Consider the following 285880-nt stretch of genomic DNA (forward strand, 5'->3'; position numbering starts at 1 on the left):
CAGCGGCTGCAGCAAACCTTGTCTTGAGGGCGGTCATGGGTGCCCCAAGAGCGGACACAGCCCTGCAAAGCCAGAGCCTCCCGCAGCCAGCCTGGGATCCCCAGGCAGCGTGAGATCGGGACTGACTCAATCACCAGCTAGCAATTATTACACCATTAAAATAAAAATCAGTGATTGCTTCCTCATTGAAAAGTTACAACCTACTTTCTCTAATTAGCACTCTAAAGCTAGGCTTATTTCCTGTTGAAACGTGCGTGCTTGTGGTTCAGGATTGCAATGTCTCTTAAAAGTCCTTCTTGGTGCCTCCCCCCTAGACTGTGGTGCACACAAATATGGGCTGGCAGAGAAATGGATGGAAGCATTTGTGGTTTGGTTGGGTTCCTGTGCTAATTAAGGGCCACATCCAGCACCTAGGAGCTGGTGAAAACTGCACCCAGCTGCAAGGAGACTGATTTCTGCAGGGAAGAGGCAGTGGTGCTTCCAAAATGACCCCGGGAATTTTCCCTGCAAGAGGTAGGGACAGCCCCGGTGGGGAGGAAAAGCTGGGAGTGCAGAGGAGTGGGAAAGGTCCTTTCTACGTGCTAAGTTCTGTTATTTTTTTAATTTCTGACTTGGCATCAAAGGAGAAAACAAACATTTAAGAAGGTGCTTGAAATTCTGGTTTTGGTCTCTTCTATGAGTGCATCATTGGAAGCGCATTGAAATAAGAGGAGAGAGACTGAAATAAAGCCGCGGTGGCTATTATCTTTATGGGCCTTGTGACTTAGCCCTAACTCCTCATTACAACTATGCTCTGAGCTGCTAACTGCTCTCTAAGCCAAACCAAAGATGCCAAATATAAAGACAAATTGCTGCAAGCTCTAATTGCCCCGGCTGGGCGGGCGCAGGTGCTGTGCACGGCCGAGCTCCCGCACGCCCCCGCTGCTCCCCGGGGCCACACGTCCCCGCCGCTCCCCTTCCACCTCCCTCAGCATCTTGGCTTGTTCGTGCTATTTTGCCAAGGGGAAAACCCTGATAAGGCAGACCCAGAGCTAACAGCTCCCCGTCACCGCTGTGCCGGAGGAAAGGGGTCCTGGGCGCCGCAGGGCTTCAGCTCGAGGAGCAGCGGGCAGGAGCCGAGCCATGCAGCTGATGGGGAATAAAGTTGAAGGAGCTGTAGCCAGCTGCATGATGAGCTGCCTCGGTTGGGAGGAAGATCAAGGTCTCAGGAGTGGGAGGAAGGCCAAAGTCATTTGGGGAGCTTGGGAGGGAAAGTCTATCCCCTGGGCTGGGGTGGAGCTGGGAAGGAAAGTTTATCCAAAGGGCTTGCAAAGCTCTGGGTCTGGCGGGAGACCTCGGTGGACCCGAACTCTCTCCAGCCCTAATCCAAAGTGCGTGTTCCTGCGCATCCTGAGTGCTCAGAGCGGCCGCTCCAGCAGCCAGAGGAAGCGGGGCCGACCCGGTGTTGCAGGGAGAACAACTCGACATTGTACTGCCTTATCGCCCCCGAGCCCAGTCCTGCCCTTAGGAACCGGTTAAACTTTAGACCCCTGTTTGTGCAGATCTTCCCATACGTCTCATGTGCTCTCCAAGGCGATCGCCGCAGGGGTTGAGAGGTGCCTGAGCTCCCCGTTAACCACTGTCAGCAGCCCATCTCCCAGCCAGTGTGACGGGTCCAGGAGCCAGTGGGGACAGGGGGTGATGCTGGGGTGCAGGGAGCAGACTCAGGAGCAGGGGGGTGGCGAGGTGATGCTCCCACTGGGACAGCTGCAGCAGCCGTCCAGAGGGCTGCTGATGGGGCTGGTGGGGTGCACTGGGGGGTACTGGTACCTCTGAGCGATGGGCAGGGCTTGGGGTGGCAGCTCATGCACAAGACCCTGAGGCACCTTTGGACGTGCCACCCACATGGCAGCAGCACCCTGGGCTGCGTGGGTTGCACCCGGTGCTCGGCCTTGGAAGCCAAAGCCCCTGGGCAAAGCAAGGGGTGCATGCCCAAAGCAGGGTGCTGAGCCGACTCAGGGTGCTGAGCCGACTCAGGGTGTGTCTGTGCAGATGCCACAGGCATGGAGCAGGGTGTCGCTGGGCATCCAGCCAGGAAACCAGGCAAGTTGTACAAAAGGAATTTGTCCCACCTTGCTTCCATCTTGTCTTCTTCAATCACTGCTCTTACTCAGTTTCTTCTTACCTCCCTCACCAGCATTTCCCAGCCTGGATCCCGACCCCTCCCTCCTGGCTTGGATGGCCCCGACTGAACCCACCTACCCCAAAAGCTGCTGGGACATGGGGACACGGGAGCAGCCCCAGGAGCCACGGCTGCAGAGCAGCAGGAGGAGGCGATGCTCAGCACTTACCCCTTTGGGCAGGAAAAGGTCAGAGGCAGCAGAGGTTGGCTACGCACAATTACTTCTAGTAAGATCTGAACTTACAAAATCTTATGCGAGTCAAAAAATATTTTTTCAGTAGGACTTGGGTGTCTGGCTAGAGTAGGCCTAAGGACTTGTTTTTTTAAGGAAACATGGTTTTTTGCATCAAAAATGAACCATTTTATAGTGCTGTGTCACTTCAACAGAATTCCTATTTGGTTTTCTTTTTAATGGTCCAAATATGGTGTTTTGCAATTTAAAATGTCTTTTATATTCCGATTCAAATTCTGATCTGGGCTTCTGCCCCAAGCTTTAGGTTAATTTACAGTAATTTTGAGATTGCCATTTGAAATAACACTCCTGGTTTTTGCAGCCTCCCTCTCCGGGGGCAGCGCCCTGCGGCCACTTGCAGGGTTTGGGGATTTTGGCCAAGCCAGGTGGGGAGCAGCCCCCCTGAAATCCTAAATCTCCCCCTGGAGAAGGGACCTGCCCCCTCTCCCCCGCTCCCAGCCCGCCTCTGCGCTCCCGACCCCCCTCTCCGGCCGCCGCGGGTGTACGAGCATCCCTGCGGGAGGCGGGGGGCTGGCAGAGCAGCCGCGGGCGGCCGGGTGGGCTCAGCCCCGCCGCCGCCGCCGCTCGCATCGCCCCGGGCTGCGCCGCGTCCCGCCGCTGCCCGCGGCCCCCCCGCCCGCTGCGGCCCCGGCACCTACCGCGCTCCTCCCGGCTGCGGCTCTGCCGTGTCGAGCGAGGGGAGAGAGGGGATTAAAAACAACAACGAAAAAAGATGATGATGATGATGAAAAGCTGCCTCTCGGCGGCGGCAGGAGGGGGCCGGGGGCGAAGGGGGCGGCGATGCTCGGTCGCATCCACCCCTCCGGTACCGCCGCGAAGCCAGCGCGGCCGGGGCCCGGAGCTGCGGGCGGGCGGGCGGCTGCCGGCTGCTTCTGGGCAGCTGCCGCGCTGCCGCGACCACTGGGTCAACCCAGCGGGCGGGGGCTGGTGTTGAGCCTCCCATTGCCAAGGCGACAGCGGACTGCGGCGCAGCAGGATCAGAGAAACAAACACGACGAAAAGGAGAGTTTCTTTCCCTCGCTTTTCTCATTCCCACCCCTGTGGTCCACGCCGTTTTGTGCAAGCGATAAACGCCCCGGCCCCCCTCAGCTCCCGGGTGCAGCTGGGCAGCGGGGACGGGGGTCTCTGCCCTCCCCTTGGGCAGCCCGAGAGAAGGGGCTCTGGCAGGCGCTGTCCCAGGGCTCCGCGGGCACACCTGCGTTAACACTGGCACCGCGCTTCGGGCTGGCGAGAGCTTGGCCTTAAAAGCCGAAACGCTCTCGAGAGCGCTGTCAGCCTGATAAAATGCAGCTCCGTCTCCCCAAGGATGGGGCCGCCTTGCCGGAGCTTGGGCCCGGTGCCGATGCTGGCTCTGCGGCAGGGCTCTGTGCTGGGGCTCCGGCCTCGCCGGGGAGCCACCGGTGGGCTTGTGGGGAGGCGGTGGTGGGCTAGCGGGGAGGTGGTGGTGGGCTTGTGGGGTGCAGGCTGTGCCGCGAGTGGAGGCTGTGGGTTGCTGCGTGTTAGCTGGCTGCAGCGTTAAAGAAGCAAGAGCGATGACTTCACAGCTTGGCCTGCCTCCACATGTGCTTTGATGTGGTATTTAAGCTGTGTTATTGAAGGCTCACTTAGATAGCTGTGTTATCTTAGATTTAAGCTGTGTTATCTAAGGCTCACTTTTAGTCCGGGCTCACATGGAGCCTGTGTATTTGGACAGCCAGTCCAAACTGAAAATATACTGAGCCCAGATGTTTTGATAAAAACGTACTCCAGTTGACCACAGTTAACAGCAGCTAATGGGGATGGTTCCTAACACATCCAACGTAGCACAGGTGGACTCCAGGCTTTCCTAGCATCTCAATGTTCTTTTTTTTTGAGTTTGAACAAGCCCACATGACATTTCTTCCTGCCATTTCGGCCACATATTGAAAATAGAAAGAAAAAATAAGAAAGATATAGCCAAACCTTTCTGCATCTCAAAAAAAGACTTGGCCTGGCTTTGGCTCAGGCTTTCCTGGATGAAAGGCATTGGGGTTGTTAGGATATGAGGAATATTAAGGAATGCTGCTCCATTTTCTCACCCAGGGGAATGTCCTTGTTTTGGAGCTGTGGGGAGACTGCACCCACTCCCCACGCCCCCAGCCCTCCCCGCCGCTTGCCTGGCTCTCCTTACATCCTTGTTGTGGACGGCATTTGGCAGCTCTGATGCCGTGCGGGGCACGGGGTGCCGCTGACAGCATCCTGCCAAATTTAGTGTTGTGTCCTTTCTGCCCGTCCTGAAGGCAGCCATCCCCGGGATGGAGCCAACAGCCAGCAGAGCCACACACAGCGCAGAGCAAACACTCGCTTCAGCGGCAGGCTCCTGGTCACTAGAAAGACGAGCAGAAAGTCCCGCGCTGAGAAGTGCCTTGGCCGAAGCCCAGATGCCGGCAGAGCTGCAGTGGCCCCCGGGCCCTGCTGCCGTGCTGCGCTGCACCGAAAGCCGGCAGGGATGGGGGCCACTGCCGTCACAGCCAGCTCTGCCTGCTCCTGCCCTCCTCAGCCCAGCCCCGTCTGGGCAGCCCCAGGTGCAGCAGATGCCTTTTCCCAGGCTCTCGGGATGCCTTTCGATGGCTGGCTCCTGCTCCTGCCTGAGGTGAGGAACCTCCTCACCTTGCTGCCTCCAACATCTGTGGGCATTCTCGGCTACGAGTCCCATAAATAATATGTACATCTTGGAGTTGTTTGGAAGCACAGTGAATAATTAACCATAGAGCCGCCTTCTGCCCTGAGGAAGCAGTAGGTACCTCTCTCTGCCGGGCACCCAGCCGTACGCAGGCAGTGCCTGCGCAGGCAGCTGAGCCCCATCACACGGTGCCCCAGCGGCTCCCCTTCCCCCCAAACCACGATCGTGCAGCAGAGACAATTTATGCAAAACTTTCTGCAAGTCTGGTTGAAAATGAGATCCACGAGATCCCCTAGGTCCCAGGCTTTGGTTTCATCCCTCTCCGTGGAGCTGTACCGCTGAAATGGCTCAACAAGTGCCGCTCAACCCAGTACAGGCTGGGAACAGCACTCAAGTGGAAAGTCCCCACTCCTGCCTCCCTGCCAGCTCCCTGCCTCCGAGCCCAGAGAGAGGAAAAGGAAACCCCAGTTGTTCCCCCAGCGACACACACCCAGACGAGTCTGCAAACTTGGCCAGGAGCTCAGGAACCAGGAACGCACATTGCAGACTATTTGGGAAGGGGTTGCAAAGCCCCCGCGAGGCTGCGGCTCTGCCAGGACACCATGCCCGGCGGGGGACACCGGGGATGCTGGAGGAAGCACTCACCTGCCAGGTCGGGGTGCACGGGGCTGGGCGGTGGTGGCAGCAGCGTGGGCAGCAGCAGCGTGGGGGCAGCCAGGAGGCAGCGCCTGAGGTCACCCTGCCCTTCGTCCCGCTCCTCTGGGGCAGGCAGCTGCCAGAGCGATGCACACCCACACCCGCACGCCCTCGCACCACTCACGGGCGGCTCCAGAGCAAGGCAGCGTCCCTCAGATGGGCGCGGGCATCGGAGCTGCGCCGGACCCCGGGCAAAAGCTGGCATCGGCCGGCGGGCACTGCGGTGGCAGGGACCGAAGTGGCACTGTGGCTGGCAATGTGGACCGCTGCTCTGCACCCACATAGGACAAGGAAGTATGGATAATCCTTCGCCTTGCTATTTTTTTCCTCTCATGTGATCTTGTTTTTGGACTGCTATTTCGGGGCTGGACTCCAGCCCAGGTGAAAGACAAGGATTTAATCCAGCCTGCCTCCCCCATCACCCGGAGGGCCTCCCAGGACCTCTGCCTGCCTGCCTGGAGGATGGGGTTAAACCCTGCTGCCGGCTCCAGTTTGGTGTGTGCTTCCCAGCCCTTTCCCTTTCTTGCTGCAAAGCCATTTCTGTCCACGGACTGTTTCTGTGCAGTTGGAGGATGATGGCAAACAGGCTGCAGTGTGCACACCGTGCCCGGCTGCCCCTCTGCCCTGTCCCATGGGCACCCTCTGCCCTGTGTCCCCCAGGGCTCTTGCTGGAACTCGGCACAGCTGCAGAGTCAAAATCTCCCCAGCACTGTTTGCCGTCTTTCTGCCCATTTCCCCCCAGAAACAGCCTGTCAGGAAGCTGATGGGAGATAAATAAATTTAAAAAATGCTCACAGTTTGCAGCAGCCTTGACAGAAACTGATGCGAGGACTGACCCCACAAACTGCTCATCATCCTCCCTGCGCTGGCTGCGAGGTTCCCACCAGTGCTTGGAGGAGATGGGCATGCATGGACACAGGGGAGGTGGGGGGCTGCTGGGGGTCCCCCCGCATGATGTGTGGGAGGCAGCGTGCACACATCCTGCCCATCCCTGCCCTGGGCCCTCCTCAGGGGACAGGTCCTTGGGGACAGCCTGGTGCCTCCGGCCCCACATGCTCAGCACTGGCAGGGCTGACTATTTTTATCCCATTTATGTCTTTCAGCCCTCCGTATTAAGGTTGAAGGGTGCCAGGGGAGCGCTGGGGAAGGACAGCCTGGTTCTGCAGGCTCAGTGGGTGGCAGGAGATACCCCTGCGTGGGGAGGAGTGGGGCAGAAAATGAATGTCTGGGATGTGACACTGTGTCTCACCTGTCCCTGTGTGGATGAGACTCATGCAGACACATCCGTGCCCTTTCATGGTGGGTGGCGGGAGAAGTGGATGCTGTCACGGCATATTTGGTTGCCTAAATTGGGTCTTTGCATGAATAAAAGTCGTTAAACGTTCCTGTACTGAAGGCCAGAGGCACTGGTGCAACGGGGCTAATCCTGCTGGGGACTTTCCGTATTGTACAGCCAGCCCAGGGCAAGGACAGGGGAGAAGGGGCTTTTTGCAGCTGGGAGAGGGTATATGCACAGGCACACCTTTGCCCAGGCAAGTTGGAGTCTCAGAGAAACCTGAATTTCTCTCGCCCTAGGAAGTCTCCCCAGTTCAGCTACGGAAGAAGCCAGTTTCGGCAGCCGGCACTGAGCTGCACAGCACCGTGGGCAGGTGGCACATGGCAGCAGAGGGCAGGTGAAGAACGGGACCCAAGATGTGAAATTTTAATCTGAGGTAGGTATGATTTGGTTTACAGAGAAATGGGTTATTCCAGATGCATGCTAGATAAGTGAAAAATTCATGTCCAAGAATTAGAAACTGCTCCCTTTTTGAGTCTATTTCACAATCTTTAGGTAACACATAAAATTGTTTTCTTTTTCTTGCTTCCCATGAACCAGTTTTACATGAAATAAGGAATTGCTCTCTGACACCTATGAAATGCTCTGTTCTTTTTTGGGGGGGGGATAGGAACTCCTACACTACGGACACCACCAGGGTGAAAGCTTTTCTTTTGCACGAGCTGCGAATTGGAGTATTTATGATAACGCTACAGGCCCAAAGGTTCCTATGAAGCCACTTGTCCCCTTTGGAACAGTTGCTGTGTGGGGGCTCAAGGGGTAAAGTTACTTTGTAAAGGTAATAGAGGTTTTAGCAAAGGAAAGGATGAGTAAGACGCCTGAGCAGAGAAAATCCTGCAGGAGAGGGAGGCGCAGGAGGCACCGGCGCCGCCAGGGGGCGCTGCGGGGCCGCGGCGGGCGCGCGGGGCACAGCTGGGCACAGCTGGCTGGGGGGGGCGCGGCCGGGCACAGCTGGAAAGGCGGGGGGCGGGCACCGCTGGAGGATGCGGCGCAGCTGGGACATAGGCGGGAGTGGGGGGGTCTGGCACAGAAGGGGGGGCACCGCTGGGGGCACAGCTGGGGCCGGGGCACAGCTGGAGCTGGGGCACAGCTGGCAGCTGCAGGGCGGCTGAGGCCCATGCAGGTGATGGTGCTCACGGCTGCAGCATCCACAGCTGGAGCACATCTGGGTGGCAGCAGAGCTAGTAGCTATGGCCCAGCCAGCAGCACGCAGGGCTGGCACTGGGCACATCTGGCGGCGCACCCACCTCTGGGGGCCCAGGGCCCAGGTTACCTCCGCTGGCTCCCGAAGGCCGCTGCAGCTGCTCCGGGCCTGGCTTTACTTCCTCCGTGACCCGCAGGTGGTGTCAGGCCTCTGCTCTTTCAGGTTGCGGCTGAGGTAATGAGGAAGGAATTGAAGATAGACAGGAAGACTGTTTCTCATTAAGATCATCTCATTCACCCTGATTTCTCTCAAACCCAGTCACTCTCCCAACCAGACACGCAGTAGAGTAATTTTGTTTGTCTTTTCTGTGGTCTTGCACATTGCTCTCAGTCCTGGCTCATTTGCGAGGATCCCTTTGGTCTTTTCCAGCCACCGTTTCCCAGGAGGGAGCACCCCCTCCTGAAGAATGACTCCTATCCTTTGTTTCCTAACGGATGACCTTATATATTGAAACGAATGTTGTTTACTTGCGCTCAGCACTAGTTCAGAGTCAAGAGCTGATTCCCAAAGGACTCTCCTGGATACACTAACCAAATGAGGAATCTTCTCCCGTAATTACATTTCTGGGACAGCAGACATCTTCCGATTCATTTAATATGTGCCATGTTGCATTTGTTACAAATCTGATATGCAACAGAAGCCCTTATTACCTTAAAAGTACTGCTGTTATCAAGTACTGACTTAATTACAGTTTTATCTAAAAATTGATCAAGTTAGCTTGACAGAATCCATTTTTCCTACTCCCCTGCTGCCCAGTGTTGTTTCCTCCCTTCAGTTCCTGCTCCATCAAGCCCAGCACCAAGCTGCTGCTGCAGCCTTTTCCCGAGAGCAGCGCCGGGCTGGCAGGCCAGCGCTGCCAAGAGCCCACCGGCACACTCGCTTTTCACTCGTCCCAGTCTTCCAAAACTTACCGAACATGAACACAAAGAGCCCAGGAGGCCCCTCTGGGCTCAGGTTACCCGGCTCTGGCTGCTTTTAACCTTTCTGGCTTTGGGAGCTGCTGACACCCAGGTAATTCCTATGGGCAGGGAAGCGGTGTGCATCGCCCGCTGCTTCTTACTTCTGCATCTTGCCATAGCTGCTTTTGTTTACAAAACCCGCCCAAGGTAAGGCCCATAGCTGATATCTGCTCATTATCATCACTTTCCTCTTTCCTCTAATTGTTGTGTGGTTTCCATAGCTTTCATAGCTGCCCCCACTTCCCTGGAAGCCAAGGCAAGGCACTTTTCTTCCTGCTTGGGAAACTGCTTTATTATCCCAAGTGGTGTCTGTCACTGGCAGCGGTGGCACTGAAAGAAAGGTGGAAAAGTCCCACCTACGTATGACCCCATCAGAGCGTGTTTCACTAGAGCTGTCCTGGCTGGTTCCCATGCCGTGCCTCTGCTGGGCGTGCTGGTGGGGTTACTGTGTGAGTGCCACGGCTCCCGGGCTGGAGAAAAACCCTGCGCCTGGGAAGAGCCGCCTTCTCTGGACGCGTCCCATGCAATTTCCCCCCACCTGCCATCATCTCCCACCTGATAAGAGGGGGCTGCTGCAGGCTCATCCTGCTTTGAGCAGGGCTCACGACGCAGCAGCCGCTTCCAGAGCTGCACGAGGACCTTCCTAGAGGAGCACCGTGGGGCTGTGCTCTGTTGTCTTCACCCAGTAGGCACCAAACACCCTCGGCACCCAGCCCAGCCCCGCAGGCTGCACCAGACATCAGCCCAGCACCCAGAAGAACTGGGCAGCAAAAGCCTTCAAATACGTTTTTCTGTGTCTGGAAAGCATGTGATGCTGATCACCAGTCCTACCACATTTATATTTTACTGACTGGTTTTAATTTTTTTTTCCCACATGTTTGGCAACGGAAACAGATTTCTCTTTCCTCATTTTGGCGTAAGCAGGCTGCAGCCCGCGGTCCTGGGGTGCTGGGAGGGCTGTGGGTGCTGGGCGCAGGTGGGGGGGGCTGGACCTGCAGGACCACGCCGGACCCCAGGAGGACACACAGATGTACGGACTTGAAGGAGCCCAGCTCACCATATGTGTGTCACTGGTTGATCTTTCTTTTTTTGCTTTGCTGCCTAAGAAGGTTTTTCCTCTCTCGCTGGGTGTGCGGGAGGGGAGGGAGGGCAGCCCGGGGACCCTGGCGCAGCGGCTCATTCTGGGACATCAGCTCTGCTTATCGCAGCATTGGATTTTCTGATCTGAACCCCAGGAAGAAAACAAAACTGGGGCTTCTCTGTCTGGGGGCTGCTCCAGGAGATACCTCACTGCCCAAAATCTCCAAGAATTCCTGATTTTGTCTTTGTCAGCTCAGCCACTTGTGCAAATAGTGTCAGCCAGAGCTGGCCACACAAAGCAAGGTCGGTTATAAGCCATTCTCCTGGAACAGAGGCACTTGGAGTCGGCACAAAGAAATCTCTGTCTCTCCCCTTCGCTGGCATCCTGGCAATTAACCCAGAAAATCGCAGCTTGCCCTTGTCTTGGGCGCTGGGTGCCCCTGGCCGGGCGCGGGGCTGTGTGGTGCACGGGGGGTGGCTGTCCCGGACGGGGGGGGTCTGGCTGTGCCGTGGCCCCTGGCTGCACGGAGAAATGGAGCAGCCAGTGTCCGACTGGGAAGAATGACATGAATGAAGAACTCACCCAATTCCGGATGAAGTGGGGAAAATCATGTGGGTTTTTACACTGAATTATTTTTAAGAAATGTATGTCCAGAAAACAGCAAAATTAGTCACTTTGGATCAAACATGGGCAACCTGACATAAACATAGATAATATTTTTTGGTGTATTTGATTTTTTCCCCAGAAATATTTCAGGCAAAACCTCCGTGCAGTGACCTAACGCCCAGCAGTGACGGGTCCTACATGGCCAGGCAGGCATAGCTGCATGGCTCCCAGGGCAGGGCTTGCTCCAGACCGTCCTGGCTTGGGCACCATGCTCTGACTTGAACACCGGCTGCACCAAATGGGCTCTGCAAAGCCTCCTCTCCTGGCGTCTAATCATGAATGTTGTTGCCAGCACGCCCCGGCCCGAGGTGCTAAGCTAGGGGCGTCCTGGCGGGCAGAGGGGACGCGTGTGCAGCCGGGGAACTGGTCCCATCCCCGCAGAACAACGTGTCAGATGCTGGAACCACTGCAGCGGAGGCGGGGGAGCCCCAGACAGCGCTCGGCTGGCGGAAGCCCAGCCCTGCCCTGCCAGGCTCCTGCTGTAAGTAACACCCTGTCCAGAGCTAAACACGGCCGCCATGGGAAGTGTTTGGTGAGCCAGATAATCTGCAGGCAAAGGCTGTGACAGTCCGCTCGAGTATGCCATGGTACTATTATTCTAAAATACAATAATTGCGTGCCCAGACTGGGCCGATATACTTGCATGGGGAAGTACTCTTGAATAATTAAGAAGTATTCTGTATTCGATTTGCCACTGTACTTCCTACAGATCAAATTAGTGAAAGCTGAATTCAATTTCAAAGTCATTTTTTAAATCTTTGGGTTTGTTCCTTTGATTTTTTTTTTTTTTTTGTTTCATTTTTTACTATGTAAAGTCACAGGAAAACCTCACTGTGGCTAATAAAGGCATAATGAGCAAGAAAATTAATGATACAAAACCAAAGGCAATGGTAAAGAATGTAAGTCATGCTTAAACAGTATTGTAGAAAATACAGTTCATTCAAGTCCAACCCACTAGGAAACAAATATTTAATTGTACAGTAAATAACATATTTTTATTTTAAGAGAGGCTCATTTCAAGCCATATCTCACAAGCCAAGTGAACATAAACAGGCATGCAACCCGGCTCGCACAGACCCTGGCGCTCTCCTGCGTCCTGCCATGGGAAGGGGAAAGGAAAGAAACCCAAACCAGAGAGGAATGAAATCCGGGCTTAGCCTGTGGGCCAGACCCATTGATTAGGAATTGTCCCTGGTTTCAGCAGGGCAGCTTTGTAGGGAAAGGAACCGCTGCTCTCCCAGGAACCTGAGTGAGGAGGCACAGGGAAGCAGGATTGGAAAGGAGAGTGCTGTGGAGGGACGGGCATCCCGGTGCTGACCCTGGGAAGCTGACCCGCAGCCAGGCTGTGAGTCTCTGCTGCGGGCGCAGGCAGAGCAGGCAGCGATGCCTGCGGGACCTCCTGGGGCTGCCGCGGTACCCTGCGTGCCCTTGCAGCAGGTAACAGATGAGGAGCTCTCCAGTCACTTCATGTTTTTAATAGCAAATGAAATTGCTCCCAATCATCAGTATCTTATCTGCATGCTTCAAGGGCATGTCCTCTGCAAACACTGCCGTGAAAGTAAACACGGTGCAGCGACGGGGTTTTCTGTGGCAAGGTGAACACAAGGAGGTGGATCTGCTTACTGCACCCCTGCCCCGATGGCTGCGTTTGCTGAGATGTACTGTGCAGCGTGAGGATGCTTCACGCCATAACCTTGAACGGATGAAATATATGCCTGGAAAAATAATTGAGATGATGAGGATAATTTTGTTCTCCTGCTCCCGCAGCTGCATGCCTCATGCGCAGCTTCAGTCCTCTTGTTCCCAGAAGCACAGTGAGGCCACCATACCCATCTGTAGGGACAGGCAGGTTTTCTGGCTGGGCATATGTTTACATGCTGACACGGTAGAAGTGGGTTAAGCGAGGTGCCAGGATCTGCCCGTGCCTCCGCTGCGAGCATTGCTGAAACAGCACTGTCAGTCCTTACCCATCTCCTTGGAGAGCTGTGGGGTACAGAGAAATGTAACACCACAGAGTGGTGGGTATTGGTACTTTACTGATCTTTACATTTCCCAACAAACAGTTTAACACAATCTGGTGTTTGCTGTTGCTATGTCCCACCCCATGCTGCTCTCGAGGGCTGCTCTCTCACAGTGTCCTCTCAGTGTGCAGGCAAAACGTGTTCACCGGGAGGTGGTTTGCATCCCCCTGGGTGTGGGACAGCACCCAACTCACTCCCGGTGCCCCGGTGCAATCCCATGGACAGCCTCTGCATGACACCGAGAAGGAAAGCCAAGCTTTGGTCTCTGATCATCTTGGCTCGGAAGAAGCCGCCTCCCTGGAGTGGGACAAAACATCCTTGAATTCAAAGCCACGGTCCCTCTCTGGCTGCGGGGTGAGCTGCCAGAGGCAGGGACAGGGGCTGGCACACCTCTCTGCAGGGCAGCTCCTCGTCTTCCTTCTTAAGTTCATTAACCTAACAAAATGCAAATCTGTTTCCTGGTTCTTCTTCTCTTTTCTTGTAAGTCAGCCTGGCTGCAGCATCTCTGTTCCTCTCCCTTCCAGTTCCCCTTGGTCGGCTGGCTCTGGTCCCCCGGAGAGCCCGAGGTCCCCCATCACACTCAGCCCCTTGGGCACCCCCGTGGCTGACCAGGAGAAGAGGCACCCTCCTGCTCGGCTGCCCTTTCCCATCTTCTGCTGAGAGAAGGAAAAGGAAATGTCAGCCCCTGAGACTGCAGAGAAGGGTCCAAACGATGTGCAGAGCTAACAACACGCAAAGGCGGCGTGGGCACAGGGTACGGTGATGCTGAGGGGTCTGCAGCCTTCGGCAGAGTCGGGCAGAAGGAGCTGCAGCAGCCAGCTCCTGCCTCTGAATCCCAGCCCCAAGAGCAAACCCCTTTGTCTGGGTTTCCAGGCAAAGTTGGGATAGTTAGTGGGGATTTCCACAGGATTTTGGAGATACCATTAACTACTTTTGAAGATATTTTTATCCAGGAAAGGCAGTGGCCTTGCTCTAATTATGAAAATTAAAATTTTTTCCACTGAAGCCAACAGTGGGGAGTTGATGTAAATCTGGCACTGGGGCAAAAGGAGCGTGTGTAAGGGATGGTCACCAAGTGCCGGGGGAGAGAAAAATCTCCATTCCGTTTCCAGGAGCAGAGACAGAAAAAGAGGGAACACCAAGGGCTGGGACCACTGAGCAGAACCGGGAGGAAATTAATATTTACATAGGGAGAGCCAGTGCTTACATCCATCTTATGGGTCGTACCAGGGCTAATGCACAGCAGACATCTCTGGAAACCCTCCAAAAAGGAAACTGGAGTTTGGTTTGGGAACTTCTGGTTCTAATTCCTGGAAACACAGCTTCAGCTCAATTTCACAGTGGTTTGTGACTTTTTTCCAGTGGTTATACAAATTTTGGGAAAACATTCCTCTCCTTGGAATTGTCTTATGATAATATAACCCCACTTAAGTGGTTGGAGGTTTCGTATGGCTTCAAACCACCCCAGAAGGCGCCTGCAAGAAGTAGTCCCCATCTGCCTCGCGCGCCCTGGCAGCTGGCAGTTAGGCAGAGGGATCGTTAGGGACTGTTTATCCACTGCACGTCTCAGTTTTATTACAGCCTGCCACTGTACTTTGACACGCAAAGAAAGTGGGCCCACAACGTCTGTTGGACTGGGATTTGAGCTAGCTGCGGTGTGCTCTTTCACAGATGGATTCCTCCTCTGGTCCGTGCAAGCCGTGCAAAGCTGGGAGCAGCACGGGGCAGATGCCAAAGTGGGAGAAAAAACTGAGCTGCAGGACAGGTGAAGGCTCTTCTGCCCCTTGGGCTGCAGCTGGCCAAGGGAAGGGCTCGGTTTAGATGGGCCATAAGGAAGAGATTTTTTACGATGTGGGTGGTGAGACGCTGGAACAGGTTGCCCAGAGTAGTTGTGGATGCCCTATCATTGGAAGCGTTCAAGGTCAGGTTAGATGTGGCATTGCGCAACCTGATCTAGTTGGAAGATGTCCCAGCCCATGGTAGATGGTTGGACTAGGTGATCTTCAAAGGTCCCTTCTGTGATTCTATGACTCTGGGCTTCCAGGTGCTCTCCGTGAAGGGCTCACCTTCCCCAGGGTGCCGCTGGGAGAGCCACCTGGGAGAGGGAGCAGCTGCAGGGTGTCAGTGCTGATGGGATACAGGGTGGAGCAGGGTTTAAATGCCACTGCTCCAGCTGGCTGCAGCCTTTGGGGAAGCTTTGCAGTGCCCCTGGCTGGGGTGGCTGTGCTGGGCACCCAGCCTGGGTGCAGTGGTATGTGCTGGGGTCTTTGCTGTTGCAGCACTGGGACTTGTCTCCCCCTCCTGTGCGTTCAAAGGCAGGTAGAGGTGTGTACTGGAATGGGGCAAATAGGTGTTTAATGCTGGTGGTGGCCAAAAGCCTTCCTGCCTTGGGTTTGGTCTCAATGTAGGGGATGTGCTTCTGCTATGAGAGCTCATCTGGGTGAATCTTGTTGGTACCCTGGCAAAGGCTTGCTGCTGTTGTGTGCGGAAAGGCTCTGATGGCTGGCTCTGTGGTGCTGTGTGGTGCAGAGCAATGCCCTTTTGTGGGGCTGAGCCCTTGCAATGCAAAAGGGATCTGTGGGTATTTGCTGGTCTTGAAAATCACACCCTGTTTGTCCTAGGCTGCTCTCCTGCCCTTCTCTGAAACTGAGAGGCCAAATCTTCATAGCATTAAAAGTTTGGGTTTAAAAGAGTCACTTTAAATTCAACAGTCTTAATTCTGAGCTGCCTCTCTCAGCTATTGGTTCACAGCCTGCCTTGCAAAGCTTGGGACGTGTGTTATATTTCTGATGCTCTGGCTCCCATGGTCAGCAGGGTGCTATCGCAGGCTGGTGTCCTGTGAGCTGGCTGTGGCTCTGCCACACCTCGGTGTCACCAGCGCTCCGTGGGGGCCCTGGCACCCCTCCCATGTCCAGCTTTAAGAAGCTAGGCTCCTGCAAGGAGAACCTGCCAAGGAACACAGGATGGTGGGTCTCCTCCAAACCAGGAGGGCTTTGAAAGCTTTGCACAAACATCAGAAGCTGGGAATTGCTTTAGGGGTTTCATGCAATGCTCGTTTCCTTGCCCAGCTACGCAGCCTGTGGTTCATCTGGCACAACCGAGATCTCAAGGCTGCAGCTCCAGCTGAATCCGATGCCTGGGCTGTGCGAGACTACGATTTTCTCCCTTAACCTGACTGATTCTAAGGGTGTCACTTACAAAGGAGAGCTAAGGAATGTACAAATTCCTTGGCATGAATCTGCGTGATGGTTTTCAAAGGGGATATGTGTTGCATGTGTGATGGAAAGCAACCGACTTCCAGCCTTTGGGAAGCGCTAGGCATAAAAAGGTCAGTTATGTCTCTGGGCGTTGACTGCTGCCATCCCATCTCCAAGGTGCACATCAGTAAGGCTGGCTGGGAGAGGGTGACCTGCTCCTACGTCCCCAGCTCATCGGGATCCTGCGGTCCTCTGCCTGTTGCTCCTTCTCCCCACCACAACTCCCTGCATAATGACCCATGGAAGTGTTTTTCCACGGAGCATTACAAGACCAAAGCTCCTGTGTACAACATGGATAGAAGCTAATAGTTTGTGTTTGCAGAGGAAATGAGTGGCAGCTGCTTGGCTGGGCCTTCGATGAGATTTTGTATTCCCCCCCCCCCCCCCAAAAAAAAAAAAGAGAGCAAGAATAGACAGACTGTTTGGCCTTTCCTGACAATGAAACTTTGTCATATCTATAATTAACCCTGTTATTTAAATACTTCTTCCATGCATATCTTTGAAGATTTCATAGCCGTTGGTTCACTTAATACTTTTCCATTTCAGCTTCCTGTGCTACAGCGATTCCCAGGGGCATGACTAATTTCGCTTTTCCATTTAATTGAGAACTGGCTTCTGACTTTGCCTTTGTGCTTAGCTGTAGCTTGGGCAGCGTGGTTGATGACTTGTCCCTGCCCAAAATGCACCTGTCAGTCCTTTTATTTTCCTCTAGGAATAGCTTCCCAGGGAATTTAGAGAACATTTATGACCAACACTTTTCTTTCTTTCAGGAACCTTTTCATCACAGTGATGCAGTCCCATAGGAATTTCAATGTGGCTGTCAGTTTAATCCTTAACTTCAGCCCTTAGCTGCAGGGCTAGCAGTGCTGGAGCCTTGCATACTGTCCTGTGGTGCCAGCTGGCGTGCTCTCCAGCAGCCCTGATGGGCCTGGGGTGGAGGTGCTACGGGTGCACGGCGGAGCTGGGTCACCATGGCTCCACAGCAGGGCTTTCGGCAGACACTTGCAAATACAGCTTGCTTTGAGGGGTTATGGCTGTGTCGGCTGGAGCCTGGGGAAGCCCGCTGCTCTGAGCCCTTCTTATTCTCAGAGGATGTTATCTGAACTTGCTTAGATGCAAGAAAAGTTGTAGGAGAGACCTGGGATGCTCTCAGCCCTCTGAGATCTGTGGGGTTGAATAGGGGACCAGTACAATTGCACTAGCTCTCATGGTGGATTTTCCACGTAATGTGCTACGTGTCTCCTCTCCTCTGAAGGGGTTCACCCAAAAAATCCCATGCTTGAAACTTTTCTCACTTCTGTACCACTTTTGTGTCAGTAAGAACTTCCCTGCAGGGCCTGTAGCAACATTTCCTTTGCTACTTCTCTATCAGCTGCAGAGAGTGGATTTTCTCCCCCCCCCCCCCCCCCCCCCCCCCCCCCCCAAGTAACAACCACTTTGCTCCACAGAATCCCTGCACAGGTGAGGCCTGGATAGGAAAGGAGCTGGTGAAGCTCTTGGGCAGCAGGGATGAAAAACCAGGGATGAAGGGCATAGTGAAAGCTGGAAGCCCAGCCTTTTCTCAGGGTGAGATGTAATCTGGACTGTGAGCAAGGAAATTATCTTCAGTGGAATTAACCCTGTCTTTACTGGGAAGGTAATTATATATACAAATGCACACAGTAAGCAGTGAAGTTCCTTTATGTGTGTTTTCTCCATCATGTTAAATGTGCTAAATGCCTCTAGACATCCTAGTTCCATGACCCAGTAATTTCTTACCCTTGTCTTTGTGCTTGAATGATCGTCACATCTCCAGAAGTTATGACCACGCGGTCGCTGTCTTCATGATTTGTAACAGACTAAATCATGCCGCAGATAACAGATAATAATGCAGTGCTTTGTTCTATCTCTACATGTATGCACAGTGCTGTTAACATTTACAGTGTGAATGGTGCTCTAAAATGAGATAGAGAAGCGGTCATTGTGGTTTGAATCAAACAGGGATTTGTGCTGCTGGGTAACTAAGCCTCTGCAATTTCCCGATTAAGGCATTACTCCTTAAAATAATGTTTCTATTTGGTAAGTTATTTTATGTCCAGTTCCTGGGCAGAGCAGTGCAACCACAGATCCAAGCATGATGATTCTAAAAGCTGCTCGTCCATGGTACTTCAGCATAAGGATCTCATGGTGTTTTTGATTGTCAGTCATCAATACCATCACCACCACCAAATTAAGGGAAGACAAAGGAGACATTGAGTGTAGAAGCCTGGCTCCAGCACCATGAGGATGATCATCCTGGAAATAAAAGTCAAAGTACAACATTAGGCTAGGAAAAGCCAAAGGGATTCATGAGTATCCCTGTGCTCTGGGGAGAGTCCTGGTTTGGGTTCCTGACAGTGGGATGGTTTTGGGGTCACAAACTTGAACAGGATAAGGGAGGTGTTGGAGCAGCAGTCAGGGCAGGCGTTGGAGCAGAGTATAAACCTTAACGATGTAGTAAAAATGTAAGTAAGCTGCCACTGAAATTGGGGAAGGGGCAGGCAAACAGCACTCTGGAGAATCGTGCCAAAAATCAACAGAGTTGGGAAAAGTGCCACCCCCTGCAGCAAACCTTATTCCTTTTTTCCAGTGTGAAAGGACTGGCCCAGTTAGCAAAACTGAGGGGTCAGGTAAAGGGTCAAGTATCTATATGGCTTCTTGGTCTTAGCTGAAGAGTACTGAAAAAGGCTTTCTTTTACTTTTAACAAGGAATCAAGGCAAACAAACCTCCTAAATTGGCTAAAAGCCCAAGCACCAGAAACCTCTCAAGCCTGAGGAGTGTTCCTGTGCTTGCTCTGCACATGTCACTGCTGTACTTGGAAGCTGGGTTTTGGTCTATCTGCTCTGACACCTGCCAGGGAGATGAAAGGAAATGGTGCATCTTCTTCTGGAGACAGCTCCCCTCAGATGCGATGCCTGTGGGCTTTGTTCCTGTGATTCCTGCTCTCTTCTCAGTGCTCCCAGATGTCTCCGAGAGCCACGTGCCAGGAGAGAGGCTTGGCAAAGACTGCGCTGTAAGTAGCTGGCATATCCCGGGCACGTATGAATGGGTGTGACTGCTGCAGAGCAAAAGCAGGAGGAGAGGCCAATTAGCCCAAGATAGATGACAGGCTTGTAGCAGCTATAGTTACAGTAATATGCCCTCTGCGGGGGAGAATAACTGATTGCCCAAGGCACAAACAACAGATACAGGGACTTGGAAGGAAATAGATGTGGAGATCATTTCTGCTACAAGTAGGACGCCACAGACTGACTAATAGCATCTCACATTGATATTTCCATTTGAAATGAAACCAGATTCCAAAACCAATTACCAAACCTGTGGTGTCCGTGAAACCCCGGAAAACTTGGTAGCACAACTGGCTAATGATGAGCATTGTGAAAAATTTTATTGGAGGTTAACAAGCGTAAGCTGGGAGCCGAAGAGGTTTTGTAGATTGGGAGCAGGGACCCCAGTCCTGCTTGCTTTTTACTGTATGGAGATCTGACCCGCATGCAGAGGCTCTTTTATGTCACTGCTGTTCAGTGTAGAGACCTGTCTTCTGGGTTGTCTCACCCACCTCAGCAAACCTGCCTGAAGGCCAGAAGGAGGGACTGCAAGGAGAAAAGAAGTTAGCTGAAGAAGGGAAAAGGACTGAGGAGGTGGAAATTCATGTGTGATTGCTAGACGTGCAACTCGGGAAGGAAAGGTACTGTTCTGCTGTAAGATAGATATATATAAAATCATGTTAGCTATATGTAAAACTCATGAATGCTCAGTGGAGGGAGCACTCTATCATGTTGAAGGTGTCTTTAAGGCTATTTGCTGCAGCCACATGGAAAAGGTCTATCAAATGAGAACAGACCCAGTGCGTATTTCCAGGCTGATACGGCTGCACTGGAGAAGGGGAAGCTCTTGGTATCTACTCTGGAGCTGTATTCACAACTAACAAAAGATCCAAGCTCAAGGATCTGATCTCTCAGAAGGTTGTCAGTACAATAGGTCAATACGTGCCCTTTGGTTTGCGACAAGGAATTCATGCAGATTCATTGCGATGGTCTAATGTATCATCTGGAACACTTTTTTTTTTTTTTGCCATATACAATGCTTCATCTGTGCCTAGCTCAAAAAAAAAAAAAAATCCTTGAGAGCAAGAAAGATGTAAGTGTGATATATAGTCACATAATAAATAGACCTTGAATGCTGCTGCTCGAGGGCAATTCCAAGAAACCTCTCTTGTAGCTCCTGGTTTCTGACAGTCAAGATGCCCATTGTAGTCTCCTGGGGTTTAAAGAAATGCATTAGTGTGTCCAAGTCTCTGGTGTTTTGAGACCTGATTTAACGGGTGGTTTTCCATTCCATTTCCCTCCATAACACTGGTTCTTACTTTCACAAGCAGTGGAAGTGCTGCCGGGACTGGGGGGCCAGTTGTTGGAAGGGAGCCTCCAAAATCCCCCATGCAAGACACTTGCAGAACAACTGGGTTTAACGTCCCCTGGCAGGCACTGCAGTCCCTGTGTACAGATGCCCGTGCTCAGCGTTGCACCGCAGCACCGGCCTTGCTGCCTCCCCGCAGGCATCTGTCGCTCCGAGGCTGCGGAGATGGGGCAGCGAGAAGACACAAGCTGACATGGTGGCTCAGTGCTGCTGCGGGGGGATGGGGCTCGTTCCCCATCTCCTGCTCCTGCTGTCACTCTGGCTCCTGCTTTACCTGACTGGTCTCACTTAACTAGGAGAAAGCTTTCCCAGAGGAGAAGTTCCTGCCATATTAGCAATGATTGTTTCACAGAACAGCAGTAACCGCTGCAGCCAGCGCAAGGATGGGGACAGGAAGATGGAGGTGGGGAGACACTGTGCTCGGCCAGATTAGGGAGCTGATCCAGCTGAAAACTAGCTCTAAAAAAAAAAAATTGTTAATTTTCAAATAAACCTGCTTAATCCAGCTGACTGTGTGACCCATGCAGAGGTAATGCTGGTGCAAGGGAGGGCTGGGAAGAGCAGCTGGGGCTGATCTGATGCTATTGCAGTCTCCCTCTTCCTCCTGCTTGGCTGTGGCTGGTGTGGCCCGCACCCCTGCACCAGCATGGCTGGTTATTTGATCCCAGAGTGAGCTAAACTAGGTAGAAATGGTTCTTTTTTTTTTTTTCATGCTGGATTAGTTTTCTGCTGACCTTGCTCCCTGAGTGAGTTAGCTGTGGGATGCGGGTTGGTGACTGAGCAAGGGAGAATGTGTTAATGTGTGGTCAAGGACAGGCTTGCCGGTGGGAGTGTGGGACTGTGGTGGCCGCAGCTTTCATCTGCTGGAAGTATGTGTAAGCACAGCCTTGGAGAGGCACGGAGGAGTGCGGGCTGGAGACCGAGCTCGGCACCCACAGGGATCAGTGGGCAGGTTTCTGTTGATTTAAATGGTAGTATTACTGGACCCCTACACAGTGTCCAATTGACTTAGCTCACTTGGAGGTGAGACAACCAAGTTGCTTAAAAAAAATAAATCAAAGCAGGCAGGCAAATACACAGGGATTGCAGAGGGATGCAAGCTATTAGCTACAGGCAGGAGGATGTGGAAGTCTGGGATTTTTGTTTGTTTGCTTATTTTTCCTTTTGGTGGTATTCTTTTACAGTTTGGATGCACAATCCTAGCAAAACTGGGCTGGAAGATGTCCATGGCTGTTCCTCCCCAGTGCCTGCTGCCCTGCTCTGCTCCCACACTTGGAGCTCGACCATGAGCGTATCCTGATGAATGCAGCATAAGCCGGAAAAAGGGGAGACGAATCCATGATCTGGTGCATTAATTGCTGCCTGCCCGAGGCCTTGGTTCCAGACCTGTGGCATGTGCAGTATTTCATGTGTGACAGAGCTTTGTAATGCCTTGATTCTGTCCTCATCAGAAAATGACAGTATGAGCATCATTACTTTCTGTGGTTCTGGAAAGGTGGTGAAAGAAATTCAGTTTCCAGCCCCAAATATGCTGATTCTCTAAGGCAGTGTCCTATAAATCTAGTTACAGGTTCTTCTGTATTAGCTGCAAGTGCTGGAACACTCTTAATAGGAACAATGTCTATGTAGAAGGATGAAACCAAAATATGCGCTCCCGTGGCTTTCTACAGTGTAGAATTAAGGAGTGTAATCCAAATAATAACATCTAGTGCTTTTATAGGGCTGTATGCATATGGTGTAAATGACAGCTCATTAAACTTTATATCCTGCCAACAAGATAAGCATGTAATTAGTATTACATCCTTTTTTATAATTAGGAGACCTCATGCAAAAAAATGTGGCTCGCAAACCATATTTGAAGGCAGTGACTCACCCAGAATTAGGCTGTGGTGTGAAGATTGAGAAAATCGTGCTTTAGACCTGCCAGTGAATAAAAAAAGCAGAGACAAAAGGTTGAGCTGGTATCGGGTTGCTGCGCCTGGACTCATCTGCTGGAAAACATAGGTGGATTAACTTTTGAACATCAGGCTTGGGCTGGATCCCATTCTGTCACCCCTACATGAAGCCCAAGCTTTGTGCAAGACCATCCATCTTCCCCAGTTTGTAAAAAAGCATAAAGCTGGCACTGGCTCTGCATCGCGTTTCATGGCTGACTTGACAGGAATGCCGCCCCGTCGCCACGCTTGATCTGGAACGTGCTCACTGTGCTGTGCAGGGGCTCGTGTTTGCTGAGCAGCAGCCGCCCCGCGCCCTCCTCACCAGCCTGAATGGCTGAGCTGGGGAGAAAGGGGGAATTCCAGTCATCTGGGGATTATCCACAAATGTGTCTGTTTGTCACAGTCTGGGGTGAAAGGCTATTGCTGGCTCGTATGTGTGTGTCTCTTCCCCGGGGGGGAGGCTGTGGGGTGGCTCGCCCTGGACTTGGTGCCATCGTTTATGGCAAGAATGGATTTTCTCAGATCTGTGGGGCTGGCACTGACAATCTCTCCTATTTTATTGCCAGTTTGCTGCCATCCACCTTATGGCAGCCAGAGCCAAAACCATGAGGAGGAGCAATTGTTTTGTGGGCTGCAGTTTGCTCCTGGAAGCTCCCAGCCGAGGGAAGGAGGTGACAAGGCAGCTGCTGTGCTCGGGCCAAATTCCTGGCATGTTCCTGAAGGAAATGGGCTGCAGGGAGAAGCGGCCGGGTTTGTGTACGGCTGTGCAGCGCTGTCCTGCCGATCCCCATCTCCCTTGCTGGGCTGGAGGCAATACGCTTGTAGGGATGTGCTGGAGATGGGGACCTGCAGTCCCTCCGTGGTGCCAGACTCCTGCCTGATGCTGGTGCCCCTTCATAGCCAGCCGTTTCAAGAGATTAAGGGTTTATTTTCTCAACTCGCACTACTAAACTCCGGGGGATAATCTCTGACACAGATGTTTAATGGGAAGAAAACCGTGCAAAGCAGCAACCCAGAGAGGCCCAACCAGCTGGGCACGGACCGGGTGGTGGATGCGGCCTTCCTGCAGGCTGGGATGCGGTTTCCACGCAGCCCTGCAGCCCCGGGCCGCGAAGGTCCAGGGGGAGCAGGGTGAGACGCGGGGCACGGCCGGGCGAGGCCCTCGAGTAAACCCTCCGGTCTTCTCGGTGCCGCTGTTGGCTGCGGCCGCGGCCTGTGCGAGCGGGGACGCAGCAGGGCCCGGCCCGGGGCTCACCACGACGGCAGGTAGGCGGCCCCAGGTGCGGGTGCCTGGGCCGGACGCTCCCGCAGGCCGCGCCGGGCCCGGGCCGGGCGCGCTCCCCCTGAGGCACCGCCGGGCCCGCCCGCCCCGCCCCCGCGGGCGCCGCAGCTGATTGGCTCAGCGGGCGGCGTGGGCGTGGCCGCGGTGCCGGAGGAGGGGCGGAGCGTGGCGCGCCGGTGCCGCCCATTGGCTGGAGGCGCGCGCGGGGGGCGGGGCGCGGCGCGGGGGCGTGTGCCGGCGGCGGCGGCGGCGGCGGCGGCGCGGGCGGGCGGGCAGCGCGCGGGCCCTGCCCGGGCGGCGGCCCCAGAGCGGCGGCAGCTCCGCCCCCGCCCGCCGCGCCTCAGGGCTCCGCTCCGCCCGGCACCGCTGCGCTCCGCTCCGCTCCCCACGGCCCGGCACGGCCGCTCCCGGGGCGCGCCCGCGGCGGCGCCAGCTCCCCGGCGAGGCGGGCGCGCGCTTCGGCTTGAAAAAACATTGTAATTTTTTTTTTTAATTTTTTTTTTTTTTTTTTTTTTTTTTTTTTTGTGGTGGTCGGTGCGCGGGTGCGGGCAGCATGGGGCTGCCGGCGCTGGAGTTCAGCGAGTGTTGCCTGGACAGCCCCCAGTTCCGGGAGCGGCTCCGCTCCCACGAGGCCGAGCTGGAGAAGACCAACAAGTTCATCAAGGAGCTCATCAAGGACGGGAAGTCGCTCGTCGCCGCCCTCAAGAGTAAGTGAGGGGCCCGGGGCGGCCCAGCCGGGCCCCCGCGCCCTCCGGCCGGCCCCCCGGCACCGGCCCAGCGCAGCCTGCCCGGCCCGCCGGGGTCCGCCGGGCCGCCGTCCCGCCTGGCCCATCCTGGTCAGTGGCCTCCTGGTCCTGGTCCATCACGGACCACCTGCTCGCTCCCGTGGGCCCCCGGCCCTCTGTGCTCTGCCCGGTCCGTCAGGGCGTGCCTGGTCCTGGTCCACCCGCACACGCGTGGTCCGTCAGGATGAGCCTGGCCGTGGTCCCTCTGGACGTGCCTGGTCCATGGCCCTCAGGGGTTGGGTCCTTTGGGGGTGCTTTGCCGGGGTGACGGGTAGGTGCTGTGCCCCCCCGGTTGTCCTCTGTCCCCTCTCTGTTCAAAACCCCCGGTTTGTGGTGGGGGCTGTGCAGGAGGGGGACGCTGCGACGCCGGCTGCAGCCCCGGGACCGGGGAGACCCTCGCCTGCGGCCGGCAGCGTCCCGGTCCCCCTCGCACCCAGGCTGGGCTGGCTCCTGTCCCCGCGGCCGGGGACACCTCCGCATGGCTGCCCACTGCCACGGGTGGGTGGGTGAGCCCTCTGCGTGCCGGGCTGCTCCCCGAAGTAGCGTCTCCAGTGGTGTTCGCCCCGTGAGGCCATTTGGAGTTTTCTCATTTTATGTTTCTTTGGCCCAAATCACGGATCGCTTCCCCAGCTGGTGGGCTTCCCGTACCAAGCACGCCGGCAGCATGAGTTTTCATCTTGCCGAGCTCACCCTGCCCTGCTCCGGTTCTGTGCTGTGGGGCGGTGGGACAGGAGGGGGGCACGTCCACGGACACCCGTGCCATGGAGCCGCCCGTGGCATTGCCTGTGATGCACCAGCCTGGCCTCGGGGATGCGGTGGGGTGATTTTGGGAGCTGAGGTGCGGCGGTGTCATCCTCTGGGCGCGCAGGCAGGTGATGCTTCGACTGAGCCCACCATCCCGTCCTGTCCCGGGAGGGCTGAGCTGCAGCCATGGGGCTGATTCCTGCTCCCTGCCCTTCAGATCTCACACTGAGCAGTTCCCTTGTGCAGCAGCCGGTAACGTCTGGATTGCAGGGACCCCCATTGTACCAATTCTTGACATTTTGGGTTAAAAAAACCCCAAACCCAACAGCTATCATTGCATTTATGGTTCTGCAGGTCTGAGCTGTTTTCTGCTGCGGTGTGTTTGCCTGTCGAGCTGAAGGCAGCCTGTGCCTGGCCCTGCCTGGAGCATTCATTTTATTACAGAACAAATCCTACAGCGTCATTCTTCACTGAAAATAAATTTTGGGAATTAACTGGTGGGTCCCAAGGGTGTTCGCCTCTGGGTTTAGTCAGCGTGCACTTTGAGTGGGTTGCTCTGCAGGTGCTGGCTAAGGGGGCTGGCTGTGCCCTCGCCCCGGTCACGCTGCACGGCAGGTATTTTTGGGTGTGCTGAACCACTGTGTGCTTGTGGCTGCTGGTGGACGACTCTCCCGCCAGCCATGGCTGTGGCCATGCTGCACGGCCCCTGCACCCTGGGCTGTCCAAGCTGGGGCAGGAAGAATGCTCACCGGCCTCTGGAGATAAGGATGTTTTTATGGCTGAATTGTTTTGTAGTCTCTATTGAATGCATTCCTGGATTAGACCTTAATTCCTGTGCAGGGCCAGGGGTGTGTTCCACTGATGCCCAGGCTGCCGTCAGTAGGGGCATGAATAATGACGATTTTGCTGGAGTGTTAATTAATGCCCAAGCACCGGCGCTGCCTGGCCTCGCGGCCGCATCCCATACATGTGCGGCTGCAGGCACAGTGGCACGCTCCCCGCAGAGGTGGTCTACAGGGCACTTTGGGGGAAGGTTTGGGGGTGCGTGGGGCAGGGTGCTGCCCAAGGGGCTGGGGATGGGTGTCCCCTCCCTGGCTGTGATGCTCGGCTGCTCTGTGCATCCTCCTGCGTGTGGCTCCTTCTCCTGCTGTAAGAGCGACTTCACCAGCTGTGCGGCTGCTGGCGAGCCGTGATGCCTCTGGCTTCTCCAGCAGAGACCTGGCGCAGGACAGGATCTGGCCCAGCTATTTCCACATGTGTTACCCTCCGTGTGCGATGGGTCTGAGGTCTGGCTGTGTTGCGTGGGCCAGTACAGACCCTCTGGGTGTCCATCTGAGCATGGATGGAGATGCTCCAGGGGTGCAGAGCTGCTGTGCTGCCTCTTGCCGGGCGTTTCGCTACCACAGGTGTTTGGGACGGCACAGCCATGAGCTGCAGCCAGCGCAGGTGGTACCTGGTTGCCGTTCCTGGCAATGACCAGGCGCTCGCTTCTCTTACCCAGCTTTTATTTTTCTCTGGTGTCTCCAAGCGGTTTGTCTCCCTGTGGCTGGGCAGGGCGGCCTTATCTCACCGCCGGCATTGCCTCGATGCGTGCTCCTTGGCCGTCGTGGAGGGCACGCGGATACGGGGCTGGGCAGGTCCAGGGAGCAGCAAACCCCTGGCTTGGGGCATGCTGCCTCTGGAGCGAGGGGCTCGGAGGGCGTCTTGACTCTTGGCTCAGTGAGGTGGCCTACAACCAAAGTTACTTGAAGTCTTGGCAATATCCTCTCTCATTTTCCTTCCTCTTGCGTTTTCTGCTGAATGTTTCACATCCTCTTTGTTTTAAGACAGGCATGAGGGGAACGTAACTCTTTGTGTATCAGCGAGGGGCGGGTTGGACGGGGCCGTGGTGGGGAGGAAGATGATGCAGGAGGGAGGAGGACCCCTCCGCAGCTCTCGGCAGAAACGTTCTCCTGTTCCCCGCTGCCCTGCTTGGCCCTTTGCAGCCCCTGCACTGCCAACGCTGGTGGGGCAGCAGCGGTGAGCAGGGACGGTGAGGCTGGTGTAAAGGCACGTAAGAAAGTCTCTGTCTGGATTTGATGGAGGAGTTGTTCTGCAGCTACCCTGCTTTTGCCCTCTGTGAAGGTATGGAGAGAAGTGGTACTGATTCACAGTGCTTTCTCCTTCAGTTAAAAAATCACCCCACCCCAGTGAGTGTCTGTGCCTATTTCTATTGTCTCTCTTTGCTGCTTGGCTGGTACTAGGAGTGACCTGGTTTTCAGCAAAATGTGTCCCTCTTTCTCCCTTATACACCATACATAAATTATTCAGAAAGTTTTGCAAATGTGAAGACCTCAAGTGAGACATAAGTAATGAGCTTGAAGCTTGGATGCTGTGAAACTTGTTCTGCAGCGAAGGAGCTGTGGTGACCATCAGTACCAGGGTTACGGAAGCTTTTTGCCCCTTTGTGTGTCCCCTGTGCCTGCGAAACAGGGCAGGCAGGGAGCTGCGTCCCAGCCGGCAGCTGGTCGTGGTATGGTGGCTGCCCGTGGTGCCGGCATCGCCTCCAGCCCCTCTGCTTTGGTTGAGCGGGTTATCAAGTCCAGTCGCCCAGATGGTGATGCAAAGATGCTTTGCAGCTTTCTTCGGAAAACGAGCAGCGCATGTAACGATGGAGGATGTGTGGGTGCAGGTGGCTGGCAGCCATCGCCTCCCCCTGTGCCGCTGCGGGGGGGCTGAGTGGGGGCACCCTCCTCCTCCTTCTCCTCCTGCTCCCCACTGACCCCAGGTCTCCCCGTGCTGACAGGCGCTGTGTCCTTGTGGTGATGGGGCTGTGGAGGGCCGTGGGCCGTTGTCTCCTTTGGGCGCTGGGGCTGCAATCTGGTGCCCTGCCACGTTTCTGCTGTTGTTTTGTTTTGCTTCTTTCTCCAACTCCCAAGCACTAATTTGAAGCCACTGAACTCGTCCACGCCCCGGCCACTGCTGCGCTCGCACATCGCAGGCTGCAATTTGTGTGGCAGGGCCGGGCAGGGGCCGGCGAGGGCTCTGCAAATCCCCTCCCTGCGATGGGTGCGAGGGCCAGACCCTGGCCAGGCTGTGCCATGCCCCAACAGGGCTGTATCGTGCCCAGGGCTCCCGTGGGAAGGGTGGAGGTGCCCGTGCTCCTGAAGGGCACAGTTGGGCTGGTTTGGGGTTTTGGGTTGTTTTTCCCTTTGCTGTTTTTCGGCTGGATCACTGCAGAGCTGCAGCTGGGTGGTGAGGAGGAGCAGGACCAAAGGGGGATGCGGGTAAGGGGCGATGCTGGGGTGGACCTGAGCTCTGTGGTGCTGGGGAGCTCCTCGGGCCCTGATGGCTTCCTGGGGCAGATGCTGCGGCGCTGGCCTGCAGGTCTCGCGCTGGCTCTGCCCTCCACCAGCGTGCCCTGTGCCGGCTGCGGTGAGTGGCTGGGGCTTGCCCCCTGCTTCCACCTGCGCAGCCTGGTGCGTGCACTCAGATTTTAACGAGCTGCCTGGTGGGATGAACTGTGTTTGCCCGCGTAGCGCTGGGGTCGCGGAGGTGGCCTGTGCTGCCACCATGGGTGATGCCAGGAGGGCTTTTGCTGTGGCTGTGGGTTTTTTTCTGGGACACATCCTGCTCCGTGGCTGTTGTGCAGCTTAAAAAGCAAAGTGGGGTGGTTGTGCGGTTCGTGGTGGTGCTGTCGGTGTGCTGGGTTCTGCCCACAGACCATGCGCTCTGGGATGCACTTGTACACGGATTTGGTTTCACATCTCAGCAGCCTCTTGCTGAAACAGAGCCTTTATGAAATGTCTGTGCCCGTGGCTGTGGTGTGGCAGTACCGTACCCAGAGCTGGCGCCAACTCCGTGGCTTGCCTGGAAACGAAAGTGAAACATTTTCACGGTGTTCAACCTGAGCAGTTAATTCCCTTTTGATACAAACGAGGCTTAGTCTGGGAATAAGGAAATGTTCCAGACTCTGGCCGATACCTTCAGGTGCCTTCTGTCCCAGCCGACTTTGCTACCATTGCTGCCTTTCCCTGCCTGCTCTGCACGCCCTCCCAGTTCGGCAAGCTCGGTCCCCTGAGAGAGGTACCCCGACCAGAGCAAGACCCTGGCTTGGGTGGGTAGAGCTGCCCAGCTTGATGGGTGGATAGGTAACACGGTGCTGTGCACTTGAAATGTCCTTGTTCGCCTCTCCAGGGTGAAAGCCCTTGGGTGTGTTGGAGGAAGAGCCATGTCTTGGGCTGCTTCATAGCCCAGTGCTGTCTGGGGTGATGGGTCCTTGAGCCCCAGTGCCACAGGTGTGGGCCAGCGCTGGGGAGCCTGGGGAGGAGAAACCTGAAGTCCTTCTTGAATTATTTTTATCCTTTTGCCCTTCTGGTCCCTGAAGAAAGCAGTAACAGCCCAAACCTTCCCATCGCCTGTGCGCAGAGGAGAGAAGGGATTGACATACAGAGGTTTAGGTCTGGCCTTTCCAGAATGGCCCTTATTTTTGCAGGTGCAAACATTAATGGTCAGAGGCGGTCTCCTGGCTAGGAAACAGCTGTATGCTTGCAGACTTGGGTTTGGAGGAAAAGGAACGGTATACTTTCCGGAGGATGCAAAATAAAAGCAAAACCCCCATTGGGTTGCTGTGGCCGCTTGCGTTCGGTTCTGCTCTGGTTGTGCCATCAGAAATGGTGTTTGGCTGCCACTATCAAGCGCTCGGTGCTGGCCGCCTACGAGCAGCGATGGGGTGCGAGGGCTGCCAAGGTGAGTCATGCCGCGCTCGCTGCACAGCCCGTTTCGTGTCTTCCGAATGCTGGGGAAATTGCTGCCTCGCGGCAAGGAGGATTTCCTGGGGCTCGGTGGCAGCACCGCATCCGTGCGGGCAGAAACCCTGACCCTTTCCTGGGTGGTGGGAGCTGCCGTTGCCCGAGGAGCTCGCCCCATGCTCGGAGGGGCGGGGGGGTCTCTGCCAGTGCCGAGGCCAGCAGTGGCACGGCACGGCCAAGCCCCCTGTGCAGCTGCTGTGGGCTCTCTGCCTTGGCTGGGCGAGCAAACCGCAGGGCCAGTCTGGGGGGAAAGCACATGGTTTTGGGGTTTGGTTGCTAAGATGAGTTGCTTCTGATTTTTTCCTGCTTTGTTCACCCAACAAAGATGTCATGTGGCTCCTCTGTGAGGGTGTATTTCCTGCCCATTGCTTTCGCAGGGTGGTAGGAAACGTTTGGTGTGGGGAACACTTTGTGCTACGGGAGAAGTACGTGGTTACAGCTCAACCAGACAGTCGTGCCCCTGCGCCAGCACGGCCAAAGGCAAAAAGGACTTTTTCCTCTTTTGCATGACCTGTGTGGCTTGTGCAGTCACATATTTAATAGCTTGTCTGGTATTTTATTCAAACGAGGAGTAATACAAATGATAACACTCTGCTTTATTTTCAGCACAACTTGAAAGCTCCTCCTCTTCCTCTCTGGTGGAAATTAGCAACAGGAATGTGTTCCTGCTCAGGAGATGCTCTTTGTTTCTGATGGTGGGTCTCCACCACGAGTCGTGGAGGGATCGTTGTGCAGCCAGTGTTGGCTCCGGAGGACTGCATGCTTACCCTGTGTGGCTCAGCCTGATTGTAAGAAGGAAAACCTGGGATGCGACAGCCTTTTGCCCGCTGGGGTGTTGCAGTGGTTTACCCATGTGCACTGCCCACGGTTGCGATCTGTGCAGGAGGTTTGTGATGACATTGCCAGGCATCGTTCGTCCATCTCCCTGGGGGTCCCGTGGGGCTGCCTCAGGGTCCCCCTGCATGCAGCTGTGACCCCCAGTGCTGGCGTTTTGGGGGACTGATGTTGAGATCCAAGCTCCTAAGCGGGGTGGGCTCCTTGAGTCCCGTGCCAGCTGCGGAGCTGGTGCCGTGAGCTGCTGCACTGGGCTGCAGCCAGATCCGGCCTCTCGGCAGCGCCGGCGAGGGAAGCTGGTGAGCACAAGAGCTTGGGCGTGCAAGAGACTCTGCGTTTGTGATTAAGTCTTTTAAAATATACTGGCAGAAGGCTCGTTAGCAGGGCTTGGAGATCTTTTTAATTGGGAGTGTGCCACAGAGCACCTCTGGGCGCATGTCCTGATACACTGGTGTGGTGACAGTGTCCGGAGAAGCTGCTGCCCCTCTGCGTGCCACTGCCCAGCCGTGGCACCAGCACTGACCAGGTGTCCAGTGTTGGGTTAAACTCAGCCCTTTTGGCTTGGCAGGGGATGGATTGGGGAATAAACAGCAGCTTTGTGAGGCAGGGGCTGCGACTGACTGTGCTGCCGAAGCTGGCGTAGACTTGTGGCCAGGGAGAAAAATCTGAGGAGGAGGTGGACAGACCTGGAGAGAGGGATGTGGAGGCTGTTCTGGAGGGGACCTTTCCTGGGCAATGGGTGGGATGTCCCAGTGTTCCTCCAGTGCCAGAAGCCGGGTACCTGCTGAGTCCTGCTTATTCTTCCTGGAGCAGATTTGCCTGGTTTGGGTCAAGAGGACATTTTTCCAAAGCTGCAGATGTGCCAGCACAGCTGCATCTCACGTCCGTGTGTGTTTCTGCAATCCCGCCCGCACCATGCAGTGTGCATGGCGTTACCTGTGTGCTCTGGGACACAGGCTGGGGGTGGTGGGCTGTTTTGATTTCCTTTTTTTTTTTTCTTTGGGGGTGGCAACTCACAATGACGTTTAAAATGCGTGCGAGGAAATGCCGTTCCCATGGTTGCTGCGGGGAGGGTGGGAGGCAGTGGTGCCGGGGCTCTGCTGCGTGTCCCCATGCTTTCTGCGGGTTGGCACATGTGGTGCTTCCCTGGCTGATCCCAGCTGGGCAGGAGCCTGCAGCCGGGACAGGGCAAGCAGGGTTGGCCCTCGTGGTGCTGCCAGCCCCCTCCCTGGCTGGCAGAGGGGGACCGCCGACCCCTCTGCACTCACCCCCTCCCTGCAGGCACCCTGAAATAATCGTGTGCTTCTCCCTGAAACCCAGGGAGCAATGCCACGGCCTGAGCAGTGGCTGCGGCCATGCACAAAATGGGTCAGGGTTGCTCTGAGGGTTTGCATCCCTCCACCCGAGCAAAGGGGCATCAGAAACCCCTGCCCTGTGCGAGGAGCAGCAACAGCAGCACGGCAAAGCAAACCCTGCCCGCGCTGTGGTGGTTTTAGTTTGGGGTGTTTTGGGCAGCCCTTCCGCACCATCCAGCAGTGGGGCAGCTGGAGGATGGGCTTCGCTGGGTATCTGTCACTGTGCTTGGGTTTTTTTGATCCGTCAGTTTGAAGCAGACCTGAAGGAGCCGGTTCGGATGCAGCATGATGAGTAGCTGTAGCGTGACCGTGGTGGGCAGGGAGGGGAGGCAAAGTGAGGGGGAGCTCGTACCAAAACCCGCACAGCTTGTTCGCTTCTCGGCTGCTCAGTGTGAATCATCCCTCCCTCCTCCCCCGGGCACGCGAGCGGCTGTCACCACGGCCGGCGGAGCCGAGGCTGTTTTCCCTGTTTTCCTGGCGTGCTCCCATCCGCCGCCCCGCGAAGGCGCTTCCACCTGCTCCTCTTCATCGCTCCGTGCAAGCGCCTGGTGTCCCTGGACCTGCGGGCTGCACGCTCCTGATGAGGCATGCTCGTGAGGGCATCATCCCGGCTCTTAAGAGCAAGGATGTTCTTAAGTGTGGCTTGGAGGAACTGGGAATTGTGCTTCTCTGCCTCTGCTCCCGCCTGCTGATGGGAGCCTGGGGGTCACAGTGTGTCTGGGATGCTGGATGCGTGCTGGGGAGGGACAGCGGCTGCAGGATGCTCTGCGGAGTGGGGACTGCAGTGCAGACAGGGAAGGGGATGTCTCTGTGGTGATGCCAAGCCGGCTTCTAGCTGGAGTTGTGGGAAGTACACCAGCCTCCGGACCATCTGGCTCCCGCACGTGGAGTGGCGGGCGCAACCGTGCGGGGGCCGGGGCTGCCTGTGCCAGCGCGGTGGTGGAGGGGCCAGCGAAGGGCCCAGGTGCTGCTTCCTCACCCTTCCTTGCGGTTTAGACCCACAGCTGGGGTGCGGTGCTCCCCGTGGCACCCCATCACCGGGGGCAGCCAGCAGGTACCGCGGGCGGGCGGGGGCATCGCTGCGGCGCAGTGCCTGCTTGGGTGGCCACCGGCACGCGTGCTTTCTGCCCCGTGCCAGCCTAGCTAGGCGACTCTTTTTTATTCCCAAAAGACAAAAATGCTCCCCTTGTTCTGGGCTGTAGCCTAAGAGAATCTATTTTAAAAAGATATGGACTGTTTATCTACAGCCAGGCTGTAAATAGCTCATAAAATAAGAAAATAAGAACTTTCTTTTTCCACAGGGTTTGCCCAGCTCCCCGGCAGGTAGCCGTGCTGTGCCATGCTGCCCGTCCTGCAGCGGGGCTGGCGGAGCAGCAGGCCCGGTACCCGCAGTGCTGCCTTCGCAAGGTTCACGGCACGTGCAGCGATGGGCTCGAGGACATTTTTGCAACCTGCGTTTAGTTGCTGTTACCCCAGTGCGCTCGAGGTGCTGCATGTGGTGTGCATGCATGTGCATGTGGGCACAGCCACGTGCCTTTTCTTTTTAGCGGCTTCTAATCCTGCATCAGTATCTCCATGAGGGAAGTGTAAAGGGTTCTCTGCACAGGCCGAGTGACCTGTAAAATAAGCTGGCGTGCGCCTTTTTTAATAATACTGTCCGGTAGAGCGTCCCTTTGCTGTTTTTTTTTTTCTTTTTCTAGCTGAAACAGCGTCTGTCCAGAACCATGCCCTCACTGAGTGCTGGTTGCTTAGCAATGTTTTACAAAAAAAACCCCATTGCAGAGCAGAGCGGTTGGGTGGCTCTGCGGTTTGGGGGGAAGGCCCTGCCCTTGCTCCGTCCCCGGAGGAGCGGTGGGAGCCCCTGGACACCTGGGGCTCCGCTCCTTCCAGCCGGGGAGGCGGGCGCTGCCGTGGGGAGCGGGGCTCTGCTCTGGGGCAAGAACCTCCTGGGAGCATTTGAGCGAGGGTGGTCTGCAGGGAGCTGGGAAGCGTTTCCCGGTATTGCATTCCCAGCCGTTTTTCAGTGTCGGTGGCCTCGCAGGCTGGGAGAAAGCCCAGGTTAAAGGCAGCGATGCACTCTGGGCCATGCATCCCATTTCTCAGCCTGCGTGCCTCCCCAGGCTCTGCTGGAGTTTTTAATTTTTTCCCTGCTGAAGCAGGAAAAATTGACTCACTTGCCGGTGATATTCCTGCGAGCACGGTGGGATTTTTCCTGTTCTTACAGCTGAGGTGGAGCAGTGCTGGAGACAAAAGGATTTCCGCAGCCTCCTTGGGAGGAGAAGGAAGCAGGCTGCTGCAAAACTGCTTGTCGAGGGTCTGGGAGCTGACCCCACTTTCCTGCCCTGGCTGTGGGCACGCTGGCCGCTGGCGATAGCCACCACTGGGATGCAGCCCTGGGACGCGGCCCCTCGCACAGGAGTGGGCTGCCAAGCCAAGGCGGGGGACAGACAAGTTGCCCCGTTCTGTGGGCAGCATGTGCTGGCTGGGATGTGCCGGAGAGGACTCCTGTCCTGCCCGTGCTGCCCGTGGGCATGGGGCACAGGTCCCCTCCCCACCCAGGGTGCGAGGGTCCATAGACCCATCGTTCCCCATGGGACCTCGATGCTTTGGCGCCTGCCCCTTGAGAAATCAAGCCGGCTGCCTGCCGGGCCAGCTATTAACTAATTAGATTTAATAAAAAGCTAATCCAAATGTGTGGCTGGTGCCTGAGGCAATCTGCTCCCACCCAGTGTGCGGTGTCTGGCCGGGGGCTCTGCCAACGTGCCCCCCTCCGGCCCGGCGAGACCCCCGCCCGGCCTTCTGCTCCATTAATGGGCACTGCCTCGGCCAGGAGCAAATTTCTTCTGGATTAGCGTCCTCTAAATCGATTAGCTGTCTCGGGCAGGGCATTTTATTCTAATGAAATGTGATTCCAGGCTCCAGTCGATGAATTATTGTGGCAACGAGGGTAAAGTAATCTGCCACCTTTCTGTGGGTCGTTCCAGGGTTTGGAGAGGAGAGAAACGGAAAAGGCTCGGAGGAGAAATTATAATTAGCAGGGAAGCACGTTACACTATCACGGGCTCACCCACACTTCCACAGCGAGGGAGTTGGGGGGAAAATGGGGAGCTGTGAGTAAAACGTGGCATTTCCATCGTGCCGTCAGAGCCAATTTACTCGTAGGTGTAACGCTGGATGTATTTGCACGGCCCACCTGGTGCCAGCCGGGGAGCAGAGAAATGGCAGTGGGGCAGCTTGCAGATGGGGGGAAACGCAATAGTCAAAATCCTTGTTGCCTGAAAGAAATTGGAAATATCTTTCAGGGTTTCAGGCTTACAGCTAAGCAAGCACGGAGCAGCAGGAGAGCCGCTCTCCGCAGGTGTGCCATCGCTCTCCTTGTGGCAGTGCCATTCCCAAATGCCTCGTCCTGGCCCTGGCCCTGACTGTGATGGGGATTTTCACTACTGCTTCCTCACAACATTTTTTGCTTGTGCAGTCGGCTGCCTTTGGAAATGCCAGCCGGGGCAGTAATTTTCCATTTCATTACCACATCCCTGAAGTTTTCCAGGCGCTTAAGCTGTCGCCCATGTTTGCTGTTTTGGCGCATCCCTCCTCTGTGTTTAAGTGTTGAATATTTACATTTGATTTTATTCGGAGACCTTGTCTGCTCCCACCTGAGCTCCCTCCCCTTGCTCTGATGCCTGTCTGCCTGCCGGCAAACTTTCTGCCCGCTCAGCCATTGCTTGCTGCCGCGGCTGCAGGTTGGGATGGGCTGGGGGATGCTGCCATAAAACAACACCAGGATGTGAACAAAAATAAACACAGGGAAAAGTGCCAGACATGGTAGTTGGGTGGGGAAGTGGAGAAATCTTGTTTTGTTTTGTTTTACTGCTAAGTGCACGAAATGCTCTCCGTGTTCAGGGCCAGCGCAGGAGAGTGGGGGTGGCACCCCGAGGATGCTGACCTTCCTCGCACACGTGGACCATGCTTATGCCCCAGTGCAAGCTGCTGCCCCTTCCCCGGGTGTGAACGGGCCGTGCTGGGCATGCAGCACGTGCCCCACCAGGAGCCATGGGCAGCGATGCTCTGGGGGGCTGTGGGAGGACTGGGATGTTGCTACGTTCATGCAAAGCACCGGGAAGCCCCCCTGGGCGGTGGGCACGGGGTGGCTCCGTGCAGTGCTGGAGGGTGGGAAGGTGGCCGCGGGGATCTGACATGCTGGTTCCCAACACAGTGACAGTCAGCCTGGAAGTCGCCTGCCGGGGTGTTGGTACCCGGCTTGGTGCCCCTTATCTTCAAAGGCTGTTCCGGGGGTTTCCTGACGGTTCCCAGCCGCTGCCGGGAGGGCTCTGCTTTCTGGCAGCTTGCCTGCGTTTCTCTGAGCCTCAGTGCTCCTTGCTGGGAGCAAGGACCTGCTTTAGGCTGTGCCTTTCTGCAGCTGCAGACATCTGTCTTCTCAGCATCTCCAGAACCAGGAAGCCTTTCTGGGGCTCCTTGGCATCATTCATGGGTTTTATGTTCTCCTTCCTTGTCTTGACTGCAGGTAGAGACATCTCGTGGTGCTCTACCAGCCCAGCATGTGCAGGTTGCACTCGCAGTCTGCTCCTGGATTTCTAAAGTAATTTTATTTTCTGTCACTTTCCTTTGCCCCCACTTGACATCATCTGTCCTCTCTCTGCCTGTGTCTCTGAACTGAGAGCTGCTGCAGCTTGCTATGTGCCTCTTCCTCTCCACAAATAACCCGGTTAATGCAGAACGGGGGCAGGGCTGAACCATGCTGGGCACTAAACTGAGTGCTGTGCTTTGGAGCAGTTACTTCTGAAAAATCCCGTTTGGGCAAGTAGAGAAAATAGTCCAGAGTTTCCATGCAGGGCAGGACAGATGGGAGCCTCCCCGCATCTTCCTTTCCTGGAGAGATGGAGAGGTTGTTGAGCCCATTGCTGTTTGATGGTTCACGTGCCCGGTACTGAAGTGGGGGTCACTTTGGATGCGACCCTCGGCAGCGGTGAGGACTGCTTTGTTAACCGCTTCGTTAACCCATCCCTGCTGCCTTGGCCAGTTACTCTCCCGCCAGCAGCACGGGGAGGGGGAAACGGGCAGAGCTGTTTGAGTTCACTGGGTTTCTGAAGTGGCTCAGCCACCGTGAGATAAAGATCTGAGTCATGAAAGTTGCTGCTTGGGTTTTGTTGCAATAGGAAGCTATGGGCAAGTGCTAAGAAAAGCTGAACAGGAAGCAAGGAGAGTGGTGGTGAGACACCGCTGCAAAGCATCTGCGGCAAAGCAGGCTCTGCACCGGGGTAAAATGTGCAGAAATGGAGAAAGATCAGGGCTGGATCCAAGTCAGAGGAGCGGGGGCAGAAGGGCAAGGGCTCTGATTAACCATCGGCTTCCTCAAACCAGGAGGCGGCTGCTGGAAATAGAAGAGCAGCCGGAGCAGCGTGAGTCAAAGGAAGCAGCTTCTCGCCTCCTGCGCCGTCGGAGCCCCGAGCCCCGCTGCAGGACGTCACGCCGGGCTGAGCAGTGCCAGCAGGCTTGCGGGGCTGCCAGCAGCCCGACTTCCAGCCGCCACCACGGGCTTTTTTTGAGTGGGTTACCAGAACACGCGTTGCATGTTTGGACCATTTCTAGCACAGGTGATGGGAGGAGCAGGCAGGAGCCTGTGATGCCTCACTCATCTGCGACCAGATGTTTCTGAGAGTTCAGCTCTTATCTCCCTGAAGCTGTTTTTACTGATCTTAAAGTTTTCTGTAAAGTTGCATCTCGCTGCCGGGGCTCCGGTGAGCCAGTGCCCAGGGCTGCAGCTGGTGAGCAGGGGCCGAGGTCAGGCTCCTGCCTTCTCTGTGAGGGCTCACTGTGGGAAAAGGGGCTGCCTTCCCCTGCTCCTCCAAAGTGAGCAACGGCCCCAGCCCACGGGACAGGTAGGGGCTTCTTTCTTGCTTTCTCTTTTTCTTTGAAAGCTGCTCCTTCCTCCTTTGGCATGACCTGCCCAGCGATACACAGGCAAAGTCAGCAAACCCTCCTTTTTCCCCCAGCTGGGCTGGTCCCCTTGGCCTTCGAATGGGGCTGCTGTGGGCAGACACCTGCAAACGGGGCTGCTGTGGGCGAGGGTCGCCTTGTGTTCCTGGGACATGAAACCTCCTCCATCTTCCTGGAAATCCAACCATCTCTCCAGGAGACCCGATGGTCCCTCCTGCTTCATTTCCCTTGGATGTTCAGAACCTTTCATCAGGCATCTTGGGAAGCTTTGCAGAAATGTCCTGGCCTGGCAAGGCTCCCAAGATAACTCCAAACATTATTGATTTGGGGGTGGCAAGATGACGTGGCCAGGGTGCTGGGCTGGTGGGCAGCGGGGGGATAATTTTAGCTGTGCAACCAGGCTGTCCTTCCAAAGGCTGACTGTGTTTTTCACGAAGCACAGAACTTTTATCTCTTAAAATACCATGGAAATAATTCATGTCTTCAGTGTGTTACTCAAATCTGATCTGCTATTTGAGCCCAGTCAATAGTCCCATTCATCCTACAATAGGTTCTCTGTCCCTCTGGCAAACATTTTGCCGTACGAAGCCACGTTGAGTGTGTGAAGCGAGGCATACGGTGATGCCTTGGCTGGGCAGCAGTGCGATGTGCTCCTGTGGTCGCAGTAAAAGGCTGAGCAGGAGCTGTGGCACCTCCTGGTTCTTCAGTCTTGGGGCCATCTTGGACAGATCATTCAGTTTTTCTTGCGCTTTAGCATGTCCAAGCAGTTTTGGGTTTTTCACTGGAAGCATAGTTTGTAGGGTATACATATTTGTAAACTTTCCATGGTAAAATGAAATTTTGGGATTTGGGGAGGTGGGATTTGGCCTCCTCACGTGTGCTGTTGAGACAAGGCTCAGTACTGCATTTTGGCTGGAGGCCATGCGTGCGGTAGAGGCACCGAAATAGGGTCTGGGGGTGCTGCGGGGCCCCGGCAGCGATGCCTTCCTCGCCTTGGGGGGTCCCGTGTGGGATGAGCACAGGGACTGCACCCATTGCACTGGTCCTTGGGGTCATCTCCCGCTTGGTGTAGCACCCTCAAACCTCCATCTCCGTCACGTGCCGAGCCAGGGCAGCCTTTCCGCAGGGTTTTGCACACAAACGTGACAGCAGAAGCTGCTGCCGGAGGTGGGGTAGTCTCTGCTCATCTGGTTTTATATATTTACTTGAATGATGAATCAGAGGGGGAACCTGCCAGCAGCTGCAGTGCTGTCCTAAATCGCTGATTAACTCCAACTGCCCAGCAGAGAAGTTATTTAATAAACAAATCATAATTATGTATGAAAGCAGCTTGGGGATTGTGCTGGGTCCAGAGGACCGCAGTCTGTCACAGGAGCGGGGCTTTTGCTGACCTCCAATGGGAAGCGCAAAGAGAGAGGATTTAAACCTCTTGGAACAAATTAAGCATTTAATGACGCTGCCCCGATGCTCCATGCCGACCCCAGCAGTGCATGGGCTGGGCCCCTCTAGGGGGGCTAAGTTTTGATGCTGGTGGCTGCAAACGCTGCTTTTCAGGCACAAAGCGCTTGTTGCTGGATTCCCCTGCCACAGGGCCGTGGTTCGGTCAGAGCATCCCAACCTCAGCAGTGCAGCAGAGCGCTTGCGTACCTCTGCGGGCCAGATCCAGTCATTCATTCCCGGCTCTAGCCTTTCCCAAACACCATCCATGGACAGCCTTAAGTGCCGCAGGGCGTTGCATGAGCCCATGGCGGCTTTGCTCTGGCATTGTGCCCGAAGCCCCGGCTTGCTGGGTAGTTGCTGGTGGCGGCTGCTTGCTGTGGAGTCAGACACCATATTGCTGCTTTCTAAGCACCCTTGGCGGGCCGTAATCCGGCTCTTTTGGCTGCTGATTAGAGTGGCTGTTCACTGGATTACCTATCCTGGCTGGCCTGTGCCCACCATGGGGTTGCTCGGTGCAGTCCCCCATCGCCCGGGGAGGTGTGGGGCTGCGGAGGTGCTGCCGGGGCGGCTGAGTGGGCTGTGGGGGCTTCTCTGGGCTCCTGCGTCTGAGCTGTTTTGCAGGACAGATCCCCCAGTTGGATCCTGCCCTGGCTTCGGTGGAGGAGGCTCCTGGCAGGCCATTGAGATGGTGGTGGACGTGAACCATCCCCTGCTGCAGCTGCACACTGTGAGACCCCGCAGAGCCCCTGCTGTGGCCCCATGGGGAGTGCGGGGTGAGGAGCTGCCCTTTGCTGCTCTGTGTCCTGCTGCAGTTCCCCCCATCCCCTCCCCGGGGCTGGCAGCAGCATGGCTTGCATGCTGGGCTCACGGCTTGCACACAGCAGCTTGCACAACACGGCGGGTTTGCCTCGGGGTCAGCCCGTGGCACCCGTGCATCGTGCTGGTTCCCTTCCTGGCTGGCTGCTGCGGGCGCTGGTGGAGGCAGCGCTGCCCAAAGCTGCGGCTGCGCATGGGGCGACCCGCCGTGCTGGGAACGCAGGAGCTGCGGGGTGGTGGCACCTGCGTGGCGAGATCCCCAGCAAACAGCGAGACTGTGCTGCTCTCTTTGGTTGACCTGTTGCTCCGGGATTTGCACTGGTTATGCTGAAGTGTTTCTGTCCGGGGGCTGTCACTGGCCAGCGCTACCTGGGGCTCTGTGCACGTGTGTGTTATCCCGGTAGCCTGGGTAGATGATGTCTGATGACGGTCAGACCTTGCACTTCTGTGGTGTGGGCTGTGTGCAGATCCCAAAGCATTTTGCAGACCCTGAGGCTTTACCTCCCTTGTCCCTGGGAGGCAGGACCCGTCGTTTTCTCCTGTCGTGCCAAAAGGGGAGCTGCCGTGTCGAGGACCGAAGAGGCTTGCCCAAATGTCAGCACCCAGTGAGAGCGCCAGGAGCAAGGCCAGGCCTCGTGTTGGCACGCCGCGCGGTGCAGCCGCAAAGCCGTCAGTCCCTTCTGCGCACCCACGGGCACACACGCCTTAAGGAGAGCTGGAAGCATTTTCTTAAAAAATAGCCAGAAATTGGGCCGTGAGGTAGATGCAGGTTTTTTGGAGAAGCTTTAAGGAACTTGTCAAACCCACGAGGGGAGAGCTGGTGGCTTCTGTCCTTGTGGTTGTCAGTGGGAGTGTGGTCACCTCCCCAGTGAGGGGGCTGGGAACCCGCTTGGGGCGGTGGGGCTGCCGCTGCTGCTGGGAGGGGACAGGCAGTGCCACCACTGGCAGCCAGGCAGAGGTGCCTGCAGGGAGGGGACAGGCTCCTGCCCTCCCAGGGACCCTCCTGTCCCTCTCCGGGGGCTTGCGGGGCTTGCGGGGGATGCGCAGCCTGAGCCTGCCATTCCCTGCTGCGGGGGAAGGAAGGGGCAGGAGTCTCGGTTCCTGTTGTCCAATTGAGCATTAAATGTAGGCTATTAAGCAATTTTCTTTGCAGGAAGTGTAGAAATACCGCTCTGTGTGAGCACAACCTCTGTCAGACACCGAAAGCCCTGGAAGTTGCAGAGTGCAACTGGCCTCATCAGCATCCTTTGCTTTCCCCCTTTGCAGCAGCATTAACCCTTCACTGCTGGACTGGTCAGCAGGTTTGTCTTTAACTTGAACCTCCCACAGTGTCCTGCTGCTCCTGCCTCTGTCCCGGGTGCCCCAATAGCACAGCTGGGCCAGAGCTATTTTTGCTTTTTCCAGCTTAAACAGCAAGCTGGCTGCAAAGTCAGCTTTGGGGCGAGCCCCCACTTTCTGAGCCAACAGTATAACTTTTTCCCTGGTCGACGGTGCTCCCCGGCAGGCAGCGGGACTGGGCACCAGGCGGGCAGGAGGGGACATCTGTCTTCTTGATGTCTCATTTTGATGTATTATAGTTCCCCTCTGTGTCCTGTGGTCACATTTCCCAGCTGTCCATCCCAGCTAGGAAAAGCATGCAAGTGGAGGAGTTGCAATCCTCCTCAGCACCTTATAAATTTTTATTTAAGGGAGAAGCTCCCTGCTGTACGTCTGCCCAGGCACTTTACCTCTGTGGTCCCTTTGGGAAAGCCTGGAAATGTTTTAAATGCTGAACACAAAGAGGGAGGGTGATAAGGGTGTTGCACATAGGTGAGATGTTCAGCTGAGGAATAAAGCTGGGGAAAGAGCTGGGAGCCAGTGACAGGGAGAGAGTGGCTCGTGGCTGGGCTGTGGTGCAAGTGACTTCCCCGAAGTGACCAAAACTCCGCATGCTGAGTCACCTGAACTGTGGATGCGTTGGATCTGATGCCTGTGCACCGGGGAACAGGGCTGCCCCGTCTCACAGCGGCATGCCCCCGGGGAGACCTGAGTGGGGAGCTGCCCCTCTGCGGACCTGGCTGGGATGGGATTGTCCTGTTGCGCGCGGGGTGCTGTGCATGTGGAGGAAGGTTGTGAAATCACGACGTCTTCATTCTATAAACGGCCTTTTTCAATAGTTCCAAATTCCTTTGGAAGGGGCTTTTTATGTAAAAAACAACCACTTCAGTCTCATTGCAGTAATAGCAGCCACTTCCCCGAAAGAATATGTAACTCTCGGTAGCTGAGGAGGAGGAGGGATGCTGGGGTGATCCGGGAGGACAGACAGCGGGAGGGTGAGGTGCTCCCTTGTGGCAGAGCTGCTGCGGGCTGGAGTGACATTGGCTTCAGCCGGGTTTGGAGGGAGCCCTGGTGCCTGGAGGTGTGAGGCTGGGACAGGACCTCAGCCAGCAATTACCCGGTTCCCTGGCTAGTGGAGGGAGGAGGAGAGATGTGGGGTACCAGGCAAGAAGCGGGCTGGGCACGAGGGAGGAGGGATGGGCAAAGCAGTCAACTGGGGCTGCTTTCAGGCGCAGGCAGCTGCCCTCTGCCTTATTGGGAGCCATCCCCGCTCTGCGCTGTTCCTGCAGTGGACGGCGAGGATGCGGTGGATGGTGAGGATGCTGAGCGTGTCTCCACTGTGTGAGGGACGGGTGCTGCGGTATTCGGTGGCACGCTGCATGCCCCTGCTCTGACTCTGCAAGCGGCTGCTTCTGTGGTGCGTGCTGGGGCAGGACCCTGGGTGCTGGCAGGGCAGGGCTCGGTGGGATGCTCCGTCCCCTGCCATGGGGGCAGAGTGGACGCTTTTCAGAGGTATGGCCAAAACTGGCTCCTGAACATTTCCTAGGGGACTGTTCACAAAAAAGGCAAAGCTATGGCTCAGGAATTGTTGTGTGGGAACTTCTCAAGGTGCAGCAGGCAGGGAGCAGCCGGAGGCAGATCCCCTGCCTGCGCCCTTCGTGCCGCTCAGCTTTGCCGTACTGATGGACGAGCGATGCTGGGTGCTGTGGGGATGAGCAATGCGGGTCGGCGGGAGCTGGCCACCTCCTTCCATCTGTGATCACTGCTCTCTGACCTGCTGCTGAGAAAGACAGGATCAGACCTCAGAGTTCAGCTCAAACTCCCTCCTTGCCGGGACAGGCCCCTGCCGGTAACTGCCCTCTGCAAGGTCACGTCTCATCCATGTCACTTGTCCCTGCCCTCTGCAGTTTTCTCCCCCGTTGCACCCGGTTCAGGTCATAAACCCTCTGCCAGGAAGGGAAAGTGCTTGGGAAGGGCAGTGCTGCTGGGCTGCTCCCCTAAATGGTTGAGTGGGTAGCCCTGTATCGCAGTAACGAGCAGATACATCACTTTTAAAAGGGCATTTTATTTTGATTATTGGTTGCTGTAGCTACGCAACTGGACCTCCGCCATGTGGTGCGTGTGCTTGTTTTCTGTCAAGTGGAGTTCCCCGAAAGGGATCATCCCATCCCTGCTAGCGTGGGGGTGCGAATGGGGAGCCGTGGGAGGTGACGATGAGGAAGAGGAGGACTGCGATAGCAACCCCCTGCGGGATGGTCAGCCTGGAGAGGGGAAAGGAATGAGTCATGGACAGGGGGACGGTGGGGCAGGATGGTCCTTTGTTGGAGCAGAGGGGAGGGCGGGCAGGCATGGCAGGGCTTCAGACGGAAGGCGTTGCCTCGCAGGTGGGACAGAGATCTGCTTTGCTGCTGCTTGGCCAGTGTTTTCTCTGAGGGGTTTTGTCTCGGATCCTGGGTGCAGGTGGGCATGTGGCTCCACGGTGGCAGCCCCGGGGCTGAGGCTGCACCCTGGACTTTCCCAAAGTGGCTGCAGCCTGGGGCAGTGGCCAGGGGCGGCAGGGGCCACTGCTTGCCTTCCCACCCTCCCAGTGTTTCAGCAGCTTGCGCAGGGCTGTTTTCACCTCCTGGGATGCCTCTGCCAGACATCATGCTTTCCTTGCTGCCTCTGGAGATCTTCAGTGCTCTGTGCTGCAGCCACGAGGCGTGATGGGCAGAGGAAGGACTCATCAGCAGCAGGGCTGCAGGCTGCGCGCCCACGTCTGGGCACCGCTGGGCTGGCTGCCACTGCACCGTCCCTGCAGGTGTGTTGCAACCTCGCTGCTTCTGCCAGCACCTGTGTGTCCCTGGATCCATCCTGGCCAGCCTGGCTCCTGTTCTTGCAGGACCACCATCCAGTGGTGCCTGGACCCCGAGCTGGTCGCATTGCTCAGGCAGAAGGGTTTTTCTGGCTTTGTGGTGGTTTTTGCTGATGTTGCGGTTGACTGATGAAGCCAGCCGGCGAACTTGGAAGCAAAACTTTCACAGCCCTTGGCGCAGCCTGGCTGTGACTCATGCGCGGGATCCGGGTGGTTTTACTCGTGTACGAGAGGAAGCAAAAGTTTCTGTCGAGCCTTTGTAGGATTTTGCGTTTGCTCATCCGTAGCCCTGGGGAAGAAGAAGCCTCAGGAGCTGAGCTCGCCCATGGAGGGGCCGCCCTGCTTTCCCTGTGCGCCCCTGCCTGCAGCACAGCTGGGAGCTTTGGCTGCTTCCACTGGAGGGGTTTTTCCCCAAAATGTAGCTGAGAGGCTCAAACTTTTAGGAAAACGGGATGCTAGGAGTGCAGGTGGGTGTAACGGTGGGCACAAGGAGGACGATGAGGACCTTCTGTGCCAGCTCCTTGCTTGCCCCCAGAGGTGTGGTGCAGGCACAGGTGCCCCTCTCTCCTTTTCTGGCTGAGCCTGCCACTAATTTTAGCATCTGCTTTGCCCCTGCGACTTGGCTGTGTCGTTCAGCGAGCAGCTGCCGATGATCCTCCTTTATCGCTGTCGCACCAGGAATTATCTCCTTCTCCCCCTGCTTCTCCCTCGCCTATTTATAAGCGCTGTGGGCCATTGCTGCCGGGTGCTGCCAGCTCCGAAGGCTTCTTGGCTTCGCCTTGGCTCGTGCCTGGTGGCTGCAGAGCCCCAGCCTCCTCCTCGCTTGCAGCGGGGAGGGCTGGCCCTGGCAAGGGGTGCTGCTCGAATGCAGCTGACCCTGCCTGGGGCCACGGGAGCTTGGCTCCCTCTGGGGGGTTCACCTCCACGCTGGGGCAGCATCCCTCAGGGTCCTGCCCAGCTGGCGGTGGGCATGAAGGATGTCATGGCAGGTCTGGTTTGGCTGGGGATGTGCCGTGCATAATGTGCGCAGGGTACCGGTGAGGCCACAGTGTGCAGCAGGGAGAGCGTGGCTGGTGGCTGATGGTCAGCATGGAGCTGGAGGAGAGGAAATGACTTCTTAAGTCATTAACGTCATCTTCGTTATAATTCCAGAGGAGGCAGGAGGCTGCCTGGCTCCAGGGACAGGGTTAAAGTCCCCGAGCCCTCCGGCTGCCCCAGCGAGGGAAGGGGGGCTGCTCCACCACAGCCGGCAACAGTATGTGGAGGAGAGTGGGGTGAGCTGCACCGGTTGTGTGAAGTCAGCCGGGACTGAGCTGTGGGCAGGATTAGCCCCAGGGCTCTAAGCGTAGACACTCGGAGCAGCTTTGATGCTTGGAGAAAGCTTTAAATTCTCTTATCCCACAGGGAAAGCAAAGTGCTTGAATTCCTTTGCGGTTATCTTTTGGCTGTTGGTGTCCAAGAGGAGGAAAGGGCCTTTGTGTACACACGCATGTTTTCCACCTGTGCTTGGAAGGAAGAAAAACGCTGAATTTTTGGATTTTGAGTGAAGAAATGCACAGGGGAATTAGCATTATGTCTTCGTAATGCCGTCTGCATGCCTGCAGTCTCTCGCATTGCTCAAGTACAAGTTCCCCTCCAAGCCGGTGGCCTTGCAGTGCCTGGGAGGGTGTGTGTCTGCGTGTGCAGGGTTACGGGGCCGGTTGGAAAAGCCAATCCTGGATCCGCTCAGGTCACTGCAAGTAAGAACTTTACAGGATTCAGATCTCGGAGAGAATCTGCAGCTTGGAAAGCAATAAACCTCTGCACTATCTCCCGTACATGGTGCCTTTGTTCAGCAGGACTGGGAGCCTGTGCAGAGGTGCCGTCTCTTGGCGGGCAGCATGGGAGCTGCCCTGGCAGTGCTGCCCTGCATTGCCATTTGCCACTGCCCCGTGGCGCTGGGCTTGAGCTCCTGCATGGTTCTCCTGGTATTTTGCGGTTTCATCTCCTGTAGTGTATTTTGGTGGGTGCTGGCTGGGACCCCACAGAGCCCCATCCCTGGGGTGGGTGCAGGAGAAGGGCAGCATTCTTGGGGGTTCCCTGGCACCAGGGGTCCCCGTCGGATGGGTCTGTCCATGGAGGCTGGCTGGCTGGGATTACATGTCTGCCTGCATGGTGCTGTTGGTGGGCTTTTTCCTTTTCTAACATCTGTGTTTTCCCCTCTCCCACTCCCTCGGCAGACCTGTCGGCGGCCAAGCGCAAGTTTGCAGACTCCCTCAACGAGTTTAAATTCCGCTGCATTGGTGACGCTGAAACGGATGATGAGATCTGCATAGGTGAGTCCTGGGCGCTGGTGCCGTGGGTAGCCCTGAAGCCATGTTCCAGACCCCTGAGCTGAGCAGGGCATGGAGAAGAAACACACACGAGGATGCCAAGGGGCCTGGGAATTTGGCTGGTGCTTTCCTGCTCTCTGGAAATGGCATATTTCTCCTGGGTCAACATCAGCAAAGCCTTCCGAAGGAAATCAGTTGCTGTTTCTTGGCCTAAATCTAGCCCTGCCACATAGGAAAGGAAGAAGATTGCCCGTATCTGAAACCATCTAGATTATCTGGCCCTTTGCCATTGGAGAGCAGGGATCTAAAGATGTGGCCATGGCGAAATACACTGCAAGGGGCTGTGAACTGAAGGAGAGGAGCAGCAGCCTCGCTGCTGCCTGCAGGAGCGAAGGACCTGGCAGGTGCCCACTGTGCCGACAGCAGCCAGCAGCGCGGAGCCTGGCAGGGCTCCCCCAGCCGAAGCCCGGCTCCACCATGGAGCTTCTCGTGGCGCAGGGCAGCAGCTTCAGCCCTTCACTCCATGTTATCCCACTTCTGCCCCAGCTGAACTTTTAGAGCTTATTGTGCACATCATCTGGAGCCAGGAGAGCAAATGAGCTTTAGCCATGATTTAACTTTGCTTGTTTATTTGTGCCCAGTCTCTCAGCAAAAATAGGTTTCTCATCCAAGTCCCCTTGCTGTGATGCACATGCTGGTGAGCTGCCACTTGTGCACTGAGCACAGCTGAGGCTAGCGCTGAGCCGTAGAGCTGATCAGCAACCAGCTCTTGGGTAGGGCAGGCTTGAGATGAAGATGTGGTGTTTCTCTCTGGAGGTGGGAACATGGTGCTGGGGATGCTCTGCTACCAGTTACTTTTGTAGGCAACTGGATGCCTTTCTGAGGAGAGAGCAAAGATGATAAATACCTCCAAGCCCTCCAAAATACAAACAAACAAAAAACCCCTGTTCAGTCTCTCTCTTAATTGAAAAATAAACCAAAATGTTGTTAAACGCTGACCGTTCGGGTGTTTCCCTTCCAGCCAAGTCTCTGCAGGAGTTCGCCACAGTGCTGCGGAACCTGGAGGACGAGCGGATGCGCATGGTACGGCCCCGTCCGCCGGGAGCTGGGTGGGTGGTGGCACCACTGCTGCTGCTGGTGGCTCTGCGCACGGTGGGTGGTGTGGCACCTGGGGCACCACAGCGTGCAGTGGCTGCAAGCCCCGCTGCCCCTTCCTTTGCCCAGGGCAGAGCTGCAGGGGGGAGCAGAGGGAGGGGAGGGTGAACTTGGTGGGGGGGCACACTTGAAGAGCATCAGTAATGGTGTCTTGTTGGAAGATGGCTGGTGCTGGTGCTGGTAGGGCTCGCTGGGGTGAGGAGCAGGTTTGGTACAAGCCCCTCAGCCTCCGCTGGGTCCTCAGCCAGCGCAGAGCTGGAGAGGGTGAAGCATGCAGGTTTCCGTGGGCTGCAGGAGGGTTGCTGTGGGAAAGGCTGTGGAGTGGCTCTGGTGTCTGGGGCTGAGCTGGGCAAAAGGGCGGTGCCAGCCTGGCTGGGGCTGGGGCAGGAGCATGGAGGAGGTGGGTGAATTGTGCCCATCTTTGGCCGTAGATCGAGAACGCCAGTGAGGTGCTGATCACGCCGCTGGAGAAGTTTCGCAAGGAGCAGATCGGGGCCGCTAAGGTAGGCTGCTGCTGCACCGAGCTGCTGTCACCTCCGGGTGCCCCTGCTCGGGCTCAGGAGCAGAGCCCAGAGCCGCACGGCGATGGCCGTGGCCGGGACCTGGTGCGCTGCAGGGATGGGCCCTGCTGGGCATGGGCGTGGGAGGAAATGGCTGCGCGCTGCTGTGGGATGGAGACGGGGATGATCCGGCTCCTGGGAAAGTGCCTCAATGTTCCCAGTTCACCCGTAACCAAGTAATGTGCCGAGGTGAGCCAAGGGCCAAAAATCACATGCCAGCTGAAGTAAACTTTATTTTTTCTTCCTCCAAACCAGAATTAGTATTTTCTTAGAGGGGTTCCCAGTCACCTGAGCCCCCCAGTCTGCACTCCCCACCCCCGGTGTGTCGCGGGGCAGCTGCACAGGAATTTGGACAGCTTCTGGCAGGACGGACGAGCCTGGGGAAGCACCGGTGTGGCTGAGGGCGGCTCTGAGACAGCCTGGCCCCCCCTTTCTTTCCTGCCTTTGTTCTGAAATTAAAACCGCTGTCTGCGGCTCTCCTGTTGTTATAACAACCTGCTGCTGCCTGCAAGAAGCACATGCCAGCCCGGCGGGGCTGTGTTTGCATGGCAGCAGTGTGCCCAGCTCCCTGCTGGGAGCTGCGGCGGCACCGCGGTGCAACCCAGCTTGGCCAGGTTGTCCTGGTTTGTGCAGCTAAAAAAAAAAAAAAAAAAGACAAAAAGGGGTGCTTCAGAAAGGAGCTGCTTATTAGCAGGTGTCAGTGGTGGATTTCCTACTGGCATGTTAGGGTGGCAAGGCTGGGATGAGAGGTGCAAAAGAAAAGTTAAGGTTGATATCCTCCTTTAACGCTCCTGCCACAAACCGCCAAATTACTGTTGTTGTCCTGAGTGACACATCGTTGTTGCAAGGGGTGGCGGGATGGGATGTGAAATTGTGACGATGTGCTGGTTAGCTGGTTAGCAAGCACTTTCCTCACTGTGTTGTCTTTGGGCCACCCCTTCCTCACTGTGTTGTCTTTGGGCCAGCCCTGGACCGGGACGTTTTGCCGAGCCTTGGGCTCTGGAAATAGAGGAGGGGCTCCCCCAAGTCTTGGATTTTGGCAGTGCAAGCCGCTTTCCTGTAGCTGCCCGATGGTCAGATAAAAGCAGCTTCGCCTACTTCCAACTGATACCCCTTGGCCTTGGTCCCGTCCCGTGCTGTGGAGAAGGGGGTTAGCTCCCGCCCAGGACTTGCAGTCCTGCACGATGCTATAGGGATGCCATGGATCCTCACAGCCACGCCGGTGCCATTGTGTTCAGCATCACACTCTCTATTCTGTTTTGTAGGATGCCAAAAAGAAATACGACAAGGAGACAGAGAAGTATTGTGGTGTCCTAGAAAAGCACTTAAACTTGTCTTCTAAGAAGAAAGAATCACAGCTTCAGGAGGTGAGAGCAACCTCTGGTTTTCCATGTCTACCAGTAACTGTGGTGAGCTTTTTGAATGCTTTACACAGCTTATAGCATTGGTTTTCCTGGCCGTAAAATCAGAGAGGTCCCAAAATGGACAGCAATCAAAAAGGAGAGAGAGTTTATAATTAAAGAGTGCAACAGAAGGGAACTGGTTCTGCTGCAGGCTTCCCTTGTGCCAGCACAGATCGTGGATGTCTAGTTCCCTTCTCTGAAAGTGGCTGCACTGGCTTTGAGCTTCATGGGAGGAGTGATCAGGCTTAGTGCTTTTAAACTGCTTTAAGAGCCTATTACTGACTCAGGACGTAGTTAGCTGCTGTGCCAAATGCTCTTACTGGATGAGTACACTGAGTTTTCAGTCACTTCTTCCAAGTTTGGAATTCCCTGCCCTGGCCCAGAGCTGGGATGGTCCCTGCAGGATGCACGTCCTTGCTTTTGGGCATCACGCTGGTGTGTCGCTGAGCCGCTTCTGGGGGAATTGGTGGGCACAGGTGGTGGCTCCTGCACTGGGACAGCTCAGGTGGTGTTAAGGTGCCCAGCAGAGTTGGGGACTCGAGAGCAGATACATCTGTGGCACAAATAATCACCTTCCGCCAAATCAGGGTTGAAGAGGGGTAAGAATCAGGGTTGACATGCCTGCAAGCCAGCTTTGTCCCTGCATAGGTGTTCTGGGTTTGTAAATAACTTACCATGTGGAAGCATCCATACATTGCAGAAGATGGAGAGTCCCATTCTCATGGCTTTTAAATTATCCTTTAAACCTCTGTTTTAGTTCATGTTTGAGATACTGTTGTGAGACACAGGAGCGGAAGGATTTCTTTCTGGAGAGGGAAGGAGGCACTTGTGGCTGTCAGGTTGCAGCAGTGACTTTTAGAGGTGTAATCCCGTGCCCTGGCCAGAGTACGGCCCTGCGGGGCTGCCCGGGAGCCCAGAGCAGCAGGGCAGTGGGATGCTATGCGGGATGCAGGCCGTGGCTGTGTGCGGGATGCTGTGCGGGATGTGACTGCTGGTAAACGTTGAGCAGCGCTGGCTGCTGGTGCCATCTGCTGGCATTTTCCACCCCGAACTTTGACTTCGGCTTTTGCTGTGAAGGCAGGCGGAGGCTGGAGCCAGCTGGAGCCAGCTCCCCTTGGGGCACTGGGAAGCTGGTTTTGGTGGCTCAAGCCCCACCGAGGAGGGGGTGCCTTTGAAAGAGCAGCCCAGCGTGTAGGCTGTGAAATGTGGATGTGGCATCCAGCGGCACGTGGGAGCACTTGCCCTGTCCGGCACCTCCCCTGGGGCTGCCCACCACGGTCCCTGCCTGCCAAGGAGCTTTCCAGGCAGGGGGCTGCAGCCATGGCAGATGTGCGTGGGAAAGGTGCTGATGGGACGGTAGTGTTTTAGGAAAGTTAACACCACCCATTCATGAGCAGTCTGAGGCTTCACTAGACGCTGTGATGTCCTAAGAGAAGAGCGCTTGTGTCCAGGAGATTTGGTGTTTTATATTTCCTAACCTCCTCTTGCTGTCTACATCTGGAGGGTGATAGTGGCCACATGTGCAACTGCTGCGGCGGGGCGAGGAGAGGAGGAAACCATGGGAATTCTCTGCTGCTTTGGCTGTTGACCAATTAAATAACACACGGAGTCTAATCTGCTGTTTAACTCCTGGCAAAGTTATTTGATTGCATCATATTTTCTGCTTTTCAGAACTTAGTTTGCTAAATACCTCAGCCTGTGCAGCATGGGCATGCAGCACAAATGCTGGTGGCAGGTCATGGGGAAAATGGGCCATTTCACAGCTGTGTCATGCACAAAATCAGGAGTAAGCTGCTGTTAAATGCAAGCGGGTATTTGCCAGCTGGGTTTTGCAGAGCGTGGGAGTGGCCGTATGTCCAGCCCTGGCGGGATGCACGGTACGGTGTATCCTCCTCCCTGGAGGTCCGGCTCTGCCCCGGGCACAGCGAGGGTCACGCCAGCGAGGGCATCCCGTCATCCTCAGCTGGGACAGAGGAGTTTGCCTCCTGTTGAGCAGTGACTCGATGGTGGTTTGTGCTGTGGGTAAGGCTCTTCGCCCAGCTGAGTTTACTGGTGCTGAGGTCAGAGGGATGGTGGGTCACCCAGACCAACCTCCCCGTGAACACTGCTGGCATTGGTGACCCCCAGGTTGCTCTATGAGAAGTGTCACTTGCAAAGGTAGCAGCAACGTATGGTGGGGACGGCAGCCTGGGGGTACCCGTGTCCCTCACCTCACTTTCCATGCAGCAGCTCTGCTCCACATGCATGGCAAGGTTATTTTTACGCGCTGAGATTGGGGCATAGCCCTATTTTTGCTCACTTGGGCTTTACCTGCAAAGCAGAGGGGATTTGCTGTCTGCTGATCCACCGACGTGACACGCTCGCTGGAGAGAGCGGTGGGGCACATGTACTGCCTGGTTCGACCCTGGGATGCTCAGGGCAGTCTCCCGTTGTGGTGCTTTCCAGAAAGCAGAGAATTGCCTTTTATTGTCAAGTATGCAGCGACTTCTCATTTTTCGCGCTTCTAATGCGTGCTTTTCTACACAGCTGTCAGGGAGGTGAGAATATGAGTCATCAAAAACATTTTTTTCAGCTGAAGAAAGAGCCTGTTCATGTGAATCAGGTTTATATTTATTCACTGTGCCATCTGTCCAGCCCTGGACTGGGGTCTGAAGCTGAATTTGTTCTGCACAGACACGTTCCCATTAGACCCAGATGTCCTCTAGTCACAAGGCCAAGTGCTCCCGGTCAGTAGTGACTTTGTATTTCCTCTTTAATCTCCCCGGTGCTTGCAGGCAGACAGCCAGGTGGACCTGGTTCGGCAGCATTTCTACGAAGTCTCCCTGGAGTATGTCTTCAAGGTGCAAGAGGTTCAGGAGAGGAAGATGTTTGAGTTTGTGGAACCTGTAAGTGGGCTCTCAGGCTGCCTCAGCCTGCAGAAAATGGGGGAGCAGGGGCTTGGGAGGAGCGGGGCTGCGGCGTGGGGCATCCCTACATTGGGATGGCTGGGGGCTCCAGCCTCACCCTGCCACCCCTCCCTCAAAGGGAGATTTGGGGGGAGAAAGCACCTGTGTGAGCTCTGGGGCACGGAGCCTTTAGCTCAGCAGCCACGTGTGCACCAGAAACATTTCATTTTTGATTCTGCGGACATCTCTGTCGTGGTGGGCTGGACGGTGGGGCCTGCCAGTAATTAAAAGAAAAATAGGCTTGATGGAGGAAAAAAAAATAGAACTGTAATGTTCACAAGGGAAAAAGAGTGCAGGAGTGACAGAAATAGAAAAAAAAATTTTTCTAAGATCTACCTTTGCTCAGGTGCTAAGTCCTTTAAAGCTCCTCTGGGAAGTGCCAAACCTCCCTGGCTCTTTGCAAAGGTAATTCCTGCTGAGAGGAGAGTAACTCAGGGTCGGGAGAGGCACAACGCAGGGAATGGCAGCGTGCAGCCTGGTTTTCGTCCCGGCTCCTTCCTGCACCTCCCGGCTCTGCCCTCAGTGACCCCAGGGCTTCGGCGATGCAGGGAAGGGGGACAGAGGGGGGCAAGGTGTTCTGGGGTGGGGGCCTGGCTTGGCTTTGGGGGAGGAAAGTGCAGATTCGGCTTCGGAGTCTGTTCAGAGGAGGTTTTGAAAGTGAAACGAGGAACAGGGCATCTTTCTAGGGACTGTCAGCAAGCCCCTCCGCCCCCGGAGCGTTGCAGGGACACTTCCCCTCGGCAGTGGTTGCTCGGAAAAGTGGCTGTGGGTCTCTACTGACTGTCTTGATTCGTTTTACCCCAACGCAGCTGCTGGCCTTTCTGCAGGGGCTTTTCACCTTCTACCACCACGGCTACGAGCTTGCAAAGGACTTCAGCGATTTCAAGACAGAGCTGACAATCAGCATCCAGAACGTAAGTGTGCCACGTGCCTGTGCCACTGTGCCATGTGCCCATCGCCGTGACTGTCCTGCAGAGCAAGCCAACGCTTTTTGGTATATTTTAATACAGGTTTTATTCTCCTTTTTTTGTGTGCCATCAAGCAAAGGCTTTGACTGTGTCATTGAAAGCAAATTCTTTTTTGTAAATAACACTACATCGTATACATGGCCTACATGGCAGTTCATTCCCTACGGCATAGCAAACGCAGAGGCCCAGCTTCCCCAGGAGTCAGCCAGCGGGCAGACATCGTTGCGCGCCCTGTGATTTTAGTGAGTGTTTCAAACCATTTTGCAAGTGTTTTGAAGTGCGGTTCGTTCTGGGAAGTGCAGCACTTTTTGCTGTCCCGGTCTCAGGGCTGGGGAGCAGAGCCCTTCTGCTGGCTGCGGCCGTGGCCAGTGTGCGGTTGGTGCCTGCACGTCGGACGTGTGTGCAGGGCTTTGGCATGTTGGCATTGCAGCTTTGCTTTCCTCTCTTGTTATAAAATTACTCTTTTTCTCCCAAGGATGCAGACTGGTTTCTTTCTTTTGAAACAACTTTTTCACAAAACTCTTAATACAAACAACTTGCCAATTGTCGTAATATTTTTCTTTTAGTGTAAATCCAGGCCCAGGAAGAAAACCTGTCCTGTGGCTGGCAGTGGGCTCCCCTGCTTCCATTTACCACATGGGCTGTAGTGACCCAGCTCTGGGGTCCACCCCCGCGTGGTGCCTCCTCGCTGCAGAGGTGGCCACGTTGGTTCCATGCATTGGAGAAGGCACTCCTGTTTTAATTTGCAGACAAGAGATCGTTTTGAAGGAACAAGGTCAGAGGTTGAATCTTTGATGAAGAAGATGAAGGAGAATCCTCACGAGCACAAAAACATCAGCCCTTACACGATGGAGGGTTATCTCTACGTGCAAGAGAAACGTAGGTGTTGGGGCGACGGAGCTGCCTGTCAGGGCAATGTGGCAAGTGGGCACCCAGGGAAGGTGGTTTATCAGGGTGTGGGGCACAAAGGCTAATTCAGCAGGCCACAAAATCCATGAAAGTGAGGGATTGGCCCAGTGGGTGGGATATTAAGGTGGGAATGTGGGAGCCAGGTTCTCCCTGGGAGGGAGAATCACTGCCAGTGCCTGATAAAAGTCTTTCCGCTGAACAGAAGGGGGATAATAATGCTTAATCCACTTGCAAAGTCCAACAAGAACTGTAGGTACAGAAATCTGTCATGTTAAATGATTGTTAAACACAATAAGTTATTAATGTGAGGGCACTGAAACTGTATGAGTTCTGGGAATAAAAACTGCATTTGCTTTGTAGGTCACTTTGGAACTTCCTGGGTGAAGCATTACTGCACGTACCAGAGGGAATCGAAGCGGATCACGATGGTGCCATTTGACCAGAAATCTGGAGGAAAAGGGGTGAGTGCTGATAGTCAGCAGGACTGCGTCCCGGAGGTCTCTGCCAGGGAGCACTGCGGAACTGCCAGCTGCACGCTCTCCCAGTGCTCAAACTGAACCAGTTTTAGCAAGGTGACACAAATGCAAGTGAAGTGGGTCAGATTCATTCCAGGCTGAGCAGGTGCCACATAGGGAATTAACTCTGCATCTTGTTTAAAAAAAAAAAAAAAAAAAAAAAAAAAAAAGAAAAAGAAAAGAAAACTCCAGAAGCCCACAGGTCTTCGGAAACTGTCATCAGCTGTGCTGAGAGCAGAGCCAGTTTCCCAAGCGGACAGAGTCCCTTGGACATTGCTCTGTTTCATGCTTCAGCTCCATATTCCCTGCCAATGTCTGCACATAGCTATTTGTAAGGACAGGTTTGCAGCAGCTGCCTCTGGGCTGAGACTGGGCCTTTTGCCTCTTGCTTTTAGGTCTGTCCTTTATTTACTTATTTCTGTTTGTGAAAGGAGAGACCTTTAAAAGCTGAAGCGTGGGCAGTTGCATCTTCAGTTCCTCTCTCGCTGTTCCTGGCGAGGCCGGGCACATGGTGGGGCTCATGCATCTGCACTGTGCCCTTCGAGGCTGTGGCCGTTTCCATGGGTGGAGGTGGTGGTCGGGGCTGGGAAGCGGAGTGGGGTTGTGCCACGTGCACCCACCACGCTCCAGCTCCATGGGCGCCTGCTCCCAGTCCCTAGGTCCTGCTCCAAGGCCCAAAGAAGAGAACCTGTTCATTATTTTGCTCCTTCCCCAATGCCTATGACTTGGCCAATGAAGTTGTTTTGTTTTAGACAGAGCCACAGGAGAGCCTGGAGCTCCTCTTGGCCCCGAGGGGGTGTGGAGGAGCAGGGGGAGCAGTGGGTGTGGGGGGCCAGCACACGCCATGTGCCCCACTGCTCCCGGGGCAGCGTAAGCCCAGCTGTAGCCGGGACTGGCTTTGTTCCTTTATACAGCAGGAACAATAGACCTCCCCGGAGTGTTCTTGGCTGGGGCGGTTTGCAAACATTATCCCCTTGCAGGGGAGCAGCTCAGGCAGCTGGACAGGCTGCCGCACGGCTCCCTGCTGGCAAAGGGAGCCGGCAGTGGGGAGAGCAGCTTTTAAAATTAATTTCCTCTTGCCTTGGAGCATCTTCATTATAACTCAGCATTAAAATATCCCAGCCCTGTAATCATCAGCGGGTGCGCTGTGTTTTATGTGGTCTCTTCCCTGCACCCGGGGCGCAGGCGCTGCCAACACAACTCTGTTGCCCTTCTTGTGCTGGGCAGGAGCCCTGCTCCAGCGTGCCATGCCAGCCACCGTGCTGGTGGGGCTGCCTTCCCGGGGTCTCATGGCTTGCACGATCCTGGCATGAAACACTGCCTATGCTGGGGCAGCTCTATCCAGGCTGTAGAGTGTATCCGTGATGACTGGCATGGGTATCGGAGCGTGGAGCAGCCCAGGGGCTTGTGGCTGCACAGCTGGGCATTTTGGGGTCTGGCTCGCGCAGGCACCAAGCGACGGGCGATGTTGGTGCTGCAGGAGGAGACCCACAGCTTGCAGGTATAAAGGACACTGCGCGTGGTATCATCCCCTCGTGAACGTGCCTCGGGCTATGGCTGGAGCCGGATATTAGTGGGTTTGAAGTGGGGGCATTCCCTGAATACCAGACGGGGAGTTCGGCAGCTTGGCGGCAGCCTTGTGCCAGCAGCAGGCCAGGCTGGGGAGGGCTGGGTGCAGGTAGCCTCTGCTGAACCCCCAGGAGAAGCCCTGCAGGGAGCTCTCTCAGGTCTGTCTTCCTGGGTCTGTTCTGAGTCCCTAAATATGTTTCCTGGAAAAATGGTGATGTCAGGGAACAGGGTGGTCAGCCAAGGTGTCATCAAGAACAGCACAGAGAGCACAGAAAAGTGGCCGTCTCCAGAAACTCGTTCAGAATTCATTTTCTATTGAGTCATCAGTGGTTTTTAAAAATTGCAGAAGAAATGTATGTGCTGACAGGGACTGAGCAGGGGTTTCCTCCAGCAGAGGACAGCAGTGCACGTGGATCCTGCCGGATCGCTGCTTGGCGTGTGGAAATCTAGTACAACTTGGATGCAGATGCCTGGATGGGAGAATGGTTTTGTCGTTGCTTTGTTATATAATAAACATTTTAAGACATGTTTGCTCCCGTTAAGAGTTCTCGCGTGCAGAATGCTGCCAAAAATGCAGCCTGGCGTGAAAATTGACAGCCAGGTCTATGATGCATTGTTCAGCAATGGAAAACAAAGCTGACTTTGCCCAAAAGTTATGGTCCAACGCTCCCTGCCTGCCTGAAGTGTGGGTCGCGTGATGCTTAATGCACAAATTTAATCATGTGCATTCAGAAAGGAAGGCTTCTTGTGAAAGATTTTGGACTAAACATGGTTGCAAGGGTGAAAAGACAAGTCCTTATGTCAGATATATAAATATGTATTTCTAGCAGGCTGATACTGCCAAATCCCCCCAGGTTTGAACATGTTCATTGAAAGCGCAGTGGGTGCTGGGGACAGGCACATGGTTGGTTGATTGTTCTCAGCCTTATCTGTGATTTTGTCACTTCTCAGGGAGAAGACGAAGCTGTTATCCTCAAATCTTGCACACGGCGGAAAACCGACTCAATTGAGAAGAGGTTTTGCTTTGATGTGGAGGCTGTCGATCGGTGAGTGCGAAGGGGTATCGCAGCCTCGGCGTACCTGCAGCCTGGGTCGCCGAAAGGATGCACAATCCGGGGGTTACGCTAGCCGTGCGTAGGGAAAGGTTGCACTCATCTGTACTTGGCTTTCCTGGGTAGTTCTTGTGCAGTTTCCATGTTTCTCTTCTCTTTTAGTCGTACCCTCCGTGAGTGGAAAGCATTAGTCCATGGAAATGCGCTCTCCCTGGTGCTTCTAGTCAGGTGCTCTCAGGATATTGAGTTAGTGCTTCAGTTTACAAGGTGCTGAGTTTACTCAAGTCTCTCAGACTTTAATGGTGTTGTAGCACTTCTGCAGTCTCAGCCACGTAAGGTAAACGGCTGCAAGTATGGAAAAGATGCTCTGTGGGTGTTTTGGCAGGGATATGATGCCTCTTTCCAGTATTGGGTATATGTTGGAATAACTTCAGCTTTTTTGCTGGGGAGTGGCTGTTGCTGGTCCCCTATGGATGGCTGATAGTGGAAGTCCAGCTTGCACCTCTGGCACTTTACATTCACTTCTTCTTCCTGAAGGAGTAAAATGCTTTCTGATGTGATTTATCACATAGCAGCTGAACCAGATGTATGTGTGGATTCAGTCTATAGCGCCTAGGAATGAGAGCCTGTTATCATATCTAATTAGCATCATGCATGGCTTACATATATAAACAGGAAAACCAGGCTGGGGTTGCTGTTCCAAGTGGTATTAGTCACTGCCTCGTATCTTCCTCGCTGCAGGAAGTTTACATGGTTTACAAAAGCTTGCTCCAAAGTCACTGAATGTCTGTGCCCTCCCAGTTGTGTGCCTTTTCGTGTTCCAGCTGTCCTCCCCTCCGCTGGTCACTGCGGGAATGCCCAGGAGGTCTCGGGAAAACCCGAGTTCATCAAAACCCGAGGTGTTGAATAATGCTGGAATACCCCGTGGTACCTTTCCCTGCCCAGCCCGTGCTTCCGCAGCGTTTTGGTGCCAGCCCCTCTCGCTGCCAGCCCAGGGCAGGGAGGGGTTGGGGTGATGGAGCTCTGCCTGCGTTGGCTCAGGGATGAGATAACCCTGGGGCTGCCTCCCGCTCTCCCTAGCTGTGCTTTCCTCCAGAAAGCTGCAGTATTTCTGCTGACATGGGGATTTTTTTCCCAATGCCCTGAGGATATTTTTTTTAAATGTGAAAATCAAAATAAAACTGGAAGGAGGAGAAGCCAGCCACCACAATAGTTTTCTTCTGCAGTGTGTTCAGAGGCAGCTGAGCCTTCCCTTGATGTCTGGAGCCTGCTAGGCATGGGATCAAGAGCTACTCCAGAAATATGCCTGCTAAATGTAAATAATGGCAGGGGAGCGGCAAAGGCGGGGAAACCTGAGAAATTGCTCATTTCATGTGCACGTTCCTGCTGCAAGAGATTGCCTCTGCCTGAGAGGACAGTGAGAGCAGAAAACATGGAACAAAAGGCTGGTTTTCCCCCCAATATACAGGCAACGCTGCATTTTGTTGGTATCAGAATTTGTCATTAGTTGTCTAAAATAATGGTTATTTCCAAAATAGTTATACTAAAAGGAAGAAGAGGCAACAGGTTTTGCCATGGCCAAAAGAGAGAGTGATGCGCCCACCCTGTCTCCCGCTCCCCGGGATAGTCATGCTGAGCATTGGGAGATCGGGGCACCATCAGGGCTTCAGGTGCCGCTGTCGATGGCCAGGGTTCACCGGAGATCACCTTCACCTCACCTAGCACTTGTGATTTGGCCTGTTTTACAAAGCGGTGTGTATCAAGGAATGGTTTTCTTGCCAGCCTGGGATTATTGGGGATTGGCAGTGTGTGGGTGCCACCCTGCAGCCATCCTGCCGGAGCCTGGCCCGGCTTTGCCGCGTGGCCCTGGGAACGTGGGTGACCTGGAGCTGCTTGTGCAGAGGTGCCCGGTTGCAGCCGGAGGTGCTGGGGCTCACCTGGGCACCGTGGGGAGGGAGGCCCGTGCCCACTGCTCAGGAGGTCAGCCAGGCTCAGGCAGCAGGAAGATAACGCCTTCGGAGGCATTGCTTTCCATTTCGTGCTCAAGGAGATCAGCTCTGGCTTAAGGACCCAAACACAGGCAAAAACTTCAGCCCACGCTCTCCACCCAAGTCTGCTGACCGCAAATGATAGGATATCTTTGACCAAAGGCTAGCTGGAGCAGTGTCTCTGTCTGTTTTTGCAGAATGGAGAAGGCTGATTTGTGTAGTGGGGGCTTTTTGTCTTTGGCTGAGGTTGGTGGTTTTTTTTTCTTCTTTTGGCCTTTTTTTTTTTTTTTTTTAATTGTCTCTACTAATAGGGAAGTTAGAAACTTGATGTCTTGTTCTTCAGCCCCATGCAGGAAGTCTGGATATGATTAAGGCAAACATCCCCAAGATGCTTCTCTGTCTCACATATGTATTGTGTTTTGACTTACAGCAGTTTTCCCCTTTCTTTTGTGTATGCAACTTCTAAATGAAAATGAGACTTGTAAGCGATGTCCAGCAAGAGTCAAGTATCTTGTAACTGATAGGTGCATAAAGTCACCTTTCATTAAGCCAGCCCTGGAGAACACTGTGATACTGAGAAAACCACGTGCATTTGTGGTGTTCAGAGGTAAGGGCGAATAATGCCACTGGAGTGGGCTTCTCCTGAAGTTTGAAACTGCCTTTCAAAAGGTTAGCTTGGAAACAGGTGGCTGAAGAGAGCAGGAAGATTTTTCTGTACACATCACTCGCTTCCTATGGACAATTAAATTGGATTGTCCCTTCTGAAGAATGTGGGGAGCAAGAATGTGCTGGGCTGCATGTGTGCCTGCCGCGGCAAGGACAAGGGGCATTGCTGCACTGCTGTGGGTTTTGGGAGATTTCAGTTTGTGCACCCCCTCCGTATCTCTCCAGATACACATCGCGTTGGTGTTTGGTCGGCTTTTCTGGGCTATCTGCTGCGGGCCCCTCCGGAGCAGCGTCACGCACTAGGGATCCACGGGTTCCAGGCTGAAACCTGTGACTGTGCAACGCTCAAAGCCCGTTGGTGTCTCCAGCGGGGCTGGATTGGTGACGCTTCGCTGCCTCCCAGCATTTGTGTCAAAAACGTCTTGTACTTCTGCAACAGATTACACTTAAATAACCTTGCAAAGGCACCTGCAAGCCGGCATCCCCGTCGGGCTCTTCAGCGGGTGCAGGTGGTCCGTGCTCCGCTATGGTGTTGCTCTGTGGCTTTCAGTGAGTTACTTGTGTGCCTCAGTGCCATGGGCACAATGTGAAGTCTGCTTCCTTCCCAGGCTCTCCTAAAGTGTATTCAGTCATTTTTTAAGTTCTCTGTGCACAAACTGGCTTAGTTACCAGTTTGTTTTATTATGGGCTGACAAGTTGTGTCTGTCTTACTAACTGGGGTAGGAGGATGAAGCAGCGCTGGCGGGGCTCGGCGCTGGGGTTATCCCTCTGTTTCGTGCCTGAGCTGGCAGTATAAAACCTGTAGTAATTACGGTTTGCTTATGTATCAAATCCCTTGCTAACACGCACACACACATAGAAGTAGATACGAGGAAATTTCACTTTCTACCCAAGAATTTTTATCTGTCATCATAAAATTTGCGTGACTTTTAAAGCTCTGTCCATACTAACTTGCACACTGTTGTAGGATGCGGTGTAATCCCAGTGTTGTGGTGCTGACACAGACGCAGGAGCGAGGGGACCATGCTCAAGCTCCTGGTTTGCCGTACAGCCTAGAGGTGGCAGCCTCGGCTGGTTCTTCCCCAGTTATGTTCATCGGCACAGAAATGAACCCGTTGCTGTCAGCGTTGCATTTTGGGAAACTGGTATACATGCAATGTGGGGTGCAGGCTTGGAGCTTTTTAAATAACAGCCAGAGAAGCTGTTGCTTGGTGTGTGTGGGGGAAATTAGTTTTCTGTCCTGTAAAGATGATTCAGCACTATTGAGCTGAAAATCTCGAGCTGGATCTGTTATTACAACATTGCTTCCTTTCCCTGTGGTCTGATAAGGAGATGCCGAAGTTCCCAGTGCTGAAGACTGAAAAGCTGTGGTACAGGTGTTTGTGAGAGGTCTAAGAAATCCCTGACACTGCATTTGTAAATAGTTCTGATTTTCAGTGTGAGAAGTTAGAAGTATTTTATTGCTTTGTTACAGCAAAATTAGCCCCAGAATGGTGTTCTAGTGTCTGGCTGAAATACATTCCCAGTGTGATGGATACGGCGTTGATGCCCTTTTTTCCTAACTGAACTTATTTGTAGTCTCTGTGCTTTAAATCAGTTCTGTAAACAAGGTAAACAGGGATGACAGCTAACGTCTTACAAAATGAGTCTTAGGAGGAGGAGTATCTCATTTGGCTGATGACAAAGGCTTTGTAATTTAGGATAATGTAGATCATTGCTCTGGGCCAGAAGCAAAGTGCTTCTAATACCAGTTGGCTTTTATGGGAACAGGAGATATTCAAAATTTGGGGGTTTTGGTCTCTTAGTTGTTCATAAAGGCAATAAACTCTGCACGTAATGCCATTCCCCTGGGCTACTGCCTGTGTGCCCCCAAAGCGGCTGGCACTGCGCTCCGTCGGGCTGCGTAACGGTTGGCATCGGGGTGGGTGAGCTGCGATGCACCTGCCCAAGCATTTCCCCGACCAGATGGCTGCCAGTAGGTAGGTTGTTGGCTTTGCTCTGGGTACGCACTTTACGGATCCGCATATTTCTTTGAGTGCCATCCTGACCGTGGCGGGGCACGCTCCCCGCTTCGCAGCGCCGGGGCTGGTTGTGCCGGGGCTGGGTGGCCGTCGGCCCCGGCACCTCTGCTGGTGTTCCCTACGGCCGGCCGGCAGCTCTTGCCGGTGCTTTGGACAGCACGTGCAATACAACTTGTTCTTGTTCCTCTGCGGGTGTCGCCTTTCCAGTGACCTTTTAAACAAAGCGATTCGTGGGGTTTTCACAAGCGAGCTGGCAGCAAGCAGACGAAGCTCGTTCCCCCCTCGGTGGCCACGGAGACCCATGCCGGCCCCTGCCGCAGGGTGTGCTGGCGGCGGTTGTACTGACGGTGCTTTAAGCTTTACACAGGCAAGTGAGGCTTTCTGAATTCAGCACTGAAGTCCCCCCTTATTTATACCTTTTCTCATCTTCATTTTGGGGCCACATCTGACTGCTGGTGCCTGGACCAGCGCCCCACGACCGTGGGGTCCCGTCTGGGGCACCAGCAGTGCATGGGTACGCTGCTCTGCTCAGGCTGGGACTGCAAACTTCTCCGTGCACTCAACTCCACTTAGCTCTCGAGACCCTGATATTAATCTGCTCTTATGTTTTTTCATTCAGCAGTTTAGATTGTCTCAGTATGATAAGCTGCTATAGGAGTTGAAAATTCTTATCTGTTTCTGCTGCTTTCATTATTTGTTTGTCTTTCTGGAAGAAGGAGAAGCTATTGGACTTTCTCATTTTCTCTGCGTGCTTAGTCATAGCTCCTTAAACCCAGGCTGTTTTTCACAAAAGCTGAGATATTGAGAAAATTCAAATTTCCTGTGTGGTCTCGTATGGAAAAATCTCTTTACTTTTTCGATTGTAGCATATTGAAAATATACTTTCTTGTGAAGTGTTTACCGTGTTCTACTCTGGTCTCACACATCCACATCCACTCAGCTTAGAAATGGATTCCTGCTGCTCACAAAATGTCCCTTTCCCCCCCTTGCATCCCAGAAGGTGGCAAAGGGTTTTGGTGCCTGGAGGTTGAAATGTATGATGCAGCATCTAGTAATGAATCAGCGGTCCTTTATCTTGTTTGCCACAACAGTTCACGTTTGTGTTTCAGACATCAGATCCAGGAGGGCGTCCTGCTGTCCCGATGCGACAGTCTCGGGGCTGGCTCGGGTGGGCAGACCCACCAGGGTAAAGGAGGCTCCTCCAGCATGTGTCTGTGTGTGCCACATCAGGCTTAGGGAGGGGATATGAGCTACCCAACAGCAAAATCTAGCTAAGCACCAGTATTCAGGATAGTTTGTATGTTAGGTGAGGGAACATAGATAGATATGTTTTGTTTCTCTTTTGGGAAAGGAAGTCAGAGAAGGGCCTTCCCTGTCTCAGGCTTTACACTGCATAATTGAGATATCTGTAATCTAACGAGCACACTTTTGGAAACGGTTGATCTTCAAGGCGACCCTGTGAAAATGAGGCTGGCTGCAGACAGCGAGTCGAACACGGTTGCATGTTGATAGCATTAGTAGGATGCTGTTTCAGTGCCAGCCATCCTACCTGACTATTAAGCATGTGGTACCCCGTGGGCATCGTCCAAATAAATAATGAATCAGGCGTAATGTGTGGGGTGCATTTTAAATGCATCACAGCCAGGAAGATGGTTCTGCTCAGGAAAGTGCTGGACTGGATGCCTTGGCAAATGAACACTGTGGGAGGAAATGCAGAGCTATTTGCAATGTAAATAGGTTTTTAATTCAGTTTCACAGCCCCTCCCCTCATGCTGTTAAGTAAGTTTGACTTTGAAGTGAAGCCCAAAGAGTTGTTATCTGCTCAAAGGCAGAACAAACATTTTCATGTTATCACCTTTTTGCCCTGTGCATGAGGGAACCTGGCACGCCAGATACCAGTACCGTCTCCCTAGGACCTTGTCGCTTCGCTGGGAGTCCAGTGTCGAGTTTAACACAAATGAACGATTTAAATTTCTTTGTTTTAGTGTCTTGGCTAAAGAGACAGAAATCTCAATATTTCCTTTTCCCATGTCTCCCTAGTTGAGCTAGAGCCCTTCCAGGGCTTTCTGCCTGGGATACCTGTGCCTTCAGCAGCAGCTTGCCTTAAACTCAGACTTAAGCCCTGGCTGAAAGACGGTGCAGCTGAGACCTGTGGTCACCCAAGGAAAAGCCTGCTCCTGCCGTGGGGGCAGGATTTGCTGTCAGCCTGTAGCTAGTGCCACGGCAGCTCCTCAGCTACCAGGGACTGCTCTTGAATCGCTTTGTCTCTGCACAACAAGGAGCTTTGTTCAGTGTTTTGAAAATATTTGGTGTTGGATGTTGAACGTTTTCTTTCTCAAATGGGGCGATGGTTAAGTGGTTTCCTCTTCCCTTTGAAATGAGTAAACTTCTAAACCACTAAGCTGGTGAGTATTGACTGACTCACCAATGGGATTAGCGGAGATCAAACACATTATGTCTGGTTTACTTGGACCTGGGCTTCTTGCAAGCCTGAACGCATGGTTTCCGCTGGTGAAGCAGTGCTAAGCTGCCATCTGTGTGCCGAAAGCCAGCTGTTGGGTTGGTTGGATGGGGAGCGGAGTGAAGGAGAAGAGTTAATCCTTTGTACCTTGTCCGTACGTACCACAGAAGCGACAGAAGACAGGCCAAACCCACCACTATGAGAGCCTCTGTTAATGTTTTCCTTTCTAAGAGAGGATCAGCTCTTATCAAGGACCAAACGACTTTTGCAGAGTGTTCTTGCAGCTCACGTTTTCCTGCTGAATCACTTTTGGGAAGTGCAAGTTAGAAATTACCCCTCTTCCCAGGCCTTATCGGTTTTTGAGGATTTAGTACTGAAAGGAGCCTACGTGCTGTGCTGAACACGGTCCGTAGGTAGTTGGCAGCTCCCGAGGTTAAATTGCTCTTCCCCGTCTTGTGCCACGGCAGCCCCGTGCCCCGTGAGCAGTGGTCCTGGCTCTCCACTGCCTTTCTGGAGCTGCCGTACTTTGCCGTGGATGGGAAGAGCAGCATCAGAGGTTCTCCGCTGTCGTACTTTCGATGGATGAAACCCCACAAGCATTGCTGCAGAGACAGCACCGATAACCACCCAGAGCACGCTGAGTCTCGCAGCGCTCTGGTCATGCTTGCATCTCCCCTGTTGCCAGGGCTTCTGCCTGCTCTCCTCCTGCAGAAATAGCTGCTGTGCTCTGCTAATGCGTCTGAAAATAGCCTGGGAGGAAGCAGAATGACTAGAACAAACAAACGGAATATATCTCTCACCTAGATCGGGGCCTCTGCCTGGTCCCCTGGGTGCTGTGCGGGCAGCCCAGCCCTCCTGCAGGGTTTCTGGGAGTGGGGCAGGATGCGACCACCCCTTCGGAGGCTGGAGACCCAAAGGGGTGAGGCTGAGGAGGCATAGGGCTAGTTAAGCTTTTTGTGTCTGGATCTGCTGGCTGCAAGATGAGCTGGGATGTTCAGGATGGAAAGCCTGACAGCTTGCAGCCAAGTGAGATGCAGGAAATCCTCAGCCCACGACGCGACCCTTGGGAGTACGGCGTTAGCTTTCACCCTCTGCGGCACGTTCCCCTCTTGTGCAAACACACAGCCACACCTGAAGTTGTGCAAATACTCTCCACCACGTTAAATCCATCATGACCTTGGTGGTTATGCTTATCAGAACTAGATAATTAAGTTTTAACTCCTTGTATGGAAAGGGCAGTCCAGGAGTGGACTTAGCGTCCACTTAGGAGTGGTGGAGGTGGCATTGGCCCTAGGACGAGGGCTGGACTGGTGTTGTCCCCTGGCTCCCTGTGCTTTGTTTGCAGGCACTTGGGCCTGTTCTTTCCCCTTCTCATTAAAATAAATAAGCAAACGCAGAGTTATTTTTTAGAGGCTGGACTTACAGTGCAGCTCATGGGCTGTTCTGTGTTTAATGGGGGCGGGTGGCAGGGCCGGACAGGACCAGCCGGCGCAGGAGCGAGCACCCGGTGGCACCCTGGGACTCCTCGCAGCGCTGCCCCCGGCAAGGCTGCTGGCAGGGGCATGCAGACCAGGATTGCATCGCTGCTATTACTGCATGTAACATCAGTGTATGGACGTGGTCAGGGAAATGGCGCAGCCACGCTGGCACGAATGTGTCGGGGATGAAATTCTTCACACAGCAGAAGGTCCCTCCCTGTGAGCTGGTGCTTGGGGTGGTGGTGGGACGGGCTGGGATGCGTGGGCCTCCTGCTTGCTTGGTTGCCTTCCTTGCCTTCTCCTGCCATTGCATGGACGTGCTTATCCTAAGTGCAGGTGAGCTGTCTGGCTGAAAGCCAGAGGAAGAATTTGGCATCCAACTCTCTTCACTAAAAACGCTGAAAATGTGTGTTGATTGTTGGAGATATGCTCAGCTCATTTGCTGGTCCTGGTTAGGACCTGCAGGGACATCCCTGGGGAGGTCAGGCTGGGCTCAGCCCTGTGCTGCTGGGGCTTGGCTAGGAACAAGGTTGTCCTCTCTCTCTCATAGGAAATTTATCTTTGTCATCTTTGTTTTCCATCCTGCAGTTTATTTACGATGTTCCCTTTATCTCTGCAGGCCTGGAGTGATCACCATGCAGGCGCTTTCAGAAGAGGACCGCAGGCTGTGGATGGAGGCAATGGATGGCCGGGAACCGGTGAGCAGAAATATTAGTGAAAAAGTGTTGGGGAAAATTATGGAGAGCTTTTCGTAGCCTGGGGCAGATTGTTTGCTGCGAAGCAGGCTGTCACGCAGTGCCTGCCAGCCGGTGCGAGAGCTGTATCCGTGGGGCAGCTCGTGCCTTCTGCCAAGAGAATAGTTTAATCCCTTGGTTAAATATTTGAGGTAATACTGTATCTCCTGTGCTTGGATTGCTTGAAGGTGCGGTGGAAAGGAGGAGGGTAGGCTTGGCCAGCACAAACACGCTGCTGTGCTGTGCTAAAAGGAAAACATGGCAAAAAGAGCAGTGGAAGAAAATACGCTGTAGATTTCCAGGGCTTTTTGAGTCCTGCAACTCATCTGGCAGCCGTTTCTGGGTCTTGTAGAGAATTGCAGATTTCGTGTGAGCAGAGGAGTGTAGCCCCTGTTCCCTGTACTCAGCGATAGCCTCCTCGCTGCTCTGTTTGCTCCTGCCGTGCCAAAGCTGCACAGGCTTCCTCACCTCTGGAAGGGATTACGGAGTTTTTCAGAAAACTCATAGTTGTTGGTTTTTTATTTTTTAATGCGTATGCGAACTTTACTGCCAAGCTCGAAGAGCTTTGGCTGGTTCTGACTGGATTCCCTCGGAGGAGTGCTGGTGCGGGCACTGTGCATCAGCGGTGCGGTCCTGCGCGGTTTCGGCGTGGCGGCCGTCCAGCAACGAACGGCAAACACAGCCCCGTCGAGCAGCCTTTGTACGCAGAGCGAGACTAGACTGTGGGCCTCTGTGCCTCGGCGTGGCCAAAAGCGTAGCAGGATACGAAGAGAAACTTTGCGGATAGTGAGAGCAGCCAGGGCTGTTACGGGACAGCCCGTACATTTTTGGAGTAGGTGTCTGTGCTTCTGGGCTTGAGTCAGGCTCTGGCAGTCAGAGGAGAGTCCATGCAGGGAGCAGGGCGTCCCGTCCCAGCACAGCCCCACTGCCACAGACTGGTACTGATTTGAGCAGATTCCTTCCAAATCCATGAAAAGGCCGTTGTTTGTCAGAAAAAACGTTCATTAAAGCCAGGTGAGACATGGATACATGTGGGCTGTTCAGTGAATGCTGGAAAGCACATGTTGGGCTTAGTCAGGCAACTTGCTTTTGAAACGTGCGGTGGTTTGGAGGTCTGGAAGGCTGTGTGTGTGCGAGGGTGCTGCTGTGTATTTCAGGTAAAGCATTTTGTTGTGGATTACAGCCAGGTCTCAGCCTGGAATCATAGATCCATTGGGTAATTCAGGTAGGATGGGACCTCGGGAGGTTTCTAGTCCAACCTTCTGCTCACAGCAGATTACTCGGGGCGTTATCCAGTTGGATGCTGAAAACATCCGAGGAAGGCGACTGCTCAGCCTCTCTGGGCTCCAGTTCTGCTGCTTCACCGTCCTCCTGGAAGAGTTTCTCCTGATACCCAGTCTAAACCTCTCGTGTTTCAATTTATGCCTCTTGTCTCTTGTCCTCCCACCATGCACCACTGTGAGGAGCCTGACTCTGTTTTTCTGATGCCTTCCTTGTAGGAAGGGTGCCATCAGGTCCCCACAAAGCTTTTCCTTCTCCAAGCTGAATAAACCCCGCTCCCTAATAGGGCATGTGCTGCGTAGCTTGGACCTACCTCTGATGGTCATCACAGCTCTCTGCTGCATTGGTTTCCTCCCTGCAGCAAAATTGTGCTTCTGGGACAGAAATGCTCAGTTACACCTGCAGGCATACCGTTTGCAAGAACAGGCGTTGTGGGACATGCAGGCACAGAGGCAAAAAAGGACTGAACGTGTGTTGTGTGCGTAGGACAGCCTCCGCTCCCTTCTTCTATCATGTGTTGAAAAGGGATCCTTGTTTGGGAGAGCCAGCCTGCTCCTCCACCTTGGCTCCTGACCTGGGTGGCCCTGCCCTGGGGCAGCTTCAGTGGGAAGACACTCGGGTGTAAGACATACCAGCCTCTCCAGCTCCAGCGTGCAAGCTGGCTTGTTCCCTCCTAAATTAACCCCTACCTTGATTCTGGTGGCACCTGGAGACAGGATAATATTTTCAGTTTCTTCAGAAACAAAACTCTTGCTCCTAGTCCAAAGCAAGCCTTGTCCTCCTTCAGCTTGCTCACCTGCTTCCCACTGCCTCACCTCCACTGAGAACTGTTGCAAGGATGCGAAACCCAGTCACCTGCAACAGGAGCTGTGTGAATACGGTCGTCCAGTTGCATTTCGACCTGCTGATATTACCAGGATTTGGCACAACAGCAGAGCCGGTCTGTTAGGATTGGGTTGCAGAAGTGCAGCCAGAGATTTCGCGTGCTTGTGAAGTGCTATATATGCGAAAGGTGCTATGAAGTAACCAATGCAGGACTGCCTGGATTATCCTGTTTCAGAATCTGGTTATGTGAACTCCTTCAAAAACACCCAGGTCTTCGTGCTGCCGCCTGCGTGTTTCTATTCTTCCCTATCGTGCCCATCAACTTCGGGCAGCTTGCTCATCCAGCACGTCAAGGATTGTTGCTGCGCATTAATGCAATACCTCACGGCACTTGAATGCTAATGGCGCTTAAACCTGGCCTTCCAGGTGTGGTGAGGGAGCCATGGGAATGAAACTTCTATGGAAATGGATCCAAGAGGCATTTTCCTGACGAAGGTGGTGTGTGTTGACGGACAAGGTAGCTCCTTGTCCTCATTTATCCTCCTCGATCCATCAAAAGTGGAGTTGTTGGTCTGTTCTGTTTGGGTTCTTATCTTGCAACACCAGGGTGTGGGATGTTACCTACTCCACAGAGATTTCCTTGAGCAAGAGGCAAGGATTTAACCTTAGGACTCCTAGAAATATCCATTCTATGCTTTGACTAGATTTTTGTAAGCAAAAAACCCCTACTGGAAAGGATGTCTGGTTTTCCTTTGATTTGAATATTCAGTGTGGGAAAGATTGGCACAGGGGGGACAGTAATTCCATGTGCAAATTCAGGCTGCGGAGAGATTAAAGTGGACTGGAGTTTGTTTCTTAATTATAACTAAAAAACTAAAACCAAATGTTGTATTACATTTTAGTAAGATCTAAACATAGAATGTGCACTGCATTAGCCAAGACATTTGTCACAACTTGAAAAGATTTATTATATATCTTACAGTCAAAGCAGTCTCCAGATAGCTATCATCAGTCTGTTAACTCTTACCACTTGTTATTAATTTGGCTAAAAACCCTGTGTTGACTTTGGGTTTTCTTTTACATTACAGAGGCTGGAAATAGGAGAAAATACTAACTCCATAACAGAGCGGTTGCATTCCTTTTTTTTAGGGTATTCAGGATAAATTTTCTTTGGTTTTTCTCCTCTGGTGATGCAGTTTGCAAATGTATATGGTGGAGGCCAGAGTGATTCTGAAACTTTGCTGGAGCCTAAGTCAAGAATAAAAGCTGTGTTGGCTCATAGCGGCAGCTGTGGTAGGCTGCAGGATTAAGAGAGGTGCAAATTAGGCTGTTTGCTTTGTGGCAAAGAACTGAACAAGATAAGCATTTTAGTAAGGATGTGGCTTTGCTTGCCAAGTCTGCAGTGGGCATGCCAGCCAAAAGAGAGATGTTGGTGTCAGCGGTTCCTGCTATTACCTTCCGAGCAGGTTGGTAATCTTAGAAATCATTCTCACATCAGTGAGGGCAGAAGTGGGGTACTGGATTTGAAGTGTTTGGGATGTGAAAACGTTTGTCCAGGAAAGTGAGCCTCGCAATGCAAGGGTACATAGAGGGTTAAGGATATGAAACATGTTCGGTCTTATCCCTGTTGAGCTGTATTAATCCATTGACGATAACCTTGAGTGATGATGGAGAATTTAGTGTTAAATGGCAAATGCAACAGGCTGTGATCCTGTCAGAGGAAATAAGACATGGATGGGATCTGAGCAGTGCTGTTCTGGCACTCACATCATGCTGCCCTTTGCTCAATTTGTTTTGTTTTTCTTTTTTGTTCTTTAAAGTAATACAAGTCTATAAAAATACAGCCAGCATTTCATATCAGAGTTGATTTTGTTAGTCGGTCTCATGCCCTTGCAGGGGAAGGAGGGAGGACTCTGAAATGGAGACGCATCAGCAGTGCTTTCTCCTTTCCTTCTCTGCTCCCCTTACCCTCTCTTCAGTTCTTTAACATAGTTCGCAAGTTCGCAAAGGCAAGAACAAAGTACCAAGGCCCTTGCATGCTTCGGGAGTCTCGAGGCTGGTCGCTGAATGGAAAGGCAGCACTGCAGAGGCTGCTGGGTTTTGTCTGGGACCTCCCAGGGGTCGGACCTGTTGTACTGGAAGGGCCCTGTTCCTCTTGGCACTCACGTGACTTAGTCCTTGGGTGATGAAGCTCCATCCTCCAGAAAGCAAATAAGGTTTCTGCTCCCATTCTGGAAGGCTATTTCAGTACGTCACCGCTCTGATGTCTAGAAACCTTCCCAGGGTTTCCCACCCGCCCAGGTTTAGTCGTGTCCAGTTTCTTGTCTGCTCCTCCATGTGAGGACACTGGGCTGCACGGCCATTGAGCCGCGTGAAGCTGAGGGCCGTGGGGGACAGTCGAGTGGTAGCTGCGGTGTCTGGGTTTTGTGCCGGGTGCCGAGACGCCATGTTCACATTCCCAACCAGGGGCTGGGCCTGGCTGGAAATGTGATGCCGTTTGTCAGTGCTGGGAACTCGCAAAGTTCAAAAGTAGTTACAGCTGAATTAATGGACGCCCAGAGGGCAAGATCCATAAAGTCTCTTAAATGATTTTTGAGATATTATGGAGACACTTAAACTCTCTTAGGCCTTCTCTACGTGCCAAAGGTCTGCAGGCAACAGCAACCCTTCGCTGAAAGCATTCTTCTGCCTAGATGTGCCACTGCTTTGCTTGGGCAAGGAGCACCCTGCGCCCACTCCTGACTGCCACTTCAGCAGCATGCTGCATCTGTCTTGTCCTTAATTTCTCTTCCTCCACCTGAGCCCAAACTAAACTCTTTCTTAGCCTTCAGTCAAGACCTGGCTCCCACCTGTAGCTATGGGTCATGGCTTGGAGTTTACAGTGAGTTTGTTGTTTATTACCCTAATGAAATGAGGTGCCAGGTGAGATGAGCATGTCTGAGTGCCTGTGGACCTGCACAAGCACCTGGAGCCTTTCCTTGGCGGCGGAGGGTCTGCTACTGCCTGATTTTGCAGGGTGCTGAGGGCTCTTGCTTGCAGCCAGCAGCAGCTCGGGGTGATCGGACATATCATGGTGGACGTGAAGGACTCAATTCCCTTTCTGCAGCTGCCTCCAGGCTCCCGGCCATGACTCAGCTCAGCAGAGCCCAGCTCCTCCTCGGCTTTGTGGCTGAGGGCCACCCTGACCCTCGCTGGGGCTGTGGCGGCCGCCCTGGCACTGGGTGACCGGGCAATATTGCATCTTGGGTGTTTGGTATCACCTCTGCGCTGCCTTGGGAGTGGAGGTCGGGCTCGTCGTGCTCGTCCCCCAGCGCTGTGGGCATGCGGGCAGCACAAAATGGAGCAGGGCGGCATGGGGGGAGGCGGTACGGCCGCTCTCCACTAGATGGCAAGCTGAGACCAGCCCACTCATTGCACTTGTGCCCCAGTGGGGCTCAGGCAGCGCCCCCGTGCCCCCAGGGGTTCTGCGGGCTGTCTGGGGCTGCCCTCACCCAGCCGCCCCGGGGGGCTGTGGGTTTGGGGGAGCAATGTGCCCCCCAGAGCCGGGCTGCCCGCGCCTGCCGCCCAGCTCCAGTGCTCTTTGTGCTGCACGGGGTGGGGAAAGCGCACGCTTCCCAGTTTTGTTCCCCAAATCCAGCACAGCCCAAAATTAGAGCTGCTTCCCTCCTCTGTTCCTCTGTCTGCCTTCTCCTGCTGCCCCAAAACGAGCAACTGATAATGTTGGGGACAGGCAGTGTTTAATCGCGGTAAACTGAGGGGAGGTGAGCACAGCCCTGCAGGTCTGTCGGCTTCTCCCTCCCCAGCCATGGGGGTCCATGCCTGAGGCTGGGCATTTCCATGGTGACCACTGCCACCATCTCGTGTCACTCCGGTTTGGGCCTGAGGTGTCCTGGGGGCCCTTCCCAGGGTCCCTGCGGTGGGTGCCAGGGTGCCCTGCTGCGGTGGGGCCTGTGCCCTCCTCAGAGCCGGCCCATGGTGGTGGTTGATTTGGTTTGGTGAAAGGAACAGAAGTGGAATAGCCAGCAGCTGGCAGCATGGCTGCTGGTCAGCAGCTCTCCACCCCACTGCCAGCCTGGTGACGGCTGGACGGGAGCCTTCCCCGTGGTGTTTCCCCCCCAGGGTCTCCAGCGGTTCATCCGCATGGGCTGCGTGGTGCCGGGTGCGGCGGCCCTTCAGCAGCTGCGGCCGTGCACCGACAGTGGTGGGATGATGCCCACCAGTGCAGCGTGCCGCGAAACACCTCTGAAGCTTCCACCGCCGTGGTCCTGGTCCTGGCCCCTCGGCCGCGCTTCCCATCTGACAGCTGTTTGGCGGTGCTGGAGCTCCTTCGGCATTGCTGCTCTGGAAATGGAGTGTTGTGTTTTTGTAGCAAACCCCAGCATAACAACAAAGCCCAGCCTTGCATTCCTGTCCAACACGCAGCACCCTCGCCTCCTGCCTCCTCCTCGGATATTGCTTCTGGGAATTCTTTCTGAAATTGTTTTTCATTTTCCTTGTCTAATTATACAAAATGGTGAGAGATTAATTTCCCAGTGGAAATGATGTCTTTTGAACTCAATCCAGTGCTTTCAACCTCGGCATTCCTGTCATTTTGGCTCATTCAAAAAATAAATTAACTTGAAGGACTTCAGTCCCAACACCCGCGCCGCCACGGGGGACGGTTGGGCACCAACCGCACGCCTTCCCAACCTTCTAGTATTGCGCCAGGACTCACTGGAAGCTGCAGATCTGCTTTATTGTTTTAATTCATTTCATCTCCGACTCCTTGGAGGTCACTTTCTTCTTCTGTATTGGTTTTGGTACTGCACTCATTACCTCTGTAGCTAAGTGCTTCCAGCAGAGCTTGAAAAACCCTCTTTGATGGAGACAGGGACCAGCGATTTGTGCTTAGGATGCCGTGTTTACAGCCGCTGCCACAGCAGCGTCAGGCGGGACTCGGGGACCAACCACTCCGGTTGCTGCTAATGTCAGCAGCGCTTTGCTCTGAGAGCGCTAGCTGTAAATTGGTAGTCACTGAGAGAAGTGAATTATTAGAGATGGTAGAAAAATCTTCACCCGGAACATCTTTGGCTACAGATGGTGGTCTTTGGCTGTTTCTCTTTGCATGGGAGAGCCTGCGGGCGAGATGTCGGAGTGATCATCGCGTTTGCTCTTCTGGTGCTCTCAGGGGTTTGGTCTGTGTCTGTCTCTGCAGCTTGTTTCCTCGCAGCATTTTCTGTGCTGATCTTTTTACCCCCTCGATGCCACAGGCGTGTGTTTCTGTGAGCCTTTCAGAGGATGATGGTTATTTGCGTATGTTTTATCTTGTCGTTTTTTCATGGCCTTCGTCCTGCCTGGGTTTGTTTGCCTATGGCAAATTCTTTCTTTCTGTTCTGTTTTCCATGACCTGACTCATTCCAGTTGCTGCTTCTCTATCTCCCTTTCTCTCTGTCTTTGCTGAACAGAACATTTTTCCCCCAGTCTGTCCCCTCTCAATCTCTAAGTTTCTATTGTTCGTTTTTTCCCTTTGCCTCTAATCGGCTCCCTGACCTAGTGAACTTTCCCTGAACCGAAGCTGTTCTCGCACCGCCTGAGAGCATCTGAACTGCCTCCGAGAGCAGCACCTCCATCTCGACGGCGGTACATCACGTGCAGCTGCAGTGATGGTGAGCCCTACTGCTGGCTTGGCAGCAAAACCTGGCCCAGTGGAGCTCCTGCTTGGCTTTTTTGCATCCCACAGTTCAAGATTTTTGCCCAACAAAGTTCTTTGTCCTTTTTGGGGACAAGGTGGTAGAAGAGGATCCCCAAAGAATCAGTCTGAGCTTTCAGACCGAATGATAATTTGTCACGTTCCATGTTGATTTTTGTATCACACGCTCTTACCTCTGTTCCCTTCTTGTCCCTCTTCTGTTTTGTAACCTATTCTAAGCCTATAATAGTAGTAACTTTACATTGAGTTTATAAGCTTTCATTTTGTTTCTAAAGCGCTTAAGCCAGTGAGGTCCTAAGCCTTGACTTCAGGCTTTTATTTACGGTTCCAGCAAATGCTGCTTCAGTGGTTGATAGCTTACCTAGCCAGAATCACTGCTGCTTCAGGCTGACGGTGTTTTGTCCTTTGCTTAAGAAGCTGTTCGGGTCATAAAGGGAAAAATACTGAGAGAACTGTTCTAGATCATTGTATAAAGAGAAAAGAGCCCTCTGGACTGCTTTTACACACCTAAAAGTGCTATCCCACCCACTTTCGGAAAGTTTGTGACCTCTTCTCTTTCTTCTAGCTCTATCGTTGGGGACGTCCAGGAGCAGAACAGTGGCTCCTGTTTCTGGTTTTCATCTCTTGTGCATGAATGCCTCGTCTTTTCTTTAATGCGTTCTTTGCTGTAAGCCAGCTTTGCCGCGGCACTCTGTTGTGGTCTTTGCTGCACAAATTGGCTACGAAAGTTGGGCTTTACTTGGAGACCAGGATGGTTGGTCCCATGGCATGACTTGAGTTCCGCTCTCCCTTTGGGAGAAGATGTTGGTTCTGCTGGGGAAGCGTTGGCAGCTGCCCGTCTCCTCTCATATTATCTTGCTGCTGATACCCACCGAGGCAAACTCGCAGAGGAGTGAGGGCTGGGGATTTGAGTGTGGGTCCGGTCACAGATCCGCAGGACATCGCACAACACACATCTTTTGTGTGGGACACCCACTGACTCTGCTGCAGCACGTGTTTTTCTTTTGCTTTGGTTCAGGCCAGGAGGTGAGCGTGGTGGTGAGAGGTGATTTGAGTTTGCAGAGTCCCTGGGGAAAGATGGTTAATCGAACTTGAATTGCAGCGTGCTGGCAACGAGCGCAGTGTGTGTGCGAACAGGATGGATCAGCTGACGTGTGGTAACTTGTCTGTAAGTCTGGACCCGGACAGGCGAAACAGCTTAAGAAAAGGTTGCGAGCGGTTGCATTGAGTGATTTCGTTACACTGCTTTGGTGTGAACCTGGCTGTCCACCCTCTGGCTGCATCTGTCCGGCTGTGCTGGCAGCCTCTGTGGGGAGGCACAAAGCACTCGACTGGAATGAAGGACCAAAGACAGTTTGTTCGCTTTCCTTTTCTCTCCTTATATCACTTCTACTTAGAACTATTTGAGCAGACAATTCAAGAAACACGTAGAAATTCAGGGAATAGTTCCATGTTAGTAGAACAAACTTCCCTGCCAATTTGAATAGACTATTAGAGTATTTTTTCTACTCTAAATTAAAAATTAAAGTGGTTCATTGTACAGTCAGTTGCAAAACTAGCCTTTTTCTTTGTTTCCTCCTTTATTGGTCCTTGCATTTCATTTTGAGTGGTGATTTACTGTCCTGCTACAGTCCCACCATGGTCCCTGACCCAGGCTTTTTCCTTCTCCTAGCTGCAGCATCAGAAGAAAGTCTGCCCTTCGAAACTCCAGACATTTTAATAATCTTATTTATGTACTTCTGGTCTCTCTCCTGTGCCACCCTCGGTTTGCCGTTCCTGGCAGACCCCCTGCAGCGCCGTGCCCGTGCGGAGCCGGGGAGCTGGGCTGGGCTCTGGCAGGAGCAGGCAGGCTGCGGGCTCAGCACTGCCGAGAAAGGCAGCTTCTGCGCCGGGCTCAGGCTGCAGCAGCGGGCAGGGTGGATGTGCCTCACGCCGTGTCTTGACCAGCGTTTGTTGGATGCCATGTGGTAGAAATGCTCCTCGCGAGTGCTGTGCATGCTCATGGTGCTGTGTACATGCTGGGGGTGAGTAGTTTCCCAAGGAGGTTATTAGCATTGTGGAATTTCAGGTCATGTCTGGAAAGGGGTAAATGTCCTGCTGCAGTTTTGGAGAGGGGCACTGAGACCACTTAAGTCTCCATCGTGCCGGCTCCCAGCACCAGGGACGTGAAGGGGCACTGCGAGCCCTGCGCTGCATCCCAGGAATGCTCCAGGAAGCCACCTCTGTGGCCGCCCGCGGCTTGCGGAGGGCAGGGTTGGCAAGGGTGGGATCGTGGTCCTCTTGCTCCTGACTTTCCCAGAGCCTGGGGGTCCCTGTGATGGTCTGCGCTGCTGGCACACCTGGCCCGACGGCCGACCCGGTGTCCCCCATGAGTGGCTGTGCAAACCAAGGATTAAAAGTGGTCTCGCCTCAAAGATGTTACAGTCTTGGCATTAAACCACCAGCCATTGTTCGGAACAACTGGGCAGCGTAAAACCTCTTTTCACAGAGGAGGAGCGCGAGGCATGTCTGTGTTACAGTTATTTTAAAAATAAAGATGACACTGTCATTTAAAATTAGGTTGGTTTTGATGTGTTCAGACTCCTTGTTCGTCAGTAGATGTTGAAAGGAGGAAGGGCGTGTATGCTTGTGGGAGAGAGGGAGAGCGAGAAGCTGGCTGGACTCCAGTGCAGATAGCTGGCGGAGGAGGATGTGCAAGTTGTTGCTCAAGCATCCTAGAAAACTTACGGGAAGCTGTTAAACTAGTAGTTTTCACTTTTAATCAGTCACTTGAGTGATCTGAACATATCTGCTCTGCTGGACTTGCTTACAAATGCTGCTCTGTGAAACTTAAAGCTCTTTAGTTATTCCAAAAATGTATTTTTCTAAACCAGTTGACCTTTAGTTCCATTATTCTAGAGACTGCTGTATATCTAACATGCTTTCTTCCCCGCTGCTTCCGCCTACCCCCTTATTTCCCCCCCCTCAACTGTCTGCTGCTCGATTTCCTTTTGCTGTTTAGGCATGGTAGGTTGATGGGTTGACCCAGGTAATTTTTTCCTTAAGTTGACCCAGGTAATTTTTTCCTTGGGTGACAAACACGGCGGGTTATATAACTGCGCTGAGCTAAGCAGTCCAGATGGCTGGCGGGCAGCCCGGTCAGCCTCGGCTTTGGAGGCTCTAGGGAATGCCTGCACTTGTAATAAAACGTGGGCTTGTTTTTAATTAGAACCATCATTTAGTTCAGCTTGGAGAGACAGAAGAGCAAGACCCATGTAGAGGATTCAAGCCCCCAGATGCTTCACTTTTGACAGATAGGTTTTTTTCTTTTAATCAGGCTCAGGCATCGGTGTAAGTTCTGAGCTGAAATTTATGTTGGAAGGAAGGAGGGGGAGAGAGAAAGAGGGAAGCGAGGTTGGGGGGTGGCTCCGACTGCAATGCATTAGTTCAGCGCTGAACAGTAGGTTGGGAGGGAGGGAAGGAAGGAAGGAAGGAGCTGCCAGGGACCCCGGGCCACCCTCTTCCAAATGAACAGCCCTCGTTTGAATGACATAAACCAGCATTTCACAGCAGGTTTCTGCTGCCCTGCCAAATCTTTCACTTGGGAAGCAAGGCATATTTTTTCCTCCCCCCGCCCCCTGCAGGGAGGTTTGCAGGGATGTGGGCTGGGAAATATCTTACTCCTATCTATATCATTCTGGCTCAGAGAGCAAGGAAGGTTATTTCTAGCCACAACACAGTGTAGTCTAGCTCTGAAAATCCTGCTTGTAGTATGAAAACCTGGCTCTCGGACAAAAATAGAACAGGGTTGATAAGGCAGAGCCAGAAACAAGGGCTGATTTCATCAAGGTTGCCAGGTGTCCTGCTTTTAACAAGGAAATATGCTTTTCTGTACATGAGCCTTCCTGCTCTGTGCTTTGCTGGCATCCTGCTTCTGGACTGTGTCCCAGCATAGCAGCTCTGCAATGGTGTGCCAAGCTTGCTTGGGCGTCAGGTGCAGAGGATCCTGCCTGGCGTGGTACGGACCTGTGCCCATCTCGCTCTTTTCTTTTTCTCTTTCTTCCTTCTTTCCTTCCTTCCTCTTTCCCCCTTCCCTGTTGCTGCAGGGGGCAGGGTATACGGTGCCCTCCCTCCCCAGGCATGCCCACCCCATCTCAAGATGGGAGCCGCAGGTGCGCGGAGGCTCTGGCCCCGCTCTGGGCATGCCTGTGCTCACTGCGGGAGATGGCTCTCTGCGGCGACGGGGCTGAGTAGCACGGTAGGAACCTGCAGCCAAGCGAATAGTCCTTGCCTTTCAGGGGTGTCGTGGCATTGCACCTAACCACGTACAGCTCTGGGCATCAGTAGGCAGGTTTTGGGTATAACAGCAGGGTTGGATAGGTGCTCTTTGTCTTCGAGGGCCAGAGCTGGCTCAGGGTGTGCTTCCATACACGGTTTGATCCACGTCTGGGCAGCTATGGGGAGCGGGGAGCCTACCCGCCTCTCCGTCCTTGACTGTTCATTCTCTGTTTCTCTGGTGCTGGACCAAATGTTTGTGCGCCCACGCTGTGAACCTGGTCTGGCTGCAGACTGTCAAGTAGCAACACTACTAATAACTGGCTTGCTGGGTTAATTTTCAGGTGGATCAGCCTCCCTGTGCAGCTGGGTAGGTGCTACCGCTGTCTTTACTAGCGGCAGTGGGAGAGTGTGGCTGTGAGCGTGCGGAGGGTGCGATGGTTCCCTTCAGCTGCAGGATGGCGTTAGATAAACCGAAGCCAGCTGTGAAACCACAGTGTCACGCTGCTGCCCACGGAGCTGAGCAGGGGCACTACTACCTCCCGTGGACACGCAGGCACGAGGACGCGGGGCATTCGGCGTGCTTTGCGGCTCTGGTACCTGCCGGTGTACCTGCCTGCTTGTATGAGGGCAAGTGAAACAGCATGTCAGGAGCATCACTGTGACAGCGAGAGCAGCAAAACGATGCACAAAGTGTTCCTGGCAAGGGAAACACTTGCCTGGGTAGTGCCATTTTGTCAGAGCAACTTCTAGGGCCCCCCGGGGCAAGCTGCCATCCATATACAGGGCATCGCCTTCTCCCCTCTTTCCTCCTGTGGTGTGGGAAAGCAAAGCAGAGGAGCCAGCTTCTCCGACATCACTCCCAAGGGAAAGGTGCTCATGGTCTGTGTGACCGAGCGAGCGGAGGCGGGGAGGACTGCAGGCTGTCTGTCTTCATGAGGGTCAGTTTTGGCAATAACATGGAAAAGACAGAAACGCAGTAATAGCCACATGAAAAGAAAAGTGAGCACTTGGCCTGGCCAGAAGAAATGGGTAATCCACAGACTGGCCTTTCTCAGAAGTCCCTGAGAGTGCTTGCGTCCAACAGCAGTTTGAGAAAGTGAGGAGGTAGCTTCTTATAGTCTTCGCAGTCAGAGAAAATGTTCCACCCATATATGCTAAAATTAGGCTTGAAAATGCTATTTTTTCACTTTCTTTTTCTCTTGAATTGCTGTGGAAATAACGGAGTATTTGGCGGTAAAAACAGTAGAAACAAAATAATGCCTTATCTTTTAAACTGAATGTGCTCAATAATTCACTGAAGTTTTGCTCTCTTGAAATCTCTTTGAGTTACCCAAGATCTCCATGCAAACCTGTTTGTTGCCATTTACAGTGCCTTCACTACAGTTGATGAGAGGGGATTTTGGAGTGCTGCCAAAGCCGCAGCAAGTGAATGCAAGAGTTAGTCTTCTCTGGCCTTCTCTGAAGAGCACCTAAGCCCTGTGCAACATCATCCTGAAGGGATTTTTATCCAGGCATTGCAGGATAATTTTCATGAACTTTTTCCTCAATGGTTACTGCTTCTCAGGCTTCCAACTGCTTGTGTAGGATTGGAAGCAAATTCTCCAGGACTGATCTTGATGCATTTCAGTTTCTGTTGTGCTCTGAAGGGGGTGAGGACTTTAGGATCTGGACTGCAGGGAAGCGATCAGGTGCATTGTTGGTGTCCAAGTGAGAAAGACATTAAGGGAAAAGACTTGTTCCAAGTGGATCTTCTGTTGTCCCTCTCATGTACGGCAATTGAACAGGTAGGAAAAGGGATGTGTAAGAGTCCTGGCATGTGGTTCCTGCTGCTGGGCTGAGCAAGCCCTCATGGAGCAGCTGCTTTGCAGCTTCAGGGTGCTGCAGACGCCACCCCGCCTAGCACCATCTGAGTCAATCCGAGTGGCTGGACTCCAGTCTGCATGCTGTTTGTCACCCCATTTTCCATTTTCCTGTATTAAAAGGTTGCAAAGCACCCATGTAAAATGTCCACGCTCCTCCTGGCTGTCTTCACAACCTGTCCTTGGGTGGCTGGCAAGCCAGTTGGACTACCAATTCTGAGGGAATACAATGATTTCTATTTATACTCTTTTGGCTTGTGCATCTTCTGAGCTGAAAGTTGAAAAACTCGTTCATGGTTGTTTTGAGGATTTCTGAATATGAATCACAAGGAAATTGCATAACACTGCAGCATTTCCTCCTATTGCTCAGGGTTTTACAAACACTGTGCTCCTCCAGGGAGACCAAGGAAATCTGGCAGGACTGGCCCGTTTTGACTGTAGTTTTAGTCTAAATGGAAAGTCTGGGTTGAAGGGTAGGTCCCAGCACTAGTAAAAGGAGCGTAAGGTGGAATCTTCCATGCCAAGGCGTGGACTAGGTGATTGAAATAGTGGGTTGCTTTTCAAATGGAGATCCCTCTGTCTGTGACTGCAAAACGGGAGTGCTGGCCCTGTTGTTGGTTAAGGCTTTCTATAAATCACGGCCACCTCCCACCTCTGAGAAGCTAGGCAATTCCTTCCTCTAGATTTCGGCAGAATTTTGTTCTGATATTGGAACCTGACAGATTTTGGGAACTGTGCTGAACACCATGCAGCCTTCAAGGGATACAGCTTAGGCTGGGCCATTTTGAATTTTAAATTAAAAACTGCTTTGTATATGAAATATAGTATATTCATATAAAGGATGTGTGCACACATGCAAATGCCATATGAAAGCACAGTTTATTTATTGTGGAGGTTAATAAACATCATGACCAGCCAGTGTGAACCCTGAAATGAGGAAATAAACATAAAATTACTCAGCATCATCTTTTCTTAGTTCCTTATCCAAACCCCCAGCTACTTCCTTTCCCTTTGCTTTTCCTACAGTCCAGTTTCATCCCAAACAACCCACAGACCTCTTCGCTCTTTGCATGCTTACGTGTGCAGTGCATCTAGGATCAGGTTGGAGAACTGATGGATTGGATTCTTCTTGGTTTACCTGTGTGCAAGCAGAAGATGGCATCAGGCCATGACTGGTGGCTGTAGAAGTATTTTAGGCTACAGATGGTGGCTATTCGAGGATTTTTGATTATGAAAATCCACAGCTTACGTTTTTATTACCTGCAGCTCCAGTATAGGTATTTATATGTAGTAATGACAGATTTGAAGTTTGAGGGGGGACTGGAGTGGGTAAAGCAGTCTGCGTTACTTCTTCTGTTTGGTCCACGTGATGTTGGAGACATGAATTGAGGAGAAAGCCATCAGCTGTGGCTGCGGGTAGGGTGTAAAGCGAGTTACCCTTCGGCTCGTCCCACCGGCAGGGCAGCTTGGCGTTGGTTCCTGGGCTGTCTGTTCTAGCACACCCTTGAACATCACAGGCCTCTTAGTGGTCTATATAAAACTCTTTCCTCTGCAAAACATTGTATATTTGGTGAAATATTTCACCAGGAAGAATTAACTACTTCTTTGAGAAATTGTCTTAAATACTGAGTCAATAATTGAGCATAGCGCAAGTGTTCTGGGGGAGGGATTTTAACTTTGCAGGAAAATTTCAAAATAATCATAAATTGCAATTTCTGTTATACTCTTATAAAATTTATGCTTCTGGATTACTTACAGATGAACCTCAGTATTTTTCAGTAATAGGTTGTAAAGGCCTTGATTAAGCCTCCAAATAGGAGTGATTCTGCAGTAATTAAGCAGCAGTAGCTTCCACTAAAAAACATGTGATCTGGTTTTGTTCGGGATGTTTGATCATCTACAGTAAGAATTTAGAAAACTAAATTGAAGGCATCAAGGTCTGCAAATTTTGTGTTAGGTTAATATATATTTTTTTTTCTATTAACATCACTTCTGAAACTTCCTAGTAAAGATATTTTGGCTCTGAAGATACAATCAAATGGGAATAATTAGTGAGAGCGTGATGTTAAAAAGATTGCGGTGCTGCAGGGTAGGGATTTGTCTCCAAGTTAGTCACTAGCCCCAATTTGGTGAGTTTTGTAACTGAGCCTGTTCCCACAGGCGGTATGTGGGACACGAGCCCTTCACCTCTCAGCAAGCGCTTTCTTCTCTCAAACTTGCTAACCTTTGTCAGTGACTAATACTGAAAAGTGAAAGAAGCTTTTTACTTCATGAGATTTCTGGGGTTAGGTCTGTTTTCTCCAGAGTGTGTTAACAACAGGAAAATGGTGTGTGTGCATATACAAATACACCTATTTTATGGTATTTTATCATCTGGCTCTATCCTGGGCGATGTGCGTGTCTGCAGAACTGCCTGTCCTCCGCAAACCTCTCATGGGCTGTCTGCTAAATGTTGTTAGCCTGCGAGGTGTAGCCGCGCTGTCCCTTCACACTTGGGCTGGCACAAGCGTCAGAGCCCCATGTCTCGGCGCCGCATCTTGTGCCAAACCGGCACCCGGCGCTCACCCACACGGCCGTGGCGAGGCAGCCTGCAGCGAACCTTTGCACGGGAATTGTGCACAGACGTGCAAGAGAGAGGATTTTGGGAGGGGGAAAAAGATATACCTGCCTCTCTCTTCAAATCCAGCACTTGGCAGTTGTTTGGAAGAGGTCTTTAAACGCTGTGTGCCCCCAGCCTGGCGCCCATCTCTTCCAACACTTTTCCCGGGACAGACATGGCCACAGCCGCAGGTCTCGGCGCTGTGCATCCGCCCCGGGCACGCCAGTCCCCCGCGTCCTGAGCCTCTGTGCAGCCTGTGTCCCCGATGACGCCGTCTGTGTGCTGCAAGCAGCGAGCCTGGGGTAGGGCAGAGAGCATTGCTGTGGAGATCTCGCAACTGTTTCATGACTGTTTTGTCCTTTGCCTACAAATCCTATGGGGAAATATTTTTAGTCCTTTACACAACCAAGTAAGGTGATTCCCCCTCTGCACACTCACTGTCCCTTTGGTCCTCTGCCCTGGGAGCAGACGTGCTGCCATGCAGCTGGTGTGGGCGGGCAGACCTGAACCTGGGGGAGATGCTTGCAGCCAAAGGCTTTGCGTGGTTGGCAGGCAGCAGTGGGATGGTTGCCTCTGCTGGATTCAAACCTGGTGAAGGAGAAACAGCCGTGGTCACCATGCTGGCTGCATTTGCAGACCGGTGCTTCTGCCCAAGGACCGTGGGCAGCGGTGGGCTTGAGCTGCCGGGAGGACCTGGGACAACAGGGGTGCCTTCACAGCTTCTGCTGGAAGAGCAGCTCTGTACAGAGAGCTCCAAAGATCTTTGTTGTCTGAACACAGATCCAGAGATGGAGCAACCTGGTAGCTATGGGGGTTACTGGGGGTTCCCCCAGCTGTACTGAGTTTTTCTATGTGTTGAGCTCTTCTGTGCTGGACTGGGTTGCAGAGCTTGTTCACCAGAGTTGGGCAGCTCAGAGAGCACGCTGTGCATGGGGAGCGCCAGGCAGCGTAGGGCCTCTATTGCCTCCATCCCTTGCCAGAAGTGATTGGATTCATCATTTTCTGTGGTTGTGTAAAGATGAATTGACAGTGTAACAGTGTGGTGGAGTTACAAGGAGGATGGTGCAGGAGAAACATGCTCCTGTCTGAGCAATCTGTAACTTTATTTTTGTCAGTCATCAATGGAGACTTGGGTATAATGAATAGTAAGAACCTCTTTAAAATTCAGCACTCTTTCTCAGGGAAGAAGGTTGGTCCATCAACTGTGAAGCATGTGAAGCTTAATCTTAAAATGCATCCCTGTGCTTTAAGCCCTGCATATTTTCAAGGCTACTTTGGAAAGAGTGGAATATTAATATCTGTAAAACTAAGCTGGGCAGGAGTGACCTTTGCCATGGCAAGACCCCGAGGGGTCTCTGCGGGCTGGGCCAGCCCAGCCTGGCTGCCCTAAGGGCACGTTTTTGACAGCGGGGCAAAAGATGGCCCTTATGGCACTGGAGAAGCTTCGCTCTTGGACCTCTTGCACAGCAGACTTTTCTTCAAACTTGGAAACTTTCTCTCATCCTAAAAAATCTCTCTCTTCAAAAGGCTTGAGGCAGTATAGCAAAAGGATTTCTTTTTAAAAGTAATGTTTTTCTTGGAAAAGGAAATGATATTACAGAAATGGGGCTTGGTTAAAACCTTGATGTTATAGAGTAGTGTTAATGGATTAACACACTGACAATGGATAAAAGGTTTGTCTGTAATAAGATGGATGTAGGATGACAGTATCTCCTTGTTTTATGGTTGCATAGTTGACCTCTGCGTGAAATTTCCTTTTCACTGTGTGCATACTTTGCAATTAATGGCATAAGCATGTTGTGTTTCCTTGTCTGTCCTTTTCCCTTTTTTTAAAGAGCAGTCTCTGATGATTAACAACCTCTCTATTGTTTCATGTAACCAAACTGGAAGAGCAAATATGCAGGCAGACACATTTTTCCCTGTAGCTGATGTGCTGTGCACCATAACTTGAGCTGCACGACTGGTGCTTTAGGCCTGGGCAGCAGAGGAAGCCACTGGGAGAAGGACAGCAGATAGCGAATCTGTGCCAGGAAGCATGTCAGGTGCCAGAGCAAGGGGCTGAAAGCTGGGTTGACCCAGAAGAACTGGAAAATATTTTGGTGTCCCAAGCACAGGAGCTGGTGTGTGCTCAGCAAGGGCAGTGGCCGGGCTGGGACCGCAGCCTCGGGCAAAGCAGGGTGCTGACTGGGGGGACCTCTTGGGTAGTAACCCAAGTAACTGGAAAGCAAGGCTGTAAGAGCCGAGTCACCCTTTTATTGTATATGGTGTTAACCTGTATGTCTGGGGTGAGCCAGGGCTTGAAGTCTGCGTGGGATCCCGAGGAAGGGCCGTGCATCTGCAGGCCTTGGAGTAAGAGTTGCCTCAAGCTGTCTCTCTGGTCCCTTCAATGAGTCCTCAACACTGATACTGAAGTTGGAGAGAAGAAATGAGAAAGTTGACTTCATGGCCGGGGCTGCTAGACAGCACCACTGGCGGAGGAGCCTGCTGTTGGTTTCCTTCCCTCTTTTCCCTTATTTTATTTTCTTGATATAAACACTGTTCCTGGAGGAAAACTCACTTGCTGAATACAGCTCTTTTTGCTGCTGAATCATCCTCCAGTTTCCAGATGTGGGATGACAGATTTTCTCCTGCAAACAAAAATCTCTACCTTGTCTTGCATTGCATAGCTAGGTGCCCTGGGAGGGGGAAGGTGCTCCTTGGGAAATGTTCCAGGAAGAGTGGGAATTAGTGTTGAGGGGTCGGTCTCTGCCCAAACCCCCAGTTTTGAGCTACATTTATGCTTCCCTGAGCGTGTCCTGGGTGGACAGCTGATGCTGTCCTGCGGCTCTCTGGCTGGTGCCAGCGCAGCTGGCTGTGGCCTTCTGATGAATGGCGTCGAGGGACAGGTCTCCCTCCGTTAAAGATAAACCTGTAGGAGACAGACAGGGTCATTTCATTCTTTAATGCTGACTAAGTTCCCTTGGTCAGCTCACCGCCCCGACTGGCACATGCGGCCGGCGTGCAGGGCGAGAGCCGCTTGCAGTTGCTTTGCCGCTGCAGAGGTGTCCATGGAGCTGCAGCTTCGGTGGCTTTCTGCAGGGCTGGCACCATGGCCGATAGGCAGGAGAGCACAGGAATAGCCTGTGTTTTTGATGACCTCCAAGGAAGGCATCTGTTTACGTGGCCTAACAATGATGTGCTATGTGACACACAGCCTTTTTGTGGGGGTTTTTTGGTATGGGTAATGGAGATATCGGGCTGGTGTTGGGGCACCCAGGGTGAGCACGGTGCTGAGGTCTGCTGTGGTCAGCAGTGTCCGTGCCCGGCTGCTGCTGGCACCGATCCTTCAGGGCATTATACTGTCAGCTTTCTGGCCTCGTGCTTCTGCTGGAGCTCTTGGGGGAAATCCCGACAGCAGGGACCCCACTGGAAGCACACAAACCCTTGCACCCAGGGCAGCTTCTGAATCTCTGTCCTCAGTGTTAATATCATTAAGTGGGAGCCTGCGGTGGGAAAGGTCGAGAAACGCTTGCCTGCCTGGTTGCAGATCAGAGCCTCTCCTCCTCCCCGCTCCCCTCGGATGTGTCGGCTGTTGCTGCCTTGTGTGTTGCTGTCAACATCGCCTTTGGAAACTTTCCTTCTCCGCTTGCTATTTCTGGAGGTAGCATGTGATGAAATCAGTTCCCCATGCTTCGCTCCCGGTGGAAGGGGGCTCCCAGCTTTGTTCCCAGCAGAGGAAGGGTGTGCACGCCGCCGGCTTTGTTTAACAGCCTACACAGGCCTTTTTTCCTGTTTCAATGGATGCTGCCATGCTTGGCTCCCGCTTGTGATGCTGATGGAGCACCGAGGGGTGTGTGTGTCTGTTGGGGCTCTGGGTTGACGACGGATTATTTTAAAACATTTTACTCTGTTGAGGTAAAGAAATACAACCTGTCTGAAGGCTGATCTTCTTGCAGCCGCAGTTTTCATTATGCGAGGCTTTTAAATCGTCCTCAAACTGTGATTAAAACCTTCTGCCATTGTTTTTCCCCTTTTTATTGTATCCACTGAAACATTACTTTAATCTAAAGTAGCCAGGCTGTAGTAGTGATTGGGACAGGAGGAAGAGCACTGGTATTAGAAGACAGGAGAGTTGCCACAGCGTTAGCTCAGAAGGTGGCTCTGTCGCAGGCAGTGCTACGTGCATTGCCTCATCCTTCTGCATTTCAGGTCCTCTCTAAATTAATGACATTTCTTTTCCTCTCTTACTCTTTGCCTGACTCGTTCATTCAGGCTGTAAGTACTTGTGAGTAAGGGTGGCTTCCTACTCCTTGCCTGAGTTGCACCTACCAGATGTTACTGTAATGCCTGTAAGATGTAAAGGAAATATTGTCTGCTTTGCTCTAAGTTTATATCCTTTATGTGCGTCTTTGAGAAGAGCATAGAGGAGAGGAATGCCCACCTTTGTTTTGTTTAAAAGCCCCTTTAGTTTCTGTTTTTACCTAGTCCATCCCGTTTGCATTCGCTTGTTTTAAGACCTGTCCTAGTTGTTATTTTAATACAACTCCAAAGCTGTGGCAACCTGACGTTTTGAATATAGAAGGCTGTGGTGGTCTTTGGGGACCAAGCTGCTGGGGGAGGTTGAGGCAGGTCCTCCTGACAGCTGTGACCAGTCAGGGTGACACCAGACGTGTCAGCAGTCCCTTCCCAGGTGGAGCCGGGGTCTTCATAAGACTTTCTTCTTGTGTTTTCCAGGTCTACAACTCGAACAAGGACAACCAAAGTGAAGGCAGTAAGTATTTTGTTTCAAGCCAGACCCTTGAGAAGGTGGCTGTGCTTTGTGGTGTGCAGACTTTGGTGGGTCAGCAGGAGAGGCTGAGCTGCCGGCGGTGGGGACGCCGGGCTGTACTCTGCTCCCCTGGGCCAGGGGTGCGGGGTGACGGGGCTCGGCGTGGGGACTGCAGGGTGGCCCTGGGGAGGAGCTGGCTCTGGTGCCCAGCAGGGAACTGGTGCAGAAACTTGGTGGTGGGACTTGGGGCCATGGAGAGCGGTGCCGAGCCATTGCCTTGGCACTTCGGGGTGCATCCCCTCCTGCCTGCCCTGCGCCCTGGTGTCCCCGGGCCGCAGCAGTGGCGCAGGGCATGCTGGCGTGCCTCGGGACTGGCTCCTTTTGCTTATCAGAGCCAAGGAGTGCAGGTGGCATCTTGGACCAACCAGCTCTCCTTTCTGAACCAGAATGTGGAGGATGAACGTGCCTTTTCCAAAGGGGAACTGGAGCAAAAATACAAAGAGTAGGCAGGTCCCGCCTAATCAGGATTGTCAACAAGAGCCCCTAAAAAAAAAAAAGCTGTTTTTATTGTAGTTCGGGCAATCAAAGACTTGAGTCAAGAAAGCACTTGTTTTTCTTCCTAGAGGAGTGGTTGCACCTGGTCCTGGCTCTTATGTCCTGCGTTTCAAAACCCTTAATTGAGCCATTTCCCAGTAGGTTTGAATTGTCATAATTGCAATACTCAAGACTCTGATCCCTTCCCTCCTTCCCCCAAAGTCATTGGTCGCGCAGGAGCTCAGCCTGGGTTGACGGTTAGTAAATCGTTCATTTTTATGCTGCCTTAGACAGGGCATTTTCCTCTTGAGTAGAAGCATTTTTCTCATAATAATAGGTATAATTTCCAAATAATGTTCCTCGCACCCATTTTCAGCCCTTGCACAAAACAGTCTCTTCCTCCTCTTTGCTCTCTCCGATGTGGCTTCTCCCTTCCCTCTTGGTCCTCCATGTCATCAGCTGCACATCCATCTCATCCCATTTGTATTCCTCTTGGCATTATGCAACCCAGATGATCCTCGCAGAGTTAAATGCTGTGCCTCATGCTTGTGAAGGACAGGATGGTTAATGCCCCAGCTGGATATGAAGTCTGCGTAGAACAGCTCCATCTTTTCTCCATTTTAGAGAGGAGCAAAATGAATTTTTTGAGGCACAGACAACACGACTTGCTCAACTCTGTCCTAGCCTGGCCATGAACCGTCACTGCTCTGTGTTCCCTGCCCACAACCTCTGGCTCTGCCAGGACAGTACGTGGTGATTTGGCTCAAGAAACATCTTAAAATAGCCATTTTCTAAACTTTGTAGAGGGGTGATGCAAAAACAGGGAAAACATTAGGGGCAGGGTGGGAGGAAGGATTGGTGAAGTAATTACTGCTTCTGAAAGAAGCGCTTGTCAAATCGTGACCTTCCCATCTTACGTGCTGTCAGCCAGAAATCCTCCTGGGGCTGTGACTTATGCTGGAGTCATCCTGCAAAGTAATGGCAGCTCTTTTAGAGATGGTAAGAGCTCAAGTCAAGTGTGTCTGTGATTTTCCCAGGGTTATTTTTATTGTCTGCTCCCGGTCTTCAGCTGCCAAGCTTGCAACAGATCCCAGGTCGGGGCTCCTAAATACCTCTTTAGGGTTTCCTTGGGTAAGGGCTGTCTGGGCGATGCTGCTGCGCCGGGGCTCTTCACTGCCAGACTGTTTCTGCCCGCTGAGCCTGGGCTCCTGCCCGTGGTTAGCTGTGCACAGCCTCATCGAGGGGCCGCTTTAGCAGAGGTGTGGGCAGGACCAGGCTGGCCTGCAGGCAGCACGGGGCTGCAGGCAGCATGGGGCTGCCTGCTGTGGCCGCTGCTGGCATATAAATAGGTTATTTTCCTGGGCTTAATCTGAGATGGGTGTACGTGTCGGAGGGGAATGGCTCACTCCATCGGGCGCTGAGCTGGCGGGGTGATGCTCGTCTGGGAGGGTGGGCGGTGGTCCCGCGGCGCAGCCCGGCAGGACGTGCTGCCCACGAGCATGGGCTGAGCGGTTCTGCTGACTGCTGCTGCTCTTTGGCCACAGCATGTGGGCGTATTGCCTTGCCAGCCGCTAGACAGATCCCTAGCTGGATGCCCATGTGGGGTGTGCTGGAGGCTGGTGGCTTTGAGGAGAAAGCCGGTTTGTCCCCAGGCTGGCGGCAGCTCCCACGGTTGCCTCCCGTGTCGGTTCCCAGCCCAGCCCTGGGCTGCCTGTGCTGCTTTGGAAAGTTGTTTGTTTGTAGTGCTGGTAGTCACTGCAGCCCGCGCTTCGGTCGTGCCTCTCTGAAGCAGCTCAGCATTTGGCAAAACATAGTGAGACTTTGATGAAGACACCAAATGCCAAGTTTTTCCCTGTGCATCTTCACCAGACAAGTACGAAGCTGGGGTTTGATCAGCTGAGGAGGCTTTGGCAAAGTTTCTTATCTTTTAGTACCTCTTCTATTTTGATGGTCTGTCTTAAAAATGAGAACAATCCTCCTTTTCTACTCTGTTTTCCTTTTCCAGTCCTCCTTTTTCTCTCCTCCCCCTGCTTTGGGGAGTGTGTTGGGACCCTTGGCTGAAGGCTGCTTACATAGCAGCGCTCCTGAACCGTCTGGTGCCAATTATTTTCACATACATCTCTGACTGGGGCTGCTGCTGGTATGTTCAGACATCTGACTCTGCTTTAGCCTTCATTAAAACCATGTCTGTAGTGAACTGCTTGCCTCACCAGCTACGCTTAAAATTGATTTGGAGACTGGCTTTTTGCCACGCAGCCCTTGATACAGGAGTTTCCTATAAGGACTTGAAATGAGCACAATGATTGAGCGGAGTCTGGATGCAATTCCTGACCCTAAAAACCTGTATATCTCTGCTTCCACCCGTACTTACGTTAGTCTGAGAGAGGCTCGCAGTGCTATAGTGAGGTCTGCCTTTTGGGCGCTATCTAATTTTACCGAGCTTTTGGGTTTTACATCCTGCTGTGTGGCCAGATGGCCATCGGCCTACGGGGTGATTTATCTTAATCTGGAGGAAGCAGTGCCGAGCGGTGGGGGCGAGCGGGTGTCAGTGAGCTGCTAGAGCCAGATGAATTTAGATGCACCAGTTTGCAAAGCAGGAGGACTTGCCTTGCTCTGTGGAAACAAATCCTCTAGGCCATTTGTGCATATTGCATGGAAAAGCACAGAAGAACTCCTTTCCCTTCCCCTCTCCACCATTTCCCTCTCCTTTTTCCGTATCCACTTGGTTCCCTGTTAGTTTGGGACCCCATCAAAAGCTGTCTTTATTTTCATAAACTCTTCACAGACCTTGAGTCCCTGGACTGCCCCGTCTGCTGGTGCTGTAGTCTGGGTGGCCTGGCCCTCCCCAGCAATCTTCATTTCCCAATCTTGGCAGCTCACTGGTAGTTTGAGACTTGAAACCTCATTTCCCTCTGGTCTCTGCTTCTTGGTTTCTCCCTTTCTCTGTGGCTCTTAATTCCATAAAGTCTCTGAAAGAGTTCGTAACAATAATCATCGTGGCACTTCATTACACGGCACAGAAACGTGTGGAGGGGTATGCAGAAGAGCTTGCTTTGACCTTGCATCGCCGTGACCCACATGCACACAGCTGGAGTCAGCAAGGTTGTCTGAAGCTGAACAGAGCTCATTCAGTCTTCTTGCCCCCTTACTGATGCACTGATATGCCATATCAGCATAAAGTAAAGGAATTAATGGATTAAATAGAAATAATCTGCTAGGAAAAAGTAGAACAGGATGAGACCAGCTTAGTAGCACTGGAAATATGATGCTACACGAAGGTCAGATATGTCTGTGTGTGTGTGCAACAGCTGTGATACAAGTGATGTGTATCATCACCTTTGCTGATGTAAAATATTTCTCTGCTAGATTACAGTATAATGCTGCATCTCGGTTGTGCATTGAAATGCTGGTCTTGTATGACGAGCCTGTGACAAGTGTCTTGGCCTGGAGCTGTGTTTCACATCTTTCCCCTGGGGAATGAGAGCCACAAGAGAGGGGGAATAGCAGGAAGCAGGGCTTTGCCCCTGCAACACATTTGAATGCATGAACAGAGGAAAATACTGCCTCTGATAATAACAGAGTTGGTAAATCCACTCCCTGTTACGACTGAGAGGCTGTTTTAAACGTATAGGATGGGGATTAGGGATGCCTGTTGTGAGGAGCGGAGAAGCATGTTGGCCATGCTTTTCTGTGGCAGCCCTGAGAGTTTGCTCTTCCCCGCTGCCTTCCCTCTCTTGTTTCCTGACCCCAGCTGATGGCAGGAGGCAGCTCCGCAACGATTTAAATCCATCTGAGCATGGGCTGTGGGTCCCATCCCTCCCATACACACGTTCCTGCCTCTGCCTTGCTGCAGTAGCAGCTCTCATTGAGGCCAGCAGCTGAAGACTTGAGTTTGGTGGGGTTTTGATGGAGCACTTTTTTTCCTTTTTTTTTTTTTTTTCTTAATCTTGCTGAACCCTGTCACTGTGCTAGTCCTCCTGTCAGGGCATGGAGGAGAGCGGGAAGGAGGATGGGGCCGTAGCTGGCCAGACTTGGTCCGGCCGAAGCCCCTGCATTTCCTATGGGCACACTCAAACAGCATCGCTCTCTCTGGCCCTGAAAGATCATCGGTTGCCCTTTCCTTTCTCCCCGCTGCCTGACCTGCAGCTGCTGTCAAACAGAAGCTAAGTGGGGTCTAAGCTGCTGACCAAAGCTCAGGGCTGTGGATTGCTGTGCTGCTGGGGCGAATGGAGCAAGTGTAAGGACCAGGACAGCAATAGTTACAGATCTGACTGTGATCTGTGCTGTTGCTGAACTGAGTCATTGGGTAAATGAATAAGATAAAGAGAAGCTGCTTCTGTGAGAGGGGAAACCAAGCTTTTACAATGCTCATTAAAAGTTAAATTTAAGGATGAATAAAGGCACTTTGGATATTTGATCAGATATTATTTCTGGATATAACTACTGCAAATAAATCCCCGACCTTTCCTGGTCCAGAGCTCAGCAACGAGTGGAAGAGCTTACTCATCTACTTGGGAGGATTATGCTTGGTCACTTCCATCCGGAGGGCCTGCTCCTGTTTCTTACCTCTGCTATTGCTGAGCGCTGTGGAAAGGTGCAGTCCCGACCTCTTGCTCAGAGGTGGAGTGGTGGGCTCTGCAGGCGGAGGGCATGCGTTTGTAGGTGCCTTCTGCTCAAGTTCAAGCATGCGAGGGACTGAGGGAAACCTGCTAGTTTATGGAATGGGTTGACACTTAAAGCATGTGGCAGAGAGCCTGAAATGGTGATCCGTGTTGGCTGGACAACACTGTACAGGGATACTGAAAGATCAGGGTTAGGGCCAGTACTAAGCCATGGCTAATAAGGCCTGCTGAACCGGGTTTGCCTGTACAAAAGGTTTCCTACACTGAGGTTTCTTGCTTCTCAGGTGCCCTTGTGCTTGTGTTTATCAATGATCGATGGTACGGTAGGCTGTGCCCCACTGATTGATGGCACATTGATTTTATGGTGCATCCACGCTTGGAGAGCGGTTGGGAGCGGTGCTGGAGAGCCCTCCAGGTGCCTAGCAAAGGGCCCTGGAGCCTCTGGATATTCGCACATCCTATGGCACAGGCATCCTGCAACTCGTGTGCTTATGTTGGCTCAGCACTTCAGTGTGCTTGCCCAGAAAAATATAATAGAGCTGTTTTACTGTTTCACTGTTTCAGGTTCTTGTGCCATTCATCACACAAGAAACACCACCAGCAGAGAACTCAAAAGAAGTGATTAGTAAGGGACTGCACCATGCAAGCCATAGGCAGCCAGTGAGCTGGCAGTTTATCATGCACCAGCAGTGAATCTGTGTTTAAATAAGTGATGTGATCAGGAGGAATGCAGAGGAATAAAATTGCATGTGCCTTGCTGTGAGGACACTGCCAGCCCTGGGCTCTGATCCCTTCCTGCTGTGCTCTCGATAAAAAGCAGTTTTGTGTCTCTTGCAACACGGCATTCCCTCAAGTCTGTGCAGATGTAAAGTCATCTGCTTTTAAGCTAACGCTACGCCTTTTCTACCTTCCAGAGTTCAACATCTTAAACTGCGCAGTCGTGCTATACGCAGCTGTGCTGTACGATCCTCTGTCAGGTGCTGCTGGGAAAATCCTGCACATTCCCTGTGGCAGCTGGGGACCAGAGTGGTTTGGTGGCTCTACCCCAGTCCCTGGTGATGCCTCTCCTGTCTGCTGGGTCCATGCTGCCGCGGGAGGCGGGATGGCGGCAGGGGCAGATGCATCCCTGCCAGCTTGAGGATCAGCCGGGACAAAAGGCTGGCAGTGGAGGTTTGGCTCGAGGCGGCACAAGGGAGGTGGGCAGGCTGCGTGCCCTGCCTCCCGCGGCCTCTGCCCAGGATGCTCATCCCAGCCCTGGAGCCCAGGATGACTTTGCACACCCTTCTCTGTGGGGCTTCTGCCATATGAAAGGTTTCCCAAACCTTTATATAGGGAGGAATTAGTGTTCCTTAACAAAGAGCTGTCTGCGGGCAGTGTTTCCCACGCAGCGGTGGAAAGCTGACTGAAAGGGATGAATTATTCCAGCAGGTATTTGGATCCGCGTATTAGTAGTTCCTTGAAATTAAATGTGAAAACCTGCAACGGCATGAGTTAATTGAGTTTTACATTCCATTAACTTGAATGTTTTAGATCTTACTCTCGTGCAGAGTCAGCTGCCTTCAGGACATCCTAATTTGCACCAAATAAATATTTCATTTGTGCTAATAAAAGAAGGGGCTGTTCTTGAACTGTGCATAAAGTGAGGGTAAATGGGATGTAATGTATAGTATTCATGAGACAATATTGTTTAGCTGGGATTTTGCATTGCTGGGGGGGCAGGAGTGTCTGCCTCAGGTGTGGTGTAGGCAGGGTGCAAGCATGGGTGGGGGCCAGGGCTGGCGTTGGCTGGCTCCCCGGGGACAAGTGCCCTCCCGCTGGGCACAGGAGACACTTTGGACAGAGATTTCACCTGAAATGCATTCCCATCTCCCAGTCCCTATTGCACTTCCACTGCCACACGCCGTCAGCGCTCTCCTCTTTGTGTTATGTTTTTGCCTTCATGCTTTTAGCTTTCCTTTGATTTCTTTGCTCCATTTTCCTTCACAGAAAGCTATTGCTGCTCACAGCTATCTCCTGCTTGTCTCTTCCACTTGTTTCTTTCCCAGTTCTCCTTTTACCATCACTTTTTAATGCTCTAAACTGTCATATGGCTTGTCCTTGAAAAAAACCTGCATCTGCACAAAGCCACCTCAAAAGCCCCAAGAAGAAATCCAAGGCACCGAAAGCCCCTGCCCTGCTGCTCCAGGCAAAGCCTGGGAGGTCAGTCCTGTACCCCAGATATGCAGGCAGTCCCCAGTATGGGGTGATGGAGATGGCCTGGAGATGAAGACGTCTCTCCAGCACAGATGGCTTGGTTAGCTGGGTGGAGAGCTGACAGGATTTATAGGAATTACCTGGCACTCATCAAGCAAGCTGCCTCATGTGCCGCTTTCAAGGATTTGTTGTGTCATATAAGATTCCCTTTTTTTCCAAACAGCCTGTTGTCAAAGACAAAGGTCTCTTTGGGTTATCTCACCTTCATCCTAAATTAATATTTTGACCAGCTGCAGGTGTAAATCTCTGACATAGCCCAGGGCTCTGCCGCTTGGCAGGCATGGGAGGTGCCAGTTCAGAGGGATGCGGAGGCTGAAATGACAGATTAGCGTTCTGCGCTTGCCTGGGTTACACCTGGTACAAGCTACTGTACTCGTGCTTTTCCTCCATGAACACCTCATTTATCTCCTTCTCCTTCCTCCCCGCCTTGTTTGAGCAGTGGTACAGTATTGCTGTGAATGTCAGCGATGGCTGCGGGCTGAGCGTTGTGCTCAGCATGAAGCCATCCCTCTGCTAGGTGTTTATAACTTCTCTCTTCTCTTCCCTTTCAGCTGCCCAGTTGGATAATATCGGCTTCAGCATTATCAAGAAATGCATACATGCTGTCGAAACAAGAGGTAGAGCAGTTCACCAGATGGTCTTGTTCTGGGGGACGGCCTTGCAGCTGTTTGTAGCATAGCAATTGCTTACCTGCTCTTTTCATGAACAAAAATGATTAATTAACCCTCAGAGACCCGCATTAGATAAACCCTGTAATATGCTCAGGCACATGCCTTTGCTGAGACATACGTTTGCTCTGTGGCCGGGGTTAGCGGGGGTTCAGCAAACATCAGGGGCAGAGTTAGGAAATAATGCACTGGATGTGCTAAATGGGGGAAGGGACCGAAGCTGGGGACTTCACTGGAGCACCCCTTCGTGCGGTACCACTGCAAAGCATTTCCTCTCATGTGGGACAACAAATAGATCTGCATTTCAATCCTTCCCCTAAATCTCTTGCAAAGAATATTTATATACAGACAGGCTATTTTGTTAGCAACCGGATGACATCAAAACGAAATTTTACCCTCTTCTATAATTTTGTATGTAGTTAGTGAGAGGGTTTAATTATTTTTGCTATTAGAGATGCCAAAGAAATGAAAGAAATGTTAGTAACTCTTTTGACATTCTCCTAATAAGCTCTTTATTTTTCCTAGGGATCAATGAGCAAGGGCTCTACCGAATCGTTGGAGTAAACTCTAGAGTTCAAAAGCTGTTGAGTATATTAATGGGTAAGTATTTCGTATTTTGTTAAAGGCAAGTAGATTGTGCTGCTTTGAAGTCTTGACAGCCGAGAATGGAGGCTCTTGTCGGGGTACCTAATCGTGGTGAATGTGCTCTTAGGACCACATGCTGTTAGAGGCCAGGAGGTCCCGGGGCACCACTGGCAGGTTGCTAAGGTAGGACTCATGTAGGACATTGCTTTAAAAGGTCTTCTGGTGCAGTCACTGGTGTCCTGCTCACATGCGCTACGGATTTTGGCAGCCTTCCCAAATGCAAACTAAAATCTTCAAAGAAATAGCTGAAAGCTTTGGTTTTTAATCTCATACCTGCCACGTTGTTCCCAGAATACTTTTTAATTATTTTCTCTTGCGTGTTGCATGCTGCCTGTGGCTCCTCTTACTTTCCCCTTGGACCTTCTTGTGCCTGTTTTAACACGGTCTTGCCCAGACCTTTCAAGCATGCGTTTCCCTCATGCCTGAGGCATCGGGTCCTGCGGTTCTGGGTGCTCGGGAGGAGAGAAGGTGTCGGGTCACACCACGGCAGAACTTGGTGTTGACATTGTGGGGCTCCTTTGAGCACTGGCCCTGGTGTGTAGCCACCCTGCAGCTGCCCAGCAGCCCTCAGAAACCTCTCCCTACCTCTGAGACGATATGATGGCAAGAGAGAGGCTGTGGTGTTTGCTACAGGTGCCTTTGTGCTCTGCACTGGCATACCCATGGGTCTGATCTGAGCACCAAAATGTGCAGGAGCAAACAGGTCTTGTTATTGTCAGCGAGCTGGTAGTTGTTCCTGGCGCAGGTCTGGGACCACTATGGCTGACTTTTCCTGGAGCGGTTCCTTGTCAGTGGTGTTGGGTTTCCATCACCCCATAGCCGTGCAAAGCCCTGGGCTGGTTCATGCTTGTTGGTCTGCGTTGGAGAGTCTGTAGCCTGACTCCCAGCTCAGTTTCTGCGTCAGCTGTAGCCCAGGGGTTATACTTGACCCAAAAAGAAATGCGAGCTGTTCCCTTCTTCGGTCTTTTCGCTACCATTCCAGGCCTTGGCCCCTCCAGCAGAACCACCCCTGCTCTCTGTGCCCTTATCAAACAGACCATTTCATCCCCTGCACTAGCAGGCGTCATTTCCATCTCCCAGCTGCAGCCCTGCGGGAGTCTGTCTGTCCAGACATGCATGAGACATGCATTTGAAGAACCGTTTGAGAAAACACACTTGGGGTGGAGCAGTGGCAGCTGTCCTCTGCCAGTCCCATCTAATGCTTCTCAGACTTGGCAAAACCATGTATGAAATAGGTGTAGTAATGAGGAAACAAATGCTTAATAATTTATTAGTGCCCTTATGAATGTGTTTGCTACTCCTTGGGGGAAATGAGTGACATTTGTGGTCTTCTTCCTCTTTCCATTCGCTTATTGTCATTCCTTTGCAACGTGACTGCCTTTTCCTTGCCTTCACAAAATGCCAGTGCTCCTTTCTCTGTGTATTTCTCCTTGCAAAAAGTTGTAATCCGTTATGTTTCACTTTCAACATCTTTCCTTCTCCTCTCCCAATTCCTCCTTCTTCTCCCACTGTTAAGAGGTTCACTGAGCAAAGCCCATGGTGGCTGTTACAGTTGTCAGCGTTAACCTATGCAAAACTGATAATCCAGGAATAATTAGGAAACAGAAGGGTAAGGCTCTAAATCAGAGGCTGACGCAAGGGGACCTCTCTGCACCAGTTTTGCTCTGGCATTTGGAAAGTTCGCTGCAGTCACAAGAGCTGGTGACTGTCTCTTTTATTAGTAGAAGTTTGGCATAGGTTCTGGGGCATGTGAATATGTCCTGCTAGCCACCCAAGTACAGCAGATAAGCCAGAGCTGTCTCATGGCGCACACATTTGGCACTATTGCGTTAGAGCATTGGTTAAAGAGCATTGCTGCCCACCGATAAAAATAGGCTGGGGATTGGGTGCCCCATGGCGCAGCAGCTCTGACATGCCAGGTCCTCTGCTTATGCTTTTCGTGCCGGTGTGCATCACCTCGCGAGCTAGCAGAGCAATGGGTCCTGTTTTCTTCTTGCAAGGGCGATTTCAGGCTGTGTCAGTTCTGGTTCGAGGCAGCGGGGCTGTGACAGATGGCAAAACTTGCTTGGTTTAAGAGCTCTCTGGAGCTGGGAGGGATTCAAAGTTTTGGACGCCATCCAGCATCCATTATCTCCTCAGTGACTGAAGCCACTCAGCTGTCGACCTCGTGTCTCATAATGCGGTGATATATTGTCGGTGGTTTTACTTTGTCCTGGCACGTCTTCATTAGTTGTCGGTGCTGGAAGCCTCATCAGAGGCGAGTGTGTGCCGGGGGCTGCTGCTCGGCCGGCCCGGTGGGTGCTGGAAACGTCACCCCCTTTGGGGATCTCCCATGCCGTCGATTACCAGGATGCTTTGCAAACCTGTGACTCCATATCTTTCTCCGAATCGCAGGTGATTAAACCATCTTCGACAGTCCCAGCGTTCAGGCGGTCTGTAAAGTTGGTGTCAAATGGAAACGTGTCCGTGGTCAAATCCCCTTCTGTTCTGGGCTGCCCCTCGAGGCTCTGACCTCCTGCTGGTAGCGGCACCGCTCCACTCAAACACTCGTGTTCGGATCCAACCCTCGTGAACTGCTGAGCCAGACTGTGCTTACAACTTCAGGTTTCTCTTATATTTAGAAATGAATGTGGGCAGCGTTACTGGTTCGCATACAGTTTAAAATGGCAAAAAGATCAGGTTTCCCTGAGCGGTGGCTGGTGTCAGTGACGCTGCCGGGAAGGCCTTTGGCAGGAGGTGTCTCTGCGGGAGGTCGGCACCGTGCTCGCCGACCGCAGAGCAGAGCCTTCCCATGGGCAGCAGCCGGGTCAGGGACAGCGCAGGTCTCGGGCTTAGACAGAACAGCTTGTCTTTGTCTAAACTGGGGTGAAGCAGGGAGCTGTGCCTCCCCGCAGGGCTCGTGGCAGGCAGGTCATCCATGGCAGAGCTAGCCTTTGCCTAGCCTTCACCATCACCATGCGCCATCAAAATGAGGACAAAACCCAACAAACTTGTATCAGTTGGAGCTCCCATGAAACGGTTTATTGTGGAAGTATGTGTGCACAGGACAGCGGTGGTACAGCAGATCCACCGCTGAAACCCGGCACTGAGTGGAGCATTACAGCGTCTGATCTGCTCTTCTTGCTCCTCCCCAACGTGAGCCATAAGGGCTGGTGAGTGGGGCTTCCTATGGCCCCTCACTGCTGGGATCAAATGTGCTTTATGGCTGTTTTGGAAATCTCTCGAGCCACCCAAGCGCGGGTGAGAATTATGGCTGGGTGATGAGTTTGTGCCCCAGGTGGTTCCCCTTGGCGTGGAGAAACTGGTGAGGAATTGAAACCAACTGTCTTACGGCAGCAGCTTTCTCCAGCCCCAGGAAGCAGATGGAGAAGTTCCTTAGAAAGGGCTTCGGGCAGCGGCCGTGCAGGATGGGCTGGGCGGCAGCCGGGGCTGGCGGGGCGGCTGCCTCGGGGAGCATCCCTGGCATTGCACGCGAGCGTCTTGCCGTGGTTCCGTCACGGCTGTGGGTTGGGGGGTGTCTGGTCAGCCTGGGCTTCCCTCCCGCCCGCCGCGCCGCCGTGCCGCAGCCAGCCCCGCTCCCTGCCCCTTGGCACCCGTTCCGTCACCCGGGGTCTGCAGGGATGAATGCATGGAGATGAGCAGGGCCCCCGTCCCCTCCGCTGCTGCTGCTGTTTGCCTCCAAGAAGAAAACAAAGCAGCAAAACTAATTTTTTGTGTATGGGAATGGATTTCTCCCACCCCTGAATCTCTGTGTAGATCCTGCCATAAAAAAGCACATTCTGTTTTCTTCTTGATTTAGATCTGGAGTGCTGCAGCTCCCTTTTCTTTCCTCAAATATCCCCTGTATGAGGCTGTAAGTCATAACCCCCTTTGGTCTCGCAGCCCAGGGAGAGCTGGGAAATGCTGTCCTGTGTGGCATTGGTGACCACGCAGAACGAATGAACAGGAACGGGGGTGATGCTGCAGCCGCTGGCAGTGTCATGGGGTGAGCAAAGTGCTTTCTTCAGTCTCTGCTGGAAGAAAAGGCTTGGGGAAGTTAATTTTCCACTCCTTTTCTCCTTATCCTTTCACTTCAGCCTTTTCCATATCTGCTAAGAGACATCAGATTAGTAATTTGCAGCAATAAGCAACTTCAGGGTTAATACTGAATTTGGCCTGTGGGTGCTTTTACAGGCCCTGTTTCACATTTATACCAGTTCATGTGGAAATGTGTCCTTGTGGGGAGACAGAAATTTGCCGTGGTGCCGGCTGCAGCCATCCCTAGCTGGGGAGACAGATGCTGCATCTGTAAGCTACAAAACTAACTTTTTGCAGACTCATAAATTTGAAGGTCAAGGGGAACTGATTATCAGCGCCGAGCCTTTTCATGAGACCGACTGTAGAATTTCACCTAGTGTTTCATGAATCATGCCTATGAACTCCTGGATGAGCTTTTCAAAAGACATCCAGTCTTGAGTTGTTTGTTCAACTTCAGTGAAGGCCTTGCTATTAAAAAGGGCTTTTTTTAAAAAAGGTGGGGGTTTTGTTTGTTTTTTTTCTGTTTTTTTGTTTTTTTTTTTTTACTATGCCAGGTTTATCTTTAGTCTATTAAAATTGCCTCCTTAAAAAGGTAGTGCAATAGGAAGTTGCCTTGGCATTGATGAGGAAGGATGGTGTTCATTTGTGTGATTGCTGTGAGAGACACGTGATCTTTGTGTGAATATGCATTTCTTAAATGTTTACTTTTTCAAGTGCTCATCTTGATGTTTTTTTTTAATTAAAATAAACCCTTTGCCCTAAGGGAAAGCCTAACTCTTATTCAGTGCATTCTTTTAATTGGTTTTAAAATTACACTATGCTTACCTATCGCTTTAAAATTCAAAAGCGCATTATACGTGTCTGTGAAAAGACAAATACCCACTGAGCTGAATCCATGGGACCAGATGGCGTCGGCAGCTGTATCTGGCGTCAGGCTTGGCCTTGGTTGTGGTGAGTGCCTCTCTGCGCCTGCTCCGGCTCTCCAGGGACGCTTGGCACTTCCATATCACTGGAAGGACCCACAGCCGTCTCTCCCGAGGTCCCCGCAGAGGTTTCCCAGGGATTTCGGTGGGAGCAGGATCCCTGCTGTGTTTCCAGGTCCTGCTCACCCGGAGCTTGGCGCAGTCAAAGCCTTCAGATCTGGAGCAGCTGAGAGATGCCAGGACCGAGTTAGCAAACAGCGTTCATGAAGCAGCATCCAAGCAGGAGAGAAACAACGTGCTTACGCCTGCAGATGGGGCATGTTCGTGCCCTGCTCCTCCCTCCTCCCCAGCTGCGACCGGCACAGTGCTCCTTGCTTCTGGCATGGAGCAGTTGCCGTCTTTAGTCTTGGTCCTCAGCGCTGTGCATGAAGTATCCATGGCTGGGCCACTTAATGCCGATCTGATGGTGGCTTTTGAGTTGACTGCCTGTAATTGTCAGCAAAGATTAAAAAAAAAGATGCCATCCGCGTTGGTGTCTGCTAGGGGCGGGTGTGCAGATGGCAGTGGTCACCGAGGAGGCTCCCCGGTGCGGCCAGCTCGGCTCTGGCCCCCGTGACGGTGGGGTCCCAGCGTGGGCGGAGGTGCCGAAGCAGGGAGTGGTCGGTGCTTCCTGAGGGCTCTTTTATTGTCAGAGCATTAAGGTGTTTTCACAGAAATCAGTAAAAATAGCACCTTATTGATCTCACTATGGAACTTTGTGCAAACAAGTCTGGCTTCCTGACCTGGGTTGGTGGTTTGCAGAAAGCAGGGAGAAACAGAAAGCTGCAGATTCCTGTGAGGACAGTTTGCAGGCGGCTGATTCAGATCCGCCTTGGGAAGGAACAGGCTAGTCCACAGCCTCCTATTTACATCGTCCAGAACAGCTGTGCATTTTTTTATTTCTTTAAAGGAATTTTTAAAAGGAAAGATAGGAGGGGAAAAAATGCAGAAAGGAAGGGAAGGCCCCAGAGGAGATGGAGAAAAGTATGCTGCAGTATTTGACAATAAAAATAGAGCTTCGGAGGCTCCCTGGCCCCAGACACTCGCACTGCGCAGAGCTGGAAACCGGAGGGTGGGAGAGCAGCTCCGCGGTTCCCATGGGACCTGTGAGCCGGTGCCGTGAATCCCGGGGTAGAGATGGGGTGTGGGGTAAGGGCGGGCGGTGCCGGGGTGCTGAACCCCCTCAGCACAAGCACCGAGAGCATGGCGGGGCGTGCGACTGGCGCATGTGCAGTTACGAATCGTGGGACTGGATTTCCTCTGGGCACGTTGGCATTGTGGCTATGCGGGTGCCTGGTTCCCATGCAGCAGTGCGGGGGGCTGGAAGCGCAGTGCAATGCAGAGGTGCTGAGCTGGTCCTGGGCCCCTCACACCGAACTGTGGGCAGGCGAGCTGGTCTCGAGGGAGGCTGCTGATGCTGACTGCCGGGAAGGGCTGGCTGAGCCTGTGCGTGGCACTACACTGGTGCTACCTCACTGCCCTCAGACCTGCCGTGTGCCCTGGGGTGCCGGTTTGGCCAATGCTGGGATGGACATGCTCCAGGGCTGCCCCAGGAGCCATGCTGCTCCCCTCTGCCTGGCTCTGGGAGAGTGTCCTGTGGTTTCAGGACTTGTCTCCTCCAGGGTCTTGTTGCAAAGTTTGCATCAGGCCATTACAAAGTGTGACCCAAGGTCACTGTTTGCACCTTTCCTGCAAGTCAGTAACTCTCGGAGTGCCGGCCCAGTAGTGCCTCGTGCTGCAAAAAGCAGGCGACAGCTGGGAAGCGCAAACCTGCACTTCTCTGCAGAGCCTGGTGCAGCCTGTCCTGCAGCTCTCCCGCCCAGGCTGCTGCGAGGGCCAGCCTCTGCCCCGGCCCCGCGGGGCTCAGCTGGGAGCTGGGCTGACAGGAGCCACGGTCGGAGGGCTTCCTGGGTGTGTGGTGCTCTGTGGGGCTGGAGACGATCTTTTCCTTCTGCTGGTGAGGGTACGCGGTTCAGAAAACGGCTCCAAGGCTGCAGGGTGGGAGTGATCCGAGCAGCACTGTCAGATGGTAGCTGGGGGTTCAGCCACACGGGAGAGGTCAGTGGGGGATGGATGGAGCAAGCGTCTGGTCAGCGTCAGCGGGAAGAGGGTCTTGGTGCCGGGGGCTGTCCCCAGGGAGCTGCCCGGACCTGGTGAGCATAGCCAGCATCAGCATCATGTAATACCATGTAATGTACCTCTCTCGGGTATCCTTTGTCGTCTCTTGTCAAATCCGAAGCTATCAGGAGAAACTAGTTATCTCCAAGAGAGTGTTTTGAAGATCCATTCATGTTTTCATTTAAGGCAGCCGTGGAGGGTCAGGAGCATAAATCATGCAGGGGCAGGGGAGTGGCTCAGACCTTGCCTCTACTCAATGGTGGGTCCAAGGACCGGAGAAGTGTCCTTGGAGGACGGCAGTGCAGAGGTATGCGCACGTCAGCTGTAGCTTGGAGACCTTCCTCACGAATGCTATGACAGCCATGCTCATGGCTGTGCTGCAGCCAGCTCCACAGTGTTACGTGCGGTGCTTGGTGACAGGGTGGGCACGAGCCACGGCGAGGGGCTGCGGTGGGTGGATGTGGATGGCAGCTCGATCTCTGCCCTCACTTGCCAACACTGCGCGCTGAGAGCCTGGCACCATCTCGTTTGTTGCGAGGTCCGGGCTGGGTTCTCCCCGTGACGGGAGGTTTGCTGTCGTATCTGATGCTCCTCCAGGCTTCGCTGCTCGCAGCGGCTCAGGGGCTGCTGCGGAGCCCTGTGTCTCCCGCAGGGCTGGAGGAGAGTGAATCAGGTGTTTGAAAATTAAAGATGGCAAGAAACAGCCTGCTGGGGGGGGTGGAGGAACAGAATAGGATGACATTAAGAGGCCAGAGGTGACAAAACAAACTGCAGCACGGTTCTGCTGTGCCAGTGACCCACCCAGCTGTAGCCGCCTCTGTGCTCCGTGCCCCGCACCGCTTCAGAACACCCTGGGTGCTCCTCCTCTCCCTTGCCGCTAGCACAGCCCAAACCAAGCAGCGTCACTGCTCCCCCCTCCATGCACCTTGGCAGCGGCGAGAGGTTCCCGGGCCGTGGCGGTCCCTGGGGGGCCTGTGGGTGTTCCTGCTCTGCGAGGTGACAGGAGCTTCCCAGTCCAATGCCACCTCGCAGCCAGCGTCAGGCTGGCGAGGGCAGCGCTTGGTGGCACGTTCCTGGAGCGGTGACCCGAGCGAGGGTCCCCGGGGCGGGCAGCAGATAACATGCAAACGCTGGCTGTGCCGGAGCCCTGCTGCACAGCACCGCGTGCAGCAGCCCCGCTTCCTCCCTCCCATCCAAATGAAACGCAGCTGTGGAGCCGAGGGAGTGCAGATCTGCCTTCCCACACCCTCTGCGGCAGGTCAGGCCGGCTCCAGGGACTCTTCCCCACCTTGGGTGGGAGAACAAGCCACCTCCTGTCCCCCCGCACACCCGGGGCAGGGCTCCTGCCTCTGCCACCCCGTCTGTCCTGCCGCCTGCCTGACACCCACCGACTGCCACAGGGGCCGTGCCACCGTTGCTGCTGTTGCTCACGTTTGTTTAGGCTGTGGCAATGCCTTGCAGCCTACTTGGGGCTGGGATTTTCTGAGTCTTGGGGGGGGTCTCTGTTTGTCTGGGTCTGTGTCGTATTTGTGCCCTGCTCTGTCACCACAGTCGCTGAACACCACAGTCTCCTGCACCCTGTGTAATGTCACACTTTGAGTCAAACTGCTGATCTCATTGCTCATGATTGATGTTTTTCTTTTCTTTTTCTTGTCCCATGCAAGTGAGTGTGGCCCATATCGTGTAACGCGCTCTGCTTCCCTGCAGAAGTGTCTGTTGGGGATCGGCTTGTGGTCACTGGGCTGGGGAACAGCAAATAAAATGGGACATGACAGTTTTCCCACACAGCTGAGCTGGTGAGCTGGTATGAGCTGGTATTATCTTCACTTTGTTTCACTTTTTTCTTTTTTTTCTTTTTCCTTAGATCCCAAAACAGCCACTGAAACAGAAACGGAGATCTGTGCAGAGTGGGAGATAAAGACCATTACTAGTGCACTGAAAACCTACCTGAGGTAAGGGAGAAAAGCCTCATCTGTCATGGGGCTTCAGGACGGATTCAGTGATGGTCTGGGGCATTACTGCCTGTTATTGCAGATCCTTAACAATAGCACTTTAATGGAAACAAAGAAGAAACTGCTCTTAGAGAATTTATTCTGGCTTTTCCTTGACCCACCAGCATGTTTGAGTAGGATCTGGGGAACACGATCAGCTCTCTGACAGATGCATGTATCATACAAACATGATTTGAAAAGCTCATTCTTGCATCCCCTCCCTTGATTTAAGCTTTTCCCAAAGCCTTTCACGATGAGCTTCCACCTAATGAGCGTGTGGCAGAAGGGGAGCACAGTGCTCCTCTTAAGGGCTGTGGCTGTAGTGCTTTTTCAGAACCGGGTGCTAAGCTTTATTGTAGTAATAATTTCTGTATGCAAGTTGATGCCGTTATCATCGTGGGCTATCTTCCCAAAGGGTTAGTTTGTTGGCAGCACTCACCATCTCATTATCCACAACATGCTTCTACCTGTCGCGACTGCAGCTTCTTGCTTGCTGTTGCTGTTCTGTGCGTTGGGTGTTATTTGGGAGAGAGAGGGAGAGTGCAAGAGAGAGGCTAAATCTAATTAGGGTGATGAGTATAATTAGCTTGGTGGATCTCAGCCTAGAAAATCACAAAACGCTGTATAATTTTGCATGATTGGCAACCTTTGCTCCAGAGTTTGAACTGTTTGCAAAGCAATGAAGAACGTCGGCAGCTCCAAGGTGTCCCATTCAAGGGATGTGGAAGTGGGAGGGGAGAATGGGGAATTTAATGGGAACGGTGACTGTTAAAGTTTTATGACTGGGCTTGTTTCTCTTTTTAATTTATTGTTAAACTTACTGGGAAATCATGGGCTCACTAATGTACCAAAACTCTGTGTTACTGAAGGAATGCTAAAATTAAAAATTAATTTAGTGTGGCACAGAAGAGGGAGGAAGAATAAATCGAAGGTACTTCAATAGATCTTATTCCTTCTGATGGGGGGAATTAATTAGAGTTGCTGTTGCTTAATTCTGCAGTTTCAAAAATGGAGCTGAACTTATGGTAAGGGGAAAGCTCTATTTCTGTGTTACTCAGATGTGTTTTGTGCGTGTTACTTTTTTATCTTCCAGAATGCTTCCGGGGCCGCTCATGATGTACCAGTTTCAAAGGAGCTTCATCAAAGCAGCGAGTGAGTTTGTTGATGTCTATGGCACTGGTCTGAAAAAGGAGCATAATTTGCAAGCGACTGAGTGTAACCTCTGCCCTGCTGCTTCCCCACCGACCTCCTTGTTCTTAAGTCCCGGAAAGTAGAATAAGAATAGAGAGACAAGGGGCATGTTGTTGTTTGGGACTTACTGGATGAAAAGGAAACACAGATGGTGCAGGGGGAGCGGAGAGCTGGCTGGTGGCAGTAGCTGTTGCTGCAGCTCTGTCTTATTTTGACCATCATCTGCCAAAATGAGGGAGGCCGTTGTTCAAACACCACCTACGGTGTTTTGATGAGATCAGTTGCGGTTCAGATGTCTGTGCTACTTTCCTTTGGCTGCCCTGAGAGAAGGTGCTTTGTATGAGAGCAGGTAGATCTCTGTTGGCAGCTGTGCAGCCTGTGTGGACACGGGTGGGACCAGGGGGTCAGGAGGGCTCATGTGGTTCGTGGCCACATTGGTGGTGGCCTCCTTGAATGGCTCCTGCTTAGGCTGTCGGGGCACGTCTGCCAGCACCTGCGGACCCAACCAGCCTGTTGAAGACCAGATGCTACAACCTCACCGAGTGCTGTGCTGAGCACATCCCGGCGGTGCTTGGGAACACATTGAACAGGAACGTGCTGATGTTCCCATCGCTGGAATCGGAGAAACGCTCTGGTTACAGCCAGCCCCTTCCCTGATTACAACTGGCTTTTCACATGGCTGGCATCTGCTCTCAGCTCACTGTTTCAGCCCATTAGTTTTTTCCTTTTGGAAGCAACTGGTTGGAGGCGATGGAAAGGGAAAGTGCCGGGGAGAGTATCTGCAGCGTGCCTGGGTGTAGGGTGTGGGAGCGGTGGGTCCCTGGGATGCCTGTTGGTGTTAATGTTCGGGCCTGCATGCCTTTTCCCATAACAACCCTCCTGATGCAGGGATAACTCATTTTTTGTTTCCAATGCAGAACTGGAGAATCAGGAGTCAAGGGTGTCAGAGATCCACAGCCTCGTTCATCGGCTCCCGGAGAAAAACAGGCAGATGCTGCACTTGCTCATGAACCACTTGGCAAAGTATGTTTATGACTGATATGTTTTTCTCTCCTTTTTCCACTTCCTCTGAAAGTTAATAGTGGTAGAAAAGTTTCCTTGTGTGTGTGTGTGCGGTGTTGAGTCATATCTGGTTGGCGAGTAACTGGAAACCCGTGTGTGAGTGAGATGAGGACTGACAGACGGAGCGGTTCAGGAGGGAGGGAGGAGGGCTTTCCCGCTGACCCACGTCCCTGCCGTCCCCTGCCTGTGCGGCCGTGCCCCGGCCCTGCGGCAGCAGGAGGAACCCCTATGCTACTGGGAATAGAGCGTTGCTTTTAATGGTGTGGTAACGGGGTTTGGTTATCCAGAAGGCAGAGCAGAGGTTAAGCTCCTCACTGGGTTTCAGATCAAGCCTAGTATTAAAGGACTAAAAGCTATTTCTTTGCTACAATGGAAGACTACTCTGGGGCATATTTTCTGCCTTTATGTAACCTGATTAATCGATACTTCTAGGTCACCTTGAAACTTTCTGAGGGCAAAGGAATTGAATAATTTTTTTGCTTTCAGTGATAGAGCTGACCTGTAATTTCCCATCTTCTTCCTGCTCCTGCAGGTTACCATGGGAACCTTTGATTAGTGTTTAAAAAGTGAAAGCATCATCAGGTGTTTGTGCCAGCCTCAAGGCTGCAGGGTTGTACCTGCCCTCGCTGTTCGTACTGGCGCTCCATGAGCAGGAGGGATTAGGCAGGACTTGGAAACCTGGGGAATGAGTTAATCGGCATAACCGCTTAGAAGAAGGTCTGGGAGAACCTGAAGTTATCTGTTTAGGAGAAAAAATAACAAATGATACTTGAAATAGGCTTAAAAATTACTCCAGATGCTTTCTTATGACACGGGTTTGTATCTGTTCCATGGACTCCCCGGCAAGGCTGTTAAAAACCAAAGAGCTGGTTTAGATCTCGGTTTCAAAACTTTCTGCATTTACAGGCTCAAGCCAAGGGCCAGGCGGTTCCAGGTACTCCCACAGGCCAAATATGTGCAAGGAATCTCATAACCGCTTAAGTGCTTTTCATTTAAAGGAAAACCTGGTGGTGTTTGAGTGAGAGATGTGGAGAGGGGTGGCAGGTAACACAATGGGTTTCATGCTGCTTTGGTAGGGAAGGAACTAAAACAAAACACAAACAAACAATGAGCATAGTGGTGTGTGCTATATTAGGAAGAGAAACAGCTCATAGTGGTTATTTAATGGGAAAAAAATTATCTCAGAGAAAGGCAGGAAGCCGAGGAGCGAGCGCCTGCGCTGCTGAGCTCCCTGCCCTGTCCTGGCCCCGGAGCTGGTGCTGTTCCTGGGGGAATACCGGGCTGCGGGGGCCAGAGGCATGGCCAGCCCCGGGCACAGGCCCTCCAGCATCCCTCCTGCATCCGTCTGCACCCCCTGCACGGCAGCTCTCCTGCCGCGTGCTGCAGGGCCACCTGGCAAGGAGGACCTTGCTCCAGGAGCACCAGGAGGGCAGCCTGGCCCGGGACTCATTGCTGCGGCTCTTGTAAATGAACTGGTTGGGGCAGCAGTACCATAAAGCTGGATTAAAGATGTGGTGGTGGAGATAAAGCTTCACGTCTGCAGAAGATGTTTGGAGGGAGGGAGAGTGTGGCAGAAGGGACGGGGGCCTGGCTGTCCCGGGTGACCTGTGTGGGGAAGGGGGATGCTATGGGGTGGCGTGGGGAGCGGCGGGGTTTGGGTGCTGCCCCATCTCTGATGAGGGGAGCCGAGAGCTGGGCATCCACAGCTAACATGGGCGGAACCGAAGGGCCCCTTTCTGGCCCTGCCAAGCTGGGCTGCGCTTCTCAGAGGGGATTGCCTCATCTGTTTCTGTTTTTTTTTTATTTTATTTTAAGTAATGTATGAATAATCAAGACTTGCATTTTTATCAGATGAGCTAAAAAAATATTTCTCACAGTATTACTGTGGAGATCTCTTACACTAAAAGCAGAACTCAATCTGTATCGGTCAAACAGAAAGAGTGTCTGTCCAATGTTGTCTTACATCTCCTGCTGTTTTGGTTTGTGTGTTCGCTGTTGCTTAATGAAAAGGGACATGGGGCTCCTTGTGTGGTGTGGGGCTGCTGTTAATAACAGTAATAAAACCGTCCTAATACAGCTGATAGATTGAAAAATGGCAATTATTAACACAAATTAAATATCAGCTGGGATAAGCGCCTTTGAGGTGGTTGAGCAGTGCCCTTCTGCACAGCAGAGAAATGTCGTGGGTTTCCCATGGCGGCTGGGTGCCCCGCTGCGATTTGGGGTGCGGCGAGAGGGGCTCGCACCCCAGCGGGCGCCGTGCAGGCCGGGGGACGCCGGCTCCCGGGGAAAGCGCTGCTGCTCCCAGGGCACGTCCCCCTGCGCAGGAGGGGGAAGGAGAGCTGGAGGCGAGGGGCGGACAGATCCCAGGGACAGGCACAGGCAGGGTGGCGGGAGGGGAGTGTATAAATAGAAAATGAAGTTGATTTCTGCCTCTTGCTGTAGCTCTAAGCCTATTTGCGCTGCCTCCTGTCTCATGTTCAGGTGTCCAGGCAATTATCCACGGTGAAATACAGAGCGTGAGCAATCCCTGTCTGTGCTCCTTTGTCAGGAACGTAATGCTGCAAATTTCCTCCTCTGCTCTACAGACCCCAGTTCAAGTGAAACTTGCTATTATGATGTTATTCTTTGACCCATGAGTAGGTGAAACCTTTAATTTTCCTTCCTGGGACATGTTCACGCTGTCAGGATTCCTGTGATAAACCCAGAGGTGATTTACTGTTCCTGAAAGAGAGGAGATCTCTCTGTTCTGATGTTTTTCCAAGGGGACCTCTGCAGAAAAGCCTGCAGAAAAGTCCGGACTGTCCCAGTAAGCCCTGGGCCTCCCGCCGCTGGCCCTGCCAACAGGCTGGTCTGAGGATGCAGCAACTGAAGTCAGGGAGACTCCGGTCATCTTAAAAATCGCCTGGTTTCTCTTGTCTCAGGCCTTCTGGCCCATGTCTTTCAAAGAATTGAAAGGCAAACCAGCACGTATCTTCTCCTGTTTCTTGTAGCTGTTTTAGTTACCAGAGTCTCTGTTGCTTAGTCAGTCTGCTGCTTCTTGCAGCTTTAATGTTTGCAGGGGATGGCTGGTGAGAGTGCTCCTCATCCCCTGCTTTAAAAATATGGAATACACTTCTTAAAAAGCTACGTGAAGAACTGATGCCAGCAGATGTGGCGAGCTCGCCGTGCAAGCGTGCGTGGTACCTGACCGCGCGTGGCAGTGACACGGCCCCTCGCCACCACGCACTCCCTGCTCTCTCCGGTGCCTTTTCCAGCATCGTTCTTTAGCAGTTTGTGCCCAGCCTTCCCTGTGCCTGTCAGGGCAGCGGGCTCGAGCTCCGCATGGCACGGGACTCCTCACGCTGTCTTCAGAGTTTACTCTATTCTGGGAATTTTTTCCCCACTGTTTCTAGCTGGGAAAGGAGGAAAACAATACTTCTGCTGCTGCAGAGCACCTTGGGTGCAGCAGGCTGTCCCACAGCACGTCACCTAGCAACACGCTCCTGCTTGCACGCTTCCGAGTTGTTTTGCTGCAGATAGCTCCTTTTGGCCCTGCACCTATCTCCAAGAATGGCTACGCTGTAGTTTCAAATGCTTTTTTATCAATAGAATGTGCCAGCTCTGATAAAACCAATTTTTTTTTTCTGCCAAATAAGTTAAAGCAGTTCAAAGCGAAGCGGAGGCGCATGTGGTGCTGCCGAGCTTGCAGGTGGCTGTGCCGATGGTGATGCCGGGAGTGGAGCTGGTTGCAGAAAATTGCCATTTTTGTTAGCAGAGCTGTGATATCATCCCTGTCTTTTTCTTCTTTTGTAATGTACTTTCTCACTAAGAAGTAAATGCTTTGGAGGTTCAGAGCAGGAGGCTTTTGCTCTGATTATGTTTCAAGCATTTAGGAATTTTTTTTTTTTTTTTTTGGATGGACATAATTTGACACCTGAGCCTTGCTTTGTTCTTGTGGCAGCGAGATCCAGGTTCTCCAATACAGATGGTGCCGTGCTTGTGCACCCTTCAGCAGGGCTCGGGAGCCCCTCCCGCGGCTCTGCATCGCTCCGTGCATCGCTGCCGCTGCTCCACGCGTCCCCCTGGCCCGAGGAGCAGGGCCGCCCCTGCCTGCGCGTCCGCTCCTCTGCTGGCAGAAGGTCAAAACAATTAAGGAGACTGCAGAAGCAATGTGTGTACGTGTATTTAGCAGAATTATCTTTAATCATTCACAGCTGCGGCCTGGCCAGCAGTGACTAGTTCCCTTTGTTTTTGCTGCGGTGGTGTTTTCTAGTTTACGTGTTTTAACCAACATGATAGTGATTGCTATCTCTAGCACAAATTGTTTTCCACTTATCAGTGCGGATGGTTTCCATGGGCTCTGCAGGGCGGCTGCTATCGGCCATGGCCCAGAGATCCAGCAAAACCCACCCTCCGTTACAGCCCCTCGGCAGGACGGGGCAGGGCCTGGCCGTGGAGCGAAGCGCGTTTTGGAGGGCTCTGCTGAATGAGGGATTGTTGGCAAAGGAGAAGAAGAAAAAAATCCTCCAGGTCTTCTGCCTAAAAATACAACCCGGCACTTGTTTTCCTTCGCATGGAGCAGTCTCGTCCTTGGCAGCCCCACACCGTGCTCCCTGGGCTGTGCTGCCCACACAGAGCCCCGCGGGAGCCGGGGTCCCCGGCAGCGGCGCGGTGCTCGCTGGGGTGTGCTCTGTGCCCGGCGGCTTCAGGAAACCCACCGAGGCACCTGTGCAGGACGCGGGGCAGCCGCTCCCCCAGAAATGTGCTTTTCTTTGGGTTGTTTTCCCCGTTTCCCCCCAAAGGTGCAGCCGGCGAGGAGGCTGACGCCTCTTGGCACAGCAGGTCTGATTTCATCCCCGTGGCAGCTGTTTATGCTGCTGTCTGGTAACTTATTCATTTGCTTGATTTATGTATTACTTCCAGTAAGTCATTCTTGTCCAGGACGTTCTGGAAATTTCCACTAGCCGCTAAGGCCTCTGAGATGCACTTCTCTCATATGCTCCGCGCCTGATTTGGCTGCCAGAAGAAAATAGCGAGCGAGCTCTCTGACCTCGCATGGCCAGGCCAGGCAGCGATCTTCCCGCGCTGTCACCCGCTTGCCGCGCTTCAGAAATGCCATTTTTTTGCCTGGCGCCTGTTTCTGATCCCTTTGGATCATGGCACCGCTGGGTTCCGGGTGAAGCCCCAGGAGTTCGAGTGACCCAAAGGATCTGGGTGCTCCCGTGGGTAGCAAAAGGCACGAAACACAAGAGGTGACTCCCCGTAGGCACGCTCTGCCTTGCAGGAGCTGGGAGAATCCTGCCCAGGGCTCGTCTGTCCTGGGTCAGGCTCGTGCCGTGCTTTTTTTCCCCCCTCTTTCCTTTTTTTCCTTTTTCTCCTCCTGTTTTGTTTCACCGCTTTGTGTCTTGGTTTGGAGCATCGAGTCCTGGTACCTGTGGAGCTGGGCTGGGTGCTGCTGTGGGCTGCAGCCTGGTGAGCACCGTGCCTCTATCCCGTGCCAGAGCCGTTGCTGGTGCCACTGGTGCTGCTGGGTGTCCCCAGAGCTGCTTTTCTGAGCCATCCTCAGTCCCATCTAACCCAGTACGCTGTCTTGCGAATGGCCGGTATGGGCAGTTGAAGGGAGAGGCAGAGAGGGGATGCTGTGGGGAGCGAGCCCAGCCCAGCTGCAGCTCCCCGGAGCTTCATCCCCACCGCAGCGGCCAGTGACCGACGGTGCCTCCAGGCCCATCGCCTGCTGGTGTGCGTGGAGGTGTATATCCGTGTCGGTCCTGCTGTGTGCTTGTGTTGCCTGTATGTACCCTAGGCAGGCAGGGCAAAAGGTGTGAACCAGCAGACAGGGTAAGGAAGAAGGAAAGTTTAGGCTGATCATGCTAAAACAAAACAAAACAAAACAAGAACATCCTTGGTTTTGAAAATACAGTTCTAAGCAACTATTTTAAATCATCCTCTTCCCGACTGGAGCCAAGCCCACTCAGATCAATAAAAATCCCTTTTGTTTTAATGCTTTGACATGATTAGCAAGTATAGCCAGTTGTCTGTTTATTTTTCTGTTCCTGCGTGGGAAAAGCCAACCAAGCCAGCAGCAATGGAACGGGCTCCCTGCAGACGGCAGGAGAAGGGGGTTTGGAAGGAGCAGCCCGGGAGGGCGGGTGAAGGGGAAGGTAACGGCTTCGGCAGCGCGCTGTGCCGGGGACCCCTCCTCGCTGCCGGCTCCGAGAGGGCAGCGCGACGTCCTCTGAGTCTCCCTCCTCCATCGGATCGGGCTCTGTGCAAACGCTGGGGTATTTTTAACATTGGAGACAGGCAGTGGATGAGAGATTGCTCTGCAGATTAGTTTGAAATTGTAGCGTGCCCATCTTGCCTGGCTAATTTAATTACAGCATTTAACTGGAACCACCTGTAGCTCTGTGGAAAGACAAAGGCTGCGGAGGTCCGCAGGCCCCTGGCAGAGCCTCCAGCGGGGGCTGCGCTGCCTCTCGGGCTCCCCCGCGCTCACACGCCTTCCCAGCGTTAATGAAATCGGCATGTGTTCGCCGGCATGCCTCCCTTGTTTTCTTAGCTTTTGCATTAGGCTCCTGAAGATAATTTTACCTTTAACATAGTTTGTTAGGGGGTTAGTTTTTTCAACCAGGGAGCTTTGCAGAGAGGAAGGAGCCTGTCCTGTGCCTTCTCCTTCCTCCCCGCACAAATCCTGTGCATGTTCAGATCCCGCAAAGGCAGAGGCAGTACTTGAACGTGGTCAGCGGGCGCTCAGACCTCCCCAGCTGTCGCAGGAGAACTCTTAGATGGTCTTGATCTGTTTGCAAATGACCTGTGTCCATTTTTCTTCTGCTACCACAAAATAATCCACTGGATTATTGATAATGTGCCAGTAGATCAGCTCCTTCCTCCTACTTGAGTTTGGAGTACATTACACCAGATACACAGCAGCAGCACAGCCAGCGCGGTCCTGAGCTGCGTTTGCAATTAGCAGCTGGGATAACGATGATGCTGTGGATGCATTCCCTTGTTTTCCTGCTGTTTTCTCTGCTCAAGACTTGCAGTGAGGGGAATCCTTTCCCACCCCTGAAGCCCTTCTGCGGAGGGCAGCCCGTGCTCGAGGAGCAGCTCTGGTGTGATGCAGTGGGTCCTTATGAACCATTTGCGCTTTGGAGCTGGAGGTGTCAAAGCCTCGTGGGGCAGCAGCAACACCTTCGGTGTGCTTTACTCAAGGAACTGGTGATGCTCTCTGCAGGGCAGAGACCACTGCGGGCTCAGCAGGTACTGGCGGGGGCATGGTGTCGATGGGTGTGCAGCTCCGGGGGACCCGGCCTTGGGAACGCCGGGTGCACCGTGCAAAGCGCAAGGCTGGGTGCATGCCCTCCCCCTCACCAGCTCTGGCTCCCTCTTACTCTTCTGGTTTTGTTTTTAATATGAAATTCTGCAGAATTAAAAAAAAAAAAGGCACAAAAAAACCTGTAGGTGTTCGCTGTGTTTTTTGGGCTTGGCTTCCTGTAATGTGTAAATTAGCAAAAGGTTTTGTTCTACTTCTGCAAATGAACTTTTAACCTCCTTAGCCTGGATTGTCAATAGATTAGCTGTTTGCATTTTCTGGTAGCTTTTTCTTCCATGCTTCTTCAAAAGGTCCTTCTGTTTTCTGAAGGCTCCCCAGTTTTCAGCTGGAGAGGAATGCACTTCGGAGACTGCAGCATCTCTCTTATCAGATTCTTCACAACTCTTGTATCTTCATCACGCATGAGAGTCATCTCTCTAGATATGATAGCGGGTGTCTTAAATTAGGTTAAAGCTTACATCACCAGCGCTGGCAAGGTCAGTCATTTAGTAGCATGTAATGTGGAGCGCGCTGGGTTTGCTGTGGAGCTTCTGGGTTGAACATCTCTGCCGAGCTCCCTCCGGACAGCCGGGATCTCCGGGAGAAGCACCAGGCATTTTGTATTACCCAAGCGTGAATTCTTGTGGGCTCGCATTTGAACTTTGTGTTGTTGGATAAAGGTTGTTGATAGCACGTAATTATCTGGATTCTTTTTAATTGTTTATCACAGCGAAACTGAAACTATGTACAGAAAGAGATTCAATCTAGAGTGAGCAAAAGATTTCCAATAAATAGCTGGTATCTCTCCCTGGTGGAGTCTCCTCCATCCCTGCAGACAGAGTGGGACTTAGACATTTTAATGAGAGCTTCTCTAGATTGCTCTTTATGCTGAACAGACCCAGTACTAAACCAAATTCAATTATACAGATTTTAGTCAAATCTTTTTTCAACAGAAGAAAGGAGAATAAAAGTCACCAGCGCCAAGATGTCTTTGAGCTGCGGTTTTCCCCGGGATGCTGGGAGTGATCCCCGGCCCAAGCTGGACCTGTCTGCTCTGTGCGCCTGCACGTGACTAAACCACACGTCCAGTCGAGGTCTACACTTTTTGTAACGATGTCCAAACTTAGAAACAGATATTTAAAAAAAAAATCTTCTGCTATTGTGTGTGAAAGGCGCACCTGGAGGAGCGTGGGGCAGAGGGTCTGAAAGCCGCTGTTTGGGGCTGGAAGGACCAGGAGGCTCCGGGAGCCACTGGTGGAGAAAAACCAACTGCAATCACGGCTTCCACGTAGCAAAACCCTGGCGATGCTGGCACCCACACGGGGAAAGGAGCTGGTTTGCCTTGGATGTTCTCTGGCTTGGTAGGTGATGCCAGGCAGACCAGGACTGAGCTGAGGCAGCTGGTCCTGCTTTCCATGGGCTTTACGTATGTGTGCACATACAAATGTTTGTGGGGCACAGGAGTCTGGAAGTGCGTTTCTCGGCTCCTGCTCCCTTGTTCTAGCTCACCCCGCAGAGGGAGGTGGCAGGAGGGTCCATCCATCGGCTGCACGGGTGCCCCACTGCAAGGCTGGGGATTAGCAGGGTGTTATTTTATTAAATTAAATAATTACTCTGCTCCTCTAATGTAGTTCCATGGAAGTTTATGGCAATTTGACAGTTATCTACTGCCATGAAAAGTAGGAAGGGCATCATGGGGTGAGCGGGTTTGCCCATGTGTGTGTGACGGTGCACAAAATCTGGGGGGGATTATTTTTCCAATTGTTGGGCAAAACCTTGTTCCACTGGCAAAGATGGGACAAGCATTTTACCTGCTGTTGTTAACCATAACTTTAATTTATTCTACAAAGCTGGTTATTTCTGTATTCCCTTTCTTTCCATTTAAGCAAATTTTTTAGGAATTCAGTGTTTAGAGGGAAGGGCGCACTAATCCTGCATTTGTGAAGCAAATGTGCTCCAAAATACCTCTAAGGTGGGAAAAAAAAGTCAGAAAACCTGCTTTGTTACTCTTTCCTGTGGCTGATGCACTTGCATGAATATAGAGGTGTACATGAGGGTAACTTCTGCTCATTACCCTGTGGCCTGGCTCTTGGCTGTGAACTATTTCCCATGCCTTCCTGGAGGGACAGCCCCCGTCGGGCTGGAGAGCAGCGGGAGCTGCACTTGCTAAAACCGGTGCTAGTTCTTGCTGGGAGGCTTTCTGGAAGCCTGTTTACCTTGGCTGTTTTCCATCTGTCGGGTAGGCTTCGGCATGTCGCTTTCCATCGCGGCAGATCTTTCAAAGGATTTCTTGTTAACATAGACTTGCTCTTTCAGGCTTTTATTGCTCCGCTGGCTATGTAGGTTTTCTTATTGCAGTGTGAAAGCATCGGCAACTTCTGTTTTCAGTGGAAAACCCACCTGCGCAGCGGGGGCTTTGCTGGGGGCACCGGGGCTGGCAGCACTTGTGCATGGGACGGCTGCTGCAGGGCTGCAGGCACAGCGCAGAGCCGGCCAAAGCCCCGCTGCAGCACGAACCGCCGCGGCGGCTGTCACTATCGAGTACGATAGCTATTATTGTAAAGAGGAAAGACGTAATTAAGTGTAGCAGACTGAAGTTATAACTGAATGCTGTGCTTGCACGCATACAGCCAAAATTAAAGGAAGAAGTGCAAGGCTGGTGGTTCAGGGTGTGGGAATTGCGTTCACCTCTTGGTTGCCTCTTGCGTGCGGTGAATATGAAGTTCGCTGGCATGGCACCGGGGTTTGGCCCCTGTAAGGAAGGGTGCAGATCCTCTGCGGTGCCCGGCGTGCTGTCCCGTGGGCTGCGGGAAGGGTGCCGGTCTCAAACAGGGCATTGCCATTGCAGGGTGGCAGCGGCACAGGGGACAGCGTTTGCAGCCTTGGCAGCCCCTGTTCCAGCTCCAGGCCAGGGGCGTTTGAGGGTGAAGTCCCCTTTGGCTGGCTGTATTTCTGCAGGTGGAAACCGTGGTGACATTTGAACATCAACCGTGGCCATGCCCGTGGCATTCACAAGGGGTGTCAGTGGAAACCCGCGGCACTGCCGATGCCATGCTGGGGTGTGGGAATGTGCCAGCCCTGTGCCGCTCACCGCAGCTGCAGCCTTGAGCTGAGGGCGATCTGGTTCGGGATCCCCCTGTCAGTGTGTCCCCCTGAGATCTCCCATCAGGCTCAGCTTGCCCAAAGCCAGAGAGGATGGCTTTGGAAACCAAGGTCACTTGGTCTAGAAAGCCTGAATCAGAGGAGTGTTGGAGCACCATATGTGTTTTCCTTGCAAGTCACAGCACGCATGGTATTCACGCTGATTAACCTTACCGATACTGAACTTCACATTTGGCCTCTGCATTTGTTCAGTGTGATACGAGGGCCTTTTTTTTTTTCCCGGGAGTGAACCCAAGCATCCAGCTGTGGCCAGATTCGCCTGGGAGAAAAAGAGAGTCTTGTTGGAGCAAGTCAAACCGCCAGAAACAGTGCAGGCGCATGTTTTGTCCCAGCTGAGTAGGGAAACCCGAGAGCAATGCGGCTGCTTGCTGAAAACCCCTTTAATTCTCGACATTGCATCTGCAGGTTTTGTCAACTGTGTTCAGAAAGTTTCTCCTTGTCTTTGCTGGGAGGTTTTGTATTTCCCTGGTGATCTGTCCTCCTTTTGGATCCGCTGGCCTCCATCTGCATTCCTCAGTACTTGGCTCTCCCCGCTCCTCGCTCGAGCGGCGGTGCTGTAGAAGTTGTGATGCTGTGCGCCTCTGCAGCCTGCAAAAGCTTGGGCTGCATACGGTGTTGTTTTGCCCGTGCTCCTGTCCCTGTTCCTGCGTGCTGAGAACATGCAGTGACTGCGGTTGGCTCGCTCGTCCTCCCACGGCTCCAGGCTCCTCTGGCCCTTGCAGAGCTCCCCTCATCCAAGAGGAGCCCAGAAGAGCACAGGCATAACCAGAGATTCAATAAACCTGACAGGATAAATGACGGTTATGCAATTCGGAAGTGTATCGTTTCTGTGCGTGTGTGCCCCGGCTTGGGAGATGAAGCGGAGCTCTCGTGCCCTCCAGTTCTCCCCTCCCTGCTGCTGTTCACGGCGGCACAGCTGTCTGCCAGAGGCCGCTGCAAATCGATCTCCCCATCACCTCCTCCTATGCGCGTGTGCCTTTTAGGAATGATTATCCAAATGCACGGCTGATGATTTAACTACCTGGGACACCAGTGGTTAGTGCTGCAGGTGTAATTTCTTTTTAATGTGCCACAGCCTTTTTGGTTCTCTTTCTGTGAGCGATGGGTGGCATTTGTGTTTACAAGGGCACTTGATGAAGAATTTCTATTTCTAGTCTCCTCTCTTTCTGATGTTGCAGGAGAGGAACTTTGATTTTTAAAAAAATCTCCTTTAGTAACTTGAAATATTTTAATGATTATTGTTATTAGTCTTATTTTAAAACTTGAGCTGTTTCTTTCCTGACCCAAGCTTGCTTTTGACAAAACTCGATATTGGACTTCTCTGGTTTTGGGTACCAGGAATGGCACGGATGCTAATGCCATTCAGTCTTCCTTCCTAGCAGAAGGAGGTGGCCGCGCACAGACGGGTTTCACGAGCTCTGCCTTGCAGTGCAGCGTTTTACAGTGCACCTGCAATACAACGCCTGCTGCGCTCCCAGCCGTCGGACGGCGTTCCCGAGGCATGCAGGCTGCCAGGGCCGGGTAACCCGCGGTGGGTTTGAGCGAGGAGCGAGCAATCCCCGGGGCTGCAGGGCCAGTCTCTCCCAGGGCACAGCTCCACTGGCCCCTCGGAGAGGGGCAAAGCCGAGCAGCGGGAGCCGCTGGTGTGGCAGCCAGCCTGGCCCTCGCCCAGCTCTCCACCTACATGCTCATCAGCTGCAGCCCAATTAAACTCAATAATGTGCAGGGATGACTTGAATGCACCCAGGAACATTTCCCAAAACTCATTAGATTTTATCCAATAAATACCACCAATTGTGTGCTAGCAGCCGCCTGCTCTCTGTCCGGCAGCATGCGTGATCCAAATTAAATGGATGGAAATGGGGGGGGGGCAGGGACACTGACTGCAGGGTTTCGCTTGAATGAAGCCCAGCAGCTTTGCTGAGCCTCTGCCCCGAGCGGGGGGCTGTGCTCCCCCAGACATGGTTTTCTTTGCGAGGCCTCGGTGGGAACACGGCTGCTGCTTCGGCTGGGTCTTGGCCGTACGGGTTAGCACAGCTCTTCCACGTACCCGCTTCCCCCCGAGTGGACGGTGGATCCATAGATGCCTCCGTCACCCGGCATGCTGGCTGCCTTCTCTGCGCTTTTTATCTTTCATTCATGTCCAGAGTCAAATGTAAGTGTTTAATTTGTAACAAACTACCCAGAGCAGCGTAAATAATTTTGGGGATTGCTAGCCCTCTGCATGATTGGCTTTTCACATCAAATAGAAGCTCTAATGGTGGTGGCATGAAATATGTTTTTACCTGTAGCAATATGAATTAGCTGCATTATTTTCCATCCTATAAGGTCTTGTTAGGCCAGCCATAACAAGCACTTTGTTTTCAAAGGTTTGTCCCAGGCATGGAAATAGAAACACTCCAGACTTTGCCTTTGTTCCCTTTCAGATGTTTGTTTTCTCAGAGATTTTTCTCTGCATCAGGGAAGATATTTTAACTAATATCAGCACTCTTTGGCTGAGGCTTATATACTTGTATTTTATATATAAAATACATACACAAAGTAATTCTAGGCACAGAAGTCAAGAGTTCTGTGGGGAGCAGAGCCAGGTGTCCCACACGGCATCCCCTGGAGAGGACACTGCTGCCCGTGGAGGTGTGCGGTCGCTGGTGCCCAGCGCGGCTGGGGCAGAGCGGTGCGTTCATCGAGGTGACACCACGTACCAGCAGGACTGGGTCCACCGGTATTAAATAATTCTACTGATGCCAGTTCACAGCCTAGGAGTCTCAAGTTCGTACATTTTTTGTCACCCTTGGCTCTGTGTGTGGCATTAAGCTGCGGTGCCTGCAGCTGCTGCTCGGCCCCCGGCGCTGGGCTGGTGCTGGGTCTCGGTCGTGTTACTGGGAGGAGTGGGCAGCTCCCATGTGCTGCACCTGAGCGTTCCCTGCCGCTCCTGCTATACAGGTTTCTTTGTAGGTCGCTGGAGAAGCAAATGAGTTCTTTAATTGGATTTCCATGAAAATAAATATGAGCTGTTGACCAGGCTGAAGAAACTTAAATCATTAACGTCTGTAAAATGAAAGCGGGCCAGCGCAGCACTTCCCCCAGCCTGCAGCACCCCCGGCTCTGCTGCATTGCTCCTCTGTTACACGATGCTGACTGCAAGCCAGTGCAACAAAGAAATATTTACTGTTCCTGTATGCTTTCTCTGCACTGAAGCTTGACTACCAATTACTCTGTATTAAATTATGTTTGGTCATGCCGGTGATTATACAGTTTCCAAGCAACCCAGGCATAATCTAATTTAACACACAACATGGATTTACTCCGCTCCCATTCTCCTTTGTTTCTCCGAAAGTGAATGTAAAGTGAGCAGGCGTCCACCGACACCCCTGGGAAACACGACCTGCCTCTTCAGCTGCAGGGACAGCGCTCCCGCGGGAGCCCTCGGCTCCCGGCCCGGGGTGTCCCCTCGGGTGGCAGAGCTCGGTCTCCAGCTCCTTTGGCTGGGTGCTTGCGGTAGCCAGCACGCCTCTTGGGATTGCACCAAGTGGGGCAGGTCGTCACGGAACAAAGTCCCTTTGCAGGGCTGCTCGTTGGCGGTGCGTTGCAGAGTGCAGGTATTTCCCCCATCCAGGGGCTCCGCAGTCTGTCCCACGCTGCCGGGCTGATCTCCCACCGTTCCTGGAGAGACGTGGGAACCATCGTGTGCTGCGAGGAGGAGGAACAGCCCGGAGTCCAAAAGTCAGCGATAGCCCAGCATGTTGCAAGCACCAAGCAGGAGTTAAGAGGTTACTCTGCACGTTTCTCCATTAGTTGTTGCTTCCCACCTCCTGCTTGTGCTGGAAGTGACTTCTGCAAAGTATGGGTGGAGAGAGAACTGAAAAAGGACCCATCTAAATTAATATTAGTGCAATTGCTTTCAGAGTGCACCAGGGGCCAGAAAGAAACAGCAGGTTAAAAGGAAAATACAGCAAATACTTGGAAACCTTCTAAAGGGCAGCTCAGGAATGGCACTAACAATGCCTGCCGAAAAGCACCAACATTAAGCACACTTTGGGATGAGAACACTCCATCTTTAGAAACTGCAGCATTATTTTCTAGTACAAAGGACGATGAAGAGGTATAATTTATAGTGAATTATCACATGGATAATGGATGTGGAATTTGAAGGATGTGAAAGGTGAATCATGTTTTGTAGCATAGCTTTGGTAACCGAGCATTGCAAGACTACTGCTGGAAAAGTACCCATGGTGCCTATCAGAAGTTCATGTGCCACCAGACCTGCACAATTGCAGAATGGCTTCCACACTTTACAAATTCAAAGCAAACACGGTAAAGAGGAGTTTGGTGCCGACGGCGGGACGGAGGCGAGGGCCAGCGCTCGTGTCTGGGTGCGTGGGCATTCCTCGGGCAAAGGGCAGAGCCGTGTCTGCGGCTGGCGCTGCAGGACCGTGTCCTGCTTGGGAAGCCATTAATAGTTTAGTCTGAAATAATTAACAGGACCGTGCACAGCTGCCTAGCTGTAATGAGTCAATGACAATGCAATTTATTAGAGTGATGTATTACATGGTAACGGTAATGAGAAATGGAGGGACCTAATTTTGTAAGACTTAGATCAATTCAGTTGTTTTTTTATAAATGAACATTGTTTTACTAACCACAGAAGATCGTTAAAATTATTATTTTATTAGTACTTTTCAAAACTATTTGAATTACAGCTGCTTTTTTCAAAATCTAAGTAGGATCATGTGAACGTGTGTCTGAAATATAGATGTTGTCGCAATGTAAAAAGGATAAGGAGGTGAGTTGGAGTGTGGGAAAAGGTTTGAATGCCTATACACGTAGGAGATTTTTTCTGTAAGTAAGCAAGTTTTTTCCTAAGTAAGAATTTGTTTCCTATTGGACGACTTCTGCCTTTCTCTCTGCTCCGCGAAGTTGTGACCCCCCTAAAGAAAGTTTGCTTCTTCTGGTGCCAGCATCGCTGTGTGCGCAGCTTGGCCTGCTCTTGCCTTCGGTGAGGACGGGGAGAGGCTCTGCACCTGCCCGGGGACGGGGATGCTCAGCCGGGCTGGGCGGAGGCGATGGGGAGAGCGGGGTGGCAGCAGCCCCGCCGGGCAGCGCATCGCCGCCAGGCAGCGCATCGCCGCCAGGCAGCGCATCGCCGCGCCGCCGGTGCGCGGCTCCTTCCTCCTCACATCATCATCTCTGTAACCGGAGCCTTTCTCTGGGGCAGCCCATCTCCCACAGCGCTGCAGTTTACTGATACGGGAGATTTCTCGGACACTTGCGATAAAATATTCAGAGCTTCCTGACAGTGGGGGAAGTTACGGGTAAGAGGGAGGTCCCACAATGCTCCCAAGGGGCTTTCGCCAGGAACTCTGCACCTTTGAAGTTGAAACCCAAGCCCAGACTTGGTGGCGGTGACAGCTCTGTGCATTCTCCAGGGATGTAATACACACCAGAGGTGAGACTTATTGCCTGAATGGAAAATAGAGCTGAAGATGCTGTTGTTGGGGAGCTAGGCCAGCAGTCCTGAGCCCCTGTGCATCCCTCAGTGGTGAGGTCCTTTTTTGCTGCCTAAGGAGCCCTGTGTAGGGATGATGAACAGAGTCCTTTGCTGTATCGAGTGAGATTTGGATGAAAAAGGATGGAAAGCATCTTTTCTTTTAAGCCAGCCCTAGCTTACACTGTGCTGAAATAAGCTAAGCATGAACACAAACGAGCACTGTGGTGTCTTGGCCCTGGGACAGTAATAAAAGCTCATGGCAATAACTTTTTGGGACAATCCAGCAAGATCTGAGTCTCAGCCTCACTTTGTGCTAGCCTAGTGCATTTGTCCAGGGAAAACAGGAGAGAAAGAGGAAAGGGAAAAGACACTTAAAAAAACCCTTAGGCTAAAATTGTGTGATTGCACTGCCTGAAGTAATCGAGTTTCTTGGTTGAAGAGGTCAGGAGAAAGCCAGAAGAAAGAGTCGCGGAGATGAGGCTGTAGGGCTTCCACCGCAGGTCCTCGTTGCGTCACTCGCGCACGTGCCGTTGGGTGATGTGTCGTTGTGTGACTCCAGCACGTGACTCAGCCAGAGTCCCTGGTACCCGGCGAGGCTGGTCCGCGCCTCAGCCAGGTGTTTGCCACGGAGCGGCCGAGCACCCAGGTCCCCTGGCACTCACAGCTGGACACGGCCTGGGGACCTCTGTGCTGCGTCCCACATTGCATCATGCCCTCGGTGCCTGGCAGCGGGGCTCTCTGGGGCCCAGCCGGTGCAGAGGACGTGACCCAGGAGGTCTGCTGATGCTTTGCACCACTAAGACCAGGGGCCAGACTGGAGCTACTCCAGAGTAACCCCCTAAATGCACATTTGTGCCAGATCCTCAGTGCGAGCCGTTTCACTTTGCTGAACTGATCTGCTCCTGCTGGGCTGCAATACTAGCAAACAAAAATAGATGGAGATGACAGGGAGGAAGGCTCGAGTGTCAGTGGGTCCCTGGGAGAGCGGGTGTCCGTGTCGGGCGGATTCCTCGGTGGGGTGGAGGAGGGTGCGTGTGCATGCACGTGGGTGCGGGGGTAAAGCCCGATCTTCGCCTTTCAGCTTGTTTTGGTTGGGCTGGATGGGGCTGACCTCTGGTGCAGGCAAAAGCTTAAATGGGTGAGAAGGAACTGGATTTTGGAACATATTAGGTCACTCATTCAGCTGGAGAGCAGTGTGTGTCAGAGGTCCAACAATTTGTTTTTAGAAGGGTTTTAAGCATTAATGATTCAAGATGTTTTCCTGGGAGTGGTTTGCAACATGAGACTCAGTGGCCAGCATAGCATCGGGGTTTTAAGGGATTAGTCAATTCACTAAGGCTGAAAGGTCTCTAGTAACACAATAGTTAAATTTGTACTTTTCCACATGGCTGAGCCTTCAAGGAGCTCACCAGGAGTGTAAAAAATGTAAACAGCATTGTAAGCTTTGTGCCAGCCGTGAGACAGGGAGGGGGTTTCCATGTGGATTAGTTTTATCACCTACTTTTTTTTTTCTTTTTTTTTCTTCTTTTTTTTTTTTTCAGAGTTGCAAATAATCACAAGCAGAACCTGATGACTGTTGCTAATCTGGGTGTGGTATTTGGGCCAACACTGCTTCGACCTCAAGAGGAAACAGTTGCTGCCATTATGGACATCAAATTTCAGAACATCGTGATTGAAATTTTAATAGAAAACCATGAGAAGGTAATGGCTTCACTTGCTTCTTTCAGTGCAAATAATTTATGAAAACGAATTTATGAACTCTCTTTATGAACTGCAGCCCCCTCTCCCAGGGCCCCCCTTGCTCCTCATGGCCAGCAGCACCGGTGGAGGCGGCTTTGCTGCAGACGGTGGGCTTGTGCCGGGGAGGGGAGCAGCTGGTACCTCCCAGGCGTTCCTACCAGCGGTGGCCGTGACTTGGGATATGGCGTAGAGGCTCCAAAACTGACGGTTCTCAGGCTGTAGTTGTGTAACCAGCGCTGCTGGTAACCAGCCTTTTTTATGGTCATCTCAGTGTGAGTCAGCATGTCCATGTCTCCACTGCAGAAATCCCCCTTTCTTTCCCCTTTCCATTGTTTAATAGGAATTTGTCCTTAGTTTCAAGAGAGATGAGCGCTAAAAGAAACTAGTGCGAGATGCACGCCTAGGCTGGCTTCCTGCTTTTCTGACTAACTCTGGGTTTATTCAAGTACTGGCTTTATCCACAATGTTGATCTCCTAAATTATGATGCATTTGTGTTTGTCGGCCGTAAGGATGGTCTCGTCTGTCGGTGGAGCAGAGGCGGCTCGGTGGGGCCGTGGCGCTGGCTGTCCCTCCCGGCCAGCCGTGTGGGGTGGCTGCATGCAAACGGCAGTGCTAAAAAAATGCCATTTTCTTCTAAATTCAAACAGTTCCCTGTTTACGATCTTTTGTTCGTCTGGTTTTGTTCGGAAAGAAATAACTAATTTGTGCATTCAGGCTGCGAAGAAAGACGTAAAGGCAGGCTTGCCCCTCCCGTGGCAGGGTGGTATCGTGGCTCTGGCGTGGGGCTTTGCTTGTAGACGTCTTGAATGGGTTTCTTGCAGGTTGAGGTGCAAGGCTGAGCCTCTGGTACGTGCAGTGCAGGCCGCAGTCCCGCGGCATGTCTGTGTGGGGCTGCAAAGGGGCATCAAATGCACAGCCAGCGGGGACGGGGAGACAGCGTCCGTTGTTGGATGTTCTTGGAGAAATTGCTGCCATGGGCACATAAAGGCCCTGGTATTTATTTAGGATGGAGGAGCTATTTTCTTCTCCTCTGCATGGAATGTAATGGCAATGATGGCTTAATTATGAGCTGCTCTGCAGGGCGGTGTGCGAGCAGCGGTGATGAACCTGTGGTTGTGAGCAAAGCCCAGCTCCCCCAGCCCTGGTCCTGTGTGGAGGAACTGGCATGAAACCTCATGTCAGCCTTTGATGGTCACCTCCGTCTGTCTGTCATCTCTGTGTCGGTACAGGGAAGCATTCACCGCCTCTCCCTGGTGGTGATGAGCTCTTTGGCTGTGCCGCCAGCGTCACGAGCAGCACGGCGTTGCTATGAGCGTGTTTTATCTCCCTTCTCCTCGCTGTGCTTTATGGAGCCCTTCCCTCGTGGGCCCGAAATAAGTCTTTAGACATTGATTTTTTTTCTGCCTGAACCGAGCCTCTTGCTGTGCCAGCCGAGCCCTCCGTCAGCTGGCATCTGTGGAGGAATCGATGACAGATTTCTGCAATGATCGCGTCTGGGTGGGCTGCAGGGCTCGTCTCTGCTCGCCAGCCAAATTACAGCTCCTACCCCAGGGTGTCCCAGTGCTTCGGTGGTTCCCCCTCCTTAGAAGTAATTTATGGCACCAGCAGAAGGGTGAATCTGCAAGTTGGTTACATACATTCGTCACTAATTAATTCTGCGGGTGGGTTTACCTGCTGCCCGGGGCGCTCGGGCGCAGCAGGGGCTGAGGTTGCAGGGTGCTGAGCTGCCCTCGCGGGGCTCACAGGGCTCACGCGGCCGGGGCCGTCTGCGGCTGCCACTTCGCACAAGGATGCTGAGAACAAAACGCCTGTGAACCTGTGTCCCCATTTCTCCAGGGCTCTTGGGAAGAGATCCTGGGAAGTAGGGAGATAGGAAGAGGTAACCCTGGGAGAGGAAAATCTCCTAAATGCAATGTTAGTGCCGGTTCAGCTCCTGCTTTAGGACTGTTTCGTTTCAGTGTATTTCTTAATTTGAATTGATTCAAGCTCATTGAAGGTTCCCCACAGGAGCTGCCGTAGGTGATTAGCAATATGCAAGTTGCCGTCGCTTGTGCTGCTGGTGCTTTATATTGTTTTACACCGGTGACTCACAGACGCTGTTTATGATTAAGTGCATTCGCAGGGAAAATGTAATTGATTTGAATGGTTCCTGGCAATCAGCAACTGTCTGGTATTACATTTCCCCCAGGTAAGTGGAATGTCTCTCCCGTCAAAATTACTGTTGTCATTGTGTAACCAAAAAAAAAAAAGCAAGCTTCACGATGACATCTCTTGGTCTGAATAACTGCTGGCGGCTTGTTTACACGGTCATTTCAGTAGGCTTATCTGATTGCTGGGGCAGTGGAGAGGGTTTCGAGGGGGTTAGTCAGCGTTCCCTGCTCGTCTGCCTGTGTTTGCAGTCACCCCACCTGACATTTGCCTCATCTTCCATCTGAGGTTATCCCTGGGGAAAAACATTCGTCCCAAAGCCATAAAAGTATCAGAGAAGGATGCTGCAGCATGCGGTGCCCATCGTCCAGTGCCTCCCCTGATTAACACGAACGTGTGCTCCCTTCGGCGGTACCTCCGGATTAACGTGTGCCCTGCGTGCGGGATGTTTCCGATGTGCCTCGGGAGCGATGTGCAGTTCGGAATCGTAGTCAGCAAAACAGGGACTTTCTGAAGGTTCCCGGAATGACTGGTAAATTACGGTCTGCTCTATGTTGCCAGAGCGTCCGACACAGACCATTAAACCCTGTGTGTAATCCAAAAAGTTAAATTGTTTCTGGAGATTTAACAGGTTTCCAGGTCTTGGATTCAAATTTTTTGTTATACTCGCAATAACAGCAATAAACTCTGAGACAGTTTTTAAAGCTTCTCAGACATGTTCTCCTCAAGAAGGTCTCTGCACATCAAGGTATCGCAGCTCTTGCATTTATCTTTATGACTGCAGCTGCCACTGGGAACTGCTGCGTTTTGGGTGGTCTCCCATGGGTTGTACTGACACCAGATCTTCTGGAAATGTGGGATAGCGTTGGGATGAGGGTAGGATCGGAGTGTGGGGAGGAGCGGATAATGGCTCCATTCGCCTGCCAGATGTTCCAATGCAGCAAACAAGAGCCCTGAAAAAGCTGAGCAGGAGCAACGTGCCCGGCTCTTGACTGCCCAACGCTACCCAACGAACCAACAAAATCATAGAATCACAGAATCATTTAGGTTGGAAAAGACCTTTAAGATCATCCAGTCCAACTGTTGACCTAGCACTGCCAAGTCCACCACTAAACCATGTCCCTAAGCACCACATCTACCCGTCTTTTAAATACCTCCAGGGATGGGGACTCAACCACTGCCCTGGGCAGCCTGTGCCAGTGCCTGACAGCCCTTTCCGTGAAGAAGTTTTTCCTAATATCCAACCTAAACCTCCCCTGGCGCAGCTTGAGGCCGTTTCCTCTCATCCTATCGCTTGTTACTTGGGAGAAGAGACCGACCCCCACCTGGCTACAGCCTCCTTTCAGGCAGTTGTAGAGAGCAATAAGGTCTCCCCTCAGCCTCCTCTTCTCCAGGCTAATATCTATCCATTAGTGATTCTCAGCCTTTTCTGTGTATGTTTGTGCATACAATACATTAAGGTAATGTGTTATAAAATATATCATGATTATATATAATTAAATGGATAAAATGATTTTTCTCCTATGGGTCTGGATGTTGCCATGACAGGCAAACCAAGAGTGCATACTGTGCAAAAATAAATAAGAATGCTGTGTTGTATGCCTAGTTACTCAAGTGATTGCTATTTAACACCATAATTTTAATTTAAAAATTAAAAGTTAGCCAAAAGTAATACGGAAATATTATTACATCTGACAATTGCAGATGTCCATCCATTTTCTTTTCCAAAGCCTAAATTTTTCTAACTCTCTGGAAAAGGCCATTGTTCTGAAGTGTTACAAAATTAAGAGATTGATTTACTGTCTTGATGATGTTCCCTGCAGAGGAAGGATTGACCAGGTGAAGTGTTAATGCAGCCAGTATTGATGACAAATAGGAGACTAGTTTATGCAGGGAATTAACACAGAGCCAGACACTAACCTCAGTAAACAGTAAGGACTAATACTAAAGTCAAAGCCTTCAGCACCTCGTCTTCATTTTATTCTTTCCTATAATTAGCAGAAATGTTTAGTAATGCTGTCGGCAGTGGTTTTAGCCGGTCCTCATGTAAGACTTTGTACCACTGACATTTTGAACATCACAGCAGCTTCTTATTCTCCAAGTTCCTTGAGCGAGTCCAGATGCAGTTTTGTGCATAGGACTACACCAAGCTGTTGGCCGGAGCAGAGACCAGGGGATGGATCTGTGTATGCTGTTACATCGCATCCCTCTGATTTGGGAAGGATACCTAACCCCTCTGGCTTTCACCATCCAAGATGAGGTGCCACCAGGTCTTTGCAGTTTTGCAGACAGGGGAGAAGGTGGTGTGGAGCCGCGAAATCACTGGTTGCATCAGGCCGAGCAAGCGCATGCGGTACGGCTGTAAATGTGATTTATGAATCCTGGCTGCTGCTCTCCCACTCCGGCTATTAAACTGTCTCTCTCTCCCCGTTAATTGGACTCTGTGACTGGGAGAGCTATAACACAGGTTTGCGCAGTGAGGAACACGTCTCAGCTATTCTTGTTAAATTAAAAAATGAAACAAACCTGAGGAACTTTCCTGTGAAGAAGAGTGGGGGTTTTGTGCAAGTGATGTCTGAGCTGAGGGAGATGGAGTAGGAGGTTTTGGTCCAGCAGTGCCGGTTTCCTTTGCTCCTGAAGAGATCTGTGCCATTTCCCGGTACACAATAATGGCAAAGTCGCATCTACAATGAGCTATTTATCTTACAGTTCTTGGGGTCTCTCCTTAGACCTTCAAAATCAGCGTTGTGCTTTTTAAAATGTAGCTGTTAATTGACTTTTCTCCATTGTGAACAGCTAAATTTAGCCTGTGTGCTTTGTGCTGCTCAGAGGTGGGAGAGAGAGTGGCTTTTAATAGCCCTGCCTCCGCCTCCACATTGCTTCTGCTCCCCCTCTCCGGCTTTGTCTCGGTGGAGATGCCGTAGCGGGCTTGGGACACCGAAGAGATCCGTGGTTGAAGACCATTCTGGAGAAACACTGGTGTTTCTGCTTCATCAGGAGGCCGTGTTATGCTGTCGTCACCGCGGTGTGCCGGCCAGAGCCGCGGCTCTCCGTCCTGCCGCAGTGCGGGCTGCCGGCCGTGCCGCCGGGGCAGCGGGTGTTCCTCCGGGGAGCTCGCTGCTCGAGGGGCAAAGGGCGCTCATGGGAGAGGTTGTGGCTTAATAAAAGAAGTTTCCCTGCCTCCGCGAGCGCGGCCGGAGAGCGTGCGGCATGAGGGTGCAGTGCAGGCCATCTGCAGTGTGGATATTTGGGCTGATTAGGTGTTTTAACTGAAATACAAAGTTGGTTATGATAAGTTGGAGTGTGCAAGATCTCAGGTGCTGAAGCTTTTTGGTAAAACTATTTCATAACAACGTCCCAGCTGCATTTAAAAATGCAAGCTCCTTATAAGCTGAGGCTGGTTTTAGTCACTGAGTTCATCACTTAAGAGCATATATATCTTCTTTTATTAAAGACCAAAAAAAGGAAATGAAAACCTGGAAGTTTATTTTTAAGCGTGCTGTGGGAAATCATTGCATAAAATGCAATTCATAAATCAATACTTTTATCTTGCTTGATTTATATATTTCATTCTATTTCCCAACTAGAATTTACTATTGAAAAGCAATTTGAAAGCAGGCAGTGGCCACGCTGGGTATGGCGAACGGAGCCCAGGACAGGTGCCCCTGGTACCGATTTCGGCCCCCTGTGCTGAGGATCCTGCCCCAGAGAAGCTGTATTTAGCACGTAGAGTGAAGGGCTCACGGCATGGGTCCCAGCAGCGGGGACAGGCACCTGAAGCATGTGCAGCTGTGTAATGTTTTAGCATGGTAAGCAATGTGCTACGAATAGCCCTTCTAAGCGGGACCTGCGAGCTGGCCTGAGCGCGGTGCCTGTGCTGGCGAGGGCTGTTGGGGTGTGGGGAGCAGAATGCAGCAGCCATGCAAGGGGCTGGGGAGCTGCTGGCCCCCAAACTCCCATGGAGAGCCTGGGAAACAGCCACTTTGGAGGTGGGAATGGCCGTGGGCAGGCAAGTGCAGGGTGAAAACGAGCGATGCTGCATGCAGAAAGCGCGGCTTGGGCTGGTTCTCCCTCCGCTAATCCATAAGCCCAGGAGGAATGTGTGAATGAGCTCAGCAGAGCTCTCCAGGAAAGGCTGCCGTAGGATTCCATAATCCATCCATCTGTTTCGCAGCGTGCTCAACTATGCACAGTCAGACTCAACTGCTCACTTGATCGGTGCCGGTGCCAGGGCCTGCCGTGCACGCAGGAGTTTTGCACAGTGATTCATCGCTGCTTCCTGCACCTCACCCCGGCTCTGGGCTCGGAAGACGAACCTGAGCCCGGGCAGCGAGTCCCTCCAAGTAGAAAGGTTGGGGAATGATGTCCTTAGCCGTGAGGTGTTTGATTCATTGAGGACGTTCATTAGTTCCTCTCCGAGGGCCGTAAGTACTGCCCTTCACACCCGCCTCGTCATGCTTTTGGGGAGAGATGTGACATTAAAATTTTTGGCTAACGCATCTTGGCTCTTTAGCATTTATTTGTAGAAATCGGAATGGAGGGTTTATGTGTGTGTTTGAGGATTTTGTTGTTGTTACATGAAACAACCCAATTAACTGCTGGCAGCCGCTGCCGCTAGCTGGCAGGCGGCATTTTATGGCTTTCTGCAAGGCAAGGCTGCGGGTGACCACCGGCGATGGCTGCGTGCTCCGGAGGAGTCACCCCAGTGCTGCGGCGGGCAGCGAGCTGCCGCTGAAATACGGTTTTCCTGTTGGCAGCCCCCGGCGGTGGCGATCGGCTGTCTGGCAGGGGCAGGTAGAGCAGGGAAAGACACTGAGGGATGGTGTTTAATATACTCTAGCGAAGGGAGACCTTGAGAGAACGGGTCTTGAGGCAGCACTGCTGTTGTCTGAGCCTGGGGTTCTAGAAAAGAAACAATAAATAACCAAATATCAACAACAAACAAAACTGCTGCTCTTTAGGTTCGTGCAGTTTTAAAATTCCATCCCCTTGAGAAAAATGCGATTACTCAGTTTGCTGACAGCTGTGGCTGGAAGTCACAAACACTTTCCCAAGCTGGTCGGCATCAGTGGGTGCGAGGGCGCCGAGGGCCGCGCTGCGGCGTGGGGACGTGCCGATCTGTCTTGCCCGGGGCACTCTCGCTGGGGCACCACGCACCATCAAAAACTCAGCAGTGTGCCAGAGTATCAGGGTTCTTCACATCTTGCAACATGCATCTTGGGTGAAGAAGAGAGGAGTGCAGACACCGCGGGAATGTGGAATTTAGGAAATTGTACCCAAAATGTTGCCTTGGTGAATGCATGTCTGCCTTAGACGCTGCTCTGCAGGGCGGTGCGGACCAGGCAGGTAGGCAGCTGTTCTGTTTGAAGGGGTGATGCCAAAGAACAACTTGTTTATTATTTTTAACAGATATTTAACACGGTGCCAGAGACTCCACCATCGAACTCGCAGCTGCTGTTATCTCGCAAGAAGAGCACGGACTCGAAGCCTCCCTCCTGCAGCGAGAGACCACTGACGCTCTTCCACACGGCACAGCCCAACGAGAAGCGTAAGTGTGCCGAGCTGCGGCTCCCGGCTTTCCCACTTGACAAAGTTTTTGCCTGAATCGTGACTAACAGATTGTAATTCCCATGGCACAAAATGCAGTTTTACTGGTGTCAATGGAAGAGACGATTCCCGTAACAGGATCAGGCTTCAGTTTCCTCTGCTGTCACGTTCATGGGGAGTGTGAAAATCGTCTGGCATCTAAGCCCTTAACCATGGGCTTGAAATGAGGCTGCATTAGCACGATATAAAGTGTTGCTGTCCCTTCCCCACCTGACAGGCCCCTGTGCGTTCCCGTTCTCATGTTCCCCGACCCGCGTCCTCGCCGTCATCGGCTGCCGAGATGCGCTCCTGCACGCGGGTTGCAACACATGCAGCAAGGGTGGGCACCCGCCTGTGTCTCCAAAAGGCGACCCTTTTTGGGTGCCCACAGGCACTTTGCCTTTTACAGACATGAAAACTCAGCCAGGAGGTTCTGCATTTTTCTGAGCATTATGTACCATGGCAGTTTAAAAATGTTGAAGATCATCTTTCCATTTCTGTCACTAATTGATGCTCCAGATATTTAGGTGAACGAGTCAGTGCCTCATCCCTACTCATGGAGCAGCAGTAATGTGTCTGCTCAGGCTGTTGCTTCACGTTACAGCATAAGGCCAATTCCCAGCTCTTCGGTCCTCCTGGCCATGCGCTCCCAACCCTTGCCTTGGGCCGCTCCTGGAACTGGCCAGTTGCACAGAGAACTGTCCCAGTTTGCTAAAAAAGCGGGAGAGTAACCTGGCAAGCAGAGCAAGTGCTCGGGGGCTTGGCTTTGCTCGGGCAAGTGGGTGAGCATGGGGTTAACTTGTCTCCCCAGGACTTAAAACTGTGGGGTAGACGGCGTGGTTGCTGTGTACTTTGCTGGCTCTCAAAACGTGTGGGCTTGTCTGCCTCTGATTGAGTTACCGTTAATTATCAGGCACTCTCATTTTGGAGGATGTCATAACGATACACGTGGGTTTAAGGAAGCAGTGGTAGCACCAAAGCGTGCTCTGGAAATAGTGTATCACACGACTCTCAGTGAAGCCTCAAATATCAAAAGCTGCTTTTGAAAAATTTCAGCCTAAGTCATTTATTTGCTGCTAACTAAGCAGTTGCTTATTAGAATCTAGAGTCACCCAGCTGCTGGAGCCTTCATGTACCGTCCTCCCCTTGCCTAGAAGAGGAACTGAGTTCCTTTATTTATTTCTGCATTTATTTATTCCCATGCAAAGCAATGTTTTCTCAATTTTCCTCCTGACAGTCTGTAATCTCCTGCATCTATGGGAAGCCACTACCATTTTATTCGGTGTTTACCTTCTCTGCTGCATGTGTGAGTTGAGGAATAATGTGAAGTTTCCTTTCTTACTGGTCCCGAGATGATCCAAGGCTCTAAGTCAGGCTGAAGCGCGAGGGCTTGGACAGCAGCTCAAGCCGAGCTGAGTGCCACGTCTGCATCGTGTCCTGAGCCGTGACATAGAAATAGCTCTGCTGTGACACAGAAACAGCTGGCACCTTCAGCAGCCTCCCCGTCGCAGAGCGCTGGCTGCGCCCTGGTTTGGTGGAAGCACCTCTTCCCTTTGCAGGTGGCTGTCTTGGGGCTGAGGGACAGGGAGCCCTGAAGTACATGGTCACTTTGGTGCTTGTGCCTCAAAATATGTATTGGAAGAGGTAAAAATGGCTCAGAGGAGTCCCAGGCACAATGGGAACACCAAAGGCATGCTGCAGGAGTCGTTCATCTATGAAACAAAGACATAATAAGATCTAATAGCTGGAAATTGAAGCTGGACACGTTCAAAATGGAAACAAAGTGCACATTTTTTAAGACTGAGAGCAGTTTAACAATAAGAAGTGGGACAGTGAGTTTTTCATTACTTGAAATCTGTTCATGGAAGTCAAATATCTTTCTAAAATTTTCACTAAAATTCATCATACAAAGCTGTGTGTAAGTCAAAAATTATAATGTTCAACAGACGAGATCATGCAAGAGAGCAGATTAGATAATTATAGTGATTATTTTGTTGTTAAACATGCACATTTTTGTCCACAACTGACCCAGGAACTGAGTGGATATTGTGAAAGAAGTGTTGTTAACCCAGCAAATACACTATTTTGTTCCTTATCAGTTCTTCATTATAAACAGCGTTTTGGCACTTGGCTCGTATTTTGTGATGCAGAGTGCTTTTGTCATCGCTTCTGTGGTCCCTGTGGATAACTGTTATCAAAGTGCCCTACATCAGGTTATCAGCCAGAAGCTGCTGCCCTGCTCTCCGGCAAGGTGTGGCGTTTGCTGGAGGAGAGCCTGGAGAAGCCGGAGGCTTCGGTGAGGCTCCTGCAGCTCTGCTTGACTTACTTTCCATTAAGATTGGCAAGGGTTTGGGTAAGCGGTGAAAACTCAGCCTCGCTCCGACGTGTTGCTGGTTCTCGAGCTGGAAGAGAGGGAACTGAGACTGGCTGAGCAGTTCAGCAATGGGAGAGTTTGTTGTTTAGTGAAGGGAGGACTGCAAAAAACGTACGAGTCCAGCTCTCCCTTAAGCCCCTCCTTCCTCGAAAGGCAGTTTTGGGGCTCTTGGAGAGAGGTTGCTGGTTTGGTTTATTAACGGTAGCTCTCTCGTTGGCGGGAGCTGGGCCATGGTGCCAGCAGAAAGGAGATGCAGCCAGGAGCCAGGGCCGGTGGCAGTGGCCAGGGCTGTGCTGCGAGGGGGGTGTCAGTGGTCCGCAGCGAGAGCGTGGCTGGCTGTGACCCTCCTCGCGCCCGGCTCGGACGGTGGTTTGCAAAGTGGCTCTTCTGCCTTCTGTGCGACAGAGAAGAAACGCTTTAGCTGATGGGCGGTTCTGCTCTTGCAGCTGTAAGACCAAATTAAATCTCACAGCAAAGAATCCTTCACATAAGCTTTTACAAACATGAAGCAAAATACAGTATCAGCCTTTTAAAAAGGAGGAAATAAAAATAAAGCAAGAGTTTCAGATTCTGCCATTCATCTCCCTTCCTCTTTAGATTAAACACTTCCAGTTTCTTGGCTGATAGGAACTTTAATTCAATATTGGCTGGTAGCTAGCTCTGAGATTAGGCAGAGAATTGACACTGATTTGTTAGGCTTACAGAGCTTATATTCAGACTTCAACTTCGGGCAGAAAATGTTTGGAAATAATAAGACGTAGTGTTAGACCACGCTCCAGCGGCTCAGGTCCGCGCTCCCCACAGCCTCTGGTACGGCCATTCAGCCTGGTGGGGCTCAGCGCGGGCAGTCCCTGGGCTTGGCCACCTTTACACGCTACGGAGGTGGTCTGTCGCAGCACTGTTCCAAACCTGTACTGGCAGATGCAAAAACAGAGGAGTGATTCGGATTGGCCTTTTGGGGGTTTTTAGGTCTGTAGGCAGCTTAATTTCTCTCATCTGCTGGCTCCTGCATCTGCCTGTCAGTATTTGTGGAGGTCAGTGCTCTGCCTTTCTTCACTTTTTCCTCTTATCTTCTGCCTGGATACTGTTTTTCATCACAAAGTGTGCTTATGCCTTCGGAGTCCCAGGTGGGCTTTTGCGACCTCAGAGCTTCGTATCAGAGGACCTGCCTCTCTGGGGAAATCACTCTTTATGAGCTTTTCTGACGTGGTTTAGGGACAGCATGGCTTGTCATTTGAGCCACCGTATGGCTCAAAGCTGCCGAGATTGTTTGTACTTTTCTTTTGGCATGTCAGATGGTGGTGAGCTGGAAACCATGGCTGGGCAAAAAATCCCACTCGGTGCATTGGAGGACCAAAGGAAGGGACGGAGACGTGTATGTGCTGCTTGTTCCCATGGTGGCTTATCAAGATTAATGAAATGCAATTTCAGGAACGTGTTGACATGTATCAACACAATTAACACATCCTTGGCTTTGGCTAATCTCTGGAAGATAAGCTCAACCTGAGTTAAACCAAGTTTTAGCCCTGTCTCGCTGCCACGTGGGCGTTCTGAATTTGACCAAGTACCAGGGAAACGCAGCAGCTCCAGCGAAGGCGTGTGACGGGGAGCGTTAGGCTCCGCTCTTCCCCTGGCATCCACAAACCTTTTGCTGGCGTAGGCTTTTCCCTTTGAAGTGGCAGCAAAGAGTTGCCACATGCTCCTCTGCACCTGAGACAGCCCTGCTGCCAAGCTGTTTCACGGAAATGTAGGCGGTTTCTTTCTGCTGTGTATTCAGGATTCGCTTTTCATATATGCCAGGAATTCCTCTTACGCTGTTTTATCCTTCTTTAAATGTGTACAGGATACAGATGAGTATTAGATGTACTTCTAACACAGGCAGAGGTGTACAATTTAAGGGATTGAGAATAAGGGATTCCCTATTACTATGTGGGTTTTAGTAGTAATTTGATCATATTAGTGTGCATTCGAAAAATAATTTTTGAAAGATTTATTGAAGTAGGACTCATATTTTCTAGCAGGTGCCCATCTTTCAGGAAAGCATCATCACAGAAGTAGCAGTTCTCTGCAATAGGGCTGCTTTCCATGCTACCAATGATGATAATTGCTTCTCACAATTACAATTACTGCTTATACGGAAAAGGCATCTTAGGAAAATGAATTAATGTGATTTTAAGTAAATAGGCGTAGAGCTGAGGAGGGAGCCCATGCTGCGGATGTCAGTTTGGGATGCATAATATTTTCACTCCTCACTGCTGAGGACACAAATAAGGGGAAATCTCTTAACACAATATGATCGAGAGAAATGAGAAGCTCTAAGACATGTCCAGATTGTCAGCAGAGCAGTGCCAGCGTTTCCCCGACACAGTACAGCCGGCACAACAGCGGGAGCGGGGATGAGGCACTATTTCGGGTCGGATATAATCAGAATATGAGTTTCTGACCAACAGCTGCTCTGTATTTCAGAAGAGCTAAGGTGAAACGGAGTGGAGACCCCATCCCATTTCTCCTCTGCTGCTTTTGGATTATAGACCTGGCCAGAAAAGATCGATAGTAGTTGATGTCAAGTCCTAGCTGAAGCATTTTTTTTCTGAGATAAACTTTAACTGGGTGATCTGTCCTTTTCTTATTCTAAAATGTTATCCTGCTCAGTCACGCAAATGCTCAGTCCCTTGGCAGCTGATTTTAGTCACAGAGAAATCCATTCCTGTATGTAGTTTGCATTTTAATTTTTTTCAGGTTGTGTGGTACTTTGAATGTCTTTGGGAACATAAAATTTGAATGCCTTGAGAAAAATGAATATTTTCTTACTAAAAATGGTATTCATTTAAAATGTAGCTGTATCTTCGGGGAAAAGAAGAGTACCTGGTATTTCTTACAGTTGAATATATAATATCTAGAAAACATGACTGTAAACTCACCGCCTGTCTTCTGGGGTCTGGTAAGATGCTGCCCTGTTTGCATTAGGGCAGGGATTATTACTAGGAACGCTCGATGCCTTTGCAGCAGTATGCTCTTTACTTTTGTATGCAATGGCAGCTGTGTCTGATGGCTGATGATTCTTGGTTTTTGATGTTTTTTTAGAGGAGAACAGGAACAGTATCATCAACTCCAGCCTGGAATCCGTCATCTCTTCAAATGTAAACAGCTTCCTCAACTCCAGCAGCGCTCCCCAGCCCAGCCTGAACTCAAGTGATCTTGAACTAGAAGTAATTAAACCCAACAGGCCAAATTCACTGTAAGTACAGGGGTAATTAGTGTTTTATAGGCTCTCTGTCCTTAATCTTTAATCAGGGCTGTTCCTTACTCTGAATCCCAGCAGTTTGTTGAAGAATACAATTTAACATTTTAATTTTTAACGGGCGCCTAGCGTGTGCCCTGCATTTTTAACTCGGTCTAAGCGGTGGAATTAGTTACGGGGTGTTATATCTGCCGGCGAGTTTCAGCTCTGATTATTTTGCACATGTGGAATATTTTTCGAGCAGAACTCCACATTGCTGCTTGAACTGCTCGACCCATCTGGTGGTAACTCCAGCAAACACAAAGGACTTTTCTTCTGAGTTAAATTCTATGACTGTTGTCAGTACAGTTGATCTCTGGCCAAATCTGTGCCATTGCTTCTGCTATTGCTTCCTTCATCTGGAAAGTTCAAGGGAAAAAATAGCGACCTTAGCAATGACTCCCTGGGGACGGCCGAGTTATTTATGAAGTCCCCTGAACTTGACACAGCTGAGCCCTCGCGCCGATGGCCGTCTCTGCTGGGGGAATTTCCTTCCTGCCGCGGCTCTGCCGGGCCCGATAGCATTTTCCCACAGAACCTCCCCTCCTTGTACATGTGAAGATCTGCTTAGATCTTCAAGAGCCATTGCAGTCCTTGCAAGCTGAAGCCAATTTTCCTCCCAGTGCTCCTCGGCACGCCCCTGCCTGTCCCCGCGGATCAGCTGGGAGGAATGCTGCTCCCTCCATGGCATTTTATGGCCTTGCCGTATGTGGCGACCTTCTCAATTAAGGGAGACCTTCCTTCCCACCCCTCCGGTCCTCCCACGGGCTCCAGACACTTCCAGTTCCCACTCAACCATAGAAGCCCCCAGTCCCTTGAGAGTAGACAGCGACATTTTTCCTTTAGCTGCTTTCTTCTGGTTATCAGTGGAAGGATTGCTGAGGACTCAAAATGGATAAGTGCCATGGCAGGTACCGGTAGAGATGGTGAAACTTGTTGCTGTTGGCTTGGTTGACAGCAAGGGTTGGGGTTTGGGGGGGCTCTGGGTTGCAGCCCTCGCTGCCAGCACGTGGAGACGGCTCAGGCCCCTACCTGCAGTGGTTTGCACGGGCAGAAAGGTAAGTACGCAGCGGGCAGCCGGCGCTACTGCCTGCGTGAGCGTGTGTGTCAACAGAGGACAGGCTCTGGCTTTCATCCATCCGCTCTGCCTCTCTCCTCACCATTACTGCCACTAAAACCCTGAGCTGCATGAGTACCAAACCAGCCCAGCCTCTTGCTGGCCTCGCGTGGCGTTGGCTGCAGGAACGGGGTTTGTAAGGCTCAGCTCCGTGCCTCGCCTTCTGCTGGGGATTTGCTTACTGTGAGAAAGCCACCTGCAAGGAGTCTTGTGGTGGCAGAATAGAGCATCCAAAAGGTAGGACGGCTCTAAATTAAGGTTGCGCATTATGTATGTTATGTACTGAGTAAAGATGCGTCGATATCTCATGTCCATACTGTCGGTTGAAGCTCTGGAAGTCAGTGACATACCATTCCCCCAACGGGATGTTTTTAGTTTATTTATCCTTCGAGGGGAAAAAAATTATGTGACTTATAATACAGCAGGGTTTGTGAGCCTGAGTCTTGCTGTGACCTTACAGGAACTGTTTGCCAAGTCCGCAGTTTTTCAGATTCCAAGAGTTGCCTCTTCCTAATAATTTCTTTTTTAAAGGAAATCATAAAGAAGTTCAGCAGAATAAATCAGTTAAAGCTATGTGGGCTTTGGGGAATGGAGGCACCTTGCTGTTACTGAGGAATTAAATGAGCAGACCGGCAGTGAAACCATTTGCTTGCCACCAGTTAAGGGGCCTTTACAATTCTGTGAAGTGAAACAGTGATTAGCAAGGTAGCACCGGCAGCTCTTATGGCTCTGACAGTGTTTGTGGCATTTGGTGCTTTTCCTGAAATCCAGTGATTATGTGATAATTTTTACACATGCAGGAATACACAAGTTTTCAGTCAATGTTGAGCTAAAGGTTGAAAAGTGAGTCTCAAGGTAATACCACAAGGCAAATATTTTCTTCTCTATAACCTCAAATATTTAAATCAAATACCTTTAATCCAATCTTTCAGTGAGAAATGAAGCATCTGACTTAATTTCATTCTTTTTAAACAGTATGTATACATGTCACTTCGGCCCCTCTGTGCCCGCTTACCCATGAGCACAAGTCTGTGCCCATGATTTCGGCGGGTCCGTGGCGTTTTGCCTTCAGTGGTCAGCGCTCTGCAGGGGTGTGGGTTTGTGGGGGTGTGGGTTTGCAGTGGTGAGGATGAGGAGGGTGAGGAGAGCTGCCAGCAGCGGGTCTATCCCCCAGCCCTGCCCCGCGGCTGTTTACAGGCTGCAGACTGGGTCGGGGCAGGGTGTCTGAATGGTGCCAGTATCCCGGCGGCTTTGTCGTTGCTGCTCTGCGGGACTACCCAAATAATATCTGTATAAAGCTGCTTCTGTTTTTTTAAGCAGCTGAGTAATATGGGCTTTGCAGGAAGCCTTGGGCAGCTGCGCACACTGCAGCCGGTCTGTAGTATCTGTTACTGCCGTGCAAGAGGTTCTGGTGCTCCCCTGTAATTACCAGACCCACAATTAGGGTGCACGGCAGCGGGGAAGGTCTCAGGGTGCCTTGCCCTTTGTGCTCCTTCAAATACTCTGCCAAATTCTCTGCCAGTCCTGTGAGACCCATCTCTGAGCTCTGCTTCAGGACTTTGGGTTTTTTCCTGCGTTCTCCACCATTTTCTGTAATTTTTCGGCCGTGGACCAGGGCCATCCTGTTTGAGGACCCATTCAGGAGGGGCTGGCTTTCCTGGCAGCCTGCCCGTGAGCGGATCAGCTGCTTGAGCTGGGAGCCAGCACTCGCCAAAATTCAAACCCTGCAGCTGATGAGCTGTAAAATTCCAGGTGTGCGGAGGCCAGGAAGTCCCATTTTCCTCCTTGAAAGAAAAAGGGATTTCTTTCTGAACAAGAAACTCTTTAAGAGAACAAGTACAAAAGAATCCTGGATTCGGTGTTCCTTCCTTTTGAGAAAGGGACCTCTGCTTCCCTAATGGGACAACAGCAAAGGTTAGTAAATTAAAAACTCCTCGACCAGAATTTGACCTACTCCTTATTTTCTGCTAAATGCATCACTGAAAAAAATGGACTGTTGGAGATTTCCACGCAGGGGAAATGCCTTCATTAATTAGGGCCTTTCCCTGCTTTATTCTGAGGTTTGGTGCCTTTAGGTGTTGGTGCATCTCTTGCCCTTCGCCTGCGTGGGCAGGGTGGGCACGGTGACCCTGGTGTCCTGTCCGGCCTCACCGTCCCGCCAGGCCCCAGTCTCAGCTGAAGCTGTCCTGAGATGGGTGCCCACCTAGGGAGGGTGAAGGGCAGAGCGGGCACACAATGAGCCTTTCGGCATTAATATCGCTTTGAAACCTTTGCTTATGTTGTCTCATGGCATTAGCGGGTTGCACATCAGTGGCTTTGTGTCACCTTCTCACATGTGCTATGAATCGGGCAGAGTGTGACCGCTGTGAAGGGGAAAACACAGTTTTTTTGCTGGTCACAAGGTACCAAACTCTGGTCTGTGCTCAGGGAAAGCTGTGACATTGTGTTACCCCAAAGGGATGTCAGCCTTGGAGCTGCTCTCCGGCCCAGGCAACGGCAGGGATGGCTGAGACCATCAAACCTTTCCATCATTAGTTGCCTCCTCCCCACAGGCTGCAGCTGGATTCAGTGCTTCCACCTTCATCCTTCAAGATCTTGGTAGAGCCCCAGTGGGGTGTCCCCACACATCATGTTTCACGTTGGGCACGGTGACTCCTGACTGCACGGGAGCTGTGGCACAGCTACTTGCCCTCTGCAAAAGCGCTTTGGGAAACTGCAGGGAAAGGAGTTGGATCATTTTGAGGTTCTTGCTTCTTATTAAGCTGAAAACTGATGTTCTTGTGGAAACAACTCCTGTTGATCTCAGCGGGAGAGTTGCTGGAGTACAAACATTAAGGACTGCAAGTCTGGGGGATTTCTAATTTTGTTTTGTTTTTCTTTTCTTCTGCTGCAGTGAGCACCAGTGCATTCAAAGGTTGCCTTTAAATGTGCAATGATAAAAATTGTGAACACTATCTGTGAAATTAGAGATGTTTGTTTGAGCTTTTGTTTACAAAAGCCTCTCAGCTCCTTTCTGAATGCTTATGTGTCCCCCAGGTCTGCTCCATGGGGAGCTGAGCCCGTTCCTAAATCCCCCTCGCGAGTGCGTGCCGCTTCCCCAGCCTCTGGGCGCGATGAGCGTTACAGCAGCGCCCGATGAGCGATGAGCGTTACAGCAGCGCCCGCGGTGGGGCCGAGGTCCGCGCGCCTCGGTGCCGTTACCCCGTCCTCCTCCCAAGGGGAACGCGGTTGTTCTCAGCCTTGCCTTCCCTCGAGCGTGGTCCTCCTTCACCAACCAGGAGGGAAATTGTTTTGCTGGAGGGCAAAGGCTCTTCCTTCCCAGCCACCAATCGGGGTTTTACTATGGGAATGCGTTTATTTATTAGGGCTGGTTTTATTTTTATGGAAAAACTGCTCTGGGCGGGAGTTGTACTCGTGAGTCAGCAGGACTGCTGTCCCATGCCAGGAGCTGTCACTGCGGCGGCAGGGCGCGGAGAGACCGGGCTGGCTGCCGGGGCCACCAAAGCCCCAGGGAGGGGGATTTGTTTCTAAATAAGCATTGAGTTTCTTTATCCTGCTGTTGCAGAAAATGTCTTCCTTAGAAAACATGGCAAAACAAGAACCAGAAGTGCTGTGTTTCTAGCATAGATACATACTTCAGCTGAAGCGGGGGAAGTTTTCAAACTAAATTGTGTGATTATGAAAAGCAGAAGATTTAAGATTGTGGTTTTTAAAATCCTTTAACAAAAGCGCCTTGCTATGGTAGCTTTGCGATGCATACCTGGGAAGCCTCCGACGTGGGGTGTATCACTGCGGAGTACTGACACCTTGGTTGGTGCCTGCTTTGTATTTTTTGTTCTCTGTTTTATTTATTTATTAGTCTCATCTGTGTCCCCTGTATTATTCAAAGACCTGTGCTGCGTGCAGGGCCCCGCTGTGCTGGGTGCATGGGCAGCCGCTCCGAGCGCTTAAATCTGGCGGAGGCCAAATCAGAGGTGGGTGCTGCAAACCGAGGCAGCAGTAGCCGGGCTGTTACACAGCCTCATTAGAATCACCTTTTAGTGCTTAAAATAAGCGTAATACCTTAGTCTTAAACTAGCTCTTGGGTATAATACTGGGTGCTTCTGGCTGGCTTCCTACCTGCGACTTGCTGCAGGCTTTTACAGTTGTTTGCAAAGCTGAACAACTAATGTGTTACAGTTTGGAAAATAAACAGCAGTCAAAACTCCGTGGAGGAGGTAGATGGAGTCGCAAGGGTTTCAGTTTCTCCTCTCACAGTAATTTCTTGTTGTGCAGGACTGTTTTGAAGGTGGGGTGGGGCTAGATGATGTTTAGCTGGGTAACTCGATGGGCTGCATTTTTGCATTTCAACTCCACGAAATTGCCAGCCTTCGCTCTTCTAAGTACGTACATGCAAACGACACCCAGAGGGCTTCTGCCTTTTCTTTTTGAAGGGGAGGTGAGCATCAGAAGCGCACAAGAAGGGCTGGGGTGGGTGGCAGAGCACCCAAAATTCACAGCTAGCCCGAGGGATGCTTGCCTGGTGCCCCGTTTCAGCGGTAGCCATGCACCGTCCATCGGCCGGCCTCGGGCAAGTGCCGGGATGACCCACTCCATCCACACCATCCTGCTGCTCCCGAGGAGAGCAGCAGCAGGTGGCTGTTGTTGGGAAGACAGGCTGCCTGCTATTTCATGCCCAGCAAACAGGACTAGAATATGAAACACTTATTTTTTTAACACTTTTATTTTGTTAAAGTCTTTGCAGTAATGTTTCCCAGTGGTGGCTCTGAGCACTTATTTTATCCTCCCCTCCCCTTTTAATTTTTTGCTGCCACCAAAGGACTGCTCCACTGCCTCTGACGAAGTGAAGCACAGCCTGACAGGACTTCTGGGGTGTTTCTGAACAGTTGCTTCTTACAGGTTTCTAATGTCCTGTTAGAGGCTTGTGGATTTCTGAAGTTATAAGACCGTCTGTCTCTGTTGGAAGATTATTTAGCAGCATTCTCAGAGGCAAAAACTTCCCATTTCTGGTCTGCCTTCATGGCAGGGTGCCTGGGAGGACCGGGCTGTTTCGGCTTGCCTGACCTTTCCTTCCCAGCTGTGGGCAGAGATTTGTGCAAATCTGTCCTGCAAGTCGCCGTGTGAACAGCGATGGCTCCCCGCGGCGTGTTTGCTTGTGCTCTCTGCAGAAGTTTGGCTATTTTTCCCATGCAGCACGACTTTGGTTTAATGCCCCGAGGAAGCACCGTGGGTGCAAGGCGTGCGGGTGCTTGGGTGTCGGGCAGGCAGCCAGGAGCTGGGGAGGCAGCGCCTGGGTCTGGGGTCCGCAGGGCTGGGGTGGGAGTGGGACGAGTGGCGGGAGGCACAGGAGGAGGCTTAACCTGTGCTGAGCAGGCACAGAAAAATGCCTTTTTCTGTGGGGTGGGACTCAAGCGTCAGCTGCGTGAGTGGGTGTCTCTAAAAATAGCAGGGACTGAGCTATTAAATAGCCTGGACCCGGGGCTCTGGCAGGCTCAGCCCTGCCCGGGGCTGACCCAACACGACCCTGCTGGGGCTCCTCTGCTTCTCTAAAGCTCCGAGAAGCTCCCTGACTTTGGAAGAGATCCCCCAAGGTTGGGAGTCCTCACACACGAGGAAATGCCAGAACTAAAGCTCCCTTGCGGCCCCTACGGCCTTAATTTCCCTGCCCTCCTGCCTATGTGATCTCTCCCTTAATGCTTCTCGCTTTCCCCGGGGAAGGCGGAGGGGCCCAGTGCGTGCCCCGCCATCAGGCTTCGCCAGGGCTTGTTTCAGCATTTGGAGTACATGGCTTGGCAGTCTTGGTGTCTTTTTAACGTAGGATGGGTTCACGTGCCGGACCATGTCTGCTCGGTTTTGTGTCGGTGTGATAATTACAGAGCAGCTGCCTTCACAAAATCAACACCTCTACCGGTTGCCCTTGGAGTCAGCCTTGTAGGTGCAAACCAAGTCAAAAATAAAGAATTCAGGAAAAAAAAAATCACTTGATGAAGGGAATATCATCTGTTACTCCCTCAAAATGAAATATTATCAGGCATTTTTATCCGATTTCTCAACCAGCCTAACAACACCGCCTGTGTTTGATGGTGTCTCCCCCTCTCCACACTTTTCCGGGCCCGTCTGCGATCCCGGCGGAGTGGCGGAGGCTTTCGAAGTCGGGATTTTCCCCAGGCGATGGGGAAGCAGGGCCTGGCCGGGGGAGGCTGCGCCCAGAGCCGAGGCCCACGGCAGGGACCGATGGCAGTGCCCATTGCAGCCACGGGGCAGGCCAAGCCCCGGGGACTCTGCCTTTAGGGAAATAATAGCTTTGGGAAACTTGGATTTAGTCATCACGTGTCTATTTGCATTTTACTTTATTTTCTCGTTGACCAAGTATGGCTATTTCTTGCCCTCCATGGGTATGGAAAGAAATGAGGAGCGGATCTAAGGTCTAGTGGTCACGAAAAAAATAACCCAGTTAATCTAAGGAAGAGAGATTATTCCCATGTGCTTTTGATTTACAGGACCAGAATAAATCTTCATTACACATCCCAGTTGAAACTTGAACATTTCTCCTTCACTGCCTGAAAATGAGAGAAATTTCAAGTATTAATATATTTGCAAAACAGCCTCCAGCAGTGGCTTCTTACCGGGCTGAGCGGTCGGGAGGGGAGACATGGGCTGGTGGAGGAGAGGGGTGACGGCATGCTGAAACCGTGGTGCTGGTGGCCATGATGTGCCGTGTGAAGGACCGCACCGTCTCCCCATTGCCCTGTCCCCGTGCTCTGCTCTGAAGTCCCTCATGATCCCAAATCCATGTTTAATGGCAGATGAATCAGTGTGGCATCATCAATGTATCAAACAGGATAGGATTGTATTTTTTTGGATAAATAATCTCTTAAAAATGCAAACAGCTTCAGCAATTATCAGCTGTGACACACCTCAGCCAAAGCAGGCGAGGAGATGTAAATAGACCTTTAAATGCTGCTGGTTCCTTGCAGAATTAAAGTCACTTTTTCCACTCTGAAAAATAACTACGTAAACATGACACAGCCTTATTCAGCAGCTCTTTCCCTCTACCCGCGCAGAATGCAGATCTCTGCAGCAAAAATAAAGTGTTTAGTTTTGCTATTTGTTTTTTTTAAACTTCTGTGGAGTCGTCAGTACTAGGAGTGATGTGAACTTTACTGTACGCCGCTTCATTAGTCAAATTACTGTAAAAACAAACCCTTCTTATTTCAGGAGCCATGTCCCTATGCTGACAGCAGCAAGATTAGCCAGGTGGAAAGGGCAGCAGAAGCTGGTGTTGGTTAGGAATTCAGGGGGGAGTTTCTTGGTTTCTGGATGCCATGTGAAGTTGGCAGTTAGAATAAACTTCTTTTATTTATAGAAAGACCCCCCTGAAGGCACACAGCGAGCGTGTCTGGGGAGTTACTCGCAGGCTGTGAAAGCCCAAGAACTCTTTACAGCCATATTCAGCTTTTATTGTATTCGGCACAGAGAAGCTGTGAGACAGTGCCATTTTATTCTCCGAGCGGAGCTCGATGAAAGCACGGCAAAGCGGTTATGTGTGCAAGTGCTCCAAGGAGCGCTGCTCCCGGTGGGTGATATGGCGGTCGCCCGGGCAGCCCGACTCTCGGCCAGCTTAACTCATACAGTGGAAGAAACCTGTCCTCAAGAATGGATCTATTTTCCTATAAAAACAGTGCTTTAAACCATCAGTAAACGTGTGCAGTCCTGGCAAAGCTGAGCTTTCTCGTGGCTGCAGAGTTAACCCACGATTACTGGCAGTGGTGATCTCCATGTCTGTCAGCTGCCGTCACAAAATACTGTCATTTCTGCCTTTTTAGTTAAGATTCTAGAAATGTTCAGCTGCTTTTTAGTTTCATATATTTTTTTTACAGATACTTCTGATATATTATATCAAGTGTCTAGTTGGGTAAATAGAGGCGGAGAGGCCAAGGTGGTTTGTCCAAGCACCAGCAACAGCAGTCTTGAGTCTGCCCTCTGTCCTGCCCTGGGATTTACATCCTACAAGTAAATCCCATCTTTATCACACCGGACTCGGCAGTAAGAGCCGGCATGGCAGCTGCTCAGAAGTGTTCCATTTCAAGCTAGGAAAATGTCCGGTTGCAGCTGAAGTTACTAATTCTGACAGTGGTGTTAGATGAGCCGGCAGGTGAAGTGGAACCAGCCGGTCTTGCAAGGGAGATGCTCGTTAGTCACAGACGCGTCTTTCACACCTTTAAAATGTAAATGAAGATGGTTAATAAGGAACTGTTGCGCTCACCAGATAACATCTTGCTGACTTGGCAAAAAGATTTGCCATCCTTGTCAGCTGAATGCTTCTGCTGGGTGTCAGAAGGAGGAAAATGATGTCATCCCGTGTGATGAATAAGGGGGTATGGTGCCAGCAGGCTGCCGAGGCGCTGGTCTGCCCCTCGGGTCGTAGAGCCAGCGGCAGCACAGGAGGGCGTTAGGGTGTCTCTGCCCTCCAGCCCAGCCAGCTGCCGCTCTCATGGCAGCGGGCTGCAGTGGCAAGGCTGCGGCGTTGGGGACGCGTGCTGCCAGCACCAGCGGGATCAGCTCCCGTCTGCCCTCGGCACAGAGCTGTCTGCCTGAACCACATCCCGGTCCGGCGGTTTTGTTTCATCTCAGCTGGTTGCTGCCCAGGTCAGCATGGCCCAGTCCCCGTGAGGGCTTTGGGAGCTGGCAAGTTATACATACATCCTCAGTAACATCCATCCTCTTCCCCCTTTTTCTCCCTCTTTCACTACCCGTTCCCATCTTCTGCTGGGATTGCACAAATCATTCTGGCATTAACTGCAAGGCGCGGCAGTGCCAGAGTGTGGAAGAGCCTCCGAAGTGCCGGGGAATTTTTGAGCTTCTGTTTCCCTCTGTGCACCAGCATTTCTTGGAGGTCAGGCTTACAGGTCAGAGTATTTCTGAAATAATCCCTTCCCTGTTATCAAATGATGTGAGGTGCAGAACCGATGCGCTTCATGGTTTTCAGCTGTATTTTCCATATATAAGTATATTACCTGTTTCAGAAGGATGAATGAGGTTCAGAAGATAGGAACCCTGCAATGCATTTCAGAGGAAAAAAAATTATCTGTAGATTAATGTAAGACCATACAGAGACCATCAGCTAGGAGATCTGCCCTGCACATCACCAGAGGAGCTGGTGAAGCCTTGATGCCGTGCTGAAAAGGGGCTGGGGCTTGGGGCGGGCTGGCGGAGGGTCCGGCTGCCCCTCCCGGGGGTGAGCTGGATGGAGCAGGCAGGAGAGAGCAGGCAGCATCTGCCCGTCCATCCTCCGTCCAGAGGGGGTTGTGGTGTGTCAGAAATGAGCCCTTAACCTGCACGACCTCTTCAGTTCCTCTCCCTTTTGCTCACTTGACTTTGTTTTGCAGAAGCTTTCGTGGCTCTGTTTTATTGCTCGTGTTGTTTATATTTGTGGAGAATAAAGTCAATTAGAGGTGCAGGAGGCACAGGAGCGAGTCCCACCCTCATCCTGCCTTCCTGTCAGCCACTTTGGGAATGCCTCTGAAATGGCATCTCTGGGACTTCTGTTTAAGAAATTTTCTCATAAATCAAGTACTCCTGTCCCGGAGAAACCTGGATTCTTACCCGCTCTCCCCCCATGCCAATATTCAGCCCCACTTTTAATGTGGAAAAAGACCAGGAAAATGTACTCGGGTTTTGTATTGATGTGCGTCACTATATAAATGGGATAATCTGTGCTCAGAGGGGTCCTCTTCCTCCCGGGTGGGAGAGCTGGTGCCCAGGAGGGTGGCCCAGGGCACGGCAGCCAGCAGGGTCGGGGCCACCAGCCTGCTTGGGAAGTTCCACGTTGCAGTGAACTCTTAATGCCATCCGAGCAGTGCTTGCCGTGGTAGAGGTTTTTTTACTTTAGCTTCATTTTCTGGTTCTCTCTGTTCGTACAAAATTGCAAAGAAAACCTTGTGGTAGGTGCAGGGTGCCCGGACTCTTACATGGCAATAGAAATTGCCTGGTGCACTTCGGGTAGGTGAAGCGGAACTGCAAGGAAATAGGAACTTGATTAATTGCGAGGCTTTGGGCAAAACAAAGCTGTTTCTTCTTCCTTCCACCGCATTGTGGCCGGCTGGCCAGGAGCCATTGCGGTTCTAGCGAAAGCCAAGAGCTGGGAAAGGCATTGTCAGAGCCAGCAGCTTGGGGCCGAGCTCCCCCCCCGGGACCCTCCTCCGCCACCGCGGGTCCTCTGCTGCCCTTCGTCGGGGGGATTAAAGCCCTGAGCACCCGGTCTGTGCCTAGCACCATTAGATGACACACAGCGAACCACAGCTGGTAACTCCTTGGGCTGGAGAGAAGCGTCTCCCACCAGCCCTGCTCTGTGCAGCCATGCAAAGCCTGGCCCAGACCCCAAAACGCTGGGCTTTTGCCTAATCTGGGCTTTACTTGCGAAGGCCAGCCTTGAGGGGCGGATCTTCTGACTGCCAAACAAAAAAATGGCATTTTTTTAGGGATTAGGTAAAATCTTGTAATCATAGCTCCTCCGGAAAAGCCTTATCTAAATTTCTTTTTAAGATGAGCAGACCTGTTCCTGGCTGTGGTTGTATGCTGGGACTGGAGGTTTTACACTTGACATTTGTGGTCCCAGTAGGGTGGGATGGCCTGGAGCTGGTGTGAGAGGTGCCCTGGGCGGTCCCCAGCCCCGGGTCACCAACCCCAGGTCCCCAGGGAAATCGCTGCTCAAAGCATTGCCTTCCAAGCAGTGTCATGATACACGATTATTTTGTCTTCCTCTCCCTCGATACCTCGTTGTGTGGCTGGTCGGGGTTTGCATCTTTTCCATCTCCTAACAGAGCTGCGAGGTGCTGCCGCGTTGCTCGTGGAAATGGGCAAGAGCCCTGGGACACCCCTGTTTAACAGATCTGCACATAATTTTGTCTGGAGGGGTAGAGGGTTCTCGGTCATGAAACTGCCCTCAGCAGCAGAAAGTCAACCTGTGGCATTTGACGCAGATTGGGGTGAAGTTACCCCAAATGTAATTATTTCCTCTCCTGTTTGGAGTCACAGGTAATATTAAAAGGTTACAAGAGCAAGACTGGGGACAGCACAGCAAAAATGAGGTGTCAGGTTCCGTGCCAGGAAGAAAAATGAGTTTGCCACAGAGGCTCACCATGAGCGTGGTTTGAAGGGCGCTTGGTGGCACTGCAGGGTGGGCTGGGACCTGGGGAGAGGGGAAAATGCCAAACTTCTGCAACAAAAATGGCAAAGCGAGCTTCCTACTCTGGTTATCTGCCAGAGGGGCCAGGGGCGTTTCTCTGCGCTGGGCCAGGCAGGGGGATTCAGGCAGACGTCTCCGGGAGTGCGTTGCATTTTGTATTTTAGACGTGGGGTTGGCTTCGTGCTCGAGAGGAGTAGAGATTATTTCCAGTTTCAAACAGAAACCGCCTATCTCCTAGTTTTCTTATTTGAGAAAAGATCCTAAAATTCCCAGTCTGTTGCTTGGCTTATTCCAGATGACATAATATTCAAAGTATCTTATGACTTATTTATTTTTTTTGGTGCAGACTGTTTTAAGGGTGTCTGTATGTTCGGTTTTTTTAAAGCAGTTTTAACTTGGGAGTCCTAGATTGTGCCTGCAGTTAGAAAACTCCATAAACTTTAGTGATTCAAGGGTTTGGCAAACATCCTTAGACCTGTTTCATGAATAACACAAGCAGCGTACTCAGTAGACTCCACAGATAAATATACCTGAGGCTTAGTTGCTGATGGCAATACATTTTAAAGCTTGCATATATATACACGTATATGTATATATTTCATAATTCTTTCCTATGTTGTGTTTAAATAATCCTGGATTTATCTTCTAAGCATCTGTATGCTTCCATGAGGTATTTTAAGATACGTGAAAAAGAATGATGCTTGTAGGCCACAAGAGCAGTGACCGTGTTTTGGGAGGGCAGAGGGAAATTCCAAACTTCCATTTGAGGTGAGATATTTAGGGCTGTTCGGCCAAGAGGAAAAGTCCAGCGCTGAAGGGGCGCCAGCTCCCCCAGCACCTCGGCTCGGCGGGCTCCTTGCTTCAGGCTCGCAGAAGGAAAAGATTGAAGACAGATAGTTTATCTGTTTTTCTGCTGTGTGGGCTTTTCATATCCCCCAGAGTTTGGCATAACAACTTTTCAAAGCTTTAGCTCTTTCACTTTTTAGTTGGCTCTTGGTCTAGAAACTTTCCACAAATTGAACTTGAAAATTAAGCCAAATATTCTCATAAAATAAGTCTCCAGTTCTGTGGCTAACCCCATGTGAACTAGTAGTCATACGTCAAAATGTTTTCTACAGGCTCATCCATTAAAACAAAGGTAATTTGTCAGGCTACGAGCTCTTTTAGTAACGGGATCAGGCGCCTATCTTCCCTTTCTCAGCAGGAATGAGTTACGTGGTTGCTTTGAATCTGCTGCTTTGGAGTTACCGTGGGCGTGCTCCTCTGGGCACTATCGCCCGCATGGGGTGCGTGGGCGCTCGCAGCCGGACAGACAGACGGACAGCCTCTTCAGAGGCTCTGTGTTCCCCAGCTCCTCCAGCCTGACTCTTGCTGTCCGCAGCTTTTCCCAGTGCTGCCTCTCAGGAGACTTTTCAGAAGTTTCTGCCTTTGAACAGCACCGCTCTGTTTGTGTGATTTGCTCTGGGAACATCTAAGGGTGCTTCTCGCAAACAGAATTAAATTACATCTCCCTCCAAGAGATCTAAAAAAGCTCCTTAAACTTCAGCGGCACCTACACTTAAAAGACAGCGTTCTTGAAAGCCCGGGAAAGAAAATACAGACATTGCACTTTCATTGCTTTCTTAATTCATATAATTAGTGTGGAGATAGCTGCATAGCAGTATTTTCTTCAAAGAAACTGCCTCAGACAAATATTGGCTAATGGAAATTTTACTTTCAAATAAAGCAGTATTTGAAAATACATTACGGCCATTGTGGGGAAATGGATGCAGGAATCAAAGATGCTACAACAAAGCCTTCCCTGGGGCAGCTAGCAGAACAGTCTGTATTTTGTTAGGAGCTGATGTGCAGATCTCAGACTCATCTTCTCGTTGGCCAGTCCTTTCTTTTTCGTTTTTCCCTTTGCTGCCTGCCATCTCCCTTCTCCCCTTTGATTTCGGCTGAGCTGCGGGTCCTGGTGTGTGTTTTGCTCCATGGCTGCCACGCAGTGCTTGCCTCAGCCCGCTCAGCCCCCGCATCCCGGCTCTGCTTCAAGCATCTCTGCTCAGTCTGCGTCTGAGTTTCTTTTGGGCAGAATCTCTCAAGCGTGAGCCTAGCCAAAATTTTTATTGAGACTGCTGAAAGCAAAATGATAGTAAATTAGGACTTTCTGCCACCTATAAATGTCACCACGGACAGAATATTTTAAAGAAATGGCCTAACGCATTCTTTAGTTCCTCTTTCTGCAGGCAGATTTAATTCAAAATCAAGGATGTAGCCTAGACTCTTCCATGTAAAAGTCTTTTGACGAATGTGGGAGTGTTTTCTGAAGGTAGTGCTGGTTTCCAGCCGTACCACACAGGCACTGAAAATGTTGAAAACGTACCAAACCTCCCCAGTCGCCCAGCAGCTACAACTGCCAGGGCTGTGAATGAGCTGGGGCGGGCGGAGGAGCGGTGCGTGAGCGGGGTTCAGATGGGGACCACCTCCGGGGGTGGCTGTCCCGGGGCTGGCCACCCCCCTCTCCTGCGCGATCCAATTTCCCAGCAAAAAGCTGACAATTTCCCCCGAAAGGGGCAGGAGGAAAACAGGGCTGCTGGCTTACAAAGACATCCTGTCTCCTCTGAAAGAAGATCCTTGTGCCTAATTAACTTCATAAATTAGCTGGAGCTGTAACGCCACCACTTTAACCTAAAATGGAGGTAACCCAATCTCCCTGGTCCTTTCTGCCACCGTAAGGGATCCTGCCCGCCGATTAATTTGCCCTGGTCCGCCTTCCGTCCAGCTGCATGTTGGCTGTGCCCAAGCCGCTGTGCAGACACTGTTGACAAGGCTGTGCTAAGCTGGGAAATTATCAGTAGCATAAGAACCGCTGCCAATTATTCGCCTGCCCCCGCGCACTGGCGTCGCTCCCCTTCGCCCGGCTCAGCCCTGTGGCTGCCGGCACCTCGCCGCGGTGGCAGCCGGCACCGGCAAGGCCGGGTGGGTTTGAAGTGGTCCGCAGGCTTCCTGCAGTGAAGGTGTCCTGGCTGGGTTTACCGGACAGTGGGAAAGGAAATCACGGGAGGAAGGAGCAGTATTTCATCTTTTGTTGTTGTCTGCACCGGCACTTGGAAAAACATGAACGCAAGCAGCCGCGTCCCCTGCGGAGGAGAGGAAAATCCCCTCTGGCTTCTCCCCACGCCAGGCTAAAGCTGTGGGAGTGGAGGGAGAGGGAGGGAGCCGCAGGCATGGAAACAGAGCTGCCTGCTTTAAACAAATGCCCAAGCCTTGCTCATGGAGACCCTGCCAGGGAACTCCGAGGAGCAGAGAAAATTTATCCCCTCTTTAAGCACAGCCAGGATGCCTGTCCATCTGCAGGCTGCCATGTGGTGGTGGTGGATGCAGGAGAGCTTCAGCAGCTGTCCCTGCATGCTCTTCAATAGCATCAGCCTTCAGGTAGCAGCATGGATCTTTGCCTGGCCTCACTGATTGCTCTGCTGTAATTTGGAGGAGTGGAGGACTAATTTGCCTTAGTCAGGAAGGGTTTGTGCAGGCACCTTCACGTGAGCCTGAAGGCAAAGAGGTCTCTATATGACAAAGCCAAGGCTGAGCCTGGGCTGTTCATTGGGGACCACAGGGGAGCTGGGGCTCTTCCAGCCCATGCTGGTTTGCCCCCCACCCACTGCTTCTTCACATAACAACACCAACTAATCATCTGTCCAATAGATCTGTAGCTTTTAAGTACGGCAGCCCAAGATGGGACTTAAAATTATGTGCCTTTCTGTGGCTTTAGTTACGTTTTACATGATAAAAAGTGTCTTTCAGGTTTCTTACAAGAGCCAGACTCTTCCATGTATAATGGTGTAATACTAACGTGGTATCAGTGCCTGCAACCTCCATCCTTGGAGGTTTCGAAGCCCTGGTGGATCGACCTGCTCCAGTCTCACAGCCAGCCCTGCTTGGGCAGGAGGTTGGGTCAGAGACCTCCCGGGGTCCTCCCCGAACACCTCGGGGACTCTGGGCACAGCAGTGGGTGCAGCCCGCAGGGAGACTTGGGAGAGCACATAAATGTTACAAAAAGAAGTGAAAAAATAACCAAGCAAAAAAAAGTGAATTGAATGTGTTAATCTTCACTGTATTTGATTAATGGGAAGGGAGAACAGGTTACATTTGCAGCTTGATTGCAGGCAGAGGAATTGAGGTTGGGCCAATGAACTGGGAGGGTTGTCGTGCTCACACCTCCCAGCTGGGCTGCACTGGGAGGGGATGTGCAACTGGAGGAGGAGCATTTTGCTGATAAGAGCTGATGAGGCAAAAATGTTATTACAAAGTTTGGGTTTTTCAAGTGAAAAAAAGATGGAAAAAGAAAGAACGGAACAAAACCAGAACTTTTTATAAATATGATCAAATTGGATCATTTCAGTATTGTAGTCTTTGAGTTTTGGAGTGAAATGTTCAGATCAGCTCTCTATAACTGATGTTTGCAGAATACTTGCAAAACAAAGCAGCACAAGAACAAATATACAAAAGGAAATCAGGCAAATCAAGTAAATGCAGAAAATTATTATGCAGTGACTTTACTCACCCATTATTCTCAAATCACTTTTACAGGCCAAAATAATCCTCATTGTTTTTCCCAATGTGTATGACTTACGTGGGCAGGTGTTAGTTCTTTACACTGCGTGAAGAATATTTGCATGATACAAAAATAAGAGTTTTAGCTTGTGGCGCTGATGAAGGCTTAAATAAACGCCCTTTGTTTTTTGTTAGGATTTGAGTCTGGAAATGGCCTTCTATCAAATTATGCGAGGAAGATTACTTAGCCAGGAATGAATTTTTTACGGTGTGGAGTAGCTTTTCTGACCATTTCCAGAAATTACTTAAGAAGTAAAAGAAACTTTTCTTCCTTCAGCGAGCTGACAATAACAGCTTTTGGGGGTGGGTTGCTGCTGCCCGCCCCGCAATGACTGACCTCCTTGTCTGTTTGCAGAGTGTTACTTTTTGGGGGGCTCACGTTAGAGTCGGAGAGCACGTGGGGCAAAATAGTCAGCTCCAAGCATCTCCCTCCCTAGCTGCCCTTGCCGCACTGCAGGCAATCCGGTCACCCCTTGTTGGCTCCCGGCAGCAGAACGTCCTGCCAGCAAAAGGGAATTTTGTTTTTGGGAAATAAATACCGATTCCCCTTGCCCTGAGCCCAAAGCCAGGCTGCTGCGGGCTCTCGGGGCTGGGGTGATGGGGCGGCGCGGGGCTGGTGCTGCGGTGCAGGTCCTCCAGGAGCCTCGGGCGGAGGGTTGGGGGACTCCTCCTCTGGGTTCAGGGTGACGGTGGCTGGCAGCAAGGACAGCCTCCTTATGTATCGGTGAGCTTTCCTGCAGCTCCGACTTCCCGTAACGAGGCCACCCTCAACTCCGTACGTCAGGTTTGAGCTGCTTATGGTTGGCAAACGATGCTCAGCAGCGAAGCAGGGCTGCCCTGTGCACAGGATGTGTTTACCTCAAATATTTGATCCTACCAAACACCCCCCAGCTGATCTGGAGGCTGTGATCCCACGGGGACTTTAATTGCCTTCATTTTCCAAGAATCCCATACGGTTGCTGGGGTGGCAGATGGGAGAGTTTTCTTTTCTGGGGGACGTAAGATGGCAGTGGATTGAATGCCAGAGAAAAATGAGAGATTTCTGGAGGACTGTTGAGTTCTCCTTAATTGTGAATACAATTTGTTGGTGACTAATACATCCAGACTTGCAGAATTACCTCATGTATTAGAAGCAGTGGCGCGATGGAAAAGATGTGACTAAGATGCTGGCTCCTGATTTACCAACACTTCCCTCCTAAACTGCCTTTTGGCTTCCTACTGGCACATTACAACTTTGCTATTAATAATTTAGAGCTTTAATATGGTTTAAAGTACTTGGTTCAACATAAAATCTGCCAGCTTGATTTTTAGTCTGCTGAGAGCCTTTTGAGCAGAGAGGAAGCAGGGAGGGGGTTATTAATGGAGCAGAAAATACAGCTGCCGAGCAAATGGTGGAGCGAGGCAGAACATGTCGTGCCCAGGCAAGGTGCCATGAAGGAACCAGAGGCACGTGAGCGTGGACCCGCGGTTGCCCCTGTTCCACTGCCCTGCCCCGTCTCTTCCTGCCTGTCCCACTTCCAGTGCTGGTACGATGTTTCTTGTAAGAGCGGGGACTGATGGGTTGGTAACTTGCTAGTGATACTGCAAATTCTCTGTTATAAACGAGTTGTGCAACTGCTAATGAAATGCTGTTCCATATTAAGATGGCACGATGCTCCCATCGCCTGGATCCCACCCGATGGGGAAGACACACACACGGCAGTCCAGTGAGCTTCCTTTCTGCAGTGCCTCCAACGCTTACTCATGCTGAAAACGCATCCATTTCTGATTCTTTGCTTATTCACTCAGCTTTTCTCCAACATTAACATCAGTCTCTAAGCTTCATGCCAGAAGGCTATACCAAACCAGCAATGTCATTGCATCCCTTTGAAACATCAAGCATCATCTGTCTGTATTTGGAAATGGAAATGTCTATTAAGTGGCACAGCAAAAACTCCAGCTCTCCTTCCCAAAGTCAGAACTCAAGTGGAAAAGCTTTTAGATGCTTTATGAAATTACTGAAGCAGGGAAATATTTCTACGTATGGGAAATAAGCCAAGCAGCAAAGTGACAGGACAAACCAATGTGCTGGGTATCTTCAAGATTACAAAGAGGGACATGTCCATATTATCCAAAAGAAGATTCTGTAATCTGTGCTCAAGCAGACAGAGGAACTAGTAAACGGAGATGGGGGGAAAGTCCACGCTGAAGAAGTTGAACTTTTTTGGACCTGTTTGGTCAAATGACGTTGACCACAATGTATTTTGGCTGCTTATTTCCCTAAGTGTGTTATTATTTTCCACCTGAATGATTATGCAGCAAGATAACTCCTGAGAGTTTAATACCGGAGAGAGTTTTAGCATCATTTTTCTTGCATTTAAAGTACCAAACAGAAGAAGAATCCTGCCAATCTGAAGCCCTGTGAGCTAATGGTCATGTAGAGGATTGTGTGTGGTACCATCGCTAACCTGCAGCGCAGCCAGAGCCTGGGGAATTGCTTGCTAGAGCCCATCCAGATCTGCGCTCTGAGCTTTGCTAGGATGTGCAGCATGGCATGAACTTCATGAGCTTCTCAACCAAAGGCTGCCTCCCATTTCATTTAGCCAACAGAGCTATGTCCACTGGTGAGCTGCAATCTTGGCCTTGTTTTAGCAGAGTTTAAGTGCCCTGGCATTAAATGATACTCTAATAGTGTTTGTTTGTTTGTTTGTTTTCTGGTTATCTTTGAGAAGAATCTTATGTTCTGCAGCTTTGTTTCATAGGAATGGAACAGGAGTTAAAGGGTTGGGTAGTTCTTGATGTATTTTAATGCAGTCAGGTATTGATAATGTCAGAATGGGAATATTATTTATTCTTGAGGTGATTTCATGAAAGGGCTTTAATTCATCAGTAGACTATGCCCATTCATAGCTGTTAGATGTTCTGTGTCAGAAATAGCCCTGAGTTCCACAAAAATAAACAACAAGTTGTAAACATTTTTGAAGTGGAACTGATGTCCTCTCAGCCAGAAGAACAAAGCAGCAGAAGTTGTCTGGAAACCCTGCTGAGAATAACTGTTCAGACCTGTAAATGCCTTGAGGACTTGAGCTGTGTAAAGAAAGTGCCAGAGGCAGTCTGGGTAGGCAGATTGCAGAGAAAGAGGAATTGAAAAGAGAGAGGTTATGAGAAGGGATTAGAAAAGAGATTTTTTAGCTGCAGCAACTGGAAAGGAGACCGGAGTCTGGAAACAAGAGTTGCTGATTTTTTTGCATGTTCAGACAGCAAACGAAACATCAGAACGGGAAAGGCGGTGTGTACAGCAGGCATGGGAAGCAGGGAGGAGCATTTAGCTTCTAAATACATTTCTAAGTACCCTTGTTTGCTGGAAGACTGGGATTGGCAAAGGGGCAGACAGGCGTTGAACGCGCAGGTGCCCCCGCAGCCGGTGCGGCTGACGGCTGCGACACGACGTCCTCCTGCACCCTGCTCTTCCCAGGGCAGTTTTACCTCCTCGCTGGTTGCAGGTCACGGCTGCTGCTTTTGAGGGGCGCAGACGGACCGGCAGGAAGGGCAAAAGCCTCAGGACATGTTGGGCTACGGACTTGCGGAGTTCCCTCTCCTGCTTCTGTTGGGGAAAAGTCCATACCCGCCTCGGAAGACTCTAATCTTATCCGCTTCTTTGTTTCTTGCTTCTGGTATTTTTGGTTCTTAGCATTTTTTTCTCTGTTTTGTTTCCCACTATGCACCCAACAGGAAGAGCCCCTCGCAAAGCCCTCCAGAGTAAGAAGAAGGAAAAAAAAGGTCCAGATGACATTTGCTTTCTGCAGGCAGAACTGAACGCAGGCAGCAGCCAACATTTCCCCAAAGCCTCTCACCACCTCTTCTCTTTCCATGAGAAACAGAAAGGAAATTGGATCCTACAAGAAAACCATTTTCCAAAAAGCCAGAGACCTCAGAATAGCCTGTTCGCTCGCATGCACTGACTTCTCCAGCGAGACAGGACTCAGGTCTTGCAATTGCATAAGCTCAGAAAGGTGATACTCACGCAGTATCTTGAAAATAAATACCTGTATTTCACGGAAGGGAGATGAACCCTTTGTGCGCATCGTAGCCCCGCGGTCTGTAGGTGCTGGGAGGGCCTGCTCAGGCGGGGTCCTGAAATGTCCGTTTGTTCTTCTTGAGGAAATGTCCAGGAAAGACTTGCAGAGCAGGACCATGAGGCTGTGCAGGGGTAGCTCGGTCATCGTAGGACCACGTTCATCTCTTCTGTGAGCAACCTGATTGAAACAGGATGGTCTTCATACTTAAAAATCCACATGCTGTCATTAGTTAATAGTTCTCTCAGTTGTTATGGTGGGCACGGAGAGTGTTTTCTTTGCCACCAAGGATCCAAAGACACCAAAATCCTGCTCCACGTTATTGATAGCTTCTTAGACAGAGGCTGGCCCAAGTGCTGGTTCTTGCTGTAAGGCTTTTTTACTGCAACATTGCAGAAATAGCTCTCTTCTCTGAGAATCTTATTGATTGCAATACGCACTGTAATTAGTGTAGCAGACCACGCAGTTGGTGGAGCGATGACAGAGCTGACTTTACGAGTAGCGAGAGCTGCATTCTTTTAAAATGATTTAATCTCAAAAAGTGCGTTGGGAATTTCCAGTCCCGGAGCCCTGTGCGGTTGGATATTCCTTCCGTCGTGCAGTGAGGAGGACGGGGGTCGGTAGTGGAGGTGGTGGCCATCCCGTGCTGCAGGCACACCATCGCTGGCAGACCCAGCAAGATGTCCTCTTGCACCCACAGCCCGCTGCCCGCAGAGGAGGTGGGGGCTATGGTCGGAGGGCTGGTGGGTGTTGGTAGCTGCTCTCAGGGGCACAAGCCCAGCCACGTTTTGGTCACCAGCTCATCGCCCCCTCCAAGGCCCACCTTGACCATGGGCCAAGCTCCTCTTTGAGAAGGGCAGTCCTGTGCCATTCATTTGCACTCTCCTACCCTGGCATGGGGTCTTTGCGGTCTGTTAGAGACTGCTGCCCACTGGGTTTGTAGTCAGCAAGAAGACAGACTGATGGCTAGAGGTGTCTAAGCTGTCCTAGGACTCATCCTGCCCTGCAGACCAGTGGAGAGGAACCTTGCTGGAGCTGGGGGCTGGAGGCTGGGAGGTCTGCTTCCCAAGGTAACGCTCCTTGCCTATAGAAAATCCATGCACGGAGCAAGTGAGGTGCATTTGATGAAAAGCTTTTTGAGATCACCAGGATGGCGGAGTCTACGTGAATGGTGAGAGGCCATGGTAAGACGAAAGGCACACCTAGCAGGTCCTCTGCCTTCCAGGTGATAAACCCATGCACTCATATTCCATTTGCCGTGCAGACTTGTACCATCTTGGGAGGCTCACTATAGTAGCTTAACTGTATAGAGCAAGAGAACATTGCATACACGTATTACAACCAACGGGCTCTGGCTTCCAAAATACTGGTTCTTCTTGCAGTACTAACAGTGAAGGAAATGTTCTAGCTCCTGCTGCCCAGAGGAGAGCACTCTCCATGTCTTCAAATGCACTTAACATGCTCTCTCCATTAGAGGGCAGAAGCATGCTTATGCACAGATAAAATAAAACAAAATTACCTGCCATTATGTGCTATATAGCTTGCTGCGTTAAGGGGAGGCAGGACATCATCACAAATGGCCAGACAACTACATCTGCTAGAAAGAAAAAGAAGATGGAAGAACTGGCGCTTGAAGGGTTAATTTCTGCAATTTGGGCTAACTGGGTGGTCTTTGTAGCACCTCCTTCTGTTTCAAGTTGGAAACAGATTTAATACATGGTAAGTACCAATGTGTAACAGATTTGTTAAAGACTAAATACTACAGGTAATTACTCATTTTTCAAAAGACTGACAATTTTGATGATAGAAAAACGCAAAGAGATTGTTTTTAAATAGTGACAATTATTAGGAGAACAGTTTGAGGATTTCTGTTAATAGTCTGCCTATGAACGTTCCCTGTTTTACAGCCCTCCTGTGAAAGCTGTGATGCACTGCTGTATCTCATTTCTATATGCATGTAATCCTCTGGTGTAATAAAGGTATTGCCCGTAATTACGAGGGGAAATCCTTAGTTTCTGTTGAATTCAGTGACAGCTTCTGTGAGGAGTAAAGAAGCCAAGAGTTTGGCCTTAAGCAGATATGGACCTCAGAGTAGTTCAGGCCAACAATTTAACCTTCTTTAGTGTCCTCTAGGTGCCATTGCGGTGGTGATATTTATGACATGGACACTTTCCCCTTAGAAATTGGACCAAATCCACAGACCTATCCTTTCAATTTTGAGTTGTCACCATCAGAGAATGCCAGGGAGCACCAGCTGCCAGCTTCGCTCATGGGCACGTGGAAGGGCACGCAGGAACCACTGGCAAGAGTCACCGGCCTCTTGGCAAGTGCTGGCGCTGGTGGAGGGCCCAGATACCCAGAGATGAGCCTGGTGCAGGCGAGGAAGGCTTCAGGGTGATGGTCGCACAGATGCATGAACTGGAGGGAAGCTGGTGTGCCAAGAGTGACATTTTAGTTTTAAGGTGCTAAATTGTAACTCAAACTGAGCAGAAGAAAATTACAAGAAACCACAAAATTCACGATTAATCATAAAGATTTCCTGGAGACCCTCTTGGATGTTGGGGGAGGTTGGTTCTTTTTCTTTCAAATAATAGAGGCTGAGGTTGTACATTCAGCTTGAAATGGAAGAAGAATGTTTGTTATATTCTCTTCATTGTTAATATATGAAACATTTCATTCTGGGCTTAAGGAGCAGGAGCCAGGGGCTGAAACAATGACGTTCTGCTGTTGTGATCTAATAGGTATTGAATGATCATAGGTTAACCCATTACCCTTTTTACAGAGACTTCATCTTTTTATTAAAGGCTTAAGAGGCGGCGTAGGCTCCCCGGCCGCTGCCCCGACACGGGCCTGCCCGTGCTTCGTGCCAGCGTGTGTGTGCTGGTGCTGCCACGCTCCTTCTGTTTGCTTTGGAGGGGAGGGGGTTGCTTTCATCCTTTTTGGAGGTTGGGTTTTCTTTTTTCCAAGTTGGCTCCTGGTCCAAGCCGTGCTCCTCAGGAGGCTTCTCCTCGAGCGTGGAGAAGGCACGTCACTGCGCACCGCACAGTGACAAGAGGAAATCTGAGTTAAACATATCCAGAAAATGTTTTTATAATCCCAGACGGGTATTTGAAATGAATTATATTTACAGAATGGAACTGAGAGGGAGGCAGTGCCCCTCTCTGCCTGTGGACCACCTTTCCGTCCACCTCGGGACTTACCCTGCTGCTGTCAGAAAGCAGCTCAGCAACTTCATCCCATTCCCCTCAGAGAAGTGCCAGTTCCCCAAGATGAGGGAGAAGAGGTGAAGCGATGGCCTCTGGCATGCTGTTAGTCCTGGTGCAGCCCTTTCCCTCCCTCCAATGTCCGTTTGGTCTGGTGGGACCCATAAACCACTGTTACTGCATGCTCTGGAGCCCCCCGCTCTCTGTATCCCTCCCTCTCCCTCGGGAGACCCCTGCTCGGGGACGGGGATGAGGATGGGGACAGGGACAAGGATGGCCTGGGGGGTTGTCTGTGAGGCTGCACCCTATCCCCACCTCATCGCAGACCTGTGTGATCAGAGGTACCATCACTCTCTCAGGAAAAAAAACATAAATGATGATGCTTTTACAAAACTTCTTGTTTTTACAGAGGCATTTTCAGCATGGAGAGGTTTTTCTGGTGTTTTATCAGGAGTTTACAATCTGAATTGAATAGAGAATACAGATGAGTTGATAAGCATAGAAACAGTAGAAGATGAATCAGACTCAGATTGGTATTTTAGTACAATACTTGCTTTTTGGCAAACCTGAGAATGACCTAAATCAAACAGTTTTGAAGGAACCAAACACTTCTCACTTGACTTCTGCGTGCATTTACTAGTTCAGTAACTTGATTGAGCTTCAGTTGACAGCAGTAACTTAAAAGTGAGGAATCAAGAGCAGTTTGCATGAGAGGGAAAAGAGTTCTTCGGTGTAAAATGTGGAAAACAAATCAATGAAATTTTTATAGTGATGATTATATAAGCATGGCAGGAGCCCTGGAGCACTGGTTACCTCGATATGAGCCATTTGCATGACCTGTAAGGTGGCTGGCTCGCACTGGGTTCCCAGCACAGCCCTCTGATGCTGCTGACCCTTGCAGGGTGATGTGGGCTGGAGATTTTTTCTCCTGCTAGTTGTCTTCAGACAGATGATAGCATGGAAATGCCAGCCCTGGCTGGCTCTGTCCTGTAGATAAACAAACTCCTCCGGGCTCCCAGTCTCCGAGACCCGTTTGGTTAGAAATGTAAACAGGTGGTCGTGGCTGGGCACTGTGGATTGGGGCCCAGGCTCTGATACCGCAACAACTGACATACAAAAGGGGGATGGAGGCTGCTCGCAGGCGTCATTAACGTCCAGAAATAGCATCAATCATTTCTGGCAGCACTGGGGGGAATAAACCAAGCAGGTAAGTGGCTGCCAGCGGTGAGCAGTGAGACAGCCCTCCGCATACGGGGTGTGGGGCTCGCTGGATGGGATGATGGAGCAGGGGTTAATTGGAAGATCCAGCTCTTGTTGTCCAGAGAAATGCAGATCTGGCCTTGAAACGTTTCCCAAGGTCTTGGCACTTCATTTCGTAGCTGTGTCTCATGCTCTGAATATTCCCAAGGCATTTGCTATCGTCGGATGTCGTCTGACTGTCTCTTGGTTGCTGTTTGTTTCTGTGGTTGCACGTTGATAAGGTATCTGGTTATGTCTTGCAGCCCTCAGAATCCAAGCCCAACGTCACCCCTCTCACCGTCCTGGCCCATGTTCTCCGCGCCATCAAGTCCTATGCCCACCTCCTCTACGTCCAGCGACTCATCCCCCATCAGGTCTGTTGCAGAATTTGCTTTGCTTTTTGTTGCTTTTGCTATTTTCTGTTTAATTTACTCGGTTTCCCCCACTTCACTTTCCTTTTCCCTTTGCATCCTGCTCAAACTCCCCCAACACAGCTATCTGCACTCAGCAAGAGAGGAGCTTTCAAGCATCTCCTGCCCCAGGGGACCCTTTGAATCCCTCCTTTGAGCCCCCTGGCAGGCGCCTGCTGCCTGCCGTGCTCGGGCAAGCGGGAGCCAGCGCTCGCAGGTCACACTCGTGGTGCTCGGCGTCGCTGGTGGTTTCTGTGGTTTTGCCCAGCCATTTCAGCTGCCTGTGGTTCGCTTTACTCCTCTCTGCAACAGGTAAGACGTGTACTGCCTTCCCGGCTGCTGCGAGGAATAACAAGCCTTTGTAAAACGCTGTGATACCTCATTTTCTGGCCAATTCCTTTTTCTTATCTGGAAGCTAAGGAGGGTAAAGGACATGGTGCAACATAGACATTTGTCTGCTCTGTGCCCATGTCTCAGGCACTTAGGCATCGCTGGGTAAATCAGTCCTGAAAGTTACAGACAGACTAACAGAAGATTTCCATGGGACCCTGGAGCACAGGTCAGGCTGCGCTGCACGCCGGCGCCGTGGGGCAGGAGGATGCACGTCCCCCCTGGGCCCTGGGGTGCGATATGCTGCTGGCTGCGGCGCAGCGGGAGCAGGCGCTGCCTGGGGGTCCTGTGGCTTTTGGCACTGGAGATGATAGAGTCGTGCTGTGACCGCACCATAGGCAGCATCTGGGACCTGCGCTGCAGGTGCTGGGGGATGCTCACGTGGGGGAAGCCAGGGCAGCATCACCTCTGGTCTGTGTGTGCGGTGCCCTCGGACAGGATTTCTCTCCTCCGAGCCCACCCCTGGCACAGGGGAGCAGGAGGCCGCTGTCGTCCCCGGCAGAGTGCGGCTCCCAACCCCTTGGCAGGCACAGGCGCGCAGGGCCGGGGCAGCGATCCCTCCTCTGAGGGAGACGTGTCAAACCTGTTTGTTCGTTACAGGCAGTGACTGAGCTCTTCCCCCACACCTACAGCCATACAAATGCTGCCTGTACAACGGCTGCCTGCTTGGCAGGGTTATTTATTTGTTTTGCTCTGCATCTGCAAAGGCTGACAATGGCATAATACCATCTGAGCAGCCTTCCTCCTCTGGGGGAGAGAGGCTCATCATCCCCAAAACCGCACAAGGGCAGATGGGTGAAACTCCAGAGTGCTTTGCTGGCCTTGTGCCATGCTTGGAGGCAGAAACTAATGTCAGGGATTGCCGGGGTCCAGCATTTCAGTCCCTGAAAGCCCCGCAGGGCTCTGAAGGGCACAGTCGCAGCCCGGCGAGCAGCCGGTGGGCGAAGGGGCATGCTGGGGCCGCAGGGACGCTGGGCTGCAGAGGTCATTTTGGGGGAGAAGAACAACAATTTGAATAATTCAAGGTAGTAAGCCCGAAAATACCTTTTGTTTTTCATCTGACAGTCTCCCCAAGCACTGTGCATGAGTGGTGCCTCCCCGCCAGTGAAGGACCCTCTCTGGAGCAGGAGGAGTGTTTGCCCATCCTGGTTTTTTAAGTGTTTGGCGGCTGCTCGTGTCAGGCAGCTGGGATTCAGAGAGGAGAGACCTCTGCTTCAGGCCTCTCTTCACAGCAAAACCAAAACCATTCACAGCCTCCCTGGTTTGTGGTTTCTGTGTGAAGGTGAACCGCTTTCGCCACGAGGTGAAAGTGTGCCGCTTCCCTGGGCTCGCTCGGAGAGAATTCAGAATAAGTTCAAGTCCTCGGAAAGATAAAAGTTGGTGAAACCGCTGAACTGAGAAATGGTGGCACCTTGTTCATTACCCCAGCAGGTCTTGGGGCCATTTCCATCACTTTGCTTGGCCATACCGTAGCCGAGCAGCCTGCTGCAGCGCTGGATGCAGCTGGCTGGTTGGATGGCCCAGCGCCTGGGCAGGTTTGCACTGTCACCGTCACCACCGCCCGGCAGTGTCCCACCTTCCCACCAGTCTTCCTCAAGCCCAAACCTGGAAACACTGGGTGGGAGGCTCCGGGCGCAGGGAACATCTCTGCGTGCCTGTGCTTTGCTGGTGGGGTCCTGAGGTCCTTCATTTTCTCCCTGTGTCTGCTGGCGATTTGCTCCATTTCTGGCTCTCTCTGCTCTAATTCACTCCCCCGCAGCGTGGGCACACTGACACTTCCCCAGTAAAATCTAATGGTTGTTAAATCTTTTTTATCTTCAGGTACAGTCTCTAAAGAAGTGCAGCAAATTCTTCATGGACCTACTTGTTTTTCTGTTTTGAAATACCCTTCCCCAAGTGCTAATTCTTCCTTGCAAAATTCTCCTCGTAGTTGCAGCTGCGCTCAGAGAGCGATGGGTTTGGCAGCGAGCGGGGCCGGTGGGCAGCGGGTCGCTGCCGGCACCTGCTGCCCGCTGTCGCTCCACACCAGCCCTCCAGTCAGTTATGGCCCTTTGGAGACCCACAAAATGTTTCCAGCTCCCCACTGCACTCCTCCCGTCTGGCGCCTGGAGCTCTCCCGGGGCCCCTGGCTCCGGGCTGCCCGCTGTGTGGGCACTGGGCGTGGGCTCTGGTTCTGGCGGTGCCAGCTGGGCTCGGACTGGGATTTGCGGTGCGGTGAAAATTGGGGGCTCATCCCCGAGAGCCTTTAGCCTCCTCTAGCGTCTTCCTCACTCCTCCCCCAAGCAGCATAACCTTGGACCCTTGTAGAGGGGTAGAGGTCCTTGGACCCCTCTTCAACGTGCACCACTTACGTGGACCCCTCTTTGATGCTGTGAGGAGGGCAGTGCTGTTGTATATAAGTAGAGTATTTTTTATACCAATAAATGCTTTCTTTTTGCAGCTCCCCACTGCGGAAAGCCCGAGCTTTGTACGCTTGTAAAGCAGAACATGACTCAGAGCTCTCCTTCACGGCAGGCACCGTGTTTGATAATGGTGAGTCCCTGACCCGGAGGGAGGGCATGGGGCAGCGCCGGGCAGCTCGTGGGAGTGGGATGAGGTGGGCTCATTTTTCAGCGCGATGTTGGGGCTGCAGTTCCCAGCGTGCCGGGAAAGCGGGATCGCGAGAGCTGCGCCCGGTGCTGTAGGAGTTGTGCTTGCTCCGCGCCTGGTGCTGGGCTTCCCCGGAGCTGAGCCCAGAGCAGGGTTTGCTGCGGAGCAAGGACAGAGCATGGTGGGAGGGTGAGGGGATGAACTGGGGGCGTTTGCAACACACCATCAAATTAGCTTTCTTCTAACGACCGTGGCGTTGCCTGTCGCTCGCAGCCACCCACCTGGCCTGCCAGGGAAGCGGTGCCGAGAGTGCTGCTCTTAGCCTGGGCAGTAGGTAGGCAGGAGAAATCCCCTTCACTTCAAAATGGACACTTGTTCTATAACAGCATCTCTCATTTCATGTAACGTACATGTGAGATGCTACAGAGCCAGTATTAACAGCAATACGAATAAAGCTACAGAGGACACTTGGCTATTACTTATTTTAGTGCCAAGTTTTGCAAATTACTGGTTTTCCTCCTGTGACCCAGGGAATGATTTGCACTTTCAATTCATGGGTTTCCTTTCAGTCCTATGTTTAATGACTGTCCTGTTTCCCCCACGAGAAATCCCATGAAAGAAGAAAGCAGAAATACTTGAAACACAGGCGTTAAATCTGAGCTGTATCTTGCCTTACTTTTCATGTCCATGCTGAAAACAGCCGATCATCCAGCCCTCTTTAAGATCAGTGTGCAAACTGGCTTTCTGAGATCTTGATTTATTTCATCCTAAGGGAGACATGTAAAATAGGAGGGATGAATAGGTGGGATTCCCCTCCTCTCCCCTGGAGCAGAGTCTGGGAGATCACTCCGGCAGAGATGTCCACTTTGCCACCTCCAGCCTGGGTCAGGGGGTCCTGCTCCACGTCCCGCTCATCACCCTGCCCATGCCCGTGGTGTCCGAGCCGCTAGCCCGGGGTGATGGGTGTTTTGGCCCCGGCAGCAGAAGTGGCTGCACATCCACAGGGCACGAGGTGAGGGCGTGCGTGGGTGACCGCGTTCATCTAGATCAGAGCTGTGTTTCGGCGGGCTGGTGAGGGACGGTGCAGCGTTGCATGCAGGGCATGCAGAGGTTCTCCAGGCTACGCTTGGGAGTACAAAGTGCAGGCTCTGATCCAAATAGAAAATAAAAGGAAGAAGTTTGGCGAGGCACGTGTCACCTTTGTGCCATGCTACGTCAACGGCAGGCAGTGGAGCATGGACCGGTGCCCAGCGCTGACCCCAGCTGCCTGCACCGTTTGCCTTCCTGGCAGCCCCGACGCTCCAGCTGGTCGCTGAAGTTATTCAAGATCCTGCAGCACACGTCCCAGCTCTTTTCCACAGCGATATGCGGCACGCTGTCTGTGCCGCAGCAGGCAGTGCTGCCGGCAGAGCGAGGTACCCCCGTGTGCCTGTGCTGTGCGCTGCGCGGGGCTGCCTGCCCACGCCGCGTCCCTCCTGTGGGCACAGACCCTTCACCTAAAAGTAAGGGAGAAACTGGTGAGTGGTTGACCGACACCAGTGTTTACCATATACAGAGCCATTCCTCAGTGGTCTTCTGCGTAGGAGAGATTAGTTTCCAAGTATCAGCACCAGAAATATTCTATGCAGTTGCCATAATGTTTCATGCAGGAGATGGAAAAGTAACGCGTGCTTTTTTCCTCTGGATACTGAGAGCTGGAATAGGTGGGCTCTGGTTAGTCAGATTTTTGGAGACGATGTTAATGAACATAGACTTTCTGTTTCCTGCATCAGGGGAAAGAGACTGCGCCCCATGGAATTAAGCAGCTCTGTTTTAGATATAATCCCAATGTAAAAAAAAAAAAGAGTTTTTACTACTTTCCAAGTAGTTCTTGGCTTTTATATGTTAAGCATTGTCATTTGGGAAACTGCTACCACATGCACTGGTTTTGCCCTGGGATATATATGAGAATATAGCAGAAAGGGGAAGAGAATGAATACATGTGAATTAAAGAAAATACTTTTCCTAAGCAACTCCATAGATATCTTATAAATAAACATGGTCTCCCCTTTGAGAGCCCGTGGGAATTAGAGCAGCTAGGAGGGGAACAAGTTTGAATTAAATACATTGTGTTTGCTAGATAAAAATCAATGGATTATTCAAGGAAAAAAATATACAGCATGTTCTAATCGCTTAGCAGCGTAGCCGAAGCTCACATTAGCTGGGGGAAGTGAGTTAGAAACAGCACTGCTTGGTAGGATATTATTATGATGAAGGGGTTTTATAAAACCCAGCGAAAGCAAATGGATCTTGGAAATACTTAGAGACAGGTTCTTGTTTGACTTTAAGGTTCACTGAGGTTGCATATGGCAGAGCAGCATCTCGGTCTGACTGGGAAATTGGGGTGCTGTTACCCACACCGAGCGGCATCCACATAGGAAATGACACCGTGTTTTGAGAGGGCCATTTAAACTCCACAGCGTTCTTCCTTTTAGTTACACAAAACCTGGATTTTCCAGCAGAACTTGTGCGCTTGATAGTTGCATGCCCTTGTCATGACACTAAACGGGAGGGATGTCCTGGGTCCGTGGAGGCCTGAAACGGGGGAAGGTGAGAGTCACGGGTCAGGCAATGCTGACCTGTGTTTTTAACTAGCAATCGCCTCTGAAATGGAAAAAACCTCATTTTCTGAAGCAATGAACCCCCCACCTGAGCTGCTGCTGACGGATACTGAAGTTTTATGCTACATTAGGAAAGTTGTGTTGCATTCGTGCTCTAATTCTGTAATAGAGAATGAGATTCTCCTCCCTATCTGCTCAGGTGCTCTGCTCTATCTGACAGTACCTACACAGAAATAACTGGCTGCCTTTGGGACATAAGTGATTTTTAAGGCAAAAGCGGTAGCTGGAACTCACATGACTTTCAGTTAGAGCACTTTCCCAGCCCGTTTGCTGAGACCAGAGGGCTGAAGACACAGAGACACACATACCACTCACAATTTCTTTTTTCTTGATGGCCACTGTCCGCTGGCGGGGCACTGTGAAGCCTTTACTCCCACCCAAAGGGAGGTAACCCAATAGCTTTTAATGCAGTTTTGCCCCTGGGGGCTTTCCTTGCAGGCTGGAGGTGGCATTTTTCCTCTGAGCCTTAGCCTTTGGTGATAGGAAAGCCCCAAGACTTGGGTGTGAGAGGGTGTAGGCATGGAAAAAGAAGTTGGCACAAGTGAAACCTGAAGATGGTAAACATTGTCATCTAGGAGCCAGAACACCATGGCTCTTAAAACCAGTTCATTTTCTGTGGTTTGTATTCTTTTTCATTACTACATTGCTATGTACAATATTCCTCTGCAGGCATACCCAGTAGAGATGGACTTTGCCACACTGGTGATGACTGGTCTCTCCCAAAGCGTGGAGATGTTTGGATTTAAAACACTTCTATCTTTCTGAATCTTCCTCCCCGGTCCCTGTCAGTCGTGACTTTTGCAGAGAAAATGGCCATCCTGCAATAGGTGGGGCTGTAGTAGGAGAGGAGGCATGCAGAGGAACCTGAAGCCCTGCTCCTCCGAGCTCTGCTGCTCTGCTGGTTTGATAAGCAGAACACCTGTGTGTGCCATTGAATGAAAAAGGCTCGGTTTTTAAACATTTATTTTCACTCTGACTCTGCCGGAGCCTTGGTGCGGCCTGTACCTGCTGGCAGGAGGGCCAGAGGCTGGCTGCAGGGCAGAGCCCATCCCTGCGGCTCTGCTCTGGGGGGACGCAGACCCCACGCAGTGGTCAGTGCTGTTTCTGGGGTGCGCTCAAGAAACATGGTCACGTTTGTGCTGAAATGTGACTTTTCAAGACGTTCCACCCCCCCAGCTGAGTGAGGGTGAGCTGGGGCAGGAGGGTGCCCGGAGGGAGACGCGGGGAGGAGGGCAGGCACCGTGCCGATGGGGCAGGGGAGTGGGCAAAGGGTGAGGGCAGCGGGGGCTCGCTTCGCTCTTGCAGTTGATGCCAGACAACGTGTAAGCGAGCAGACCAGAAAGTCACGGGAAGCTTGGGTAGCTCTGAAATACTGACTTGCCACCATTTATTGTGGGAGGTGTGGGGAATATTCCTCTGCCTGCATTGCCATGACCCTGGTTCCTGTAAAATCAGCAAATTTTCAGTAGTTGATTGAATAAAGAAAGAGCGTAAGTCTGTTGAGGACTGATCAGCTTTCTCATTTCACAGAAATAAGATTGCAGTGTTCACTTTCCTGCCAGGATCGTTTGCTAAAGCACTCTCTCTCAGCCTGGTCCAAGGCCAGGCCGGGACGTGCAGGGTTACGAGGCAACGGAGTTAACCACATTCTCTCGAATTTCAAAGAGGTTTTAGCCCAAATCTGGAGGAACTTTTGAGCCCCTGTTTTTATCCCAAGTGCTTCACTTACATCAGCCCAGCAGCACCAGCTAGTATTTGGAAAGCCAGTCCATAGCCGGGCGTGCAGCTCCCTTGGTCCTTCTGCTGGTTTCAGTGTGGGGTCTCTGACACTTTATAAAGGAAAGGCAGAGGAGTCCCATGAGGGAGCAGGCATGGACAGAGAGAGCACTTCAACTTTCTGAGTCATTTCCTTACTTTAACAAATTAAGGGCCTTGCTCTCTCCCAAGAGCAACTTTGACATTGTCAGCACACAAAGAGCAACGGCCTCTACACCATAATCCCCCTCCTGTAGTAACCTGCCTTTTCCTTCTCTCCTCAAGTTCATCCATCCCAGGAGCCTGGCTGGCTGGAAGGGACCCTCAACGGGAAGACAGGATTAATCCCCGAGAACTACGTCGAGTTTCTATAACTTTGGGCGTGAGAAGCGCCACTGCTGAGCTTTACATGGTATCCATGGCAGCCGCTGGCAGGAGTCCTGCAGACCATTTTGCTCTTTGCCACTGTGCGACGCAGGGTGAAGGACTTCCCCGTACCCACTGAGATGAATGTTTGTGTGGATAATAACGTACGTGTCCCCTCCCACGCCCCTGCGGTGCACGCCGGGGCTGCGGGGGGAGCGGTCCTGGGGAGATGGCTCGACTTCTCCAGCCCCGAGCAGAGGCAGGCAGTGCCCAGAGCCCACGTCCCAGCTGGGAGCCCTCACAGCAATCAAAAAAACCCCAGCAGCGCAACAGCTCCACGCCGCAGCCCGAGTGCTCCGTAGGGGATGAGCCTGCAAACTGAACCAGCACAAGAGAGCCACTGAGCCTGACGCTCCCTGCAGTGAGACTGTTTGCCAGCTGTAAAGAGCATTACTGGGAGCTGAGGGACCCCAACCCATCAGCCTTCCCGCCGGAGGAAGAGCGGTCAGCAGCGAGGAGTCCTTTGCTCCCAGGCCCTTCCCCTCTTTCCAACCAGCCCAAGCAAAGCTCTCCCAGGCAGCCGGGGAGCAACCCAGCCCCTTTTCGTGCCGCCCCAGCAGGGGAAGGGGTGAGGTGCTTTTGGCTGACGTCAAACCGCAGGCTGTGTCTGCAGCAGCAGTTTGCATGAGGCTGAGCTTCCCTCGGCAGGCTGGGGGCAGCCCTGGCGAGGCAGCGGCCGTCCTGCCCTGCCGCAGCAGAGCTCTGCTCTTGCAGGCGAGAGCGAGATGCTCAGGGGGCTCTGCAGGGCGGGCACGGTACCGGCCGGGAGCTCTCAGGACTCAGCGGGTGTCAGCACGGTGGAGGGGAGAATATTTTGGACCAAACATCTCAAACTTTTTTTTTTTTTTTTAAAGATTTAGGTTTTTGCGAGGTAAACATCTGTGATCTGTGCAGCCTGCGTTTCCTTCCTGGAGAGCAAGATGCAGCTCCAGATAAATACCACTCCTTTTGTTTGACTGGCTGTTTTCTGTCTCCACTTTCCAATGCACGTTGCACAGAGACATCCATGCTTTCGTGAATGCCCAGGCCGCTGATGTGCCATTTTGGAGCCGTGTTTGCCACTCTCCACCGTTGCTTTTTAGGTGGTCTCCTTGCTTGAAGCCTGGCGTGTAGTCTGTCCGTGCCAAGTCTGTGCAGTACCGGTTGTGCAAGGTAAATTATTTCCATACTCAGAGGACATTTATTGTTGGTGTGGCCAACCTACGGTCTACCGAAAACAAAGGACGAGCCCTTCTGCTCCACCACCCCTCTGCTCCTGCCCTGCTTGTGCCTCCGTGGCCATGCGGCGAGTGGTTGGCAAAGCGAGTTTGCAAATCCCTCGCCATTTTGGGTCAATTTTAAGGGGGAGGGTGGGAGAAGGAGCCCTGCAGGACTGCAGAGCCGGGCTGGCCGGGTGGCATGTCGGGAGCTGGAATGATTATATTTTGTCATAGAAAATCGTGAAAGAAACCCCAGCCTGTCGGCGGAGAGACTCTGTTGTGCAGAAGTGATGCTGTCGCACACTCCTGGGGGGTGGATGTCATGTCTTTTTGTAATAATTTTAAAGACTCCGAGTGACTGAATTGCTGTATGTGTCACTTTTTATTTTTGAAAGAATTAATGTATAAATAGAGTATCTTAAAATATTATGAGGTAAAGATCTATATTTGATATTTTTAGAAGATCTGTAACAAGAGAAGCGAAGGACATTTGAAACCGGTTACAGAAAAGCGCTTGCAAACACACTCGCATCCAAACCACCCTCCGAGCCTTGGGCTGCCTTTTCGTTCGCTTCGTGGTGTCACTTAGAAATGAGGGAAACTGAAATTTCAGACCTCTTTACGTGTCTTTCACAGTAATTAAACTTCCTGGACTTTTGTCTTGGAAAAAAAAAAAAAAAAAAGAGGAAAAAGTCGATCTTTTTTTTCCTGATTTCTAGGGCGGGTGCGGTACAGGTCAGCTCCCCGGGACTGTAACCTCTCCATAAGCGACACACCGGCCCCTCTGGGGACGCGCTGGGCCCATCACCTGGCTGGGGCTGTTCGGGCAGGGGTGAAGCCTCCAAACTGTCCCATGTTTTCTGCTTTAAGGTGTTGGGTGAAGAGGGCCGAGAGGTTTGTAGGGATAAAAGCCAGTGTTTCACTGGCAAGTTGCTGTTCATGTTCATCCTTGGATTTAATAGTGAACATTTGTACTGTTGGTTGATTTTTCCTGAAGCTGGGCTTTATCCAGCCCCAGCAGCGCTGTGGTGCTGCTGGCCGGTGCTGGGACCTCGGAGGGCTGCTCAGAGCTGGGGCGGGCAGTACAGAAACCCCTTTCCAGGCGTGTAGGAGAGGAATGGGAAGGACTAATGGAAAGGAGGGGAAAAAAAAGGCTTAATTTTCATCTGTCAGCACTATTTGCTTGTGTTTGGGACCGTCCCATCCCGAGCCGCTCCTCCAGCGTGATCTCTGCTGCCTTCGTAGGACGCTGCTGGAGCCGGTGGCTTTCAGCTCAGACGGGGATTCCCAGCACGGCCTTCTGTCTCAAACGTGACTCTTTTAGCCTCTGATGAGAAAATGTACTATGGACAAATGAGAATTTGAAACGCATTAGAAACACCTTAAAAGGCATATTTAAGGGATACGGTATTTAGGGACCTCTTTAGTAACGCTGCAGGAGCACCAGCACAGGCGGCTCTGCGCCAGCAGGCTGCTGCCAGTCCTTATCCCCACAAAAGTTTTCAGTGCAGTGTCCCCCTTTGGCTCTTCAGATGCTCAAGTTATTCTGAGACAGGAGTAAATTCCTTTTCCTAGGCACTTAGGAGCTTTTTACTACCTAGAGAGTCATTGGGAACATAAGTCCCACGCAAACGTATTTACAAGATGTCTTCTGGAGGAAAGGAAAATAAAGCATAAGCAGAAGTTATTGCTCTTACAGGAGAGCTAGTGGAATATTTTTTTTTTAATTAAAACTTTCCAAAAGAAAAATTTGGCTGAAACGCTTACTAAATGTTCCCATTTTGGGCCAGCTTTAATACTGGAGTAAACATTGGTTTATTCCAAGAGAAATTAAAGCTAGAAAATATTTTTTTAAACCAGCTTGACATGACATTTGCCGCTTAATATTAAAGTCATCAGTCAAATTCTAAGGAAGCAGGGATAGTCAGACTTGCCGATAGGTAAAGTCTCTCCTGTATTCCCTGTCCCATCATTTTAGGCCTTAAACAAACAAAAAAAAGGACATGGTGCAATAATATCTGTTGAAACAGATGTCAAATGAGTCTCGGTGCAGTCCTGCCATATTTCAGGTCAATAGCGCAAGTCCCACGGGTTGGCCATGGCCGGGGCACTGTGCACCAGCCCCGGTCCCCGCGTCCTGGTGGCTACCAACACGCGTGGCATTTCTGAGGTCCCCACGGGCCCGTGTTCGAGCTGCTGGCCCTTGTCTCTTTATTGGTTTTGCGGGGTTTCGCAGCAGGAAGCGAAGCACCTCGGATGGTCTGGGAGCACCCAGGCTGCTGCCAGCGCTCCTGCCGCACCTCCCCGGGCCCTGCTGGGGGCTCGGGGTGGGGTGGGGGGGTGGGGTGGGGCCGGGACTGGGTTGGGGTTGGGTTGGGGTTGATGTTGGGTTGGGCTTGGGTTGGGTTGGGGCTGGATTGGGTTGAGTTGGTGTTGGATTGGCTTGGCTGCTTTTTTGCGAGCAGGCTATTACTCAGTAAGAGCAACAATTTCAGACTCTGGCCATGAATTTTTCAGATTCCCATCTGGCTCCGCAGTCAGACAAAACATCCTCCTGGTAATTGTCTTGTCTCGAGAAGACTTCTGCCGAGTTCAGTGGCCTGAATAGCAGCCCAGACCATTACAGCTAATTACAGCCGTGCTCCGTAGCCGCACGGTGCTGGGTTATTGCTGTAACACAGGAGCGTGTGGATGCTGTGTCCTCAGCACCAACTCGTTAAGCTGCAGATGGGCTCCTGCTGGTCCCTGCTGGTGCTTAATGCAGACTTAGACTGAATGGTCGTCGTATGCTGGATGGAGTTAGGTGCTGTGAACGCGTACCAAACCGTCACAGCTCCGCTGGGCACGGGAGGGATGGGACCTTCCCGCACGAGTGCCCTCCGGCTGCGGATGTACACACGTGGGTGCGTACGCAGCGGCGTGTCCATCTGCACTGCGACACGGCAAGACAAACACCTTCACTTCGGGGAGCAGGCTGCACGCTAATCCTGACACAGAAGTTTTGTTATATTGATTTCAGGCTCTGCTGCCACTTTATTTTGTAAATTGCAGTTGAAGCACTGAAATTTTCCCTTGAAGAAGGATATCGCTTATTTTAGTTTCACTTCTGCTGACAGCTTAAAAGAGGGTGGCAGTGAGGGATGGGAGGAGGATGCTCCTTAGAGCCTCGCAGTGCTGCCACGTCTGGGTCCCGCAATAGCCAGCTGATGGCTCTGTTTAAATACTGAAGAGGAGTTATTCTGATTTATCTGAGAGATTTCACAGCACAAACCCAAACCGCTTCAAGGAATATTTGTTTAAGTCCCTGTGGTGCATCTAAGAGCCTTTCCTTTATTTCTGGCCATGGTCTGCCCCAAGGAGCGCTGGGGCTGCAGGTGATGCTCGAGCACGAGGAGCTGCATCCCCCTCATCTCTTTCGTTTAGATGGCTTTTCAGGAGAATTTCATTTGGCGTCGGGCCTCTCCTCTGCCGGCCCGCACCCTCTCGGGGCAGTACCGGGAAGTGGGGAGTTTCCCAGGAGCTGCTGTTTGTGTAAGGGTGGGATTTGGTCAGCGGGCTCCTCGCAGCCGGCCGAAACGTTGCCCTGCTCCCTTGACACCTGCGGCCGTCCTGGCGTGGGGTGTGGGGGAGGCACAGCCAGCAGAGCCCATATTTCAAGGCACAAGGGTCAGGAAATCAAGAGAGTGAAACACAAGGTCATGGGAGGTACAGCGGCTAAGGGCTCATGGAAAGGGGGTTTTCAGGGAGACAGTACTTTTTCCAGTAGCTGGTTTACAAAGATTTTGATGCCCAAAGGTAGAACCTCGCTTTGTGTGAAGCCCTTTAAGCTGTAAGCATGAGATGATGGCCACCGTACAAAAGCTGAAAAATCAGTATCATGCTTTGCCATGGGAAAATGAAAACGGTCTTCTGCTTCTCCCCATGGCCACAGAGATCTCTGCCACGCGCTCTCTAGTGATATTTACCCTTGCAAGCTGTGTTTGCGGAAAGGGGACTCTCCACCCCAAGCCCCACCGGGGCTCCCGGGCTCATCCAGCCCGCACAAGGCTCGTGAGAGCGCCAGGCAGGCTTTGAAGAGAGGAATAAGAAAGAAAAACACCCCAAAACCTGATTTTTCTTGTCCCAAAGAGCTGCTTTCCCTCTTTGCAGTTTTTCAGTGACACATCTTTCCTATAGCAACGTCATTTATATTCTTTTCCGCCTTCAAGTGCATAGTCCTGCAAAGGCAAAAAAAAAAAAAAAAAGTTGCTCAGCACCCAGGAAACCATTTTTTCCCCCTCGGGCTCAGCACTGTCCCTCTGTCACCCGGCAGAGCCGTCCCAGCCCCGCGCCTGCCTTGCCCCCGCTCCCCGCCCGCCCCAGCCTTTGGGCAAATCCGCCTCTGATCCCTGCTTCTTATCAGAGTGCTTGGTGTGATTTCCAGAAATGGTTGAAATAGCACAAAACTCGTGATTCCAGGGCTCTCTGGAGCAGTGCGCAGTAAATCACGGCCAGCCTGGAATAGCACTTGGTAATAAAATACAGAGCACAGAAATATCCTCCCGGCAGGGCCGCCTGCGAGCGGCTGTGCATGCTCTGCGTCTGCCTGCAGCCAGGCTGCGGGACATGGGAACGGGTACCCATAGAGAAGCAAACCTGTGCTTCTACTCAAAACAAGGAAACTTTATTTCCCTGGAAGCAGGCGCAGGCTTGATTACACATCAGCTTTTTTCCACTGGCCGGGAAGGCATTTGCTCAGCATTTCTGAGGCCGTTTCACAAGCCTTGCTGGGCAGGAGCAGGGCCCCGTCCCCCCGCCAACCCCCAGGACCCCTGTCCCCTTAGCACGGCATCCGCACCGGCGGCTGCCGGAGGCATCTGCCCCATGGCACCTGGGACGTGAGTCTCTTTTTTTTCCCTTTTTTTTCATCTTTTCTTTAGCAGCTTTTCAACATTGTCCCTTGTTTTGGAGACAGGGATGGAGGCGTGAGCTGGGAAAGCGATGCCAGCGTGAAAAAAAAAAAGGGGCGTTTGCTTGTTCAGCCTGCAATCCGTGTCAGTGGGTCAGAGAGGGCTGTGCACGATGTGCTCTGAACGGGGATGAAAAGGGAGCGGAGGCAGGGAAGGGGAAGGCGCTCCTTCGCCTGGGGCCCCGGGCACCTGGGGCTACTGGCGGCAGCGAGGGGCTGGACACGTTGTCCCCGTGGAGCAGGGCAGTGCCAGCTGCAGGCAGGAGCACGAGCATCCTGCAGCACCCCTCTGGGAAGATTTTTGTATTTTATTTTAAGAGCTGTTTATATTTAATGGCCAAATGAGCCCAGTGTCTAACGTCACCTCTCTCAGGCTGGAGGGTGCGCTCTAAAAGAAGCACTGGGGTATTTTTTTATGCTGCAGCAGTGACAACCCATGGACCTGCTTGACAAAACACAAGCCCAGCCCCGTGACCGGCACCGGGATGGGCTGCCAGGCCGTGGTGGGTGCTCGGCCGCACCGTCCCCAGCCAGCACCCACCCACGGCAGTGCCACGGCAGACCCACATCCCTGCCGGGTGGCTGGGGCGAAGTGGGAGGGGAGCGGGGCGATTTCCCCTCCCGTGTCGGGGGATCTGGCGGTGCCGGAGCAGGAGCCGGCTGGGCCATTCCTGATGGATGACAGCACTTGGCAGGAGGCACTGGCTTGTGGCTGCGCCCTGCCTGTGCTCAGTTTAGAAGCTTATCGCTGCTGCGACATGGCTCGCTTGCTTTTCTCCTAAAGAAATCCCATCTCCCCCAGTTTTTTTAAATCCCATAAATACATGCAAGGCTTTCCGTGGACACCGGTGGCTGTGAAGGGCCATGCACGCAGGTGGCCGTGCCCAAGAGGAAGCAACAGGGCCCTCCCCACCCAGACCTCCAGGAGCAGGAGGGAGCGAGGGGCTCAGCGCTGCAGCGGGGACCTCGCGGTTGCGCAGCCTTTAATCAAGCAGATGGGACAGACAAACCGTGCGTGTCGGTGCTTAAGGTGTGAGGAACTGCACGTGTTACTGCTGCATCCATACCACCCACGGTGACACATGGGGACAGGGACGGTGGATGCGCTCCAGCCAGCTCAGCGCGGACCGCGCGCTCATCCGATCCCTCATTCCTGGTTATCCCTGCAAGCACCAAGCAATCCCCCTGCAGCCACTCTGCGAGGGCAAGGTCAGGCCGCATCCCTGCGCTGCTCTCCCCGCCGGATCCTGGCCATCCGCTGCTGCTGGTCCGTGGGAAGCGGGATGGCCCGACCCACACGGCTTCGCACACCGCGGGGATCCGCGTGGCCGCGGCCGGCCGGCTCCCGCCGGACGGGGCTGCACGAGCGGCTGACCCCGAGAGCCTGAGCAGCGCCCACACCGGTCGAATTTTCACCAGTTCAATGCAGCAGTGATTGAAGTCAGACTGGTCTGTAACTGGGGAAAGTTACCTACGCAAAAAAAGAAAGCCCAATGCTGAAGGGACATATTCTGCTTAGCAAGTGCATGGTATTTTAATTATTCTAACGAACCAGAAACCTCAAAGCAATTATAGTTTGTACTTTTGGTACCTAATTCAAATTTTTAGCTTTTGGGAAATAAAGATTAAAAGCAAGTTTTTTTTAAGAAATAGCCGTTTAAAGTTCTATTCTCTGGGTGAGGAGCTGATTATTTGAAGACAAGCATGGCAAAGCAGCTTGTAATTTAGCACAACTGTTTGACGGCTCACGAGGTAGCACCTAGCTATTACTTCTTATAAATCCTCCCTTCTGTTAATGAAGCTTATTCTTGCTTCTAAACCTCAGACAAAGGGGTCTAGAAAATCGCACCTGTGCTCTAAAACTCACTGACGCACTCAGGGAGGGGAAAAAAAGGCCCAGCAGCCGGGCACCCTGGAAATCTGCCGCAGGGCTCAAATTATATGGGGAAGGCAGGGAAGATGGTCTGGACGTGGGAGTGCTGGCGGAGTTTAAATAAACCCATTTCCATATTGAGCTTTCTGTGTCCCTGCCGATGCGTGGCCCCCCTCCCCGGGAGCCCCCCGCGGCTCCCCGGCTCTGCAAGAGCATCGCATCCCGCCTGCTGCTCCCCCTTCCCTGCTTTAAGGCAAGGTCGAGCTGGTTACCCTAGACAATTAGATAATTAAATGTCTTCAAATTGATCAGAGCTTTCGTTAACAACCACCTGTGAGTTAAGAATAGAGAAGAAGTAATGGGCAATGAAAAAGGCACCGCGAATGAGCAGCAGAACGGCTGAGATGTGACTCAGAGCAAAGGCAGACCCCCTCCGCCGTGAGCGTCTCTGTGGCACGGGCCTTCGGTGCCCAGCCTGGCCCCGTTCCTCTGCTCGGTTTTAATCCCAGCTTCCATTTCTGAAGCCCAGGGGTGGGGGGAGGCTCTGCCCGAGCAGGGAGAGGTGGCACAGCTGCCCCGGTGCTGGCGTGTCCGGCTGTGGCGGGTGGCACCGTCACCTCTGCGAAAGCCTTCAGACCCCAAGAGGGCTTCATGGCGTGCCCTTTCCTATCCACCAGCCCGGTGCTCTCACAACACGCTGGGGTGTCTTGCTACAGCTGCAGCAGGCTCAGAAAGTATTAGAATTAGAAACAAGGGCTTCTGTTAATCAAAGCAAAAATATTAGCTTCATGCAAAACTTGTTGGGAGAACTGAGGTTTGAAAGAAAACTGCTGGAGCCTTACATAACCTAAGGTCTTATTTCTAGCTGATGGGACCGCACCGTCAGCCTCCCCGGCTGGTTTTTGCTATTGAGGCAGCCAGCAAAGAGGTTTTCTCAAGCCTGCATTGAGAAATGCAGCCGCATGTCTTGCTCTGTCGTGGCAGGAGGTGCCCGGGGCCAACCCGGAGGTGTTGGGGCTGCAGCGGGGCCGGTGGGGCCAGTGGGGCCAGTGACCTGTGGCCCTGCAGCCCGGCCGGCCAGGACCTGCTGCTGCTGCTGCAGCAAGTGGTTGCGGGTTTTGGTTTTAACTCGTATTTCCAGCCACTGTTATAGCAGCTCTTGTGCAAACAAGCTTATTCTAATGTTGTTTACCTATAATTTACTCCGGAGGGAGAACTACCATCCCGGCCGGCAGCCAGGGCTGGGCTGTTGCAGCAGAAAGTGCCTGTGGCCTCCTTGCCCCACCGGCCTGGCAACCTCGGCCGGAGCCCGGGGGGTGGCACCTCTGCCCGGGGTCTGGCTGCTGGCGAGGGGCTGGGGAGGCGGCCCGGGGCGGCGGGAGCGGGGCTGTGCTGCCTCCTCCCCTTGGCCCTGGCTGCCAGAGCCATCCTTCGTGGAGCTGCCTGCATAGGGGAGGGATGGAAAAAAGCCATGCCTTTTATTTGCTAGTCTAATAGATTTTGTAGATATTTTACATGTGCCTTTTTAGAGCTTATTAATTTTGCTGCAGTCATAATCTATATTAAATATTTCGGGGACTGGGAAATGCACGTGCTTTTTCTGGCCTGCGTCTGCCTTTATTTTATTTGTTCTTTTTTAAAATTTGGTTTTGGTTGAGTTTTTTGTTAAGTAAATGTTGCCTTGTGTTGGCCTGGTACCTGAAATGCCTGCTCCTCTGAAACCCCCGGGGACGGCCCTCCAGCCACAATAAGGAGAACCAATTAAACCGCAAGATCATAATCACTCCTCTGTTTATTATTTATTTCCCCAGCAACAATGATATATTTAGACCAACAGCTTTGAGCCTTTTCAGACCCATTATGATCAGCAAATCCCAGCAGCAGCGAGCGGCCGCGATGGGAGCGAGTGCTGGCCATGGCGGGGGGGGGGACCAAGGGCTACCAGTGCCATGAGTCCCCCGGTCCCCGAGGGGGGGATCCCCATGGCCCCAGCAGCGCGGCAGCCCCTCGCCCCAGAGCGGGGCCAGGTTTGGCCCTGGGGCAGGGGGATGCGGGCGGGCGAGGGGCCTGACCCACACCTGGGAAGAGGCATCTCCACAAACAGGGGAGGGTGTGAAAGCAACAGCCATCAGATTTCTTTTGGTTTGCCAAGGGTTGGGTTGTTTTATTTTTTTGGTAATTGCTCTGGTTTGAGCCTTGTAGAAAGGTACTTCTTTTCTTTGTGGTAGGAACATGTGCAGGTCTTCTGCAGCTTGGCTACAGAAGTACCACCTGCAAGTGAAAATGGGAAAAAAGAGTATGAAAGAAATGAGGAATTAAAAAATGCTCATGTTTTAAATGTTTTAAATTTAGGATTGCTTCTTGCAGGAGCATAACTACGGCTGCGGTGGGGCCGGTGGCCGAGGCAGCCAGCCGCGGCGGGGACGGGGACAGCGGGCTCAGCCCTCCGGGATCTGGTGGCAGAGATGCGTCTCCGCCTGCACCCCTCCTGCTGTGCGGTGGATGGCAGTGGTTCGGACACGGCTGCAATTAAAGAGTGACCGATAGTTCAGTAATTTGAAAAACACAAGTCGACCATTTGTAGAACAGCATTAATAAGGCCATCTGTAAGGAGAAATGGCAAAAGCACTGTACTTCTGGCAAGGGAAAAATATTTATCAAACTGTTTGTGAATGTTATTTAGGCAGATAATATTTCTTAATAGCTTATTGGACAAATATTATGGTTTCAGAGCTCCTGATTCCCTTGGCAGCCTCTGTTTTTCCAAGTGCATTACTGTATCAGTGACTTCACCCCGGTCCGTCTCGCTGGGACGGTCCGTGTCCCCAGCCTCCCGCAGCCGGGGCGATCACAGCTGTGTTGCTCCTGGGGGACAGGGAAGCTCTTCCGTGCCTGCGGCCTCACAGCGCCGGCAGCCACGAGCCCTGCGGGTGAAGCTTGCCCGGTGTTTGCTCTGCGCTCCCGGTGCCTCCCTGGGGACACGCGTGGCTTCCTGCACAGCAGCAGCGCGGTGCAGCCGTCGGTGCCCAGCCCGGCCGGGGCTCAGGGGATGGGATGGAGCCAGGATGAGCCCTGTCCTCGCTCTCGGCGGTGCAACCATCCTGGGCATCGCACGCAGCTGCCCCAGTCCCCAGCCGGAGCTGGGGTGCCCGTGCCCCGCCGGGAGGGAGCGGGCAGCTCCCCGCAGCAGCAGCCAGGGCACGGGGGTTTGAAGGACTCGGCGCCTTGTGCACGGTCTCATTAGCTGCGAGGCTGATTAACACCCGCTCCCAAGGGATGTCTCCGACAGCAGGAGAGTGCAGCAAAACCTGAGCACGTTCGGTGGCATTTCCCGGGGCAGCCCGCCGGTGGGCGGCTCTGCGGGGCTGGCGTGTGACAGCAAAGCTGCTGGCAAGTTAGACTTCTCTTTGGGCTGGCTTTTCCCCTTCTTTTTGCTCGTCTCCTGAGGTGAAGCTCGTTCGGAGGTGTTTGACTAATCCATGGGTTACCATACCTCGCAGAAGGGGCTCTTTGGTTACGCTGCACAAAGCCACCTGCTGTTTCCCCTCCTGGAGGCACTCACTGGACGCTGAACCCCCGGCACCCCCGGCTTCGAGCCGCTTTATTGTCAGCGTTTGTATCTGAGTGGGGCTGCGTTGCTTTTAGTGCCCGTTCACGGTAATCTTCAAATTAACATGGCACAGTTCTACTGAGGTAATTAATTAGAAAGGCACGCACAGCAAACTATGCACGGCATTCACCTGGGGCTCACCGCGGGTGTCTCGCAGTGAGGCAATGGCTGTTCCCACTGGAAAGCCAGTCCCAGGCTGGGGGACAGGGTGGCTGCGCGGGGCCGGGGCCTCCGCCTCGGGTCCCCGGGGGACCTGCGGGGCTGCAGCAGGGCCAGGGCGTGCGGGGCGGTGGGGGACCGGGGCCATACACGGACCAGCTACCAAACCCTAAGCACCTACAGAGAGTCCTTCTGATGAGGTGTATATAATGTAATCTGTATATATGCTGCATAAAACTTTAAGCTATTTATATTATACTTTAGTAATAAATATTTTACATACACGCATACGCTGAGCAAGCAGGAGTGTGTGCTATACAGTGTGACCAGTAAGAGGATGGAGTGAAACCATAGCACAAGAGATGTCGCTGGTACCTATCCTTTACCTGCATGTCCCCCCGCAGTGTCCCGTCCTGTCCCAGGCAGTGACCAGGGACGCTTCCCTGCGGCAGGAGCAGCGCGATGCCTCCATAAAACACCCTCTCAGCAGAGAGCAGAGGGGCTCCTCGCCGTCCTTCGGCATGGTTAATGCTCTGCTGGATTTAATGCATTATTCATAACTACTGGGATTCGATTCATCGTGCCTCAGGCCAGCGTTTGTTTTTCTTTTTTTTTTTTTAATTCTCCTCCCTCCCTCTTGCAAATACTATCAGCGCTGAAGTACGGGCACCCGTGTGTGCAGCTGGGCTCCGGCAGCGCTTGCTGCTGCAGGGCGACGGATGGCACCGGGGCACAGCGCGGCGGGTGTGCACGGCCCCTCCGCATGGGACGGGGGCAGCCGCGGGACAGTCATGAGATAAATACGCATATAGCTATGATGAGATATACATACATATATATATATATATATATGTATGCACACACATATGCTTGTGTGTGAAGGCCTTGTGACCGCAAAGCACTCAAGTCTGACTCTGTCCTTGCCCTCCTTGTCCTCCCCCAGCCACCATCTGTGAGCAAAGCAGGCTCGTCGCAATTATTTGTAAGTTGTCGGGACTAAAGGCAAAGGAAAGAGGCAGCTGCGTGCAGACGGAGGGCTGGGAAGTGCTGTGCGTTGGGTGCAACTTGGCTTCCTTCATTAACATGAAGAGAAAAAAAAAGAAGATGGGGGGAAAAAAGGGAGGAAAAAGAAAGGAAGAAGGAAAGAAGAAAGGGAAAGGGAAAGGGAAAGGGAAAGGGAAAGGGAAGGGAAGGGAAGGGAAGGGAAGGGAAGGGAAGGGAAGGGAAGGAAAGGAAAGGAAAGGAAAGGAAAGGAAAGGAAAGGAAAGGAAAGGAAAGGAAAGGAAAGGAAAGGAAAGGAAAGGAAAGGAAAGGAAAGGAAAGGAAAGGAAAGGAAAGGAAAAAGAAAAGAAAAAGAAAAGAAAAAGAAAAGAAAAAGAAAAGAAAAGAGAAGAAAAGAAAAAAGAAAAGAAAAGAAAAGAAAAAAGAAAAGAAAAGAAAAGAAAAGAAAAAAAAAGAAAAAAAGAAAAGAAAAGGAGTCTTGAAAAGAGTTTGGAAATGGTGCCCTGGCCCCGCTGGGTCACCCCCTTGGGGGGCACTGGGGTAGCTGGGCTGGCCCTGCTCCCCGGCGTCCCAAGCACAGTGTGGCTTTCACAGGGGATGGTACGGAGCCGGCGTTCGCCATCCCTGCGGGCCCGAGTCCTTCCCACCGTGGCTCCTCAGCGCGAACGCTTCGCCCAGGGCAGGGCCGAGCCTCCTGGCCGGGGAGGCGAGGGGCTGCTGCGGCAGCACGGGACGAGCAGTCCCACAGCAGCCCGCTGCCCAGCCCGCTCACACTCATTCTTCTTAAAACAAAGAAACATCCTACTCGAGCCAAAACCAAAAACCTCCCAGCAAGTGTTAGGAAAGCAAAAAAAGCAAGCATGGGTTTTCTGAGCTGCCGGAGGGAGCAGAAGCTGCGTTTGGCAGCAGGCTGGGAGGGGATCCAAGGCCCCCTTGCTCAGCTCCTCCTGCAGTTGCAGCTCCGTCCGCTGCAAGCCAGCTCCCAGCCATGCCCACTTCACTTAATTGGGCACAATGGGTCACTTTTTTCGGCATGTATCACATCAAGCAGAAAGTATAACCCCTGTCCCAGCGCATTAGCGACGCAATTAGTGGCCATATTAGCTGCTGCATCAGCAGTTTCCCCTCAATCTTTTCATGTGGTTTGATCTTGAATCAACAGAGCCTATGATTAGAAGGATTCCCCTTACTTGTTATTTTTTAAACTTTAAATTCCCTGTTGTGACCTCAGAGAATATCCTTAATTATGCTTTGGGGCTGTGCCAAGCCTATGATGTATTGAATAAGAATATTTACCACCATCACCCCTCCTCCAGTTTTGCTTCAGAGCAAGTTTTTATCGGCTATTCCATGGGCTCGGGCATTTGAGATCAACGAACTTTTAATCTCCTTTAGAGGGTTTCTCTAGTTACCGCTCCTCCAGTCACACTTTGACAAGTTGAATATTTAGACTTTTTTATTTTAAAATGTACAGGCACTATATGTAGTATTTTCAGGTCCACTAATAAGTGAAATTATCTGTAATCTTGAGAAGGAAATGAACCGAACTTGTTGACGTGTGATGCTGTGGCGGCGAAGCCGGCCGGTGCCCTCGCGGGGCGTGCGGTCCAACGCTGGGTGCCCGGTGGGTTATGACCGCTGGGCGCCCGCACGGGGCACGGCCCGGAGGGAGAGCGGCCGTCTGGGTCTGCTGCGGCTCCGCGGCTTTGCCTGGCAACTGCCCCGGCCGAGGCCCCCCAAGGCGCTTGTGAGAGATCTCGGCTGCGCTTGGTCGTGGTGCCTCGATGAGGCCACTTTGTCCTGGGGCACTGGGGCTCAGCACGGCCACGGGCAGGAGCCGGGCAGGGGCTGAGCAGGCAGGGGGGCTGGTCCCCGGGAGCTCAGCCCCACAGCTCCTCTGCCTGGACAGTGCCGAGGGGCATCAGGAGAGACCCCCGACTGTGGTTGGACACAGCGAGCCACTTCTGGCAAGGAGTCACCATCCTGTGGCCAGTAAGTCATTCAAGCTTCAGTTGTCACCTCCCGCTGCTGGAAGAGCTGGAGGGGAGAGCTGGGGTCAGGGCAGCGGGTGGATGACCAGCGGGACGCCGGGTGGAGCCAGCCTGGGCTTTGGGGAGCGCGCACCCGCAGCATGGGAGGCGGTCTGAGGGGCCAGCGCGTCACTGCCGGCGGGATCAGCAGGTTCAGAGGCACCAGGGCAGCCCGGGAGCCCCAGGGGCCTCCTCCTGGGCTGGTCTTAGCGTGTGGCTCCCTTGGGGCTGGGTCTAAGGGGAGGACAGGGCGCACGGTGGGAGCCTGAGGACAGCATCGAGCTGCTCCCTGGTTCCAGGGGATGGGGCACAGGTACCGGCAGAAACAGGCACCTCCAGAATGAGGGGCAGCCAGATCTGAAGGAGCCAGCAGTGACTAAACCTTGGATTTATGGATGTGAAATGGTTGGGACCCCTACGGCAGCACTGCAGAACCTGAGCCTGAGGAGCCCTGGGTACCCTCCAAGGCCAGTCCCCCAGCGGGAGCTCGGCAAGAGCACCGGCACTAGGAACGTCTTGGAGCCCGCGATGGGATAGCTAGCACTGTACAGCCAAGGAGTCTTTGTTTGTGAAATCCCAGTATTTGTGCTTTATGTAGCAAAACTGTCCGTGTGCCTGGAGTACAACGCAAACTCACGCTGAAGCAGGGGAAAGGCTAAGGATAAACCAGCCATTGTGGGCTGTCCCAGAGGCAAACACGAAGTCAAGAGTGCTCGAGCTGGGAACTCTTAAATGGCAAAACTGTAAAAATGGCATTTAATGGCATCTTTTCCAAACCAGTCTGAAATTCCATCATTTTATGAACAAAACAAAAATCACAAATTTCAATCTCATGCTGGGTTTCATCCGAATTTCCTGGAAAATGAAGATAGAGCCCAAGAAATGGTTGCAAAATGACGCGGCACGTGGGAGGGGGGCTGCCCGTCTCCCTGCAGCCCAGCACCGCAGACACCGAACCCACCCTGAGAGGGCAGGAGAGCCGCCCGTCCCCGTCGGACGCGCTGCAGGCAACGGCCGACATCGTGGGAAGGGTACACGGCAGGCTGCCCAGGAGAGACGCAGAAACCCCCCAACAAAATGGGCGCTGGTTTACGTACCACTTGTGTCACCGATGCTGTTGATGTAAATAATTTTGTAAATGCGATAGGACTAATCAGATTTTGGGTGGAATGGGAGGACATCTAGTAACTGATGTACTCTGCCACGAAGTGTATTGGAGAGCGTGAGTTGGTACTGTACCCATAAAGCGGTTATTTTATCTTAATACCTGACGTATCTTCTTAAAGCATCTTTTCATAATTGTTACATGAATTAATGTAGTTATCATAAATCCTGATCTTGCATTGCCTCTGACCCCAGTGTACAGCCACCTAGCTTGGAAAGTACCACAGTGAAATTTATGTAAGCCTTTGTTTTAATTGTGAACAATTCAAAGAAATCATTCCCTGCTGGGAAATTGGCATTTTATGTTGCTATTAAATGCGATTTTATTATAGCACGAATCTCACCCTGCTACTCAATGGGGGTAAAGGCATGAGCAATGTTAAGGAAAAAAAAATCAGCAGTTTTATTTACTGGTGCTTTGAAGATATGTTGCTTTTTAAAAACTCAAATGGTCACATGGCAGAAAAGGAATTTTATGGCAGTGTTGTTTGTTCTGGGGCTGTGAGACTTTCTGAACACCGAGTGTGGTGCCCTTACCACCCATCCACAGCCAAACAGAGGTATTTTTCTGTGTTGTTAATTTAGGAAATGCTTATTCACAAGTTCGGTTAAATTCTGCTTTTGGAAAGTTACGGCCTTGTTAGGCAGGGTCCCATCCCACTGCCCAAGGGGAGTTTAACCCCTTAGACTGTATTCCCACAGCCCGGCCCCCCTTCCCGGGATCAGCGCCCCAGCCCTGTCCCCCGAGACCCCCTCCCCGGCCCCTCTGCCCCTCGCTGCGTCGGAGGGCTCTCGCGGGGCTCTGCTTCCCGCACAGCCCGGCGCTCCCCAGGTCAGAGAAGCGCCCCGTGCAGACGCCCCCGCATCATGCAATCACACAACCCCCCCAAGCCCCCCAGCTAACACCATCTGAAGCCCCCCATCTCCAAAGGCAGGGTTTAAAGGCAACCGAGGGACAGCCCAGCGCGGGCGGCCAGCCCCCCGACCGCCCCAGCGACCGCAGCCCCCCGGGAGGGATGGGGGACCAGCCGCCGTCCCCGCGGGCAGGGGGCCAACGCCGACCCCCCAGTGCTGCCCTCCTCCTCCTGCTGCGATGCACGCTGAGGCCGCTCCACGAGTCGCCCTTACGCCTACCCAGGTACGAGGGCAGACAGGCACGGCAAAGACGGAGATTTACAAGGTGAACGCTCAATGCTTTGTATTTCCCTTCTAGCACTTACTTTTTGGCAGCCTTGGTAAAGAGCTTTATCAACATTCTGCCAAGTATCAAATGGTTAAGAAACAGCGCAATAAGTAAGTAAATTTTAAATCGATTCTAATTTTTTTTTTCTAAATACGCTTTGTGCTGTTTTTCTTTGTTTAATTGTCCTGACAGCTTTGCACCTCTCTCTCTGCTGTCTGCACAAGTCAATTTGCTCAGATGCACAGACCTGCTTTTGATTTGATTAGGAAGCCGTGGTACAGATTCCCCTCCAGAAAACGGACATTATGAATGCAACGGCAAATCCAGCAAGGTTCGGGAAATGCACGTAATGATTTTCAATTAAATTGTTAATCTGAACGTAATTATCAGAAATTCTCCCACTCTAGAAGTTAACTACAGCAGCAATTAGCTTTAGTAGAAATAATTTTTGCAAATGAGGTGAATAATGAAAACAACACAAATGAACCGACTCCGTTGTCAGAACCAATCCGTTCCAGGTACGCAGCAAAAACTCTACGAAAGCATTTTGGAGCCATTTAATGAAAAAAGCAGAATTTTATTATATGGTTTCTGTCCATTATTCGGCATTGCTGTAAATGGCTCACATTTACTGCAACTTCTGTACAGATGTGTGGCTTTGTATTACCAGAACAGCAAATTTAAATGAAAAAATAAATGTTCAACAATTCCACACAAGCTTTTACAGTCCAACATTTCACTGAGTAGGTGAAAACTACAGACTTGTTACTACAGAATTATTCAGCATGAATAAAAAACTACAACTTTTATTTTTAAACAGGAGTCACTGGTTTAATTTTTTTATGCTGTTTAAAATTACTGTGATAAAAATAATGATTTTTTTTAATAATGCCATACACCGGTATGATATAGGATTTGTCCCCAGTATATATCTTTTTTGTTTAATATACAAAATAGAATAATGACACATCGCTGACTCTATGCTCTTACGCGAGTTAGTTTGGAGGTGGGGGATATTTTCATACACACAGCCTTTCATCAGAAAACGAGTGCCTCTTGCTGTTTTAGAGGCCCTAATCCTTTCCTGAAAATTTGGTTCCTATGTAACATCGATGGCTCAGCAACACCTGGTTGCAGACTGGACTAAGGATAGAGCTTAACTAGTATATAATACATACAATCTTTTAAAAGTCTCCCTCAAGGTATGACCCTGAAGTCCTCACTCGCTGAAGTTCGACTACGGGAAACAGGATTTCGCTGACGTTCATCCAGGCACTTCCTCCTGTTTTCTACCTTTTTCTGCGAAAATGGCGAGGTCGTTCTTCGGCTTCAATTGGCACCTATTCCCAGCCCCCTCCCTCCCTCTCCCCTCCTTTCCAGTTGCAAAGCTCCTCAAGACACCTCCGCTTCTGTCGCTGTGGCTTGGGGCGATGCCCGGGCTGTGCGAGACCGACAGCAGCTCCCTCTCCATCCCCGCTCCCTGGCTTCTCCTATGTAAGGCCATTCCTAGCGTTCGTCGTGTGCAAGTGCCGCCACGCAGCACGCGCGTGTCCTGAGCTGCCGGCGGCGGCCGTCCCTCGGTCGGATGCATGCACTTTGTGATAAGGCACTGAAGAGACGAAGTCAGAATTCTCCCTGCTTTATCCAGAGTGCAGATACTACCCACTGCTACACGGACTACGGATACACAGAACATGGACTTCTCACTGCTCACTAAAGCACTACGTATTTTTAATTGTGAAGTTTAAAACTTAACAGCACGTACAGGACGATTGCTTTCTTCTAACATCACAGTTTCCTTTTTTTTGTTTTTCCTTAAATCCATAAACTAAAAGTGAATATACAGGCATACAGACAAAACGGGGGTAGAGAGCCTCTCTTCTCCTATGTTATCAGTTCGCTCAAGGTGATAATTTGTTCGTGTTCACTGGAGTTAACTTCTCTGCTGGCAAACAAAAGTTTTGTCTTTGTGTATACAAATGCAGAAACGCTTGCACACGTGCATGCACACCGGCTCACGCACGCACACACTCGCTCTTTCACACGAGCTCAAATTGAGGCATCTGGGGATGCAATTTTTAAAAACATTCTCTAAAATAAGAACAGTTTTCCTTTTAACTGAAGACCCCACCTGAAACCAAACGGTATGAAACTCCTATCTGTATCTCAAACGGGTCGCGTGAATATTTTCATTGAGTTGGGTTGAAAGTTATAATTAAAATACTGAACCCTACCTTAACTGCTACAAAATGTGCATATTCTTTACAGATCATTCAAAGAGAAGAGAATGATTACTTCTTTTTTATTAAAGATGATGTTTTACTCCAAAGTACTGAATATAGTATCTTCTTTTCATAGATATAACATTCAAAAAGAGATTTAAGAAAGGATGAAAATTTAGTTTCCTATTTCACCTGGAAACAAACTTTTGCTGAACAATAGAAATGTACTAGTGTATTGTGAACAACCTATGCTCTATATTTACATATTGCTGGTACCTGTATGCGTATTATTGCCAAATTTTTCAAGCTGTTTTTGCTGTGGTATGCGAGGCTGTATATGAAATTAACCCCATATGTTCAGAGGTGCATGTACGCATGCGCACACACGCATCTTTCCGACCTACATTTTTTGCAGCGGAGGTCTGATTTAGCCATGAATCGCGAATGGTAACCAACCATACAGATAGGAGTATTCCATCCAAGCTCCAACTTGAATTTTTACACAGTGATTTGATAAACATAAAATCAACCCTAAAAACACCCACTGAACACAGGTTTTCCTTTCTAAACAGAGTACTTCTTTGGATACTAAACACCGATGCCTTCAGTACTACCTCCAGACAAACCACAACTTGTACGGGTTACCATTCAGCACATTTGTGACCCCTACAAAAAATATAATTACATGTATCATGATAAAGCAATCTGTCATCTAAAAATCATCCTTATTATACACTATACAAGCTATTTTACAATCATTTAATAAATTGCTTTTAAAGCTGCAGTAGCCCTTCCCTTCTTTTCTCAGATCAGCGAATATACCGATTATACATATTTGAAACTATAACTAAATATAAAAATATATTAGGTTTTGTATTTTATCAGATGATCTTTCTCATTTCTATTACACAAATAATCTGGCCACTTTGAGTAAAAATCAAATTTTAGAGTGGCTTAGTAAATATTTAAATTTTGAGATACAGAAAATCGTTAAGGTGCACGTAGAAAAGGCTACTACAGCTTCTAAACGTTTTAAAATATAGTTATCAATGGCAACAAGGAGAAATTCACAAGACCTATGGTAATTTTATGGCACACTAGTAATTCGATATGAAGGGATGCAGCCTTACAAAGACAGAAAGTCTGACATACGACTCTAAGACCACGAAATCAGTAGCGGAGCTTTCCTGCTCTCCAGGAAAGAGGATGAGCCAGGCAGCGAGAGGTGGAGATGTGAAAATGGGTCTCTAACCACACGAGTTTGGAGCCTGTATATCCAGAGTTACAGTCCGCCAGCGCAGCTGCTCTGCTCTACCGCCTGCGTGACGGTGAACACCTCACCGAAGAAGAGAGTTCTAGAATCGATACAAGAAAACAGAACAAAACCAAACCACTGGGCATAATTACATGTCTGCCTCTTAAGTCAATGGTATTTCTCCATATATACTTGTATGATGATAGATTTAAGTGTATAGAAAATGTGAGTTTCTCCACATAGAAGTAAACTTTTCTTAAGCTATGCATATTTTCCTGAAAATTTCCTGATGGGCAGTCAGGACTGATCTTCTTGGCATCAATGCAGCCCATGACTCTTATAGTTATGGCTGTTGCATTATATGCAAAAATCAGGCTTTTTTTTTTTTCAATATATAAAATAACCTGCTCATTTACATCCAGCTAGGACTGGGTTAATTTTCTATGAATCTGCATATCCAACACTTTTGCACATATACCAAAAGTATTTGTTTCATTCGCATCTATTTAAATTAGATTTGAGAGTGTTCTCTCACCCACCCTGGCCCTTAAAAAATGCCAAATTTTTATGGTCACTTTGACAGTTGAAAGCTATTAGGTTAGAAAAGCCCAACCCATTTTCACATGAATATACTCAAGGATTAATGTCTAGAGGTCATTTAGGAAAGCTACGAGCTGCCCCACCTTAAAAAACCAGCTGTACAATAGGCATCTTGAAGTATTACAAAAAAATTATGTAAGAAAAAATGAACAAGCCTAGTTCACGGTATATAAAGGAAATTGCTAAAACCAGACAGTAATAGCTATAAAAGGCACAACTTCCCTTTTCTGATATACACTTGTAAACTTTCTTCAGGTTACATGCATAAACCAAAATGCTACCTTAACTTTAAAAAAAAAAATTCCAAAACACTTTACTAAAAAAAAAAAAAAAAAAAAAAAAAAAAAAAAAAAAAAGCCTAGAAAATTGTCTCCAGCCAACTGCAGAAATTAATTAGCAGAATGTTCATAACACAGCCTCAGATCTTGTCTCCGGTGGTTTTGATGCATCCATGGATGTTGCACGAGGGGAGATACAGAATTTGTGACAAATAAGGTTTATTTTCCTTTCTCCCCAATTTTTTACCAAATGTGAGAAATACGCTGCTTCTATAGCCTAAATCTTGGCCCTCTGTAAACCACATGTAGTGCATAATTACAAAAGAAACACCGCTGCAAGGACAAAATTAACAAGTCCGGTAGGTTTCTTCTTTACAAAAAAAAAAGCTATCATTTGACGTTTTCTTAAGGCAACCCTTTTGTATTAAGGCAGTCACTTCTGATGAAATAAGAGCTTCTTGATATTTCCATTTGAATATTTTGGTATCTGATTGCTGATGATTTCTGCCAACATTTCTGGGAACTCAATACTCATGGATTTATCCAAAAATGTCTGGAAGCAAAAGCTCAGAAGATTTTCAACCACCTACAAGTGATAAAGCAAAGAATTACTTTCACACGAACACATACAGAAGAACTATGAACCTACATTCCTCCTTATTCATAACTTCTTGCAGCACAGGCCAGCGTGGTGTCTGGTTTGCCAGCTACCCTAAGTACGCCTCACACCCCGCTCCGATAATACTTGCGACGCAGGGCTGACATGCACGGTTATCCTCATTTTAATTAGTAACTCTTGCAAATGGCATTCTAATATGAAACAAGGGAACAGATCATGCAAGGTCTTTACAAATACTGAGGAGAGTTTGTATCAATTCCCATTCTAGCATATAAATAACATACATATGGATAAGCTTAATAAGATCTTTCCAGGTGCTTGGTACACTAAAAAGAAAAAAAATAATTTTGAGGTCTCAAAGTTTCCCTTGCCTTATCCAGCTTAAACACTACTTGGACTACTTTGTACTATATGCACAATTTAGAGTACACACCGCAAAAGGAGATGGCAAAAAAGCCTGAATTCCGAAATTCCTTGCAAAATTAGACCACTACTAATACTAAAAATAGCAGTGATGCATTATTTTAACGCATTTTCAAACAATTCCATAGATTCTTGAATAGTTTGTCTCTGAGACAATACTGTTTTTAAACTTCACATCTCTGCTACTACTGCTAAATCATTTACAATTTCAGAGTTCCTCCATTTCAAAGCAACATCATTTTTAAAAACTAAAGAGACCAAAAGTTATATCAATTATAAAATTAATTGCTGTGCAGTCCACTGCAAAAGTAGTCTGAAAGCACCATGTTTACCTCTTTCAATTAGATTTTATTTAGACAGTAGGGGAGCAATGACTGCCCCCCCCCCCCCCCCCCCCCAGTCCCTTTAAAGAAAAAAAAGGAGAGATATTACTGTCATATCCCCAAACTTATTTATCTGGAATGCCTACAGCATTCATTTAAGAACTTACATCATGCATAGAGTCCAACAGTTTAGTCAGTTGATAAAATCGCTGCCAGTTCTGACTTGAGTTCCCTTCTCTTTTCACTATGGCCTTTCCCAGCTCTTTAATGTACGTCATACGGATTTCTTCAAACAAAGATTGACTCTTCAGGCCTTCCTTAGGAACTGTAACATTGATACGAACCTTTAAGATATTACACATCTATGAATTGTGTCATTATTTAAGTTCTCTTACATTAGTTACACAAAAATGACCAAAAGAAGGAGGACTTGGACTTAATGAAGTTGAGAGACAAGGAAAGAGAGCGGCAACTGAAATGGATGAATCATTCAACAAATAGCATAGGACTGCTGGCAAAATAAAAATACCCAAAGGTAACCCAACAAGAAATAGAGGGAAGGGAACCGGACCATGGAGGCAAACCCACTAAGCCCTGGAAGTGCCTTGATGAAGAACCACCAGGGCTGGAGCTCCCATGTTCTCAATGTCTGGGGAAACGTGACATCGGAAAGATTCCATAAAAATTCTGTGTGCTGAGGGAAGAGCGAGGGTAGGATCACAGGATGGCTTGGCTCGGGAGGGACCTTGAAAGATCATCTAGTTCCAACCCTCCTGACATGGATCAAATAACGTGTCCACGCAAGGCAGTAACAGAGACTGGACAACAAACTGACTGCCCAAGCCAGGGAGGACTTGGGTCTTGGGCAGAGCTTCCTGGAATAGGGACACTGAGATAGCGCCGGCTGGACGAGGAGCTGTGGGTACGAAATCCAACGCGTGAGGACCAAGGCCCATATTCAGACTCAAATCCATGTTAAGTTCCTGTGCCTATGTTCTCCTACTAGGATGGTCCTTCTAAAGGTCAAGGACTAGTACACAAATCAGGACAAATCAAGCATATGGACTCCAGTGACCCTTAAGATGCTTGATTTGAAGCCTTTGATTACCTTGGTGAAGTGAATGGAAAGAGCTGAAGATAGAGAAGAGAGAGAGCTGAGACAAAGCCAACTGAAAGCAAGAGAGGAAAGAGGCCACTAAAGCACACTCCCTTCCTAAAAAATCCAGCCCTCATTATACTGTCAGCATCCGTGAAATGCTGAAGTATCTTGTCTGCCTCGTTTACACAGGAGATGACAACATGTCAACTGTTGCTTCAATAATTTAAATGGAAAAGGTCTGGGAGCTACATCTATGTGTGAGCTACGTGTCTAGAGCTGCGTGGGATTCCTGTTTTACTCCTCCTCCTCTTCCTCTTCTCTTGGAAAACTTGCATAGAAACACAATAAATTAAAATTGTGAAGTCATGGATTAAAAAGCTATACAAATTTCAGCTATTTAATTTTCAGATGTTCCACAATGTACCACTTACACAATGTATGTGCTCGAAAAGAAATGTGAACATGTATTGTCTTTCACTGTAAATACAACAAAGAGGCCTTCTGCTAGTTAACGCCAGTGCTTGCCATACTTCACTCGTGAATAGGCTTAATTCTACGAGTGCTGCCTCTTTGCCATTTCTGCCATGGAAATTCCTTTAAGGAAATTTCCAATTCCTGTAAGGAAAGTTGGCCTACACCACGTCCAAAACACTTGAGAAAGTTTCGGGAGAGATTTCAGAAACTGCTTTAAATCTGCAGTTTCGGGGAAGTTTCAAGTTCCTACAAAGCCCACGGCAGCGTGGAGCCGAAAGTTTCCTCTGAAAAGAGCCCTTGTCCCAGTTCTGGGCTTGGCAGGCGAGGCTGGGCCGCCCCTGCCAGGCCGCCGAGTTGACTTGCCCGGCAGAGCGGGGAGGAGCTGGTCATGGCAGCGTCCAGCACCCGACACCTCTCCTGCCCACACTCCTCACCCAGGGCTCTGCAGCACGCACAGCGCTGGGTTACAAGATCCTCCTGCCTTCATTTGGGAAAAGCCCAAAGCTACCACGTTCTCATTTGTTTATAAGAATTAATGCTATTATTCACTGGAAATATTAACGATAAGGAATGTTTGAGTCCTCTGTGTAATGAACTGTTTAAACTTTTAAGAATATTTACTTTTCATCATGTGGAAGTACTATGCTGAAAAATCTTGCATTGCTGCTCTTACTGATACTTTTAAAGCACACTGGCATACCTGTCACTACCTTAAAACAAAAATAATCTTCTCTCAAGCAGAAGCAGCAAAGGCTCCAGGAAAGCTACAGCCGCTGCCTCAGGCGCAGCTTTCCCAGTCCTGTGGGACCGCGGGTATCGGCCTGACGGCTGCGGGACGGGATTTCCCCAGGACAGACAGGCACACGCTTTAACTGCTCAGACAGACGGAGCAGTGCAAGGCGAGGTGCGCAACTCACGCCTACTCACAGCACACACGCACACGGGCTCTTTACTACTGAGAGTCCCTGGATTGCAACGGAGCCGGGGTTACAGCTCAGCTTCCTCAGGTGGCTACAGCCCTACTGCGCACGAGGAGAAAAAAGCCACTAGGTACCAATGAGTATGAATACAGGGTAAAAACAACATTGTAGAAGTTATTTGTGTAATGTCTCAGTGTATTTCTGTGTATTCTAAAAGGACTATTTTGACACCGTACTTTGACCTTTCACGCAGTACAGACAACAGAATTTTACTAAGCTGTGACTTGTTTTAACTACCACATATCCTATCGAAAGACATAAAAAACATCATGTAGTACATTATATAAATCTATCTTATGATATCTATCGTAAATCCACCATATACTTTTTAGATGCAAATGCAAAAAGCTGCAGCTGTGTTTAACAATTTTGAATAACTTCTGGGGGAGTTTGATAACTTTTTTTGGGGAAACCTGCTTCACTGGATCAGAGCTTCCTCACGGGGGGTGGCTGGGTTGTGGGTTTTTTTTTTTTGTTTGTTTGTTTTTTTGTTTGTTTGTGGTTTTTTTGTTTGGTTTTTTTTGTTTTTTTTTTTTTTAAGTATTTCATGGGCATGAAGTCATAGCTTTCCCCATTTCTTTGGATTCTGAACTACTCAGCCAGTTTATGATGTATTTTTGAAGAATTTTAAATTGCAATTCTGAGTTAGGCCTCTGTTGGGAGTTGCAAAGTCTTGAACACGATCCATAATATCTAGGCTTGAATGTCTTGTATCTGCTAAAAGCAGAACTTCCTTCACTAACCCTGTATAGTCAGGTGCCAAATGGAATATTTTGACTTTTATTGCAAAAAACAGGATCCTAGAGGAAATCTTATATCAGATACCTAACACAATTTTAAGCTACACATGCACACTCTGGCAAGTTACTGGCAAGTTAAACTTACATTCTTCACATAGGTATTTTAACTATTCACCTACTTGTAGAGAGGAGAAGCAACGTTTTCATGCAGAGATACTCTTCATATGAGACTTGAAGCCGTGATAGCTCTCGGGCCACCATAAGCATATGTTTGCATTGTTCATACATACAGGGTAGATTCATCCTCTGCCTGAGAAATAAGAATATAAAAATTAGTTAAATGTCTAGCTATCTAAAAGTTCTAAATCTAAGTTTTTCCATGCTTCATTCAAGAGCAGTGGGGGTTGTAGAGGCAGATGACAAGCTAGTACCGGATCTATCTCGCAGCAAAACAATCTTTGGTTTTCCCCAGTGAACCCATTCAGGGTGATTGCCTTGGTCACCACATATAAACACTGGCCTAGAACTGCAGCACGAGGGGAGCGTGACGTATGAAATCCCAGTGTTATAAAGGAAGCCTGTCTCTACCAAGGACCGATCAGCAAGCTCTGTTATCAACAGCCGACGCAACAGTTCCGCACAAACGTGACATAAAAATCAAGTTCGGTCACTGTGTGACAAAGTTCTCAAAGCCTGGCAGTCCCAAGTATTTAATCTGTATACAGAAACATGATGGTATACTATACTAGAGATTTCTCTAATTCTTTCAGTACTTTTGAGAAGTCCACCTAAATTTAATACATATTTGCTCACTAGTGATAGCATCAACTTCCCATAACTTCTCAATTTTCAAAGTGACTTTATACTTCTCATATCCTTTTATGTTCTTAAAGCGATGCCTGGCATTGCAATTAAATTTCATCACCTTTGTACTGTAATAATAAGGTTTCTAACCATAAATGGAAAGACATGTCAACAACCAAAGGAAAATCTTGGAAAGCACTTACTTGGAATCAGAATGACAAACATTATGTATTTATATATTCTTTTCCTTTTAGTTTTTCTATTTCAGTGAAATCCTGCATCAAGACAGGAACTCCTCCTTTTATTTAGTGCCTCAGCTGAAGGCACACTTTACGTGTGCTTTTATAGCTGGTTACTGTGAATACTGCAGGATTACAGTTTTGGTTGAGAAATGAACAACAAAACCAGATTAATTCTGAAGGGTGTAAGAGAGATTTATACTTCTCCATGTAAACTTCTGTAGAGACAAAGATAGGCAAAATGGTACATTTCAAATGCAATGACTGCACAATCTCTCTACAGTGATGCTAGCAATTTATTTTTTGTTAATAACGTGTCACCTTTTCTAAAACATCACCTATTCAAAATTATAATCTAAACAAACAGACAAAATTGAATCCCGGTGTAAGTTAAGAGTAAGATTTGGTTATGAAATGGCACCAATTCCTCCAAAGCTGCTACCATTTTTCAGTTCTCCCTTTCTTAGCCCTGTGAGAGACTTATACAATGTACCCTTCACAAGCATCATAAGAAACCCTAAGGGAAAACAAGAAACACACACCTTTTTCAAGGTGCAAAAACCTAAGAATAATAGGAATTCAGATGGATTTTGAAAGACAAAGAAATACAAGCTATTGAAACTGTATTAAAAACAAATCAAGTACAAGCCTAAAACCCCATCATTTCCAATCGCATGTTGTTGGACAATTCCTTCTGAGTGTAACAGGACTACGTGCAGCACTGCCTCATACACAAATGGTATCTACAGCTACACGCATGCATGCACGCACATGAACCTATAAACACTGATGTTACGTTAGACTTCAATAATCAGGGAGTAACAGCAAGAATACAAAGCGCATACAAGATAAGTTGCACGAGGTAGGAATAAGAGTAAGATGTTCAGCTGTAGGATGTTTCTCTGGGCACTTGACACAAAGCCACTATTTGGCCGTTTGGCAAATTTTCTCCTAACCCCTCTGGGTTGTATCAAAGGGCATCTTACATATTTCAAATTGAGTAATTTAAACACATTCTATGACAGGGCTCAGCAGTTTTCCTCATGTAAAACTATCACCGTTTCTGGGCAGAAGGTTAAAATAAACATTATGAAATGAGCCAGTCTGTCATTTATTTCTATCTGCTGTAAATGCAATCATCACCGCAAGTCTGCGAATCTATATGAAGACATGCAGATTTTTGGTAATACCAAGGCTATGCAAATTGCAGTCCTCAAAAAAATGAGAGTAAAACACAGCCCCCCCCTTCAGAGAAGTCAGAGCGCACAGATGAGCTCTGCACTATGCCCTGGAGGGCAGCGGATCCAGGCTGAGCCAGAACAAGAGGGAAGCTGATTCACTGGATAGTCCTTAACGCTGGCAAAGGGTCTGGGAAGAGGTCCCAGACATTCCCCTCGCAGATCTCCTGGCCAGAGCACATCAGATGATCTCAGCTGCCACAGAGCTGTGCATGGAGGGAGGCTGTCCGAGGATCGGAGTCGAGTCACGGACAAAAGACCCAGCGAAGAGCAGGGATTTCAGGGCTCTCTTCTTACTCCCTGCTCAGTTTCACTGGTACCCCTCCCTATGGAGGGCGTTTAGCAACATTATGAATTAATTTACCCACACATAAACCAGATATAATACTTGAACTAGGTACTATACTTAGCTAATTAAAATAGATATTATACTTAGCGATGACTTCACAGATGATTCCTCAGCAGAAACTATCTACAGAACTGTACTGACTTCAAGTAAAGCCCTGGTGATAAGCGGGGCTGGCAATCCCAGGGAAGCTGTAAGGTCTGGCAGTTGCCTGTACTCCACAAAAGCTCAGGAGCCGCTGGCGTAGGAGGCAGAGCCAGCACCGAGGCCCCGGCGAGCCCCAGGGAGCTCCCCGGTGGCACTGGGCGGATTGCAGCAGTTCAATGCTTTTGCGATTATTGCCATTCATATAAATCGAGACTTAGACAGCTGACGAACAGTATTTTATCACTTTTGAAGTGATCCTGCTTTAGTGACTGTAAACTTAGTCCGATTTGAAGCACCTTCTAGTTCTATGAGTATCTAATATTCCTCTGCTTTTGTAACCAGCTACCTTGGAGAAGAACACGAGTCGGGCATTAGCTGTAAGCTTCAGCTCAGTGAAAGCCCATGTAACGCACACGGGATGTGCATATGCATTCTGTGTGGGATGCATGTTGATGATAAAGGCATGTGATGATTTTCAACACTGCTGTGAGTCACTTAGTTCAGCTAAGTCTACAAAAGAATAAAAATGAGTAAACAAGATGCTGGTATTCTGAAAAATAGATGATACCAACTCCACAGAATCAGTTACAGAAGAATGTTCAGAAAAAATTCTGAGAATGAGAGAACTGATAAAACATTGCTTATATAACTGTAATCCCTTGTTATTTTCTTTCTATTCAAGTAACACCAATAGAGATATTCAGCATGGTATATAATATTATAAGGACAAATGAGACCAAGGAGTTGACCACGCACCTAAGCAGAGTAAAGAGCTAAGATGATGAGCATGCAAACACCGTCAAAATCTTAAGACACAGGGGTTCCAAGAACTTCTTTCTAAAGCTAAGCAGCAATTAAATGGCATTTGCTACTTGATGAACACAACTGTGCAATAGTTCCTGTTGCCCACTGTAATTTCATGTACACTGTGACACAAATAGAGGCCTAAAGCTGATACAGTAACAGTGCCAACTTCAACTAAAGCATGTTTTGAATCGCAAATTGTGGAAACAGTTATACAATACTACAAAATCACAGGTTTATACAATCTCCAAATACTAAATGATGGTCTAAAGCCTGAGATTTATTAAGCTGCCAAACTTTTCAAGAACTTGAATTGAGTCGTGTGTTTGTGTGTGTGTATATAAAAATACATATTTATATATAAAATTGCCAGCTGATATAGACATACGTCCATAAAAAAAACATTTTTCTTGTTTTGAAATGTAAAACGATGAGTTTACTGAATAGTCGCGTGCTAATCCATTAAAGTATATTATTTCTACCCAGAAACGAAATATAGAAATGTAAATCTAAAATATTTTCCAAAGCCTTACAATAACTTAAAATACATTTTTGCCCCTCCCTTGATGAATTGCTGAATGACTCCCTTCTCCTCCCAACCTGTTTGGAGATTAAAAGCTGTCAATGGCTGCTCTGTAGTTTTTCCCTGTGCAGAGAATTAGCTGGGGAAGGAAATACCAATTTTACAGACTAGAGGACTAAGGTGTGCCTATGCAATTCAGTGGCAGCTCTTCTATTGACTGAAGTGGAAACGAGATTGGGCACTAACTGCCATCCAACAGATGATCGACCGTAAGGGAGCACTAAATGTTTCCCATTTTCCTGCCCAGGTTTACCAGTGCCAGCTCTTCAGGTCTGGAGCCCGTGATGCCGTTCCCTCCCCGAAGGCTAAGGCAGGAACCGGCCGAGGGACCACCGCTAACTTCACTGCCTCGTCGGGTGAGCATCTGCAGCACGCTGCTTGCATTACCCCACCTCCAGCTACCGCTAGTTAGCTTGTGAGAGGGAGAGAGAGAAAGAGGCTTTCATTTCCAAACCTCGATCAACTGCAATAGCCAGGTGTTCAGAAAAAATGGAAGCAGGAAGAATGATGAAGCGACCTGTATTCTTGCAGAAATGACAGCTGGATCTTCAGAAACTCATCTTTCCCTCTTTTTGGTTTTGTAGACAAACAAATTAAAAGCTGTACAGATGCAGCATAAGCGTATGAAGTGAAAGCAACGCTATGTATACGTATGGTGAGTCTTTTTGCACTCAACAAATGCTATGGGAAGTAATTTATTTTCATATCACAGCAACTTTATAATTCACCCTACCCAACCCCTATCAGGCATATTAACTCAGGATATCCAATATGTGATAAACATTATTCAAATATATTGGATGATTTTCTTTTTGTCTTTGTTTTTTTTTCCCCCTAAATAAATGATAGGAATACAGACATAAAAATGGAATATTCAATAAATATTCGATTTTTAGGAGAAGACCAGTCAAAGGACTAGGCTGCCAGCTTAAGACTTAAGAACAGAGTTTAATTCTCTTTCCTACCACAGACTGCATCAATAATACTTGGAAAATTCAATTATGGAAGAATCTACAATGGTACTAATGAATGGTGGCATTCAGCACTACCACAGCTAAAGCTACCTGAGCACTAAGCAAAACAAATCCACTGATTTCGGGGAAGCTTTTTGTGCATTTATTGTAAGAGATTTATAAATGCTAAGGATCTGTTAGCTGAAAATGTAGTGTGACAAACCTCTTAACGGGTTAGACAGGTTCTTTATGTACAGCCCAGTTACACACAGTTGCCTAAAAAGTGTCGACATGAGCTAGTGGATCTTGCTACTCCATATCTAAGTAAGTAGTAACTATACAGGAATAATATTGGACAGGGTTGGTGCAAGGATAAATGCATGAAAGGCTGATGCTGCTCAGACGCTTGAGCAGATACATGAAACTAAAGAAAGTCTTATTATCCCCATAAAGAAGTCAATCTTAAAAAAATGTTTTGCAGTTATGTCCATTTGAATCACCAAGGCTTGGAGAACCTGTCAAAGACAGGAGTTTCTCTTCCTGAAGCTGAAGACACTGAATTGTACCAAATATGAGGACAAGTCTTTAAAGCTCAGAACCTGAATAAAATAAATGGTTTCTAGAAACTCATATAAAACCCAAAGAAAATTAAAATAGAAGTAATTGCACTTATCTGTAACCATAGAACTACCACAGCGGAAGGCACTGTATGCTCTGTTGTTATGTATTATTCCCCCTGCCTCCGTTAACATCAGCTATGCAACCTCAGCTCTCGGCAGCAGACATTAAGTATTAATGACTTCTCTGCAACCACTGCTCAATAACTCACCCTGCCCTCACGTTCCTGAATGCTTCACCTGTGTTATGCTGCTGCAACCTACAGGTAATGGTGGCACCAAGAAGTGCTCTGAGACCAACTCAAGGTTATTGTTGTAATGAAGATACAAAGGAAAATAAAGAAATTATGTGATTATGTGATTCTAAGACGCTTGTCTGTTCCATTTCTTGATTTACGTTGCACGTAATAACACCTATACTTTTCTTGTGACTCTTCTGAGGGTCAATTGTTTATAAGTAAAATTAAAGGATTTTTTGGGGTGAGAAGTAGGCTAAATATATTTTAAAAAATCCTACTAATTTTAAAAAATCCTACTAATTTTAAAAAATCCTACTAATTGAGATCTGAATTTGTGTAATCCCATATACTCTGTGAGATGTTTATTACTTATAGCATAATTTGAAACATACAATTTTGTTTCATGTGTAAACTCAAATTACGCAACAGAACTGAACACACATCCATGTGAGTATTTGCCACTATTTTGTAAGGCTGAAATGATACAAGTTTTCATGAGACGCTCATGTGAGGCTTGGAAGTTTTTGCCAACTCCTCAACTTGTTTATACTTCCATTTAAGAAAAACAAGTCCATCATCAATCTAAAGGCTGTGCCTTGAAGAGACAGAAGATCTCCTGGAATTACTGTATTCTAACACAGTACGGGTAAAGACACATAATTTTATTCTAGTCCTCCAGTGAAATAATGCTTTGAAACTGCAATTAATAGATATGAAGCCAGAACAAATCCTTAGTTACAAATGAAAAATGCTCATATAAAGAACAGACCTGTAGAAATGTCATTTGCAGATCTCAAAAATTACAAGTTTGAACAACTTACACCTCTTCATCTGCATGCAGAAATCTGAAACTACTGAACAGGAAGCCAAAAATCTGATGCAGACAGCTTCAGTTAACTGCAAAAATGACCGTGATCCTAGATTCCAGACAATCAAAATGAAGGTTCTGATTCTGTTACACACACAACACCTACGCCTAACTGTATTTAGTGGAATCAAGCTTTAAAATTTATGAGGAAAACTCACTTTTTTCCTATTATTCCAGAGAATTCACTGTAATGTTATTAAATGTTACAATTATTTTTAGAATGATCAAATAATGGAGTAGTTTTGACTTTTAGAGGATGCTACTTTACCTATTTATTTTATAATGGTTAACAGGTTTTAATAAAGATCTGATTCTTACATCAAATAAAGTTAACTTATTACTCTACCTTGGACTTGTTTCTAGCATACCCAAAACATTAAGCAAGAGCTTTAGGGGTGGTGGGGGGGTGGTGGGGGGGTGGGAGTTGTTTGGGTGAAAGATCACTTAGATGCATATCGGAAAGTAGCACTGAATAAACCCCAAAATGTTTTTTAGGGGATATTATGTACGGCAGTACTATCTTTTGAATGATGTATCAAGCAGCGAGAGTGGACACATCTGATCATTAAAATCCAAGTGAATTTTTTTCTTGATGTCCATGATGTCTTTCTTGTCCTACCCAACATTTTAGCATCAGCAGCGCTTCCCCAATGGCACTGCCCCTCTGGCTTTCCCTGCTTATAACTCATGCAGCGGTTTTATGTATTATTCAGTATTTGTCACATTTAACTCAGAGGTGGCTGTATTTTATTGATGAATGGTACATAAAAAGTTACGACCAGAGAGTTTTATGGGGAACCTGTAGCACACTGGAGAAGAAACTGCAGTTCTCTCAGTCTACATATTTTATTGAAAACAAATGTCATTTTGATAAACAATTTATGTACCAAAACTGTAACTAGAATGAAACTGAAAATTAATATTTAGTATAATAGGATTACCCTTGCAGGTTTTTTTTTTAGGAGTACTGACACATACTTAGCTGTAAAGCTCTGTGGTTTTGACCCATTGATAGAACAGCAGGAGACCTCTGACTTAAAGCAAATTAGATGCTATTACGCTTATTAGCGATAATACCAGTTATTTCAATTCCACCACATGGAGCCTATTTTACTCTAGAGACTTTAATAAACATAAGTACACAGATGGACCCTCACCCATCATCTGCTCCTCACCTTTTTTTAAAAAATATTTATTATAAAGAAACAATTACAGTTCATAAAAGCCTGGAAAAATATTTACACTGAAAAAATAACGTGACTAAATAATCATAAGAAAAAAGTAGTCTGAAATGTAAATGGCTAATCTCAGAGAAAATGTAACAATTATTATTATTATTTTTTTAAACTGAGAAAAGATTTGGGAGATTTGACACTGAAGTGCAATAGGAACAAATATATTGAGACTACTGTCTCAAAACATGCCAAAGGGATTAGTATTGCCTCCATTTTAAAGACAGGAATACAAAGACACGAATAATACCTTGTCACTTGCATGACTTTTCAAATATTATCAATGAAATTGTGACGCTAAAAACGTTTTGTGATTGTACTCAATGTCAAAGGCACTGTGTAACTGTATTTGTTAGTTTTAGTCCCCACAAATGGGCTATGCCATTTCATGAAAAAGGAAATGGCAAATCCGTAGTGATAGCATCAAATTAATTGGAAGCTGCAGATGGGTAAACTAGATTTTGAATGGCTCTGGCCAGCAACCTTAGAGATTTACATCCACAGAATATTTTCAGCAACTAATTCACAATACAGACAAAATGTCTTGACAGGCTTTATAAATATTGCTAGCAACACTGGAATTGCAAGACTGAAAGATCACTTGAAAGGTTTGTTACAGACTACACAGACGCTCCTCCACCTGCTTGAAGAAACTGCTGTTTGGAATATGAGCTGAAGGACACAACCGCTGAAAGAGCTTCAAAGTAAAAGGCAGGAGAGCGTGGCAGTCCATCGGGACCGATTCCCGAATACACCCCTATACAGGAGAGGGGTTAGACGGAGCGCTTGCTCTCCAGACTAGGGGCAGAAAGGCATAACCTAGCCTGGTCTGCTACTACACCTCTGAAATAGCACATGGAATGTAATATAACTATGTGTATGTCTGCGCAAAATGTTTATACCCACTGAATCTCAAATTGAGCCTTCTGCCCATCACCGCAACAACCTGAATTCCCTCTTTCACTCCTCTACAACATGGAATTACTGCACAACATGAATTTGAAAAATACAAGGAAAATGATGCATGGTGCAAGAAAAAAGATGTCCAAATATTCTAGCAAATTCACCTTTTCTTGAAAATTGATAACAAAGTTCAACAACAGCGAAAAAATGTCAGATGAGTTTTTCCATTTGTAACCTTGTCATTTTAGCCAGAGTTTAATTGGGCTCAGATATAAATGTTTAACTGATCAAGAGCTCTGTGAAACTGGTAGCACCATACTATCACTTTTATACAATAAACACACAGCACATTATGCAATTTACCAAACTTTCCTCTCCATCCCAGATATATTTTTAGCTTCAACTGTGTTGGCTCTGATAAAATGAACGATTATAATGAATGGTGCAGGAACAGTCACAATATGGAACGTTTTAGTACAAACACCTCCCACAAAAACTTCTTGATATAAATACACCTAATATCTAAAATACCCCTCTTTCATTTGACTTATTTAAAAACTAAGCAATCTGCTAAAAGAAAAACAGGTTGCGAATGACAGACTGATTTGTGATCTCTACAAGAATTTGCTATCCAGTGATTCACCTTTCAAGTGCAAAACCCAGAAATACTGCGTGGAGTCTAGTATCACCCCGAGAAACCTGGAAAATGACTCACATTCTACTTACTCGTTAATAATCAGATCTGGTGCAAAGCACAGGAGATTTCCATTCGATTGTTTATATGATCTCCATCCTAAAGCAAAAGCCATTAGGAACATCCATGAGTACTGCAGAAGGGTCATTTGGTCATCCAGATGTAAATTTCGGAAACCTGGGAAAAAAAAAAAAAAATTGAGGTGTGACAGTATTGGTTGCAAAAAAAGAAAAAACTGTAACTATGAAAAGGACCATCGTATCATCAGTACAGCTTCTGTACTGCCATTGTAGATTACCACTTTTAAAAGTGTATTCGATAACAATTTCTGTAACTGCGATGACTGTACCTGAAATAACAACAAGATTTCTTGCCATACTACAATCATCTGATTCAGTCAAGTACTTCTGAAGTATTTTAGATTAGATTTTTGGCGGAAGAAAAAAAGAAATTAGAATAATAAGGGGTTTCTTACAAGAAAGTTCTTGTTGAATGAAAAAGAATGCACTTTAAAAGGGCTGCAAAATTTCAACGCCATTTTCCAGCTACTAAGGTTACATTCAAATACTTAGTATACCATTAAGGAATCCTTTGCCTATTCAAGATTTTGCACACACAGAAATTAAGTGTTCGTAATCATAGGACTCAAATTACGTCTTCTGGACAATATGACTACATATGAGACTTGAGTGGTTTGAATAGAAGGCTTCAGTACAACTCAGCCTTCAGCCGGTTTGAATGTCTAACTCTTGACCATACAAAACATATGTAACGCAGAAAAACAGGCAAAAGAGAGCAACAGAGAGAGTAACTCTTGAACTTTGCATTATATATTATATTCACATTTACATATACACATTTTCTAAAGAAATTCTCAGCACCCCATCTAAAAAAGTGCATGCACACGCAAAGCCCTGGGCTCTGGCAACTCCGGTGCTGGTTACTCTGTGGATGGACAGAGTACCAGATGGGTAATTCTCAATAGGTACTACAGGTATTAAAAGGGGATGTAATATTTAAAAAATCAGACTGTATGTGTGCGCTTATCTGGAACTGATGGTCAGTTAGATAGATTATAAAAGACAACAATTATATTTAATATACACTATAATTCATTTGGCTATCTTCGAAAAATAACAGTATTTTTTTCTTTTTGAGAGAGCAGTCCACTAGACAATACACAGTTTAGTGTCAAATTTTGTTCTTATTCAACAACAACCATAGACTGAACTTACAAAATACGTATTGCATTAGTTACCATCATTACCTGCTTCTAATCTTATAAGAATATATAGCATGAACAGAGCCAATTGAACAATGAGGTATTGTGTAAAATCTGAAAATTGATCCCTTAAACAGTCTTAAAATGTAGGCAGCTTTTAATTTGCAACACTAGTTCCTATCAGATCCTCCCTATATTTAGCAAGAAAATATTTTGCCACATTGAATCATTACTGAAGTCTGAATTCAAGATGATTTTATTTAATTTTATTAATTATCTGACAGCTAAAGAGCTCATAACAGTGCTGCTTCCTGAAGACGTTTAAATAGATAGCACTGAGTAGCTTAATATATAACAAAACTTGGTACGTCTAACAACTTCAGAAAAGCTTCTGGCTTTGGAGAAAGCAGTAACTACCATTTCCTACTTCTGAAATACAAGCCAAGTGTTTCAAAGTTATTTCAAACTTACTGGGTCAAATCTTGAAATCTTTGCACAAACCCTCCTCAGGAAAAGGCTATTTTGAAATCCCAGCTAAAGGGTTTAGCAACCAATGCTGGCTTACTGTTACTATGTCTGATGATGTACAACCAGTAGCAGTGTATACAATTAAATACTCATGAAGAACCACCTTAGCAACCAAAAAAAAAGGAATATAAAAAAAAGGATAGGAATAGTTCCTATTACTATAATTATTAAAGAGAAAATGGGCATTTTCATTAAAAGCATACTTTCTAACCTGAAGGGTTTGTCTAATTAAGGAAACTGTTCAGAAGAGATTATGAACACAGAACTGTTTTATAAAAATGGTGTCTAAATTCGTATCTGCGAATACCAGATGGTCTCCTAAAGACTTGTCCCAGAAGAAAGTGCGCATGTGAGCTTTTCCTAATGTAGACCTTAGCTAATTCAGCGTAATTCCCCATTGCAGAAAAACCCTGACAGACATACAAATCCCTCTATTCACATCTCTGTTGGACATATATATTTGAGTTTACTAGCCTTTCTTTCCTACTGTTAATTTATTTCCCCTGCCTCAAAAGAGATACCATTAGGACTCATAAATTTCATTATCAGACTTTTTTTTTTTGGCAGACCCATTATGTGACGTTATTCTTGGGCAACATATGCATTATGGAGGTGTTTTTGCTAGGATTTTTCAAAACAGGTAGCTAACGGTACGGAGTAGAATCGAAAGGGAGAAAAACACTAGTCTTTGTTCTGTCAGGAATAAACAGATCTTCAGCTTTACTTTTAGGCCCGGCCTCTCCCAAAGACATACTATGGGATGCTATGCGTTATGTCCAAGGCTGAGATTTGACCTCACTTCTTCTGTAAGGCAATTGCTGTGTCTTTAGGTGGGAGCCAAAATAGCAACAAACCTTCCACATTCCCCAGGTGACAGTCAGTTTAATCATGTCGCTACAGTGCTTGAGAGAAAAGGAACATCTTGACTTCCACTATGGCACTGCATGCTCAAATGCCTATTCTCAGTCAAGAAAAAACTACAGGTAGGGTGAGGGGCAGTAAAAAAAGAACCATCCATGAATGCAGACCCAGACAAGCCAGTACAGCAGCACCAGTCTATAAAAGTCAAGAGAATCTCATTGCTAAAAATATTCAAGAAATAATTATCTAAGAGGTGCAGCTAGAGCTAATAAAAACAGTTCTCTATATTACTTTTAAAAACAAATCTCTATTTTAATATGAATTTTAACACTCAATGGTCAAAGGGTTCAAGTAAAATGACCTAACTTGTAATCCTAGTAAATAAATTTTTGCATGTGTTTTGTGTTTTTTCTGCTTTTCCATTCCAGATGTATTTGAGACACAAATTAGCTCAGATATGACTAAAACTTTATCTGTGAAGGCTTTGAAGGATACCGAATAGCAAGACAGATTTTAAGTACAATAAATAGATTGCACTTTGTAATTAACGTGTTTGCATATTACCTGGTATTGCCTTTGCCCACTTTACTGCAGCTACTACTTGCCGTCCTCCCAACATGTTGAGAGTTGACAGTATCCGCCAGCTGGAGTCCGGCAGCGTGCTGTCGTAGCCCGAGTACAGCACCTCTGGCTCAATCACTTCCAGCAGGGAAACCAGGGTCGGGGTCAGCTGCGGCAGGGAGGCAGGAACGATGCTCTTGTTTCCAGGCGTTTCAGAAACATCCCGCGTTCCTGCTACGTTAGTCTGCTGAATTCCTTTTATCTTCTTCTTTGTTTTTCGAGCTAGGAAAGTTTTGGTAAGTCACAGGTTAGATAATGGAAAGTGACCACGCAGCAATAAAAACGTAACGGAGGAAATGCTGCTTCCGTTTTCCTGCAGTTGTAGATCAGGCAGTCGAAACTTTTAAAGCATTTTTTCATAAATCTGTAAATAATTTCACTTCCAATTCTAATTAAGCTCCCTGTGAAAATAAGTTTATTTTACGTTTTAATGAAAGTCACATTTAAGTTAACGTTTCAAAACATTAAATAACATCTGCAGGTAGCACAAAGACAAGGCCTGATCCTACAATTTCTGTGACAGGCAAAATTTCAGTGAAACCTCATGTGACAGCATGATACCTGTTTGGAAATATTTGCCAGACTGCACACGTTGTAAGTTCCTTAAAATATTAAGTATAGAAACCCTACAGAAGAAAGGAAAAAATATATTTAATGGGTAAGAAGTTACTCAATCTCTCGAGCCAGGGAAAACATTTTTTTGAAAATGCTGGGCAGGAGGAGATTTTTCTCTTGCCAGCTCTCTTCCATATAAATCATTGCTGCGTAATTAAACCATAAAACTCATTCGCCAAATAAATAAAACATCACACAGAGATGTTAACTGTAAACTACAAAAAGTTGGAGCAACAATTTTATTAGCATATTGTCAATAATGGAGTCTCCTACTTGGCTTTCAGCTCTCCTGGACGCAGCCTGCTACACTGAACACACTATTTAACTGAGACCAAAATGAAACCCAGTTCTCCTGTGTCTCAATTCATTAATTGGTTTCTGTTCTGGAACTTCCAAGATAAATCAGTAGCACATAAAAGCATCATGTAATGTGGTTTCACATTCAAAGTTTCTACTGACCTATTCAGAATCTCTCATCATCAGAAATGCACCAACTCTTAACCGGTGGTGTTAAGCACCAAGCTTAACAATGTATAAAAACCCCCTCCTGACCCCGTTTCTCCCACTGGCTAGGACAGAGACTTCAGAAAGTAACTGCTAAAGATAAGAAATTCTCTATGGACCTTGTATAAATTGCGTTTTCCCAAAGGCTTGCACACTGGCCGCATTTGCCATGACTGTCATGGGGGAATAGCAACAGTTATTTCCTTGGAGCAAAGAGCTGCCTGTTATTCTCATCTAAATTTTGAAATGGCTGCTCCAAAATCCTTTCAACATTCTGGCATTTTTTGCCCCATTATCCTTGTTCTCAAAAGCAAACAAACTGCTTTGACTTAAATTTACATGCACATGCCTTCAGCTTAATGCAGACACCTGGTATGGAGTATTTCCAGCCCAGAAAGTCTGGTAAAATTATAATCAAAAGAAATATATCTGATAAGACAAAGTATTATGCAAGAATTTTTATTAGGCTATGCTACTAGACCTGACTTAGATATCTAGCTGTAAGTCACAAAAAAGAAGGTTGAGATAACATATTTCTTTACAATCTTTTTTTTCAAATATAGAAATACCACAAATTTAAAACCAGCTCCTTAGGGCAAATTACAGAAGATAATCCATACAGATAAACTGAGCATGGAAATAAAAGCATCCAAGATTTTCTGTTAAAAACAAACAACCCCCCCCAAAACCCAACCCCCCTGCAGTTGGGCATCCAGCGAGGCTGTACAGGCTTCCTATTGTATTGCGCCCGTTTCCTGCCCATCGGGCAGATGGCCTGCGCACGGGAGCCACGCAGGCAGCTCACCGGCCCGGGAGGGGATGAAACATTCCCACCACCACGCTGGAGACCAACCCCTGCCAGACAGACACGGAGACCATGCCCCTCGCTTCTAAAATGGGATTTATAATGATAAAACCCACTGCAGTTACAGAGCAGGGCAATGAATATCAGAAAGAGGAAGAGACCCTTCAAAAAACTGAAATAAATTCAAAATGAAGATGACAGGAAAAAAACATAAATTGCCAACAGTTTAACTATAAAATGAAAAGCCAAAAAAATTATGAGATGACTTTTTACAGGCATAAAACCTAACAATAAATCTTTTTTTCAAACACATCAGAAAGAGAAAGGATGCCAAAGAACGCCTAGGGTCAATTAACGATGAAAGCGGAAATGAGAATTCAAAGGAATAAAGGCTATAATACAAAATATCATTATTCTACCGTATAAATCTCTGGTGCCTGCAGCTTGATAGTTTTATGTTTTTCCAGTCCCCTACACCCAAAAAACCATGCAACAGAAACAAGAAAGTTCCAGAAAAGGGTGATAAGTAGGGCCAAAGGTATGACTGATGATAAACCACACTATAATAGAAAATTATCAGTAACATGTTTTTAGTGTACAAGGAGCCACTTTTGTCTCAGCACAAGAGCAGGTGAGAATTAAAATACTGCATGGTAGATTTTATTTATTTATTTTAAAACAAGTTAGTCTTCTACCCATTACCTAGCAGAGAAATTCACTGTAGATATTAGAAACCTAGAGATATGAAAAATGTGACTGGACAGGTTCATGGAAGAATCCTACCAGCAAGCAAGGCTCAGTGAAAGGGGCCTTCAGACTGCCATGCTAGGATATTTTGCTATTCATTAACTGGTTTGCTTATAAACATTATTTATGCACTGAGGATACACCTGATGACTTTTCAAAAAGAAATTACTGTCTAAAAAGTATGCAACTTTAATTACCTTTTAAACAACAGTAATTCCTGAACTGTGACCCTAAAATAGCCAAGATAAAAGGAACCCTTTTTTAGTCTCTTCTGCACTCTATGCTGCCTTCCAGTTTTCTTTTGTACAAGTTCTTCTGGACGACCAATTCACCATCGGTTCAGGTCTGTCCGATAAATTGTCGTTTTCATGGTTGTTTTTCACTGTTTCACACCACCTTGGGTTCTTCCATTTTTCTCTTGCCGAGTTTCTAGATCTCTTTTCCCTCTCAGTCATAAAAGCTCCGCCCCCTGCCCCCCTTTTCCAACAACTTCTATAACAATATCCATCCTCCAAAAAGTCAGTATTCTCTAGGATTCTCTGTGCCATAATTCAGGCAAACAAACTATAGTTGGAAGAGCTCCAAACCACATGTGGAGAAGTGGCAAGTATCAGACGTCATTCAATTTTAATTTTCTTTGGTGCAGAAAGGCAACTCTAACATGTCCCAGAGCTTGAGAGAGCTATATTGGTGTCTACTTTAAAAAGAGTTCACATAAATTGATGCAGGAATGGAAAGGCTTACTATTAAAGTAATATACATAATAAGGTGCTTTATACATGTAGATAAATACATGAACATGATATATGTATTTTGAAAACAACTATGGAGAGAAAAAATAGAAACAAGTCTTAAAAAAAAAGTATTCTTTTCTACCTCACAATGAAAATTGTGGGTTTTCGCACTATTCGGAACTTTCTTTAGGCTTTACTGTACCTCTGCTTGCTACTGGCCACATCTGCCCCAGCAAGGCATCGCATCTTCCCACCTTGGACACCAAGAATAGGCAAGTGGGCTACCCTGCTATTATCTCTGAAGTGCACGGTTCAGCCCACTGGGAGTGCCTGACAAGCTAAATGTAGCTCCCGGGAGACACTCTTTGACAACCTCAACCCACTATTGTAGATTTTGGCTGTTAAGAGATGTAATTCACATCCTGCACGCAGATCACAGTAATACCTCAACAAACCAACCAGCAACCTCCCTCCCCTCCTCCCTGCAAATCTCTACCATGAAGTACGGGATGTACTTGTAAGAACATCATAGGAGGGGAAGCATTCCAGACCACTGGGTTTTTTCCCTTTGCTCTGAAGGAAGGGGCATGTACAGCCACCTGCAGGGTAGAAAAACTGGTAATTCGTCCTCCTGAGGGAGGCTGGAAGCAGAAGAGGAAGAAAGGACATGCTAACATAGACTCCAATATGAGTATCATCTATCTCTAACATAATTCACCACTTACATTTTACCAAAGGATATTTTCACTGACTGAAATGAAACTCTGTTCATATTTGTACCTGACAAATACATTTTGGACATTTTTATTTTATCTGACAATTTTGATTATACAAGTATCACCATGATAACTACGCAAGTAAGTACTGTATTAATCTCTACAGCTCAAGGAAAAAATATCAAGCATAAAATGTAGCTGACACTAATAAAAATGTTTTATACCATTTTACAACTGCTGCTAAATCTCTAGTTGATGTGGTCTTCAGTTTCTCATAAGCCATCCAGGACTTAGCGGAGAATAAATATGTACTGGTACATTTAAATTTATTTATTTAACCTATCTTTTCTAGACAGATTCTGACAGTCATTTAAGAAGAATCCACAGCATGAACAAAAATAATTTCCTTTCTTCAGTTTGAAGATATAAGCTCCACTCCAACTTTAGATCTGGGTCTCTGGGCTTTCCCTCTCATCTGTGGTTTCAGTGTCAGGTCACTCTCCTGAGTAAGGACGGGCTGGCGTCATGCTTTTCCCTACAAGAGTTCTCCTAGAGTTCTGCTGTCTCAGGTTCAGTGAAAAAGCAACAAGATATATGTGCTGACAGGAATAAAAAATAACTCTTGTTTTGTGTGTATGACTCACTTCTGCTGAACATACCGAGAGAGAGAGCAATTGCGTACGGATAGGAAAGTATAGGAGAAATTGTAGCATTAAAAAAATCTTGCCTTCCATTAAAATGCTCATACACGCCACAAAATGCAGTACTTACTTTTAACATAATAAAGTGCTGCTCAGATAATTGCTTTAGCTTCATAAGCAGCATGACCTTTATTGTCTAGGACTCAAAAATAAAAAAGGGATTAGAGAATTTTAAATTACCTTCGAGGTTCATGCCAGCTTGAAGACATTTCCGGTAGCGGCATGCTGGACAGTTTTTCCTCCGAATTTTGTCAATAATGCAATCGTTTCTCCCAGCGCACAGATAGTTGTGCTGCCCTGTATTCACAAAGACAAACAAAATAACCGTAAGCTCTACAATTAGAGTAGTAGATGAAGTCATTCATTCTTTCAGCAACATTAAGGATCTGGGGACTATATAATATCTTTACTTATTGTACTTAATTTCTTGCAAAAATGAGATCAGTATCCATATGATTTCATATGTCTACACACTGAACAGATTTCTCATACTTAGACACCAAAGCCAATAAATTTAGAATGAAATCCTATTTTCTATTTGTTAACATCAGGCAAATTCTATTTTTAAAACTATTTTTCTCTTACATTCCTCAAACCTATCTTCTATGGCGTGTTTCCAATTTCCCTAAGTAGTGTCACGAGAGATGTAAATATCATTCATAAACACATTTTGTAAGTATACAATAGACATAGCTTTCATCATTTTGAAAGTCATGAAACCTCCTCTTGTTTAACTTAAGAGTCTGAACTGGACAAACTAAGTTCTCTGACATTTTTATGGATTCACAGATTCAGAGCAACTTGGGCTACATAAATTAAAATAACTGTATTCCTTAGCTGTTAAGAGCAGAACACCAGAACAGTACTATCTATTCTTAATTATTTGAATGATAGGAATAATTGTCTCAAGATAACTTTAGAGAAAGGTATTACTAAAAGACATCCTTCTCTCAGATAGGGATCTAAAACCAGATGTTTCTTTAGTTGCGAGAAAGCTGCTACCCAGGCTTTCACACTATATTTCAAAGTCCCGATAGTGTAATAGTGAGAGAAATAAACATATTTTCCAAATACTGAGTTATTAACAATGAAGCCCAAGAGTCTTCTCACAGAAAAAGAGCACAGTTAAGGAATTTGTTTCAAGTCAGCTGTGAAAATTATGGGTAAGCAGAGTCCATTACTATGGCTTTAGTCAAACTTCTCCAGTGAAGCGTTTCAAGTTCCTTGATATTCCAAGGAAGCCCTGAACATTTTTCTGAATGAACCCTCCTTTCTTTTTCATTTGAAGAAGAGGAAGCCTTACTGACCCTTGTGTCATCTTTGTGTTTAAGAGAACTTAGAAAATAGATCCATGATTCACAGTTCTGTTTACCATTAGCATACTAACACATACAGAACAAATATACATGCACACACGTGAAATATAAACTGATGAATAGTTGTCACCACTGTAGCAGAACAGAGCCTATAATTTCATGTCTCACAAAGATGTTCAGCTGAGACCATGGTTTCACACAGCCAATACAGATGTTTCAGGTTTAGATCTTCCTGAGCTGTTCCATTTTTTTACCTAACAAAGAGCTTCATCTCCGTGGAAGTAGCTTGATTTCTTGTATTTAGTATTTACCTATTCTTGCCTTTTTAAGTGAAACCTACGCTATTTCTTTGTATTATATTATATTAAAGCCTTCTTGTCACATCAGCATTTTGTGGAAAAATGAAGGGAAGTTGATTCCACCTTCTGCTCCACGTCGTCTGACTGCTGCCCAGAGGACATGCCAGTTGCACAAAGGAATACATTTCAAAAAACAGACAAATATACCTCACCAGCAAAACACTGGTAAAAATTGGTAGTGAGCAAATGGAGATATTTCCAAGGGAATTTACAGCAGACAGGAGCATTTTACAGAGAGGCTAGACATTCTTCAACGTTGCAGCACCCATAGCACAAGTCGGCGCCTGGGGCTCTGAAGCACAATGAGACTGAATGAGCCTTTGCTCATTTGAGCACACCGGCGTATAAAAAGGTTAGAAATTGCAGACGAAGGATTTGGGGAGATGGAATTAAAAATGCTGAAGAACAAGGACAATCTGGAGCACAGCAGGAGGCAGTGGTGTTGGGGGAAATCTGGTGGAGGGGAGGTGTGAGGCTCTGACGGAAGCGAGGAAGTGGAGGTGGGGAGGAGCGGCGAAGATCTGGGTTGGCAGCAGGGAGGGGGTAACACCCTGGGAGGTGAACAGGGTTGGTGCTGGAACTGGAGAAAATGCATCATGAGGGCTTTGGGCTCTGAAGCACCATGAAAATAAGAACTAGAACAAGATGGCTTTGGCCATCCTGGGTTCCTGAAGAAAGGCCCATTTGCATGAAGAACTATATAAATGCACAGCTACTGTTCCACCTTCATCCTTCCTCTTCTCTTCTAGTTCTACTCTTTGCTGAAAGAAATACACTTTATATTGATTTTCTAGATACGGATACTTTCAGTTTCTGTGACTATTTCCGTCACAGTACACATGCGTGTAGACAAAGCTACAAAAAAGCGTTTCAGGCTAAAGTCTGGATAACCGATTTGCAGAGTCAGCTTGATCTGTATACTAACAGGTGCCTGGCAGCTATTAATAAAAAGGATATTACAGAAACAAATTCTTTTTACATATGCCTCTAATAAGAAAAATGCCTATTAGAGACAAAAGCAAATTATTTGTTCCTTAAAGTGAATACTAGAACTAACAGATCCTGGAAGAGCTCCTGAAAACATCCAACAATATCTAATCAGAAGGATTAATGTCAGGATAATCTGTGGAACAATAAAAATGAAAGTGGAGGTAAGCCTTGAGGAATTTATTGTGATTTTTCAGCTACAACCCTGCTTACATTTTTAACATTAATACAGTCGATATAAGATGTGGCAAGTTGCATCTCTGATCAAAAGGAGTTACTGGGTTGATTTCTTCATGTATCAATACTTTCATGATTTGTTTAAGCCTGAGGATGGGCAAAGCCATCACTATGACATATTCAGCTGCCATATCATACTACTTCTGAGGGATATCCTGTGACCTTATTTTAATCAAAGATAAAGATGATTATTTGCTTCAGATAAAGAGCCTGGCTCTAAATGTGAGTACAGCTCCAGACAGAACCAGAGTCACGGAGAGCCCAAGCAGCTCAGTGATTTGCACTTGAGCTCATATTATCTCTTCTTATACGTCAGAAACAGCTTCAGCTTCCCACAGAACTGACATCCTTTCCCCTTGCGACTAGCAGAAACTGAGATACAAACTTGACTTTTCTGATCTCCGAGAGGCTCTGCATTTCCATGGAGGTCCCTACTGCATCCAGTGAGCTGGGGACTGGGAGAAAGCTGCTTCTGAAAGACTGAATGGCGGCTCGTCTTTGTCAAAACAGCCTTCCCTCCTCTCCAGTGAAACCCAACTCGCAAAAACGTTAGCAAAAAAATGACAGTCTGATTCACTTCAAAATACCCAGGAATGGCTGCCTGAAGAAGGTATGAGACAAGAAACCCTGTAAGGCTGTAACTAAGAACGACGTAATTTCAGAACAGAGGAATCGCTGTCCTTTCAGAGACACTGAGAATATAGCCTAACTTTTCTGCGTCTCTCTGATACTGAAGCAGAGTCAGACACTGAGGTACAACCTAGTTCATTACATAATGGCTACTTATGCAGCCCAAAAATCACAGATTACTTATTCTGCTATACGCACTACAGATTCACATTTAGTTTTCCATCACCTCTATTTTCTAGAACAATTTTCTTCCTGTGATTACAGAGAAATCTCGATGATTCAAAACCACACACATGTTCCTGTTATCTAGCTACCCCCGCAAATATCACACGTGGACATGCATGTAATATAATCCATATTGCTTATAGGAAAAATTGTAACACTATCATAATCTTGCATACAAGAGATTTATCAAGTTTCTTGCACAGTTTTATACACAAAACAGCTAACATTAAACTTAAAAATCACAAACTTTACAGATCTAAGGCACACAAATAGCTGTATATAAATAGGACAAATAAACAAAAACAACAGTGAAAGCAAACGAAAGAAACAAAAAGCCAAGACAACAATACATCCTTTTACACTGTGAGTGAATGGGAGCATTTTATAAATGTAAATGGAATCTATGCTTCAGATAATCACACCATTATCAATGTTATTTACTATGAAAATATCAGTGATATAATGGAGGGGATTTTCCAGTAGGATTCTAGCAAAAACATGCATTCCAGTAAGATTAAATAGACTGGTTTTGAATGTGGATGATACTTATGTGGATTTTATATTTTTAAACAGCAAATTCATCAAAACACGTCTTACCTTCCACAGCTCTCTTGAAGAACACTTTGCAGCTGCCACAAGTAAGAACACCATAATGACACCCAGAAGCCTCATCAGAGCAAACAAGACAAAGCTTGGGAGGTGGTCCCGTAGTTGCCGAGGTTGTGGATGGCGAAGAACTTACATCTGATCTCATTCCAGGGCTAAAAAAAAGGCATAAAAATACTTTTAATTCAGATCTACGGGATACCGGCAAACATAATATTCATAACTGCAAGAAACAGACTGCCCTTATCCTCAAATATTACAGTTCTGCACACAAAGTTCACTAGACTCTGAAACAGTTAACCAATGAATTTTGTAAAACGTAAGTAAAGCTGGATGGATTTTTCACGGCTTATTTGACTAGGTCAAGATTACTTCCCTGCCACATCTCTGAAGCCAAGTTTCTTGCACAATTATCCTAGCCTTTAAAATTGACTCTTAAAACACGCTCTTATTCCATATTGTTTTCATTACTGTCACATTCCCTGCAGTCTGCACTGAGTCCTACAAGAGCTTCCTTTCCAGTATCATCACAGTTTTCTACTGGGATACTATTATACAAGAAGCTGTGCAAATTAAGCCATATATTGACATATTTTACAGTAATAAATGATCATTTCACCCCAGCATTTTCGGAAAAGAATGTCTACTCCTAATTTCAGGATCTGGTTTTCCTACATAAACATACAGGCCATCCACAAATAAAGGGTTAGTTCTTTAATAATAAAAAAGCAAACAAAAAAAAACAAAAAACAAAAAAAAACCCAAAAAACCATTGTTGCAACAATAAACAATCTATGTAATCACCTTCGAGCTGCTTCTAATCATAAGGGCTGAACCAACAGTGGTTGTGCCAAAGTTCAGAGGCTAATCTTATTCAGCAAGCATGAACAACATAGCCAACACCTGACACATTACCTGTTGAAGGCTGCCTCGACACCTCTTGTTCTAAGGCACATTGTTGAGTTTATTTTCACAAAGTTTTAAACTTTTAAAATGCAATTTCTATACTGTATGCTTAAAGTGATTTTCACAGAAAATTTTGTCCAACAGGGTTCCAGCCACTTCCCAGATGAAGCTAGAAAATAACACTTTTTTTTAAGACTTTGGTGCCTTTACTCGGAAACTCTCCAGAACATCCACACTCCCTAATGTGGGCTTAACATTTGTATGTGGGCTGGCTTTTGCATGGAAAATTCCTTTTCCTCTCCTTGAGAAAGGCTGACCAGATTTGGTCACACATTTGAAAAAAAAAAACAAAAACATAGTTCTCAAACGTTCACAAAAACCTTAAAATTCCAGCCCAAATTAAACCACTCCAACACCTGGGCAGCTTTACTTTTGAACAGGTCGCCTCCATATGCCTCATCCCCAGAGAGCAACTGAGAAATGGCCGGTCCGGTGACTGCAAGGACTTCTGCTGTCGCGTTTGCTCCTACAGGGAGCGAGTAGGATAATAAAAGCAGGCACAAGGAGTGGGACTTCTACCACTCAAATACGGAGGGATAGAAGTCAAACCAGAATAAATTGTCAATGAAGTCCACACCTGGACAAATACGGAACCAGAGGTCCGAGAAAAGTGAAAATTACTTGTGTTAGGGAAAAAAATGAGACCGTACAGGCACGCAAAGAACCCCGCTAAAAAACAGAGTCTGATATGAGCTAGGGGAGAAGGTGACCTGTCTCTAAGCTAGAGCAGAGAGGGCTGAGCAGAAAAGTAAAAAACAGACAAGAACACAGCAGCAGTTCGAAGATGCTGGAATAGCTGTGGGAAGAAAGAAAGAATAAGATCAGAACAAGGGTGGTGCAAAGGCTTCAACAGGAAAGGCTGGAAGTGGGAATGAAGTAGAATGAGTCAACCTTGATGAAAAAGGGAAGAAAAAAGCCCACCCAGGAAAGAACACTTCTTTTCAGAACTTGGAAAAGAACTCAAACCCATCACATCGCTCCTTTGCGTTCAGAAAATATTTGTGAAATGCTGCTTCACTTCTACTCTATTGCTCTACAGCTAGTCTGTCAACTAAAATGGCAGTCACCGATAGACTGTAATCCTGCCTATGATCCATATGACGGCTTTTCTGTTTTCTAATTAATTGTCTTCTTTTGAAGAGCAGAAAGCTATAATAAAATACTAAGGTTGCACAATCCAGCACTCAACATCCAAGTAATAGCAGAATGTAATTCAACGCCGTTACATTTACTTGATGTGCAAATACACATCTTTAATTACATGCTCATCCTAACTTCTACAAAGCATGTCTGCCTTCCTCAGTGCAGAGGCGCTGCATCCCATCTCCTCTGATGAAGGAATTGGCTGAGAGAAGCTAATGGCTATAGGTTTGCAGGAAAAAAACCCTCGTGGTTAAGGAAGCTGAGGATTCAGATCTACTGCTGCCTCTTATCCCAAAGCTGTGCGTGATGGTATTTGGTTAATAAAAACCAGCCTTTTCAGAAATCCTGCCTCCTTAACACACAGCTTGAGATCTGGCACATACTTTGAAGAAAGGCACATTACAACCTCAAGTCAACGGAGCCATGCTTCCAGCTGAGTGATGCCCAGCTCCTCTGGCTGAAGAGACCCCTCCCCGCCACGCAACTGGCCCACATGTTCAGTACGGACTATACACGTATTGCACATTTTGGGTGCTCCTGTCTTTCCCAGCAGATCTCAGCTTTACTCCGTGTTCAGAGAGGTAAGGTCTCCGTGCCCTTTGGGTTGCCTCAAGAAGTACGGAGCAGCCCCCCACCGCCGCCAGAGCAGCTCACTGAGCACTGCAGCCTGCTGCACCATCTCACGTTGACCCCAGGCAACGTGGCTGCAGCGTGCACGTCTCCTTCGCTCTGGGGCAGGTCTGCTGTTGCACTAAGATTTCAGAAGGAATCCAGAGACGAGAGGACAACATCAGGCTTGAGAACCTGTACTTGGTTCTTTGCTCGCTCATGGCTTTCCTGTCTAATTAGACAAATAATTTTAACCACAAAGCTTTGCTTCCTTTCATGCAATACACGTGTTACTTTCTTCTGTTGTTTGGTTTGTTGTGGTGTCCCGTCCCCCCCAGCTTACTGATCCATTTGGAAAAAGGAATTAAATTGTTTCTCCACTTTGTAGTGTCATATGCACAAAAACAACCAACCAACCAAAAAACCAACACTTATCTCAAAACCAAACGAAACCCCCTATTAAAAACAGTAATCACTGGCCAGTCAAAAGCTACTGTAAGTTGCCTTATTTTCTTTAAAGTTTTAGGCCCAGTAGCTCCCTTTCTTATACTAAAAATCTCAGTTTAAACATTGAAATATAGGCTGGGAGTCTATGATTTTACATAAAGAATATATAACTTGAGAACTTGGTTTCATTAAAGTGATTAAAACCAGAAAAAAGTTGGAAACATCTTTCTACGCATAGTTTTCAAGACAGCTAATTCAGATACAAAAATTAAACTCTTTATACCTTATGAATTTCTGACAAAAGCATTTTTAAGGAAATATTCATCAACTGTCATAGAAACTATGGTAGCGTCAAACATATTCCACTGAAACTTTTCAATCACCTTTAATTTTTAAACAGGGCTCATTTTCTGTACCAGTACCACAGAAAATGTAATATGAGAAAGAAAACAGATGATATGACTTACAAAACTAAAAATAAATTATTACATTGATTAATAAAGCAGTAGCCAGCAATCTAATCTGGGCTTCTGGCATATCTTTTCAAGCCTGGCTGTATCAGATAAGGCCAATATTTACTAACTGTGTGGAGAGCTGCCAGACACTGACAGTCCCCTGGTTGTGTAAAACACAATTTTGCTTGCCTGAATCATGGAGAACAGGAGGGATTATAGTGCATAAGGGCTCCTGCAAGAGCTACAACAAACTGGCTTGAGTTTTAATATAAATCTTTTACCTATAAAGTTATACATAGTAAAAGACAAAGAACCACTTCCTAAAGAAGAGGTAAGGGAGGGAAGTTACACTCTCAGATTCTATAATAGTACCAAAAAAGTTACCTTTCAGTTATTTGCAGTAATGTTTTTAAACTCAACAAAAACCTAATAAAGTATGATTCTTATCTAAATAAAAGAAAAAGTCAAGAAGTATAGATGAAAGAGGAAAAAAAATTCCAAATTTTAAGGGTTCAGACTTGTAAAAACTTTAATGAGATTTTATTTTGGGAGGCAAGGTGTTATTTGTTTAAGGGTACTAAGCTCCATTCCCACGTACTTTCAGAAACTATTTATGTGTAATCTAATTTTACTTGTTTGTATAAATACATTTATTGTTTCCAGTCAAGGAAACATATGGGGGTAAAATGGGGAGCCTTAAAGACAAGAAGATGCAGCTACAGTAATGAGCTCTGTAGAAATCAAGTTGTTTAACCAAAGCCATTTCTGTGTTAATCATTTACCGAAGATTTTCAAACCAGGCTCAAGGTTCAAACTTTATTAAAGTCGGGTGCGGTAAGGTTTATGGTGGTGTGAAGTTTTCCTTTCTCGGGGTCCCCGTCCACCACGGGTCACGTCGTCCTCCCATGGAGGCCGGTGGCCAGGGCCCGAGGGGGACGGACACGCTCACGGGGGCCGGGTGAATCAGTCACACCAGCACCACGCTCCTCCGGCGAGGCTATTAAAGCCAGGATATCAGATACGGGTGAGCATCAAGCTCACAGCCCTGCAATCAGCTATGAACATTTGAGCAGAAAGATAGTTATTCACTCTTGTGAAGAAACCTTCCTCCAGCGTAGTCGTTCGTTACTGAAGAAAACATTTGCTTTTTCCTCTGTCTTTCTGTCTCTTTCTGTCTTTACTGTGAAGAATATAAAACCTCCATGACACAACACAGACTACACACACTCCCGTATGTTGAACTTACTAACATTACAACATTATTTTAAAAATATACTACCTTCCTGTTACTTTACATTATTAAACAAAAAAATCTCTAGTGAGATAATGAAGAGACGAATACTTTCAGTGACTAAAATTATTAGTCACTTATAGTCTACAACTGACAACTAAGCGAATGAAAGCTTAGGACAATCGGCCTCCATCATTTTGTCCAAGACCATGCCCAGCCCTACTGCTCTTCTGCTGAAGTGTAAATTCTTTTTTAAAATGCAAAATAAATCAGAACCAATGGCAAGTTACACACATGCAATGAGAAGAGAACTTGGTTAACAATTTAAAAACTAACTGCATTTAAGGAAAATGGCTGCAAGCTACAGAACAGGAGAAGCAGCATCTCGGGAAGTCTGTGGGGCTGCTGGGCAAAGGAGCAGCTGTCACCTTAGCAATTTTCACCTTTTAAAAAAAATCTGCCCTGAAGAAAAGTTCAGGGGAAATGCATAATACAATTTTTTTTCAGACATACAGACAACTAAGTTATTCCCTGGTGCTATTATAAATTACAAGAACAGAACACTTGCAACTGGCTCCTAAAAACCTGTAAGAAAATGTTATTCATGTCCAACTGCCAACTTTGAGGAAAGAAATGGATGCAATATGTCTAGGGTTGGAAGAAACAGCTCAGAATTTGACTATATTTATTTTGACTAGTTTTTTTTATAAGACTATTCATTTTGCTCCTACTTCTAATCTAATGCTTCACACATACGAGCTGCCTTCACTCGTGATATACCCAGACCACAATCTCCTGCACGCCACCAGTCCTGGTCCTCCAGCACAAGTCACCTCAGTATTGAACTAACATATTCTTAAAAAGTGAGTTACTTATCTGTATAAGTAGTATCACCAAACTAACAGTAAAGAAACGATTTTCAATGTCATTGCCATCTGGGCCTCATTCTTATCTTCTAGCAATGAGAACAATGTAAACACACAGCCGCATACACCAACTGATTACATTTTTTGAATTGCTTGCTTCTTTCTTTATTAACTAGACAAACTACTAATTATTTTATACACTCTTAGGCAGGAAAGTAGTTTTCAGTTCAAGCAGGAAAAAGTTTTAAAACAAGGCTATTGACACTATACTTGTCATTACAATATTAAATAAAAGTATATTTGCCAATTGAAAATAATTTCAAAAATGCATTTTGCCGAGAGCCTGAACCACTAGTTACGATGGTCTCTTGTAACCTACTCACTTAAATTTAGAGACTGAAAATTGGTACAAGCTGGTGAGAACCAATGTTTTCCTCCCAGGCTGCCCGCACACCCTGTGCGGATACACACACAGCCTCCGGTTTGTCTGGCCACCGCCTGGGTGCACACAGGTCAGCTATTGTCAGCGGGCATTAAACCCACAGCGATTTACTCAAAGTGAAAGGTGTCTTGGGGTGCTGACTCAAATGTTCCTACTGACTGCCTGAATGTACAAAACACCCACAAACCCACAAAACAAACAAACAAACAAGCCCTCCAAACAACTTAAGAATAGGTAGGTTCTGTATAAAAGTTTTCTTTCCTGTTTTGTACTTAAAAGAGAGAACTGAATTGCTTTGGTAAAAGCGCTGCTCTTGATTACAAGCATGTCCCCAGTGATGCCATAATAAATTAAAAATCTACTATGGATTACAGTATTTAACCAAAGCCTGTGAACAGAAGCATCCAGTATTACTGTTTTACAGCCCCTATGAAAGCCAAGATGATTAACACCGGTTCCTTTATCACGCACCCAGATAAATGCCGTATCACGACTCGATAAACCAGGAAACCAGATTTTGAACTAACGGTCTAGTTTTGTGCACACGCCTAGAACGTGACCAAGATAACACCAACGTGAGGAATGGGTCACCCAGAAAGGCCATGGCCAAATTTGCTTCATTGCTGGATACAGAAACTTGGGGTAAAGAACCATGTTATTTTACAATCAGATTGGCAGGTACCATCATGCCTCCTCCTGACGTCGTCTCTACATCAGGATAAATTTTATTGCCAACTTACAATGAAGAACTGGGATTCTAATTCACAGAAAAATTTAAAACATGAGACATACCTAAAGCAGCAAAGTGTCATAATTAACCTCTCTGTCTGCAGAACAACACACATTTTACCATGCTTTTAATACAACTAAAGCAGACTGTACGATTCATTGCTTTGTATAAAGTTGCCTCAAATACCGTTAACGTTTTCACTTATGTTTCCAACAACTCAGGTACATCCTAACAAGGACACTGACCAAATATCAAGACAGAGTACAGAACAAAAAAGTGACTTCAGTTCACACAGAGGAAAGACTTTACACATATCTGTTATGGAAGATTTTATGTATAAAAATGCACTTACTATTGGCAAACAAAACACATTGGAATTAATACCTTTCCTGTAAGTATTGTTGTACAGAACCTTGATGCTGGTGAGGTTTTGATCAGTCCAGAGGTCTTAAAAAACCTGAGCTGCAAACCTAAGCCCTGTTCTCCGTAACTATATGAAGAAATAGTATTTAATAAGAAAACCCAGTACACACAAGCTTTGAACGTGCAGAAGTCCTACCTTCTCCTCGTCGTCCCAAGCACACGCCTCAACACCCAAGCGCTCTCCTGGAAGCGCACTTGAGTACGGGCAACGGCAGCGCGGGCATCGCAGCAGCCTGGGGCTGCCGGAGAAGGGACACCCACACCCCCTGACACGGGAACATTGCACCCCCCCCAACACCACGCGCTGGCTGACACCATCTGCCACTCCGGAGAAGCAGATACAGTAATTACAGGGGTTTAGTAGAGCCTCGGTGACAAACACGCGTTGTTAAGAACAGCCTTCACAGGGAGCTTGTGTCTTTCTAACGTTAGGCAGAGGCAGCAGGGCCTATCTTTCGAAGCGCTGTTGTTTCACTTCTCATAAATTATACTCTATTAAAGAAAAATAAACCCTAAGAGCATGGGCAAATACCAATAGTACATTGACAGAATGCTAATTTGCAGAGATTCCCGATATAGCGCACGGGAAGTAAAACCACCATATTAAACACCGCAGGTTCCCTATGGGCATCGGGCCCTTTTATCTCTCTCTCTCAAAGCCTGCACGATATTTATTCCAAAACCCGAGGCGGAGCGTCCTACCCCAGGTGACTCGGCGCTCTCTTTAATTACCACGCCAGCAGCGGGTGGGCTCGGAGGAGCCTCCGGCGCGGCTCCACAGCCACTGGCACCAAAGACACCCCTTCTCCCCGCTCCGAAATGGCGTCCGCTACCATTTTAGAGCTCGCACAGGAGTGAGAAAGAAACAGTAACGCAAGTGAGCGACGCGACTTTTTTTTCCCTTTTGGATACTCTCCAGAACGTAAAGGTTTCAAGGGCACAGGCAAAGCTTTCTTGGAATGGATAAATGGTAATTGATGTTGCAGCTGCAACCTTAGCTAGAGCTCTTGGGATTTCAAATGTACTACAGCCCTAAAGTATTTATGACCAGAATATGATAATTAAATTATATGTTCTAAATTTTTACATTTATTACAGTGCTCCAGTAAAGCAGCCAAAAAGTCTTACCTTCAAGGGTAGGACTTAATTTCTATATGAATCAATTTATGCATATTTTTCCCAAAGGTCTTTTTTTTTTTTTATTTCATAGTGCATCCTTGTTTCCTTAAATAAAGAGGCAGCAAAAAAAAACCAAGAATAAGACAGAAGCCACCACCTTTATACTTAAATAAAAACTTTACATAAAAATATGGAATCAAATCATCCTGGGCCATCCTGATTCTTTATGCTTTGCTGGATAACAAATATGCATTTGATCTACGTGTATTTACAGACAGGTTGTGGATCATCTAAAAAATTGACTTTCAAGAACTCAGTCTTGCAGATATATCCAGCTTTATATGCATACATATGCACTCCACGTTTACAAACTAAGGTGGAAGCAGGTATGTCTGCAAAGAGAGACCCTAATTAGGAAGACTGCAAGACTAATATGCACTCAGTAGAAGAATGCTCAAAAATCTAATCAGAATTAGATTTATAAGGGTTTTTTTTTTTCATTTTAAGCACAATACATGGAATTGTTCATAGTCCATTCAATCTCTGAATGCAGCAAGCACTGTTTCCAATCTCAGCAACTAGAGATACGTTTTACCAGTCTGACACTTTCTTGGAAGCAGTTTCTTAGTTTTCTGAACCTTGCAAACTAACCAAGAGCCAATGTACCCACCACAAATTTATTGTCTTAACGTACGTCCTTTAACATACTAATTTCATTTGCTAGCACACGGAATTCAACAAGACAGCAGAACTCTTGCACAGAGATACTCTGTCGTCGTTAGAACAGACCCATGAGCTTAGATCAGTCACAGCATTTTAGCTTATCCTATAGAGTAAGCATCTATCAGAACAGTATTTTACTCCTTATTATGGAACCCTTATTAATGTGGTACCAGAGGAACTGAACTTAAAATATTGAAGAGGATTTGTTCCATTAATGACCTCAGCGTGAGCGACGTACATTGCTCTGGTCTTCTTAACATGAATGCTTGTGTCAATCACAGGACTGCAGTCGCAGGCTGCCAGAATGATGTTGCTAGGAAGGAAGGCAAGAGACATCTGGAAAGCTGACTCTAACGTATATGGAAAAAAATTAATGGTACTCTAAGAAATGCAGTCGAAGATTAGACTAAACTGCAATAGTCACAGAACAGATATTTTAAAAGCTGCAGGATAATACTTGCATAGTCAAATTGAGTCATAAAGCTATAAATAAATTTAGACTGGTAATGAGAAAGTTCATTTCTGCTATTTTTAAAAAAATCAAGACTCTTCTGCTGCCAGTGTAACGCTCTAACAGTAATCCTGACTCTGATTTTTATGAATTCATACACACAGCCTTATTCAACATAGTTTGTGCTTTTATCAGCACTGCATAACTATCTTCTGCTTTGCTGTAAAAAATAACAATTAAAAAATAAAAACACAAATAAGAAAGTAGAAACAAAACCTTAATTCTTCTTCTGAAGAGGAGGGAAAGATGGAAGCCGGGCAAAAGAAGCAGAAAGGAATGCTTCTTCCTTAATTCTCTCTACAGACTTTCAAGGAAGCTCTGTTTAAAAGTGGAACTGATACTAAAAGAAAGTCAAGATGGTAAATTCTTCAGTACACAAACTCCATTTCCTTGTCGGTCTGTATGAAGCCTTGCACAATGTGTCTTTACCCTTGGCATACGCTTTCACACTTTTTGTCAATGAAAACAACACATTTACATGCAGAGCAGTTGATTATGGAATATTAACCAACGTGCTGCATCCTGGGCTCTGCTTCAGTGGAAATACATGGAGAAGAGGGACGGGGATGTGTGCCAATTTCAGGTTTTGGCCTCGGTCCATTTGATGCGGATCCAGGATGACTTGGTTGACTGTTGAGTCACAGGTTGGTTCAATTGACATTATTTTACATTTGACTAGTTATTGTTCTTTAAACTTTGAACAGGAGTCCAGAAGCTCAAAAAACACCAGTGAACCAAAAAGAAAGGGGCCAAAGCAGAGTTTAAACAAGATTCTTAAGCAAGAAAAATACTCTCCTTAAATGACATCTACTTTTAGCAGAGAGAGGTAAAAAACCAAAACCTATCTCACAATTTAAAAAATTTCTGTTATATTACCAAGTATCTGTAACACCCAATATTAACTTCAAAATTACTGAAGAAGTTCTGAGGTATCCTCCTCCCTCCATTAACATAAAGCTGGGAAGGAGAAGCAAACCTTTTCCCCTTCAAAAGAAATAAATCAGTGAATGACTACTATATTTTTAACAGATATAACGGTAAAATGTTCCTGAAATATTAGATAGTCAATGTGCATATTGTTAATTCACTTCAGCCAACACTCAATCTAAAACTGAAAGTAAAAAAATTTAAAAACCAAAAGTTACTGTTTCAGCACTGAAGGCAGACTTCTGTTTGGGGTAAGAGAAGCCCATGAATACTATTGGTTTCTGTTTTAAATACATAGGTGTGTTTCACATGGACGTGATCAGAAATGAACTTGTTATACAACTGCATTGCATTTAACAAGAGACGGTTTTGGTGAAAGTTGATTCCTCTTATTGTCAACATATCTACTTGACCCATTTTTTTCCACTCCATTTCACCCCAATTTCAGATAGCAGGTATGTTTTCAGTAGGTTTTGATCCCCTGTGAGGGAAATTCAATGTTATATCCATTTGTTTTCAGAAAACTGATCAGCAGCCAAAGAAACAAGCAGAGGAAGAACTCGAGCTATCTTTAATAAGAGAAATGCAGTGTGAATGAAGACTGGGCTTTGTTACAATAACCTAGCAAGGAGAGAATCAGCTTTCATAACAACTTCCAAGAGCACAAAAACCAATAAAAGCATCATATCTTGGGTACTTTGCTGGAAGACAAAAATACTTCTGATGATTTTGAGACCTTAGTCACAGAGGAGGATGACTGCAAGATGTTCTCCTCAGTGCTAAAGGCCAGAATTGAGGTTCGGCGCCAACTTAGTACTAAGAATTGTGTAAGGTGCTACCCATGATGCGTGTGGATTATGTTCCAGACTTAGTCATGAGCAATAACTTCACTTGAAAGGGTAAAGATTCTTTTTTACCACAATAGAGAGAGAACAGTAATTCTTGCAGGATATATAAGGAACAAATTCAAAATTCTTGGCGACTTAAAAATCAGAAAGCAGCTGAAGTACAGAACACCGTGATGCTGCTAAGTTCCCCAAGGGAACAGCTAAGACGTCCCACTCTGAATGCTACCAAAAGGTTTTCTTTCATGTGTTACCTTTAGTTTTTGCTGCATTTTATCCTTCATATCCAGACCTGTGTGTGTACACAACAGAGCTTAAAACTGAGCAAGCCTGTCTAAAAGGTATTCTCCAAAGTCCTACAAACACTTCTAATGCCCTTAATAACACAATTTCATTTCACTTCAACTGGCCTCTGACACATTTGATGCAAAGAATATATACAAAACCACTCTTCCCCACACACGAAGAGGAAGAAAAGCATGTAATAAGTTTGTTTATTGACACAAAATCAGCCATCTAAACTTGTGTAATATTTTCAGAAGGACAAGCAACAAGTACTACCATAGACCTCTTTGTATGTCATTTTCATGGCACTTTAAAGTCAACTTTATTGAATTATCTAGTAGAGCGCTATAATTACTTTTGTCAACGTTGTTAAGCAATTATAGATACAATTTCTGCTATAACATGCATACGCAATAGGTTATTATCTGCTCTTATTTCCACCTGGCATCCACGTCACACACTCAAGACTATCAAGATGTTTCATCACATCCCTCTTGTTGCAAACTCCTGGACTTTACAAGCACTTCTTGTCTTGGCACCCCCCCGCCCCCGATACTTTTAGGTCTTGCCTTCTTTCTCTCTCCTGGATTTCTCATATTATTTTACCCACTTTCCTCTGTCCTCTTCCTCTACCCCTCCCTGTCAGATGAAGGAAGCTCTATTCCTTCCTTGCTGAACCTCACACGGTTTCCTGGCCACATTGTTCATCTCTGCCTCTTTGTATATTTTCTCTTCCTGAGCAGCACTGGGAACCCCTCCCAATTTAAACTCCATCTGTAAACTTCATTAACAGGCTGTTTACCTCTCCCACGTAACTATCATGAAGGTGACTAGGCAGATAATCCTAGAGTCTCTACACATCTATCTCCACACCATCTCTTTTCTCCGAGAGCATCTGGTGTGTCTTATAGGCTGCTCTGCGCATCGTGCAGTTATTTCAAGTTTGAAACAGTGGGAACGCCAACATTCTTTCAGAAAAGTATTAAAACCTTTCCTAGTGGGAAACTATGTTTTGCTTTCCTGAATTTCAGCGTTCATTACAACTAGATGCACTCTTATAAAGGTCCTGATGGCCATTACAAATCTTCTACAACCCATCGCTATCTATCATCATCTTTCACTAACAATTTGGTCACTCAGATTTGCTAGAAGAATAGGTCATGATAATCTCAAACAGAAAATTTTAACCGATTGTAATTAACTGTGGTCATTGTTCAAGATTTACATAATGTAGTATAAATTGCATTCACATCTGCAACAAGTTTTTACGTCATTGCTGTTTAGTTTACAAAGTCTGTGCCAGTGAGAGAGTTGTAGCATTCCTTACGGAAAAATGGAAAGTTGTTTACTACTGAAATAGTAGCAAATGAAATATGGCAGAATTCACTGCATGATGATTTTAGAAGAGGCTAGAAATCATTCTACTCACCACCTGAAGAAAACAGGTGTTTAATTCAACTATTAAAGACTATGTATTAGCCACTAGGTCCTTAATTCCTTACAAAAGTGTAATTATAAAGGCTACTGATAAAACAGGTATTTCATCAGTTTCTCATATTTTCCATGAAACCGAACAATACAAAAATACAAAAATACTGCTTTTTGAGCTGCAGCTAGGAAGGGTTTCAAAGCACAGAACGTCCTACAAGAACCTGAAAAGAGCATACAAGAGACAAAAATCTGGCACAGCCAAAGACACAGGATAGGGAGGAAAAAAAAATGAAGATTTATCTGGCAATTCCTCCCAACATTTCTGTTACCTGTCAGATGAACAGTCAATCAATCAATCCTACATTTTTTAAAATATTTACATAATGAAAAGGGGGGGGGAGATCCATGTCAGTCAGACGTTATTGAGGAGACTCCATTGTGGTACAACTTTCATTTATTTAAGGCCTAGCTTCATAATCAGCTTTTTCAGTAGCGAGTACTACAGAAACAAAACAAATCAGCATTCGAAGTCTCATGGTGCAGACCCCATAGAGGTGCAGACGTTCACACAGACAGGAACAAGCTTTTTACTCCAAATAATTTACTGTTATCATTTTAGATAGTCGAGCACACCTTCTAAGACAAAGTCAATGGACACGCAAACATTTTCTGCTCTGATGGACACTCTGGCAACAGGCAGTGCTCTTCATACAGTATATACTGGTGCCCTGTTCCTAGGTATACTAAAGAGAGATGCATCAAGGCCCTTGTGCAACGATCACGAGAGAGTACTCCCTACAGCAAAGATCAAATTCCTTTCCTTATTAATAGCTGAAGCTTAGCATAGAAAAGAAACCAAAAGGAAAAACTTTAAATTCAAGAAACTATGTCCATATCTATAAATCACAATTTACAGATTGTGTAAAAATGAAATTATTTTCATAACGGTAGTGTCCAAATCTCTAAGTGTTTTAAATGCTGCACCTCTGGCTGCCCCTCAGCATCAGTTGGTCTGAGTCTGGCTTTGGTTTGTAAGTAAAGTCCGTAACTGAGACCTAAATATACAAACCAAGTTTTAATAGCAAAGAGATGCTGACATTCAGAAAGTCTTAATCGTTCAAATAAAAAGCGCATTATGGTGCTGGTGCTTTTCTTTTATCTAAACCACAACATTCTGATTCTAAATAAGCATTTTTCATATTGCAGTAACAATAACTTGTACTGTTACTGTGTCTTCAAGAGACATTGATCAAATGGTTCAGCAAACTTCAATCCTGTATGAAATTCTCTCATGCAAAAGTTTTTTTTACCCTTGTAAAGCTTTTCTCAGATTCATGGAGCTTGAGAGAAATTAATTCAATAACAAAACATCTTTATGAAACAGGAAAGAGGTTAATCTTTGCTTATTTTTAACGGAGGTTGAGACCGAAGCTGCACATAAGCTTCCAGACATGTCAACAAAAACAGGGTTCCAAAACCGGAGGGCAGCTGGGATCAGCCTGGTTCCTCCAGAGCATTGCGCTCTCTCAATCCAGGTTCTCAATGGCCCCTGATAACATGTAATTACCGCAGGACTATTTTTAAGGTGAAATAAATAACTGTATGATCAAAGACTCGCATTAATTCCAGTTCGTGCTAAAATTTGTTAGACTATATAGTCTTTGAAATAACGACGACGTCCAGCGTTTCTGTTATATCACTTACATGTTTAATCTGAGGAACATAAAACAAAGGTCAAATTGACAAACAAGCAAGTTTGCTAATAGGAACAAACGGAACATCGATTGCACACTTAACTCTTTGTTTCAGTATGCTCTTCTTAAAGCCTCTGGTTAAGCCCATGTTCAAAAAGGGATTAACTTTGCACAAGTTTGTGATTGCACACGCAGTGCCACTGTCGCTACACAATGAGGTGTTAGTTGTGAAACATCCCACAGCACACGCAGTATTTTTAGTTTTCACCTTGCCTAGGGAAGTTTCCTCAATCTAATATACACATGACAATATAATAACGGGATCCAGCTGAGAGAGACAAACCAGATTTTAGAAGTTAAAGTAATATCTGATTCATGCAATATGGACACAGTCTTTATGTTTCAGTGTCTCAAACGGCTGATTTTTAAAATATAACTGAGGTGGTATCAGCAAATAAACCATCACCACAGAAAATGAAAAATAAAAGTAGCTAAGAACTAACACAGACTAAGAATAAAATTTTAAAAAATTAAAATTTAGGGTCAGACTTATGGTCCAAATTAATTTCACCATCTTCACCTTCCTAATTTCAGGAACCAAAGGAGGTACTAATTTTAGAAGCATCGCTACAATGAACACTTACCTAGTCAATACAGAGAAACACTTAACAGCAAAGAATAATTCAAGCCTGTTTCTCCCCCCCACTGCCTAATGTAGAAAACCGAGCTGTGGATACTTATGCTCTTAAATTTCAGACCTCAGCACACCTGAATTTAGATGAGATTATCCAAGGCCGGAATATAAATTATACTCAAATTGATATGAACGAATCATTTTCTTAAGTTTCGTATTTTCTTATTTCTGACGCCGAACGTATAATCATTATATATAGTTTTTCCTACCTGTAATACAGCTTTTTCTGTTAACCCCTATTCTGTTGTTCAAGACATAAGAATTGATTCTCCAAGGTGCTGACCTACTGTCACTTCCCAGTGGCTTCTAAAACCATGGACGCTGAGGACTCCCTAGCGCCAGAAGAAAAGCAAAGCAAGCACCATGAGAGAAATATCATTGTCTCTAACTGATAACACTAAAATAACAAACCCACCAACTTCCATTATTTATGCTACTTCTCTGTATTTTGGAAGCTGTGGTGTTTCAAAAAGCTTGGAACGGTCACAACTTAAACCATTTTTGCACTGCAACAATCCAGAATGAAATAACAAACAGAGCCAAAGGTCTGTAGTTTTTCATCTTAGTTGTAGATGGCTTGAGTGAGGCCAAGAACTGGAGATAAGCAGGCCAGCCTTTTCAAGGAGAAAATGATAAGTGTTTCCCTGTATTGCTTATTCTTGCAATTTTAATCACAAGTCTTGCAGCATCTGGCATTTTTCCTTTAGCTCTGCTTAAGGACTTACAATTATGAGAATCTCTCTTTTCTCATAAAATCTGTACTGAGCTGAAAAATGTATGCACCAAAGGGTTAAAAAGGCAAAGCAGCACGTCCACTTGAGTATTTTTCAGTATCTCATGATTAAGTCAAGCCTCAAACCGTGGTGCTGGTAGTGTTTTTAAGCTTTAAAAGAAAAACTTGAAATATTTTAAGGACTTTGATGAAGAAGGAAAGAAATTCCACGGCTCCTGCTAACAATGCACGAGAAATTCCAGCTCCAGACCGACAGAGTAGGTTGTTAACAGACCGCAAGAGGTTAATGACCAGACTCGAGGGCATGTACGTGTGGCTGTGTACATGTGCACACACCCTAGATATACGTGCAGGTATTTTCCAAACTCTGTATTATGGGAATATAATACGTTCAGATGCCTGAAGCCCTACAGAGATTACATATTGCAGAGCCTGGCAAAGGACTAATTACAGCCTTAACTGCATCCAGTAATGTGTGTGCTCATCTTTAGCTTTCTTCCCCTAAAACCTCTAAAGACATGGAATAAACTGATCTTTACTGGTCTCCTACTGCAGCACCAGTAGCTTTCTTACCCTAGCTGACAGTCACTTGAGAGCACTGTAAAGTCAGAAATAATGGAATTCATTCTTTTCAGACTGACTTTCAACATTTTTTAATAAAGCCACCAGGCAAAAAACATTGTTTTATAAATATTACAGGGACTGTCATTTACACAAACCAAGGGCTTGAAAAGACCAGAGAAACCACTAAGTAATCTTAACTCGATCGTGGAGACAGGAAACGGACTGGATATGCTTTAAAGTGTTGAAGTGTTAAAATGGAAAATTAATCATGAAGAAAACCATTCAAAATACTCAAAACCAGTTTCTACTAAGTATTATTGCTTTCAAAAACAGCCTTTAAATTCAGTCCTGAATTACAACATGAAAAGTTTTCACACACAAGTTTAAAGGAGAGCTTCCTCCTTTGTCACGTAAAACAAGCATTTTACCTCACATTTACTTGAGGTAACTGGAAAAGGCGGCGGCTCCTATAATCAATCTTCACTCTTCTAAAAATCTCCAGTTTTATTTTCCAAGATACAGAACGTTGTCTCTTCCTTCGACTTTCCAAAGCCTTGCAAGAAACTCAGAAAATGCGCCCGTTTGTTAACATCCAGACTTCCACTCCTGCACCATCATCGCTGTAAATGAGTGCGACTGCCTGTGTTCGTAGTCAGCTCTGTTACCCCCAAGAAGGCAAAACCAGCCCCGTAGTTGCCAGAAGTGCAACTGCTATTACAAACCAGCATTACTTGGACGAAGATAGTCTTTTTTTTAAATAGATATACACCTAGGCAGATCACAGGAAGAGATAAAATTAAGTTGGAAGTAGGGTTCTATAGAATAAGTAAATTAACCACAAGAATACCTGAGTTGCTGTTTCAATTGTATTGCCAAGGCATCCTCTGATTTCTTTTTGACCTCAAACTAAAGGCCAAGAAGAGAGATTATATCTAAGACTTCTGTTTAAGAAACAATTACCATGAAGTTCCCTGTAAAAGCAGATTTGCTTTAACATCTAGTCATAATAATTCCTTGGTATATGCAACATTGGGTGAAAGGATGCCATCAGAATAACCTGCCCGTATATTTATCCTAGACTGAAGAATTCATGAGCTGGAACAAATAATATACACATTGTGTTGGTGCCTTTGAAAAAATCCTTCCCTGTTCAGAGGGAGCCACAACCATGAACCTCAATCCACGTGCTGAAGCTTTCGTAGCATAAGTATTTTGTTTTGGAATATGTGAGCATGTTTTCAGGGGGGAAGGAAAGGGACGCGGGAAAGGAAGCAAGTTTCCTGGCAGGTCTTTAGCATAATTACATAGGCAAAAAGATCAATTACAGGCATTCATTCAGTCTAATTATTCTCCAGCTTACAGCATAGACATATTTAACTTCACATTACATAAACTTGATCACTCAAATACTGGAAGAAATCTAGCCACACAAGTGCAAAATGCCAGGTTATTCTGGCCAGATGTGTCCTGGCACCTAAGTGCTCCATCTAACGTTTTGAGACATCTTTCCCTATCTTGTAGCTCAAAATACACAGAAAATATTATTGTGAAAGGTAATTTTCAAAGCTGTGCACGAATGGCTGAGTGCGGGCTTGGCCATGCGCCCCCCCCCCAGCAACTTTTATATACAGAGGGCTAGCCAAGAGTCTTTATGTGCCCTGAATACCTCCCTCTGGGGCAAGCATAGCTTTCACAAACAATGAATGTCTCAACTAGGGAAAGAAAAATAGTGTAAAACTGCTCCAAAATTAAATAAATAAATAAATAAATAGATTAATTTCAAGACCAGGCACTTCTTGACCCACCATTTGCTTCTTGAAGGCTTCTAAGCAAAAGTCAAAGTTTCCACCCCAAATGCATAAGACCCAATATCTAAGTAGCTCTACTATCTTTCCCTAATTTTAATATTTAGGCCAGGAAAGCTATTTAATTGGAGGAAAAAAGTTTTATTTTTTGTATTTGAAAGGAAAGGAAATGACCGAGTAAAAGGCATTCTTCTGACCCTGAATGCAAGTCACAAGTTGCAGGATAGCTGGAGGCCAACTGGCACGCAGCCCATTTACAGTACGTTGTTTACTTGTTGTCTGACCACTGATAACTATAGAGAGTGGATCCATGAATCCAAAAAAAGAACTAAGTTTTCTGTTCAGAGAGGAAGGAAGAACAAAGCAGACAATGATAAAAATATTCACTGATGGCTACTACAGTCACTTCTGAATCAGTACAGTTTTGGGTTTTTTTTAAAGATGATTAAAAAAATTTCATGTAAAATTAAAACCCTTATGTATCAAACAAGGCAAAAACATTTAGATACAAGCAGGAACTGTATTATTAAAGAGAAACAATGCTGCTATGTACATGTCCCCCATTTAAAACTCTAGCTTTCAGGGCTCTGTGCTCCTCCAGTAAGTACAAGTACAAAGCATGTGCAAAACTGAAGAAGATACGCATGTCACGGACATTTAATTCCTTCTGAGAGCTCTCAGTTATTTAAGACTAAGTTTAACCTTGTGATTCAAAACAAAAAAACTGCCAATGGATGCTTGTAAATATTCCAAATGCTGAAAGGCAAGTAAAACTGACCATACATATAATGCTTTGACGGCAGTTTTATTGAACATGACGTTTTGGAGTAGCAGCCCTGTTGCTCAGGTACCAGCTTCCCCGGACGGCGTGCTCTGTCCTGCCGATGAGAGCTGAGTCTTGGGACGGCTGCGGGAACCCCGGGAAGCGCCTCTGTCCCTCCCAAACGGGGAGCAGCCCTTCAAGGGTTTTCCAAGCAGCTCCTTCTCCCTCCTACTGGTATAAAGTGGGCAAAGCTTTGGGGTCTGAGCCACCCACTGACACTGTAGGCACTGGGGTAGCGGCTGCTGCTCAAACATGCCCTGAGGACTCTTTTGGGAAGAGCAGCCGTGGAAGTGTCCTGGGAACTGCCAGCCTGCTGGTCCACGGCGACTGACAGCACAGACTGCTGCAAACCAGCATCCACATCCCGGCATTTTCAAGCCAACTGTAAAGCTACTGCGTACAAGTACTGTGTACAGACTCAAAAAAATATGACTAACGTATGGATATTCTGTTAACAAGCCTAAAAGGCATCACAGACGTAAAGACATAGCGAGAAGACGTTTGATCCTTATCCTGCTACTCATTCACAGAACAGCAGGTGCTGCTGTGTTGAATTTGCATCTGCATTTGATGTCAGTCAGCATGCACTAATCCCACTCCCGTGATTACAGCCAGAGACCTCGTCTTGGTGGAGAGGTGATAAGTAGCTGCCAGGTGATACCTGCTTAGAAGATGGACAGTTACAAAAGTTGTAGTTTGTTGAAGAAAAGGATTTTATTCTAAACCATCTTTTATAACAAGATCTCTCTAATCTTGTCCCACATGCTGGGACTGACCAACGGACTTCAAACTCATGACTCAAAATGTTTGTCTTACATTTGCATGTCTACGCTGAGGAAAAAAATGGCATGTTACTTCTTTAAATAATATTAAGTATCAAATATCACCCTTCTATATGTACCTTCTAATCTAATTAATTCTCAGTCTCATTCTGAAAATTTTAAAATACACTTGCATATAGTTTGTAATTGCTGGCTGGTGATATAATGGAAACGAGTATCACTGAGATGGCAAAAAAATAGTTTTCATTGGCCAAAATGCTTCATCAAGTGAACTTCCACACACCTATCCTGTTGATTGCAAACCTAGAAATTGCTTATCAAATGCAATAGCACAATGTAGAATGATTTGCTTGCAGAAAGCTGAAATTTGGACTAGCAAAAGGTTATGTGTAAGGAGACAAAAGGCGCAGATCACAAAGAAGGTCTCAAGACAAGGGGAAGTGGTCGAGCTGGATGCCTCAATACGCTCCATCTCAGAAAAACAGATATTAAATCTAAAAGTATAGGGAGCAGAAAAGTTTCAGTTCGAGCTCAGCAGACGAGGAGGAAGCAGAAGACACCGTCACTGTGCTCAGATGGCGGTGTGGAAGCCCAGGAGGTGATCCCGCGAGCGGGCTGCCTTCCCACAGCGGCCGGGTGACTGATCAGCAATGCGTGCAGAGATGCAGGGCAGCAGCAGAACTGAAGAGCTTACACAGCGGATGGCTGTTTGGTTACTTATTATTTGCGTTTATACATAAATAAGAGACAGAGGAAGTTGAATATGCAAAAATTCTGTTGTCTGAATGCTCAATATAGCTCTAACTTTCAGAATTAATGATCGCCATAATTTCTAAAAATTTAAGGTTGGTCTTCTACAGTGAGAATTCCCTGCACTCAGCCGAGGATTCACCTACCTGCATGCCTGGCAGAATAGAAATTATGTACAACACATGCTTTGGGTCCATCTCCCCTCAGTTACCAACTTATCTTCTTCTCCCCTTTCTCTTGCCTTCTTTCTCCATTTCACCTTTCCATTCTCCTCCTCCTGCAAATCATTGTATTTTGTCTTGATTTTAAAATACTGGCTGATATACACCTGGCTCATACCTCCTAACAATGTTTTTCCCCTGTTATCTGTGCTTCTACCAATAGGCAAATTCAGATTAAGAATTTTGGTACATGCCCTGTACCAAACACACATTGCTTAGTTTTCAAAGACCTTCTGAAGGCGAGTGCAAGAAAGAATTTATTAGAAATATTTTTATCTAGCTTTCATGAGTACATAAAAGGAGATACAATTAATCTCAATTTCCATTTGTCATTCTCAGCAGTACCATGAGGATGAAAAATACAAAACTTTAGTTAGCTTTTAAATGTGGCTGAACTCATCAACAGTAAAGAGGTCTAAGATATCACCATCTGTAAGGAACAGCAATATCCTTTTGCATGTGTATGTACAAGTTTTTACACTTTTCTGCACCTTTGTTTATTCATATGAACTATTTTTATGTCAATAGCTTCCAGAAGGGTTAAAAAAAGCACTGAACTAAATAAAGCATCCCCCCATCTGCAAAAGGTACATAGCGTATACATTGAGAGTGATCTTGTCTTCATTGTGCTGCCAATAATAGAAAAAGGACATAGAGACTTGACTAACTCAGAGATCCAAAATAAAAGATGAATGTGTCAATGTTAATGAGTGTTACAAAATTACAATCAAATATTTGATTCAGATTTTTGAGATGCGAGATGGTAATAACTATAGCAACCCCACCACATGTCAACAGTTTGGTGAGCATGATGCTACAGAAGTATTAATAAAAGCAAATGACAACACAGACACCTGCAGAAAGAGGAAAGTAATAATGTTCTCCAGTTTACAATCATCTCGCTCAGCAACGTAAATGGAAAATAATGGAGACAAACTAACATGAACACCTACTGCTGGAGAAGTCAAAGGAAATTCAATCGCACAGACCAAGAGACAGGGCTGTGAAAAGGAGGATCTCGGGTAGTCCAGAGCAGTGAGAAAGGTAAAACAGCTCTTCCTCGAGAAACTGCTGTACAAAGTGCACTTATACAGCTTTGTTTTTACATTTCTATAAACAAATTGTGACATATTACAGTAAGGACATGACTGCTCAAAAACCAACTTAAACAAAAAACTATTTCTTTTGAAGTTATCTGAAAATACTACTTGAGTGAGCTCCAGAAATAAGAGCAAGAGAGCAAAGCAATGTGCAATGGAGTGAAGCAACATCCAGCGAGGATGGTGCCATTAGCTGCTCCCAGCCAGGTCTCATTTACAGGCATGAAAAGTTCTTCAAAATACAAGCAGGAAAAGCTAGTAATTCTAATTTTAACAGCAGCATCTACCAACGCAACATCTAGTTATCAGCTTGTTTGTATTACTCTTAACTTTTCACATGTTGTGTAAGGGTAAGTTCAAGCAATTAATACTTTGCAATATCTTGTCTGGATGTTAAAATACTGGCTGATATACACCTGGCTCATACCTCCTAACAATGTTTTTCCCCCGTTATCTGTGCTTCTACCAATAGGCAAATTCAGATTAAGAAACACACATGCCCCGTGCCAAACACACACTGCTTAGTTTTCAAAGACCTTCTGAAGGCGAGTGCAAGAAAGGATTTATAAGAAATATTTTTATCTAGACGAGACTTTCCGCTTAGGAAGAATTAGGAAAAACCCTCAGGGAAGAAATACACGAAGGATTCCCAACACCGTTCCCTGCTTATGCATCAAGAACAGCTTTACTCACTAAAATTACAATTCTGGGAAAACTGGTGCAGATTCATCATCATGGGAAACGTACAGAAGTAACACAAGGTACTGCACACAAGGAGAGCGTATGAAGAGGGCGCTGGCCGGTCCTCTCGGATCAGCGCCGGGAAAGGACGCAGCGGGGATCCCATGGCAACAGGCTGCTGCCGACCAGCACCTCCAGACCCCAACCCAGCCGTTTTCCAAACACACACAACGGTACAACTGAAACATTTGAGTACAAGCTCCTTCCCAATAGCCAATTTTCTCATCTTGCAAAAACACCACAGATTTAATGCATCCTCCATGCAGCCTCAAAACTAGGAGTTTAGAAGTACCAAAAGCATTGCTAACAAAGGAACAACAAACATAACCATGTTCCCTAGGAAAGAATGATTATAAGTAAGAGCACTGAGTTCTACCCTTTGCTATTAGAAAATAAATATAAATCAATTATTGGAATGGCTAAAACATTGTCTATTTCTAATTTTTCTTGAATGACAATATATGCTGGATTTGTAGAAAATACTTCTAAATATTACATTTAGATTTGTAAAAATATGTATTAACTCTATTAAATTTATATTTATTCTATCACTATAAATGCATTGCAGTTAAGTCGGAGAGAAAGCAGTGATTTAAGTGAAAAGAATTTCCATTTTTGCAAAAACAGGAGCTTGACTGGTTTTGATGGTGCATCTGTGGCAGCAGCACGGGAGTCAAAGTACCGTTCTTCAGTGCTGCTACGGCAATCTGAAGTGTGTGTGTATGGGGGACAACGGGGACAGCTGGGGAAAATTATCGAAGATAATATATTATGAGAGAGTAGCCTATCTTTATAATAGAAGATTTTCATTTCTTATATGTCTTTGGAACCATGACTACCATATGAAAAAAGTGAAGGATAGCTTTCAAGCATGTAGGAATTTCCCAGGGGAGCAGTTTGAATAGCCTGCTTCCTATAATTAGCTTGATTTATTTGCAATTTTAAAGACAAAATGAAGGATGGAATTTAACACATGGGGTGGGGGGAATACGTGAATATACCAGTATTAAAAATGAGAAAAAAACATGTGCAGGAAGACATCATTACAACCACCACAGACTTCACTAATGTTTAACACTATCATACGTTGCATTCTCTTCGCTGAGGCTTTTCCCCACCATTTTGTCTGTTTAGCTTGTTGACATTTGGGGATTATTTCTTAAGCACTGGAGACAAACACATCTGACAAAAGTGTTCTGGTAGTAAATTAAAAAACTTATCCAACCCCCTCCAGAACAGGCAGTATGGAATGGAGGAGGACAGCACTGGGGATGCTCACAAAGCACAAGCCAGAGGCCATTCGCTTTATCCTTCTTGGTAATACAAACCCTCGTTCACCTTTTGGGCTGCTGGTGCATACTGAGCTAAGGATTTCACAGAACCACCAGCGACAACCCAGAACCCCTTCCCGAGTCCCAGCTGCCAGCTCCGTACAAGCAACATACAGATGATTTTCCCTAGATGCACAACCTTACATTTTTCAGCTGGAGGCTCCCCTGTTGGCTTCTCCGTGTGCTTGCCACACTTTCAGAGAGCTTTCTAGCCTGGCACTCGACTACCCAAAATAGCTTCGTATCAGCTAACCCAGAAACCTCCCCGCATGCTCCCTTTTCAGGCCCCGTCTCAGCACCGACCTGCAGGGAACCAGGCAGTCAACTTCTCATCCTGAAAAGCAACCACTAAATCCTACCCTTCGCTTCCTATTCTCTAACCAGCTCTCAAGCCCACAAAAGAACCACTCTTCCAGTTCCGTGACAACTTGGGGTTTTTCATTGGTTTCTTTCTTTTTAAATGGCCTCTGGCAAGGAAGCATGTCAGAGACTTAAAACAAACAAAAAAAATAGTTCAAATATATTCAGGTCAATCGGATTTCCCCTGTCCACAGGCTCACCAACAGCCTCACAGAAACCCAGGACATCAGATGAGGTGGTGTTTTCCTTCCAGGAGCAAGGACAGCTCTTTCCCAAGAGACTCACGTGCTCGGTGACCTTACAGCTTTACAATCTACCACCTTGCCAAGGGCAGAAGTCGGAGTCACTAACCCATGGTGTTCCAGGTCCCGTGGAGCCACGTCTTTAACGGGAGGCACGCCGACAGCCCCGTCACGGTGGCTGGTTTGTCGGAGAGGCCATCTTTGCTGGCTGGCAGGTCCTTCAAGCCCCTGGGCAAATGCCACCCAGGCCCAGTGGCTCATTTACACTGCACTGATCTGCCTGGCTGACCCCCTCACGCCAAAGGGGCCCAGCGCAGCCGGGGGCACAGCACGCACGCAGCGGCCCCGCCGGGCGACGGCCGGGCTCCGGGCAGCCCTCGCACACCCCCACGTCCTTCCACCGCTTCCCGCCCCGGCGCCGGGTGGGTTTGCAGAGCTGCCTGCCAGGCTGAGCACCTTTCACAAGGCGCTTTGCAAAATCCTTTTTTTAGTCCCTCTCAATTTCCTATTTACATTTGACCTTACATCTTTTATGGGATTTTTGTTCACCACATTTGGGCAATTTCCCCATTTTAAAATGCTGGATTTTTTTGTTTGTTTTAATTAAATTGAGCTACTTGGAGCTGTCAGTGTATCACAAAGCAGTATTTTTAGTCAATCTCCAAGCTGCTTAGGCATTTCTCAGTGTTGGTGCTGCTTCTTTAGGTTTGGCTTTTGGGAGTTTTGTTTTTTAAGCCAATTGCCTCATTTATATTTACAATTGCCTCAGTTCCCTCTTTTACAATTGTCTGCATACTGGACTCGGCTTGCTCTCTCCATCAACAGTGCCTAACTCAACAGTCTTGGGATGGCTATGGTAAAGCAGCTCTCCCACCAGGACTCTCTTTAGCCAGCCCACGGCATCACTTGAAACCAAATCTGGAAGCCCACCTTTCCTTGTCGCCCTACTCAGTACCTCTCAAAACAAGCCGCACCAAAGGAGGCCATGCCATTTCCAGCGAGGAGAGTTTGATGCGGCTGGCGACACAATATTGGGGTAAGACAGATGTATCTGTACCACAAACAGAAACTTCCCAGAAACACAAAGCAATCAACACGTCTGTGGACCCTTCCATAGTCTGTGGAAGGTTGCTAACTTCCTAACCCTGTAAATATCCTGACGCAGTTTACTGTTTAGTTATGGAGTTTCTTACAACATGATGGCGAATCACCATTGCTTAACCACCACTGAGATTTTAAACACAGTCTGGAAAAATCTGCCTTACAATTAGCACCCAACCATCAGGCATTGTTTAGTGACTTACGTGTGTTTAGAAGGGATACTCCAAGTCACAAGTAGTCTTACATGGCATCCAACCACTTTTTGCATGTTTGAGCGTTTTTAAACCTCTACAGATCTTTTGAATACACAACCAAACCAAATCCAAAAATCTGATCCCATCCCACAGAAGAACATTGTCCTGTGACAGTGGCTTCTACCAGCGGGGACACACACCGTAACGCTCAGACCGCGTTTTCAAAGTCATTATGTCAGCTTCCCATGCACGGACAGGGAGTTGAGCCATTTTCACAAAAGCAGAACCATTACAAATAGCTTCGAGTAGGAAAAAGACGAGTGAAGAAAAAAAACTTTGTTGAACTTACTTCTCCTTCTTAATACAGAACCTAGAAAGAGACTTCCTGATCCAAAAAATAAACTCAAGTTTGTTCTTAAAGACTGGACCAAAAAGAATACGCATCTCCCTCAAGACACCAGCAGTAACAGTAACAGTAAGCAGTAACAGTTTGTTTCAACAATAACAGAGATGTTTTGGATGTTTTTGATAAAATTTGGAGTTGCTGTTTTGCCATCTATTTCCATAAAGCTGTAGGGCTTCCCTTGTTAGTTATGTGCTCTGTTTCTTTTTTAAATTAGGATGGTGATTTTAAGATGTCCACATCTCGAAATGTTGCATACAGGAAGACAGAGTTGGTAGCACTTCTGAATGCTTGGAAATATTCAGAGCTAAATGTTGCATTTCCTTTAAAGCTCTTCCTCGGTTTACAGGCTGGGCTCAGCCAGGAATAGAAACATCAGTCACTTCCTCCCTCCCCAATGGTATGCTGTGCAACTTAACCATATAGTTTTGATCTGCAAGTTGGAACAAACTATATCACAAAAACATGTGGGCTATTAGCAATATTCCAACCTCCTGATGGTTATTTAATAAAATATCAGATGTTCCAACCTTTAACGTGTTAAAAGAATCTTTAGAGAAGAATCTTTAAAGTGATAAAATAGGTCCAAGCTCATTTGTCAAACCAGTTGCTCTGGTTGGAAAGTAGCTGTCAAATATCTAGTGTGACTAAGAATGTAATCTTGCAGGCATCCTAATATTAACTGCTCACTTAAAAAAAAAAAAAAAAAAGAGTGCTCTGCTACTCAAAATAAAGAACTCTGAGCATTCAGATTTTAACAACATTTACCTTTTATATGAGGAGTCTTAGCACTAAATTTCATTTTTATTAAATCATGCACATAACTTGCAAATAACCTGGCACTTCATTTGAACAGACTTGTCTTCTCTAACTATGGAAAGCTAATTCATTACAAAACTTGTTAGATTGGTTTTGTTAAAAATGAAGGTGTCAGAATAGCTTCCTTGTCAGTTTAGAAAATGGCAGATGTGTGGGCTTAGTAGAAATACGCATTCAGGAAGGGCAGAATTCATAAAACTATATGAAAATGAAACCAAGGGACTTTACAACAGACCAGGACTCAGATTTTAAAAAAGATTACTTCCCACTGAAATCAGTGTGGCCAAACGACCTTTAAGAAGCCTGGTCTGGGTTGTAACAAAGTAGGATAGGTTAGACAAAATGCTTTTTCTGAAATAAGTATTAAAGTAGCAGCTCTTTTGCACAGACAGCACCAAGGGAGACAATAGCTGTGATACTGAATCTCTTCCATACTTTGTGCTACTTCAAATAATAGAGAGGGAGCATACAATTTAATGTTCATTTTTCTTTTAAACCTTATCAGTATCATTTGGTCAAAGCAAGTAACACAAAAAAGTATCACAAGTCTCCCCTTTCCTCCAAAAAGGGATTACATCATTTATAAAAGTAATGGGCAAAAAAGGCATATTATCATTCTTTACAAATTGGATTTTAATCTATGTTTGTTTGGAAATCCAAGATAGTGAAAACAAACGTGCTTAATTTATTTTCAAGTATAACTTATGACCCTTCACTTTCTCTTTCTTTATATTTTATTCCATTTTAAAGCACTCTTTTCATAGCAAGTATCTCTTCAATACAATAATTTAGCATATTCATAAGACCTAATCCTACTGAGCTAAATGAAACCACAGTAATTTCTTTTACTGAAATTAAAGAATGAAGAAAAAGTGGTGCAACCCTTCAGCCTCATCATCATTGTTTTCATCTGGAATCTACCAGAGATGATCATTGAAATAAAGAAATGAAAACAGCATACTAAAAATAATTCACTAATATCTCTCTGGAGTTTCCTTATCAAGATCTTAACACATTTTAAAAGTTAAAATTTGATAACAGAACAGTTCTTGCATTCATGAGAAAATTGTTGCTCTGTTTCTAATGGTACTTAAAGTAAAAAAGTGCTAATTTCTTTAGGCTATTTTAAATGACCCCCCAGCTTTCAGATATAACTCAAGACAGTCTAACTCAACCTCTTACCACTGAAAACTTCTCTATCTTCTGCTTTTTGAGGACACAGCCTTCCCTCAGCCCCCCTTCTTCACAAACACTGACGTCTCCCTGACCCCCATGCTCTGGAGGCAGGGGTGCACACCACATCCCCCATCAGTAAAAGGCTGATAAAAGCACGTAAGGCCCGAAATCTTTTAAAAGAAAGTCCTAATAGCATACATCTGTTCTTCCCAATTTTAGTTTCTTTTTGAATACATGAGGTACAGCCCCATATATTACATAATTCAGTTAACCCCCATATATGATTTTCACTTGTGTTATAGAAGGACAGCATATCTACCCCAGAAACTTCTGTATTTACAAGCAGTTCAGACTTGCATTTTGATTCGAGCTGTCTTTCAACGCAAGCACCTCGCTGGTGAGCACTGCCCACACCACCTACTCACACGAGTCTCACCAGCAACACATCAGCAAGTCTCAACCTCTACGTGGCTTCTCTGTAAGGCCACGATATTAAAGTCTGCAATAGTTTTAAGAGCCTGCAGACAAGTAAGGCACCTATACTGGATGGAAGATTTCTGTTTGGTGCAAGTTCTGTGTCACCACTTGTCAACGCAAAAAACGCCAGTAGGGTTTGTTAAGTTGCATTTGTTACAAAAGGTACAACGACAGAACGGGCTGGGTTTGAGGCTCCCCAAAGGTCCCTCCAACCCTATTATTTGTGTTACTGCAACCACTTAAAAACAGGCGATATATTTTCCTCCTCTAGTTATTAGCTTACATACTCAGTGTTCGCACTACCTGGTTTCCACAAACCGCTGATCCTTGCCTGGGACACCGGCACCCCGCCCAAAGCAGAGGCCTCCTTCGCCTGCTCCCAGCTCCCTTCTCTCCCGCAACCCACGCTAATGGATTTCATCCAGCTCACCTGTTGCCTTAATCTTCCTTTTAAGTAAAGTTTTTCCTACTGATTAAAGACCTGTTTATAAGGAATTCTAGCATTCAGGAAGAATCTGAATTGGTCATTTCATAAGCAATCTGCTGTTATTTCAATAAACATTTATTAACTTACTAAAATTAAACTGTGAAGTGAAATTCCATACTCCTTCACTCATCTCCAGCATCCAAAAGCTTTTCTGGATACCAAGTTCAGGATCTCTAATTTTTAAAGCTTTTTTTAAATGCCTGTTCTCAGATAAGACTGTTTTCCTTAAATATCTTATATTGACTTATATTCTAATCTGCTCCATGTTTTAAGAGAACCAAGATGCAGAGTTCTTAAAAAAAAAAAAGTCTAATTATATCTACAAGTACATCAACCTCATACTGGGACGATGCAATTAATTTTGGAGCAATTCATACATAACACAAGATTAACAGAAATTCAACAGGCAAAACAAACCACGAAAGGACCTGGCAGCAAAAGTAACCCACGAAAAAAATATGAGAGAGAAAAGAACAGCTAGGTAGCATGCAAACTGAAATCAGGACATGAAACTATAAAGTCTGCAAGTAAGTATTTTTTTTTTAAGTTAACATGCATGGACTGCATTCTTGCATAACAAATCCACATGGGTGCATGCAGTACATGCACGTTTTCAGCACTGATTTATTAAGAAAACTTTAGCTGATGGCTTTAGTAAGTTACTGCTTCAGAAAGGTAACAGAAAACTCTTAGAAAGAAACAAAAATAAGCAAGAGGAAAATATACGTGGGTACACAGTGACACATAATGTGCCTATGGAGCAGCTGTGTTGACTGAAAATATATTGCTACCAATTGACATCATCTGATCAAATGAAAAGCTACAGAAAAACTATATATTTTATTTACAACAGCACACTACAACTGTATTCATACACACCTTATTTTTAAGTGATATAAGAGATCACACAATCCTTTCCTGACAACGCATCGATTTGACAGTCAACCTCCTTCAAAGCCATACCATGCGTCCTCGTCTCTTAAAAGTGTCAGTGAATAAATTAGAAATAGTTAAAAGCTGCTTAGGAAGAGCAGTATAGAGACAAGCTCCAACAGACTATTAAAGCCCAGTGGCACACCACATTCAATTTACCATGACAAACACCCCAAGTGTGACTCCTGTTTTCATGGAGATGCTCTACCGTGAAGCCATCGTCATTTGCAGCATTTGATGTGTTCCGGCAGCACCACCCTGGCAGAGCTCCCCTTCCACACGAAGTTGTAGTAATAGGGTCTGGTACGGCTTCGGTACATTATTACATACGATCTCACACATACCAGGCGAGCAGGTTCTCCAAGCGATGACAACAAAAATAAACTGCATCAGCTGCTCTTTTCTGTCACCAATACCAGAGTCTCAGCTCAGGAGAGACCGACGTGCAGCAGAGCAGCCCTTCTGAAGCTTGGCAACAAAAATCATGAAGAACCCCAGAACTTCACACTTGTGCTCTCAAAAGCAGCTTACGACGGCATGGGAAGGCATGGTTTAGAGACACGCCACGCAGGGTTTAGAGAACTCACAGATGCGCTGAAGCCAAAAGCAAGGCCGGACACCGTCATATCCCAAGCGGCAGTGTCCTTTCTGAACGTCCAGCTGGGAAGAGAGCAAACGAACCGCTCTCCCATCATACACAATTCACACAGTTGGAAAGGAGCCATATAACGGCTGGTGGATTCTCATCCAAGACCAAAAACTAATTTTCTAAAAATTTCACAAAATTTCCAACCACAGATGTCTGGTTTTCACGCCCCTCTCACCCCACCAGAGAAATGCAGCCGAGCCACTGCCTACTTGTGAACAAAGAAGTTAATTCACCTTCAAATCCCTCTTCTCACACATAAAAAACCCCAACACACCACTCCCCACCCTCCAAGTCTCTAATACAAGACAAGACTGAAGTCCCTGACACAGCCAGAAGCCCACCAGAACAGATCTTTTAGATAAGGACAATTACAGAACATTTCACAGTTTTCCCAAGAGCCTGATAACCAAAGCATCAGACCTCAGATCCTCCAAAACAAAACCAAAACAAACAAAAAAGAAAACCAAGCCACAAAGCTATAAAATCAATTCCACTATCTGCTTACTTGAATAAACTACATACTTCATCGGTACTCCATTATTCACTCTTCCCTGACAGTACAGCAAGTTTCCCAGGTAGTATTTTGAAGCAAACTACTCATTTGTGACCTGATTTCTTTTCTAAAAGAAAACTAGAATTCTGTGCAGTATTTACTTACTTAAAACTTATTTTTATGCAAGTGAAAGCAACCAGAAATATGAAATAGCTGAATAAAGCAATAGAAAAGCAAATTGTGCCCTGCTGCTCAGAAGTTTCACATTAAATTTTTTGTGACCGTGATGCACAATTATGATCGTGATCTCCAGCTGTTTTCTGACACACAGTAACTGTACAAACCTATTACAAACAGTGTGAAGAATGTATTCCTGTAAAATCTAATGTGGAACTCAGTTTCTTAATTAAATTACAGTAGCAGTGAACTGAATTCAAGAAAGACATTATTATTACTTTGGAAATCCTTCCCCAACAGCAGTTTTGCCTTTGCAATCTCAGCACGGTTGAGATCTTTGATCAAAAAGTGGAAGTTGCGTATAATATTGCATCTCCACTACAAAATATTAGCAGCTTATTGGATATTAATTTTCAACTTGCATCAGAAGTATAATCTTCTAGGAAGATTTAACATGGACTGAGAGCTCCATAGGTACAGATGGAATATGGAGTTTTAATTATAACCAATTGGTAGGGACTATATTAAGAATGCAGTTGGCTGGTACAGAAATATTCTCTACAGAAGATGTCAAGATGACTTCTGAAGAGCATCATTTCCTCCAGAATTCCACACAACTGTAGTGATTATTGATTTAAGGAACCATTATTATAAAACTCTACATGATATCCTGGATAAGTAACACCGTGTCCTGCAATCTAAACCTCAGTCTCACATAAGAGCAGTAAGAAAACCTGACATCACCTACATTACAAAACTGAACTCCACGTGCTAGCCAGCATTACCTCCCCCTGAGCAAGAGCATGTGAAGCTGCAGTTACACCTCACTGCTACAGCCAAAACGCACCTCTGGGACACGTGAAGTGGCCATGTGATAAATCCAGCGGTCGAGGCCACAAAAGTAGAAGGGATGTGCTTTGGTCACAGTACATATAGTCATATTTCAAGCAATACAGTGCATAGCTCGCACAGGGGAAGACATCGTTTCAGCCAGGAAAAGAACTCTGGCAGAAAACTTCAGAGTAGAGGTTAAGAGTAAGCCAAGTCAGGTAAGGACGTAGGAGGCATGTGCACAATATTACACCTTCTTTGTAGTGAAGATGAGGTAAGAAGAAAAACCTCCAGGAGAGACAGAGTAATTGCACTAAATTGTTTTCCCAACCCAATACACTACTTCTGGAAGCACAATTACTCACCCCTCCAGTAACTACCATAATTCAAGATGCTTGACTTGTTATGCATGGGGGACAACCTGTGCCGCCTTGTACTCCTGCAGAAAGGCAACAAGAGTTGCACGTCCACAGTCTTTCCTTTTAATTAAGTCTGCGACACGTAAGTGCTCCAGCACATGGACGGAGTACGCTCTGTGCAGGTTACTGTCTGCTTAGACTCCTTTGCAGGTGACCAGCAATCCCACAGTCACCCTCATGTACGGACAAATTAACTGTAATTTTTCAATTTTTTTTTTCCTACAGATACTTGAAACTAGTTGATGTGAAGTCAGTGCCAAGACAATGAGTTGAAATAATTTTTTTCTTTTTTTTGTGTGTCATCTATTCCAGCTGTATTGGTTCACTTCTGTCCCATGGGGATGAGGCTATCCACTGACAGTATCTGCCTAGTATTTCCAGAAACCAGCACTAAGAACAGGATTAACTCCTGGTCTATGAGTGTCTTGGTTATTTAAGAAAAGGCTATATTATAAATGGATATCATACTATAATGAATCAGTCAGAAAACTGCTGTCACGAGAACAACACGAATAATCTGTACATGCAACAATGCAATACACTAATACTTCAGTAAATAAGATTAAAATTTGTCTATACTGCCAGATTCTGAGAGACAAAGACTATAAAACAAAAGAGAGAGCTTAACACAACAAGCTCCCTGGGTCTGCTGCACTTTCTGTACAGTTAAATATTCTTCCCAGAAACTACCCTGTTGCACACACACTTGTTTCTGTGTTTCTAAGAACAGGTAAAAGTTGATCATTTTATGAATGTGTTTTAAAGTTAATTTCTGTATGCCAGAGGTGACACACTTTCAGTTATTTTTATAACACAAAACCAAAATAATTGTAACTACAGCTTTACAAAGCTTTTCCCATTCCTTATAACTCAGATTGAAAAGAGGATTTTCTTAGTATGTTATTTATCTCAAGAATAATGACATTGTAACTGTTTGCAGAACGCATGCATTATGCCATACCAGCACATCAGTGGTAGGATAGTGGCTTAGGCAGTCTTCATCTACCCCAGAAAATGAACATAGATATAATCGTGTCTTGCAATACCCCACAAATAAGGGTTTTGTGAGGAGAAAAGTTACTACCGAGAAATGTATGTTCATTTTCTCCCAGGCAAACTTCTGAGTGCTGAGTACTTGCTCTCCTCTTGTAAAGCTTGTGGAGAAAACACTGATCATAACAGCCAACGGTGTGGGAACAGATGTTTCTCAGGCCAGTGGTACAGAGATTTAACAAAATGTCCTAAGAAAAAGGCTCCAAATCACATTTTGCACTGAAGTGCCAACACTGGATCCCTCATTTACTCCGAGAAGCAGCACTCTGAAGAGACCCTGAAGCCACAGGCTACTAAAAAATAATAATAATAATAAAAAAAAAAACCCTGTTGGCTTCTTTTTATGACCAGCTTACAATAGTTAAAAGGATAATGAGTTAAAAGCTTGCTTTCTTGATTAAATATCGTACATCAATAAAAAAAAAAAATATAAAGGAGCACGGCTGAAATTTTTGCAACCAACGCATCTGAGGAGTCAAAGGAGTCGGTACAGCATCCGTTCCACCGAACTACATCGTACAAATGAGGCAGCAAAGAGTTGCGAAGGTATCCTTACATGAGCCCAAACACACACTGGTAGGAGCACTGCCTTTCCCATCACACTTCTGGTTAGCAGAATTTTGGTCGCTAGAACAACAGTATATACCTTGGAAACTCAACTGGGTTAAGGATATCTATGAATGAACAGTAGTCACAGACGCAGATACTGAATTTGGTATGGAAATAAGAGAAACAACATATCTGATTTTGCAAAGTGTAACAAACGTAAACAGTCAAACTTTGGTACAAGCATTACATCCAAGACAGCAGCGCCAGGTTCTTCCTCTATGATTTTCACTACTTGAAGTTAGGCAACATTTAAAAAAAAAAATAATTAAAAAATAGAGGAAGCCCCCAAAGGCCCACCTGCCCGGTGGTGGCTATAAAAGGGGACCTAGGAAGAGAGAAGACCTTGGTAACCTTTTAAAATGTAGAAATAATTCCAGTTTGCAGTTACATACATGCATGGAATAGTGACCACTTGTTCATTTCCAGAATGAGCAGTAAGAAGTAAGCAGTCAAAGTAAGAAGGGAGTAAGAAGTGTGCAAGACAATTTGCTCTCACTGTATAAAAGTAATCTTTAAGACAGTAAATATATGATGTAGGAGTTGTGTAACACATATATTTCACATTTATGAAAAGATTTGTGAGTAGAGCTGGTTTAACTATAGTTTTGCTTTCACTAGCAGCAGAAGAGTACAATGGGGTTAAACCATTACTTGACATGGATAAAAAAAAAATGCTACCAGCAACAAAAATCAACTTGTGTTTTATAAGCTAGAACTAGGTTTAAAGTAGAGACCATTGTAGGGGAAAATAAATTAGCAGAAATTAACAACTTGGGCCGGACTTATAAAAACCTACTCAGCTATCAGCTAGCTGAATGGATCAGCTAAGACTAGAAAAAGCAGATTACATCTTACATGACCAGTCATTTACCTAGCTACCTTTTCATAGCGCCTTATAGCACATTCTGCAGAACATTCCCGATTCATCCCTTTCTGCCAAAACAGTTAAATTTTTTTGTCGTGTATTTCCAAGACTCAGAACCCAAGTACAGTATTACATTAAGCTGACAAATCACAACATAGACTATTGAAACCCTGAGCACTCCCTCCAAATAACAAGTCTGGTTTTTGTATCAAAATAGAATTATTAAAAAAGACATATTTCCATATGTACCACACATTATATACTGCTGAGTCAGACAACACTTAAAGTACTACATCCATCCGTGCCAAGCCACCGACTTTGGCCAAAAGCCAAGCTAAAACAATGCAGTAAGACAAACGGACAACTGACCTTTGCCATTTCTAGCAAATGATCCCTTTTTTCCCCTTCCTTCTAGTAAAACATCTGAGTCCAAGAAGAATCCCAGTTAAAGAGTGACGGCAGAAAGGTAACTTCTCCTGAAAGAAAGGCTTTGGACTGTGACTGACGAGTAAAACTTTTTCCCCCTTCCAGATTCTCCTCCTCTTTCATGGCTTCTCTCAGCTCTTGCCCTTTCTTAAACTTCCTTAACGATCCTTATCCCCCACAAGCTTAAATCCTAGGAATGATTTCAAATGTAATAAGAGAAGCCGCAACACTGCCAATGGGGCCCAGTTTTTGTAAATTCTAGCTGTAGGCTAATAGAAAAAGCACACAGAAACCCCTGTGTCGCTGTGTTGTTTCTCTTCGTCCTTCACTCCCCCCACAATAAGCCACATCTCCAGGAAGTCAGAGGAATAAAACCGGTGAGCGAGAGATTTAATGTATATACCACGCAAGAGTCCTATGAGTGTGTGTTGTTAAAACCATTTCCTTGAAATTCAACAGTTTTCACTGGCGTCTGTGTAATAAATCACAAATAATATCCCATCAGAGACAGACACCATCAAACCCTCTAATTCTTCAGTGAAGCATTTACCACATGTTTTCAGCCTGTTTTACTCCTCTTCCAGATGCTGTCTCACCTCTTCTATTAACGAAAATCTAAGGCAAATTGTCTCAGTTATCTTACTTTTTTCATCTCTCTTATTCTATCCACCTTCTCCTTAGTTTGCTCCACCGCGATCGATCGGCACCTTGCTCGCGCAGGTGGGAGACCTCGCCAAAGCAACGCCAGAATGAAGCCATCCTGTTGTCTGGAGTTTCACTGCTGCTCAAGATGATTTTGAGTATCATCTGCTGAAACACTGAGCTGCAGCTCCAAGTTTTACACATCCGCACAAGCACTGGCGGACTCTTCTACAACCCTGAGATACAAACAGACATTTATTGACTATTGCCGATTCACTCCCATCGAGCAGATTTCTGAAGTTCGTATTCTGCTTGTTAACTTCAGAATACCTCCTACTCTTCATAGGAAAATTGATTAGTTTTCTCAGTCCTGATTATCACTTGTCTCATTAAGGACAGCACGCTGTGCTATCCTTAGAAGCAAAATCACTCAAAAATTGCATGACATCAATTCAAGATTGCTCGTCTATAAAGAAACATTACATGCCTTCCATTAAAACAGTCAGATTAAATACTACCTACACACCAGGACAAAACTGCAGCTTTTCTTCCCATATATTTAGTATATAATTAATATGTTACAAATAGTCAAATAATGCTACCAACGCCAACAAATTCCTATTGGAAATTGAAGTTTAGCAATTCTGAATTTTCAAAATCCCAGCCTTCACCTCACACAATCAGTACCTAAAAGGAAAAAAAAAAAAAAAAAGACCACCAAAACCTGGCAAGATAGTCCTTCCTTTGTTTCCAAAACAAATGCCAATTTTGTTAAGTCTTCTGTAAGAAAAACAAACAAATCCACAATATATCACCTTAAACTAACCCAGTTTAGACCAAATATTTCTGACAAGGTTCAGGAAGAAAGAGAATTCCTGCATCAAACCCAGGGTTCATTAGTATCTCAAACATTTTAAAAAGATGGAGTTGCCCCTATTTTATGGAAGAAAAAAAAAATAGAGCAAACCCAAACAATGTTGTTTTTAGAATTGGACTTGGTGGTTTTAGTGTGTAAAAACCTTTGGGAAGAACAGCTTCCATGCAGGCTAGAAACAATGTATTTTTACACAAAACTGAACTAGGAGCCACCTGAAAATTCTTTACGCATTCTTTAAATTAAGAAAAAAAAAAATCCATTATCTTAGAGCAAAAGAAAGCAATAAAATATAAGACAACCTTGCAGGAAGCAAGAACGTAAACAGTCGCAGCACAATGTTGTTAACACTGTCCAGTGGTGGAGGCAGACTTTTGCCTACGGTGCTGAGGATGCTCCATCGCCTACGAGAGGAGCTCCGCGCCAAGGGCTTCTGCCAGCTCCCCGCAGCACGCTGCCTATCGCTGCCTGCTCAGCTCCAACACAAACACACTAAGCACACTCCTCAAAATTGCCTGATAAAAGCAACGATAACATCTAGTACTGCTGTCCTTTTTACTCTAGGATCAGATGTATTCTGTACACGTTAGTGTCTTGAGTGGGTTTTTCATCACAACATTATCAGAAACATAGTATGTAAAATTGGTGTTTACGAAATTCTCCAAAAGCCAGACAAACATCTACATGTAAACCATTCACCTATGAATGCGCTTCGTTCTACCTAAATAGTTCTGTAAAATAAAAACAATGCATGAACTTTACAAAAGTATTCTCAAGAGTGATGTTTCCATTATCTACAAGGAACCTGCTTACTTAAACAGGCACTGAAATTCACCTCCCAAACCCAGAAATAGTTCTTGCTTTGACACAGATTTTATGATTGCCATTAAAAATATGACGAGAGCAAAATAAAAAACCCCACCAACCCCCCCCATGAAACAAACTAAAAACAACATGGAAGTCGGACTGATTATGCGAAGTTTAGCACAAATGATTTCTCTTTGTCAAAATAAATGATAAGGCACGTTCAATATTCATATAGCAAAGTGGAATTTATCCACAAATTCTGATTTTCCTTTCTGGATTCCTTACATCACAAATTGCTTTAAACACTTTAAAAAAAAAAAAAAACAACCACCCAAAAAACATACACCACATCTTCCCTACAAAAATAAAAAAAATATGAAAGACATCTAGAATGAAAACAAGTTAAAAGTTGTCTTTCTGAAGCAAAGAAGAAATCCTCACACACCTCATTCCAACCGTGGGAAAATGGAGAAAATAATGCGTAGGGAGAGCCCCACGACTGGCGGTTAACACTCTGGGGATCAATTCTCAGCGGGGCAATAAAAAAAGACAGTTAAAACAGATACTTCAGTAAAAGCCTACAATTACTGGTTTTACATATATGGACTTGAAGAGCCATTTTCTAAGACTCCACAGAAACACAGCAAAAACGTCTTCCTCCATTGCAACCAAACACTGCTCTTGTGCAAGTTTATGTTGAACAAAGAATAGCTGAGGAAAACATACAACTAGGTGTTCCTACTGAAATCAGAACCCGTCCCCAGCTGCGAGGAGACATACGCAGCTACCCATTGAGAAAGCTGCCACCGTCGCGTTTGCCCTTGAAGGGCAGAGGAAAAGTATTTTACTTGAGTATCTGCACTATTGAATTATTTGTAGAAAACACTACTACAAAGTCACTTGAAATGCGTACTAACCAGCTCCCCTAAAATACCCTGCTCTGAAAAAAACACCTATAAGCAAGCCCTCCTCCAGTTCCATTTAAGAGTTAAATTCCAGGTATGTTTAAATCTTACTGCAAATATTTTTATCTCTTTAAATGCAGTTATTAAACCAACCACTGAATATTTCCTACTCGGCATCTTCTTGTCCATGTAAGGTAAATGCAATACCAAGCAAAGCTAAAACTCTAGTTCAGCTTAAATGTAATTCTAGAAATTTACCCAGCAACCAAGTTATTTTTGTGCATAACATTTAAGTAACACTAGGAAGAAAAAAAAAAACACAACAAAACAACCAACACACAGCAATTGATCCTCTAACCCTTGAGAATGAAGTAGCTTTTGTATACACTTAAATACTTCCTTCTATACTGCCTTGTGTATGGATCCTTCTACCACGACATACTCAACTTTCCCTCTAGGTTGTATCTTAGAATTTTTTAACAATTATTTATTTATTTTTTTAAAGCATACCAGCTCCCCTCCTCTTTTCTTCCCTTTAATATCAATAGCTGAGTACCTGGTTAAAGCTACTATCCTACTATGGAATAAATATACACCAGTGATGTCTGATCAGCCAGCCATACATAGCAAATGAAAAGGGATGACCGAAAGGAAAAAAAATAAACCACAAACCAGCATGCATGCAGTTGTGCTAAACATACTTGTAGTATTTTAATAAAGAGCAACAAAAACTAATTACCTTGAATAGCCATTAGAGAAAGCAGGTCTGCCAGAAAGACTGAGCGTTCCCAAAGGAGCTAACGTCTCATCCCCTGATCCCTGGCACCTATTCCAATTTTCTGAACCGGCAGGAAGAGATGGAATGATATTAAAAATTGGTTTCTGATCCTGCTGCTGAGAGAGCGATGCAGTATTTAAATCATAGTGATACATTTGTCCCCCAGAGGTACTGACACCATGGATAGATATGGCAGAGACTTTAGTACCCAGCAGATTAGACCCAGAGAAGTTTGCCTGACAATAAATTGGGCCCATGTTTTCTTGCTTTATGCCAGGAGTACAGAGTTCAATGAAGTCTTCCTTTTCTGTTTTCACTTGAGGCATTGGCATTTTGGAACTGGGTAAAAGGTCACCACGGTCATTAATTTTAGGTTTAGTGTCAGATAAAACAGGAGGCTTGCAGTCTTCACTGAGATTTCCTTCCAGGAGAAATGCATCATCTGCAGATATAGGGGACAGCAAGCCACCGTCATCTAGCAACGGGTCAAGCCTCCACGGGCTCCCATTGGGCTCTTTGCCAGGCGATACCGGCGGCAATTCTAAATCCTGGAGAATATCCAGGGTGCTTTGGTCTTCAGAGAATAATTTCAAGTTGCCACCATTCGAGCCAACCTGGCTCTGGACTGCAGTTCCTGACTCTAAAGGGACCTTGCGGCCAGCCATGCCTGGGAAATCCGGCTCAAGCGGCACCTCAGAAGATATTGCTCCCTTTGCGTCCTCGGCCAGGCTCGAGGACTTGTTCAAGCTCGCAATACTTTCTTCCAGGAGCCTGAAGTCCGTTTCTCCAGAAGAGATGCCGATTTGGCCCTGCTGCGAAAATCCAAGGTCGTTTCCCATCACTTTTGCATCTGTTTCACCCATGTACAGTCCCATCGAAAGCGATACTGCCTTGGAAAGGTCTGGCTGAGGCACATTGTTTACTAATCCTTTTGAAAAGTCAGCCAAAGCAGGTTGCTGATTGGAATCTGACTGAGAAGACACAGGGAGAGGAGATGTAGACACAGGGGCTTGTAGAGTAGCTCCACCCCTGAAGGGTGGGTGAAAGTCCATCATGATCCCTCCTTTGGTACTGATGAGCGCATTTTTCCTTGTTTCGTCTTGATCCGACGAGTTCAGCAATTCTTTGGAATCCATTACTTTAACATTAGCTATAAAAAGATCAGAAGCATTCAAAGTTAGCACAGCAAGGATATTTTAATAACAGCTTAAAAAAAAAGTCTAAATCATTAGCCCAGCGAACCTGGTTTAGCTACTCTGAGAATGAAAGCACAGCAAATCAAGCTATGAACTGACATGTACCACATCTTTCTCAAATCCACTGGTTTATGGGGTTCTTTTGTTTGTTTCTTTTTGGTTTGTTTTGTTTTCTTCCTGACTGGTAACAAGGAAGTATATTTTTTAAAGCTTTGGTAAACCTGGATGAAGTGGTAAGTCTGGGTGCATACAACTCAGAATCAGGCTACAGCGTAAGACACCTTTCTGAACACACTCTCTAGCTCTGTTACGCATCCTGGCAAGTAAGAATTGTTAAAGTACCCGATTTACAAATCTTGGAAGGTAACTTTCCCTGGTATTTAATTACATCTTGTGCAGGGCAGGGGTGAAGGACATTCACCACCTTTCCCGAGTCAGTTCCCTCTCTCCCTGCAGGTTCAGATGCATCACCCACAACAGGTACTGAAACCTCCCGAGCCAGCTCTCAAATGCGGTACCTACCAGCTGGGGGGGGATAATAAAAAAAAGAATCTAAGTGTTATTGTCCAGGAGCTACACAACCTCTCCACCACAAAACACAAAGTTTGCTATCTTTGCATGGGTTCAGCTTAAAATACAACTCGTGAATCTTGAAATAAACTCAATTCTTTAAATAAATGTCAAATTTATAAATAAAAGCTAACTAAAGTATATTTTTTTATTAGCTTCCAACACTTTAACGGCTCACGGCTGAAAACAAATCTCCTCAGGTTCATCTGTATTTACTACATTTATTCTCAGCGCAGAGCATAAATATTTGGAGAATAACTGTAAATTCTTCGGCAAACTTTCTATACTGTTTGTCTACGGCCTAATACTAACAGCAAACAGTCAACAGCGATCAGCTCGTACTCCCCCCCAATCCGTAAGAGGAGGCAATGCCCAAGTTAAAGCCTGGCCACGGAATTATCCATTAAGCAGAGAGATCCGAGAGTGCTTACAAGTTTACGGTCATCTTAATTCTAAACCTGCCAGCTCTGCCGCCCATTTTCTCCAGACTGCCGATGAACGCTGCTGCTTTCTGTATGCCAAAGTTAAGACTGTGATCAACAAAAAGTCCCCACGTGTACAAATTTTAAGCTTTGGCCTAAGTGAAAGCGTCCCGAGCAGAAGCTCAAAGCAAAAACCCTTCTTGGTCCTTTGACACCACTTTGTACAGCCCTTGCGTGTGCCGGAGCAGAGGGTCCCTTACCCGTGCTGGCCAAGGCGCCGAAGTCTCCTGGGTCATGCCCGGGGAGCCGCGCTCCCGCCAGCCGCCTGCCCGCCGGCACCACGGCACGCGGCGCAAAACGGGAATGGGGCAGCCCCCCGAAAACTCGCGGACTGCAAACAGCACTGAAATATTGCTGGGCCGTTTAAGGTGGACACCGCAACGGTGACTGGAAAAAAATAATATGTCTACCTCCGGTTTTGACTTTTTTCTTTTTTTTAAGCACGAAGGGGAGGAAAAAAGTAGTTATTCCATTTGACAATTTCTCCAACGTCAAAAAAAGCAGCGAACCATCCAGCGTAGGAAACGTGTCAAAAATCAGAGGCAAGAGTCTACCCAAAGGAGGAAAAAGCTGCGACTACTTAAAACTGCCGGATTACAATAAATTCTCCTTTGCAAAGTATAGTTTTCAGAGAAATGTGTCGAGACCTGTTGAGCTGTCTCCCTGGCACACCCACTTCTGCAAAATAAGACCAACCCATGGCTGCAAGGCTGCACTCCGGGCTCGGCTCCCCCTCCTCACCCCCTTCCTCGCCCCCCGGAGGAGCAGACCCCGCGCCGCTTTCCCCCAAACAACCGACAAACGCCCCGGCCAGCCGAGGGGCGGACGAGGGACAGGGGCGGGCCGGCTGCCGGCGGACGCCCCGCGGCCGGGGGGGGGATCCCCGCCTCCCGCGGCCGGGCCGGGCCGCCCCGCCGCCGCCCCGGGCACCCACCTCGGGGGGACACCGCCGTGCCCCCTCCCGTCCCACCCCGGGATCCCTCCGGGAGCGGCCCGGCTCCCCCCCCCCCGCGCTCGGGGCATTCCTGCGGGGGCGCCGCCGCCTCCCCCTCCCGGGAACTTCCCGGGGCGAAGCCGCGGCGCCGGCCCGCAGCGCGGCTCGGCTCGGCCTCTGCCCCCCGCCCGCCCCGCGGGACCCCCGCCGCCCTTACCTCGTCCAGGGGGGGGCGCTGGGGCTCCTTCAGCCGCCAACTGCCATCGCGCCCCGCGGCGGGGGCGGCAGCCGGCTGGAAGGGGCGAGGGAGCGGGCGGGAGGAAGTCAACAGCCGCCCCTCCGGGGGCCGCCCCGGCGGCCAGCACCGCTCCCCCCGCTCCTCCTCCTCCTCCTCCTCCTCCTCCTCCTCCCGCCGGCCCGAGACCCTGACCTAGTCCCCGCCCCGCCCGCCGCCACCGCCACCACCGCGGCGCCCCCTCCGTTAATTAGCGCTAATTGCCTCCGCGGACTTCGCACCCCCCTCCTGCCTTCCCCTCCGTGCCGCCCCGTCCCGTCCCTCCGCCGGGCAGCGCCGCGCTCGGCGGTGCTCTGCCCCCGCCACAAAATGGAGGACGACGGCGGCGGCCTCCTCCCCCTCCCCCTCCCCCCCTCCCTCCCTCCCTCCCTCCCTCCCTCCCCCCGCCTCCCCGACGTGGAGAGGGAGTGGAGACAGCCGGTGCGGAGAGGGGCGGCAGCCGCAGCGCGCCCGCTCCCGCCGCTCCGCGCCCCGCCACACGCCTCGGCACGGCACGGCGCGGCGCGGCGCGGCACAGCGCAGCCCGCCGGCGCTCGCCGCCCCTCGCCGGGCACCGCGGGGCAGCACCCGCCGAGCCCAAGCGAGGGGGAACGGTGCAACCTGTTGGCTGAGGCGGGCAACTGCAGCCTGCGCTCGGGCGCGGAGGGGCCGCCCGCCGCCTCGCCTCTCAGGCGGATCTCGCCCCCTCCCCGACGGCCCCGGCTTCCCCCGCCTCGTCCCCCGCTGCCGGCGGCGGCGCGGCGCTGAGGGCCCGCCCGCGGGGCGCGGGGAGCCGGCGGGCGCCAGCCCGGGGTGACCGCGCCGAGGAAGCCGGGAGGCCGCCCCGCTTCTTTCCTCTTTCACTTCCTCAACTTCCTACCGGGGGGGGGGGGAGCGCCCGGAGCGGCAGCTCTGAGGCGGCCGGGCCGCTCGCCCCCGGCCGCTTCCACCGTGCCTCAGCGGCCGCCCCGCGGGCCCGCTCCCCCGCCCGGCCAGCGCTCGCCTTCCACCTGTGCCCTGACGGCCGGCAGCGGCTGCGCGGGCTGTGCCCGCCGCGGGGGCAGCCCGCTTCCCCGCGGGCACGGCCGCTCCTGAAGCGAAGTTTCGGGGCGGGGGGGAGCTGCGCTGGAGAGGGGCAAAAAGCCATGGGAAAGGCACCTTGGAGCTTGCTGGACAGCTCTAGAGGCGGGTGTGAGCTGGGATGGGCGGCGTGGGGGCAAATCCGTGAAACCAGACCAACCCCCCCCTCAAAATAGCTGAGGGAACGAGAAGAGACACCGAGGGGGCAGGGGGAGAGAGAGACGTTTGCCCCGTGGCAAGCACTGGAAGTCTCGATATTTTCATTGAGAAATATGAGTAAACTCCACAAATTATGGTAGCATTTCACTGAGAAGTTAGCAGATTTTGGCACTCTTTAAATAAAAACAAGCAACCGGGTAGTGCCCTGGACTGAAGTTGGATTTAGACTGCAGGGACGCTGAAGAAGCGCTGATGGCGGGACATCCCCAGCAGCTGGATCTGCTGGCCCCTGGGACAGCCCTGCTTCACCAGCCACTCCTGTGTGACACATTTCTGGGCAAGAAAAGACCAGAAATTGTCAGTACGGAAGCAGAACTGGAGTTAAAAATATCAATGAAGTAACACAGCAAAGTAGAAAATTCTGCTGCCTTGGAGAAGTGGAGAAAGAGCTGAGGGAGAAGAGGTTGCCCTTCCAGCATGGAACAAGCGATCCTCTTGGGCTTGGCTTTCCCTGGAACTGACGGAAATTCAGGTGATGGGGCGAAGAAAAACGGTGATTGTCCGTTTATGAAGCTATCCGTCGTTCTGATTTGGGACAATTAAATGAGCTTGGAGATAACGACCAGATAATGTTTGTGCTGGGACTGTGTTGACAAGCAGTTAGTATCTAGAAATGGTTATTACGGCACCCGATAAATTACTTTACATAATACAAGTTACATCAATAAAACATGGTTTTGTCTTTCTAGCTGTTTAAATGCAGATTTGGGGATTCTTCTACAAAGAAGGGAAAGGCCAAGCAAAAGCACAGATTTTAAAGTACAATTAATCTGCCTTTTTTTTTTTTTAAATAATAACTTCTTTACATGCCACATTAACTTTTGGAAGATACTGATTTATGTTTAAAAATGCAAAATAAATGCATGCAATGTTAGCTTAATATTCATTTATGTTTCACAAGTTATAAAAAATGGTTCTAAAAATTCTAGATATTCCTCTGCAATCTCCCTTAATCTAATGCATTTTTGAAAGATGTATTAAAATAACACTCCAAACTGTCTTCTGGTGCTTTTTGAATGATGCAATGAATTTGCAGCTAACAGGAAACACTTCTTCCCATACAGGGCAAACAGAATAGCAGAAGTAAGGGTATTCACAAATACGATGAAATGTTTGTTACCGGGTACAGGAATGTTGCAGAGGTCGTCGGTACTAAATAAAGGCAAGAATGTCTCTCGAAGCACGAAATCCTAATGTGCTTCTGGGACTGTACCTGGAAAATTTACTTCACTTTATTGCTCGGTGAATATTCTACCACAGAAACTGTCTTGCATTTGAGGACCTCTCCTAGCACTGAAATTTGGTGAACTCAAATAATAGGGTATGTATGGGAGGACATCAGCCTGCGGAGGAGAGCTGTAACGCCACTGAATGTTAGCTTCACTTAACTTTCTGTAGCTTGAGAGAACTTGTATAACAAAGCTGTTTATTTCTAAGACGTTTAGATGAGAACATCTGTTTATAAACATGCACTCAGATGCTTAATTACAGCTGGTTTTACATGGTAATGGGTAGGACATTCCTTCTCTAATGAATAATTCCATATCTTAATATCATTTTTTATCCAAAAGGACACGATTTTAGATTGCTGTACAGAATTTATTCACCAGCATCAGCCAAGGACGCCATACAACAGTGCAAAACAGCGGCAAAGGACCTCTTACAGACTTTTCATGCCGGGAATACTGAGGTGGGCCAGAGTGCAATACATGCAGAAGTGGGATCTGGCCAGGGCAGAACAGTTCACAGCCTTACTCTCCCGAAGGATGTTTTTCACTTGTTGCCACGTGCAGCAGCTTTCGTTGCAAGGTCATCATTGGTAAAACTCAGGATTTGTTGGTAAACTGTACGGCACCGGTCCTGTTCAAGTACGAAGTTAGATTTGTTCGTTGTCTTTAAGTTCCTACAATACACGAGTTCTGTCTCTTAGGTTTGTTCCCTTTTAAATGTTTTGTATTGAATTGAGCAGATGGAAAACCTCAGATATTTTCTCCTTCTAGTATATAAAGCTGGGCAAAGAATATTACTGATTCTCCCTTCTTTTAGCTGCAAGTGCTGCTGCAACAGAACGAGCACAAAGCCTGCAGAATCACACACGGCAGTGAGAGAGGAATAACTGCTGCGTGCTGCTCACCTGGCTTTGGACAAATCTGTCTGGCCTCACGTGAGTTATCCTATGTGACTGAGCAACCCGAACGTACCATCTCCCTTTGTTCTCCTTCAAACAGAAATGTTCCCTAGGGCGCTCCTACATTGTTAAAATAAATGTAATGTAAAAACTTGGCAAGCTTGCATGTTTGGGCTAACATTTTACAATAACAACATGCTACCTTGTGTATAACAGTTTAAAATGCATTATATGATGATGGTCAGAGTTAAAGAAAACTCATCTTTGCTAGTTTATAAAAATGTATGAAATAAGTTAGGCTTTAAAAGACTTGCGATTTTTGTTCCTGTTCAACTAAATGTTAAGAAGGGGATGAAGTTGCCTGGCTGAAAGTCTGTGGTTGCGTTATGCTGCTGATTATTTTGTTCCCTAAAAATCAATGAATTTCTTAACCCCTGGCATTGACAACTCTTCTTGGAACAAAATCAACCTTCAAAATATTTTTATTACCGAGTATGAGTTTTCTATTTCTTGAGTTTGACCTGCTTTATTTTATATTCACATTTAAAATACATAAATCCTTATGGTCAGATGAAAATGAAGGCGTTGTTGGGTTTTAGAAGTGAGTGCGCTGTTGTGACAGTGTCATCAAAATCCTCTGTTAATAAGTTTCTCAATCCTGCTATCAAGGTATCTTGACCCTGATCAGAAAGCATACCTCATCCCTCCCCAGGCACGGCCGGCAGTAGCACAGCTGCTCTGCCTGGTACCGCAGGAACCTTGCTGGTCCCCGGAAGAAAAATATTAAGAAAATTCTTACTGCAGCCTCAGAATATGTGGTTCACCTGATCCCGTGTCAGTCCAGCACAGGATTTCTCCATCCTGCTGGAAGTGTCAACATAGGTAATAAGTTCTGTTTGGGGTAACAGTTTTTATGGCTTTGACTCCTGTGTGATATAAATCTTAAGCAGACCATGTCTTCCACAAAAGGTCAGCATTGTTCATTATTTTCTACTAACCTGAGCAGAATGGTAATTTGGTAAAATTTGTATATTCTTTCTTAAAATTTAGAGGTGAAGGTTTGTTTTGTTTTGTTTTTCAAAAATTCCATTAGTTCTCTGCTTCTAAATAGACAAGTTATGCACTATAACAATCATCATAAAAACACTGTGGCTATTTTACAGATGAACGGTTAATTAACTAAAGACTTCAAATATAGGAGTTTTTTGTCCATCTCAAAATGTCTTCAAATGGCATACGTATTAATATTCTGTGTAAAGAGTGAAATATATTTGGAGAATAGAGGGAAGAATTATTTCCACAAGCTAAGAAATTTGAATCTGAGGAAGAACTAATAAATATCCTGAAAAAACAGGATCAAGAGAAGGACTGAAATACAGTTTCAGCTCCCGCTTTGTATTGACAATGAACATTTTGGCTGTAGATCAGTGCCTGATTTTGCAAGAGGATTTCAGCAAGTAGGACTGCAGGTCTGGTGAGTATCCAGCTTACCCAGGAGTTCTGTGGAGCCACAGGAAGAGAAGAGTGGTATGAATCGTCATACAATAGATTTAAAAAATATATAAATGACTGCACATTCCTATGCCACAATGTAATCATATTGCAAAGATAATGAGCCTCAACCTTAACAAACACTAAATATAGTCATTAAAATATGTATCTAAGTGGAGAACATTATTAAATAGTTAAAATATAATTATGACTCTCATAGAGGAGATCAGGCAATTCATGGAAACCGAGAACTGACTTAGATTTGTGTACAGTGTTCCAAACCAAATGTCAGGAAGAAACATCTGAAGCACCGAAGGGAACTCTCGTGGCTGCCAGATGCAGACATAAATCTGTCTGTCTGGGGGTTAGCATGGACGACACAGAGAACCCGAAGAGAAGCAGATCGTGCCACATATGACTTTGAAGTGAGCCTGCATAACGTAATCCACAGGAAGCATCTAGGTATAAAAATGGTCTGGAGTCACACTGGGAAAAAAATTAACCCCCTCTAGACTCAGCGAAACAAATACCTGTAAAATAATCATACACAACTAAGTGTACAATATGGGGACATTTCTTTGGTTACGAACTGCTGACAGGCTCAGTAAGAATAGAACTGACACATGAGTCCCTGTCGGCAAACATACATAGGCCACTGTGGATCTGTACTAAATCATTTTTAGCGCTAGAAGCAGGCTAGAAAAAGAAAGATTGACATTTTTCCAGATGAAGTGATGTGCTCATGAAATAGAATAGCAACAACTTTCCTTGTAACCTTCGGGAAATTAGTGTATGAAATGGTGCTAGCAATTAATGGAGATCAGGTTCAATTGGTTGGATCTACTTTACCTTGGTAGGACAGAGAAGTTTGCAAGCTAAGGGACTGATTTACCAGTATTTCACTCAAAGTACTGAAATGGACACAAATGATGTCTTTGATCTCTGAAGCAATTAATAAAGATAAGCTAAAGAAAAAGAAGAGATGCCGAGGAACAAGAGCTACATATCAAAGACAATGGGGAATGGAAAGAATTTAGTCAAACCAAGGACGTGGTATCACCAGTGACCAAAAGTCACATCGATGAAATAAAATCTCACTAAATAAATAGTTGCAGAGATATCAGGAATTGGAAGATGATTGTTCAGAATTATACAGAACAAAGAATTTGCACTTTTGGAATAAAAATCTATGGAGTCCAGAAATAACAAATCATAAAGTCCTTAAGCCTACTTGGAAGTACTTCCAAAAATAAGGGTTGCATTGCCTTTTCCTATGAAATGCTAATTCTGTAGCTGTGCATCAAAGACAGCTCATGTAAAGCTACAATTTTATAGGAAGAACTCTTCCTCCCTTTGCAATCTGTTGTCTCACTACAAAAAGGCAGTGACCTGCCCAGCGTCTAATGCTCTTCACAAACACACATTTTTTAAGATCTTGGTTGTCTTGTAAGGAGATCAGTTTTGTTTCCTATCAGCTTGTAAGTAATTTTGTTCAGTTCTTGAATATACATCAAAGTCATTCAGCCAGTGACTGCAGCCTGTCAATAGTTTTCCAACTAAGCCAGAATGGAAAAACAATGTTCCCCAGCTGCTGTGTCCACAGGCACGGGAGCACGCTTCCGTACAAGTATGCGATGAGCAGCATCCTCATGACTGCAAATTTATTTGTCGGAGGGGACTCCAAGCTCAAGCTAAGTATGCTGTTGCTATTAACTTTAGTAGGTCATAGATTGAGGCACAGAGGGGCTGTGCCGTGCCCTCCTTCATCCTCTTTAGGTTAATAACTCTCTGTATTTTTTTCTACTTTCTTCCTGTTTTTTCCTGTCTGTGTTTCCTGCGCTAGTCCTTCTTCTGTTCTGCTCTACCAATACATTTTATACTTGATTTCCCATCAGGTCCTTCACTTCTACTTGAACCACTGTTTTCGTTCTTCCACCATGCCGTTCTCCTTCCGGATCCTTCCTTTTTACGTGCATTGATCTGCTTCATCTTGAATCCCTTTATTTCTTCCCCTTCTCTCCCGGAGTTTTCATTCTCCATGTAGCACTTACTTAGAGAACAGGATACGGCCACTCTGGAGTCCTTCTTCTTCCCTCTCCCAGAGTTGGGGTCTGACACCTCTTTCCCCAGACCACATCCATCTTCCACCTTCGCTGCCTTTAATGGGGATGTCTTGGGACCCTGAGCTCTGCCAGCTTCTCAAGGCATGCATTAGCTTACGTGAGCTGTGATTAGGTTGAGGCTAGCGAACGTGTTAACCTGCCAATTAGGAAGAGCAAAGAGTAAAAGACCGTGTGCGCATTGCCAGTTGCAATGTGGTGGTATTAAGCATTCAGTTTGGGGAAGTACAGAACTGTAACCAGGGCAAGTGAAGTCTGTTGGCCCTTCTCACGCTCATGCCTGAATAGAGCAAAATCTTAAAAGAGAAAAGAGTACAGAGGGAAACTTTGTACGTACCTCATGGCAAAAGCCTGAATAAAACACACCTCCAAGCTTCATTGTAAACCGGAAAAAAACTGAAGCCTGTATCCAATTGATAAAGCCCCACATGGGGTTAAATCTCTTTCTGGCATAATGTGATATCAGCTACTTCTAATTCCATCAGCAGAGAGTTTGGACCTCAGTGTTTATTGAAGCCATAAGAACAATTGTGAGTGCTGAATCCAGCCATCTCTGGGTCTATATTGACAAAACATTGAGGGCTGCTTTCTTCTGCAGCTGTTTTGTGTAAAACAGAAATCACAACTGCAACTGGAAATTAATTTGAGGAGGTTACGGTCCTATTGAGCCTTTGTGAATGCTAGGACATAGATCTGTAACAAATGGCTGAAATTCTAAAATGCTGTGACAAACAAAGGAAATGCACTGTTCAGAAAATGGGAGAAGAATTAATTGGGTTAATTGAGGAGGAGGAGGAGGAGCACTTTGAGACAGGCATTGGGGTGAAGTCATATGTAAGTACACACAAATAACTTTGTTGTTTTTAAGTTTTGCAGAAACATCTGGCAACAACATGCAAGGAAGAGGAAACTTTTGTTTTATGCATCAAGACCTCTCTATGAAGAAAAGAAAACTTTAGCTAATTACAGGATGCCTGCAAGAAAAGAACCACCTTTGATTTCACCAGTATTTTTTCCTGCAACACAATGCCTAATAAAAATCAGTAGCCAGTGACACAGAGATTCTAATGCGGTCTGGGATATGTGGCATTATCAATGCGTCTCCTCCACCGGACAGGAAGGTTGTACAGGCTCCTTGTGGTATAGAAGCCCGACTGCTGCTCTGTACGGCAGGGAGCAGGGGCTGTGCACAGAGGTCTGCACCCCCCTGCGAGCTCATGATCCCACGCGGCAAAAATACCGATGCGGGCGGCAGGGAACGCAGGGCCAGGAGCGTTGCCTTGCTACTGCTGGAGGTGTGGGTGTCAGTACCTTGCTCGGCAGCGCTGGTGCACGTCTGGTACCTGTGTGTGGCAAAGAAATCAGTGTGGGAACTCCCTGTGCTGCTGCGGAGTCTTCTTGGCTCAACTGTACTTTCATATAGGTAGAAATTATCTAGACGGGCAATCTTACCGCGGGATGAAGGCCTGACCTTGCTTACCGGTTTTTGCAAGAGGTCCGTGAATTGCCGTGTGTTAAGAGCTAGTCAAGTGGAAATGATAAAAAATAGGATTTGATGTTCCTTCATTTGCTCTGGAATGCTTTGGTGGTAATGGTGCTGTAAAGGGGCAAATTAACACACAATTCCAAGGCAGCCGCAGTACCAACATGCTGGGAGTCTGAATGAACGGACCTGTGTATTACCCTGTAATTCTGACATGACAGATACATTTCAGGAATGTAGAACACAGTAGGCTTATACTTATTTTGTTTTAAAGCAAGTCATGATTTCCCATGTTAGTGATTTCAAATCACATTCTATAAATTCAGGGCTTGTCAGCAATAAAACAGAATTATATGCAACTGGGTTCACTAATGAAAAGGAATTCAGGATTTGACTCTGTGCAAGTTTTAAGCTCATACTCATAAGTAAAATACACAAGTAAAGGTATAAGCAAAAGAGAAATATTACCACTAAAAACACGTTTCATGAAATGTCATATACCTTTTAAAACATCTGTCTTTACTGCAAGAGATATGACATCTCTTTAAATTGAAAACATAATTCCCAACTCTGCCACATTTAGTACCACAGAAGGATCCTAATTTAGAGTCTAAGCCAAACCCAGGAGCCAAAGGGAAGAATTCTTTGAATTGCAGGAGGTGCTACATATGAAGAAAGGATTTTTAAATCTTAAATATCACACACCTGAAATGGAAGAATTCATAGGGAGTTAAGTAAGGAGATGGGACATGAAAATTGAAATGCTTTTTCTTGAAACAAGAAAAGAACACGGTATAAATGGATTTGATGCAAGGTCTTGATCTTTTAAGTTCTTACAGAAAAAGTGTTTGTAGACAATTGTCCTTATGCTTTGTGTTCCATCTTCCTTACTCCCTAGTTTTATTGTTACAGTATTTACATGAATATAACTTTTAAAGGACTTCTGTTTTAAACAGGCTTCTTCTGCGATTTATTTGGGAGATCTAATAAAAAACCTAAAGACTTAAAAAGGTATTTGCTTTGTAAGATTATACCTGGCATCGGTCTGACGTCACAGAAATTGATGCTGAAATTGCAGTGCCAAAAATAAAGACAAATAAAAAGAAAATCATACTGTCTCATATTTAGCAGTAAGATAAGTTTAAAGACAACCTAAACATGATGGTAATGCTTTAGAACTGGTGTTTATTTTGCCACCTGAGAGTTTCTACATTGCCAGGAGCACAGAGACCCAGGCTCGTAAGTGGATCCTAAACACTTCAGTATAATAAAGACAACTCTGTCAGAAGTGGTTTCACTTAAAATGCCTTAAAGACTAGTGCCTCTCCTACTTTTTGTTCAGAAATAGCCCGAAACCAGCCACCTTCGGCTCATCTTTTTCTCCTCCAAACATGTGACAGCGGCGGGGCTGGGTGATGTAATAGAACATCTTGGCTTGCAGCTTGTGGTTTACGATGTATTACACAGCTGTGCCTTGGTTCAGCCTGGGCATCTGGTTTTTTATTTTAAGTTTTATCGAAGGATGTGGGAACAATGGCACCCTTGCAGGCACGCTCTCACCCCTGCGGGTATTATGTCATGCAGTATGTCACAAAGTTCACACTAGGCAGATGTGCAGTGGAAGAGAGCCTCACCCTGCACTTCCAGCACCAGGGAACACGGAACCATGCAGAAATGTAGTGGCTAAACTGGATCAGACCTGATGTCTGCCGAGGCTCGAAGCCTATCTCTGAAAGCATCCCGCAACAGCAGCAGATGCCTACAGAAAGAGCGTGAGGCTGTCGGTCAGCAGACACTTCTGATGGCGTGAGCTGGCGCTGACGGCACAGCCAGCAGTCCTCATCCAGGCTCTGTCCCCTCCCAGCAACTTAAACGCTTATTTTCAGCCAGGCGGTCACCCAAGCAGCTGCAGTGGCACAGGGGGAAAGTCAGGAGAGGGAATAAGCAGACAAAACCAGTAGGCAGCTGGGCCATTTCTTCATGTTGGCAAAGCCCAAAGGCCGTCATACACCATTGCTTCTAGCGATGCATCTTCCAGCCCTCTGCAGCCTGGAGATGCAGCGTCAGGGCTTCTTGAATTGACATAGTTCGGGGTAGTAATCACTGACGGGTTTTTCTTTCTCCAGTTTCTCTTCCCAAAATTTTTTATACTTTGGTATCTACTACATCTTGCAGCAGTAAGTTCCACAGTTTGATTACACACTGTGTGAAAAAAAATGCTTCCTTTTGTTTGCTTTAAGCTGCAAATGATAATCTAACGCTACTAACTCTTGTTTGTCCGTTAGAAAGAGCAGATAATTGTTCCCTATCCTCCTGACAGATCTCTCCGAGGTCTCTTATCTCGTAGACCTCCCACTGCCACCCCTTTTCTCCTCTGAGGTTTCCCTTCTTTTCAGACTCTCAGAAGATGTTCTTTTGCTTTAATTATATTTCTTGACCTTTTCTATACCTTTTTTAGTTCTAGCATGTACTTGCTGAGATGGGCGACCAGAAGTACATACAATACACAAGACATGGTAACACAATGGTGTTCTCTGTTTTGTCCTCTCTTCCTTCCCTCATAATTCCTAACATTCCAGTTGATTTTTCTGACAGCCAGCAGTGAGTTTATATTTCCATAGAACTACATATCTCCAGTAACTCTTTTTTTCCTTGGTGGCAACACCTAATTTACAGCTTGTCATTGCACACATTCATATACTTTTCTTTGTGCATTTTGCTTTTCCTTGTGTGTATTATAATTTACTGGCAGTAAATTCAGCCTGGCATTTTATCACCTGGTCACTCAGTATGGTGAGATACTTCTGCAACTCTTTACAGTTAGATTTTGTTTTTATTACTTTGAATAATTTATTTTCAGCAGCCAACTTTGTCACCTCCTGCCACCTCCTCCCCTTTCCCAAGTCATTTAGGAATATTTTGAATGGCACAGGTCCCTTTACAGATCCCTGTGGGACTCCAGTAATATTCTCCTTTTGCTGTGAAATGATCGGTTTCTTCCTGCCTTTTGCTTCTATATTCTAACCACTTTTTGACCCTTTAAAGAATCTTCTCACTTTACCTGGATAGCTCAATTTATCTTAAATGAATGCTATATTGAAGTAGCAAGAAATAGAAAGTATAGGAATGAATCTGACCTTTTATTAAAAAAAAACAGCAAAGACACATGATAGGCCCAGTTCTGCTGTGTGGAGCGTCAATATGAAGCTGGAGTAACGTGGATGAAATCACCAGATTCATGGTGAGATGAACAAAAGCCTGGCTTACCCCTGCGGACCGATGACAGCATTTCTGAGCTCCTGGCTAATTAGGATGAAACCAATGTTTTGACCAAGCACAGATTCGCTCGCAGGATTTAAACTGAATTTGCAAACTTCTACACAAGAGTACGTTAGCGAGGTTAACTGGATTCAAGAAACTAGTAAAGCTGTAGACTGACTCTCCTGGATCAATGCAAAACTTTCTAAAAAAAAGTTTCTCCTGCGGAAAAAAGTTTTCTCTGGTTTTTCAGGTATGCTGTGACTTCATTAATTTGCAGGTTACAACCAGGCACGCCCACGGTGTCACAACAGAAGGGGTTATGTGGTGGCAGAAGTCCTGCAGGCGCGATGATTTATGGGGCTTACCACAGACAAAGAGAGGTCAGGGCTTATTACTTGCTACGAATCATTACAGATGTTTCTCGCGCAGAGTTGGTGAGGCTGCAGATGCTTCCCCACGCGCCCAGCACGGCGTGCGCAGCTCCCACCGCCTCGCCGAGGAGATGCACATCGGAGCCCGGCAGCTCCAGCTCTGCACGTCCTTTATTTCGGAAAGCTGCTGCATCTCTTAGGAGCGGAAGCCCACTGGGTGCTCTGAACAATCAAATATTAAGCCTTGCTACATCATTTGTCTATGAGAGATGATCTGATGCCAACCAAACATTGACACCACTTGTTTTTTGCGGTGTGTTGGTTAGCAGCCGTACAGTGTCACCTGCATCCATGGGCGCAGTCTCTTCAAAGTATTCCGAGTGCTCTCAGTGTGCATTTGGCTCGTCTGGGAAAGCCAAGGGAAATGTTAACTGCCTTATGGTTCTGATCAAGGCCATTTGGGATTTGACAAATTTCTGGAGTGCAAAGTAAAACAAACCAGAGAGCAAATAACAACAGAGAAGAAAAACAAAAACCAGAAAATCAAAATGGATACAATCGACCATGTTTCCAAATAAGAGCTTCCAGAGGACTGCAGGACAGTAAGATCAAAGTATGGCATAACTATCAAACTGTGTTCTTAAACCTAAACATACTTGGCCCCTGCAGCACACTATTATTAGACACAGACTGTGCATATGTGTGTGTAGGAGGAGCCTCGGCTTTGCCTGCAGCTGCATGAGCCCTGCAGGATTTACAGCGATTTTGTGCAGTTGGTGGCAGGGCCAGCTGGGCAGCAGGCGTAGCTGAGGCAGCACTAATTCTGCTGCAGGGTACAGCGGGGCTTGATGCCTGTCTCCTCGAGACCAGGTCACTGGAGAGCAGTTGGTGTCATACCAGATAAAGTGCTACAGAGAAGTGGAAAAGGGAAAGAGAAAATGAGCAGTTTAAGGGGATGCTACCAAGTGAATGCATGCGACTGAGAAATATTAAATCCCTTCTCTCCCAAAGCATTCTTTTTGGAAATGTGGAGAAGAGGGTGGGAACAGCAGGCAGCTGGGCGTGCTTGCTTGCTGCAAACAGGGTGCCACGGCCCGCGGGGCAGTCCCCAGAGGTACCAGTGGGGCGACGCACAGCCAGTATGTCTGCCTCGATAGAAAAACATATGAACAACTAACCCAATCCAGGAAAGGTTACAGTGAGAAATTTACCCACTGTCTTCTCACTTCAGATTTACACTTCAGGTTCACGACTCGGGAATTGCCATGTTGGTCACATCTCTTGGTTACAGAATTTAAAAATGGGAGGAATACATTGAATGGTTAAGGCTGAAGGCAGAGAGGCTTGATGCCTCAGCTCTCCCGTCTTTAAATTTGCATTGCTTCACAAGACTAATAGAAGATTTATAATAGTTTATCAATTGTGAAGCTCTTTGTGATCCACAGAAGGTAGAGAGTAGAGAAATATTTATTAATAAAACAATAAATACTAATTTTAGAATGACTTTCAGTCACCCCCAAAGATGACGGAAAGAGTGGATTAGGAACTGTAACTTATACACAGACTTCTGTGGAAACTACAGGAATCGTCAGAGGTTAATATATTGCCCCAAAAGGCTCTTTTGTGCTTATACAAAAGGTCAGTATTTGACCGCATAACAAGGCACAAGACTTAAAACAATTGCAAAAGGAAAAAAAAAAGGCATTACAGTATAGTCTCCTTGCCAAAACGCTGTTACGCCTGTAGCCCTCAAAGAGCTGAGATAAAGAGACAAGAAAATTAGAGGCCGGATGACAGCAAATGCCATCATCGCTCCAATCAGCCTGACTCAGAGCTGACTTGAGGCTCAGGGGCTTTCTGCCTCCCAGCCGCCTCCGCCATAGCCCTGCCACTGGCTCCTCCGGGACAGCCCTTCGAAAAGCACTAAATCAACTAATACACGAGTTTGTAGTGGCTTTATTAAGATAGTTCTACAAAGCAATACTGTATCTGCAAGCATCTATCCCTCTCGTCACACAGAATGAAAGAGAAACTCAACAGGTTATTTTTGTCCTCCCTCTAAACGCAGCAGCGTGCCAGGCCACTCTGCTGTGCCTCCGTATGGGGGGGACGCACAGCCCCAGCCCTTGCATCGGTGCGGGGAGCCGCTGTCGGCAGCGGGGTTCTCTCTAGGATGCTGGACTGCATGAGAAGGCATCTCCCTGGAGGGACCGGTGACTATTTTTGTTGAGAGACCTTTCTAAATAACTGAGAAAGAAAACAGGAAACCACAGCGCTGTGGAGCAGAGCCCGGCGCGTTCCCATGCATCTGCTCTTTCTAGATGCTGTCGTACTGCTCTGGCGACCCCGAGGCAATGGAAACTAATGGGGATGCTCGTGAGGAGATGAAGTCAACATATTAAATTGCCTTATCTTTTTACCTGTACTGCCACTGGCCGAGTGGGATGTTCCCTCAAAATTCATGACACTCATACAGGACAGTCCTCAAGAGTTAACATTTCAGATAACATTCCCAATAAGTCATAAAGAAATAGCCTTATTAGAGCTGAATGGCGAGGAAGAGCTGGAGTATGCGCACGGCAGATTGCCTGGGCAAGGGACAGAAATGATGGGCTATATTAACCGGAAAACCAATTTGCTGTCAGTGTCTTCACAGTGCATTGTATACCCTTGGCATTTTATAAACAGTTAATAATAACTGGTCAGGAGAACAGTAACACAAATCAATGTACAAATTCAATTAAGAAGAGAAAATAAAAATACTATGTGAATTACTAAGCTAACCTGATACATTTTAGCCTTGAGTTCAGAATTTGTTTGGTTTAGATGAGAAGATCTAATCAGATTTAAAGAAGGTTTCACAAAAATTAATAACAGATGCGAATGAAATAGATAATGATTTTTATTCCTGATTATGTGACCAAGGTTATAGATGGGGGGAGGGAGTTTAATGAAAGTAATTTGGCTAGTGTGCTTATAGTTTTTCTGATAAAGATTAACACTTTACAGCTTTCTCTCATTTAGCAAGGTGAAGAGTGATCAATCCCCAATTGATCTGAACACCGATATAAAAATTGACAACCTCAGTTTCCTACTGCTTTTCTCAAAATTTAATCAGTACCCGAATGATGTGATTTTGTTCAGTTGAAGGACAAAATACCTTCTCTAGAGGGAAGCAATATCAGGGTTATCCTTCAATATGGAAGGATGCTACATCTTCAAACCTGTACATGAAGACCTGCATGTTGCTTAGATGGCCAGTAAAGCAACTCACTGCCACGTAAAAGGCAAAAGAAAGGGAGAAAATATGGGCCAGATCCTTAGACGGGGTTAATCATTGCATTTTCCTGACACAGAGCTGCACACATGGAGCATATGAAGTTTTCAGCTCACAGGCTCAGGGAACGCACACACACACACGGCATCAGGACCTGCTCTCCACAACCAAAGCTTTCTTGATGAAAATATGTGTTATTATTCCAGAAAAGAAAAATTTAAAAAATCATATAGAAAACTACATACAGCAGAGTGCACGAAGCCTTGAGGGGATCTGGGAACTATCACTTCAAAATGGAGGCCCAGAGATAATTGAATTTCTGAAACTATTTCATTCTGCATGTGGAAGAGGAGAATTTGTGGATTGTTGCATTTTACTAAGCACAACTCATAGAAGGACAAGCTGGGCTCACCGGTGAGATACCATCACGTATTTTCTGGTATTCCTTCGCAATCTAAAAGAACAAAAAAAGTGATGGTAAAAAAATCTTCATCAGCCCATGAAATGGTGGAGGAATCGTGATGAAGGAGATTGGTGAAATGCAGAGAACGATAGTATCGTTTCTGAACATCTATGGAGTCCTTAGCAAGCATCATCAGATTATTGTGGTTTAAATAATTAACTTGGAACAGGACTGCTACTTCTTATCCTCTCTTGAAAAGGCCTCTCATGATACACTTAGATACGTGCATGGGGAAGAGCCTTGGAGCCCTCTATGGCTCCGATGACTTCACGTCAAGAAACGCAGCCTTGCGTGTGAGAGAACAGGACTGACCCCTGCATTTTCAGACTACTTCCTATTATATTACCAACTGCATTTTTCACATGTTCTATAATTTTTTGAATGCCCAAGACTACAGGAGCAAGACTACTTGGTAAATAATTCAAATAATCTTTTTAGGACATGACCAAGCTGATAGACTGAGGAGTAAGGGATTTTAACCTTCTCTTCCCCTACCATTTCACATTTACTTAGTTGCGTGTAGGATCTTTAAGCATCAGAGTGAAGAGAGAATACAGAGACAAATATGTTGTTTGTTTTCCCAGTGCCAGATGGATGGATTCAATTTGCAGATTCCTTAAACTGCCAACACTGAAAAGTCATTAAAAAAAAAAAAGAAAAGGAAAAAAAAAAGCATTTGTTTTAAAGTTCTGTCATAGTTTCTATAAACTTACTCATATTTTGGAGGCACAGATGATGCAAGGCACAATACTAATGTTATTAGGCAGCACACTTCAGGACACACTTGTTTTATTGGCAGCCTCTTTGGCGAGTGCATTCTCAATCTATTCTACAGTAACGATGCTGCAGCAGGAGCAGTTTCCAGGCCCTGAGCTCGGGAAGGGGCTGGGGGCACCGTGCGCCCACCCCAGGGCACACTGACCCCGCGCCTGCTCCGGGCTGCTGGAGCTCAGCCCTCTCGGGTGCTGCCTAGCCCACGGCTTCAGTGTCCCGGGGGATTTCTTCTCTCCTACAGATATTTCCCCTTTGCTGTCCCTCCTACCCCGTCCTGCACGGAGCAGCGTTACAGCTGTGGTGCAACTCACGGCAGTTGCGTTTCCTTCCCTTTCCATGTTTGCCAGGACCGACTGCGGTGCCCTCGCGGCGGCGGCTGTGCTGGAGCTGATGGAGCCACCACAGGCACTGCTCAGTGGACAGAAATGAAGCTGGAATGTGTTTAATGGTAAAGAGAATAAATGTTATTATGTATCTGACTAAAGCAACACTGCTTTCCAAATGAAACACCTTGCACTCATTCCAGTCTGCCACTTACCTTAACCAATGCAGTTTGACAAGTGCAACTGGAACAGAGGACGCAGCTACGCACATCGTACATCGCTTCTAAAAAGAGGTAACTTTTTCCCCTCAGCGCTGAAAACTGTTCTCAGCTGTGCACTGTGAAGAGAGGCAAGCTGGAAGAGTTGCTGGGGAAGCATGCAGAAAAGAGAGGTCATTACTGAGAAGCTCTTTGCTTCCCATCTTTAAATTTGTATTAATTTAGATTAAGATTTTTAAACAAAACTTCAGAACTGGATGAACTTCCCCTGCTTCCCCGACAACTTTTCACCTTAGACAGGGAGAAATCGGGTTATCTTTATTTTCGAAGTTCTTTTAAGATAGTATTTTTCTTATTACGCGAGTTTCACAAAACACAGGTCATCTCCTAGGTACGAATTGGGGTTGAGCTGCAAGCATGAAAATCCCTGAGCAGGATGGCATCTAGGACAGCTGGCGAGGCAGCGCATCCCCAGCCAGGACAAGGATAAAAGGTCAAATCTGGAGTGGTTGCTCCTGAGAGCCTTGCTTAAATAAAAGGACCAGTTCAGTTTAAGGGCTGACTGTTGATAGGAATGAATGTTTATAGGAATGCTAAAAATAGCTCATGGTATAATATATGTGCTGAAGGGATAATTTACAAAGGCTACAGTGAACAATTAGGGCTGTGCAATTCATTGAGTATAGAGCTGCTTGTCATCATCCAAAATGGTCACCAAAAGACCAAAGGTAACGCAATTAATTTCTTCATTGGGGTGTGTATGTGTGTGTGTGTATTACACGCACACAATAACAACATATCTATATGTAAAAATGCCTAATTTTAAGTTCATTTTTTTTCAGTGGCAGAGATTTCTGCACAGGCATTTTAGCGTCTGCTGTGGCAAGCTTCCTTCAAAATTAAAAGTATTGGCCTGTCTCTCTCAGAATTAGTCTAACTCTCACTTCTAGGCATTGGGTCTCATTGCATCTTTGGTTTCAAGACAGAAGGCCATCAATTTAATAATCTGATGGTAAATCCATGTACTGCTCCAAGGGCTACACATTTAATTGTGAATAATGTAGACCTAATCACTTGGAATGAATAGTGTGCGTTCTGGAATAAGTTTGATGCATTTAAAGTGGTGGTTGATGCATTAAATCTGCTCCTGCTCTGAAAGGCCTGGAAAGCATTTGTGACCTACAAGTTGCTATATCCTAATGTGGAATCCTTGCAAAATATATTAGCTGTAGTCCCTCAGCTCTCATGTTGTTACTTTAACAAGACATTAGTTCCCAAAACGGCAGTGCATGTGTAGAACCAGGGTAGGTACTGTTAATAAAAGTTTGTCTTGTTTCTTGCTATTTGTTAGGAGCAAGCTAGACCGATTACTTAGAATCATAGAATCATTAAGGTTGGAAAACACCTTTAAGATCATTCAGTCCAACCATTAACCCAGCACTGCCAAGTCCACCACTAAACCATGTCCCTAAGCACCACATCCACACATCTTTTAAATACCTCCAGGGATGGAGACTCAACCACTTCCCTGGGCAGCCTGTTCCAATGCTTGACAACCCTTTCGGTGAAGAAGTTTTTCCTAATATCCAACCTAAATTTCCCCTGGCGGAACTTGAGGCCATTTCCTCTCATCCTATCGCTTGTTACTTGGGAGAAGAGACCGACCCCCACCTGGCTACAGCCTCCTTTCAGGCAGTTGTAGAGAGCAATAAGGTCTCCCCTCAGCCTCCTCTTCTCCAGGCTGAACACCCCCAGCTCCCCCAGCCGCTCCTCCTAAGACTTGTGCTCCAGACCCTTCACCAGCTTCGCTGCCCTTCTCTGGCCACGCTCCAGCACCTCCATGTCCTTCTTGTAGTGAGGGGCCCAACACTGAACACAGCACTCAAGGTGCAGCCTCACCAGTGCCGAGTACAGGGGCACCATCACCTCCCTGGTCCTGCTGGCCACACTATTCCTGATACAAGCCAGGTTGCCATTGGCCCTCTTGGCCACCTGGGCACACTGCTGGCTCATGTTCAGGTGGCTGTCAGCCAACCCCCCCAGGTCCTTTTCCACCAGGCAGCTCTCCAGCCACTCCTCCCCACGCCTGCAGCATTGCATGGGGTTGTTGCGACCCAAGTGCAGGACCCGGCACTGAGCCTTGTTGAATCTCATACAGTTGGCCCCGGCCCAACGATCCAGCCTGGCCAGGTCCCTCTGTAGGGCCTTCCTACCCTGCAGCAGATCAACACTTCCACCCAACTTGGTGTCATCTGCAAACTTACTGAGGGTGCACTCAGTGCCCTCATCCAGATCATCAGTGAAGATGTTGAACAGGACTGGCCCCAATACTGAGCCCTGGGGAACACCACTCGTGACCGGCCGCCAACTGGATTTGACTCCATTCACCACCACTCTCTGGGCTCGGCCGTCCAGCCAGTTTTTAACCCAGCACAGAGCACACCCACCCAAGCCATGAGCAGCCAGCTTCTCCAGGAGAATGTTGTGGGAGACAGTGTCAAAGGCCTTACTAAAGTCTAAGTAGACAACATCCACAGCCTTCCCCTCATCCACTAAGCAGGTCACCTTATCATAGGAGACCAGGTTAGTGAAGCAGGACCTCCATTTCATAAACCCATGCTGGCTGAGCCTGATCCCCTGGTTGTCCCGCACGTGCCGCGTAATGGCACTCAAGATGATCTGCTCCATGACCTTTCCCAGCACTGAGGTCAGGCTGACAGGCCTGTAGTTCCCCGGATCCTCCTTCTGACCCTTCTTGTAGATGGGTGTCACATTTGCTAACTTCCAGTCATCTGGGACCTCCCTGGTTGACCAGGAGTGCTGATAAATGATGGAGAGTGGCTTGGCAAGCTCCTCTGCCAGCTCCCTCAGTATCCTCAGGTGGATCCTGTCTGGCCCCATGGACTTGTGAGCATCCAGGTGGAGGAGCAGGTCGGTGACTGCCACCTCTTTGACAACTGGGGCTTCATTCTGCATCCTATCTCCATCTTCCAGCTCAGGGGCCTGAAAACCCCGAGGATGACCAGTCTGACTATTAAAGACTGAGGCAAAGAAGGCATTAAGTACCTCAGCCTTCTCCTCATCCTTCGTGGCAAGGTTTCCCTCCGCATCCAACAAAGGAGGGAGATTCTCCCTGGCCCTCCCGGCTACTTAAACATCAAGAAGTCACATTAGAGCAAAATGAGTACCAATAAAAGAAGATGGAAAACCCCAGTTTTCAATCCAGTTTTGAAGAACCAGCCTACTTTAGTCTTTCCAAACTGAAGG

General features: G+C 48.5%; 2 protein-coding genes across 6 annotated transcripts; one reads left to right on the plus strand and one right to left on the minus strand.

Annotated features, from left to right (window-relative positions):
- Positions 1-24467: 24467 nt before the first annotated feature.
- On the plus strand, positions 24468-175355 carry ARHGAP26 (Rho GTPase activating protein 26). 3 transcript variants are annotated; one of them, XM_082323734.1, is made up of 23 exons: positions 24468-24636; positions 47039-47134; positions 48153-48214; positions 48718-48789; positions 50112-50213; positions 53024-53134; positions 54004-54108; positions 54912-55041; positions 55432-55532; positions 58107-58201; positions 67441-67519; positions 88779-88815; positions 96773-96838; positions 97415-97489; positions 106496-106583; positions 107716-107774; positions 108731-108836; positions 126361-126520; positions 134118-134256; positions 139753-139906; positions 165610-165720; positions 168587-168678; positions 173436-175355. In XM_082323734.1, the coding sequence occupies exons 1-23, from the start codon at positions 24483-24485 to the stop codon at positions 173522-173524; spliced, it is 2283 nt and encodes a 760-aa protein (XP_082179860.1). In that variant the 5' UTR covers positions 24468-24482; the 3' UTR covers positions 173525-175355. The 3 variants fall into 3 exon arrangements, with proteins under 3 accessions (XP_082179860.1, XP_082179861.1, XP_082179862.1); XM_082323735.1 differs by having other exon boundaries at positions 54022-54108; XM_082323736.1 differs by lacking the exons at positions 165610-165720; positions 168587-168678; positions 173436-175355 and adding an exon at positions 160561-165603.
- A 15965-nt stretch (positions 175356-191320) lies between these two features.
- Positions 191321-265654, minus strand: NR3C1 (nuclear receptor subfamily 3 group C member 1). 3 transcript variants are annotated; one of them, XM_082324489.1, is made up of 10 exons: positions 265349-265652; positions 264398-264875; positions 261911-263099; positions 221830-221993; positions 217659-217775; positions 212600-212878; positions 209457-209601; positions 199937-200067; positions 196632-196789; positions 191321-195685 (listed from the first exon to the last, which is right to left on the minus strand). In XM_082324489.1, exons 3-10 carry the CDS (start codon positions 263083-263085, stop codon positions 195533-195535), a joined length of 2322 nt encoding a protein of 773 aa, XP_082180615.1. In that variant the 5' UTR covers positions 263086-263099; positions 264398-264875; positions 265349-265652; the 3' UTR covers positions 191321-195532. The 3 variants fall into 3 exon arrangements, with proteins under 3 accessions (XP_082180615.1, XP_082180616.1, XP_082180617.1); XM_082324490.1 differs by lacking the exon at positions 264398-264875; XM_082324491.1 differs by lacking the exon at positions 191321-195685 and having other exon boundaries at positions 196697-196808; positions 265349-265654.
- Positions 265655-285880: the final 20226 nt, after the last annotated feature.

This window comes from Platalea leucorodia (assembly GCF_965183815.1).
Source record: "Platalea leucorodia genome assembly, chromosome: 11".
In the NCBI taxonomy this organism is placed as follows: domain Eukaryota; kingdom Metazoa; phylum Chordata; class Aves; order Pelecaniformes; family Threskiornithidae; genus Platalea; species Platalea leucorodia.

Excerpts from the sequence above, each read along its gene's own strand:
- ARHGAP26 (XM_082323734.1), top strand. The coding sequence starts at position 24,483 with ATGGGGCTGCCGGCGCTGGAGTTCAGCGAGTGTTGCCTGGACAGCCCC. Across the intron at positions 24,637-47,038 it reads GCTCGTCGCCGCCCTCAAGA|ACCTGTCGGCGGCCAAGCGC; the intron begins GTAAGTGAGGGG and ends CTCCCTCGGCAG. Across the intron at positions 134,257-139,752 it reads GGCACAGCCCAACGAGAAGC|AGGAGAACAGGAACAGTATC; the intron begins GTAAGTGTGCCG and ends ATGTTTTTTTAG.
- NR3C1 (XM_082324490.1), bottom strand. The coding sequence starts at position 263,085 with ATGGATTCCAAAGAATTGCTGAACTCGTCGGATCAAGACGAAACAAGG. Across the intron at positions 209,602-212,599 it reads GTGGGCAAAGGCAATACCAG|GTTTCCGAAATTTACATCTG; the intron begins GTAATATGCAAA and ends TTTTTTTCCCAG. Across the intron at positions 195,686-196,631 it reads TGTTGGACTCTATGCATGAT|GTGGTTGAAAATCTTCTGAG; the intron begins GTAAGTTCTTAA and ends TATCACTTGTAG.